This window comes from Halichoeres trimaculatus, unplaced genomic scaffold (genome assembly GCF_033239565.1).
Source record: "Halichoeres trimaculatus isolate MK-OKI-2021-1 unplaced genomic scaffold, fHalTri1.1 fHalTri1_scaffold_4, whole genome shotgun sequence".
NCBI lineage: Eukaryota > Metazoa > Chordata > Actinopteri > Labriformes > Labridae > Halichoeres > Halichoeres trimaculatus.
The window spans coordinates 19,452,325-19,740,682 of record NW_027437182.1 but is presented as its reverse complement, the minus strand read 5'-3'; the positions used below and the strand labels follow the sequence as shown (position 1 = coordinate 19,740,682).

General features: G+C 40.2%; 7 protein-coding genes across 7 annotated transcripts; 5 read left to right on the top strand and 2 right to left on the bottom strand.

Moving 5' to 3' along the window:
- The first annotated feature begins 34,772 nt into the window (after nt 1–34,772).
- On the top strand, nt 34,773–37,043 carry LOC141789023 (proproteinase E-like). Its single transcript, XM_074668286.1, has 8 exons — nt 34,773–34,815; nt 34,908–34,996; nt 35,070–35,167; nt 35,299–35,427; nt 35,658–35,794; nt 36,552–36,694; nt 36,787–36,939; nt 37,026–37,043. Exons 1-8 carry the CDS (start codon nt 34,773–34,775, stop codon nt 37,041–37,043), a joined length of 810 nt encoding a protein of 269 aa, XP_074524387.1.
- An 18,592-nt stretch (nt 37,044–55,635) lies between these two features.
- On the top strand, nt 55,636–65,574 carry slc34a2b (solute carrier family 34 member 2b). Its single transcript, XM_074669060.1, has 13 exons — nt 55,636–55,753; nt 57,447–57,494; nt 57,581–57,715; nt 57,803–57,931; nt 58,069–58,212; nt 60,684–60,795; nt 60,900–61,095; nt 61,484–61,579; nt 61,829–61,940; nt 62,401–62,568; nt 62,810–62,926; nt 63,008–63,132; nt 64,716–65,574. The coding sequence occupies exons 1-13, from the start codon at nt 55,651–55,653 to the stop codon at nt 65,256–65,258; spliced, it is 2,028 nt and encodes a 675-aa protein (XP_074525161.1). The 5' UTR covers nt 55,636–55,650; the 3' UTR covers nt 65,259–65,574.
- A 25,991-nt stretch (nt 65,575–91,565) lies between these two features.
- Nucleotides 91,566–126,910, bottom strand: LOC141788814 (protein sel-1 homolog 3). The gene is made up of 24 exons (XM_074667896.1): nt 126,872–126,910; nt 123,000–123,531; nt 122,775–122,901; nt 117,565–117,686; nt 117,265–117,380; nt 116,943–116,992; nt 116,660–116,783; nt 116,415–116,553; nt 110,526–110,663; nt 110,217–110,422; nt 109,637–109,816; nt 103,179–103,301; nt 102,943–103,083; nt 102,775–102,837; nt 102,514–102,690; nt 99,345–99,472; nt 98,912–98,995; nt 98,722–98,803; nt 95,674–95,749; nt 95,464–95,585; nt 95,160–95,281; nt 92,238–92,352; nt 91,935–91,998; nt 91,566–91,804 (listed from the first exon to the last, which is right to left on the bottom strand). The coding sequence occupies exons 1-24, from the start codon at nt 126,908–126,910 to the stop codon at nt 91,566–91,568; spliced, it is 3,309 nt and encodes a 1,102-aa protein (XP_074523997.1).
- A 1,235-nt stretch (nt 126,911–128,145) lies between these two features.
- Nucleotides 128,146–130,456, top strand: psmb11b (proteasome 20S subunit beta 11b). Its single transcript, XM_074667895.1, has 2 exons — nt 128,146–129,225; nt 130,433–130,456. Exons 1-2 carry the CDS (start codon nt 128,146–128,148, stop codon nt 130,454–130,456), a joined length of 1,104 nt encoding a protein of 367 aa, XP_074523996.1.
- Nucleotides 130,457–138,451: 7,995 nt separating this feature from the next.
- Nucleotides 138,452–228,509, top strand: cdh24a (cadherin 24, type 2a). The gene is made up of 14 exons (XM_074668926.1): nt 138,452–138,567; nt 156,490–157,314; nt 178,318–178,612; nt 195,931–196,050; nt 198,860–199,027; nt 205,194–205,375; nt 208,134–208,390; nt 208,499–208,635; nt 208,802–208,923; nt 214,547–214,664; nt 214,794–215,102; nt 215,234–215,423; nt 215,518–215,917; nt 220,630–228,509. Exons 2-14 carry the CDS (start codon nt 156,676–156,678, stop codon nt 221,500–221,502), a joined length of 3,810 nt encoding a protein of 1,269 aa, XP_074525027.1. The 5' UTR covers nt 138,452–138,567; nt 156,490–156,675; the 3' UTR covers nt 221,503–228,509.
- A 2,370-nt stretch (nt 228,510–230,879) lies between these two features.
- Nucleotides 230,880–237,985, bottom strand: cltrn (collectrin, amino acid transport regulator). The gene is made up of 7 exons (XM_074668594.1): nt 237,845–237,985; nt 237,624–237,690; nt 235,750–235,808; nt 235,373–235,458; nt 235,091–235,204; nt 233,025–233,219; nt 230,880–231,275 (listed from the first exon to the last, which is right to left on the bottom strand). Exons 1-7 carry the CDS (start codon nt 237,863–237,865, stop codon nt 231,164–231,166), a joined length of 654 nt encoding a protein of 217 aa, XP_074524695.1. The 5' UTR covers nt 237,866–237,985; the 3' UTR covers nt 230,880–231,163.
- A 2,394-nt stretch (nt 237,986–240,379) lies between these two features.
- Nucleotides 240,380–277,370, top strand: reps2 (RALBP1 associated Eps domain containing 2). Its single transcript, XM_074668927.1, has 19 exons — nt 240,380–240,766; nt 251,870–251,993; nt 252,471–252,646; nt 255,421–255,529; nt 255,959–256,065; nt 257,295–257,436; nt 257,525–257,588; nt 259,730–259,898; nt 260,009–260,062; nt 260,323–260,401; nt 261,841–261,915; nt 262,707–262,755; nt 262,856–262,992; nt 263,325–263,386; nt 263,510–263,599; nt 269,963–270,049; nt 270,134–270,267; nt 272,546–272,651; nt 276,244–277,370. The coding sequence occupies exons 1-19, from the start codon at nt 240,587–240,589 to the stop codon at nt 276,310–276,312; spliced, it is 2,013 nt and encodes a 670-aa protein (XP_074525028.1). The 5' UTR covers nt 240,380–240,586; the 3' UTR covers nt 276,313–277,370.
- Nucleotides 277,371–288,358: the final 10,988 nt, after the last annotated feature.

Sequence of the window (288,358 nt, the reverse complement as noted above, 5' to 3'; positions counted from 1 at the left end):
AATGAATGAATTTAATGAATGAATGAAGGAATCAGTACATGACAGCTTAAACAATAAAAATAACAATCAGTGGTAATCAGAAAAAAATGAAAACAAAAAATTACATTACTTATTAAACATTATAAAACAAAAACAAAACTGTCATAACTTTTTTTTTTTTTTAAAAAGACTGAATGTAAATCCATGACAAGTAAGCACGTGATCAATGGACGGAAAAAATCTTCTCCAAACTGTGAACACAGTGTGCCACTGGTTCAGTTAAGATGAACAAGAATGAGAGCAGAGTGAGAGGCTGAAGACAAACAACCAGGGTTAAAACAAAACAACAGGTAAAAAGGCAGACTAACAAGTGTTAACACAACTAAGATTAGCAGAAATTAGAGTCAAACACATCCACCCCAGTAGGTGGTCTAAATTGAAAATCTTCATGAATCTGTGAGGCAAGGGAGTTCAAAAATATCCAGATAAATACAAGGTCAGTGACAGTAATAAGACATAGGAATGGGTACCTTTAACATTTCACACAATACAGTACCAAGGCCCGGTATCTAGTAATCAGTATCAGTACTCAGTGGTGCCAATTTTTGTACTTTTGTCTGCATTTATGTAGTAACAAATATATATCTATATATCTATATCTATATCTATATATATCTATATCTATGTATCTATATCTATATCTATATCTATATCTATATCCATATCTATATCTATATATATCTATATATCTATATCTATCTATCTATCTATCTATCTATCTATCTATCTATCTATATATATATATATATATATATATATATATATATATATATATATATATATATATATATATATATATATATATATATATATATATATATATATATATAACAATTAAACCTCAAAGTATTTCAATTAAACATATTTATTTCTCAAATTATCAACTTGTAATGCTGTGCTTAAGTCCAGCATGGAAAATTGCCTTCTCTTTCACTCCCTCACTGTAACAAGGAACTGTTAGGTACGGAAACATTGTACCATTTGATTTTACATGAATCTGTACTTGGTACTACAGATGTAAATTGGTTGGTACCTATGACAGAACCTAATTTGACCACAACCAGAACCTTTTCAATAGCGATCAGTGGGATGAAACTTTGGAACAGTCTGTCTGTAGAGCTTCAACAATGCAATAATGTAAACAACTTTAAAAGAAAATGGAGGAATGTGATTTTCACAAAATATAAGTTGGAGGATGGGATTTAAAAACCACTGTGTGAGGGCAGGACAGCTTGAGGCCCTGAATGATAAAGCTGTCTGTTCCATGGAGTTGCTTATGTGTATGTGTGTATATATATATACAGGTGTTTAGATATGTTGGGGTGTACACGTTTGTGTGTGTGTGTGTGTGTGTGTGTGTGTGTGTGTGTGTATATATACATATGTTTGTATGTCTGTATAAGTGTATTTATGTGTAGATATATTTAAATAGATACATAGAAGCTTGGCTAACCATACAGTTATCAATTAAAACTGGAGAGGGGGTGGAAATAATAAGTTAAACTTTATTCCACTCATTTTTGGAAATGTAAAAGACTGTGAATTAGGGATTAGGTAATGTTATTCTTCTTCTACATTTTCAAAATAAACTTTCATTCATTCATTCATTCATTCATTCATTCATTCATTCATTCATAATTTGGTACCTATGAGGCATGAATGCATGCAGGGAGAGAAGAGAGAAGCTTGATGTGTCAGGTCTAAGCCCACAGTAGCACAACTTAGACCTGGTCCAAACTTGAGCCAGCTAAAAGTTTGAAGGCTAAGTTTCAAAAGAAGAAATGATGTCCGCCTTCCAGTCCCAGACTGTAAGATGACTCCACAGAGAAGGCTCTACCTCTAAATCTGTATTTTAAGGCTTTATGCCAGGGATTCTCAAAATGGAGTTCCAGGACCCTCAGGGGTCCGCAAACCATAGTTTGGGGGTCTGGTGAATTGTTCAAAAACGATTGTGAAAGTGTGATGTAACACTGAAAGAGCATGTCAACAAAAAGGGACCAATAGAATTAGCTATTATTTTTTCCATAACTCCTGCTCAGTTTAGTTTTGTGCCATGGGATAATTTCTGGTATGATCTTGTCATGCAATCACTTCATAGTGCACAACAGTTAAAAAAAAGTTTTATATATATATTTATATATATATATATATATATATATATATATATATATATATATATATATATATATATATATATATATATATATATATATATATATATATATATATATAAAAAACACCTACAACCTCAAAAGAAAAAAACAACAACCTTAGTACCAACATTTTCTAAAAGATTCCAAAATTAATCAATGTATTAAGTAGCCTAAATCTATCATTGCAAAGTACTACTAGCACTAGTTTATTATTACATAGTTTTAATATTGTACTAATCAAAGTAACGATAATGAGAGGGGTCCTTGAAAAAATGTCAAACCTGAAAGGGGTCTGTGGTGTAAAAAAAGTTTGACAGTCCTATTTTTATGCAAAGCAAGCAGGGTAGTAGCTTGTTCAGATGTATCGTCATCATTTACAGGTCTCCAGATAAGAGCAGGGATCTTAAATTTTACTAGTTGCCAGGGAAAAAGTGTAAAGAAGCTGAAACAGGATGAGTAACACATTGAAGTTGCACACAGAAAAAAACTGTTGTGTTTATGCAAACATCACCTGAAGATTGAAGGTTTCTTTATTAGTTCCTAATAAGGTAAATTTGTTACCTGCAGAGTGTTAAGAGGAAAGACAAGCAGGCAAGATTATAAATAGGTCTATGTCTACCCAGCCAATTAAACCTCCTCTGACTTTGACTCTTTATATAGCAGAACGCTTGGTTGACCATGGGGAGGCAGACCTGTTTAAGGTGCTGTTAAAAAGCTGCTGTTAATGTGTTTGTGTGTTGCTTTGTGGATGCTTTATGAATCTGGGCAGAGCCGGCTCTGTTAGTGTCAGTTTACGAGTAGCTTTACGAGCCGGTCTCAGCTCTGCTCACACAGGATGATGGAGAGGCCTTGAACAGCGCCATTGACTGGCCTAACTGCAGACGGCTAAAATCAACAGCAGTATTATACGCTTTAGTGAAAGACGGGCCAGTAAAACACTCGGAGAAACACCGCTGCAGGCAGCCCCTCTGTGACTTCCAACTTCCTCATTTCTGCATCCGCATTACTGTCAGCGGCTCCTCTGAAATAATGTGTCGAACTGAAAGAATTCACCAATTATAGGAGATGCTTCGGCCAACTCCCCTTTTTAATGACCAATACATCTAACAACCTTTTAACACACGCCAGTTTTGGATTTCAGAATAAAATACAGCCTCCTGAATGTGCCTTCAATTCTGACCCACCACAGCGAGGGTGTAAAAAAGGCCTCGGCGGAGACAGACAGGAAAATGTGGTAATATGAGGTGTTTTATGGCGCCGCCAGGGATCGCCTGATAATCGTGAAATATTGTAGCAGCGCTGGGGCCAGAAATTCAGCCTTCAAGATCCTGGGCAGCGTTTCTCTTAACAGGATCGTAAATTAGTCTGATGGGTGGGTTCTAAAGTGTGGGCCACACAGGACAAGGACCTGAGCTGAAGTTGTGGCTCAAACTTTTCACCAGAGTACAGGACTAACTTTCTGTGTTGGAAAACCTGAGATGAGACTGAAGACTCTTGTGTTGTGATGATTTTGTAACACATGAAAAAAGATAAACTCAATAAAGAGTCAGAAATATGTGTGCAATATGTACACGATGTCATCCGTACAACCAGGGAGAAAGCTAAAATTTCAGATGATTGCTAAAGTGATTGACCTTCCCAGTTCCCACTGAACAAGTCTGTGTGTGTGTGTGTGTGTGTGTGTGTGTGTGTGTGTGAGAGTGTGTGTGTTTGTGAGGAGGGTACAGCTTTAGCAAACCCTGGGCCCATAAAATGAACAGGATTTATATGGAGCGAACAGTGTGTCCAAGAACCTCCTGTGAGTTATGTGTCCAATAGAGACTTGTCTTCACACACAGAGCAGGGGAGTCCAGGGATCTGCTCTGAGTCACTTTTTTAGTTCACAGTTAGAGTCTCCTAAAGTGATCGACTGCATCCATTCACAAAAACACATGTTTGTATGACTTTGGCGATGTAACAGGCGGCAATGGATCCCATTTGGTGTTTGTGTAAGAAGTGGTTTAACACCAAAAACAAGGAGGTCTGCAGCAGCAGATATCCAGACTAACTTGACAAGTTGTAGGTACATTTACATGCTTCTTATTACGTGTATTGATCTCCTGATTGATGACGTGTTTATGAAGTCATGGTACATGAAACACGAGCCTGCATTCATATCTTGACACTGGAGCCTGTTTGCTTTACACCAGGCAGTTTATTAAGCAGAGATTAGGTCATAGTATCAAACACTAGTGCAGCTTTCAGGATCCAGATGAAATCCACCCTAATTCATCTTTGTAACGATGAAGATAATTCATTATCATGTGTATTTCAGGGTGTGCCCTGTGTTGCTCGAGGTCTTCTCTAGGGACTAAGATTCTCTGGTATATGCTAGGTGGTATAAAATGTTAGTGTACATTAAATCTAGCCCTTTACTTTCATTGATGATGGTTGAAACACAACCAATAGTACTGAAAGAAGTTTCAGAGACAGGTTTAGAACTGATTATTGGATAGCGTTTTAACTCTTTATAATTTTAGGTGTTGCTGGACCATCTGATGTGACCACCACAGCCAGTCTCAGGTCATACATTACTACATATGGCAGCAAATGGCACTGTACCATAGACTGTAAAAAATGAACGTCATCTTGCTTGGCCTGTGAGGTTGCCACAAAAACTGCTCCCCCTGTTGACTGGCTGCAGCATAGGTCAAAAAATCTTGCTCCCCAGTCATTCCAGATGGGCTGTTGTCAAACCTTAGAAAATTAATACACCTTGTAGAAATGTTTCTCAGGTCCTATGGTTGTGGTGACTTGAAGATATCATTATGCTTTCTTGAATTCAGGTCCTCTTTTTTTCAGAAAAGTTTTGTTTTCATTAGTTATAAGAGGTTAAAAAGGAGATTTTACGTCACGTTGAACAATGACTGACAGCTGTTGTTCTTGTGTTTTTTTCAAGAATTGTAAAATATGTCGGGAGGTAGAGTCAAGAAGTGATTAGACTCTTGAAAGAAAAAAAAAAAAAATTATTTTGTCACCTAGCTCCACTCAGATTCTCCCAGAATCCCTCATGGAAGTCACGCTGTCCAGTCTATATACAGTCTATTCACTGTACATTATACAGTATGCTGGGGCTGGGCTACAATAGAACATGATACAAGTTACACTATCCAGTGCCTCACAAATCAATATTGACCAATATGATATCATCAATACAACACTGTAGAGTAATCTAAGTGTGATATGATTTGATGCAGAGGACATGATACAGTCTGCCTAGTAAAACACAAGAGATGGTACGGTACATTACTATACAACACTATACAACACTACACAATACATGAAGACAGAACAGTATGATATAATATGATAGCATTATAGGATAAGTACTGATTGCAGAATACTGTCACACTAAACCATGGGAATTAACTCAAGCGTGACTCTCACATATCCAAAAGTTATTGCACAATTCCAAAAAATACAAACAAGATGATATGAATCGTGAATCGTTGAATGCGGGGCTGTGCACATTTATTTTCTGATACATTAGTTTTCATACATTAAACAACAATCAAAAAAACACATTTGAAAAATCAACTATTTTACCCAAACAAAAAAAGATCATCCAGAGTAAGAAGATTATGATGTTAAAACAAATACAATGTGGTTTTGCCTTTCACTTGACTTTTTTAACTCACTGTAACTAAGTTCATGTGTTCTTTTCTCACTTTTTGAGAAGAAATCCTGAACTCAGAGTAAACAAAAGTCACAAGTGTTGGAAAGCGGCTGAAGTCCTGCACTGGACAGAAGTGTGTGTGTATGTGTGTGTGTGCATGTGTATGTGTTTGCGTGTGTGTGTGGTGAGCAGAGTTCATGACAGTGAGGTGGAGCAGGTCACAGAGAGGTCAGTCGGACTCACATGGTGGTCTGCAGATGCAGAGAGTGACAGTTGAGAGCGGAGACCTCTCAGGCGTGGGGTTATCACAGTCACCATCACACACTTCCCAGGTCGCGGCGACATGTTATGGCTATCACTGACAGCAGCTTAAAGTGGAGCTACATCAAATAAAGAGCTGCAGCCATGCATGTAAAGGCCCTTTGCAGGAACATATGAGCCAAATTAAATCTCTGCTTGGTTTATTTTCTGCCTGAGTGGCTCGCAGTTGTTTTTGTTCACATTAGCAAAGGTTAGCAAAAATTATATGGTTTGCCAGAGCTATAAGGGATATCTGATCCAGGATGAAGTGATGTTTGGAATTGATTGGCTGAATAAAGGGTACGGTTTAAAGGTTGCTCTCTCTTTTGAAACCAATGTGCACACATGCAAATGCACACATACACATCAGCTGAAGCAGATCCAAGAGGTTTGTCCCCACTTTTTGAAATCCCTGGGACTTTTTCAGGTTGTTCCCCCCCCAGTAAGAATGAGTCACCGGCCTTACAATGGGCCACAGTGACGGGCCGTCCTCTGTGAAGCTCTGATAGCAGGAGAATGCCACTCTGGGAGGGTTTTTAGCCGCTTTATATTCTCTCCACGCCGAGGTCCTAACCCCCTGTGTCGGCCCCCTCACCCCTCACCTCCTGTCTCCTCTAATGTGGCTTTATTGACTGTGACACACTGAGCATGGAGACGATGACCAAACAATTAAAAGTGCCCCCAAAGGAAGGGCCATTAGAGTCACAAACCATTCCACAGGCTTTGTGTGCCAGAGCGTGTGTGTGTGTGTGTGTGTGTGTGTGTGTGTGTGTGTGTGTGTGTGTGTGTGTGTGTGTGTGTGTGTGTGTGTGTTTGTGTGTGTGTGTTTGTGTGTGTGTGTGTGTGTGTGTGTGTGTGTGTGTGTGTGTGTAGTCCAAAGTGTGACAATACACCAGCAGCAGTGGACAAGTGAGGTGGGTGAGACCATCCCCCATCAGCCCATGAATATGAAACAGACTCTGCTCTCTGCTGTTGGAGTAATCGTTAAAATTTGTTTCTGAACAGGAAAATCAAGGGAAAGACTTGTTCAGTGGGACATCAGATCATATAGGAATGCCAAAACAAGATTTACCATCATGGCTAAAAATTAGGTGAGTACCATGAGTGATGTTATAAGAACATACTTGGATAAAAGGAAACAGGATATATTCTTAAGTTTGTTCAAAGTAGTGTTTAATCATCACAAAAAACGTCACTGACTTCAGCAGCTTACTACACTGTAAAAAATAAATTTGAAATGATATCAAACCAACTAACGCAAAAACAGAGAGAAAACATTGATGTCTACAGCAAACTTACTGCTCAGAGCATCAAAACTCAAGTTATTAAATTTATAAATTAAGTATTTCAAATATACTTTGAGATGGTTTTCCATAGCAAACTTAGTTCAACAGTACACTTACATAAGTTATAGTAAGGTGGGATATTTCATAATTGTCATGCTTTTATGGTTGCACCATTTGACTATTTAATGGGACTGATTATTTCATTGGTTAAAATGGTAGAAATGTCATAATATAATACTATCACACCAGTAGACATGAAAACAACACATTTAAACAAACATCTAACATGTTGTTTATAACAGGTTTCAAGATGATTTTTGATACCAACCCTTATTTGTCACCGTGTCCCCTTCATATGTGGAGGTTCTCTTCCGCTGTCTTGCATTGCCATGTTTTTACAGCAGCACAGAAGAGACAAGTGGATAAAGGAGAAAGAGAGGGGTCGCTGTTTTTGCATGTAAAGAAATATGTTGTTAGAGGTTTTTAATGCTCACAACCTAGGGGGTGGGGGAGTAGTTATGGGTTGTTTCAGTCTTTAATCAGACAGCTAGGATTGTTTAAAGGAAGGGTCTGCAGGAATTTTAAACACAAATTCAAACTGGGCCCCTCCTCCTTGGTTCAATGCCAGCAGCAGCGCACCCATAGCCTCCAACCGAGAATTTGTGACCACACTTCCTAACCCAGCAACCACCTGTAGCATCATGTTTCTATGTGGGAGAGACTCAAGAGCTGTGCACCTGACTTGGCATGCTAGCACAAGCTAATCATGGCTTTTTAACGCATACCTGATAAACAGAAAGCTAACTTGCATCACTTTTCTTCCCGTCCTGCTCTCCAAGTGCCTGAAAGCAAGTGAGAGTTGAGCCAAGCTTTACCCTTGTTTACAAAAAAAGCTTTATCTGGTGTTTTGTATCACTTTGGTTGTGTTTTTCTTGCCCAGTGCTATTATTGTTGCTGCTCTGATTAGCTTCCACCAGCTATTATCAACATGCAAAGTCACTTTTACACTGGACACGGTGTGATCAGCTGAGGTAACTGTGTTTACTTTCTGCCTAGAAATGTCCCGAAACAACCAAAACATCAACATACAGGCAGAGGAGGGCGCTGAGGCAAACACTGACACTGACACTGACAAGCATGTATAGATGCCCAGAAGTGATAATTGAGCAGGACCATTTCAGTAAAATTTAATATTTTATTTTATGAGAAAATCCTGAAGACTCTATCTTTAATACTCTCATTTCTACACTCTGTTAATGAATTAAATGTATGTTAATTTGTGCTGGGGATCAGGATTCCTTCATTGCTTTGTTTGTGAATTTGTTTTTTTGTTTTTTAATTTAGTTTAATGCAGTAAAATGTTTGCATTATCAATTTCAAATATTCAGATATTATTGTATCAGACCTCAGTTTGACTAATCCTGTGCTTGGATTGTAATAATCCTAAATAATTGATCATGTCGAACAACAAACTTTGAAAAATAACAAGTCAAATCTCAGCAGGTGTGTGCGTAAAGGTTGTGAAGCTTGAAGGACAGCTTTGTGAACATCTGAGGCTTGCACTAATGCATAAGTTTCTTCATCTACACGGACACCAGCAGAAGAAAACCGCCACAGCCAATGTGTGCCTCCTTTTGGTAAAATGAACAGGAGAGATGAAGAGGCTCACATGATCACATGCTGCTATTGTTGGCTGATAACCGTAACTCAATCCTGAACTCTTTAAAAGCAACCCTCTCAAAGTGTTTTCTTTCCTATGATTACTTCACCGACACATTCAAAGCCTGCACAAACTGGGTTATCAGGCAAATCGAGCTCGCTAAAGCTCTGCAAACATCTCCCAGATCAACTGGATTATGATAAATCGTGTGTATTCAGCTGCCACGTGAAGCCCGCTCTCTGCAGAGCCAGATCAGTGATGAAGTGGGGGAAGAGATAGCAAGTGGATAATGCTCTTAAAGGAACACACACACACACACTAATGCATTCATATAAATACTTGTATGTCGCTTCAGAGTGTTACAGGCAGCTCTGAAGACTCATTTGGCCTTTTTTTCTGGTTCTGCTCTGTCTGCAGCAAACGTGACGATCAACTCTTATAATGACGCTGCAAATGGTCGGCGTGACCTCTGACCCCCTGTCTCTGTTGGGGTCTTCACGGGGCCACAGGCCAGCCACATAATCACTTCCATGAACTACTCATAGCCCTTTCAAATGCGACTTTTCACCCTGCCAGGGAGCTTAAACGTTAATTTTGTGAAAGGCAGCTGATGCGGCGCTGTCACTTGTCGTCAGGTTTGATTACGGTGGTGAGCTGTTGTTTGTCCTCCTTTATTAGCTTACGCTGCGATGAAATGATCTGCGTTTCATTATGACCTCCTGGAAACAATCCCATAGACGGTTTAGACACGGGTTAGGAACAAACGCACAAGCACACACACGCAGAGCAAACACAATTTAAATGGTTGGAAGTTAAAAGAGACAGGAGAATAATTTTGAATATTTTAGAGAACATGATACAAGACAATTTTAAAGGCAGCTTTTCCTGATTTAACCCAGGGCTGGGTTTCTCAAAACTTCATCAAAGAGCAGAAAAATCAGCTGGCAAGAGTTTGAATATTTTACCTTTTTAAAAAAGCTTTTCATCCGAGGCCATCTGTCTCATAAACTTCTAAACCGACATCTTTGTATCCAGATTCTGTTGGTCTAATTTCATCTGTGTTAAACTTTAACAGATCCCCCCCACTGGGACAATTTCATTACAGTTAGAAATGACATCAGGCCAAAACAACAGGCTCTTTCATCTCCAGTTAGGAACAGTATCAATTGGATTTACTGCCTTTAAAGTAAATTGGAAGAACATGAGCCTGAGCAGAGTGCAGCTTTGAGGAGCACGAGCACGCTAACAGGTATGAAGAATCCAGTTTTCCTGTGCTGGTGTTTCTATTCACAGAGGAAATTATCAACTCATGAAAACACTCGGCTCCGCAGCACTTCCTCTGAACATTCACAGGTGAGGTCAGTGGGAGAAAGAGGAGCATCAAAGGTTTTAAGCCAGTGGGATGATTTCTAGATATTCCATCATTTTCTCCAAGACTTTCACAGATTAATGAAGTGACTCTGGCTGAGGTGTGCACCAAAAGTGATCCAGCCCAGCTGTTTTGGTTGCCTTAAAGCAGTTTGTTCACTTCCATGTGTCTACACAATAGAATCATGTCTTGAACCATCTCCTACATAAACTTGAACACATTATTTCATCTCCACAGCGGATCTAATAAATGTGTGTGAGTAAAGTTACAGATATCTATCAGCAGGCTCTGCAGTTCCTTGTAGCTCCAGAGAGCCTCTTTACTCTTTCAGCTCATTGCTTTTGTTTTAAAGCTCCTAAGAGGAGTTTTTAGCTGGTTATGAAACAGACTGGAATTAATCCTGAAGCCTCAAGAGGAGCTACAAAAGCAAACCAGACCATCAGCGAAAAGTTATATTTGTCTTTAATAACTGTTGGCCTATATAATGCTGTGAGGTGTCAGACGAGGTAATTATCTGCACCACACTCAAACAGTCTTTGTTACATTCTTCATGGCCATTCCATGGTAGATTACGGTCAAATCCAATTAGAAGTTGCAATCAATACATAAGGTTCAGTCTTTTGGGGGCTTAAAAATGGTCTCCCTGGGTGATGGTTTCTATTACATTTCAATTCCCAATGTGCAGTTTCTGTGCAGCTGTGTAGCTCTATCATCAGTTTCAACCATGTGGAGTTTGCAATTCTGCTAGCATAGTAACTGAACTCACTTTGCTGAAGTGATGATATTTACAGGGGTGTGTTCAGAGAGGTGGTGTGTCAATAGAAAAAAAAGCTACCACTTTGTCCACAGGGGGCGCCAGAATCAAGACAAACTAAAAGTTCCACACAGTGACCCTTCAGTTCAGCAAAAAAAAAAAACTATTTTCACAGCAGAAATAAACACATTTACAGCCTGGCAGGGCTTGACATTAATACCCACCAACCCGCCAAATGCGGGTGGATTTCGGCTGTAGCATGTCACACTGCCACTCCAACTAGCCACTTTGGCAGGCTGAATTATTTATTTGTAGTGTTCTGAAATGGCATCTGAAATACTAAACCCTTTGCAATACGAGACTACGACACTACAACTCCCATGAGCACTACCTGCACACAGTGCTAGCTCACTGGTCCATTAGCTAAGGCCCTGTTTACACGGAGACTACTGCAACGATTCTTCCTTTGCGTTTCCAAAAGCCACCCGCGTTTACATGGGGACGGCGTGAAAACGATCCGCGTTCATACGACTCCAGGAGGACAAGTCACTTCTTCTGTTCTTTCTTTTTCTGCCGGTTTGTTGTGTGAGATGGTCGGCAATCCAACCATGGCGCGCATTACTGCCACCTACTGGACCGGAATGGCTCAACTGGAAATGTGGTGCGCACGCAGCCTTCACCTGAAACTGCGAGTGCGCATGCGGTGACGTCAGCGTTTCACCCTGAAACGCTCTGCTCTGTGTTTACACGAGGCTGGATGGAGGTGCGGATTCAGATCTTTCCACTCTAGGGAGCGTTTTCAAAAGATTGCGTTTTCATTGAAAACGCAAAGTGGTCTCATCCAAACGGAAGGCTAAAACGCAACGAAATGTTTGCGGAATTGACCGTTTTCGGCGTCATATAAACGGGGCCTCTGTCTTCCGCTGACGTAACTGCTGAGATTAGCTCAGACTTCATCTCCAGCCTCCAGCTTGGACAAGGAGACAGCTCCCAGTGTTTAGCACCTGATTACCTGATTTAAAAGTTTGCTTGCACCTTTTTGGATCTCCATTCTAAACAGATCCCGAGATATAAGTCACAAACTAGCAAACTCCCGTATTTTTTTAAAAGTGAGCACGTTTATCAGATGGAGCTTATTTAAGCTCACACTGCACCATTCTCACCGGCAACACTCACCGAGAGCAGAGGAAGGGGAGGAGGTTGAATGTACCTCAGTTTGCTGATGAATGATCAATCAGATAAGGATGACATGCAAACTTCACAGAGACACATGCTTGGAATGGAATCAGTAACCTTCTGGTTATCAAACAACAGCACTGTCCCTGTCACCATGGTGCCTTCCATATCTGGGGGGATTCAAAATGAAACCTCATTTAAACACAGTTTAGTCTAGAGAGTACTTCAAGTTATTTCACTGAGCTGAACACAACTTAAGTTAAAAAAGGAAGTGACAAAGTAAAGCATGTTGCAAAGAACAACACATGCCAGACACATCTCTAAGATGAAAACCCATGTGGCTCATGGGTTTGTATTGTATCCATAGTTATGTTTATAATCTACTGGGTCTCTCCTTTTAGGCTGTATTCTCCTTACAGTTATCACATATCATTCATGATCAGGCTTGGGGAGTAAATGTATACATGTAATGGTGTTACGTAACCAGGAAACAAACAAAACAAAACAAAACAAAAAAAAAACAAAGATAACTGTTATCCGCTACAGTACAGAAAAAAGTGTGATCCAATTACTGGTATATTTGATAAAACAGGGCTTATCTCAGTTTACAATGCTAAAGATGCCTGGCTAACTTATGCTAAAATTGATTGACAGAGTCTACCCATTTTGACCAGCAGCGTTCAGTCATTAGCCAGTATAGGCACAGACTAACCAGAGTTATTCACCTGACATCTCCCACTGTGGTAAACAAAGTAATTACCTGTTCAACAGAAATTTAGCTGTCTCAGCATCAGTCTTCAGTCCCAAATCCCTCTGCAGCTTTTTCTCCATGTTGTACATTTCTCCAATATTCAGTCTCTGTTGGCACCTGTATCGCTTATAGTTCTTCCTTACTTCAGCCTTTTCCTCGAAACTTTTTCGTTTTCTTCCCTTTGCTGTGGAGGGTAACAGTAACAGCTTCCTGGTTTCAGTCCTTTACGGCTCCATGACACTTCAGTAGCTGAGCAGCTAGCTGACGTGAGAGGGGTAGTGGGGAAGGACGAGGCAGGACCATGGGTGGGACGGTGCGGAGCAAGGGAGACAGTGGATGGGATCGACTCATGCACAAACCCGAATTGAGGGGAACAGTGGTTTGGATTGGTCAATCACTATGCCGTTTTGCAGCTGATGTACCAAATGGATTTTTTTTCATTCTTTTTGCTTTTTATATTGCATAGATCGGACCATCGGACCATAACAACCTCATAAACAATGTTGTTAAAAATTACCAAGCTTCTAAATCATAGACCATAGCTTTAAAGTGATGTGAAAAAAAAAGGAATTGCCTTCAACTGTGAACATAATTCTTTTAAATGGATACCTGCGGCTTGCGAGCCACATGCGTCTCTTAGATCCATTCATTATTGTTATTACAAGTAGTGGTGTACCAATCAATCTAAATTTTTGATATACTGATGTTGTGATCAGTACTGATCAATACTTGGGTGATGGGATTGATATTTAAGTTTCACTTTCTTTTCTCGACTTGCACAAGTGCTCATAGCTATCTAGATAGATAGATAGATAGATAGATAGATAGATAGATAGATAGATAGATAGATAGATAGATGGATGAAACTTTGTCTCCTCTGCAGTAAAAACAGAAACTTGTCTTAGTCAGGGCTCCAAGTACGAATTGAAGCACGCTTCCAAACGCAATAAATGTCGCTTTAAAATTTGCAAGTGTAATGATTTTCATCTTATGTCTTTTCGTTTATGTGCGAGAGGAAGTGTGTTTTTGATGTGGCTCTTTGTAGTACCACGGTCATTTTTATGGCTCTTGGTCTATGACTGGTTGGCCACCACTGCCCTAGAGAAATGATAGTGTAATAAACTCAATGTAAATGTAAAAAAATAATGAATACAGTCAGTCACCTAGGTTACAGTGTTTTAAACTCAATCAGTATAAGCTTATTAAACGTGTTATCTTTTTTTTTTTTTTAAGAGCAGTTTTAGTCAACTTTCTGTCAGGTTTCTCTTTGTTATCTTTTCAGTTTGTCTCTTCAGTTTGTATCTTTTCAGTCATGCCTCTTGTCTCGTGTTAAAACAGGCTCACTATTTTACTTTTAGATACAAGTTTCCAAACTGTCATTACTTGAAATAAAACAACTCTAGTCTGGTCTGAAACTCATTAAAAAAGGTAAACACTTTGTCTCAAGGCTTTGGAGCAGGGTGTTCCTGGACAGCAGGTTCACCCAATACTAAATCTGATGATTAATGAACAACTCAAACAGCCTGATCACCCTGATTAATGAATAAACCCACTCAAACATCCACCCTGTGCTACAAACTCATTTAGACTTACCCACTACTACCATCTACTGGGCCTGCTTGGGTATTTCAGCATCCCCACACACACACAGTCACAGCCTACTGCAGTGATGGAGATCCTATAAAAACAGGGTGACCTTCTTGAGTTTCAATCGTTGTAAACGAAAATCAGCTCCACACAGAAACAGAAAACTTCATAAACGCTGGAAAAAAAGCACAGAACTTTGCCTGAGGTGGACGAAAACTCCAACATGCGGCTCTGGAGGATTGTTACTCCAACGTCCAAATGTGATCTCAGAGTGTGAGAGTGAGAGCAGGACAGACGGACAATAAAACAGCAAATACAGGACACAAACACAGGGAGCTGCTGGCTGTGATGACGTCAGACCTTTTGGACCTTTTACCAAATATTAAAAAACCTGAAGAAACTCTGAAGGCTCACAAAAATTTAGGAATATATGATTCAGTGCTCAGATGTCCTCTTTATAGGTGTCACAAAGTAAGAAGCTGAAAGGTCAGTTTTGCTCTGCGGCAGAATAAAACAGATTGAGTTATAAAGCAATCTATCACGGTGACATTTTAAAAGCTTATTTTTAACACACACTTACGTACACACACACAAGGGGGAAAATGAAGGTAGCTTGAAAATATCAGAGGAACACAATCTGGTGCACCTGCAGTTAGTTTCAAATGTCAAAAAGCTACAGTCTGTTCCTCTAGTTTCTGTTGATGTCGTAGATCAGGGCTGTCCAATATGGGGCCTGGGGGCCAAAGTTGGCCCGCCAGCGATTTTTTGCCCATGTTTGAATTTTCACGATATATATATATATATATATATATATATATATATATATATATATATATATATATATATATATATATATATATATAATTTTTATTATCATTATTATTTTCACACTGCAAGCAGCCTGAACTTTTCATTCATTATTTATTAATTGTTACACTTCTTCCTGGCCACAAATAAACACGTGTGTTACATTGGGAGTAGAGTGGAGCTAGTCCTATCAGCTCAAATCCGGAAGTCCATGACCAGAGAGTGAGAAGATGCAGGGTCATGGCTGGGATGGAGTGTATGAGACAGCGGCACTCTGACAAAAGAAAGTTTAAAGATAGTTGGGAACATTAGGACTTTTTGAGAAAAATTAATTCCCCAGCAGTATGCACAATGTGTGGGCCGAAAGTCACTGTTTTAAAAGAGAACAATCTTTGTAAACTAATGTAAATACACTAGTCATATATATAGAAAAAAAATCTAAAGTAGGGGTTCAGTAATAAATATTCCTTATTTAAAAAGGATGGAAAATGCACTGTTTTGGTTTCAGAGGAGAATGCTGTGTCTCATGTTGTGCAGGTTATACTGCACTAAATGTCTTTAAAAACATAGGCCTATAATTTGTGACAAATGGCTGTTCATTAATTTGATGTTGTGAAATACAGCAAAGCAAAGTGTTTTCAATTTCAAAATTACTTGTATGAGCATTTATTTTGCACGATTATGCTTTAGGCATATGTTAAATCATGCACTTCAGCATTGCGACATGAATGTTTAGTTTTGGCCCGCAACCCTCCACCATCATTGGCTTTTGGCCCTTCTCTGAAAAGAATTTGAGCACCCGTGCTGTAGATTTTAATGGCCTTTGAGACAGTGCCCCCCTCTGGAAAGAAAACTTAGAAATTATCCAAAACTTGAAAGTAATTACAGGTCACACACACACACTCATTTTTCAGAGTCTTACATGGCCACATGTATGTGAAGTCATTCAGTCAAACATTAGTGCATGACAACAGGTGCACATGTGTCAATGATCTGAAAATGAACAGCTATCAGAGAATGAACGCCTGCTATCATAATAAATCCGGTGTTTCAGTGGAAGTTGCTGTTCACACCTCTTCCCTCTCTGGTTATGGAGCAGATTAATTCAGCTCGAAGCCTAATTTGTAACATCTGCTCAGCGTTAAAGAGGATGTGAATCCTGTCATAACATTCCTCCAACCCGACAGCGTGTCATTCACTAATCAGATGACTCCGTGCACATCCACCGGGATTTGGAGAAATTTCCAGTCTCCTTGCCTCACACCCAAAAAATATTACATAACCCTAGAAGAATCTGCCTGAAAAGGATCCGTACGGAGACGAATGGGCCATAACGGGTCTACTGTGAACAAGCCAGACGAACAGCAGAGACAGACAGCAACATGCTGGACTCCAGAGGTCCAAGAGGGAGTCTGCACCTGCTCTCCAGAGTAGTTCAGCAAAACAGACTCTTCTTCTTTCTGCATGACGCTACCAGTGTTATGTGAAAAAGAAAGCAGGGTTAACTGTAGCGCAGAAATGAAGACAAAAACTTTTATACTAGTAGTTTGTAATCAGAGAGCAAGAAAAAGAACAACCCTACACTGGCTTCCCATTCATTTCCCAATTCAGCACAAAATCTCCCTCCTCACCTCACCCACCAGTGCCTCTACGGCAACACCCCATCCCATCTCCCGTTTACACAACAACGTTTAATCTGAAAACGCTAAAATGCAGTGAAAAAATCTGTTTACACCGAAACTCTGAGGGACTAAAAATGCTGTAGTAAGCATGCCAGGCCTGTAGGTGGTGCTATAACTATCTTGTCTAGAAGCCGCTTTTCTTTACTGAAGCAGAGTTGAGCCAATCATTAGGTGTATTGGTGAATACTGTTTCCACCGAAAACGCCGGCTTACTGTTAACATGGCAACGGTGTCGGCAGCGTTTCAGAAAAATCCCACTCTGGAGGCCGTTTTCAAAAGTTTGCGTTTTAGGTTGGCTTTTAAACACAAGGCCAAAAGACAACAACACATTTGCATTTCACCCTAAAACCGCTGTCGTGTAAACGGCCCCTCATCCTTTTCAGATATAACGTTGTTGTGTTAACAGGGCCTCAAATTGCCTCTTCATAGTGAAAACCAAGCTCTGCACAATGGGGGACTGTGCTTTCTGCTCCAGTGTCTACCTGGCCTCAGGAACACACTCTCTGAACACATCAAAGCCCCACAGACAGCCAGTCATTCAAAAACAACTGAAAACCTTTCTCTTCAATAAAGCATTTCACAAATAGCAGAAACTGGGCGCTCTGTCTCAAGCTGCCTCCCTCCTACAGCTTGGATCTCGCAGACCTTTGATCACTTTTTAACCAGCTGTTTTTAACGTGTTTTATTTGTGATTTGCACTGTACTGTTTTTTTTTTAATTATTTCACTCTTGACTGATTTTACCCATCATGTTGTACTGATTTAATGCCCCTACGTGTAGCACTTTGAGATTTCTTTTAAATGTAAAGTGTGCTCTAAATAAAATTAATAAAGATGGATAAATATAAATTAATTAATAAAATTATCTTCACTGAGTATGGGCCCTCATGCAAACAGAACGTTTGAGATCTCATTCCTGTCACCCTCTGTCAAAATTTTAAATAATGCTAGGGTCTGTGTGACAGCTTCAAGGTGTTCTCGTCTTTGTTTGAAAGATGTGTTTTATTCGGAAAAGTGGAATGTGAGTAGTGTGCATTTCACTGTTAGATTGTGTGGGATCATATGGTATTGTGTTGCACTGCACCATGTTGTGTATCACTTTGTAACTTATATCATATTTTGTCACATCCTGTTGAATCTTGTTAATCTTTCCATAATGTATTGCATCACAACATATCACATTGTTCATATCTTATCAGCTGTAATGTATGTTAGAGGCTCCTAGGTGAAAGTAAACTGTATGAGATCTGTTACCTTTGACCCCTTACTGATACAAACTGATATATTTTTACTGACTTTAACAGATTGTGTGGAATAAAGGGTTTATGTTAGTGAATTTAAAGAGGGGATAATGCATGGTTTAGGCTGTGTTTTTTCTCTCTGGTACAGTCATAGCTTCACATGATTTACAGCTAAAATTCAGAAAATCCCTTATTTTCTTGCACTGGTGTTTTAGAAAACCCTCATTTCAGTCTTGGTTTGAAACACTTTGTTTTAGCTGCTGTCTCTTTAAGGCTCCCCATTCCATGAACCCCCTTCTCTCTGATTGGCCAGCCCTCTGGAGGCCTTTCAGGGACAGACCTTAGCGTTTAAGGCCTACGATGTATCATGAGCTAGTTAGGAGATCCTTACAAAATGGCCTCATAATTTCAGCAAATCTCATCAAGATCTCATGAAGATTTTGAGCTATTTTGTGAACAGACCCTTTTGATGAGTTTACAGACAGATTCAGAGATTCCTACTACATATGGACATGTAGCATTTTGATAAAAAGCAGACATATCCTATAAACATATATTTTGTCTTTGCATCCATATTTCAAACACATGAAAGCAATTCAACCCATCTTTAAAAAGCTGGACGAGAGAACTATGTCTGGAGCTAAAACAAAAGTTGACTTGAACTTTAATTTGTCTGGAAGAGTTTTCAGGTTTGTCCTCAGAGAAACCTTTTCAGAGTTTGGGGGGTGGGCATAAAAGTGTTTAGTGCAGTGTCACCTCCTCAAGGACAACAACCAATCAGCTACAAGCATACGGTGTGTTTTTTTCAACAGTTTGGGGTCCTTGTTGACAGCGACGGTGCTGAAACCGTGCTGCCCAGACCTCAGCCACTGTCAGCCAGCATACACAGAGGAGAGCGTCAAAATCACTAGCACATGGGCACACACACACACACACACACACACACACACACACACACACACACATACACACACACACACACACACACACACACACACACACACACACACACACACACACACACACACACACACACACAGCTTGTGTTATTCTCAGCGTAACACTGCTGACCCCTGATGCACACAGAATATTCTTCAGAAACACTAAAATAAATTCACCTGGGGAACATGAGATGAAACTCAAAATATTTAAACATGAGGAGAAACAAGAAGTTGCTTATTTACACTTTGAGGTGGATTTCTGCTGAAAAAATTGTTCACGTGGCAAAAAATGTTAATGGCAGCAAAAAGTCTGACACAATATGCGAGTATGTGTTAGCGTGTGTATGCGTGTGTGTGTGTGTGTGTGTGTGTGTGTGTGTGTGTGTGTGTGTGTGTGTGTGTGTGTGTGTGTGTGTGTGTGTGTGTGTGTGTGTGTGTGTGTGTGTGTGAGGTGCATAGTGCTCAGGTGTGAAAGCATGTGTGAATGCTCACATGAAGCACAGAGAGCTCTTTGTGTGTTGCTCTAAACTTTGCAGGCACCAGCAGCCAGCGTGCTCCAACTTTGTGTCAATGACTTTGTGACAATATTTATTCGATGTTTGCACAAAATTCTAAATATACAGGTGTATTTACCTGCAAGGACAGAGCAGAACAGGACTATCCTGAGTTGTCTTTGAGGACAAGCACTGTGGAGGTTGTTTTTTTTTTTATTATTTCTTTAACGCATCAGGGCTGTGATTTATTTGTTTAAGACTCAGGTTTCAAGCTGGGTTTCAAGCTGAGCTGAGTTCATGTCACTTTCATTAACACGTCGCTGCAGCCGGCCATGTGACTGCAAGGTCATCTCCAGTTACACACCTCCACTCTGTAGTTACCAACAGGCTTTAATTCTGCAGGCAGGAAAATTCAGAGCTGTGTGGAACAGCTTGAGGTTTCCTTAATTGCTCCATATATCAAGTCACTTTGGGACTTTTTGGTTTTTGGTGGCCATAAAAGATGGGTTATGGGAAAGTTTTTATCCTTTGCAGCATTTCTGTGTATAAGTCATGTGTTTAACTTGAAATGCAGGGTGTATAACATGTAAAGATCTTGTGTGTAACACAGATTAGCTTCGTGTCTGAAGAGGCCTTGTCTCTCCGCTGGCCTCGGAGGTTGCAGGAGATTTATGAACTCTTCACAGCTCACTTTATTAAAACACCACCGCCTGCCAATTTGCAGGGGTGTCGCAGGTGTCACTGGGGGTGTGAGGTGAGCTCAAGTTGGTCAATGGATCCATTATGAACCCAGCACATATAGAAACAAAAAATCCTCCCTGAAATCTGAAAATTACCCTCTTGGTGTGTTTGAATGACATATGCTCAAGTGTACAGATACACTTGATGAGCACTAATGACACTGATGTTACATTAATCTCTGAATACCCACTCTTAACATGATGGAAAATGCAACACAAAGGATGAAACAGTCTTGCAAAGCTGCAGATCCAATCATTACTAAGTTTCCAGCATCATAAAGTACATGATTTTTTTTTTTTCATTTATCAGCTTTCAAACAGGAGGCTGTAGTCATGCTGGGAAGAAGCAACACTGGTAGAAGAAACTAAATGCTAAAGTAAGCATGACAACATGACCATAGTTTACAATGTCTTTCTCCTGCTTCAACCCCACATTTAAAAGATTTGCACTCATACCACAGTGTCCTACAACAAATACTAACAGTGGTAGTTCCTGTTAGTGATAATATAGCAGTAATAACACTGGCCCGTGGGGTGGCATAAACCTTTACTAGGAGTTAAGATGGCAGTGGTGGCAGTGCAAAATGATTCTCGTCATTTGTTTGTTCATGGTTTCGTAAATATATATATATATATATATATATATATATATATATATATATATATATATATATATATAAGTATATATATATATATATATATATATATATAAGTATATATATAAATTTTTTTAACATTAATTGAATCCAAACCATGAACAAATATCTGGTCCATGTGTCTCTGTAATGTTTATAGATTTTTGTATAAACCATCTCAAAGTTTTATCAATCATTTTGTCATCATTAACTGAAAAACTATATAAAGTATACAAAGTGTTATAATGTGTGCATCAACAACATCAATTAAAGCTTTACAAAGCAAACATAAACTACACTGAAAAATATAACAAGTTGAACTTACTCAAAAATAAAATGAAAAAAATGCCAACTAGTTGCCTCAAAAAAGTTAAGTTACGCTGTCTTAAATATAACATGTAAATAGAACTAGATTTGCTTACGCAAAACCTTCCATACATATTTTTTTAAAGTTAACACAACTTAGGTCATGCTTCACGATAACACAATTTTCTTGTTTTGCACTCTAAAAAGTAGACACTCTGCTCACTTAAATCTGTGTAACGTTTTGCATTTAATAATGTTGTGATGTTTGAAATTAATTGAATTTGGAAAACACACTAAAATTTATTTCTTATTTTTTTTACTTTTTTTTTCTTAAAAAGTTATCCGAAAAACCTTGAACTTTTTTTTCAATAAGTTAGACCAACAGTTTTTTTCTTTCTTCTTGTTGTTGTTTTCAGTGTATGTAGACTTGCTAACAAATGTTCCAAAAATAATAATAAAAAAATAATAAGATAAAAAAAAAAACACCAAAAAGATCAGGGCTTATTTGTGCATGTGTGGACTGATCAGATAAAAATATCTTGCTGATAACTTTATTTTTCATTGTTGACCCAACTCAGAAAAACTTCCCAGACCAGTTATGGCCCACCACTTCCCTTCCCAAGTTTCCCAGCTTTCTCAACTTGTAGTTACCATTACTTGTTTAAAATGAGTGCTAATAACATTTTGATAAAAAGTGAGCTGGGTTTACTTAGTATATTTTATTTAAGTCAATACTGTGTTTTACAGTGTATGACTTTATTATTAGTTAATTCACCATTAGTCAACAGTTATTTACTTTTAACAATCTAGTTACCCGTATCAACCTGTTATAGATGTTGGTATTATAAAGTGTTGTCAAAAAAAATCCACAAAATTAAAAAGTTTTCTTTCTTTTCATGTGTAGATAGATAGATGGATGATGGCTCGATGACTAATGGTTGTATGTAACTTGATCTGTGCAGCATCTTTTATAGCAAGAGCTTATATTGTGCTATGGGAAGAAATGGGAAGAACTAAGGGCAATAAAAAGAAATCAAACAAATAAAATCAGTAAAAAGTTCTACATTTAAAATAAATAAATAAATAAATAAATAGAGCAAAATAAATCAAATAAAAGGTGAAGTCCACGAGGGCTCCTGCAACCAACACCCTAGCAAAAAAGGGAAACAGAAAGAAAGACCAGCAAACCTTTCAAAAACAAGAAGTATTAGATAAGAATGCCACACACTTAACTGAAATACTGAGTCATCAACAGGTCTCTCTCTGTGTTTGATGATGCATGGAAGAAGAAAAAAAAAATCCTCCTCAAAGCATCATGAAGACATCTAGCACTGTGTCAGATAATCAAACCTTGTGATCGTACAAGCAGCTGACAGAAGCATTTGAGTTCATCACCCAGGGAGCATGAATATCTGTGAAATATATCTGAACAAATGCCAAAGCCATTCTTTTATTAGCTGTAGCGATATTTCAGTCTGGATCAACGTGATGACAGACATCTGAGACGTTTCCTGCCAGCATGACGAAACCAACAGTTTTTCAAAGATCTTAATATGCATGCTGAGAATTAAGGAATCTGTCTGAAGTGGAGCTGCATGTGGTTTTCTCATCTCATTTGAAGTCCAATAACAGCATTTGAGAGAAAAACAGCTCCATGATGACAGAGCAGGGCTATGAAATATGGAGGGATTATTTGTCCTTGTTATTGTCCATCAGTCAAAGACGAGAAACTTCAGCCGCTGCAGGAGAGGAGACAGAAGAGACACATCGTCCCTCCCAGTCCGGTCTTTGTCTGCCTCTTAACTTCTGCTGGCATCTCTGGATTTCTCTTTGAACGTTAAATTCAGTAGCATATTTCATTTCAGCTCTGCTAGGTTAGTGTTAGGCATTGAGCTGTCTAATTTAACCCGACAGTCAATTTAGGGGTCATTAGTGATCAGAAAGTTAGCGATTTAGCCTTATTATGTCGATTTCCTTTTGAAGTCGTCAACCCTGATTGCGGATCTGTTAGGTTCAATTAAACCTCACAATATCCAGGTGGCATTTAGAGGAACCACTGAAAGGTTAGTGCCACAGAGTGTTACTCCTAAATCTCACACATGAAGGGAGCTCATTTTCATCTGTCACTTCGGTTTTAAAAGTCGCAGCATCAAATTATGTTTCGTCTCTGTATCAAAGTCAAACGCCTCACAGCGACCCAGATCTGCTCCTCATGTGCTGAGATGCTCTCTTATTGTGAAAAACTGTGCTGGTTTCCACAATAAAAGACCAGGCTTCTGGTTTACAGCATCTTTAATGAAATGCTTCTATCATACCCGAGCCTGCAGCTGAACCCGTGTTTGATTTGTGAGTTAAAGGAGCACAGATAATCACAGGGCCTTCGTCTTTCATGACTAAAGCACTTTGTGTTTATGGGCTCGTGATGTTAGCCAGTGCAGCAGGCTAAACTGTTTTTAATTTGACCGACAAGGTTTCAGTTAGGCGGCAGAGGGGGAGAGGGGAGGAAGAGGAGGTAAAAACAAGGCAGCAATGAATCAAGCTGAAAGTATCACCACAGGAGCCCGGAGGTGACCAAATGGAGCCCATTAGCAGTAAAAAGAAATATTCAGAGTTTCTGAACTGGGCAGTGGGGGTTCAAGGTGTTAATGTTGGATCATCAGATGGTGAGAGGAGTAAAAAATGAAAACGGTTAAAGAAACTGAGGGATAAGAGAAACAGGCATCCTCCTGCTGCAGCTGCAGCTGCTTGGCCCACAGCAGTTCCTCTTTATTTGGGTTTAAGTTTCCTTCATCTATCAATGCCATTCGTCAGATTTCTTTGTTATGAATGAATCTCCTCTGTTCTCTACTTCTTGTTTGGTTGGCTTTAGGCTCCATGACTAAATACAGAGAAACTCACTTTGTAGTTTTCACCCTTCTGAAAATGATTTCTGCGATTAAACCAAGACATAAAAAAGGAAAACAAGCTTGGCTTTGATTTCAGCCTTCACAAAACCATGTTTAAATATCACTTAGGTGAGCCCCCAGTGACCCCAACCTGAGACCTGCAGCCATGTGTGTTAAAACGTGAAGTGATGTCTCAATCTTTAATAGAGAGATAACAGCAGTAATGTTTAACAGCCCTCCACTGCTTCATGGAAGAAATGAATTAAAATTGGACGCTTGTCTGATGTTAAAGTCTCATCGTGTAAAGCACTTAACCTCGGATGAAGCAGCATCCCACAGAGTAAGACTGTGCAGCAAGGTGTGAAATAGGACATTAGAGTAAAAATGACTCACTCAATTTTCAGGGCTGAATGAATGTTTTAAAAAGTAGTCCAAACTAACATCTGCGGCAATGATAAGATTAAATCTGCCCCATGTAACCTGATGGAGACCAGGGCCAGCAGGCTCTACACTGAGAGGATCGCATGTTTAAAAAGATTGAAAGCTACGTTTTTGCATGGAGAGACTAGCAGACATAATCATGTCTGACTGGAGCCTTCAGGCAGACTTCACTTTGCCTCCCCATCACCAGCAACAACTCTGAAAACATGAAGGGAGCAAGACAATCGGACAAAGGTGGCACAGGGAGCGCTGCTGCTAAACCAAAAGTCATTACAGAGGAATCATTAACAGGGAGGGTTTCCCTTTATGATTTCTTACTAATCAATCAATACCCACACTAATCCCTTAGTGTGGGTATTGATGAATTTTTGATACCAATGCCCTAATCAATTCTGCTCATCGATCCAGTTCTTTATCAATTGTCTTATCAATTCCCCCTGTGAATTCTTTTCTGTACCAAAAGTAGCTTTACAGGTTTCAGTGTCAATAACATTTTGTTGAGTTTATAAGTGCAGAATTGTGAAATTGGTCTCTGAATCTGGATATCTCTGGACTTAATTCAATAAAAATAAGTAAAAACCGCACGTCATGTGATGTGAATGTACTGTGATTTTTTTTTTCTATGTTATTGACTGAAGTAGGTGATCTAGTGTCTTAAAGTGGTAAAGTCAAGTAGAAATTGTTTGAGTTGTTTGGAACCTTGCCATACTTATGAAGCCAGCCATGAGCCTGCATGTAACTTTTCTTTCTTTCTGTGACATTTGGAGTTCTTAGTATTGTTTACTAAGAATAACTGTGATATGTATGCTAACTGCTAGCATATCAGTGCAGTTTACTGTTTACGTTAGCATCAAGCTAGCGCAATTTTGTTTATTTCATTTTTTGGTAAATAAGGAGATGTAAACCATGTTCAATGTATGGAATAGGAGTCTCTTGTGAAAGAGTAATTTATATTTGTTTGTGTGTTCAGTTCTTCAGTAAAACTTCAAGCTGAAAATCCTGAATCAGAGTTTTCTTGGGAAACTGTTATCCAACTAGTCGACGCAAGATACTCTGCTCTGGTGTAGTAAAAAGTATCACTAAGGGAATTGTTTAGCATGAAGGCTAACAATTTGGATCGACTGAAACATTTCTTATTCATTCCTAACAGGAATAGTTTTTTCATATCCATCCAAACAAATAATAACAAATAATATTCAAAGCAAGAAATAATTTACTTCCAGACAACATAAGAAAACTGTTTACAGAAAGAGAAGGAGGTTATAGTTTAAGAGGCGAGCTGAACTTTAAAATACACCATGCTAGGACAGCATTAAAAAGTATGTGTTTGTCAATATCAGGGGTTAAATTATGGAACAGTTTAACAGATGAATTAAAGAAAAGTAAAATCATAGGCATGTTTAAAAGAATATTTAAAACACAACTTTTAAATAAATATCGGGATGAAGAACAGCAGTTTGACCCAGGGCGGTAATGACAGAGTCAATTAAAAATAAACAAACAAACAAACAAAACATATACAGAAATTGAGTATTATATAAGAGAAATGTTATGCTGTGACTGTGTATGAAAAGTATAAATATGTAAAAGTTAAAATATCAATGTAGGAGGTGTGGATAAAAGGGGTAAGATTATATCAGTTTAACTTCTTCCTACTCCTTTTCGAGCATGTAGATCTGTAACACATGCAGGTTGTTGGTACAGTCTTCGTTTTCTTTTAATTTTTTATGGCGACAACCTATTTTCCGTTTTCTTTGCATGTTCAAAATAAAAAATTCATTCATTCATTCATCCCTAATGCAGTCAGCAAGTCTGGTGTGAAAGTTGAGGTTCATTTCTGCCTCTACTCTAAGCTCATTTCTTCTGTATTTTTTCACATCTAAAAACTTGTGAAAATTGACCAAACATCAAAGTACTGCTGGAAATCTCAGAGACCGTGACCGATGATAAGTTTAAGCTGTTATACCTGTGACTATTAACTCTGCATTCAGCAACATCCACAATTCATTAACTTTAAATCCTGCTCTCAGACATTGTTTCTGTCTTTATAGTTGGGCAAATCAGCGGGATTAGAGCTAAGTTTTCATTTTTCTGAAAAATTTAGTTTCAAATTGTTATTTGATGTCAAAAAGATGACTGACAGTTCAATTGGCCAATGAGGCTCCTGCTGCGTTTTGTGTTTGGTCATCAGTGTGAAAGACAAACAGCAAGAGAAAACATCAAACTCTAACACAAGTGTCACTGAACTTTCATAACCTTGAGTGTTGGCTTCAAATCAAGACATGAATGTGTTCCTCTGTGGACAGGACCCACCTGAGGCTCCACACGGCTAAACACTGAATTTTACTGTACAATTTGTGTTATAATCAGTGGAAACACTCCTGGATTATTTGGTTTAGTTTTATAATCCATTTTGTTTTATTTTGGTGCCTATTTGGTAATTTCCTTCAAACAAGTCCACCTTCAAAGAGTTTTTAAAAAGAGGAGCTAGTAGTCAGCTAGCTTAGGTTGGCACAAAGCCATGAGGCCAACAGCCAGTCTGGCACCATCCAAAATAAATAAAACTCTGGCTCTTATGAACCCTCAAACTAAAACATGGAAACCTGTGAGTTAAATTCTTCCAGAGTGACATTTTTAAAGCTAAGCTGATCAGATTCTGTCTTTGGGTTTATATTTTCCACTCAGAACTTAGAGATTTAGAAGTGTTTTGTTTATTTATTCATTTATTTTTTTGTTAAATGTCAGATATTTTACACTCCTCATTCAGCTCTTTGGAAAAGTACCATCAGTCACTGGTAAATGTGCAGCATGCATTCAACCCAATAATATCATGTTCACACCTCAGATTGTCCCTCTCTGGTGGTGAAAGGTGATATCATGGACTAACTCATGAAGCCGCATGTGGTACACATTCCTCAACCTACTTTTTTTTGCTTCTATTAAAGTCTGATATTCTTGCTCTCAGCGAGTGGAAACTGAATATCGTTCACTTGATGTGACAGAGCCGTAAAGTGTGATTTATGTTTCAAAGGTCTAATTGGCAGCATTTCCTCTGTCTCTAGGCTGCACCAGTCGGATATTTGACATATCTAAAAACCTTGGGAGAAATATACTTGGCCTTAAACGGCGCTGGCTGGTCTCAGATAATTTATCTTTGTCTCAAGCTTCCACTGAATAAAGAGCAGGCCTGCTTCTGCGGCTAACTGTATTTCTCTTTGGAGATATCGATTTACGCAGTTCAGCAGAACAATGTCTTGATGGAACATTTTTTACAGAGAAAAAGAAAAACAATAAAAAGGTTATGGATGCAGGCAGTTTAGGAATAGCTTGTATAATTTTACTCCAAACTATATTTTTTCCAGCCGTTTTATCATAAAATCTTAATATATTATGCTATAAAATGTCATGCACTGTAATATGATGCAAGCAGCTATCATTTCTTCAGGACATTTTTTACAGCAGAAGTAGACACTAACTGGAGATCGTATCTCTCCTGTGGCTCTGTGGTTTACAATTCTTGTGGTTCTCAAATGTCTCAACAACTGTAATTTGCTTCAGACATTCCTCTTCGGTTCTCCACAAACACTTCAGGCAGCAACATTAAATTCCAGTCGCTTAAAGACTTTGGCTATTGACCAATGACTGTAAAACTTTTAACATGTCCAAAAACCTGCTGTACTTTGTGCTCACCAGGAAAATATATGTACTGTTGGCATTTTTAGATGTGTACAGTATTATCAGGCTGTTATTGTAATAACAGAGTTTTAACCCCAATGCATGAAATACTTGATTTTGAGCCCTGCAACAATGGTGCTCAATTAAAAATGGTAAAAGTTATACCAAATAAAACCTGAGCTTTTTTTTTTTCATCTTTTTCCATCTTATCCGCGCATATGCGCACTTCCATGTGTTTCAATGAGACAGTCAGTCTGCTGCTGTCTGAGCTGCCCTCTTGCAGGGAAAATAAAACATTAACAAGGTTTATTCATTGAATTTTTTCAAGTTCGGCGGGCCAGATTAAAACATTAAACGGACCGCATGTGGCCCCCGGGCCGTAGTTTGCCCATGCCTGTACTAGACCCCAAACATCACTTTAACCATGAGAGGTAGAGGTAACAGCTACAATATTCAAAGATGAGACATTTGGCTCATTCCTGTTTCAATGTGAGTCAATGCCAAAGCCCTGTGAAGAAAAAGAGCTGAACGAGGACAGAAACAATCCTGCAGGAGTCCTCTTCACCTGGGCCCGTATTGAACAAGCATCTAAGGCTTAAAGTAGTACTTACTGACATCGTTCTCAGAAAAATCTTGGAGTTCCTTCCTCGGTAAAAAAAGTTATTCATGAAAAATTTTAGGCCTTTAGAGAGCTACTTGAGGCTGTGTTATGCTTTCAGACGCGTGAGATCCGCGCAAGAGAACGCATGATGATTTAATGCTTTTAACCCCGTGTTGGGTCTGTTGGTGTCCATTCCCACACTGCAGGGGGCGGTGTATCACAAACACACGCCTACCAGTGTACTAAACGGGATTGGGAGAATTTTGCCTTTGTTTACAATGTAACATATCTGTCCCCGAAATTTTTCTAGGTTCTTTTAACCGATTTCTCTTCTTTGCCGAGAGTGGCCGCAATTTCACGTCATGAGCTATTTACCACTGGGTAATCACGGTGATCTTTGTGTAAAGAGTCATACAGATCCCTGTTTTTCTGCATGTCAACTAAGAGGAGATCCCATTCTTCCGCACTCTTGTCCTCGCATCTCTGTTAGGCAGGTTAGAATTTTTCGAGCATGCGCGACGTGGAATTTTTCTGCATAAAGGGACCGTGTGAGGGGGCATTGGTGTGAAAGTGACGTCATTCGTCCCCACAAAGCCGTGCAGACCTGGCAGACGCGTCAAGCGTATATCAGCCGGGATTGCAGCACATACCAGTGCTTCTCACACTTGTAGCTGGTGCACACAAGAAGAGGGAACAAAGCATTGATCTGTCGGGCAATGCGCTCCCGAGTCTGTCTCATCTCTTGTGCCGTGACCTCGGGACCTAGTTTTCCTCTTCATCCTCTTTGATTCTCCTGCTCCTACTGGCTGAGCCCACAAGAGGCACTGCTCAGTCCACAGGGCTTTCTATTTTTTTGTTTTTGTTTTAATCCATTTCATTCGTTGTTTTTGTCATTCGGCTAAATCAAACCATGTTTAATAAGGATGCTAGCAATCACAGGAAGTGCTGACAGCTCAGTCTGTGTCCACCATAAAAATCAATCACATTGCGTTGTAACATTACCACCATGGACAGTAAACAGAGCAACAAGCAAATCAATATAATCTGCATGTTTGGACATTTTGAGGCTGTGTCACAGTTAATTTAATTTTTTCATCATCATGAGATAAAATTAGTGTTACTATCACACATTTCTTAACACAGTCCAAGTTATATGATCCATTCATTACACGAAGCACAGGGCCCTTTTTTTTTTTTTTTTTTTTGTCATTTACCTTTTTGTACCAACCAATCAGCTTTCAGTAGACTGTGTCATACCTAGCAACGGGGTCAACCACACCTCCTCACTAAGACAAAAGTTTCTGTCGCCTCCTTGCCCAGAGTTGCTCTCAGAAACTCCCTGAATCAGCTCTCTGAGAAGATTCTGAGAAGCTTTGCCCTGGTTTAACATTGACCATGACAACAAGCCTGTGCGTGAATCCAGTACCATCATCAAGTTTACAGGAGATACAACGGTGACTGGCCTCAATCCCACCCTATTTTTACAGCATTGTATGGCAACAGCTCTGGTGTCACACCACTGAGATTAAGTTCATGTTTTATACAGTCTGTGGTTAAAGCTTAGATCCTCTGTTATCTCCTTGACTTTTATCTCTTTGTGATCAAAGTGTAACAAAGTTAAAGAGCTGTAAAATCCAATGTTAGCATTTTAGATCCCATTATTATGATTTACACTTTCCATTGATTTTTTTCTCACACTGTTCGGCTTTATAGTCTCTTTCAGTGGTTATAAATGACCATTCCCTCCCATGTGACCTCCTGTAAACAGCATCACGTTTAATTCATTGTAAGCTGTAACTTTTGCTGCCTAATCCAAATTATTCACAGTTCTGTCACTGCTGTGTTATGCAAACATGCAGCACATGTCAGACCCATAAATCTTAATGCAGCGTCTGGAGCAGGGAATTATCTGAACACAGCAAGAAAACAAGCAAAGCCTTTTAGCTGTTGTGGCAGTATTGATTTGATTTGCTTTCTATACGTGAAATTTATAGATGCAGACCGTCTTCTCCGGAGAGTGATATTAGTTTCCCTCAGGAGGAAAGGATCCTGTCCGAGCTGGGCGTGAAGAATTGGCTCCAGACTCAGCAGCAGCAGCAGCAGCATGGGCCTCTTTGTGAACGTATAACATGTTATTAAAGCAGAGAAAGTTGTTACAGGACTGTTTCTCTTGATGCTTACCCAAAGCTATCCAGTTCTGTGGTCACAGGAAGAACATTTATTTCTCACATTTCTCGGAGCAGTGAGGCAGCTGACGACACTAAACCCTCGTCTCAGTTTCTCCGCGCTCTCCTGCCTTACTGTCTATAAAATGCCACCTCAGCTGCTCTCCATTCAGAGCGCCAGCAGTTTGTTTCACTGGAGGAACAGTTTGTTCTGAAGGACCATGCTGAGAGGCGCAGCTTTCTATGCAAATTTTTTTTTTAAAGTTGTGAATTATTGATTAACCTGGGAAAACGATGTTTGTTTTGTTGTGATATTCAAGGAGCTGCTGCTGGTGTGTTTGCACAAATCTTCCCAGAGAGCACTGTTTGAAGTTAGCAGCATACTGAGGTCCCTCCATGTATACTTCATACCAGTGAAGATATGATGTACGTAATTCTGCAAATGGAAATGTAAAATGCAAGGAATAGCTTGATAGCATCTTAAACTGGGCATACACTGTGTGATTGTTGGCTCGTTTTGAGCCACTCGTGTGACTATTTTTGAGATCGGGATGAATTTCAGCTCAACTGTGTGTCGTGCTTCGTGTAGTATATGTGGGGTAACAAGGAGAGATTTATACCTCACGATGTGCTCCCGATCACAAATTCGCTGATCACAAGAAAATCAAACATGTTTGAAATCCTGGTCTCTCCTTGTGAAGGTATCACACAGTAGAAGCAGTGCCACGAGCCGACTTGCCTCCACCTCTTGCACAGACCGTGCGCGATCTCTGAAGTGACGCCTAAAGTTGATCTAAAGTTTAATTACCTGTCGCTGTTTACCTCTTGTTCTCACTGAAGAATTGAGAGACCATATTTCCTACATCTGCCCAGCCAATTGCCAGTCCATACAGGTCTTCTTTTTTTCTTCTTCTTCTTTCTTCTTATTTTTTTATCTCTTCACAAAGACTGGCACAAATTGCCAAGGCAGTGCACTTGTTTTTTATTGGGCATCTTTGGTGTGCATCTCCCACTTCTGTTTTTTTTCTTCTCCTCCTTTTGACGTTGCAGAGCTGGATACAAGAGTTCAGCTCCCTCCCTAGAAGAAGGAGGACATAGAACACGACATGTGGACGTATAGTGTGAGCAGTGAAGTCATGTCACAGCATCTGGTTGTATAGTATGTGGACATGATTTAAAGGCTGTGAACTTTTGAACTCAGGGATCAGTCATCAAGTTTGAGATGGAGCTGAGTCAAACAAATTAAAATATCACACAGCGCATGGATGCTCAGGGATGTTTGGCAACTAGTTTCTTAGTTACTCAAACCAAAATTTACATTTTGATAAGCCAACTACTTTGAAGATTAGAATTATGTAAGAAAGTTTAAATGCAGTCAACGATATGTGTTCACATTGGGCAACATTTGAATGTTAAAAGACAGGGGGATTTACATGTTAAGGACCAATTCAAAGAAAATTAAAGTTTCACTTTGTCCACAGGGGGCGCTGAAACAACACAACCAGAAAAGTCCTCACATTAGCTTTAAATGCATTATCACACCTGCAGTTTGGGGGCTTTTAAAGTATAGCTTGGATACATCCATAGTTCCCAAAGTTCATCTTTGTCTTCAATTCGTCTTTTTTTTAAAATCTAGTTCTGTTTCTTGGGAGGCAAGATGAGGTCAAAGTTTAGGTACAGGTAAACTTCAGGCAGGAGAAAGACCTTCTGAATCTATTTAGAGTTTAAAAAATGCACACTCAAAGAGCCCTCGTTGGAGCTGGAAATGTAATTTAAAAAAAATTGTAGTAAAACCAGGGACTATATTAGCTTACAGATATGTCAGAGCACCGGGCTGATGATAGCACTACATATAGCCGACTACCACTACAACATTTGCTTGTTGACACCATAGATTGTTTAAAACATGGACGAAGCATCCATGACGTCACCCATCTGTACCTGAAACTGTGAAATGAAGCCAATCCGCGGACGCAGCCACATTGGCTTTGACGCCGACTTTGAGTTTTTCTTCGAGCAGCTACAGGGCGCCCAGCGGTCACGTGACTTGAGCTGTGCCTCTGATTGGAAAATCAAACAATCCTAATAACTTCTAAACCGCAGAGATAGAAAAAAATGTACTCACCGTTCAGTGTGTACCGATAGTGAAATCAGCGTTTTAGACAAGAGGCAACCTCCGGTCTAAGAATATGAGACAATGCGGAAGTGCTAAAATCTGCTGTTTCTCAAGTGTTCGCTTGAGGCTGGCTGCGGAAGTACCAGAAGTCACATACACACCAAGCCTAAAAAAGCTGTTTTTAAAGCAGAAATTAACCTATTTACAGCCTGGTTCAAAAAACGTCTCCTGTCTGAGTCGCTAATTTTACTACCGGCACACACTGTACGGGGGGGGGAATTTTTTTCTAACTTGGCCGTTCAGAGGATATTAAGATCCCGAGTTCCCCTAGTAAGAGGCACACCTGAGACCGACAGGCGCCCGATGGCTGTACGCGAAGCCCTTGCCACTACCAATATGGCCGCTATAGCCGATGTGCTTCATTTTCCGTTTCAGAAACAGACGGGTGACTTCGGTGAGACTACATCCATGTTTTATACAGTCTATGGTTTTAGACCCAAGCCGTTTTTTGAACCAGGCTGTAAATATGATTTTTAATGCTGTAAAAGTCTGTTTTTTTGGCTGGGTGTGTACGTGCCTTCGGTCTTTCTGCAGCCAGCCCCAAGCAGATTATCAACGAACAGCGACTTCTAGCACTTCTCCATTGTCTTCATTTTTACTAACCAGATGTTGCCCCTTGAATAAAACCCATAATGTAATAACTGTTTGCCCAAAATGTATCATTTTGGGTTGTTACATTTCAGGTTGTTGTTAGGTTGTTGTTAAAGCTCTAGCAGCTTTAATGAAGAATGGACTGACAGATATGCATTTACGGTGCCAATGTTTAGAAATGCTGGGGGGGGGACTATCTACTGCTTATTAATGTTTCCTGCAGCTTTATTAAAAACTTTGGTATATGATACTCTTCTGTTTCTAGCTTACTTTTGTAAAAACTACTTGATTCAATCAAGTCTTGTGTTATTGCTGTCTGTTGTTATTTTTTATTCTCCATGCTTTGATGAATTTCTCTAAATAGCTCAATAAATAAACTTTCATTAGCTTTTTTTCAATTATTCATACAGACACACATCACACATGTAAGCAAACACTGACAGGTGGGAGGGTCAGTCTGACTGGCTGACATGTGACATAACCTGCATTTTTCCAGACATGCAAGAATCAGCTCAGAGTCCTGGCAGAGAAACTTTGCATCTGTTGAACAGGAAGTTCTTCCCAGCCTGATAACAAAGTTCAGCATGTCTAATCAGACTCACTGAGGAGGTATAAGAGAGTGGAGCTGAGCCATGAGAGGTGTCTGTGTTTACAGCCGACATCATGCTGCCCACTCTGGTCCTCCTGCTGCTGCAGCTAGCATATGGTGGGTGTTGTGTTATCATACTCTGATGTCAGTCACTTTAAAACGCAAAGAAAAATCATGTTCTTATAGAATGTATCATGGTATGTTTGTAGTTTTCGGGTGTGGTACTCCTGCCGTCCAACCTGACATCGGCAGGGTGGTGAATGGAGAGGATGCTCGCCCCCACAGCTGGCCCTGGCAGGTACTGAAACCTCACACACACTATACGAACTGTCCCTGATTTAAAGCATACTTATCACTCTTGTGCTGCTCAGATCTCCCTGCAGGTGAAGCACGGCAGTCGTTACCATCACATCTGTGGAGGTACCCTGATTGCACCTCGCTGGGTGCTGACTGCTGGACACTGCATCTTGTAACTAACAAAAAAACTTTGATTTATTGAAGCAAAAGGGAAAAAAAGTTTGGATGGATTAAAGGAGAGTTCATATTTGTTGACACAGTATAACTGAAGTGTTTGAAGGAGATAACGTGAGTGCATTGCAGGCCTGGAAATGTGCACCGTGTGGTCCTGGGAGAGCACAGCATGAGTCAGCAGGAGGGCACCGAGCAGATCAGAGATGTTCTGCGGATCGTCGTGCACCCACAGTGGGACATTAACTTCATAGCTCGCGGGTGAGTTTATTTCAAATTGTAAACTTTTTTTATGAACATTTATAAATAACCTTGTTTCTGAATCAGCACCAACAGCTTGAATTCTGTCTGCTATTCAGACTATTTAATTCCAGTAGACACAGGATAAAGAAAGTAAAAGTCAGGTGAATCAAGGGTGGTGACACCAGTTTTACAATCAAGAAAACAGCCGAATAACTGATCTTTGAAAGAGTGTGATCATTTCCTCTCAGGAACGACATGGCCCTGCTGAAGCTGGATAAGAGTCCCATCATGAGTGACAGCGTTAGCGTGGCCTGTCTGCCTGAGGCTGGAGAGATCCCCGCACACGGAGCTCAGTGCTACATCTCCGGCTGGGGAAACCTCTACAGTTGAGTCAACACTGTCCTTTCTGCTTTTTTCCTGTCTGCACTTACAACATGTCACTCTTTCACATGACATAAAGCATGCTGTGAAAGTCACATTTTAAACATGTATACGTTTTTTGTAAGTGGCTCATCGCAGTACACGATAACTAACAACGCCACAGACCACATTTTGATGACTGTTTTAGAACTTTAACTAATACTGTGTGAAAAGAGACAGACGTGCAGATATCTTTGCTGTTCTGGGATTGCTATGGTGAATTTTCAAAGATATCACTTGTTGGGTACTTGAATTTGTTTACCTTGAGTGCAAACACACTTGAGGGCTGGCAGAAAAAAGTCTGGATAAAGGCTCAGAGAAAATTTGGGTTGAGGAATTTGAAAAGTTGATAACTGGCCAATAGCAAAATCTGCAGATCTTGAAAAATATGGTCCTTTAAAATTCATAAAATGAAGAGTTGTAATTTGAAATTCAGTAGTTGCATAACAATTACCAATCCCTCTCTGTTAATGTGAAGTTAAGTTAACACTAACTTAGCATGTACAACACTGCACACAGAAGACAAATTTAACAGCACTTTCACAAGATACAAAACCATGTTTTGTCGGGGATCAATAAAGTATATTTTATCTTTATCTTTATCTTTATGTTGATAAGCAGGTTGGTGGATAATGTGTGGTTAGATATTTTAGCTGATTGGAACGTGGTTAGAGCAGGTTCTGATACACAATCCACCTGCTCTGCTCTGTCCTGTGTCTCAGGTCACGGTCCCATGCCTGATAAGCTGCAGCAGGCCCTGCTGCCCGTGGTGGGGTACAGCCAGTGCAGCCAAAGCGACTGGTGGGGCGGCAACGTGAAGGAAACCATGGTCTGTGCAGGAGGAGACATCAAAGCTGGATGCAACGTGAGTGAGAGAGCAGCTCCTATACCTATCAGACATTAACTACCTGCTGAGCCTGGTTCGTTAAAACCTGTGTGTTCCTGTGTGCCCCTCAGGGAGACTCTGGAGGTCCTCTGAACTGTCAGGGTCAGGACGGCAGGTGGTACGTCCAGGGTGTGACCAGCTTTGTCTCTGCACGTAACTGCAACGAAGTGAAGAAGCCCACTGTGTTCACCCGCACCTCCGCCTTCACAGACTGGCTGAGTGAGGTGAGTCCTCCATGTGATCAGCTCTCAAACATGTGTGATGTATAGAGCACTTTATTTATCTGAGGAATCATTGTTTTTATTTTCAGGTCATGCTGAAATACTGAGGAACTCCACCAATACTTCTCCTGATAAAAATACATTTGAAAAACTGTCATACAAAAGAATAAACATTTGTGTGTCTTAAGTTTGCCTCTGTTTGAAATTCTTTGACCTCCAGGTTTCTGAAGGAATCATGGAGCAGGTTTTTAAAGAGGGGGGTACTGTGTCCTTTTGTTTCCTCTCTTTTTTGCTTCTCTTTGGGAACACTGTCCCTCTGGTACACTGGGAATAGCTTTACCTTATTTGCAGCCCCCCCCCCTCCCAAAAAAACAAAAAAACAATTAATAAAACCCCACTCGTGTCTCAGAAAACTCTTATTTTAGCCTCTGTCTAAAATGCTTCATCTCAGCTGCTGTCTCTTTAAGGCCCTCCATTTCACAAACCCTCATCCCTCTAATTTGCCAGCACTTTGATGGCCTATTGGGGGCAGACCTTGGTGTTTTCAAAATGTCCTGAACCAGTTAGGAGATCCCTATGTGATGACCTAATCGTTTTTCTTCAAGTCTTGTGAAGATCTCGTGCTGTTTTTTAGACAAATCATTTGGCAGTTTACGAATGATTTAGTGATTTATACAACATGAATATGAGGAGATTTGAAAACACACCTTTCGGCACTGTTACTTTATATCCATGTTTAAAATATGGGAAAGCAGGAGACCCCCTCTTTAAGGTATGTATTTCACATCAGCATTATATATTTTTTAACATCTACACTTACATTTGCATAGAGGGTGCAGGTGCCTCTTCAAATCTAAACCCGGGTCTTTAAGGAGAGGACAGAAAAGGTGTTTCAGCTCCATCAAACAGCTTAGCACCTCTGCATATTTCTTCTCTCCCGCTGTGTGATAAGAGGAGTGAGAAATGTCTGCCCATCAGTGTGAGTGCAGGACTTATGAACCAGTGTCTCCTATCAATCATCACCAAGGTCGACAGAGCGTCTGCACGTCTGTCTGACGCAGACAGGTGGAGCTGACAGGTAGAGCTGAGCTGGAGGGCAGCAGCTCTCCTCATCAGATAAACTGCAGCTGTAGGTTACCTTGATGCACGACCTCAGCACACTCACACTTCTGACTGATACACGCCAGTTTGTGACTAAAGGCTGAACCATTTTTAGCAAAGTGATAACTCTCAGTTATGAGCACACAACTTTAACTCAGTTTGTCGTTTATTGTCCAGAAGGTGAGCAGACTGTTTAGCTCAGAATAACTGCTGCACGTGAGTTGGAATGAACATTATCACAAACATCTGTCACTCTCCTGTTTCTTTCTGACAGTCCTGCTCCAGTGTCCACTCCAAACCAAAATTAAGATTAAAGGATGAGGTTCCTTCATTCAAAGCTGAACAGATATGACACAGGAATGTTGTGCAGATGTTTAACCACTGAATTTTTTCCTTTTTGACACCATCAGAATTTAAGGGTGTGACAACATTACAGAAGGGTGTTTTTAGAAAGGGACCTCTAATTATGAGCAGTTTTCATTTCCATCTACTTATAGTTTAAACTAATTTTCGGTGTCCACCCACACAGTTATGAATGTATCACTTTTTTCAAAATACAACTTTTATACAAAAAAGAAAATCAAACTGTGTTTCTGTGTCCTGTATGACAGAGGAACACCTCTAAAGGTGTCACTCTCCACTTCACTACCCAAACATTAAGAGCTGTTTATGTGCGATATGTGTGAAACCAAACAGTGCTGAGCTGAGTTCAGTCTGCTCACTGACTTTTATCTGTCCCCATCTGCTGGTTCATGTGTGAACGTGCTCACAGCAGACAGCATCACAGCAGCTCCATCCAGTGGACGGAGACAAAGATGGAGCAAAGTGGTGCCAGGACTGCTGGGATCTCTAACACCTCTACTATATGAAAAACTACAGACAATGAAACATTAATCACTGTCAAGAAATTAACATGTCTGCCTGCACTACTCCAGCTTCTGCCAGTTTCCTCTGCTGTCTTTTTATACCTTTGTTTTTGAGTTTCAAGACTCTGGCTCACAGAGGAGGTGGGAGGCCTTTTTTTCAGTGTAGCTGCAGATAATGTTCCTGATGAGATGTTCCTAAAACAGAACATCAAATAAGGAAATAAAATACAGATGCTGCGTAGCTCGTAAATTTTATCAGTCTTTATTAAGGACAACAAATATTACTATAATTAGCATGTGAGGATTAACCCCATCATGCCTGGTGTTTGCTGCAATAAGACACTGTAAGGTTAAAGTCAATGCAGTAGGTAACCAAAAACCAAAAGTAAAACTTCATTTCTCTGTGGACATTTTAAATGTTCATGATATTGGAAATATTAAATTTCTCCTTGAAAACACTTTTTTGAACTGATCATTTTAATGAAACATATTTATAACGACAGTGACTCATGTTGTCAGTGTGACCGATGACACTTCTCTGTTTAGACTTATCAGCATGAATATTACAAGTTTTTTATACTACAGAAAAAAGACAGACCAGCAGAATTCAACTTGTGGAAAAGCGAAACCACTGAACAAGATTAAGGCCACTTAAAAAAAAAAAAAAAAAAAAAAACCTGCAATGTTTTATTTTATTATTATTTTTGTTGTTGTTGTTGTTTTTGTATTTTAATAATTTTTTGGGCTGTATTCAGAACTGGTGCAACTGCTTTTTTAATGTATTTATTATTATTATTATTATTATTATTATTATTATTATTATTATTATTATTATTATTATTATTATTATTAGCGAAAAATCACATCATTACCCTGATTCACATCTCATTCTTCATCTTTGTTTTTGTGACTATGATTTAAAATGACTTGCGCTGCCACTGTCTTTTCCTCGGGTCTGACAGTTTGACATTTTTTTTTAGAAATTTATCATCAGTATTCTGATTCATTTCTCTAAAGTTAATGAAAAAAAAGGAACAACTCTGTGGGATCCGTGCCCACTGAAGCTTGTGTTGTTGCACTGGCAGCGAAATGTAACAGCCCTTCTCCACAGCACTCTGATGCTTGGTAACAGAAGTTGCACTGACTGAAGTCTGTTTTTAACTTCTCTGAAAGCTTCAGCATTATTGCTAATAAAAATGAAAGGGATCCTGATTTTTTTTTTATTTTTTTTAATGAAGTGATCATATGTGTCTTCCGTACATTTAGGATTGTGGTAACACGTCATATAGACTGCACACTATACAGCATTATTTCAGCTATTGTCAGTTTGTATCAAGAGTTTTTTTTTTTTTTTTTTTTTTTTTTACAGATTAACTTTTTTTGTAATAAATACAACAAATATACATTCAGTTAGAGTTTGTTTCTTTTTCCTTATTGTGTTGAATAGTCATCTGAATTCTGTGTCTTGGGGTGCTGCTGGTCTTAATGCCATTAATAAAATGCTACTTTATCAAGATGTTTGAGGATTATGTTGACAGTGTGCATTTTTTTTACATTGGAGATTAAAAAAAAAAAAAAAAAAAACAATTGTGAAAAAAATTAAATACTTTAAATGTAGATTATGTGTTAAGATGGCTTCTCTTCGGGAGGACCTCTACTGCTGACATCCAAATGTTGATGCTGGATCAAAATGATCTATATTACACATACAAACACTTGAGATAGCATGAACGACAGTTCAAGGTAACTGATTATTGTTTTGATAACAAAAGAATAACTTTTGTATATAAAGAGTTCCAGATACATTGGAGTTAAAAAAGAAAGCATTAAAATGTCTCTGTGCACAGATGAAATATAAGTTTGATTGTAGCTCATCAGTCCTCTAAATGATGAAAGCTGTTGCACTCCTGCATAAGGTCGGAAAACTGCAGGCTGTGCAGCAGCTTTATCTCTAACACAGTGACATGATTTGCTGATCTGTTAATGATTACTCCTTCACTGTGTCAGTATCTCAAAGGTCATGAGACCCTCTGCTCCACCTCTGTGCTCCAAAGAACAATAACATGTATGTAACAGGCTGTACAGACGGACAGAAGCCAAGTCCTGAACACTGTACATAGACTGTCACTGAGTGTAATTTTGCTCTGTTACTATCTGCCTCTGATAAGCTGCGTAAAATAATGCACCACCTTCTCTGTGAGACTGTGTGTCCAGGTGGAGGCAGCAGGGTCACACTGAGCTCAGCAGAAACATCTCGAAACACAAAAGCATCTGAGCACAGAGAGGTCTTTCCCTTATTTCACCATGACCAAGAGGGGCTTTCTGTGCTGCCGAAGATCAAGGCCAAGACGAGATTCAGTCATCTCAGGAGGAGTGACCAACACTTACAAATCAAACCCCACAGGATAAAATCCTTCAGCTGTGAGCAGAAACAAAAAGATAAAGCTCAGGGACTGCTAAAGGGATGTGAAGGAGTTATGAAAGGAGGGACACAGCAGGGTCGAAATAAAAGCTCTGAACTCCGTCAGTCAGAGCCACGTTCAAAGCAGGGACAGATTATTTTTTCAAAGACTGAATTTAAACATAAGGCTGCAGATACAGAACACAAACACATTTTTCTTTGACTTTCAGCTCATGAAGGTAATTATTCATGCAACATTATCAGAGACAGTCCTCTTTATTTATCCTCCAGATGTAGACTGACCATGACGTCACAGGTCATTCAGCTGGGATTTAAAAGAGGCGGTTGGTGTGAGTTTGAGAACAAAATACTGAACACAACCATCATAAAATCAATATAACAAATGATCAATACCCAGTTTTTTATAACTGTTTGAGTCAGATTCATCATCCAGCAAACAACTCATATAAAATAGAAATATTCATGATTGGTTATATCTTATTTTTTCCTGTTGATTCTCTTTTTTCTCTATGGGGAGAATTTGTGTCTGACAGAAAGTCTGTAAAGTCTGAGGGAAATAAAAAGTAAGGCTGAAAGTTAATCTGCAGGTAACTTCACTGCTGCTTTCAAGAATTGATTAAGATGAGTTATACCTCACTCCATGCTTGACCTTCAACATTTGAGGGTCATACAACAACAGTTAGTAGCACGTTGCAATAGCACCTTATAAATGTGATGTGCTGTCTTTTTTGTGATGTCACACATTGAAGTTGCAGCTCTGCATTTCCTCTGTTATTGTGTTTCAGTGTATGCACATACACAGGTTTGTGTCTAAGTGGATCATGAAGCAAAGAGGGGGCGGAGGATTGTTTCTTCCCCCAAATGTGGGCCCTCCTGGAGAAGTTTGGAAGCCAGAGTGTCTTCTCTAGCTGAGGGGAACCATAGACTGTATAAATCGTGAACCTAGTCTCTGCAACGTCACCTGTCACCCAATAGTGAAATGAGCATTCCAGGGCCACTTTAGCAGAAAGGGCACTAACACACTGATATAGAAACTACTGAAGTGATGACCATGTTTTACTACATGGTAGCTTGTTACCATCTGTAGCCAGCATTGCCCAAAGATACAGATCATAAACATATCTTTCCTCCACAACTTTCAGCTCATAAAGGGGATTTTTTAAAGAACATTAACAGAGACAGTCCTCCATATATAGACTGACCATAACCACGACATCACCCATGTTTCTGATAATGGTACGGATATCTGAAGGCAATCAAAATTTCAGCTTTGACTCGGGGGCATCTCAAAGCGATTAACAGTAGTCTCCTCTGTCCTCCGTGGTACCGGAAGTACTTCCTAAGCCGCCATATTGAAGATTGTCTCAAAGCAATAATTGTGCTCAGAGGACTTAGAGGAAACTGATCAGAGTAGCGATGAGCGAGGAGGCATTGGAGCTGGCTTTACAGAGGTCTTTTCACTGTTCAATACGCCCCCACATGGGATGTCACTCACTGATTAGACGCTGTTGCAGCTCAGACTTATCTGATAACTTCACATCAACAGAGTTCAATGAGAGTGAAGGATTGTTCACTGAGGACTGCACTGAAACAGGTCATAAAACTGGGATTAAAAAAGTGTTGGATGTGAGTTTGAAAAACAAAATATTGAACACAACCATCATAAAATCAATGATTGAGGGTCAATGTCCATTATAACTGTTTGAGTCAGATTAATCATCCAACAAATAACTCATATAAAACAGATGGAATAAAATTTGTCATGATTGATTATAGCTCTCATTTATTTTTACTGTTGAGTTTCTTTTTCTCTAAGGAGAGGATTTGTGTGACAGAAAATTCTCTAAAGTCTGAATAAAAAAAAAAAACTCTTGTTACATTTCCTTTGGAGGAGACAAAAGACAAAATAATGTTGAACTGAGTCAAACTGATTCCATTAAACAACACAAGCTCCAAGAATGAGAAACTTGTAAGAGAACAGAAAGAGCTGTGGGGAAAGAGGCTCAGTGATCCAGCTTGTGAGAAGAAACTAAAGAAAGATGAATGATAGATGCTGAAATACAATGTTGTGTTTGGCCTGGTGCATTGAATGCAACAACTCTCTACCTCTGAAGGTGAGATAATGAGTCAGCACAGGGACCAGGAGCAGGAGAACATATATAAGCTTCCTCCACCTGCACCAAATCAGGAGCAACGAGGCACACACACCTGACTCTGCTCAGCCATGATTCCAAACTGAGAGCCCCTCACAGCTGGGTAACTCAGTTTTCTAAAACCGCTGTAGGAGCGTATCATAAATGACTTGTTTACCCGGTCCATGTTTTGGTAATTAAAGTCACTTTGTACATGTGGAAGGTTATGACAGTTACTGAAGCAGCACGGTGCCACTGGGGCTGCGTGTGGGTGTAATGTCAGGGAATAGGTGTTTACTGGACATGTTTGAAGCCTTTCATTAAAATTAAATGGGCCAAGAGTTCAACTTCTAAATATGAGTCAATAAAGTTATCCAGTGCTTCAGTGGCTTCAAATAGATTTGCCTCAAAGACCAAGTCAAACTTCTATGTAACTTAAAGGCTTGTGCGCATGATATGTCTGAAACAGTTTCAAGTAGTGATAAACCAAACATTAAAATCTGTATATCTGTATAGCTTGTTGTTTCCTCTTGTATCTGTTTTGATTGTTTGTTTTTCTCACAGAGCAAAGGTGTTAAAGATTGTGCACACATTTACAAACAACAGAAGGATGGAATACTGATAAAACAAATTTAAACAAATTCAACCTATGGCTAAGTCCTGCCTTCAAACACAGTGAGCCAATCACAATGGCAATCATTTATCAATCTTGTGTGGTGACTGCCGTAGATTTGGGTGTGAAAATGAGCCCTAAATTAACATCTTTTGTTGTAAAATAGTCACTTTTTCACACACACACACAGTTCATGTTCATGTAATAATATTTTGAGGAGTGTAATAATTGTTTTCACAGTAAATCCCGCAATCAATACAGCTTCCTTAAAAAAATCCAAGCTAAACATTTGATTCAGCTTCCTCTGAATATTCTCTGTAGAGACATTATCATGGACATGGGAGTGCATTAAACATTGATAACAGCATCTCTGCTTTTTTACAAAGTAAACCAAAAAAGAAAACACATTTTTAATACAGAGAAATCAGCTGACAGCTAGCACTGCTGCTTTTTCATCGCAATGTATTTTATAGATTGGCGGAAGAAGAGTGAAATGTTAGAAACATTTTATTGTGTGATATTGATCTAAAAACATCAGTGTTTCTGTCTGAGATTGATAAATGCCGATCTGTGTGTGGATATGAGCATACACCAGTTTTTTGGTCATACACGTTTGTTAAATGAGGGCCCATGTGTATAGACATTCCCATACACTCAGACGTTCTCTGCCCGGATGCCATTACAAAAAGTCAGTTTTTGTTCAGAATCAGAATCAGAATCAGAATACCTTTATTGATCCCTGAGGGGGAAATTTTATTTCAGTTACATCCCTTTCAAGACATTTAAGAAAACAAACATGGGAAATATACAGAAATGAGATGAACCTAGGAGCTGCCAGGTACCCAGCGCCCCTTTGCAATAGATAAGAAATGACAACATTGGGAGCAGAGAAGGGAAAAAAAAGGTCAATTCCAGACTATGTCCCAGAGGGGGCGTAGTTTGAGATCAAGAAAAAAACACTTCAGCATGAAGCACATGATAACAACAGGGGGGGGCATGCAGCCTTCTCAGGTGCTCTCCGCCCTCTACAGCTGAACTGTGATAGAGCCAAAGAAGACGCTGAGTCCAAGGTTGTGTGTGCCATGTGAGTTCATGTGTCTGTATGTGTAAGCCCATGGACTTCATCCCCTCCAGACTCAACACTGTCCGCCATCTGATGGTGTCCGTGGAGACAACCTCGAAGAGTTCTGAGCCAGAGACAAGTTCACAGGAGAAAGGTGGGGGATGGGAGGGGATGAGCATTTGTTTGCATTCCATCCAGGAGAGTAAAGCACTTATCAGCATACCAAGGCCAACACAGAGGGACCGAAAGAGAGATAAAAAAAAAAAATGTTTTGGAACAGGCAGACTATAATATTTTCCATCTGCATTAGAGTTTTCTGGTCATCTCCGTGGCGATCCAAATGACCTCATTTGGTGGCAGGTTAAGAGGTTTTTCTGAGATTTTAAGTTTAGAAACGGTCAAACAATGGCGTTCGTGGGGTACATGCAACTCATACACAGGCATCCTGAGAGGCTGGGTGACGGGAAGTATCTTTTACTTTTTCTTCAGCCACATCAACCGAGAAAAGAGTCTTCTTTGGATAAAGTTTTGCAGTAGACCACAACATCAGCTCAATGTGAATAAAATGAACTACAGCCCACCAATGAACAGATGTCTACCTCTGTTCCTCAGTGACATCATATTTGAGGCAACACATGAAGTGACTTTGCTGTAAAGAAATATACTAAGTTATTTAAACCCTAGAACCACCACTGCCGTCTGGCGGGCAGTTTGGGATTTTCTCTAACGTTAACTTAAGTTGGCAAAACACCCAACGTTAGCTCCTAGCTGCGTTGTTCATCATGTCACTTTGTTTGTTGGGAGCTCATTGGCCTGTTTTGTTGTAGTTTTAGTTCTTTGGTGATCCAACATCATTGTTAGCTGTTGTCTAAAGGGCTCTAGTTAAGCTAATGTTAGCTTTTGGAGCTTAGCTTCATTAGCTTATCTGTGATAACCAAGATAACAAAGGTTGGTAAATGTTACACTGAATGATTTAGCATAAATACTGTAGCACCAAACTACCGAGAGACTCTTGGTAAAGATGGTAAAAATATTTTTGTCATGACCAATGCTTATCCTCTGTCTTAGATGATGATGGCTATGAGATGTTGATGCGGTTTCATCACATTTATCACAGAAACTTTTTTATCAACCTTCTCAACAATAAAATGATTCATATATCCCTCCAATGTGGAGTTTAGAGCCTTTTGGTGACTTCTTTGATATGTGATCTTTCTGTCTTTAAAAATCATCAATAGCATCCTGTGATACGTTTCCTACTGTGACACCTGCCATAGTGACTGTCACTGAATGGTTATTGTTTGTCTTATTCATGCGCCATACACACAAAACACTGCATACATACACACCAATTCGGAAAAGCTGATTTTTACAGCTAAAATAAACGTGTTTACAGCCTATATTGTCTGGTTATCTCGTTTCTCTATCAGCAGACACAGGTGACGACCTGGGCTCTTCATCCACATATTATAAAATCTCTGAGGCTTACAAGATTCAAAAAGTCACAGTGGTCCAACAATTCATGACATAAGGGAAGACATTCACAAAGCAGGTGGTGATGAGAAGGTGAATCCAGACATAGTGAGCTACATCCTGACACGAAGGAGAAGGAAATGGAAATTTACGCGTTTGAGATTCTTCTGAATGTTAGAAAGATTTTTTTCCCTCCATCAAATTTCAGTGCATGCTTGGCTGGACTCTAAAGTTTCGTATCACGTTTCTATTTAAATTTTTCAAGCCATATTTCCAGAGTCCAGTAACGTTATCTCATATGATTATCAGTCTTCAGATAACATGGGCCGAACAATAAAAATGAACAGCCAGCTTCAAAGGTCAGCAGTCATCACCACCTTCACTAGAAGGTCATTACATAAAATTCATAAAATGCAGCCATTTTTCTTTGAGTTTCTCATATTTGATTTTTATTTATGTTTTTTTTTAACCATCAAAAAAAACAAATAAGTGAATTAATATTTAAATCTATAAATAAAAAGGGAAAGTAAATAAATAAATTAATTGATTAATAAAAACGGGTAATTTATTTATTTATTTATTTTTTCCTTTTTATATTTTATAGATTAAGCTGTTTTCAGGAGAGAACCAGGGCTTTGCAAGATACTATTTCCTCCATTGTTTACCTCATCTGATATTCTTCAGAATGACGGAAAAAAAATCAATTTAAAAGGGTTAATTTAATGATAGAATGAATAACTAAATGAACTTCATTCTTCTCCCTCAGATCACAGACACATCTCTTCTTCGTCTTCCCTCACACCAGTTCAGATTGAAGCCGCTCAGTCTGACCGTCCTCGGAGACTCGGACAGTTTGGACGAGCTGTAACAGCTGACTTTTATGGTTTTATGGATTACAGCTCAGCCTGCTCACAGCAGAGCACTACAGGGTGGCCCCTGGCTGTAACAAGAGGGCAAACTGTTTGACCCTCAGTGGACTGTGCCAGCATGGCAGAACGCCGGCATGAACCCAGATGCCCCGAGGCAATCATTGACTCAGATACTGTACCAGTCCTCCTAAGAAAAACAAAGCCTTTCAGCTACATATAAAAGGCAGAGGAACTGCTTTGAGTGGGAGAGTGGAAAACTCAAAGTCGGTCCTCCATGCAGGTTTATTGAGAAAAAAAAAAATGATTTAAGAAAATAATAAATAAACAAAGGCATTGCTGATGTTTGCTTGGCTACAGGTGTAACCAGTATTTTGATCATCGTTGCGTGGGTGGAAGGAGGATGAAAACTGTATTCCAAAGGTCAAAGGTAAGCCTCAGCGGATCTTTCCATCCTTGTGGGTGTCCTGAAGTCACATGGAGAAAAAACCATTGCATCAAACCTAATGAGTTAGTCAATAAATAACCAGGTGAATTGTAAAATATAGCTTGTTTTAGATGCTCTTTTATGCGTTGCTATGAGTGTCCAGTGTTATGACCACACCGTGTGTCTGTGTGGAGGCGAAAGGTTAATACAAGAATCCCTGGACACACCTTTATAACAGCACAAAGGCTAAGCTTCTGGGCGCCAGCATAAAATGTAATCACACAACACTTATTCACCATACAGTGCAGATTTGTTACACCACCACCCAGTGTCAGGGGTTTGCCCCCACTGCCCTAAATTAACACTAAATTGCTGATTATTAAAATATTCCTTATGTTTCTGTAATCCACCAGGATGTGCAGGCTCTTAAATCAATCTTTAATGCTAAATTATAATTATTGTTGTTGGCCATGAATTCTCAAATGGAGTTTTACAAGAAAAAGCGAGGGAGAGAGAGAGAGAGAGAGAAGAAAAGATGTAAAGCATACTGTTGTATTTTGATCACCAAATTCCAATCATTTATTTTTGTTCCTGAATGAAAAAAAGTGTTTTATGTGTTTTATGTTTTGTGTTGAATGTTATTCTATTTATTTCTGACCTTCAGAAAATTCCAGTTTTCTGGCTCAAAATTTGTGAATAAAAACCTGAATTAGGTTTGGAACTCCTGTTCAAAAAAGTGATTTTTATCTATTTCTTTATTTGATTTTTATTTAACAAGGTTGGTCCCAATGAGATTGTGTGAAAACCTCTTTTTTATAGAGGCACATGGCCAAGACAGGTAGAGGCAAAGGGAACTCACTGAGAAAGAAAGAAAGAAAGAAAGAAAGAAAGAAAGAAAGAAAGAAAGAAAGAAAGAAAGAAAGAAAGAAAGAAAGAAAGAAAGAGTTCAAATCCAAGCACTTGATGAGTCTGGGTGGTTTCCTGGTTTCTATAACAGTTAGTCTAATTTGTTAACCACTGTACATATTCACAAGGTGATTATCTGAATGCTGGGTATTTATATTAACCTTTCTATAATGCTCTGTTATAATATTCTAAGAATAAATAAAGATTCAAAAGTGAAACACTGAGAACAGGCCTGCATGCTAATCTTTGTTGTGCCTTTATTGTGTTAAAATTTAAAGTTAAAAATAATGTGAGGTTCATTTTCTATGGATCCTGGAAACCTGTCGTGTCTAGGAATGCACACTGGACTGGGATGGGATCATTGGTATGATGTCCAAAAGAGCTAAATTAATAAAAAATATATATCACTAGAGTTATTTTTAGTGTATCATGAAGAATGTGCAGACAGAGATAGTTTTCATGTTGTCTTTTAACGTGTTTATAATTTTGTACAGCTGCTGTGTGACTTTTAACCCCTGAGACTTCAGGCTGAAACGAATGCATAGAATAAACAAAACAAAATCAAAGAAAAAAAGAAACATTGATTGTTTTACATGTGAACTCATTGAAGCATTTTTTTTTTAAGTTTACAAAGTTGAATTTCCACCAAAAGACTTTATTGATACAGGATCGTAAAAAAAAAAATTGACATGCAAAGACAGAACATGGGTTGAGTGAACACAACACCTGATTCAGATGTAGAAACTAATGCAGACTGATAGCAATAGAATTTACGTTTCAAAAAAAAAAATCACATTTCAATTGTGATTAAATTTGTTAACAGTCACATCCTGAAAAGATTTTGCAATTTGAAACATTTTGAGCTCATATTAACAATATTAAGCTATCATAACCATTGTGCTGATTTAGTTATACAATGAATGCACTGAAATGTGCTTCATCGTTCTGACATTTAGATTTATAACTCAAATCAACGCTGCACAGCTGCACCAGTGTTGGTAGAGGGATCATCACAGAGCAGAGTCAGGTGTGTGCCTGATTGCTCTTGATTGGCTGCAGGTGGTGGAAGGTTTCGTAAACTCTTGGAGTCCAAGTCCTTCTGCTGATTCACTGTCTCACCTTCAGAGATAGTGAGGGGTTCATTCTGTGTCTTCTCTATTTTCTCAGTGTGTGTCTGCAAGAATCAGACTGGAAATGTTGCTGGTCTCATTAACACACAAGTCTGGTTTTGTTTGTTTTACCCACACTTTGATTTGGTAAAAGGAGACGATTACCACTCAATTCTATTAGTCTTTTTTCCCATCTGTTTCAATCCCTTGTGATTTCAGTGGCTCTCTTGCAAAATCCTCTCACAAAATTTGAAGCACATTTTAATGAAGTGCACAATAAACCACAACTCCTCATGGCTCCTTATCTTTAAGTGTTGTTGGAAAGTGACGAATGTGAGGTTAAAAAACAAGAAATCACTGTTTCATCAGTGTGCTGAGGCTTTCTCTATAAAACAAAATTAGGAAAAAATGAATACATAAGAGAAACGTAAAGAGAGATGTAACAAGGGAGGAAAATTTGCATTTGACAGCTGTAGCTGGACATTGTGCTGTAGTAGAATTCCTCCATGTAGTTTGATCTGTCGTGGTTTATACATCAGTAGATTCTGCTTTCCTGACTTTTGGGATGCAGTTGTACTGATAGAGCCCGATTCATAACAATGACCCAAAATATAACTTTTTAAAAAAAAAAAAAAAAAAAAGGACATAAAACCTAAAATGTAATAAGTGACTCAAAAATGTAATATGTTAATTTTTTTTGAAGTCATTACATTTTTGGCTCAGTATCATTAAATTTGGGGTTTATTACATCTCGTGTTACATTTCGGGCCCAGCACTTTCTTTACATCTTTGTTCAATTTTTGCTTTACGCTTTTTATTGATTTTTATTGTTTTTTTTGTTTGTTTTCGCTTTGTTTTGTTTTGTTTTGTTTTTTGCTGCTGACATCAGTCATTTCATCTGCACCTGCATGCTGCTAGGCGGTAGCTCAAACTCAAAATCCTTCAGTGATGTTTGATACAGGTTTAATTTTGATCTTTCATCCAAGCCACCTGGGAGTTCAACAACGTAAAATTAGTCAATCAAAAGCTGGTGGGTTTTCTTCTTTTTTTTTCCAACACAGCGACGCAGGAAGAAGCTAAGGTGGCTTGACCACAGTGTGCAGAAAAGGGACAAAACAGCACAAGTTTAAAAAAAATTACACAAGAATTGTGGACCATATGGCATGATTCAGTCTGTGTTTTGTGTATTTCAGGATTTTAGACTTTTTTTTGTCTCACTTGTGTTCTTGTGTATTTTGAGTTCCCTGGTTGCTGTTCTGTGATTCTTGTCTCATGGTTCCCTGTTTGTGGTTCAGTTCTCTTTGCGTTTTTCTCCTGTTGGCTGCCGCTCATGTGTTTCATTGTGTTTCTCTCCTGTTTAATTGCACCTCTGCCTTCATAGTCTCTGTTTCGTGAGTTCTTTGTCAGTTCATTGTTTGGTGTCGCCCATGTTGCTGTTTTTGTGTGTCTCGTCCTTGTGCTTCTTGGTTTTTCTACAGTTTGGGATTTTGTTTCTTTTGAAAGAGTTATAAGATTTTAAGTTAAGTTACATAAAACCTTTATATAAAATTTGCTATTGGGTCCACCACCTCTTGTTTCCTGCTCCTGATGATTCCTGACACCATAACTGCAATGCTATTGGCAGTAAATAATGGCAGCCCTTATAATATTTTGAAGATAAAAGCACTAAAAAGTGATGAAAATGAGTCGTCAGAATAAGCTGTATAAGCATATGAAGATATATTTACTCAAAGTAGATTAAACTGAGCACTTAAAAGTCTTCGACCCTTTTAAAATTCTTTCAAATCCAGACACGACTTTGTAAAATAATAAAGTGTTTATTAATGTGTTATCATTTCTGGAATGTGTTTGCAGATCAATGTGTATTTTTATAATCGTTGGGTGTAGTTGTTTTGATAAACACAGGGCACCTGATGGTCCCTGAGCTGCTGTGATATAATCATGGTGCTGTGGAGTAATTCAGGGTAATGATTGTTGGTCATAAGCTGTTGTTTTGGAGAAGGATGATACACACTTTCGATGACTAGAGGAGCTTACCAGCTCTTAAGGAAAATTAGAATAACAAGGACTTTATTCATCTCCATCTATGTAACTGCTGTTTGTTTTTATTTTTCTGGTGGGCTCAGCTCTGAAAGTGATAAAAGGTTTTGAGACAGAGTGTGGCAGGATGTTCAGACATGCAGCTAAGAGCCTAAAAAATCTTTGACAACATGGAGGGATCAAACTGTGAGGAGTGTTTCACACATTAAACTAACTCTGGTGACCAAAGCAGATTAAAAAACACCACTTGGGACTCCTCAAGCTGCCTCAGGAGGTTATTTTCAGAGAATGGAGTCACTGGAGGATTCTCTAAAAGAAAACATCTCCTAAGAACAGCAACGGGAGGATTTCTCTGAAACTGTCGTACAGAGCCCACTTTTTAAAATCATCCACTGATCTCAAGTCTAAAAGGAGAGTGTGTTTTTTATTTAACACATCTTCATTATCCAACGTGTACATCTCCTCTGATGTGAGTGTAACACAGCTGTGATCTGTTCAGCATGAACTCAGTGTCCTCTCTTTTATAAGTACAGTATTAAAACTGTTGTGATTCTTTTATTGCAGTTTGGGAGTAACCAGCATCATCTGAGCTTAATCATTGACTGCTGTTCACACCGTTTATTTTAGGCGTAATGGCTAACATTATTACAGTCATATCACAGCCGTATCTGCCTCTATAAACTAATAAGCTATAAATGCATGCAGAGTGTGTGCATCTGAAAGTGTTATCTAATGAGCTGTAAACGTACGGGTGTGTGCATGTGCATGTGCGTGTGTGTGCATGTGTGCATGTGTGCATGTGTGTGCACATGCATGGCTGGGCGTGTGTGACAGGAGCCCATGTGGATCAGAGTTTCTGTTAAAATGTAAACATTGTAAGAAAGCAGGTTGATAATGGAAGGGGGTGCTGGTGTCTCTAAACCTGAGCTGTAGCATCATCTTTGGAAGCTAAAGGCCAATCAAAGTTCATTATTAACATGATTTTAACTCAACCAACAGCAGAATATAAAAGCTAACAAGTTAGTACAAGCTCAGTTTGGTTTAAAATGTGTATTTGGAATAAAACAAGCTTTAGGTCCCAAACCTCAACATGCTTTTTCAGATCAGACGGTGGATTTTTGTAGCCTTGTTGAGGTTTCACTGCAAAAACTGAAATCTTGTGAAAAGTTTTTGTCTTGTTTTAAGTAAAAATAGTCTTGTTATACCTAATATGAGCCACATTCCACTAGTCAGTCCAGAAAAAAAGTCTTGTTTTAGGTTATTCAGAGGCTAAATATAAGTCTAAATTGCTTATGACAAGTAAAAAAAATCTGCCAATGGAACAAGAAAAAAAATGCTTGAAAATTTGCTTAAAACCAAAATAATTTCTTAAGACAAGTAACTTTTTTCTTTTTCCATTGGCAGATTTTTTTCTTGTTACATGCAATTCAGACCTTATTTTTGTCTATAAATAACTTGAAATAAGACATTTTTCTAGACTGGTCGGGTGAATGTGGCTCATATTAAGTCCAAAAAGACATTTTCTAATGAAATTAGACAAAAACACTTGATAAGATTTCAGGTTTTTCCAGTGTTGTGTTGAGTGGTTAACAGCATTCAAAATATTTGACAAGTTCTAAGCCAAAACCTCAATCATGAGCTAAAGATATATATCCAGGTACACTCAGGTGTAGAAGCAGAGCCATCAGCAGCTCCACTCAATAAACTGATCTGTATTTGACCGTGGAGACACCCAACTTACAGGAACCACCTCAACACTTCGACAAACCAGTCACAGAACTTTCCACCAATCTCACTGTCTTTGGTATTTGAGAAAATAAAGTTGATGCAGTGCAAGTAAAAGTGAAACATTTTTACTACAAAAAGTAAGTTAGTGAGAGTTTAACAATTTTTAGTGATATTTCCTAACAATGTGATGCATTAATTGTGATCTCCAAGGGACTGGAGTGGTGTATGAGCTTTCACCCAACTCTGCTACAGTGCACCAAAAGGTGAGACTAACCCTTGGACCAGAGCAATGAAGATCTGGCACATGGACGTTAACCTCCAACATGGGCTGAAGGCGAGTGGTGCTAGCTCTGCTAACTTTGCCCACATGGAACACGGGACTCTGTGATCCCGTGTTAAGCCACGTTAGATAAAGCTCACTGGATTGTCTTACCCTCAGAAAAGTCTGTCCGTCTGCATTTGGCCCTCTGTTTCAACTATAAAGAGATGTGTTTTTCAGGGCCAATAACAATAATTGGTAGTCCAAGAGGCGGTAACTGATATTTGGAGCCAAAATTAATTTGCATAAAAAGTGAAAAAATTGGCGTCAAAATTTGAAAAACAAACTCCAACACATGTTTTTTTTTTCATATGCCTTTACTTGTGTGCTTATTAAACAGCTCCCAGGCTCTGCAGCATGTCTTACAAAGTTAAATGAAAACTTAAACATAAAAAGCCCCCTAAAGTTTCCACAGTTAGTAAAGTTATGCAAAAAAAAAAAAAAAAAAAAAAAAAAACACAATATGGCTCTGTTTGTAGCCAAACAGATGTTACTGTGGGTGGGACAATAGTAGAGAGAGTAGTGATGCAGACAGAGAGGAGCAGCTGCATCAGAGCCAAGATAACAGTTTAAAATTGACTTCTTTTTAGCTGTCGGGTTAAAAAAAAAAAACAGATGTTGGTATGCCTCAAAATACTGAAAGTTGGTGCCAATTATTGATCTGTCCCTTGTTTAAACATAAAGCAAATCAGACTTTTAGTAAAGCCTGCTTTTATATAGGGGTCTGTTCAGAACTTGGTCTTTTCTTAAATGTTGACATGACTTAGCATGTTTTCCCCAAAGAATACTGTGAAGCTAATAAAGCATGTTCACCTCTTGCCTCTAAACAACACCACTACAGCAATTCTAAGACTTTGTGCTTTGTGTTAGTCATTAATATCCCAAAAATATAGGGATTTAAAAAGCAGAACCTGGTTTCAGACCCTGCTAATGCATACCTGCATCTTTTGAAGCACAATCCAAGATGAATACAGGATAACAGTGCTTTATTATGATCTTCTAGCTTTCCTATGTTTTTTACAGTTTGGGTTTGTATGTTTAATTAGAAAATTACTGTAATTTGAAGATTTTGAAGCTGCACCCAAAATGTGTGGTATGAAGAATCAATGCTTTGTGTTGTATTTAACCACTAGGAGGCAGCTTCCTTGACTGGAATTCTCCAACACACGCTGTTACATGACCTGTGGCTTAGACTAAAGCCTGTAAACAGGTGCTGGCTCACTCAGGGGACTTTTTCATACAGGTATATTCTATTTTAGTAATTACACAACCTGCTGACCAATGTGTCATTACTGTGAACAGGACGCAAAAAAATCTAGTGTGCAATTTTATAATTTTCTTCTTTACTTTTAACTTTCTAGTGATTTTTATAGTAATAGTCCACGGTGCGCGCGTGTGTGTGTGTGCCCCACATACAGATTCATTTTGCTGCCACCTGCGCTCCGCACGTGTGCACAACCTTTGAACTGAGAGCCGTGTGTGTGTGTGTGTGTGTGTGTGTGCGTGTGTGTGTGTGTGTGTGTGCGTGTGTGTGTGTGTGTGTGTGTGTGTGTGTGTGTGTGTGTGTGTGTGTGTGTGTGTGTGTGTGTGTGTGTGTGTCCAAAGATGTGGGTGTCTGTGTGTGTGTTTCTCCGTATGTGTGAGTGTCCATGCAGCTATATAATGGGCCCTCAGTCTGGACTGGAGTAACAGGTAACCTCCAGGTGAAGCCTCACCCACTCCCCGCTCAGAGCTCCGCGGCAGCAGCAACAGGTGAGTATTGCTCCACCGCCTCTTCTGTCCTCGTGCTGCAGAGAAGCCACATGGGCTGAGAGCAGCGCGAGACACTCACACGGTGTAATCGAGGAAATTTATAACATAGAGCTAAAATATGCAGATGGCGCGAGAGGTGAGAGTGAAAATGAAGATTTATCCAGTCAGATCTCTTTTTGCACTTTCAGTTAACTATTTAAATCCGATCGATCAAAAAGTCGGTCATTCAGAGGCCGTTATCTGCTTACAGGTTGTACTGTATCATGTATTTTGATGCGTATCTGCGTTATTTTCTCAAAAATGTGTTGTTGTTCAACCTTAACCTGCTGCTTATTCTAGAAAGCTGTTTTTTTTCCCTATTTCACTTTCATACAGGAATGAAAGTTTTATCTGATTATTAGCTATTAGATGACCTAAAGCAGTGCCAACTTTCTATATTTTGAAGTTTGATCCTTTTGGGACTTAAATCCATATTTGATTTTTCTAAAATTCTTGTTTATGCATATTCTTTCCATACCATAATATGAGCTGATGCACCAAACCAGCTCCTTCTGTTTGCAAATGTTACAGCTAAATGTTAATTATTTACCAATATATCTGACTTGACAGTGTGAACTCTGTGCGTGCTTTTAATTTTCTCAACGCTGAAGATTGAGTTAAACTCTGTATATTATATCTGTATATATCAATTGTTCTCACTGTTATAGCTACACTGCAAAGACAGTTTAAGATCACTGGGTTTTTATTCAGTCACTTTGCATTTATGAACAAAACTTTAGATCAGAGGTTTCTTTGAACAATAAAGAAGCTCCTTTTTACTTTCTAAATATTAAAATTTCATATGCTTTTTTAAGTTAAACTGTACATCAGATACAAGAAAAAAAACACGTTCTGTACTTTAACTTTTTTGTAGATTTAATTCACTTTGGCTGACTTTAAGGGTGTTGTGCTGGGAAACAAAATGTCTTCATCTTATTAAGGTGTTATATCATTTGAGTTAAATCACTTTGTAAAGAAAATCAACTAAGAAGTACAAGCCAGCAACTTATAACTTTGCAAAAACAAAAGTTTATTGTATGATTTAATTTAACATCAAAGCAGGAGGTAGTGGTGGAATTCCTTGTTGCTCTTTCTGTGCTTCACTTTTGTGATTCTGTTAGCTCATCTCTTCTTGTAGAGTCAAACTGTGGCAAAGAGACACAAGAAACCATCACATGGATAAGATGGAAGGATATTTTCATGATGTGCCACTTAAAGACCATCCTGTAAACTTAAAGCTTAAGCTCCACCTGGCTGCAAAGATGCTCCAGTTGAAGCTATTTTTAGCCTTGACTTTCTTAATTTAATAAAGAGTGATAAAATGATCATCTGGGACCAAAGATGTTGTGTTTTAGAGCCACACAGATACTTCCTGCCAACATCAGATGTAGCATTAATATAAAACCGTCATCATTTGATTTATTGTAGATCATAATTGCAAGTTTCATTTCAGTTAATCTGAATTGCATGTGGAAAAAAGATAAGTGTAATATAAATACTTTTTATTTACAAGAGCTAACGTGAACACAACTTCAAACGACCGCTTCAGGAGTGATCCATCTCTTTCTTCTTTGTCGTAGCTGCATGTTTGGATTTTTTCCATCTGTTTTTTTTTTTCTTATGCTGACATGTTTTATCTTTTCGTACCCTTCAGTCATGGCTCCAAGACCAGAGGTGGGGACGGATTCCTCCCCAAAGCTCGGTACGTTCTCTCCTAATAAACCTCTTCAGATATGTTGTGTTACCTCATATTTTCTAACTTCCCGCTGGTCTGTTTGCTCTTTTTAGATGACAACACTTCATCTAAGGATGTCGTCATTCCGCCGGCATACTCCACAATGGACCTTGTGAGTGAGGAGGACAAAGAAGAAGATGATCCCTGGGATCTCCCTGAGCTCAAAGACACGGGGGTGAAGTGGTCAGGTGAGACAGCTCTTTGATCTTACAGCACACTGTGTGTGTTCTTTGACACTTCCAGTCTCTGAATCAGGGGTTTGTTTTGCTCTGCAGAGCTGGACACAAAAGGGAAGATTATGAGAGTGCTGACTGGGATTGTGAAGTTCATCCTGCTGCTCGGCCTTCTCTACCTTTTTATCTGCTCGCTGGATGTGCTCAGCTCGGCTTTCCAGCTCGTTGGAGGTAAAATAAAAACATATATCGCCCTGGATCTTTATCATGACCCAAAGCTGCACATGTTTTATTGACAGAGTCCTGCACAGGGCAGCTTATGTAACATGCACAGAGTGTTTTTGACCTGATGGATGTGTTGTGAACAGGCAAAGCTGCTGGTGACATCTTCCAGGACAATTATGTGTTGTCTAACCCTGTGGCTGGCCTGGTGATCGGAGTGTTAGTCACCGTGTTGGTGCAGAGCTCCAGCACCTCCTCCTCCATCGTGGTCAGCATGGTGTCCTCTGGATGTGAGTAGATACACAAAGGCACAGTGAAGATTCAAACCTACAGCAAAGGCCGTGAATGAAAGGTGGACGTTGACCTGTGGCCTTAGCAAAGTCAACGCATAGGGCACTCAATTTGTAATCTCTCCAGCAGCCAGCAGGGGGGGGCTTTGCTGGTGCATCACCATACCTCTTATTACTTGTTGGACTGAACCTGATCTCTAGCTGCAAGTTTTGAAACAAACAGAAGGCACTTGTGCTTTTCTAAGAAGGAAAAGTACAGGATAGATGAGGTTGAATTACAATAACCCCCCCCCCATACAGCATTGCTACGATCAACAGACCATGGCTCCACACATGCAAGCTCCAATTAGTGAAAACACAGAGACACATTTGGTCCCCACAAGCAAAACACATGAAAGCAGATGGGCAGAGTGAGCCAGCGTAACTATGAGGTTATCAAGAGGGAACCTACTTTAACAGTGTTTGACTAAGTTAGGCTCAGGACACCTTAGGGAGACTTAGCAGTTAGCTCTGGCATCCCAGACCCACCCCCCTTCAGCTCCCACCGCCCCGCATATCCACAAACAGTACTTCTTTGTGTTACTCAGCCAGTACAACATGGCAACGCTGAACAGACCCAGCCTCTTCAGAACAACATGTTGTTCACTTTAACTTTAATCTGATCGTGGTTAAGGCTACGTCCACAAAAAATACATGTTCATAAAAGCTCTTCGTATAAAATAATCCATACCAGTGAGGTGGTCTGTCCCTGTCCATACAACAACATAGAAATGGTTGAAAATGCCTAAAGAGCAAGCAAGTTTGGTGTTTGACTTAACAGACTGACAAGGCTTTTGCATACAGAGATGAACGTTGTGTCTGTGTGTATTTAGTGTCTTCTTGAGCAAACAGTCATCTTTAAACCGTCTACAGAGTGGCTTATCATAAACTATCAGAGTGATGCAGTTATTCGTTACCAGCAGATGTAAACAAACCGGTTGGAGTATTTGCAATACATACAGAAAAAAACAGCTGCCAGCTGCAAATACCTCAGCCTTTCCCATAAGTGTTTTTTTCTGTTCACATGAAAACAAAACTGAGTTCTAAAGTCTCCCCTTTGGATTTTTTTATCTCCATTTTCAGTGATTTATAACAAGGGTAATAGAGAAAAGTCAAATTCCATGGTTTGCAGAAAAGAAAAAAAAAAAAAGCTACCTTGCAATCCCAAACCTTTCAGCAAGTTGTTTGTGTACAAGAAGAGAATAGTATTCTTGAATTGCCCCTTGGGACAAATACTATTTTTAACTAAATTTAAAAAAAAAAGTCTGGCTGCATATCAGGTAAATTTAAAAAGAGGCTAAAGAATGGTACTTGTAAAGCCATTTTTTGTTTTTTTTATTTTATTATTTTTTTAAATAAAGAGCTGTACACAAAAGAAGGTCCAGGCATAAATAAATCAATCAAAACAAATCCAGAGAACAATGGAGCAGGCAGTACAAATTGTTGTATTGTTCTTAAAAACAGTCAAAACAATTACTCAATAAACCCATAAAACACTTAAACAGAAGCAGGCTCTCAAGCTGGGTTTAAAGCTAAGAAATAAGAATGAGTTTAAAGCGTGTTTTAAAAACGGACAATGATGGGGCTCGTCTTATGTGGAGGGGGATTTAATGCACAGGCATCTAGTGGAGGGAGGTCAGGATGGGAGAAATGTGCTTCCTCTAACGTGATCCAGTTCAAAGCCAAGCGGCTGCATTCTGCATCAACTGGAAGCATGAGAGGGAAGACTCACTGACTCCCAAGTGAAGCTGGCATCAGTTGGTGTTTGCTGACTGCTTAGTGTTTGTCCTGTTTGTCTCACACATGGGTCTGAATTCATCGACTTATGGTAAAAAAAAATAAAACAGATGGTCAAAGCAAAGAAACAAAAAATTACCCTAGTGAAAACCTTAAACCAATGTGTAATGTCAGAGAACACATACAGCCTTTGGCAAACATTAGCATTCAGCAGACACAGGCAAGGAGCTACACCACTGTGGCCAAAAGTTTTTATAAAGCCTCAAATATAAATTTTTACAAAGTCTGCTGCTGCAGTTTTAATGGAGGCAGTTTGCATAAACTCCAGAATGTCATGAAGAGGGATCAGATAAATTGCAATAAATTGCAAAGTCTCTCTTTGCTATGAAAATGTGTTTAATCCCAGAAAAAAAATCACTTCCTCTGCATTTCAGCCCCACCACAAGAGAACCAGCTGACATCATGTCAGTGATTCTCTCATTAACACAGGTGAGTGTTGACAAGGACAAGGCTGGAGATCACTCACACTGATTGAGTTAGAGAACAGGCTGGAGGCTTTAAAAGGAGGCTGCTGCTTGGAGTCATGGTTTATCCTGCAGGAAACGTGTTATCACCATTGCTTTGCACAAAAACAAAACTTTTTGCCACAGCTGTAGTGTGAAGCATATCGTAACAATGCTCCTCATGTTCACCAGTGCTGGAAGTGCAGTCTGCCGTGCCGATCATCATGGGCGCCAACATTGGTACATCTGTCACCAACACCATCGTGGCCGTGATGCAGGCAGGAGACCGAAACGAGTTCCGCAGGTAAATAAAATCCTAAACATGGTGACAAACAGAGTAACTGGTTGAGACAGGACACAGGACGCTGTGTGTGGTTCACGTTCGATGCTGTGTGTTTCTACTTTCAGAGCGTTTGCTGGTGCAACTGTCCATGACTTCTTTAACTGGCTCTCTGTGCTGGTTCTTCTGCCTCTCGAAGCAGCTACGGGTGTTTTGTACAAACTCACCTTCGAGTTAATCCAGACCTTCAACATACAGACTGGAGAGGACGCCCCTGATCTACTCAACGTCATCACAGACCCTCTCACTGACTCCATCATCCAGGTACAGCCAGTAATACAGAAGTGACGAAATCTTTTATTTACACATTTATCTCTAGAAACACAAAATGTCACAAAATCTAACTGATGAAATGGAACAGATGAGAGTCAGAGACATGCAGAGAGGTATTAAAAGATAACTTTTTATGCGTTTTTCTTTATTGTTGGGATAACATGCACCAAGTCCAGTACAGTGTGGACCAAACCATTGCACATAGCTGTTTTTACAGTTTTCATTTCCCCAGTTTGAGTATGTTACTGGACTTGTGATCCCCTGAAAAGTCAGAAATAAAAAAGGTCCTTGTAATGATCCTTGTGGAACCCCGCATGATGCATTTACATCGCACAACATTCATGAAACGATTTTTTAAAATCTGTTTCCTGCTCTTCAGTTGGACAAATCTGTGATTAACGCCATCGCAACGGGTGACCCAGCAGCCAGAAACAGAAGTCTGATCAAAAGGTGGTGCAACCCAGAAACAAACACGGTAAGAGCTGCATCTTAAGTGTCACTTTAATCACGTGCCAAAAATGGAACAGTAGTGCTGAAAACATGTGATAATGCTGTGGTTAGCTTGCTTTTGTCTCTTAATGACTGATATCGGCCTCATTGTCATGTGACCACAGTGATTCTGTTGTTAGCTCATACTTTGAAGGTGTGTTATTTGAGCAAAGGTGTGTGATCATTTAAAGATTATCTGCATTGTGTTCCTAAAGTTGTTTTTTTTAACTTTCAGACTCAAAAGAACATTACAGTGGACAGTTGCGTCAACTTCACCATCTGCTGGGAAAGCGGAAATGAGAACTGGACCACGGTGAATTCATCCGAGATCAGTTACCAGGAGAGATGTAAGCGTGCTTCCATTAGTGAATACACTGTGGAGGAAAAAAAAAACATTTACAAAGCAATTAGGATTACCTGATCCGCTGAAGCTTGGTGAAATATGAGACACAACAACCCTCTTCATGCATTCCCCCTGATGACTGGACAATGAATACCTTTGAGTCCTTGTAGTGACTCAGCTAATATCTTTCCTGCTCAATGGGTCTATTCATGCTTTGTCTTTAAAAGCACCAGAAAATGTTTTCTGCCTTTTTTCCACAGGCTGTTTTTATTTTTGGTTTAAAACGACAGAAAATGTCAAATTTCTGATTTTGCTTAGCCTTCCTCAATTAAAAGTTATCCTCAGTTTTCTTTTAAATCACAAAGGATTTGACATTAAAAGTTTTATAAGCTCTGATGTAAAGTAACTCCTGCCTTGAAGCCGTTTTTTAAATCCAAAGCAAACGTAAAATCATTTGTTTCCAGGTCAACACATCTTCGCCTATGTTGACCTCCCTGACCTGGCCGTGGGCCTCATCCTCCTGGCTCTGTCTCTGCTCATCCTCTGCACTTGCCTCATCCTCATCGTCAAGCTGCTCAACTCCATGCTGAAGGGGCAGGTGGCTGTGGTCATCAAGAAGGTTCTCAACACAGGTACTGACACACCTCCCTCTTCATATCAGATCAGTTCATACATCCTGTTTGATAGTCGGCATCTCCGACCCAGTGGTGATGCTTGATGAGCAAAACAGGAAAAGCGACTCCTGAAGCTTCTATCTGGTCTCCGGGTCCACCTGTCCTGTTTGACAGACGAAGCTCAGGCACAAACGCAGCTCTGATAAGTTTGTTGGCCGTCAGGTTTTTGCTCCAGTATGATCTTTCTGTTTGATTTCAGACTTCCCCTTCCCCTTTGGCTGGGTCACTGGATACATCGCCATTTTGGTGGGAGCAGGGATGACTTTCATCGTGCAGAGCAGCTCCGTCTTCACTTCAGCAATCACTCCTCTTGTTGGTAGGTCTTCAAACAATGATTGGGTCTCTTTGAAATCTAGAGAAAACAATCATTCACAGTTCAATGATGGTCTTTCACCAGGTATTGGTGTGATCAGTCTGGAGAGGGCTTATCCTCTGACCCTGGGCTCAAACATCGGCACGACAACCACTGCTATTCTTGCTGCTATGGCAAGTCCTGGAGAAACACTGGCCGACTCCTTACAGGTGAGATGCTTTTAAGAGTCCTTCTAGAGTGCCTTTTTTTCAATGGTGGAGAAAATGCTGATTTTCTATTTTAGATGTAATGAACAGTCGATATAAATTCCTCCCAAAAATATTTTAATGAATTACGAGCCCAATTGGTCTCTTTTTGGGAAGTGTAAGGCAGTTAAAGGAACTGTTAAAGATGTCCATGTTAAAAAAGCTATTAGTCTGTGTAGAGTTCAGTGTTAGGCCTGATACTGAAAAAAGTTTGTTACTTTTTTAAAGTATTTTTACTTATTACTTCCTGCCAGAAGTTATGTATAACACAACTAGTTATATTACTTTTCTTTACACCCAACAAAGTTGGTAGTCATGTCCTTTGGACTTGTGATTCTGGGTTGACACTTGGCCTCTGTGTGAATGTCATCAGAAATTGCCAGCCGATTGCCATTTTGTCCTGCAGCCTTTGATTGCATCAAAGTTAGACTATATGAAATACACATCTGGTTCAACTAAGTACAAGAGACACAATTTTCACAATCCAGTCCAAGTCCATCTAAGTTGAAAGATCTCATACCAGGAAACTATTTACAACTGACAATGATGTTGCAATCGTCTTTCCTGTCATAGAAACTAAAGTCATGGGCATGTTTCCAGCTGCAAAACGTTAAGGTGATGAAATTAATCTGATTGTTCAATTTGAATCTTTAGCAGGTAACAGCAGCGGGGGAGTAATTAATATTTTTTTGTATGAGCAACTTTAAAACTACTGCAATTTCAAGAGTAATTTGTTACACTACTCATTACTAGTAGAAGTAACATTACAGTTATGCATTACTGCCCAACACTGGTGGGGTCACCGTGCAGGGTGAGGGATGGGTCAAACGCACAACATAACTGTAAACTTGTTGATAAAGCTAAAGTAACAAACACCGTTATGTCAAACACTAAAATAGAAGGCAGAAGATATTTAAGAGTTCCTTAAATTAAATGATAAACAGTTTCTCTTTTCGATGTTTAAGACCCCGAAAGATGGGGTTGCCAACCATCCTGTATGAGTCCAGGCATCCATTTTTTTCTATCTGAACTGGTGTCCTCTTATCAATGTCCCTTCCTCCAGTGACACAGCCTCTTGTGTCCAACAGATGTACCTGGAGCTGCTAAAGTACCCAATTTTGCTGTACTACCTTTTATTTATGGATGGTGTTTGACTCACTTATTTTGCACAAACTTTGATACAAATTTTGATAAACTGGGAAGAAACACCACTATGAGATCACACAGAGGCTACACAAGCAAAAGGATCCTGGTTCCGTTCTGAAATTACACGACGACTGAAAGTGAGAGATAGTGAAGTGCTGAGGAGTCTATCTGCAGCCCCATACTAAAAATACACTAATGCCAGCCCATATGTAGAATAAACATGCATGAAGAAAACAGAGCCTTGGAAAGTTAGCATTCCAGCACACTGAGCTAAAATGCTAATGTTAGCTGTTAGCGGTCAGCCTTCCAAAGCTGCTTGCATGGTCATATTGTCATTGATGGCTTTTTTTCTTTGACATCTTTTTAGCCTCCGCTAAAGGTCTCTTGTATTTTTTTCCCAGATTGCACTTTGTCATTTCTTCTTCAACATCTTTGGGATCCTGCTGTGGTACCCGATCCCCTTCACGAGGCTTCCCATCAGGTTGGCGAGAGGTCTGGGGAACCGTACTGCTAAGTACCGCTGGTTCGCCGCCCTCTACCTCATCCTCTGCTTCCTGGTCTTGCCTCTGTCCGTGTTCGGCCTGTCGCTGGCCGGCTGGCAGGTCTTGGTGGGCGTTGGCGTGCCCCTTGTCCTGCTGCTGATCTTCGTAATTGTCGTCAATATCATGCAGTCCAAATGTCCACGCTTCCTATCCAAGTCACTCCGCAGCTGGGACTTTTTGCCCACACCTTTGCACTCCATGAAGCCCTGGGACGCCATGGTGACCTCCTCCTTACACTTCTGCGGGAAACGCTGCTGCTGCTGCTGTCGATGCTCCAAGTGCTGCAGGAAACAGGACGAGGAAGAGATAATGGGCGTCAGCAAGAAGGCCCTTCAGATGTACGATAACCCGACTCTGACGGAAGACTCAGACCCAAAGGTTGTGAAGGCAACACACTTGTAAGATTAAAGAGTTGAAGATGAACAAAGTCAATGCAATAATGAGCGAGGGAAACACTTGTAATCGTCCGTCACTGCTCGGGTCGCGGTGTCTGTCAGATAAGCACTCTTTGTTAAATGTAAAGTCTTTAATGTTTGTATTATGACTGCTATTGCGCAGACTCACTTTATGGTAACTGTGGGTAGTTTCCACTCCATTTTTATATTTTTTATGACTTGTATACAAGGTGTTAAGTCTCTTATTTGAACTTCAAACTTTTAAATTTAAAAATGTAATGTAGCATTTAAAATATTTGTTGTCCTGCAGTATTTAAGAATTTGGAATATGTGTAAATAAAGAAATTATTTTTAAGATGCTGCGTTGTAGCTTTTTATTTCTCAGTTGCCTTTCTGTGGTGCTGATAACACAGCCCTGATACGTACAATCAGAAGCAGAGTTATATGAAGTTACTGTTAAGTTATATTGATAAAGTCATTTGATTATCAGCTCTGTTATCGCAGGTTGGGCTTGTGATCTGAAGATCCACCGGCTCCTTGTAGTGAACAAAAAACATTGTCTCCCATATCTGCCTTTGAACGTGGAACATCGGGCAAAGTCCATCAACTGTAAAACTGGAGCAATATTCTCCAGGTAGCTTTTGATCCCATTTCTGCTGTGATCCTTTTTTTTTTTTTAAGTGTTTTTGAGTCAAATATTTTAACATTTTTGGAGCAGAAAGCTGAGACTCAGGGTGAAAATATATCTGTCGTTAAATGAACCAGTAACAGCATGTGCTGTCCTCAGTGGACTTTGAGTCTCAGTCAGAAGTCTATGATCCTCCCACGCTGCTCCACTTGGACACTGACCTCCCTGAGTTTAATCACATTCAGGAGCATCGTTAGATATCAGATTTTTTTTTCTTATCAAAAATAACACCTTTATGATCTTATTCTAATGTCCAGGTGCGTGCATTTCTTCCAGAGATTTTAAAACTTAAAATGTAAAAGAGACGGGCAGAAAGTGAAACATTTATATTACACAGAAGGATCAAATATATAAGGGAAGATGTAAAGGCAGCAGGCGGTTCTACTAAAGAAGACATCTTCAAGGCTGCAGTCCAGCCCTCCCACCCCCTGAAGGGATTTTATTACATAACACCTGCTCTCTTCATATGTTTGTCCAGCTCCTGGCTAAAGAGTCCATGTCTTAATAAAAAATTTGAGCATAAAAAAATTCTGTCTGATTTTTTTTAATGCAGCAGAAACAAACACTCAGGTTGGCAGCAGGTTGAGTTAACTTAAGCTTCATAATTTGATTTATATATTTTAAGGAACAGTGCATATTAATGAACATTTCAATGCAGCATTCATGTGAATATGCTGGAGTTAGCCATTAAGTTTATTTTAGCAACATAAATGTATAAACATCAACTCTGAACTTCCCTTAAAGTCTGTATATCAGTGTTTTCCTGCATAACTTGTGCAGAAAATAACCGTTTACTGTTTATTCTCACTCATCTTTCCTGTTACTCTTCCAAAAGCCTTTCTGTGACATGGTTTTGGTTTTCTTTGGGTTCAGTTCGATTGATATCTCTTTCACTCAGCACTTTTTTGTTTAACATCTCTTGCTAATCTATGCTGTGCTGACTCGTCAGCTATTGACCAACCATCTAAAGTTCTGTGCTCTCCAACTAAAGCAAGATACAGATTTTCACAGTATAAAAGTTGAATCCTAAACTTCATAAATATGCTGAACTTTTTTCTGTGGGTTGATTTTTATCAAAGTGATCAGAATCAAGTCTGAAGGACAGCCGGGTGATGAGTGATAAGACAGATGATGTGAATTATTAACAGCCAGTTTTAATTTAGGGCAGTCTATAAAGGCCACTGTGTCATTAAACTTTATGATGTTTTTATCACCCATACACAACTTTACTGTAATATAAAGTGTAACAGGGAAAATTTAACATTCACAGCCTGGTACAAAAATTAGTTTGTTTTTTCTGGATTTTTAAAATAATTCTCACACACTTATCTTAAATCCTTAGGCTTCTGAAACCACAGACTGTTATCTCTAAGAACAAGACCATGTTTGACACCATGATTTCTACAAATTCAGTGTGGGATCAAACCAGCGTCCTTTCGGTTATGAGACAACCCACCCACTGCACCACCGAGCCAAAGCCAATAAATCAACTTCAGGCAATTAAATGAGGACTCAAAGAAATGACTGTACAGATAAAAAACAAAGGCTCCACATTTATTGCTGTCATAGATGTTAAATTGTTTTCAGGCATAGCCTGAAAGTAATAAAGTAATAAACAAAATACTTTACTCTCTGTTACACCGAAGAATAAAGAAAGGCACGCTTCAAGCACCATGTGACCACCATATTATCACCACATCGTGTATTCAGCACCATAGCTCCAGAACAGGACAGGATGGCACAGAAAAGTTTGCATCTACTGTCTGTATTTTGAAGGTCAAGGTCTACAGAGGTACATCACACTGTACTGTGAACGGTTCAGGTGTAAAGTGTCAGAATCACTCCTGCTGTGAAAGTATGAGTATTTCTAAGAACAGATCAGTCTGTGTCTGTATCTGTATCATACAGATGCTATCAACGGTTAAAAGCTTAACAACCTGATAAGAGGACAGTTTGAGGGTTGTATAAGGTATCAGAACCAACCTGTGCCATCAAAACAAAGCTGCATGTGTAAAATTTTATTGTTGGTGTAAACACGTTATCTACATTTCTTAAATGTTTGGGTTTTTTACTCCTCTTTGTTGCTTACTCTCATCTCTTCTCTGGACTCTGTTTGCCATCTTTTTTGATTTATTTCCCTCTGAAGATCCTTGCACTGCCAATCAATACAAGAAGTTTTAATGAAGTATCACCAAATCATGACAGAACTTACCTCAGGATATTTTACACAGAGAGCAGGTCTGAACTGCTTTATTTTGTACTTTTGTTCAGAGATACAATTAGCAAGCATGCAGTGACAGCAGGGAAAAAAACTTTTTGAACAGACAGTGCAGAAAAAATGACAGTAAGCAGCATTAATGTGATAGCAGCCCAAGGGGCAACATGTGGTTTAGAAAAATTAAGCCCATGTGGAAGTGCTAAAAGTTGCTGTTCATTAAGAATCTACTTCAGGCTGGCTGCAGAAAGACCAGAAACTACTTACACACCAAGCCAAAAAAAAAAAAAAAAAAAAAACTTTTAGTGCATTAAAAAGTATAAAAAGCCTGGTTAAAAAAGCTCAGATCTGAAACACTAACTTCGCTATCAGCTCACCCCACACTGTACAGGGGGTGTTTTTTTCCTTTTTTTTTTTGTGGCAGATGCCCTATAGTTACCATAGTCTGACTGTGAAGAAAATCTTCAGTTTAATGTTTACTCATGTTATAACCAGACAAGGAAGATTCTGTTTTCATGAAAGTGAAACCAACTGTGGAACAGATGGTACACTTATTTTAGCATTATGAAAAAATCAACTATAAATCATTGCAATAAACATTATTTTTTCAACCTGTTTGGACTTTTAGTTGGTAATAAGTGAGATGATGTACGGTGAATAGGCGGTTCAGGGAAACAGAATCCTGTCCGAGAGGAAGTGTTTCTTACTAAGTTTTTGGTTAGAGTCAAGTAATGCTGTTGTGGGGTTTTGCGGTTGGAGAAAAAAAAATCCACAAGTACAGTACTTAGGATAACTCAGGATATGACTTCTTGGAAGGCTATTAATTTATTTTTTAATTTATTTTTGAAATTTAGGACTTTTTAAAAACTTTTTCATCTTTGTACTGAATAAGTGGAAAGTTTAATGTCCACATAAAACGTATTTAAAGGTCGTATTCAAACATTTAGAGGCTACATGAGTGGCTTTTGATTTTGTCACATAGCAATACTTTAGCAAGTGCAAATCTAAACATTAAAAAACATATTTCTTTATTGTAAAAGAACTTTTCTTCCATTCCTGTCTGATTATTTTTATCAACATGAGTCAACAGTAGACCGGTGCTGTTAAACAAACTGTATTTGTGGACCTGCAGAAAGCCGACTAATGAACTGAAACAGCTTTAGTGTGTGTATGTGTGTGTGTGAAAACACAAGTTATCAGAGAGTTCATGCTAAGTGTAACCCAGTTTTATCTTCAGTTTTCCTGCCATACCCCCACGCCAACCACACACACGTTTCAGTGTTTTCACAGCTCAAAAGGTAAAGACGGAGAACAGAGGAGCACAGGAAGGACAGATTCTAATACAGCGATAAAACACAATACTGTACAAGACTGTAAATACGCCATGCAGACGAAAAGCCAGCCTCCAGTTTCAACACTCACTCTAATCCTTCATCCACAAAAGCTGTCAGCGTTTTCCACTGTGATATTTTTAAAGAGAAATCTGCAGAGTGAGAGCAGCTGAGCCTCCGCCGCCTGACCATAAATAAATAAATTGCTCTGAAGAAACTTGATACATAATCTGAGAAAACTTTCTTATATTTAAGCTTGGAGTGCAAACACTGATACTGGCAAAAAAAAAAAAAAAAAATTCTGTCTGCATGACTTTGATACTTCACTCTGATGTTGCTGCTCAGAAGTATACGTTTTTTTAACTGCACCATAAAGTCAATCAGCAGGCCAGAGCAAACATTTATCACCTGCATAACTTTAATGTTTTATGCAAGTGTGCATGTATGATCATGGTCATGGGTAAAAATACTCAGAAATGAAATCAGTTTTCAAAGCCAGCACTGAGTGTGATCTGAAAAGAAAAAAGAAGAAGCAGTGATTACTTTAAAACATCTCCCTCTGTGCCTGCGAGAAAAACTCTCCTCCACACAGCACGCTATAAACCAAATCACCAACACTCAAGGTCTCTTTAGTCATTAAGCTATCAGCTCATTAAAATCTTCACATGGTGTCACATGACATCAACCAAGGACAATTACTTACCAGCTCTAACGTCACTGTATCTGATCATTTTACTGTAAAAAGCCTCACAGCAGCTTAACTGTTGAGTAAGAATACTGTACTCTGTGTGTTACTCAGTTTTTTAAGCAGGGCTGTGTGAGGTGCTCTTCAGAAACTGTGTTACTCCCCAGGAGACGTTGGTTAGCCCGGCCTCTTAAGAAAATTCTACATCTGATACACATATGAATATGAAAGGATCTCTCTAATTGTGTGCTTCTTCATTTTTTCACTTACATCTGCATGTTCTCCAGAAGCTTACGAAGACCAAATGTCGCAGTACCACCTGGTGTCATTGGGGCAGTGCTGAGCCATGTAGCCAACAGTTTGAGCCAAAATACTGAAGAAATTTTTTTTTGAAAGTCGCAGAGACTTTCTCTGGACAGGCTGCGGGAGTTGGTTAGAAAATATAAACAAACTGTTAAAATAACATACTTCATCCAGGCTCAAGCGCAGACATCTACAGCAGAGCAGGAATCAGATCAGGATGGCGACGGAGATCAAGGATTTATACACACCTATCAAAATGTGTGTATGCAAAATTCTGTAAATTTTAAAAGTTGGAAACTCCACATGAATTTATGGTAGTTAACTGGGAATTTATAACGAGTAACTTAAATATAACTATGGTACATGTATTGTAGCATAAGTTTCGCTGAAACAACCAGATTTAAAGTCTCCCTTCTAGATATATGCCTGATCATAATCCATGATTTAAATGAGATTACCAGCGCATAAACATGTCATTCCTATAGTAGTGAGAAGAGAGATCTGTGTTTTTCTCTGATGAAAATGATTTCTGTGATTAATTTTGTAGTGATGGTGAACACAGGAGCCTAACTGCCAGACAGAAAAAGGACAGAAAAGTAGAAGAAAGTTAAACGGAAGAGTGATAGAGCTCAAGCTAAAGGCTAAAACACAAACTAAAGGCTAATACATGAGCTAAATGCTAAAACATGAGCTAAAGGCTAAAACACAAGCTTAACTGTTTGTGATAATGTTCATTTCAACCCTCAGTCAGCAGTTATTCTGCAGTGGTCTGTTCAAACTTGAGTCTATCAATAAAATGAAGAGTGAGGTTATGTTAGCTCTGCTTGGTAGATGACTGGCAGGACATAGCTAACCAGGATTCATCATCTTTAAACATTACAGACATGTCTCAGAGCACCGGGCTGCCAGTTGCACCAAATAAAGATGACTATTAGACAATGTTAAAAAACTGACAAAGTTGGCTTGATGTCATACTTCAAACAAGCTCAACTTCCTATGGAAAGTTTCTAGAAAGTTGCTGGACATTCTCCAAACTTTTTGCAACCCTTACCAGAATCAATTCCAAGTAGTTCAAGCCATCAGCGTCATTTGCCTTTATGGTAACCAGCTAACATCTAACAGCTAATACATACTTTCCACTTAGTGTCCCCCTTTGCCTTGCAAAACAATGATGATATGCGAGAGATACTCAGAGCAAATAACAACCAAGGAGTCGAGAATGTGTTGAGAAAGGAATCAAACCCTGAAACCACAGCAACAGGGACTAAAACCTCTGTCTGTGAAGCATGCATTTAGACTGCTAGGCCGACCTGCTCTCTGTTCACCGTCAAATGTCATTCATTGTGAGTAAAATTCAGTAAAGGTTTTTTCTTTAGTGTGCTGTCAACCAGCACCTGTCCATAAGTGGTTACAGGCATTTAATCAGGTAGAAATCATCCGTGTGGTTGCTGGGTGGTCTTTTTGCTTTTTTCATGCTTTGTCAAGCAAACACTTCCGTTTTTATGTTTTCAATACTTTCATATTTATTCCATCTGTTTATCTGTTTTTGCAACATCATGCCACAGCAAATTCTTCATGGTGTAAAAATTACCTGGTACTAAATCTGACTCTTTATTTGCTTTCAGTCTGTCTCTTAACTCTCATAAACACTTGTGCTTCTGGTTTTGCTGGAGGTGTCTGCCTGTCTGCTGAAGCCTTGTCTCACCACATTAGACGCCAGGTTTGTACTCTTTGTGGATTAATGTTTACCTTCTTTACGGTTTAACAAAGAGAGCAGTCTGGACCTGCTCCTCAGGGAGTATACTCATAAATTTTGTTTTGATTTGGTGTTATGTAAATCAAAATTGGTTTATTGGCCCTATGATTGGCCTGCCTGATAAGAGAGAATCATATTTCCATGATGTGATGTTGGGTCATGCTTATTCCACTGGTTGTAAAGCTAACTTAAAAGGTTGTAAAAACTTGGAGAAGTTAAAAAACTTTTCATGCTTGATAAATTTATTTGATTTTCGTAAAAGGTGGGTAATAGATGAAGTTTTGAATGCATTAAAAAATTTCAAAGGTGCAACATTTTTTTGAGCTGCTACAGCAGCTTTCTTTGATCAGTGCTTCAAAAGCAAAGTCATCCATCTGGGAGAATCTTCTTGACCAAAGAACGTTCATGAAAAGTGTTTGCTTCAGTCAAAGATGCTGACAAGGAGTCTGACAGTGTTACAGCGAGATCTCTGCAGAGGTGAAGCTTTCTGTCAGGGTGAGATGATCTACATCAGGTTAAAGCTTGTGGTCTGCACAAAGCCAAGAAAGGTCAATTCTACCTAACCTTCAATCCTGCCTTCAAAAGATATTCCTCAGCTTTTAGAGCCAGCATCAGGTGGATGCAGGAGAAGGATGCTGGGATAATGGAAGCTACAAGGTACAAACATGGACATTTCTAGGAACTCCAGCGGTCTAAATATGAAACTAATTTTCTGAGAGCTGTTTGTATTGATGTAGGAGCTTTGATGCACTCTAAAATAAGGTACAGAATTAGCCATCAGCGAACAGCTCAGCTCATGAAGTCTAATTGAATTTGAGAGTCTGTTTAAAACACAGTCGATTCCTACTTTATTGCATGGACTGGACTGACACAATGTGTCATGTTCTGATTTATGATCAAGTGAAACTCCTTTCTTGTAAATATACAAAACAAAAACCAGTCATTAGCTGAAACAGGCTACTTGTTTGCAGCCTTTTTATCTGGTACCAGTCACATGTGTGATTCATGATTTTGTCAGTAAGCTTTAGTGTGTATAAAGGGAGTCATGTAAGGGGTGTTTTGTACTTTAAATGACAATTTGACTCTAACCTTAAAAACCCGGTGAGGAGATTTTAGTTGAATAAAACTGAAATTAGTCCAATGATGATCATTTCTGTGATGGATTGATTGATTTCTCCAACTGCTGCTGGAGGGTCAGTTTCAAAAGAACTTAAAAAGGCTGTGATGAGTTTCTGAGGAATCTTAAGAAGTCTCCCTACTAGATATATTCCTGATCCTAATCCACACTTTTAAATGAGATTATCAGTGCTAGTATAGGTTATTTCCAAATGCTACTTCTTAACCTCCAGCTCGGGTCAAGCACGACCTGATCGTTTTACATGCATTAAATCAATCGGGTCCTGGTAGTCCTGTCTAAGACTTTATGACAACACCATGCTGGCTCATGAAGTTTGGAAGTTAGAAGAAAGATCTGTGTTTTCCTCCCATGAAAATGATTTCTGTGATTAATTTTGTAGTGAGGGTGAATACAGGAGCCTAACTATCAGACAGAAAAAGGACAGAAGAGCAGAAGAAAGCTAGACAGGAGAGTGAGTCACAGCATGTTTTAAATCTATGTAACTATATTTCATCACTCTTTACAGTTTTCTCAGTGAGCAAGACATTTGACAGATATCAGAAAGCAGAAGAAGACTTAATAAAAAAATGAAAAAAAAAAAAAAATACTGCTTACAAATGTGCACAAAAAAATTATAATGGGATTAGAGTCAACATAAACCAGAAGATCCTCACAGGAGCTTTAAAACATGTGAAGAGCTTGAGCTGTAATTCTCTTTAAACGCTGACTCCTGAGGGATACATCTGTGCTAAAAGCTTTGGAACTGTCTATTTACAGCCCTCCCTTAATATTCATGTGAGGAGGATCAATAAGTTGAAAAATGGCGGCTATAAGATCCAAACAAAGTGCTGCAAGAAGCTGAACATGAAAAACAGGCAAATGTAGGAGTTCATCACAAAGGGAGACCCTCTCTTCATGTTTGTTTTCTGTGCCAGTCTACGTAGAAAAAATCAACGTGAGCAGTTTTAAATTTATTGAGACCATGGTGCAACAAAGCCTTCTCTTCTGTTTACTGCAGCTCTGTGTCGCTCTGCACCTCAGCAATTACACTCCTTTTCCAACTGGCTGTTGTGTTTTATAACTGCCCATAATTAACACAGCTACCCAATGCATACTGATGCACCATAAACCAGATATATGAGCGCATATTAAAGGTCCTCTGCACCCTCTCAGGTGTCTCCACTCACTCTGTGAGATTATAAACCTCTGCGTTGGAGTTGGGTGGAGCTCTGCTGGAATCACACAAGGTCACCAAACTCCACGAACGGCCAACGACAGCGATAACCAGACGAGTCCTTGCGTTGGAGGAGGAGCAATAAAATGAAGAAGAGTCAGAGAGATGTCAATAAGGAGTTAAATCAGGTGAAAGCAGAACATGTGACTGGGTTACTATAACAGCTAAAGCAGCTGACACTTGTCTTGTACACAGATGCACAGAAACATTTAACATTTCCATCGTGACAGTTAGTTCATGTCATGCTAATCTTTAGTATGTCCAAGTGTTTTTTTTCTGAGTTGAGGTATAATCATTGATTTGATGCCGTGAAGAAAAGGATATAAACTACGATTGACTGATCTGTTGTCAAATGAGACCCCTGATTCTCTGATTTTATGGCAGACTAGGTGACACATCAATAACCCAGTCTGCCAAACTCTGGCATGTCACAGATGGAGACGGACACAAGTCGTCCATCTTTGCACACAGTCACTGCTCCCAGTGTTGAAGTCTTGCAGTAAAGGTTAATTTTCCAGCTCCAAATCTGGTAATGTCACAGAGTCAGGCTGGTCACAGTGAAACCTCAGCAGAAAACTAAAATATATTTCTAACATTTCTGCTCTGGTTTCGAGTGAACGCACGACTACAAGAGCATAAAAGGTGACTCAGTGTGTCCAGCGTTTACTCTGTTCGACCAGCAGAGTGTTGAAGGCTGAGTCAATCTGATTATTAACAGCAGCTCTGGAGCTTTCACCCCAGCGCTCAGGCTGTGGAGTAATAAGTGGCCTGTGAGGGTGAAGGTCCACAGAGAGACTGTGATGATACACAATCTGAAATGTCAAGGTTACTCAGCTGAAATGAGGAGTGAGGCTGGACTCGAACCAAACCTTTAACCAACTTCTGTCACAGTGCAATGTCTGAATGCAGTGCAGAGAGTTCTGCCCATGTTATCGCAATCCTTTGGTCTCTGGTGGATATAAACTCTTCTTTTTCTTTTGTGTGGATCACATTAAATGAAAAAAATGTTATATTCTAATGATTAAAATTATAACTGAAGCAGACAATGCTCATCTCAGCTCTTTCTTGTTCAAATCATGTTGATTTTCTTCACAACCCTTCCATCAATCTTCTTCTGCTCACACAGGTCTCAGGGGATGTTGTGATGTGTTATCGGGGTCTGGCTGCACTATTTCCAGTGTTGTTCCTGGTGTGGTGTTGATGTCTGTGCTGGCGTATTACATGTTGAGGAGGAGCTCCAAGTGGCCACAGGGGGGATTAGTTGCCATCAATGCCCTTGTGCGTGTTGAACAAGGATCTTTAGCTTAAAAGTAACACAAGCGCTGTGTTTATCAAGCAAAGTAAAACAATGCAGTACCAGAATTCAGACAACTGCAGTATTAAATGTTGTTTGTTAGCGTTAGCTTGCTAACTGAGTGTGCTGACTTCCTTGCAGACAAACAATAGGCTTTATTTACGTCTACGTTACTTGTTCTCAAAAATATGGCACCATCAGATAGTCGACTTTGTGCAGAGCACAAACGTAAAACTTTAGGGAAGCTTACCAAAAGACTCAGCTGTAGCCCCCAGAAGAGAGGTACAGGGTGGAGAGCTCCCTTCCTTTCCCTGCTGGCCGGTCTGCAGCTGTAAATGGAGTTCATCAGGTCACACCACTTCCATATTTTATCTTCCAAACAAAAGAAAAAGTTGTCTTTACAAAGCTGAGTGGAGATTTAAACATAACAGGGTTATGTTTTTTTTTTTTATTATTCCCGCTGTTGCACAGGAACTGACAATCCTTTCGAACAATCAATGGACAGCAGTGTTTCTAGCTCCACCCTTTAGGGTCAGATCTATATGTCTCGCACCCCAACAGAAAGAGACCAAAAAGTGGTAGAGTACAGGTCAGTGATTTGGGGATCTGTCCTGGTTTTGGTCAGAGCAAATGCCACAAAATGCGTCTCGTTCCAAAACAGACTGAACTGAACTGCTTGTTGGAAACAGGGCTCAAGACAAAGTAAGATGTCTTAAACATTCCAACAGCACTCTGCAGCTCCTCCTTTTGTGGATTCTGGATCTGCCCTGGGGTCTCCATCCATTTGGATGTCCCTCCAAAAAGAGTCAGCTGCATCTTTTTCAGGGGGTCAAACCCTTCATCCAACACCATCAAATACCACAGTCTCATTATTTCATCTATCCATCCATCATCATCATGATCTTTACTCTCACTTGTAAACAACCCCCAGAGATACTTCACTGATGGTGAAGACTTCTGCTAAGAGGTGCTGACCTGAACTCAGCTACAAACGGCCCCAGTGCCTGCTGGAGGTCTCCCCTTCTCCTGCATCTTGAGTTTCAGTCCACAAAGATCACAAACAGAATCAGAGAGGAGATAAGTGTTCAGTTTTATATTTACAAGCATTGTGTTACAGGTTATTTTCATCTCTTTCCACGATCACTCTGACATCCTCCTAAATTTGTCCAACACGTTGTGATTTAAAGTGTCTGAATGAGTTAGAGACTAAAGAATCTGCCACACACCCTGTAAACCAGCACAGTACAAAAAGAATTCAAGTTTGTTTTCAGAGCAAACCTGCAGGTGCAGGCTCTGCAGGCTGTCACGACTCAGTTCTTCAGAAAACTGAATCTTTAAACAACAACACCTGTTCACGCACCATCTCTGCAGTGCTGTTATCCACTTCCAGTTAATAGCCAGCTCCCACTCAACCCAGAAAACAAGAGCTCCTACCGTCCTCCTCCTCCTCTTCCTCCTGCTGTCTTGTTTTTTAATTCCAGGTAAACGTACTTCTGCACAATTTGCCAGGAATTCCTCTGGCAGCATTAAAACTCTCACTCCATGTAGATGAACTGACTCCTCAGTGTGTGTTTGTGAGTGCGTGGGTGTGGGTACGCACACACATTTGACCCTCTGTGCTTCCTGTACCCTCTCAGAAGCTGGGTTACTCTCAGCGTGATGTTAATGTGTGAGGACTGTTTGTGCAGAGAGCGTTTGGTACTTGTAAGAGCTGAGAACATTTCTGGGCTGAGTGTTTTCCTGACCTTGAGTCAGAGTGTGTCGATGCTGTGTGAAAAAAACAGCCTGTTCTGCAGGAAACCAGAAACCCTGACCCCTTCTTCACTAATTCAACATTTTGCTGCTTTTGTTCCTGCACATATACTCAAGCAGAAGTGCGTTAATGATGATAATGAAATTTATCTCTTAGCCAGCAGCCTCTGAATCAAGGGACTGAGGATGAGGACCCATGGGTTTCAGAAAGGCTGCCAGGGTACAATAATGCTTAGGTGTTCATTAAAGTTGGCTGGGTTTGAGGGTATCCAGTGCCAGGTGCTGTGATTCCAATTATTACAGACAGTATTTCATTTAAAGCAACATTACTCCACTTTCTGCTCAGAGTGAAAGGTTGAAGTCAGGACTTCTTTCCTGCATGCTGATTTACTGTCACCATGTTTTAGTCAGACCCTCCTCACACAGTCACTGATATCTCCTGTGTTCATCAGCAGCAGCAGCAGCAGCTCCACAACTGGTCACATCAGCCCAAGAGCACAGTAATGTGTATGTGTTTTTATTTTTATTTTTTTAAGATATGTCTCTCAGTGCTGCTGTTTGTTACACCTGACCCTCATGTGACCTCCCCATCAGCACCGTGTCTCACAGCTTCATCAGCTTCATTGTCCAAAAACTCACAACAACACTTTCTTTGACTTCTTTGCTTGTTTCCTTTGAATTGTATAATTTTTCCCATAATAAGGGAGAAAAGTTGAGAAATTGTTGCTCTTACAGCCAGAGTCATCCTGCCAGCTATCGCATCATGCTTTGAGCAACTTCTTTTGTCGGCCTTTAAAGTTTAACTGCGAAAGACAATAGGTGTGAGTTTGTTTTGAATCAAATGGATGGCGAGCAGATCTTTTTAACACTACTTTTCTTTGACTGAGACAACTCTTCCCAGGATGCAAAGTAACAAGGTTTTGTATTTGTTAACAGTTATGTAGAGCTTTTGTTTGGAATGTGACAACAAGCAAACTTTGTAAACTCAGTTTGTAGTTTAGTGTCCAGTATTTGTTTAGTGGTACTCTCAGCCCGGTGCTCTGAGACATGTCTGTAACATGTAATGTTAGTAAATCCTGGTCATGTCCTGCCAGTGCTCATCCACCAAGCAGAGCTGATGCAACCTCACTCTTCATTTCATAGACTCTCATGTTTGAACAGACCACTGCAGAATAACTGCTGCATGCGGGTTGGAATGAACATTATCACAAACAGATTCACTCGTGCTCTATCACTCTCCTGTTCAGCTTTTGTCTGCTCTTCTGAACTTTTTCTTTTTGACAGTCCAGCTTCAGAGTCTGACATTACTACAAAATAAATCTAAGAAATTGTTTTCAGCAGAGAAAAGGACAGATCTTACTTCTCACTGCCTAACTTTGCCGGCTGGCCTGGCATAGTGTCATCAGAATTAAAGGGACTTTTGGTCTATATGCTGTTATTTGATCTGTGTTCCCTCAGCGTAACCCAGACAAATATGTCAATAATAAAATATAATATCATATAAGTTTATAAGAGATGTTACAATTCAAACGATGTAAAGGGATGAATGAGTTAAAAGTTGTATAAATATGGTTAAAATTGTATTCCATGTGTGTGTTAAAAAGGTTTAAAAGCTGTTAAAAGTACCTGAGTATCAGTTAAGAACGAGTGATGAGTACAAGTTAAAAACGAATGAAATGCCAAACGTTTTTTATGTATTTTATTTAGGTTTTATTGTGAAAGAGCTTACGGGAAGTGCTATGTACACAACTCTTGCCAATCAGTTTTGTGTAAGCTTTACTAAATCAAACCGGAAGTGGGATGCGCTAGCTTCACCTCGAGAGACGAAAGTTGAATCCGCCTTGTCGCTGCTGTTTTTGAGTAATTAGAAGAGTTTTCTGGACTGTTAACTAAACGGTCGTCAATGAACACTCGTATATTACTTTTGAATTTGCCTTGGACAATTTCTGCTCGAACTTTGCCCTGCAGTAGGTTGTTTAAAGAACTTTGAAGCAGTTTAGCACCGTAGCATGTAGCATTCGCTGGTCTAGCGGATGTCGCGCCGCCAACAGACTAGTTTTGCTCACTCAGCTTTCTATGAAGACTTCTTTCTCATCATTCTGGACTGGATATGAAGATTGGTCGATGTCGAAGCGCTAATAGACAGCTGGAAAAGTGCCAAGTGTGGATTTTATCTTTTCTTTCCTGGACATTGCCTGCTAAAGTGAAGAGGGAGGATCGAGCTGCCATCTGAGGACACGGTTTGGGTCTCTCTTCAAGTGAACTTGGACTGGAGGCTGTGAGTACTGACTGAACAACAAGTTCAGGATTGTTTTATTTTGATTTGCTCATAAAGTGAAGCGGCCATTTAGTTTTGGGCCTCACCGCTTCCAAGCATCGCTCAGGCCTGCCACCATAGGGTTTTCTAATCTTTATAAGCCTGCTGGTGTGAGTGTGTGTATGGTAAGAGGGCCCCTTACATGGGTTATTGTTTTAAGTTAAGAAACTGAGAAAAGACAGATTTCAGAAGAAATGATGATTTATTGTTAGTTTACATGTTATAATGTTAATTTTAGAAACGTTCAGTAAACTGGAAGTTTGTATTGAACTTAAAAGTTTGGTCATTTCATCTGATTTTAGGAGTATGTGACAGTGATTTGGTTTCTCTACATGTTAGGTCGTAATAAGAGTGGGTTTCAAATATTAAAGGGACACTTGGGATTTTTTACACAGTAACATAGATAAAGCAGTATCTCTTCATTAGTTCTCAATATAATAGCTAAGAATCTAGGGGCCCTTACCTAATACATTGGGTCAAGGTGGGCTACATCAGGAAAACCTGACCCGTCCAAGGATACCAGAAATGGCATGTAGATGTAACTGAGCTTGTTGTGATAATCTGATTTTAAATAGTGGATTGTGAACAAGAAAATATATAAATATGAGAAAATTTCAAGGTTATTTATAAAGTTCACACAGGGCCTTTAAAAGGATGAAAAGCCAAAACAATATGGCACATAACAAGAAACAGTAAAACCATGCAAAACTTTAGTCCTTTATTTTTATTTTACTTTTTGCCTTGCCTTGATATTCTTTTGCAGCAAAATCTGACTTCAAATGTACAAACAAAATAATCAACCTTCAATAAGCATATTTAGAGACTCAATGGATGAATAAATAGAAATAAGTTCATGGATAATTTTGTTTGTAAAGTGTGTAGAACTGTTCTGATAAAGCAAAAAAGTTTGTACTGTGAAGTCAGTCCCACCTGAAGTTCTTATGATTCTGTGAGCGATCTGTATTTTTGGGTTTTGTAAACAGCTTATTGCATTGGTTCAATGTGATCACAGTCAAAATGTAAATCAAAATCTTATTGAAAATTAACCAAACATTTCAAGCCTTATCTTACATGGAAATGAGCTGTTTGGAGCAGTTTTGCCTTTTAATTTTACCACAGCAGGCCTTTGTTTGTTTATGAATGAGACTTGAATTTTATATTTTTTTGTATGGGATCATATTCCACCAATCTGCTGAGCCCTTTACAAGACAGAAAGCTTTACAAGATGAGTCTCTGAGCTCAGAATTAATTACATTCCCAGCATCAAAGTTGGTCTGTTTCATCTCTGATCATTAGTGTGACTTTGTCTAAGGCCCTGTGGCTTCTCTCTTTGTTTCTGAAAAGCTTTCATAGTTAAATGGAGCCTGCAGCAGGAAGTCTTTAATTCAGAGGAGCTGGTACCACAGCTCCAGCAGCTGATTGCTTTGTTCAGTCTTCTGTTTTTACGTCTCTGTCACTTTGATAAGAGGTTCTGTTGATCAGAGAGCTGGATTCAAGCCCAGTTTACACCTTGTATCGACATGCTTTCTCTGTGATCGGACCCCATGAGGGATGAATTTGAATTTGGCACTTCAAGGACTGCCCACAAAGTAACAGGCTTTCCATCAATGTATGACAGATTTTGCCACTTCAATTGAAACGGTATTTGATGGATTATAAATCATCGAAAGAGGGGGTATCCTCTTTTCTCATGTCTTAAACATGCAAATATATCAAAAAATGCTGGATGTCCATGCTAAATGTGTGCAGACTTTTAAATTGCTACATATTCATAGTTGAAAACACTAAATCTGTCTGTGAACTCATAAAAGGCAGAGGATCTTCATGAGACTTTCTGAAATGATGCAGTAATCAGGATAATCATCAAGGATCTCCTAACTCTTTCATTACACATTGAAGGGGTGGGCCTCAAACACCAAGGTCTGCCCTGTAGCTCTGCCCCTGACAGGCCTCCAGAGGACTGGCCAATCAGAGTGAGTGGGTTTGTAGAGCAGCAGGCCTTCTACAGGTTCTACAAGGAGTAAGAGGGACGGAATAAAACCTTTAAAAAGAGCAATACCCCTACTTTAAAGCCTATACTCGAACCAAAAAAAATGCAAGGCCAACATATCATTGAAGGGGCTGTGTTTTTCTAAGTGATCTTGCAAAAGTCTCCCTTCTATATGCCTAATCATAATCCACACTTTAAAATGAGATTATCAGCAGCAATATTACAGGTTAATTTAAATTGTTACTTATTAGCTTCCCGGTCAGGTTGGGCAGAACCAGAATGATTTACGGCATGTCTAGGTCTCCATGACAACACCACATCAGCTGACAAAGTTTAGCAGTGAGAAGAGAGATCTGTGTTTTCCTCTCCTGAAAGCAATTTCTTTTATTAATTTTGTAGTGATGGTGGACACAGGAGCCTAACTGTCAGACAGAAAAAGGACAGAAAAGCAGAAGAAAGCTAAACAAGAGAGTGATACAGCCCAAGGTCATGTGACCTGAGCTGTGCCTCTGATTGGAAAATCAAAAAATCCTAGTAACTTCTAAACCGCAGAGATAAAAAAAAAAAAAAAAAAGACTTCCGGTCTTTCTGCAGTCAGCCACAAGCGGGTTCTTGACGAACGGTGACTTTTAGCACTTCCGCATAGGCTTCATTTTTACTAACTGTTTCCTCTTGGTTGACACGTTTTTAACTGTAGCGCTACGTAACTGTACTGATAAATACCTTACCTCAAAGCATGTATACAGTATAGAGTAAAGTTGCATTGAACAAAATTTTTTTTTTTTTTTGATCCCATCTCCATTTAATTCCAAAACTAAAAATAATTTACGGCAGTGTGCATGGAACTCAGAAGGTGGCGGGGCAGTCCAATTGAAAAAGATCCTCCAGATAGAATGTTTAAAATTGTAATTGATTTATAATTATCTTTTCGAAAAATAAATGCACATTTAAAATTTGATCTCATTATCCTGAGCCAAAAAGTTTGGACTGAGACAACAAAACACAGAAAAGATTATGTGTTGTTACAGAAAAAAAAAAACACTCTGAGGGAGGCTTTGTGAGAGACTGTGAGAGAAAATACTTTAACAATTCAAGAATAGTGTTCCTAAGTGTACAATTTGAAAGACTTGGTGAATTTTATCATCCACTGTTTATACCATCATTAAATCATTCAGAGAATTTGGATAAATCTGTGTAATGCCACTGTATTAAAAATGAACGAAACTCTGGAGTGGAAATTACTGAACAGGCTCAAAGTAACTTCCTTAAACCCTTGTCTGTAAACACAGCCTGTTGCTACAAATGCAGAAAATTTAAAACAGTTCCATGCAAAAATGACAAACATTTAAACAAGATTTGGAAACAAAAATGACTTTTCTGAGCCACAGCACATTTCAAGAAAACTGTCTTAAATTTTGATGAGTCAAAATTTGACCTTTGTCAGAAATTAGCCCCCTTGGTTCTGCAGAGTTTACAGAGTGTTGTTAAAGAAGAGATAAGGCAACACAATGGTATACCGGCTCATCAGATTTTTTTCTGAAACACGTTGCTGCTGGTATAAAAATGTTGGATTAGTATACATTTTTGACCCTGTGTTTGTCCAGAGATCCTACATGTAGGTATGTCACATTGTTTACATATGTGATCAGCTGTTAGCAGCCTGTAGCATGTCATTGCTAACCGGTGCTAGGCCTGATGTTTCCCCTCAACCTGAGTATAAGGAAACGAGGATGGTGTGCTGGCGTTAGAGAGCTAAGACGAGGAGAAAACATCAACCTGATCTTCCATCCATTGCTGCTGTAATAATGTAAAAGTCCACATTGTGGGACAAATAAAAGTGTATCCTCACTTATTTGTCATAAAACAGAAAAAAATGGTTTTGATATCTGAAAAGTTGCTCATAAATTGTTTTCAAATAAATATTGGCTTTAAAAATAATTTGAAAAACACAACATTCATCTTTTGAAAGTATGCAGATAATCTGAATTTTTCTGTAATTAAGATATTAAAAGAATTTAGATATGGCCACTTTCTGCATATAAAAATAAATAAATAAATTGTTTTAAATTAAATTGAATTGAATTAGATTTAATTTAATTAAGTTGATTTAATTTAATTCAATTTAATTTAATTTATTTTATTTCAAAAAACGTGTTCTTTGTAATGGCCAGCAGGGGGATAGGTGAAAGAGACCAGGGAAGAAGAATAATCTTTAATCTGCGCTCTTGTTTCAATTTTGTTGTGCACATATTGTATTACACGTTTTTTTTTACTTGTTTTGGCTTTTTACAGCATGTGTATTCTGTTTTAGAAAACAGCTCTGTGAGGCTGTTGCTGCTGTGATTGAATCTCTGTTGGTTTAAAGGGCACAGATCAAATTTGTCCTTGAAACATCCCTCATTGATCCAATCAGAGAAAAAAAAAAAAGAAGCTGCTGCTGTTTTTAGACCCCGTGCGTTTCCTCTATTCTTGAGTTTGTCGTCTTCACAGCCGTGTCACTGCAGATCAGGGAAGCTTAACAAAGGAGTGTTTGTAGATGAAGAATAAAGCAAACTGGAAAACTTGAGGTTCAAGTGTCAGGCAGCCATGTGCACACACTGGCATGAAGAGGCACTCAGCACTTTGCTGGAGAGCTCGCTGTGGAGGAATTTCAAAGGAATGTCAGAGAGGGTTTGGATTTCCTGTGTGAGCAGCCATTAGAGCAGATATTAGATTCAATAAGAAGGTCACAGACAGAATCATCAAACTCTCTGATTAACATTTTCTCTCCACTGGCTGGATCGTCTCACTCTGCAGCTGTGATTAATTCAAAAAGCAGAGAATCATGTGTCTTTGTAACTTTCCTCCTCATGTCACAGCCGTGTGATACGAGTCGCTCTGAAGCCACGAGACTTTGAAACATCTACAAATCAAATATTTTTCTTTTCTTCAGAAGAATATCTTTCTTTGGTCGTGATCTCTCTCCATGGACCGTTTTATCTGTCCGTGTTAATCAAACACTCTCAGGGTTCAGGGAGAGTTTTATTTAACAAAGAGGGAAAAAAAACGTCAAAGCTGGAATTACCTGAGATTCTTTTAGTGAGGAAATGCTGGAGAAAGTCTTTAACAACGATCTGAAGTCAGGTCTGTTGATACCATTAAACAATCAAGTAAAAAAAAACCACTGACTGCGACTTCTCAGTCATTATCTTAATTCTAGGGGAGTAGTAGTTCTTAGCAGAGTCATCAGGCACAGTTTTCTTTTTACACCATCAAAAAAGATTTCTCTGATCCCTTCCCTATCGCACTGATTTAGACTCTGGTCCAGGCTTACTGTTTTTGTTTCCATCACTACACTATCAGAGCTTCTCCTGACTCAGATCCTAATTAAGTGTTTGTTTGGTCAGCCAGTAGAAGGTGTATTCTGTGGTTATAAAAGAAGAGAAGCTGTTATCAGCAAAAAGATAATAGTTGGGTAATAGAGGTCAGCTCTTCACTCAGACTAGGAGTTCACTTATCTTTGTACATAACATAAGAAAACGACAGAAAGGGCCACTGAGACAGAGGACTCAAAGAAGCCAGACGGTATCTGTGGTTGGTTTAACAGCAGGTCACATGTTCCATTTTTGATGCTGCTCAAAAAGCTGCACTGTTCAGATGACAAGAGGAGACCAGCATTGTGCTGCTGCCAAAATGCATGCTGGGACTTGATTAACACCTGCTGGGTCACCTGGGTGAGGAGGTCTGATGTGAGAGACTTAAAATTTCACAGGACCAAAGAAACATCACCTGCTTTTCATCCCAGTAGAGAGGGATCCGCAAAACCATCTGTCCAAGACACAAGTCCACCCTTCAACATGCAGAAAGTAGACCGTGATGTGTTCCCTGTTCTGATCCACTCAGTTCTTTTCTGTTCATTTCTAGTCCACTCCACCTTATTACCTCCATTCTATTCTTTTTTTCTATTTTATTCAATTTAATGTGAACTCATTCACCCCTGATCAATTCATTCGATTCCATTCCATTAACTTAATCTGTCCTTTCCACCCTTTTTTGTTCTATTCCTAACCCTTCTTTTTTCTATTCTATTCCTTTGCTTTCTGTTTCATTTCATTTATTTTTTCTTTTCGGTTCCGTTTTTGTGTTTTTTCATCCTGGCTCTTTACATTCTGAAGGTTTTATCAACAGACGGTTTTGAACATGGAAAAAGTCCAGATGACAACAATGCTTCTTTATTGTTTTGCCTTTGTTTGGCTTGCATGAAGTGCACTGAATACCATAGGCTGTATAAAACATGGACGTAGTCTCGCTGACGTCACCCGTCTGTTTCTAAAACAGATAATGAAGCACATCAGCTATAGCGGCCATATTGGTAGTGGCAAATACTTTGCGTACAGCCCGTACAGCCATAGGGCGCCTGTCGGTCACGTGACCCTCAGCTGTGCCTCTTATTGGGCAAGCTCACAATCTTCATATTCTTGGAACAGCTGAGTTAGAAAAAATTTCACCCCCCGTACAGTGGTTGCCTGTAGTAAAATTAGCGACTCAGACAGTTTTTTGAACCAGGCTGTAAATAGGTTAATTTCTGCTTTGAAAAAAGCTTTTTTTGGCTTGGTGTGTTTGTGACTTCCGGTACTTCCAGAGCCAGCCTCAAGCAAGACTATGATCACAAACTGTTAACATGTTTTCTTCTGCTTTCCATTAATTACAGCAATTAGCCATCAGTTGATCCTCTACGTAGCCAATATGGCTATTGCTGAGTGCGAGCAGTGTCCTCACTCAGCTTTTTGACTATTTTTAGTCCACCAACTGACAAATCAAAATCCTTTAAGTTTTTCCATACTGTCACTGTGAACACACTTATGCACTCAAGAGGGCAAGCGTAAGTGCAGAAGTATGGGACACAGCCACTCTATTGTTATTTCTAAAAACTGTTTTATTTTTTTCATTTTCAAAATGAATCCTGTCCACACCAGAGGTATTTCAGGATAAATCTCTGCCCATAGGACAACACAGAAGTTGTGACCATGACTCCAGTTTTAGGTCCTGTGTCATCTTAATAGATAAGTGTTTGTCAAGAGTAACAACAGAATTCAGAAAGAAGATTGCGTTGAAATGTTCATTCAGTGGAGGCATAAACAGACATTCTAATATTACTCTTCACCTCTTTTTGAACATCCAAACATTAGACCTAACACATGCAAGCACATGTGGAATTAAGAGAGTTTTAAGAGAGCGCATTAAGAGTTTTCAGACCCCTCAAGCTACCTCTTATACAAAATAGCAACTAGCAACAAATCTAGCTTCTTTTCTGGAGTTTGGAGACTAATGGGTCATTCTACAAAACGGTGCCATTTGGGTCCGCAACATTTGATGAGATGTACAAGGCACAAAAAATGTGTCAAAGTGTGTTCACAAACTTTGGGGATACCAAAGCAAGTGCTCTTATTGACATGCTGTATCAGAAAATTCTATTTCTTAAAGAGAAAAAAATTCCTTTTAAAAAATAACTGCTCTTTAACTAAAAAAAAATGTATTTTATCCGATTACTCGATTAATCGATGGGATTTTCAGTAGAATACTCGAATACTAAAATATTCAATAGCTGCAGCCCTAAAACATGTGTAATACTCATAAACAACAACTGTCATGCACAGGTACCTCAGTGCTTCCCAAACAGCAGAGAGCAAAATCTCCACTTACAGACAAGTAAAAGGGGCAAAACAATAGAAACCAGATTATTTAAGTTTCACCAAATCTAAAGATCAAACATGTAAAGGTGGTAAACAGCTACAATGTATTACCCAACCCTAATTATGATTATTAACTAATAGCAATGGGAAAAAAGTTGCTTAACTATTTTCTTTTTGAACTGAAATTACTTTTTTTTGTTTAAAACTCAGATAATCAAAGCCTGACTGATGATCTGGCAGTTTTGACAGATATCTTTGTGTACTGAGCGACAGGTGGCACTGGAGCATGTTATTGAATGTATTTAATTATGACAGGCAGAGAGTGTGTTGACTAAACTAAATGTTTAACAAAGTTTGAGCTGAAAGGAGGTCGGGGGGAAGCAGAAAAGGCGCAGAAACAGGCTGATGCTGCAAACTGTCTTAAGATGATGAGACACTTTGCAGCATCAGCCTGTTTGGGCTCAGTCTTTGTTTCCCTCTGACATTCTCCACTCCAACTTTCAGCATTTATTTTTCAACAGGGAGAGACACCAAGCTGAACCTGGAGCCCAGTCTGACCCTGACAGAAATTCAGGCTTTTGTTTCCTGTTTCACAACTTTTTCTCTGCATTGAAACACAAAAACACAAGCCTCTGAATATTAGGTTTGAAAAGTCTCTGAGTAAAGCAGCTAAAGGTGGAAATAATGCGCTCATGATGACTTGACTGTATGCATGTTTTTCTTTGTTGCCCCGTCACTTTTGAGCAAAGAGGAAGGAAAAGAGAGATCATTATTGGTCCACTAATAACACACAGACTCAAAGAGCAGCAGGTTCACATGCTGCTGTTTACACTGACAAACTCCTCATTTAAGTAATGACAGCTCCGTGAACACAGAGCAACAACACTGCAGCCGTAAAGAGCACATCATCACGGTCAGAGCTGTAAATAACTGTTAAAACTGAGTAACCCTGACTCTCCTCAGCTGAGGAAACTAAATCCCTCTGAGGAGATCAGTTCTGTTTTCTTTGAGCAACAACAGAAACACATTAGCCTCTCACTCAAGGCTCTGCAGATGTGTTTGTGTGCCTCATATCGCCGTAGTAACTGAGCCTTTCAAACAAAACTTTCCTCGCTGCCGTCTCCTGCAGCGATGAAGAAGACTGATACCGTCTTATCTCAGGTTTATCGACCAGAAGCACCTGCCTCCCGGATCAATACCTGCTGAAATTCCCCCGCTCTCTGACCTTGGACAAAATGTTGTTGTGTTCGTGCACGCTGCCTCCTGCAGGACACTTATCATCAGCGTGTCACTGATAGGACAGGTGCAGGCTTTAATGGCTGACGTATTAAAAGAGCTTCTCCTAATACATCTATCTCTGAGGCTGATTTGTTCTTTTTAAATCCACGGCCCTCAGAAGTTTCTTCAGTTTGTGCTCCGCTCTGACTCAGTCGTCCATTTTCAGAGGAATGAAAGAAAGATTGATCAGAAAATCCTCCATTACCCATAAAGATGTTTCTTGACTGTCCAGTACAAGTGGGCGTCTTATCCAACTCTCTGGAACTTCTGAGTAATCTTTGACAGTAATTTCAGATAAAATCTGTTTTATCATTTAATGGTTTTGTGACAGTGATACATGCTTTTATCTCAAGCTGTTTGGACTACTACCCACACTTCATGTTGGCATTGACCAGGCCTCCTCTGGACGCTTTCACACTTAACCCCAAACTGCCCTCAGTGGTTATGCACGTTGTGTGTAAATGGAATTAGCTCACACTGCTGAGCACCTTAGTACTATCTGCCCTCAGTGTGCAAATGTGGCGTGAGAGGGTGAATGCAACATGTCATATAAAAGCGTTTGAGTGGTCAGAAGTCAGGAGAAGCAGTTTTATAAACAGTCCATTTGCCATTTACCGCTCTATCTCCACTCCCGCTTTATTGGGCCCTCCTCCCCCATCTGAAATCTTTTTTTTATTTCGATTGCTGTTAAGAGATAGCAGGATGACTTTCAATATAAAAAAAAAAACACTGAGCACAGAGGTCAGGTAGCACACTCCATGAGGCTGGCCACGAGCAGTTGGCCTAAGGGTGAATACAACCAGCAACGCTTTCTCTGCTTAAAACAAGTGTATGGACATAGTGTTTGTGACATCACCCATTCATTTCTAATACAGAGTTTCAAAACCTATCGTAGATGGAGGCCATTTTGAGAAGATGAACCATAGACTTTATAAAACATGGACGTAGTCTCCCCGACGTCACCCATCTGTTTCTGAAACAGTGAATGAAGCACATCGGCTATCGCTGCCATATTGGTAGTGGCAAGGGCTTCACGTACAGCCATAGGGTGTCTTGTCGATCACATGACTTGAGCTATGCCTCTGATTGGGCGAACTTTATATCCTCTGAACAGCCAAGTTAGAAAAAATTTCACCCCCTGTACAGTGTGTGCTGACAGTAAAATCAGCAACTAAGACAGGAGATGTTTTTTGAACCTGTTGTTTTTTGGCTTGGTGCCAGCCTCAAGCAGACACTGGAGAAACAGCAGATTTTAAACCGTCCCCATCGTCTCATATTCTTAGATCGGAGGTTGCTGCTTGAGATGAACTAAACCTAGCATTGCTGCAAGAACCAAAATTATGTTAAAAAACGAAAGTCTGAATACTGCATTAATTTTAATGATTTAAGTTGTGTTTTTATGTTTGTAGAGGTTTAATAAACACAAGGAGGGTCAAATAATTTGTTTTTATTATAGTTCTCTTTTTGATCTACTGTCCGTTTTTGATTCTTTTGGGGTTTTTCCCTCTGGTCCTTTTTATGGCTTTGGACAGAGCAGAAAACAGTTTGAGAGTGGGGAGAGACATGCTTGAACTGTGCCAAAAAAATTGTAACAAAGCCTGAAATTTAAAAGCTGGTTGATAATTTAAAAAAGTGCTGAGCCTGAAATGTAATTGAAAAAAGAAAACAAAACAACATAAGAAAAAAACGCAACAAAACCCAAAATGTAATAATTGACCCAAATGTTACATTTTATTGTTATTTTTTTTATTGTTATTGATCACATTTTGGTTCGATGTTACATTTCGGGCTCTAACAAGTCTCCTCGTCCTGGCAGACTACCTGTGTTTGTTTATATCTGGCATGCCGCGCGCGGACTGATACACTAAGCGGCGAGCGTCTCGTAGCCAGCTGTGGCTCTGCAGTGGAGGTAGTGCCGTTTTACGACACGATGAGAACTAGAGCCTTATTTAGCTGTGTTTTTGTGTGAAAGTAACACGCTGAAAATTCTCTAAATAAAGCATGAATGCAGACCGATATCAGATTTTTTCGGTGGGAGTCCGTTTATTTGTGTTTGTGGTCAAGTAAAATTTGGCCCCATCTGAGTGCAGAGGAAACCGGCAGAGGACCAGGGAGGGGGTGTTTGGTTCGTGCGCCCTGGGCTTCTGCTGCACAAAAACACTGCTGTAGGGGTAATTTCTGCCCTAAACCTTGTGGTAGGACCCGACTTGTTCCTGGAGTATCACATTAAGGGGCATGACCAACCTAGACCAACAGTATGTACCAACACCACTCTCATTGATTTTAAGGACAATCGAAAAGGAGTATTCATTCTTCTGCTTCCACAGGAAAAAAACACAGGGATGGGGTGATGGTGCTCATGGGAAACACAGTCTGTGTCCAAGAAAAGCACAAAAATTTCTCCCAAAAGAGATGCCAGAATTGCTAATGAAACACGAGTCATCAATGAAACATCTTCACAACACCTTCAATCACTCTGTCTTTTAAAACCCAGTTTATTATTGTTGGTTGTAATAGTTAGTCTCTTTTCTGTCTCATAAGTTAAAATGAGTCACAAACCCCTGAAACACGAACGCATCTCATGCACAGAGCTCTAACTCATCCCGCTCAGAGTGAGCTCATACAGTCTGCTGTGTCTGAGGCTTCTCCTGCGGCTCTTCGCTCATTGTCTGCTGCTTTGTGTCACAGCAGATGATAAAGGAGAGTGGTCCAGAACACACACAGGCACATGCCCGACACGGTCACCACCACATCTCCCATCTGACGGAGACACTGCTCAGCTTTCAGGGCGATACAGCAGAGAGTCCTCTCTGCTCTGAGGGCTTCTCCCATGTTGGCGTTCTGCTCTCTGCTCCCATTGGCTCCATCTTGGCTGGTGGAGGAAGTCCTCACCCTCACGCCTTGACTGTGGACTCTTTGGCCTGTGTTCATTTTCAGGTTAGAGGACAGAGAAAACAAACATGATAACATGAACTGCGGTGGTGATAAGATATGTGGGGAAATAGCACCATCTAGTGGCAAACAGAAGCAGAATGGAGATGAATTACTTACCCAGGCAGCTCTGCAGTGACAGAATGACAATGATGACAAGAAGGGAGAGAAGAGAGGCGTACGCCTATAGAAAGAGAAATGATTTTAATAAATCATCACATTTCCTTCTTGAAGCAGCTCCATACAGAGCCTTCATATCTTATTCATGATAAAAAAAATAATTTGCAGTTTTGCATTTTCTCTCATTTCAATAATTAAGGCAGGTTAAATCATCAAAGGAGGATAATAAAGTAAAGGAGTGCAGCTTGCAGTGTGTTGATTCAGTTTCTTTATCTCCGTATGAGTTGATTGCCGCGTGCGTACCAAGACGAGCTGTGCTCTGCTCTGAGTCATTCTGCTCAAGGCTTTTCCCATCTGGACTCCAAGCAGAGCTAACGAACACGGCGTCACTGAGTCTTCATGTTCAGCCGCCACACATCTGAGGGGATGACATGAGGAAAACTGTGTCACGCATGATGATAGTGATAACAGAGGCCCAAGATCAGAAGACCCTCGCTGATGAGGGTTGAGAATTATAACCCTGTGTCTCTGCAGAAAGCTGAAGAGCAAACACTTCACAAATGGACTCTGCTTTAAAGATGTTTTAACCAAGAAATACTCCTTTTCTAGCCCAAAGGCTGAAAAAAGACGATTGGATTCCTATTTCATGCCTGTATTGGTAGGATTTTCAGATCTATGCAAAGAGAATAATCTCGTGACTTGGTTCTTCTCCAACAGCTGACTTACAATTCTATTTTCTATTATGGCTTTGTGCTGCTTTTTGGAGTAATTTCCCCAAACAAATCTCCCCTGTGATTTGGCAGATCTGACTGTAAATATGACTCTCTTTAAGCACTATTTTCCCTTACTCCTTATGTCATACAGACTGTTTTTATCTGGTGTTTGGCTCACATTTTCAAAACTGGGTTGTACCAATAACACATCCTTCAATGCTAGGCGCTGCCCCGTTGTGGCTGCCGGTTACAGCAGCTCACTCTTCTTTGTCTGATTCTTGTGATTTTTTCATCTCTTTTTTATCATTTTTGCAAGATCATTACTTCGTGTGGTTAATTTGCTGCCCTTGGACATCAAACTGGTTTTGTCTTCAGTGATACTTTGACTACTTTTTCTGCTGTGTTTGTCTGGAGATCCTACTTGTAATCATGGCCACACAGTTAACATGTGAAATCAGCTGTTAGCAGCCTTTAGCATGTCAGTGCTACCTGGTGCAAGGCCTGATGTCTTCCCACAAGGTGAGGAGAAGGAGGTGAGGACAACGTGCTGGTTCTCAGGTGTGAGCTAAGAAGTGACGACATGGACCTGTCCTTCCATCCATCATTATTGGGAACAGAAGATCTATCTCCAACAACATTGACAAGCTAGCCAGCTAACCAGAGGGCAGAGTAGCATCATGCTATTCATAGACAGAGCTAACACTGGACACTAACGCCATATTGGAAGAACTTCACCTGCCGTGAGCAGACAGGATCCAGGAGACAGAGACTGAACAGACTGCTGAAGAAGCTCAGTCCTGGACCCTGTGGAGGTGGAGGCTGGCTGAACTGGAGAATGATGGACAAGCTGTCATCATCTACTGTGTTATGAACTTTTTTATATTTTCTATACACTTTCTTAATTTTTTTTCTTGATTGCTGCTGTGACTCCCGAATTTTCCCTCTGGGACAAATAACGTATTTTCTATTCTATTCTATTCTAAACCAATGTATTCTGTCAAGTGCTTTTCTTTTTCTTGTTTCAACTGAAATTCATCAACCAATAAAAATGCCTAAATAAACAAAGAGATGAATAAATAGATTTGACAGACCTTCTTGCAAAGGAAGCTGCCACCTTGGTTGTTTAAGAGGTGTCTTCATCTCAGAAACCCACCCTGTTTTTACAAAACGCTGACCTCTCCCAAGTCCATTTCATATCAGATTTAGGGGATCTGTGATCTGGGGCGTGACCAGGTTTGGGGCTTTTTGTAACTGATTATTTGACCAAATTATATTCAAGTGTGTGGAGTCAATTCGACTATTTTACTCTGAGAATTTAATATTTAACATGTTTACATTTATGATTCCTGGTTGGACTGCCCCTGACAGAATAAAGTCAAAATAGCCAATGACAGGAGCAGAATGGAAAGTGTCATACACTGGATGTTACAGCTGAGAAGTACGGCAGAGCACGTAAACAAACTTTAATAAGAGCCAAGAGGAGTTCTAAAAAAGAAGAGCGGCTTGTGGCGTTGTTTGAATAGAGACTTTTCTCTTTTACGACGTTGATAGCCCTCCTTGTTTGTTAATTTCTTGACGCCATGTTTGATCATGCACGTTTCTGTAAGATTTCATGACAGTAGCCACAGTTACATGAGGGTTTTTTTGTCTTTCTAAATGGAATCTTTCTGAATGACTTTTCTGAAAACTATAGTATACATGGAAAGGAATATTCCAATCTCTGGTCTACATGCGCCACTGTAAGCAAACAGAATAGTCAATGGGGCATGCCCAGAAAAACGTAAACATCATGTGATTTATCAAAGTTGCGTCTTACGTCATATCTGAGCACGCGCTGAAAGAACGCATCCTGACAACTTTCCATTTGAGTGGATACACGATACCTCAATCGGTTTGGGAAAAGGTATATTCCACTCCTGTGACACCGATTAAATGTCCATTCAGATTGGCACTTTTCTTTTGGAATGAGGTGTATACAAAGGTTAAACTCTTTCCGTTAGAGCAAATAAACCAAATACAAGCAGAATATTTGGGTCCGTGTATACGTGGCTAGTGGTAGCAGCCTTTAGGAATTGTTCAGTATGAGATCCAACGATTGTCATGTTAAAAATTGGTCTGAACTGTCCTCATCTGTCCCAGTTTGTTTCGTTTTTTGGGGGGGGTATAAACAGAGTACAAAAAATGAAGTCATGGCTGGTTATCGTTTACTGCTAACTGCAGCCTAAACCACATTTACAGAAAAGTCATCATCTGTTTCCAGAGGCAGATGATGCAGAGTGACCATAGTTGCAGAGATAGCTATTGCACATGCAACATGTCATCTTCTATCTTGAATGTTATTTTGGCTTCACTTCTGTACAATGGGAGACCCGTCATCCACCTTTATATACAGTCATTCATCAAAACTATAGCTTTGAGTTTACGATGCATAAAAACTCTAAACATCTTTTTATGTCTCTCACAGTGACGGCCAGTTTTTATTGCAATAGCAGCTCATAGACTTTACAATCACCTCCTTAGGATCTTCTCCACCACAATGTGCTGCTCATCATAACGCGACAGGTTGAAGAATCTATAGACCTCCGTCGGAAGAGTGTGTCCTTCTTTGACCAAGACCACCAGGTTGAACATCCCCTGTGAGTCAGAGTCAAAATAAAATCATATCAGGGTTTGGTGCGTTACTCACAGAGTAAGTCTCCAAATAATAACACTGTATGGTGCTGTTTGTTGTTTTTATTGCGGTGGGCCGGAGCCCGTGGAAGTTTAATTAAGTTTATCATAGGGTGATGAGATTACAGCCTGAATAAATCTGTCACCTGAGGGCTGCCTGCTACAGCTGCTCTGCCGTACATCGATACCGCCCGACCAACCAAGGATAATGAGTCTGCTCGCGTGCTGGAGGGAGGGTAGTAGTAGTGGTCTCCCATTTTCAGCAGAGCTATAAAAAAGATAAATACTCAGTGTTTATCGAGCAGACTGACAGGCAGAGGGAGAGGTTAAAGCAAAATGAAATGAGAGGAACTCACCGGCCGGATGGGGATCATAGTTTAAAATAGAGTAGTTAAGATATCTCCACTTGCAATCAGGAGTGAAATTCAGCTCCTGTGTTTGGGAGAAAGAGTGCTGGGTGAGAGGAGAGGAGGGGGTTGATGAAGGTTATGTTATCATCTGCTAACAGTCTCCCCCAGGCTCATTTTTTTTCCTTTCCTTTACTATGTGACTGGAATCATCAACTCCCCTCAAAACTCCAATTATAGGACATTAAATCCAGAATTGGGCTGAAATCAGGTTTACACATTATATTACACACATCCGCCATTAGCTACTTTCTTATTAGCATGCAAATGAGTGGCACACTGGCTCTGTGTAAGTCATTTTAAAGCAGCTTTGTTCTGTGTGACTTCATTTGCAAACTGCCTGGCCTTTAACCAACAGTTCTCCATCACAACCTTCTATTTGCTGCTTTTTCCAGGTCAGTCAATCACTGTTTCTTGATACGATCTTCTCCTCATTTAGTCATCTGCAAGACTGACTGTAAGGGAGAAAGCTAATGCAGATGACTTACTGGTGTTGGGGAGCTTCTGGGAGGAGAAGTCTGGCTTAAAGTAAGGATTTCTGAATCTTAACAGATGTTGAAAATGTGACACAACTCAGACCTTTAAAGTGATACTCCGGGATGGAACAAGTTGGGTCCTATCACAAGGTTTAGGGCAGAAATTACCCCTACAGCAGTGTTTTTGTGCAGCATAAGCCCAGGGCGCTCGCACCAAACACCCCCTCCCTGCTCCTCTGCCAGTTTCCTCTGCACTCAGACGGGGCCATATTTTACTTGACCAAAAACACAAATAAACGGACTCCCACCGAAAAAATCTGATATCGGTCTGCATTCACGCTTTATTTAGAGAATTTTCAGCGCGTTACTTTCACAGAAAAACACCGCTAAATAAGGCTCTAGTTCTCATCGTGTTGTAAAACGGCGCTACCTCCGCTGCAGAGCCACAGCTGGCTACGAGGAGCTCGCCGCTTAGTGTATCAGTCCGCACACGGCGTGCCGGATATAAACAAACGCAGGTAGTCTGCCAGGACAAAGAGACACGATGAGAACTAGAGCCTTATTTAGCGGTGTTTTTGTGTGAAAGTAACGCGCTGAAAATTCTCTAAATAAAGCGTGAATGCAGACCGATATCAGATTTTTTCGGTGGGAGTCTGTTTATTTGTGTTTTTGGTCAAGTAAAATATGGCCCCGTCTGAGTGCAGAGAAAACTGGCAGAGGAGCAGGAAGGGGGTGTTTGGTGCGAGCGCCCTGGGCTTCTGCTGCACAAAAACACTGCTGTAGGGGTAATTTCTGCCCTAAACCTTGTGATAGTACCCAACTTGTTCCATCCCGGAGTATCTTTTTAAGGTGACAAAGAATAATAAGATCATAGTGATGGACTCAAACTCTCTTGTTTCTATTACTGAGGAGTAACTGAGAGTAACTGAGAGCGTGAGGGGATATGCTGCTGCAGAATATGATGGTTCAAATTCAGAGAGGAATAAGTGCCAATAATGTCTTACAAAGGGCCAGTATGGTTCTTCTATTGAGTTCATGGTAAATGTGTGTCTGTCCATTTTCTTGTGTTTATCTGTAGTTGGGTTAAAGAAGCAGCAGGCTAAGCTGGTTGTCCCAACCTTACCCCACCTTCCAACCCAGGTTGCACCAATTCAACTTCTCTGGTCCCGATACCAATACCAATACCTGGGCTTTGAGTATTGACCGATATCGACTTTGAGTAGCAACCGATACCTAAACTGATCTGATACCAGTGTTAATTGATAACCTGCATGCCCTACTGTGGCATAAGACTGGTCATGATTTGGGTAAAATGAGAATATGGAATTACTGAAGCTGAAGTTCATTTAAATTATAAAATACATAAATGTTTAGCTGCAGTTTGAAAAAAAAGAAAAAAAAAACTTCCGAACTAACAGCAATTACTCTTTAATTGTAAACTTTTACAACCTGTATTAGGGATGGAACGGTTCACAAAATCCATGGTTTAGTTTATATCGCGTTTTTTGTGGTCACGGTTATTGGTGTACATTGTTGTTGTTTTTGACACCCCAGATTACCATATACTCTAATAATCCATCATTAATAGATTATTTTTGATCAATTAAAATATCATGTATAGTCATAAAAAACCTGAAAGAATGAGGCAGTTTCCCATTCGAAACTCATTAAAGCTAAGTGAAACATTGCTAGTTTCAACACGCCAACTCCTCAGTAAGGAAATTCACTATTGGCTGTCCCAGAAGTCACTAAAAGTCACTAAATGATTTTGCTGTCTCATTTGCATAATAATAAAAATACATGCAGTTGTCATGAACTCTGTAAGAGAGAGAAATAACGTGGGAGAGACAGAAAGCAGGTAAAACACATCATGAATATGTTTAGAACTACAGATTCTTATTTGCCTCGCGTTGCGTGTGCGTATGGAAAAGACAAAGAAATAGGGAAAAACGCAAACTGAACAAAGCACACGCGCGCCAAACCGAGTGAGGAAAACCTAACGGCGTCAGATTTTTTTTGTTAACCGTTCCATCCCTACCCTGTACAGGGTCAGCCATAAGTTTCCGTACATAGGAAAAATACACATTTTTACGTCAGACAACTGTCTTTCTTCATTTAATGTGCTCTGTATGATTACCATTGTTTTGAAAACTATGGAGGAAACTCTCCTTTAACAGGCAGTAACCTTAAACAGAACAAGCTAGACATACATCTGCTGAGAGTGTGTTGATGTCACATTCCTAAATAAAAGGACCCTGAGACACCTGAACCTGTTTGATCAGAGGAAGCATCCATCCACTAAGCTATCATATGCAGCTAATGCAGCTCATTAATATGTTTCTGCAATGTTTGCTTTTTGTGACTCTTACACCACAATTAAGGATGGAAGCTTGGATGATTAGCATTTTCTGATTAGCACACATAGATCATTGTTGAAAATCACAGTTACGGCCTGTTTGGATTACTAAAAACCAAAAGACCAGGAGAGAAAGGGTTATGTTAAAGCTACAGGACACATTACCTCACACAGGTGTGCAGCATTGCTCTGAGCCAAACCCAGACCGGTTTCAGCTGCCAAAATGTACTTCACAAAAGCCTCCTGCCTGTTTGAGAGACAATACAACATGTGAAGAAGTGGGCACAGATCATGGCGAGCAGAGAAAATGATTAAATGAGCACAACTGCAAAGTAATTGAAATTAATGTTCCCACCTGGAGCCCTGCAGGTAGGCCTGGAGCGCCTCGCTGATCATAAATCCAAGGTGTCCGTTCTGTTCACACACCTTTTTTAGAATTCTGCACAGAGGGCAAAGGATGTGTGATGAATTATGGATCATCATTTTCTCCACATAAACGGAAAATATTTTAGCATGATCTAAAAATAGTTCCTGATTTGTTGAGGTGATTCTGATGCTCTGCAGCACGACCCTCTTTAAAAAGTTTAAGACACCAGAGGAAGAACAGTAAGCAGATTCTCTCTGTGTGCTGAACAATAATGCAGAGACTCTTATTTTTAGATATGCAAATACCAGGGTGTGACCTTGAATTAGCCACTGTCACTGAAATGAGATGCCACAAAGCTGCAGGCTACAGTGCAACAGCCCATAGCAAAGCTTTCTCTACAGAGCTAATGAAAGCCTCTTACATCACAGCCCTCTGCACATCCTGAGACACCCCTCCCAGGTTTCCTGTGGAGGAGTACCATGCCACCTCCACCAACGCTGCAATGTGCCCGTACTGAGATGCGTTCAGGAACTGCTGGAAGGCAGCCGTCTGTGAGTCATAAAGAACATATATCAGTTCACGCTCAGGGTGAATGCTCAATTCTGATTGGCTGCAGGATGTAAGATAAAGCCTACACTCCTGCCAGAACCATCTGTTTAACAATACATTATGACATGACATATGTCAAAAACTTGACTTTGGCTGACTGGTCAAAACTATATCTGTTAATTCTTGGATTTAGAAATAAGAGAAATTTTTCTACGCCTGCCATGAGCTGTCCCACCTAGGTATATAGGGGGTTAAATATGGTAGTTCCCTGGCCAAAACAGGAAATTTGACAGCTACGGCTTGTTCCAGCTGTCTGCACCATAGACGGCTCCGCTATTTATCATTGTACGGTTTTGAAGACAAAATACCACTGTCTCAGGCGCAGCCACTGTTAGCAATTGCAGCCAGAGTCCGCGCAGTAGAGACGATGAGGGATTCTGGGAGAATCTTAGTGGAGCTGGGTGACAAAAATAACTTTTTTTTTTTTCTTTCAAGAGTCTAATCACTTCCTGACTCTACCTCCCGACATATTTTACAATCCCCGGAAAAAATACACGAGAACGTCGGCTGTCAATCATCGTAAAACCTTGCGTATAGCCTCGTTTTTAACCTTGTATAACTAATGAAAACAAAACTTTTCAGGAAAGAGAGGACTTAAATTCAAGACAGCCAAATAAAATCTTCACATCACCACAACAATCAGACGTGAGAAACATTTCTACGAGGAGTATTCGTTTTTTAAAGTTTGACCACAGCCCATCATTTTCTGACCTATACTGCAGCCAGCCACCAGGGGGAGCAGTTTTTGTGGAGACCTCACTTCGAGCCAAGCAAGCTGAGGTCCATTTTTTTTACAGTCTGTGGTCTGCACTAACCTTGTGACAGCTGCCACCCAGGCTACTACAGGTGGCAGTTTTCACAAGGCTAGAGAAGAGTTCAGTTTGGAGAGGCAGAAGGAGATTTTCGGAGGAATACTCACATGGGAGGATGGCGTGAAAGAGGGGGGAAATATGGTTATTTCTTAGCCAAGTTGGGAGACTTTACAGCTATGGTCAAAACCCAGTAACAATGGTGCAAAGTCTGCCACTGAGTAACGACCTGAAACACACGCCTGCAGCGCGACTCTGTTGCGCTGCGTCTTGACTGCGTTTGTTAACTTACACCGGCTGTGTATTCTGTCTGAGAAACAGCATTACTGAAAGACAGTTGGAGTCACGGACCAAGGAGTCCTGCACTCCCCACGCCATTCATGAGTCTCTCTTCGTTCATTTTGGGCTGTAAACCTCAAACCTGTTGACTCCTGGTCTGGTTCTGCTCATTATGTCCCTTTGTCGTGGTAGTCAAGCTAAATAGGAACTGATTTTGATTTTGAACTGTTTTATTTTGAAAGTCACTGGGTGGTTTTAGGTAGTTTCCAGACATGATTTCCTGTCCCACTCGATCTTCCCTACACTGAGTTTATGTGTCACAGCTTTGCATCTGTCCGAAATAAGATGGCTGAATATTACATTCAACAGAACGGATCCTGTGTGAGTTGACACATTGACTTGAATGATCAATTTGATCTGTTTGCTGTAATGGAACAGAGACGCACAACAGACCCATCTGGTGTATTTTAGCTGTAAGAGACAGGGTACATGCTGAACAGGTCACCAGCCCATCACAGGGACAACCATTGACTGTGCTCAAGGTTATAATAGTTTTGGATTTGTCATTATAGTTGAGTTTTAGTTAGTTTGGACATTTTTTTTCCCATTACAGTTTAGTTTTAATTAGTTTTGGAGCAGGCGTTCTAGTTTTTATTTAGTCTTATTTTTGCAACAAGGCTTAGTTTTAGTTTCAGTTTAGTTTTTTCATACCTTATAAACCAGGTGCAGGATTCAAAAAGGTCAGAGTAAATATTTTGTCATACTGTTTATTTTCAAGTCCAACATATTGCTCACTGCTGAGTCAATGCTGATACTGACCTGTTGGCTTCTGCCTGAAAGACAAGAAAATAATATAAACTTACTAAAAAAATATAAACATAAATTATATAAAATAATGTTAACATGAATTAAATTAAAAAAAAATAAAAACACAAATTATATAAAACAATATAATATGAGCTTTAATAATTAGAAACTTGGACTTTGTAACAATCAAGTCAGACTCACATTAAATAAAACTATTACAGATGCTCTGATTCATTGCTCCACTACATTTCGTCGCAGCACAGAGCACAGCCAGTCAGTGCAGTAAACAAGCACGTCCCAGTACGTTGCTGTGATGGTGCTGTACGGCGCTGACAACTGCCGAAAACTGTTGTAAAATTGGTTGGGAAAATGTGTCGAATTAATTTAAATCCTAAAGGCTATTAATATTGTCAAAAACTATAACGAAGGAAGTTTTGTTTTTAATTTTGGTTAGTTTCAGTTAGTTTAGTGAACACAAGATATAGTTTTAGTTTAATTTTTGTTTTTGTTTTCTTTTCTAGTTTTTATTAGTTTGAGTTAACTGCAATGTTTAAATTTTAGTTTTCCTTTTTACTTTCATTTTAGTTAACTATTATAACCTTAACTGTGATACAAAAAATGGACATTGTCTTGCAGAGTTCGAAGTGAGGTTGCCACAGAAACTGCTCCTCAGGTGATATTGCAGATGGGCTGTGGTCAAACTTTAAAAAATTAATATACCTTGTAGAAATGTTCCTCACATCCATATCCTGTGGTGATACGAAGATATTATTGGGCTGCATTGTGTTCAAGTCCTCTTTTTTTTTCAGAAAAGTTTCTTTTTTATCAGTAATTAGACGTTAAATGAAGGTTTTACGTAGTTTTTTTAGGACTTGTAAAATATGTCAGGAGTGAGAGCCAAGAAGAAATCAGACTCTTGGAACAAAAAACAGTTATTGTGAGTGTGTATTATGTGAGGCCACAGAGCTCAACACTGAACCACCCCTAACTCTGCAGTGTCCATGACCTCTTAGTTGTAAAAACCTTCTGCGGTTCCTCACACCGATTGCTGATAAGACTCATTTGAACAAATTGTGAGACTCAAACCTCGTTCTTCCATGGTTTGTCCGGATGTTTCCCGTAGAGATAAAAAATGCCCAGGTTGTAAATGGCGTCTTCATTTCCTTTGTGTGCTGCCTGTTCAAAGTATTTCACCGCACTCTTGTGGTCTTCCAGAACATTCCAGTGGTACCAGCCCAGACCATTCAGGGCCCTGATTGATCCCTGGTGCAGGAAAGCAGACACAGCTTTAGCAAAGGGAACATAAAGTGAACTCACACATTTATCTCCAGGAAGAAATACAGGTACCATCTCTGCAGCTTTCTGCATCAGCTGGAAACCTCGGGTGTCGTTCTTTTTCGCCCCCTCGCCCTGAAGGAAATAACATCAATCAGTGAATCAATAGCCGTCAAAACACAGACACACGCACACACAACACATCCAGTGTTCATTTGATCATGAAACGCTCTCTACAACCTTCATCAGGATGATGGAGTAGTCATACATGGCTGCAGCATCCTTCATCTGCATGGCACTCCTCTCAAACCACCTCATCGCGCTCTCTATGTCTTTGGCGATCCCATTGTCTCCTCTGTAGAGCATCACCGCCAGGTTTCTCTGGAGATAACAGAGAGGTCATTAGCCTTTCCTGACCACTGACTCAGTCTTTTATCATTAAAGGAGAACAAAGAGAGGATTTAAAACTCACTTACCTGAGATTCTGCATCGCCGCTCTCTGCTTTAAATTTTGCATAATGATAACCATCATTTTTCTCATGGTTGAGTCGGTTCAAATCCTCTGGATTGTTCAGATAGACGTGATGAAGAACATTTTGCTTCAGGAGAGAGAAACAAACTGTTAGAGCTAATGTGGCTCAAACAAAAAATACCTTTGGTGGTGTTGATGCTGCTTTAAAAAAAGAGGTGTTGATGCTGAAGCTAAAGAGCAGACAAGACTGAAAAAGCACCAGTTATCCTCCTGCTGTTTTTGTTTGTTTTGTTTTTGTTTTTGTATCAAGGAAAATTTTCGCCTCAGTAAAATCAAAAAAGAAAATTAAAGACACATCCTGTCTCAGAGCGATGCAGAAAATCTAGTTCATGACTTCATTACCTCAAAGTTACCTTAAATGTAACAAAGACCCCTAACATAACTAACTAAAAATGTAATTAAACCCCAAAATGTAATGACTGTTCAGGGGTGGGTATTGATAAGATTTTATTGATACCAATTACCTTGTTGATTCTACTTATTGATCTGATTCTTAATCGATTCCCTTATCAATTTCTCCTGGGAAGTTTCTCTGTACACAAAGTAGACATTACAGGTTTTCTGTGTCAACAACATTTAATTGAGTTTATAAGTAAAAAATATGAAATTGGTCACTGGATCTGGATATCTCCGGACGTGAAAAAATAAAAAAGTAAAAATTGCACGTCACGTGATGCTGCTGTACTTTTTGTACTTTTTTTGTTATATATTGTTGACTGAAGTGGGCCATCTTGTTTTTAGAAGTAGTTACAGCAATGGTTTGAGTTGTTTGGAACCTTGCCGTAGTTAGGAAGCCAGCCATGAGCCTGCACCTAACTTTTCTTTCATTTACCTGTTAGTATTTTGACATTTGGAGTTTTCAGTATGGTTTATAAATACTAATCGTTTTATGTTTCTGTGATGAAGTTAGAATTCTGATGTTAAACCAAAGTTGTATTGATGTATGCTAGCCTCTGGTATATCAATCCAAGTTCCCTTACACATTAGCATCAAGTTAGCACTGTTTTGTATGTACCGTTTTTGGTAATAAATGAGATATTTACTATGTTGAATTATTGTACATTTCTTTGTGAGTTCAGTTCTTCAGTGAAACTCAAAGTGGAAAATCCTGAATCTGAGTTTTTTTTTTGGAAACTTTTATTTCATTGCTAAGCTAAAATAGCTGCGGCAGAGTGGTCGATGTAAGGTCTGGCAGCTCCGGCTTAAAAGTGATACTCTGGGATGGAACAAGTTGGGTCCTATCACAAGGTTTAGGGCAGAAATTACCCCTACAGCAGTGATTTTGTGCAGCAGAAGCCCAGGGCGCATGCACCAAACACCCCCTCCCTGCTCCTCTGCTGGTTTCCTCTGCACTCAGAAAGGGCCAATTTTTACTTGACCAAAAACACAAATAAACAGACTCCCACCAAAAGAATCTGATATCAGTCTGCATTCACGCTTTATTTAGAGAATTTTCAGCGCGTTACTTTCACACAAAAACACTGCTAAATAAGGCTGTAGTTCTCATCGTGTCTCTTTGTCCTGGCAGACTACCTGCGTTTGTTTATATCTATTACGCTGCGCGCGTGGACTGATACACTAAGCGGCAAGCGGCTCCTAGCCAGCTGTGGCACTGTAGCGGAGGTAGCGCCGTTTTACGGCACGATGAGAACTAGCACTTTAATGTAAAGAATCAATAAGGGAATCGTTAAGCATAAAGGATAACGACATCGATGGATTGAAACATTTCTTATCGATTCTTAACAGGAACTGTTTTTTTAATACTCATCCCTACAAGTGTTTGCCTAAAATGTGACAAAATGTTACATTTTGGAACGGTAACTTTATTTGAGTTTTATTACATTTTTTGATACATTTTTGGCTTAGCACTTTTGTTACATTATCAGAAAGTCGTTATATTTCTGGCTATATTGCCTTTTTCCATTTTAGGTTGTTGTTACATTTCAGGCCCTAACAAGCATTTTTTTTTTTTTACAGTGAATGCAGTTTGCTTTACACTTTAATGGGTTTAAAATAAGACCAGTATTTGCATAGAACAGAAGCGGCCTCTGAGTTAAAGGATGTGCCCCATGTTGTGTTGACATGAACTGACCATACCTAAAAAACCTTTAATTATATCTCATTATTCATGAGGGACTGTATGTTTGAGAGAATACCAGATATTTTGGTGAAGAACAGGATTTACATAGAGCAGTTTTTTGTTGTGCTTTCTCGGCTTAGCTAAAACTTGACTCTCCATGGTGTAGCAAAGCTCTACCACACTGAGCTGAAATGTTTCTTTCTTTTTCAACACGAAACACATCTTCTTCTTTTTTGTTCTCAGAGCCTTAAAGAAACTTTTGGAGGCTTTTTTGTCACAAGATTATTTTTTCTGCATTGGTGTGTGGTCTTTGTGTGTAAATAATGTTGTGTAAGCCTGTTTGGCTGAGCATATTGTCTGTGCATGACACTGCGATAAAAATTAAATCAATCTATCTTATCTTATGACTGCAGTGATGGCTGTGAGGGACAAACGTGTCTGTTTTCATCAGAATAAACAGCATGCTTGTCCCCAAAGTGAATTTTTATGCACAAATCATCACACAAAAAAGAGCAAGCGTTCAAAACCACTTCCCAAACGACTCCATTGAGTGCACAAGTTAATAACTCTTACACTGATTTGGTTTTCCTATGTTTTGTAATTGGACATCCCAAACCCATCTGTATTCATCTTGACTGTGAGGGTTTGTTTTATTGACTGATCCGTCCTCCTCTGAGTCATCAGATGGCGTCTTAAATATTCTTTAACTGATCTCCACCCGCCGTAAAACCGCTTTGATCAGCTTGGTGAAAACAGCTGGATTTAAATAAAAAAACCTTTTCTAATTTTGGCTGAACATTTTGTGGTCCCGTCCAACCTTATCAGGTATGATAGGAAGCTGAGAAATAGGTTTTCAAGGTTTTTAATTAAGATGGTATCCAGGCGGATTATTGTACAAACGTTTACTCAGAGTGTTTCCAGACTGGTCTAAATACAGCAGTTTCCCTCTTCACCTTTAAACCCCCTATCACTGTCCTCTCAGCTCTGGCTGTCTATTGAAGCTGCTGCAGACGTCTGAGTCTTTTTTCTCCCCGTGCAGATTATTTGAATGCTCTAAGAATAAACAGGAAATCAATCTGAAGTAGAGTTTTCTCCAAGCAAACTCCTTATCTCTTCTTCTCATTAAGCTCGCTGACCTGATCACATTTAAATGAAGATTTAAGACCCACCTGTTCCCCCTGGCTGGACCAGCAAACACATGATTCATCAGGTTTTAGAGACAGTTCCCCTTGTGTAACCGCTGCCTGAGCTTTGTGTAGTAATATGAAAGTCCACTGTGTTTGAATGACTTATGGGTTTGCTAATTCATTTAGAGAAGCTAATATTTATCCACTGCAGCTCATAATTTACAATTGCAAGCACCAAATTGTAAACGCCTTGAAGAGGGGGTATTGTACTGTTATAGGCCTTATTTTGTCCCTTTGGTACTCTGTTGTAGCTTAACATGATTTACAGCCCCAAAAATCTGTATTTCTCTCACATTCCTTTTTCAGAACTATTCCTGCCTCTGTCTGAACACTGACTTTTGGTCCCTGTCTCCTGCTCCAGCAGGTCGCAGCAAAATGTGCAAGCCTCCTAATTTTGTTGGATGCTGATGCTGTGACAAGTCAATTTACAAAAAACAGATCGTATTTTGCTTGATTTTAACAACAAACTGACATAATGAGCGCAGCCAGGCAACGAGTTGACAGGTTTGAGGTTTACAGCCCAACATGAATGAAGAAAGACTCAGTGGGGCGGAAATCAAGGGATTTCCTCAGGCTCCGACCCCAGCTGTTTGGTAGTCTTGCTACGTGCTGGACTGAACACGCTCACTTCACAAACCCCCTGCCTGATTGGTCTGTTGGAGGCAAACCTATGGACGGACCTTAGTGTTTGAGGCCCGCCCCACCAATGTGTCAAAAACCAGTTGGGAGATCCTGTGTGATGACCTTATCATTTCAGCAAGTCTTAGAAAGATCTGGTGCTATTTTTAGAACAGACTGTTTTGATCACATAACAGATTCAGGCATTTCCAAAACATAAGAACATGTAGAGACTTTAACATTTCTTGTTGATACTTCAGCAAAAGTGAAGATTTTTGATACCATTGGTTGACAACCTACAGGATAAGCCAAATGAATGAATGGATAAATGGTTGACAACATAAATGTTTTGTTTTTTTTTACTTTCACCGCAATTGGAGAGTAAAAATGTTATCTTTGTGGTTCATAGCAGACTGGTCAACAACAGAGAAGAGGAGAGGAGACTAAGAGCACAGAAATCAGCGTGAGATGTTGAAACAAAAAGAGCTGAGTCAGAGAGATGTCGACCAAACTGAAGAAAACAGACTTAATGCCTCCCCAAACCAGAACACTTCATGGACTTTGGCAGAGTTACAGTGAGGCTAACAGAAATTAAAAAAAACAGAAGCAGTATGTAACCCGCTGGCTATCAAGGCAGCCCCGCGACGGTAGGCGGCACTGTAATTTCCTGTTTGTTCCAGGGGGGGGATAAATTTGCCTGCATAGCTCTCTATGCTTCCAGGGTAGGAGCAGGTAAGAGCTGTGCTGCTGATCACCTCGTGGTAGTTAAATTTTGACTTATTAACTACAGAAAAAACGTTTTAATCCCAAGACCATGTTTGTGTGTGTGGCTGTGCGGTCGAGAAATGACCGGGCGGAGTGTCGTGCTGTGATTGCGGACAGCCAAGGTAAATCAGTGATTGATTGTAGCATCCAGCACACTGTGAATGCTAAACTGATGTTTTCGGCAGTGGCTAATATGTTATGTTTGTGTTTAAGTTTTCCACAGTTGCCTTGTCTTTTGCTTTTTTTGCCTCGTTTCTTCCTCTGTCCCTTTTCTTGTGTTTTGTTATTCTTGGTTAAGATCATTAGCTTTAAGTCACCTTGGTCTGTCAGACTTGCGTTAGTAGAGTTCTGCTTTGTCTAAGTTGCATTAGTGTTCCTTTTTGGCTTTCTGTTTTGGGTTAAGTTTCTTTCTTTTCTTTTCCCTCAGAATGCAGAAAGACGCCGCTCAGTAACAGACTGTAGAAAGACGCCGCTCAGTAACAGACTGTAGAAAGACGCCGCTCAATAACGGGCTGCAGAAAGACGCCGCTCAGTAACAGTTTGCAGCCAGACACAGTTCATAGCTGCTTATCAATATTTAGGGTTCATTTCGGGTTGGGGGGACAGTAGGAGTCTGGCATTTTTTATAGTCAGGCATTTTGTTTTGTTTTGTTTCTGTTGTGTGTGATTTAAGGCACATTCCTATTTGCCATTAGAGGTGTTGTGTTTCTGTTTTTTTAGCTTGACTTGACAAGTCCGTCGGGCACTGTCCAGTGTCTCTCTTCCTGGGGTGTACCCTGAGTGTTGCTACAGTTACCATTTATTGTTGTAATTTATTATAAATATACATTTTTTTAAAAGAACTATTTTTCTATTATGAAATAAAAATAAAGTTTATATTTATATTTTTCTAACAATCTACTCGCCTTTGTATACATTTGTGGACTTTACCTGTGTCCTAAAAGGGGAGACCCTCTGTTGGAGGGTCAGTTGAGAAAAAAAGGATATCCGTTGGCACTCTTTGGGTGAGAGTCCCAAGGTGGCATTGTTGGGCAAAAACCCCCCCAGCACCAGAATTCCCTCCCGGTCCTTATTCAGTTACAAGTAGGAGGACCTTGTAAAGGAGCAGCTATTTAGAATGCTAACACAAAAATGCTAACAATTTGACTTTTAGCTTCACGTCAGGGTTCCGTCACAACCACAATGTGAAATCTAGCTTGTTTGGTTTGCTTGGCATTTTTATTAGACTGTATGTTAGCGTGGCTCTGCTAACTTGCTTCAGAGTAAATTTAAAAGTAAAGAAAAAGACATTAGCAAACTCCTTACACAGGAAATTTAGCACGTCTTTAGTAGCAGTGCAACATACTCCTTATAGTGTGGCAAATTAGTGCAAACACAATAAAACTCATAGTGTTAACAAATTAAAGTTCACACATGCTAACGTGCCAATGTTGAACTGATATAAACTGCACTGAATTCTCCTTTGTAGCTTGTTAGCCTGAGAACAATTGCACATGTGTCAAATGATATGAGAAAAGAGGAAGGCTGTGGGTAGTTTTGCAAATTTTCAATCATAAACATGAACATTTGTGTTCAGGGAACAGCCACAGGATGGAAAACTCTCCTCTAAAAAATGCCTGTAAAACATTTCAGGCAGCCAGTGCAGTCATTTTCATGTCATATCATTGTGGAGCAGGGGAACACTTTTTCTTTTTCTTTTCTTTTCTTTTCTTTTCTGTTCAGTGCCCCTGGCTAAACTGCAGTGTTTCATACCTTTCTTTCAAATATCCTGTTAATGTCAGCGCTGCTCTGGGCTCCCATGTTGGAATAGTAACTGTAAGCCAAGTCCAAGTCCTTTGGGAATCCATCAATCCCCTGAGAGTGCTTATACCCAGCATGCATCAGGGCCAACCTATCATCACCTGCTGCGCCAATCAGACTGTAAACATGACCCTGAAACACGGAGAAATCAATATTATCTATCATCCTTAACAAAGTGGAGTAACACGTGTGAAGATAGCAATTAAGGCGGTTTGTGTCTGCATCGATCTAAAAAACGCTCACAGATGAGCTTTCACCAAGGAGGTTTCTGCTCATGTACCATCTGACACATGATCTAAGCCCATAACATCATCTTCAACTTTAAACTGACCAATTAATAACTGCCAGAACCATCTCATGACACCTTTTCAGTGATTAAAGCATCAATTTGTCTTCTGTAAATCAGTATGAGCCCTAAGTTCTCGTCTTTAAAGACTACTTCTTCTGTTGCCGCCACATATTTTACTGCACTTTATGCTATAAGAACCAGACACACTCAATCCATCATGATAAAAGAAAACACTAACTCAACCTTTTCTTGATCGACTGAGTTTCCCAGACCAGAGAGGTGAATGGTGGCCAGCAGGAGAGAAGCTCTGTGATTTCCGAGGCAGGAGGCCTCTCGTAGAAGAGATGTTGAATTAAAAGTGATTGTGTTGTTTGTCTGATTCCTGGTAAACATTGTTTTCTGTGAATGCTCAAACAAAACACTCCTGAGGTTTTTCATACTCAGAGACCCTGCGGAGAATAAAACAGAAAACCATCACAGAAAGTTTCACACAGAAGTGTTTAAAAATGTAATGACTGCTGTGAGCCCAGTGAGTTATTCGTATGTGGTCACCTCCTCCTCTTGTTTTCTTCTCTTCACTTTTTAGGAAATGAAAAAGATTGCTGTGTTTGAGTTGTTGTTCCACAGCCCATGTTTGGTTGCAGATTTTATTTGGAGGTTGACGCCACAGCTGGATGAAGGGCGTGTTACCTTGCATAGGAAAGAAAATCACATTACTTTTCTCTGACAAAATAAGCATTTCAAAGAGGTGGACAAAGTCAACTGGTTTCCAAAGTGAAGGAAATAACAAGACACTTGATTCTGCAATCCCTCTAACTGCCAATAGAGGGGGACTCTACTAGTTGCAATAAAAAAAAAAATGTAAACAGTGGTGCCCCAGTCTTGTATAAGCCTTCTGCACTTTCATATGATATTCTTTTTGTGAATTATAGTCAGAGTTAGAGCTAAACGGGAGATAGAGTATAGTTTCCTTTAGGGACATAAACTACTAAACATGGATGTAGTGTCCATGGTGATTCTGTCTCTGAAGCAGAATTTTGAAGCAGGTTGTCACCTGTGTCATATTTTAAATCCCAGCTAAACCTAACTTGTCGAGCTTTTAAGGGGTAAAGAGACAGAGTTGAGACTAACAGCTACACCGTGTCATTCAAGCACCAACTATACAAAATTCATAATCTTAGCATCTTCTAAACTACTGAGTTATATCAAAAACTGTTTTTTTGAACCAGGCTGTAAACATGTTTATGTTGGCTGTAACAAGCTGCTTTTTTACTGCTTTAGTGTGTTGTTCCCAGTACTTTTGAAGAGCCAGAGAGCTCTCATTTTTCAGGGGACTACATTGATAAGCTGCAATAAGGGATTTATTTTTGAAGCTTTCTGGTATGATACTTCCAAAGATTGACGACAATTGTAATGGGACCGGCAGTTAGGGAAGGGTACTGAATTGTGTACTTTTGAAGGTACCGACCAAATTCTATCAAAAGTACCGGGTAACGATTCACATAAAATCAAAAGGTAGCACATTTGTGTACCTAAATGCATCTTTGTGACTATGAAGGAGTGGAGGAGAAGGCGATTTTTCATGCTGGACATGAACCCAACATTGCAAATATATTGAAGAATAAATATTCATTTATTCATTCATTCATCTTCTGAACCACTTATCCTGTTCAGGGTCGTGGGTAGCTGGAGCCTATCCCAGCTGTCATTGGGTGAGAGGCCAAGTACACCCTGGACTGGTTGCCAGTCAATCACAGGACTGACACAGAAACAGACAACCATTCATGCACTCACTCACTCACACCTATGGGCAATTTAGAGTGCCTAATTAACCTGATGGGCATGTTTTTGGACTGTAGGAGGAAGCCAGAGTACTTGGAGAGAACCCACTCTCCCACATGCAAACTCCACATAGAAAGGTCTGCTGGCTAAGCTGGGAATCGAACCAGTGACCTTCTTGCTGTGAGGCTGCAGCGCTAACCACCGTGCAGCCTTGAACAATAAATCTGTTAAGTTGAAAAAATATAAATTTTATCATTACACAAATTGATATTTTTCACCACAATAACACAAAGAAGTACTGAAAATTGGTACTATTGAGTACTGGTACCGATTACCACGTAGCGGGCATCGGTACCGTGTTGTTTCAAATGTGAAAAGTACCCATCCCTACCGGCAGTACATTAAAGAGACTTTGGGGCGTTTTTAAGTGATCTTGAAAAATTCTTCCTTCTGGATATATGCCTGTTCGTAATACATACTTTGAAAAGAGATTATTAGATTATTTGGATTTTCCTGAATGATGTCAGAAAAAGGACAAGAGAGAAGAAGAAAGGTAAACATGAGCTAAAGGCTAAAGCATAGGCTAAAGGCTCAAACACAGGCTAAACTGTTCGTGATAATGTTCATTTCAACCCATGTGCAGCAGTTATTCTGCAGTGATCTGTTCAAACTTGAGAGTCTATCAATAACATGAAGAAGCTCTGCTTAGTAGATGACTGGCAAGACATAGCTAACCAGGATTCACTTAAGTTACACATTATGGACATGTCTCAGAGCAACGGCTGTCAGTAGCACTAGATATAGAGGGCTACTAAACTACAATACAAACTTATAGCATTCACTTGTTGTCACATTAGCCAATATGTATACATCAGAGCGTACCGTACTGCAAGTGTCACTGTCATATAGCTGGTAACTAAACTACTGTACAAACTTAAAATGTTTGCTTGTTGTCATGTTTTGAACAACAGCGCTATGTAACTGTTGATAAATACCTTACCTTGTCACGTTGAATTCAGTAAAAAGTCTTGAACAAAGACAGTTTGTTTCTATCCAATCTCCATCTAATTTCAAAAACGAACACATGCCTTGATAAAAGTCACGCCTTCACGACATTTTGCGTGAAACTCTGGGCCAAAAAGTGGTGTTGCAGTCCAGTTAAACAAATCCTCCTCACAGCATCTTCTAATCAGTAAAATGATCTTAGTTTGGTTGATCTGTTTGTATCTTAGGTAAGTTGTTGGATAATTTGTGGCAGTGTCTTGACATACATGACCGGGGATCTAAACCCCATAACTACCCGCCAACCATACATCGTCCTTTACATAATAAAACGCGTGTCTTTATGCCAAGCAGAATATTTGCTCTGCATTTTTTTTATTTCATTTTTTTTAGATTGACAGACACTAATACATGCGCCTCACACCTTTCTTGTTCCCACTGATGTCTCTCCTCTCTCTGTCTGCTGTTAGCACTCAGGAAGGAGGAGGTGATGTAGAGGAGCAGGAAGTGCAGAAACTGTCTCTGACACGTTCCTCGCAGCATGTGGTGAGGAGTATAGAGTGCCTTCTCCTTGCCTTACTTGTTAGACAAGTTGGTTCTTTTTTTAACATGTTCCAGGTGTTGTTCTTTTATTTGTTGTGTTAGTTAAGGCTGGAGGCTACCGGTTGTATCAGTTGTTATCAGTCCTCTTATAGTTTTTGGTTCTTGGTTTGGAGGGAGGTGCTGGGTTGCTTTGTTCATTTAAGCTATGGTCTGTATTTCCTTTTGTTTCTTAAGTTTGAACGTTTGGAAAGTTCATTTTGATAAAGTAAAACTGAGAGTTTAGATTTTTCAACTTGGGTGACATCCCTTTTCGCATATCAGCCTCCTCTTTGGAGCCGATTTCCTCTGTTTCAGGGAGGCTGTAACAGACATGGTGCCTCAGACAGACTCCATGGTGATCTAGTGTTTTCACCAAGCCCCTGATTGTCTCTTGAGTCACCCTCCAGCCTGCCTGTGTGCTCCTCAGATGCATCATCTTATGTCTCCAAAGCAGTCATGTTAGCTCAACTGATCCTGGAGAATCAGTGAAACGTCAGACCAGAACGTGCTTTCTGTCTGAAAAACTGCAAAGCCCCAAAGTGCCTGTGCAGAATCGACAGAGCAGTAAACAGCTGGGCATGTTTGCTTCCCTGAGAGGTCTAAATGAGAGCTTCCATCAGGACTCTGAGCAACCAGTGTCTCATTAAATCACAGAAAGGGAGGAAACTGCTTTCTTTATGCGAATGCACTTCTGTAGAAAAACATTTTTAAACAAAATTAACAGACAAAAATCATCCTTTTATAAATACAACAAAATAGACCAAAAATAAATCAAGTCCTCTTCATAAAGGAACTCAAATCTCAGGAGCTCTGCACCCAAAATTTTACAAAGCTGCTTTTTCACCCTCACAGCATGAGTCTTATCAAACAAGGGCAACGTGGGCTGGAGGAGATGAGTGTGGGGAGGTGAGACATGACATTAAAGCATGCTATAAAAACCATGGTGTGATGTTTACAACATGATGGAAGGTAAATGCAGTGCTGACACCCAATCTTTCTTGCCTGGTAATGTTTTTTCTTCATTATCTGATATTTTTATCATCCTTTTTACATGTTGCTCTTTAAAGAGAATATTGAGGAAGAATTGGTAGTATTGAGTGTAACTGTTAAAAACACTCTATTTTTTTTTTAACATCACATCATGTGATGTAGCAAAGGGGACTCAGAGCCCCTTACTCCACCTTTAGACAATGTGAATAACAGGTGGTAGTGAGTGAGATCAGGCATTTTGGTTTGTGTTTCTAGTGTTTCTTCCAGTGTACTATTTAATTTGGCCATTCATTATGACGGTTGAATACTGAGTTTAAGATGAATGCAGAAATACTAGCTTAACAGGACTCCGTCCAGTCCAAAAAGGTGGACTTGATGGAGCTAGAAAGTGCTTGGATTCCTTTTGTGCAGGTGATGAGGCGGGACTTTATTTCTGCATTGATCACAAAAAACACAGTTGTCCATGGTGCCCAGTTTCTGCAAGAAGATTCTGTGCCTGGTTATATGATCGGGTCTATTTTATACAGTCTCTGGGTGGAGTTCTTAATGGGGATACTGGAGCCAGGACCTAGTTAAGCTCGCATTGGCTCTCAGTAGTGATGTGTCGGTCGTGAAAGAGGCGGCTCTTCAAAATGAACGACAGGAGCCGGCTCATGATTTGGAGCCAATTCTGTTTTTTTTTTTTTCCAAAAGAATGAAAGAATAAGATAAACAATAAGCTAGAGTAATAAAATAAATAAAGACCTTAATTAAAAGTAAATCATTTTGCATCGTTTGCGGTAATAAAGGTAATAATGTAACTTGGGAGCTGAAAGAGCTGAATTCCCCTCACTACTCTGCGCTGAGCAGATGGGGAGGGGCAGCAGTTACACACAGACAGGTAAACAGGAGGGAGGGGGTCAGAGAGACAAGAGCGATGGAGACAACACAAATGCACTGTAAGGTACAGTCTGCAAGATTAAAATCTCTTATTCAACCTCTGATTCTGTGTTGTTTCACTTAGATTGTTTAGCAGAAAAAAGTTAAATTGTAAATAGTAACACATTTGTTTTTGCATTTTATAATTATTTATTTTAGCACTCTGCAGCATGAGTAAATAAAGGCAGCATATATAAATAAAAAATAAATAATAATTTTTACATCAATAATTAATTTTGCATACAATTTTACATTATTGTTTGTAATAAATTAATTTAAGCAATAAAAAAAAAAAATTGAAGAGCCGGCTCTTTTGAGTGAGCTGAGCCAAAGGAGCCGGCTCTCTAAAAAGAGCTGGAATTCCCATCACTAGTTTTTAGATATGAACAAGGTTCAGGTTCATTTGTGGGAGGTTCAGCCTGAGATTCAGCCCAAGCTGAGCACCGTAGCTAAGTCTTGGTTTTCTGACTCAAGATCAGTGGATAGACCTCTCTGTCTTTCTCTCTATGGGCTTTATCATGAAGGCTCAAAGCGTGTTGTTTGATGATCAGCACTTACACGTACTACTTATTTTTTAAGTCAATGTATCTGATTAAAAACTTTATATATGTTGATGTGAACGCAGCATTAAGCTACATATTACTAGCTAACAGCGCTAAATCACTGGGACACCTGCTCCGTTCTCTGGTTCTCATCACACCACAACTCCACTGCTCTCCTACGGCCGTAATTCCTCCTAATCCTGCCCTATTCCCAGTCTCCATCTTACCCAACGGGTCCATAATTATTACCCTAAGGGTCCATTGGATGTATAGGAATACTGATTTTCTTCCTCTTCATTGACAGGAGGGACAGTCTGATCTATATTGATTATTGTTAAACAGAGGGAGAAGCAGCAGGACTCTCCTCTGTCACATTCAAATCCCAGTTTAAAAGTAAGTACTGTAAAAACAAACGTACTAAACTGTCTCCAGGAGCCCCTGTGGTTTATTAATTTTAGAATTTCTTTGAAAATATTGTTTTCAAGCTATTTTCCAATCAATCCCTTAACTGTTGTCTTTAATCTGAAATATGTTGTTTTTTGCAAACACAAGGTTAGAAACTCGAGAAGGTCCGAGCGAGTTTTGTGCATGTGTAAATACACCCTCATGACTTTGAAGATCTCACCTTTCTTAATCGATGGTTTAGGTCGACTCTTAGTTATTTCGCGAAGGTAGGCTTTAGTGAATTCTTTCACTTCCTGACACTCCTGATGAGTCTTGTCCAGTTCCTTTAACAATGATATGGGTTGAAGTTGATTTTCCACCTGAGGTAAAGGTTTAAACGTGTGTGTTAAAACACTGCATGTAACCGTCACACAAAACAAAGCAGTAGAAAATGTCAGATCTGGTTAGAAAACAGACTCCTCTTACCACTTTAGTCCCAAAGCGATAGTATCTGACAGGCCCAATGTAGCCGTGGAGGCCTTGCATGTACCTCCCTCCTCCAATCACAAAGTATCCATCAGTGTCATTGAAAAGGACTCCCGCCTTAAACCTAAGAGAGATGTAAAAGCAGCTCTCATTATCACTGTGGATGTCCCTGTTTTAGTGCAGTGACCACACTAATGGGAGCTTTGTGAGGGCAGCACTTATGTTTGCTTTTAGATGAGGAAAAAAAAAGTCTGTTAAAAAAAAAAATCTTAATGCGTCTTACTCATAATGGACGTTGTGTCGGTTTAAATCCCATCTAGCGTTCAGCAGCACCTGAAAGTCAGACGAAATAAAGCATGAGATCATGACACAGTGGAAAATAAAAAACTCTCTCAGCTGTGAACTCTTCCAAATTGCAGAAAAACACAGCAATCACCCAGAGTTTCCCAGCTGGAAGCCATCTTAAAGCTGCTCAAACACTGCAAAGAAGGACACCAAGCTAGTCAGGGAGGAGATGAGGACTTGAGGGTGAAGCCCAGAGCACTTTCTTTTTTAATGCCTGTTCCTTATCCCACCTCCCAGATACACATGCTGAAGTTTTATACCTTTGAGTCCTCAATGTAACAGTCTAATCTAATCCACTTCCTCAGAGGCATCGCCATGACGGCTCGGAAAGCGTCATCTTCTCCGGTTGTCATGCGGGCCTGAATCATAACGTCCCCTACACGGGAGATACGACAGTCATATATTTCACTGCAGGAGATCCAGAGCTCTTTATTAATACATACGACAGTCTGTTCCACAGCCTCGCAAAAACACACATCATTACTCACAATCATCCCATGATACCTCAATCCAATCCCCTTAGCTCATATCAGGTGTATCCACAAGCTGCTGTGACCCACCTGTGTCTGTGAGCAGCATCAAAACGGAGGCGAATGAATCCCTCTCATCGACGTGATGGATGATCCCACAGAGCTTTGTGTGACACCATTTCAACAGGTAGATCCACACCGATAAGGTGACACTAAAAGCAAGCAGAGACATGATTCGACAAATCATTTCTCCTTCCGCCGAAGCGTGAGGTTATATTTTAAACGCAGCGCTATCTGCTAAAACGCCTGACCTCTGTCTTTCAGTGACCGTAAATAAAAGCTCATGTTCTCTGCTGAAGAGGCGTCATGATGCTCGTGGAGTCATTCATAATAAAAGTGAAGTAAAGTGCAGTTTGTTAGAGCAGCTGAGAGGAAACAATCACTGACCTGTGGCCCATCAATCTGCTGATATCAACACAAACCACCTGTGTTATATACTGTAGCAGCTTCCTCCAGCTGAGAAACAGCCAGATTTAGGAACAGAAAGGAGAGGAAGAGATTCATCATCTACTCTCAACTCGCTTAGTTTGATAAATCTCTTTAGAGGACCTTAATAAATCCTCAACACTGGAAAAATCCAGCCCAAAATCAAAAGGAAAAAAGCTGTAAAATGAGGAAAACTCTTCTTCAGACAAAAATATTTGGCTTACTGAATGAGAAAACATCGCTTTAAGCTATTTTTTACGACAAATTGAAATATTCAGTGTGAAATCGTCTGCCGATGTTGTGAAAGCAGAGTCGCCAGACAAGCCCATCTATCTGACACAAAAACAAAAATTCATAATTATTTTTTCAGTCTGAAGGAAAATGTGCTTAAAGAGGAGTTCTAATGCTTTCACAGAGATTTTCAAACTGCTGTGTTTATATGTTGGAGAAATCCTTGAGTCTCTTTGCAAACTGAGCAAAACCGCCTATTCTAAAAAAAGGAAAAAAGAAAAAAAAAAGGACTAGATCTTCAGGAGACTTGCTGAAATTATGATGTCATCACATTAAGGATCTCCTAACTTATTTGTGACTGGGGATGGGTATTGAAAATGGGTTCCTGTTAAAAATCAATATGAAACGTTACAATCCATCAGCATTGTTAACCTTTGTGGTTAACGATTCCCTTATTGATTCTTTACATAATGCCAGAGCAGCCGAATCTTACGTCAACTAGTTAGCCCAGATATCTTAGCTTAGCAGTTAGGTAACAGTTTCCCAAGATTTCTGCTTGAAGTTTTACTTAAGAACGGAACACAAAAACAAATGTACATTACTTTACATTAATGCATTTAACATGTTACATACTCCTAATGGTTTAAAAAACTTGTAGAAAATAGCGCTAGCTTGGTTTAAATGTATTAAGGAAATTGTATTGATATGCTAGTTGTTAGCATCAGGGATGGGTACCTTTCATATTTGAAACGATACAGTGCTGATGCCCGGTACTTGGCACTCGGTACCGGTAATCAACGGTACCAATTTTCAGTACTTTTTTTGTTTCAATTTGTTAACACTAAAATATATATATTTTAAACTCAACATATTTATTCTTCAGTATGTAACCTCTCAATGCTGTGTTCATGTCCAGAATGGACAATCGTCTACTCTTCCACTCCCTCACAGCCACAAGGATACATTTAGGTACCTAAACATAGTATTTTTTGATTTTATATGAATTGGCACTCGGTACTTTTGACAGAATTTGGTCGGTACCTATAAAAGTACCTATTTCGGTACCCATCCCTAGTTAGCATACATTGGTATAACTACGGTTTTACAACAGAATTTCAATTTTTCATCACAGAAACATATTGCAGTTACTCTTTGTAAACAATACTGAAAACTCTAAATGTCAAAATACTTTCAGGTATGATAGAAGAAAAGGTGCAGGCTCATGGCTGACTTCAGCGTAACTACGGCAAGCTCAATGTTCTACACTCAAAGCATTGCTATAACTACATCGAGACACTAGATGGCCTACTTCAGCCAATGACATATAACAAAACAGTACACCCTCAAGTGCCAAGAGATTTTTACTTATTTTTTTTATTCACATCCAGAAATATCCAGATCCACTGACATTTGATATTTATTCACTGATGAACTCAATAACTTGCTGTTGACACAGAAAACTTGACAAGCTACTTTTAGTACAGAGAAACTTCGAAGGGGGAATTGATAAGGGCATTAATAAATAATAAGATCGATAAGCAGAATCAATAAGGACATTGGTAGTCTCATCAATTGCCCTCACAGGCCCTCAGAGAGCTGGCCAATTAGATCCAAGGGGGTTTGTGGAGCACAGAGCCTTAAAGGGACCGAAGCTCAAACTAAGAGTTTTATAAAACACCACATAAAAATAGAAACTGTAAATCAGCTACAACAGGGGCAGGGATTATTAAGCCTGGGTCTTTATGGTCCTGTTTGAATTTCCTGAAACCTCTTCAGTATCAATTCTTTGCATTTTGCGGCATTGCTCTGTGAAAGATGCTACACCAAGTGTACGTTTCTCGAAAGGATGACGTCACTGATCTTACGTCCAAGTTCACATGGTTTACAATGGGGGGATTGACGCAGAAGCTGCCTGAAATTCTGACTTTGAGAAAGTAGTTCAGTTGTTATCAGAGGTGATCGGAGGGCTTTTTAAACCTGGTGATTTCAATTTTAGATGAAGAACTTCCAAGTAAGATGAAACGATATCTCATCTGATGAAAACAGGGATAAACTGACTAAATTAGAAAAAAAAAAACTGCATCTTAAACACCGCCTTTTTGATGTGACAGCGTTAACAAACAGTCCAAAAAGCTGCTGCAGGGCCCCTGACTCACATGTCTCTTTCCTCACTTTGAATTTCAGGACTACTTTTAAAATTCTGGTCTGATGGAATCATATCCCTCCTGTAATCCAACACCATGGCACAGGATCTAAGGTCCTTCACCATATCTACCTCAGTAACAGACTCTCAATCAACTGGCAACCTCCAGGGTTTAAAGCGGACGTTTCGAGTAGATAAACTGAAATGAATAAATAATAAGAGTCTTCCTTCCTAACATATCAGAGTTTGACACGTCTCTAAACCTGTACCAGCTTTTTTAGTCTGATTAGCAGCTTCGGCAAGCTGTGACAAGTAGAACCTCATTCTGTGTCAACAGTTTCAAAACCTCTGATCTCAGCAGGCAAAATGTCCAATTTCACCAAACCTACACCTGAAATAACAGTTTTGTTTCAAACAATGTAAAGCCTATATTTAGTAATATACCTGGAAAAAAATGTATTGTTCTATTAAAGAAATAAGATCTTTTTGAACTTGATGCCAACAGCATGTTTCAGTAAAGTTGGACAGAAAAAAAAATAAAACAAATAGAGTGGCATCCTTTGCCAAGTCACATGGCTGGGTATAAAACAGACAGAAATTTCCCCTACAGCAGTGATTTTGTGCAGCAGAAGCCCAGGGCGCACGCACCAAACACCCCCTCCCTGCTCCTCTGCCAGTTTCCTCTGCACTCAGACGGGGCCAATTTTTATTTGACCAAAAACACAAATAAATGGACTTCCACTGAAAAAATCTGATATTGGTCTGCATTCACGCTTTATTTAGAGAATTTTTCAGTGCGTTACTTTCACACAAAAACACCGCTAAATAAGGCTCTAGTTCTCATCGTGTCTCTTCATCCTGGCAGACTACCTGCGTTAATATCTGGTATGCCGCGCGCGCGGACTGATACACTAAGCAGCAAGCAGCTCGTAGCCAGCTGTGGCTCTGTAGCGGAGGTAGCGCCATTTTACCACACGATGAGAACTAGAGCCTTATTTAGCGGTGTTTTTGTGTGAAAGTAACGCTCTGAAAATTCTCTAAATAAAGCGTGAATGCAGACCGATATCAGATTTTTTCGGAGGGAGTCTGTTTATTTATGTTTTTGGTCAAATAAAAATTGGCCCCGTCTGAGTGCAGAGGAAACCGGCGGGGGGGGGGGGGGGGGGGGGGGGGGGGGGGGTTTGGTGGGTGCACTCTGGGCTTCTGCTGCAAAAAAACACTGCTGTAGGGGAAATTTCTGCCCTAAACCTTGTGATAGTACCCAATTTGTTCCATCCCTGAGTATCACTTTAAAGGTAGAGGCTGCAGGATTTTCCAAAAAATAAAATGTCAACGTTTACAGGAATAATCCTGCTTAATTATCACTTCTGGGCCTCTACACATGTGTGTTAGTGTCTGTGTCTGCTTCAAACCCTCTCCCCTGCCTTTTTGTTGATGTTTCAGTTGTGGGACATTTCTGGGTGGAGAGTGGGTATGGTTGTATCAGCCAATCACAGTGCGCCCAGTGTGCAAGTGGCACTGCATGTTGATTAGCGAGTGGAAGAAGCTGTCCTGAGAGGCTACAATAGAGGACGAAGCACAGAGGAAGATAAACACAACCAAAGTGAAATGAAACTCTAAACAGATAAAGCCTCATAAGAATTCAACCTGGGAGATAAATATGCTAACTTTGTTTCTGCAAGTGTTTTTCACCAGCTCACTGCTTACGACCAAAAATGAAAAAGGACGCAACGCAAAAGTGTTTAACATTTTGTTTGTCTTTAAATCAGCTGTCCACATACTGGATGACCTCTGTGGGTCTTCAAAGTTGGCTATCATGGACCTTTTGTCTCCATAAGACCTTTCTCCTGTTTCTGAACGCAAGTTTTGAAGCCTGATGATTTCAATTGCTTTGTTGGAGAGCCTTCCTGCATACAGCTATAACACAGCCACCTTTCCATCCACTCTCTGTGTCCTTGTGTATGCACGTTTTAGGCTAACTTTTAGTCTCTAGTGAGCATTCAAGCAACTGCATGTTTTTGCATTTCAGCATTTTATTCATTTTTCAACACTGGAGCTTACTGCTTCATCTTTAGCTGTCTTTCAGACAAATGCTCAAGTGGGGTCTGACATTTTCTGTTTCAAGCTTTGTGTCCCTTGTCTGTTCCCTTACATATTTAATTCACAGTTTTGTCTTTGTTGTATGCCTTTGATTCTGTTGGATTTTCTTTATACCACTTTATGACAGTGAAAGGTGAGAAATGAGTAAACTTTGCTTTCTTACTTCAGATGCGATTTGTTGTGGCTGACAGGATTTATTGCTGAGCTTTAATGTCCAGTAATTCAGCTGCTCTTAAATATTTGACACATTTGGACACCATCCTCCTGTGTAGTTTAACTTCATACTGAAGAAGAAGCAGCTAAAATAAGCTGAATGAGAAATGAGTGTGTGAAGTCCAACCTGGGCTTTGTCACAGCGTGACGCCGCTTTCTCTCCAGGGATCTGTCGATGAAAGGATGGAACCTGCGGATGACTCCAAAGTGCTCACCGGTGCTCGCCAGGGGGAACGTTAGCATATCGATGATGTCTGTGCAAACAAGACAACAGCCAGGGATAAAAAAAAAAAAATGTCTGTCAAATGAGATGAAACTTTGATAACAAGGAAAAAGTGATTAATGTTCAGACCTGACTCATGTTGACACTGATGGATTCTGTTTCTGCTTATCTGCCACATCTGGTGAGCCGACCATGAAGGACACCCAGTGGGAGGCTTGGCCGGTCGCTCTGAGAGCGGCGTTGTCTTCAGCATTTTGTAAACCCTCAACACAGCGCCCTGGTATGTTCCAGTTGTACTGTCATTAAGATGGTCCAACCAAGCGCGAACAGTCACATTCTGCGTGTCTAAAACTCGCCTGTTGAAAAAGTCCTGTTGATATAAAATGGACGGAGGCAGCGTGAGTAGCACCCGGTGGATCCTGTAGACTCGGGGTGCACTGCTGATCCATTTCTTCCTCAAAACGACTGAATCTGTCTTCCTTAATGTGGACACCACCACCTCCACTGTGAGCTGACATGGCCTGGAGCACTGATAGCGCACACGGACCACTGAGCCATCCACCACTCCGTCAGGAGCTGAGTGAAACTCTATGAAATTGTCGGGCTGGCTCTCAGCAGGCTGGGCTGAAGGGGTGGAAATGGTTTGTGACAAACAGTGTCCCTGGGTGAGGAGAGAGATAAGGAAAGAAATAAAGTGAAAGTGTAGAAAAACGCTGTAATGTGGTCGTTTTTTGGACAGGAGTGGACAGAAAACATGGACGTGCTGTGAGGGGATGTTTACAGGAGGTACTGCCTTACCTAAACATTCATTTACTGATTTATTTTTACGCCTGAAGCAAAAAATAAAAAGTTATAAACATAACATATCATTATCTTGCATCTTTCAGGAACCATCTCATCCACCTTGTGGTTTCCCATTGATAAGCTCAGAGAAAAAGCTGTTTGATGCTCCACAGACGAGATGAAAAAGCCAGCCAGAGGTACAACTGACAAACTAATGAGTCAGTAAACATGCTAGAAGTCTCTGGAAACAGAGACTAGAAAGTATGTCCTCTGGTCAATCAGCCTTCAGTGGTCTAACACAGACATACAGCATGTGTATCAGGAAACTGTATATGCTTTATGGTTTGTATGCATAGACAAGCAGAGCAGAGAGCCCTGTGACTGTTATTTACAGTACTCCCTGTCTGCGAAGCAGAGCAGAGCATCACAGTTGTGCAGACTTTGATGTCTATTTACAGACTCAGAATACAGAATCCAGTTTGGTCGCGTGTTGTCAACCAGCGTTTCAGCAGGAAGGAAACAATCCACATGGAGAGCGAGGAGGCGGAACCTAATCCACCATAATGTAATCTCAGAACCCATCAGCAGTGATCCCTGGACGATCCAGCTTTACTTACTGTCTATAAATAGGTATATGCATACAAGTGCACCTGATAATCCCCTCTGAGATGTTGTTTCTCAACACCATCTCTGTTATTGTTTCTGCAATTGCTGGACGGGCTGCAAACAAAGGAAACACATAGAAATGGAAGTGCACCGGAAACCCTTAAAGGGATAGTTCAGTTTATTTGAAGTGGGGTTGTATGAGCTCTATGTGACCACTAAGGACATTAGATACAGTAGAAAGTTGTCTCCTCTCCCTCAATAAGACACAAACTGTAATCGATGGTGACGAGGAAATAGACGCTAACAGGGGGAGACCGTACCAAATTCAAAGGCTATTTTCTCTGCCTACAAGAACTAAAATCAAAAAGTAATACCACAGTTTAAGAGTGCGCTACATAAAATATTTTTGAAGTGCATTAAGTCGTCAGAAATATAAACATTTATCCGGACCTAACTAACTGGTCATGTGTCCTTCCGCGCAACGCTAGTGTGCTCCGTCCCCCCTCCTCCTTTCAGCTGTGGGGAATGTAAACAAGCTATGCTTCGAGCCCAAGTTGTAGCCTCGTGTAAGTTTGATCAAGTATCGTAATTCTTTTGTTTGTACTCTAAGGATTGTGAGGCAGCGTAGGAAATTCAAAATGAGTGACTATGACAGCGACGATGAAGTTCCATTCACTTTGGAACCAAAAGGATACCTGTATGAACTGGCGGAAAGACACATGACCAGTTAGTTTGGTCCGGATAAATGTTTATATTTCCGAAGACTTAATGCACTTAAAAAATATTTTATGTAGCGTACTCTTAAACTGTGGTATTACTTTTTGATTTTAGTTCTTGTAGGCAGAGAAAATAGCCTTTGAATTTGGTATGGTCTTTCCCTGTTAGCGCCTATTTCCTCGTCACCAGCGATTACAGTCTGTGTCTTACTGAGGGAGAGGAGACAACTTTCTACTGCATCTAATGTCCTTAGTGGTCACAGAGCTCATACAACCCCACTTCAAAAAAACTGAACTTTCCCTTTTAAAAGTAGTCCGTGACCTCAAGAGTTGACAAAGTCTTCAGATGATAGCAGGTGGTTTTCTAAATTGAGCAGACATGTTTGCACAGGAAGAGTTCATTAAGATGTTAGATTATCTGACATTTGTTCAAGAAAAAAGATTTCCTTTTTTCTTTTTTAAAAGTTATTTTTGGGGCTTGTCATGCTTTTTATTAGATAGGGAAGGACAGTAGATTGAGCTGGAAACATGGCAAGTGTAATGACATGCAGGAAAGAGGCCAGTGGCTGGATTTGAATCTGGACCACCGGTAATGATTTGGTCTTTGGTTTATGATTGGTCTATTTTAAGGTTTAGATTTTCTTGTGTGTCTGTGTTGTTGTTGTGTGTTGTAGGTCTTTGCCTTAAGTGTTTTCTTGTGTAAGTGTTGTTTTCTTAAAGTATATTTAGATTTTCTGTCTGGTTTTTGGATTCTTAAATTAAAAAAAAAGTTTTTGAGTCCAATCTGCACCTGGGTCCTCCTCCACTCATGATTCCCACCACTGCTGATGACACCACCCGCTTGGCTGTTCACATTATATTTTTGAATGTGGTCTGTCTGCAGACTGTGATGTGAACAGCTCACGCTCCTTAAGTGACCCACTCGCTCAGTTGAACATTTATGACGTCCGACACAGAGCAATGTTTTCGGAGACAAACAGGCCCTTTCTTGTGTGGTTACAATTTTGAGGCTTAATTTGTTGCCAGTATGATACCCGCCTGTTTCTCTCCCAGCTTTCCAAAACAAGGAACGTGAATGTGTACTTTAGTTTCACTTTCTCTTCTCTCTGCCCTCCTCCCCTGCTCAGCTGTGAGTGTTGCTGCTCAGTCAAGGCACTCTGACCACTAATTCTGTCTCTATCCATCCCCTGGCTCCATCACCACTTTCTTCCATGTTTGTGTTCATTGAGTGTGACTCCTGCCTCTGTTTTTTTTTTTCTTTCTTTCTTTTTTTTTTTTTTTGGACACAGACCTGTCTCGTGCCTTCCCGGTATAACCTCAAAGTCGCATTAAATGCGACCTGTCTGTTCAGTATATTAAAAAAAAAAAAAAAAAATGATATGTATCCAGTTCAGTACCACATTTGAAAGCAACCTGGATATGATTCGACAATGTCAGATTAAATGTGACTTGAGGTGTTCAGACTGTCAGAAACAAAGCAGATATGAGTCAGATCACTTTTAACTGCAGTATGAATACAGCCTCGGTTACCTTGGTTACCTTGGGGATCTTGTGTCATCAAAGGAATGTAAAAAAAGATCGAACAATTTCAATTTGTATGGTTTTATATCAAATTTAACCCCTAGTTTTGTTTACATTTTACAATAATGGACAAAAATGCAGTAAAAATAGTTTTTGGTTTTAAGGCCTGTCATGACCTCCTCTTCATTAGTGTTTTGTGACCCCCAGCATTGGGAACCATTGCTCTAGATTTCACATTGGTATCTGTTAGGCTCTGGAGAAACCTCAAAGAAAGTGACCTTAGACAAATGCCCTCTGCTCTATAATCAAGATTTTAATGTTTCAATTGAGGAGGGTTTTTAAAAATGAAAAATAACAGTATTGTTTTGCAGATACCTGTCCTTGAGCTGGCTTTATGACCTTTCCACAGGACATGTAGGTGTCAAGAGTCCTTGATGGGCTAATTATAAGGTTGTGTTGGCAATCATCATGTAACACCAAGGGGTTAGCCAAATGTTTTTCTTTAAGGCTTTTAAAGTCATGTTATCACACAAGTTATCACCTTACAAGAATTAAAAAAGAAGCATTCATTTTTTGTGGCAGCATCATAAACCATAAAGTCATTTTCACCTTGAGAAATGTGTCGAAAAGTTTTCTCTTAGCTCTGCCTGCCAACTCATCATCACTGAAACCTGCAACAACTTAATTCTTCTGACGTTATGTGGTGTTAAGAAAGCCTCAGACTCATCAGTGACACTCAGTGAAGAGTTCAAGTCTGCTTACATATAACAAAACAATTACACGGTATATTTGTAATGATATCATCTCCTCTGAGGGGTAAAGTCTGTCTTTTGAGCAGCTTGATGCTCTGCAGTGTTCTCCTCTAATTATTCTGCTGAGCACACATTGTACAATGAGCTGTCAGAGTGAAACATGAAAGAGAGTTTCTTACCGACGTGATAGCTGCGGAGAGGAAACATCCCAGAAAGATGAAGTTTAACACTTTCATTTTGAGGTTGTTGCAGAGTTTAATGCACAAAGTCAAAGTGTCACATTACTTCTCATGATGAGTCCATTCTGGATGAAGTCAGCTGCGTTTCATGTGTTGACACGCGGCAGTTCACTTCCTAAACAAGGGCAGCAGTGTGCTCACACCCTATGCGATGCAGAACAACCTGATATTCTGGTGTTACAAGTTCAGCCATGAGCTGCCTCTAAAGGCCAACTTTCCCTAAAGACACAAGATTGATTCTGTGTCTGTGTAAACACAGCTTTTGACTAATTTTAGTCTTTTTTTTTTAACAGTCTTGCATCAAAGCTCAGTCTATCTTAATTTGATGTTCTCGTGCCAAGGCCTTAGCATCGACCAGCGTCCTCTTTGGCCTCCACCCACGCAGGACTTTGAAGAAATCTGATCTGAAAAACAACCTGATACTGAAGCCAACTCTAATTACCCATGAGCTTCTGACTGTGTTTGCTTCAAAGTCAAGGGAATCAGGCACCAGTTACTGCTGCTGACGGGTTGTTTCGGATGACCGCACATAGAGGGACGCCATATTGTGGTGTGAATATAAAGAGAAGCAACTGCTGAAATGGACAATTTACAAGTTAACGTCCAACTTTGGGTGCCACTCTTTTTCACAGGACTTGATCAGTGGTTGTCTTATTCAATGGCTTTACAGGATTTGTGCAGTTTTCAGGTCAGCTTTCTCGGCAGCATCACCACAAAATATTCTTCAGCCTCAGACTCGAACTTTGCGAGGGATTCGCCGGTTTGCAAAGAAACAAGTCTGTTTAAATTTTACATACCAGTTCCGGAGTATCTAGAAGAAAGTCCCATTCAGTTTGGGCAAATCAGAACCACCCAGAACTCCATCCTCTCTCATGAAGCCGTCTCATCTTCCCTCTCTTTACCGCCAAGCCTCCCGCTGGCCTCCTCTCAGCCAGTCCCTCTGCCCTTCCCGATGTCTCATGGCACCACAACCCTCGCTTTCAAGTTTCAAGGCGGCGTTCTGGCTGCAGCAGACACTCGTTCCAGTTGCTCCGGGCTTGTTGCGTGCCCAGCTGCCCAGAAGATCCTGCCCATTCACAGCCACTTGGTGGGGACCACTTCAGGTACTTCAGCAGACTGCGCTCTTTGGAAGCGGATTCTGGCTCGAGAATTGCGGCTCTACCAGCTTCGCCACGGTCGACGGCTTTCCACCAGAGGAGCTGCCAAATTGCTTTCTCACATGCTTCACCCATTCAAGGGGACTGAGCTATGTGTGGCGGCCACACTGTGTGGGTGGGACGGGGGAGAGGAAGATGGAGGCCATGACCATGAAGGTGATAAGTCTGGTTTTGAAGAGGAGTGTGACCTTGGGGAGTCTGGGGACACAAGTCCCAAAAAGGCAAATGCAAAAACCCAAAGCAGCTCTTCAACAGTGAGCCTCTCCGGCCCCAGTGTGGTGTATGTGTGCAGCGATGGTACTCGTCTGCATGGATCCCTCTTCTCTGTAGGCTCAGGATCACCCTACGCTTACTCCATTTTGGACCAAGGGGTTTGTTGGGGGCTGTCGTTGGACGAGGCCACATCGATCGCCAGAGAGGCTGTGTTCAGAGCAACGCACCGGGACGCATACTCAGGAAACTGCGTCGACATCTATCACGTCTCTTCAAAAGGATGGACTCGCAGGAACAGGGAGGATTTAAAAGAGGAGTATTACAGAGAGAAGGCGAGACAAGAGAAGAAGAAGAGGCTGAGACAGGAAGTGACTGTGTCAGGGTAGAGACTTGAAACAAATAAAAAATGGCATGAGAAAAGAAAAGCAAACATCGGGGAGTATTTTGGAGAGACATGATGGCATCTCTGCAGCAGGTACTAAATTAATGAACAGGCGTTTGCATCCTCTCAGCTATTCCTCCGATGATTTGAGCATGCATATCGTCCCCGCTAATAAACAGCTGATGTTTTGTTTGCGCTGAAGATAAAATGTATACTCTAACAGCACTCTGCTGGCTGCCTTTTTGATGAAGCGGTTAAAACATAATGAATCATCTCAAGTAGGCTGTGTGAGATAATTATAACCTACTCCTGCAGGGGCCAGAATCACATAAACACAGAGCAAAGCGCTAAAAAGCTTTAATGGTCCAAAAACCTAAATGTCTGGAGTGTAAGGGCTTTAATGTGCCACTGTGTATAAGGGAGCTCATTTAGGTGGAGCAATAAACAGTTAGGAGCTGAAAACTGATTTGTGTCTGCTGTCAGAAATCCTCTGAAGTTTCTTTGACGCTTCAATAAATTAATGAATTTGCTGAACCTGCCCGTTGGTTCTGTGCGAGCAGCCTGGTAGTAAATTAGGCACACGAGTAATTCTTTAAGTGACAAAGGCTGCAAATGATCTGAGAGCAGAAGGTACAGAGCTGTTTGTCCTCTTTCTGAGCTCAAATTTAATTTTCTACATTACAGTGGGGAAAGTTTCTGAGTACAAACAGCTGTTATATCACCTTCTTCACAGGCGACAGACTCTTAATTCAAAAACTGTCTTTTCACATCGGAGGTCAGAGGAGTTTCACATCTACCTCTAAATCAGACTGATAGTTTTAACGGCTCTAATTCCGACCCATGGAGACTGAGACAATGTTTCTAGCAGCTTCTATGGATGCTTTTGATATTTGTCTTTGTTTGCAATTCTCTGAATTACCTTGAATTTCTTCTCTGTGAAAATTAAAGTTTGCTGAGTCTGAGTCTTTTGTTGTAAGAATAATCACATCTTTCAGATTCTTTCAAGTTTTTATGTTTTGTTTATTTTCACAATGTTTTGTTCTGTATCAGAGCTGTCACAGTAACCCATACTTACAACAACTGTCTCAAAATATAACAAATATTGACATTATTTTAAAAAAGAGCATACATTTTTAACATGCAACTAACTGGTTCAAAGTAGTGGTAGTGGTTTGTTATCCTGTGAAACTAAGGACAGACAGAGAAGACACCTCTGAAGCTGTATTTGTCAGAAGAGCAGGAGGCCCTTCTTTGTGACATCAAATAACGTAATACTTCTACTTCTTCTCACACAAAGGAGCACAATAGCAAAATGCTCTAATGACAGAAAATCATGTCTGAGAAACATTTATTTAATGCATTTCAACCCAATCAACCCATGACCCACCTGTTCATATGGGGAGATGGGCTTCAACACCAATGATGTCACTCAATAACAGCAAGGTGTTGGTGTTGGCAGTTGACCACAGACCTTTTAGTCATTAATAACGATAGAGGTGTAACTTTGCCCCACAAAAGTAACAGGAAGTAGAAGAATAGAGTTTGCCCACTGAACTTAAATATCAGTGACTGTCAAATGCAATGAGTCACCTTGACGTGTTGGGGCCTGATTTTTTACAACTTTTACAACTTACAACTTGAAAATTGAAGGTTTTTCAAATATTAACGCAAAAATTACTTTCCCTAGTTACTAATTACAGATATAAGAAGTAATTCTTAGGAAAGTAACTAGAACTAATAGGGATGTCCCGATATTACATTTTCACTTCCGATACGATACCGATACTGCAGCATTGCGTATTGGCCGATACCGATATTAATCCAATATGATATCAGCATTAAACATACATACTTTCATTACTTATTTTGTAGTATGTCTGTCATGTTAGAAAAGGCTTGATCAAGTGATATTATTCAAACAGAGACTAGTAGTCAGCAACAGTAGGTATGACGGAAAACTGACCCATTTATCATTAACCAATGGGTAACAGAAATGTCAACGTTAAACATAAGAATATACTAGTAATTGAATAAAATAAAGAATAAATTAATAGACCCAGAAAATAACCTAAATAAATCAAATAAAAACAGCAGAAGTGGGGTCTGGAATGGACTGCTTATATCGGAGTGCTTATATCGGAGATTCTAGATACATTCCGATACGATACCGATATTTGTTTTTTTGCTGATATCGGACCGATATCCGATATCAATATCAGACTGGGACACCTCTAATAACTAATACTTTTTTAAAGTAATTTGCCTAACACTGTTCATCAGTGACTTTGATTCATAGCACGCTCTTACAAATATTTCTGCTGAGATTTTACATGAGACCTGAAAATCTCGTTTGTGAATATGGGTCAAATCCTATGAGTGAACAGGTGATTAGTCATACGTAGGCACAACAGCCACTGGATTACAATAACATGTTAGAATAGGAGCTAGTACAGTAATAATATCTGTTGCTAATCCAGATGTATGGCCATGGTCCACCAAGCTTCTCCTTTGCTAATCTACTGAGTGAGATGAACAGTTTGCATTGCCACTTACAATTAACACCAACTGGTTCCACTGTCTTACCCTATCATCCAGTCATTATGATTAGATTAGCTGAGTCCAGCAGATATGCCCCTTTTCCCGTCTAGGTGAGGCTAGCAGACATTGTAATGTCTCTTGAAAAGGGTCAATAGTGCAGGGAGCTCTGAAAGTCCTGGCTTTACTTTGTTGGAGCAGTTTGGCCTCTCTGTTTTTTTTAATGCAGTCTTTTTTTAAGGGCAGAACAGTAACTCTTCAACTCCTGTTTTTGTAAATGGACTCTGGTGGCTGTGGAGAAAGTGATGTAAGAGCAGTTTCTGGTCTCAAAATAAGCATTCTTGTCACTAAAAGGGGTTTCCTTTACGGATCCTTAGTGCCATGTTGTCTGATAATTAGAGCATCTATCTGAGCATCAGTGTTGGATGAAAGTGCACTTTGGAGTGGACACTCCCCCCCAAGGATTCATCCTTTCATGGCTACTGGAGCAGCTCCAGAACTTTTGTGTCACATATTAGTCATTTAGACCTCTAAAAGTGTGGCTCAGGTTCAAACACGTGAGCATAACTCTCCAGGGTTTGGGTTATTATTAAAAAGATGTATAAGCATAAGAGCATTTTATGGCTAATGCATATGAGGTCTGCCTGTGAGTATACATATATGTGCTATTAGTGTAGAATAAATTACAAGCAGCCTTGCGTGATGCCGTTGAACATATCTCCTGTGCAACACGAGAGAGCTGACTGTCTTTTTAAACCTACACGAGCGCCGCTCTTTGACTGACTGCCGCTGTGAGAGGAAGAGGGTGAAGCCTCCCTTTCTCCCCAAACTCATCCATAATTCCCAGCCTCGGAAGTTCATTAATGACAGAATTATTGAGCGGGTAAAAACAAAAAAAAACATCAGGAAACCAGTTTGGTGGTCCAGATTTGGAAGTAGAAAGCAGGCTTGTCAGTATGTGACGAAAGTTGCGAGAGCAAGCAAAGGGAAAAAAATGTGATTGTTATCAAAGTTTGGAGCCTAAAAGAAGAGCTGGGACTCAGTGGGTGTAGGGCTCCCTTTGCTCACCCTCTTCAAAGCCTTTTCTTGAGTTTTTGGCTGTTTCTTCTTCTCCCATTCAAATTTCACCAAAGAGCAAAGCACACTGCACTGGTTTTGACCAAGAACTGAAATGTCACATCAGTGCAACTGTGGTGTTTTTTCCTTTCTGTTGAAAAATGTTGAAACGTGACCCCAAAGCTAGAAATTTGCCAAATACTGTTTGACAGCCTCCTTCCACAGGCAGAGCACAGAACATGTTTTTGCCTGTAAATCTGTCCCCGGCTGCACTCACATCCTGATGTTCAGATTGATCACAGCTTGGCTCTGTTTTGTGCTTGCACAGTAGGTTTGGCATTAATAAACCTCCGTATCCAGCTGTGAACAAGCGAGCTGGGGAGTGACCTTGGGATTGCATGCTTGCTTTCTAGTCATATCAGTAAACATTTTCACCCAGGCACTTGTTAAAAACCGCTCTCTTGTTTATGAGTCAGACAGCAGAACTCTCAAATGATCAAGAACTGGGGATGTGCAAAGCAAGGCTGCTTTTCACTTTTTAAAGTCTGGAGATCCTCTGAAGAGCTGACACTCTGCTGGAACTACGTCTGCTTTCAAACATCAAATTCTTTTATTTTTCTTCAGACAAAGAAACATCAAATAAAGCAAAAAAAAAAAAAAAAAGTTCTGTCAGAGACAAACACATTATTCCAGGTGGGACGGGGTGTAATATGTTGAAATGTAAAAATATCACATTATGGCACTTCTGAAGGAAATCTCATGTGACCCTGAATCCAAACAGCATCTTTATGATGTTCAACTATACAAAAAGTATAAAACAATGTTTGTAACACATTCAGCCTTTAAAAAAACTTGGATTACAAGCAGTGAGAGATAAAGCCTTGTTCAAGGTTTCTCTTGACTGGAATAAAGTAAAAACGAGGAGTGAGAGCAAATTGCTCTCGCAGTTGTATGCACTTGTTGTGGATGTAAATGAATGGGTTCAAATCTCACTTTTTAAAACAATTTTTCTTTGTTAAAGTTCATTTTTTCTCCAGGATGTGGAGTGATGACCTATTGATTATTGTAGCTATGCCAAATTATAACTGTAATGTAACAATGACTAAACCCCAATTTACTACTAAAGATGTTTGGAGCACCAAAAGTCATTGTCACAAGAACAGCTAAGCAGTTTAAGTCTACAGGTGAAAAATGCAGAGTGCGGCTCATGTCAGAGCTATCACCAACAGCGATCAGTTGTCTCTGAAGATTAACGTCCACATGCCTGTGCTGATTACTCATTCCTATGGGCAAGTGTTTAATAAAATACAACCAACGTACATTATCTTCACTTGCTACATCAGCATGCTGACTAACAACGCAACATTGCATTATGCCATCTGATATGCGTGCTTGATTACATCTTGGTAGTAGAGCATTATAGTGGTATGGCAGCAGCCACTGCTGGAGCTAAAGCCCCAAATAGTGTGGGTGATAGGGTGCTGCTTTACATTTGACCAACGTCACGTGCTAATGCTGATAAAAACCTTCAGAACTTGTTTAAGAGGTGGGTGATTCTTGTGTTGATTTTAAGGGTGATAACATTAGTGTTAGCTAGCTTTCAAAATGGTGTGCAAATTTACAGTGTAATAGTATCTATTACATCCCCAATGTCATGATGTGTGCGCCAATGTCACACACTGCAAAAACTGAAATCTCATCAAGTGTTTTTGTCTTATTTTCAGTAGAAAATTCTTTTTTAGACTCAATATGAGCCAAATTCACATGACCAATCCAGAAAAATGTCTTGTTTAAAGTTATTTAAGGACAAAAATGAGGTCTGAATTGCTCGTAACCAGTAAAAAAATCTGCCAATGGAACAAGAGAAAAGTTACTTGTATTAAGACATTGTTCTAGTCTCAAGGAAATTTTCAAGCAATTTTTTCTTGTTCCATTGGCAGATTTTTTTTACTGGTTACAAGCGATTCAAACCTCATTTTTGTACTCTGATAACTTGAAACAAGACATTTTTCTGGTAAGTTGGTAAGTTGAATGTGGCTCATATCGAGTATAATAAGACAATTTTTACTTAAAAAAAGACAAAAACACTTGATAAGATTTCAGTTTTTTGCAGTGCAACAGTTGTTTGAATAATGTGAATATGCACACAGTTAAACGGTGGCCGGTAGGTGTCAGACAATTTGCAAAAGCCACAACACCACAGACGTAGACCCACAACAGGAGTTAAGAGGTCAGTTACCTCAACATGCACAGAAAAGTTGTCAAAGTAAGTAAAACTTTTCTTTCCTTTTAAAGGTAGTGTCTGCAGAACACACTCAAACATATGCGCACTCATATACACACAGCCTCCTGTGTGACTGTCAGTACATGAACACGCTCACTAGCCCAGCAACCACCTTTAGCCATGTTTGTCCGTGGGAGAAACTCGAGAACCATGCACCTGACTTGACATGTTAGTACAAGCTAATCACAGGTGTCTGACACATACCTGCTCAGCAGAAAGCCAACTCGCATCGCTCTTCATCCCGTGCTGCTCTCCAAGTGCCCGAAAGCAAAAGAGGTTCAAAAACATTTCAAACACATTTTCTTATCCTGGTCCTGAATCAGCTGTGCAAACGGAGCATGAAAATGAGCCTAATGAAAACGTGTAGATAGGTTTAAATTACTCTGTAGGTCATAGAGGAGTATCAATATAAAAAGTGAGACTGTTTAAAAATCTGTTAAAAACTCATCAAAGAGCATTAAAATGATTCATTTTATCATCAAAAGCCATCATGTTTAACCTTTGTATCTAAAGTTGTCTTACACACAAACCCGAACAAAGAAAAAGACACACTGCTCCATCCACAGGGCTGTGAAAATCAACATGAACTCACAGTTCCTCAAAGTGAAAGGGGTCTGACCTGAGTCAATTAGCTGTATGTTCCATTAATGATCATTTTCCAAGAAGAAAGAAAACAACATAATGTTCCATCACTTCAACCTGCTGGAGGAAAAGAAGTCATCAAATGGGTAAGAGGAGGGTAATTACAGCCCCGCACTGTGGACTTGTCTTTTAACTAATGGTGAAATCTCATCTTTTAATGCATCCTTAAGTAGCAGTAATTTTTCTGGCCTAGCTTCTGGATAGAACAACAGGGGAAAACAGTTAGGATGATTATGCAGACTGTCTAAATTTAAGCAGATTATAAAACACTGCGTTGCTTCAAGTAAAATATACAGCCAACAACCAGAACATATTGAAGGGATTACATTGTACATGATAAAAATAAATGTGATAATTGGAAACCAAAGCTAGGATTTTCAAGCCTTTTTTTTTCGACTTACTGAGGTACATTTAACTTCTTTAATTTATCAGCATGTACAGAAGCTGGGTGTGTGGTACTGATGGGCTCAGCGTATCCCCAAATAGCAGGCTTAGGGTGACTGTATCAGCACAGAGGAGTTCAAAGGCTGAGCACTAGACCAAAAAAAAAAAAAGAAAGAAAAAAAAAAGGTGGCTAGTTTTTTCTTCTTTTTTTCTTTCTTATTTTAATCACTATACAGGTGAAAATGAGTTTTTATTTTCAGGTCAATTTTATGTTCAGTGTTTGAGACTAGCAAATATTTTATTGTGTTAATATCATGGATTTAGAGATGCTGATGATGGGATACATGTTTTATGATATTACTCAAAAGCAATAGTTAATTTCACAACATTTATAGCAGAAGACAATGCTTATAGTGATTTCATAATGGTGTCATTACACAGTTTGTCCAGAAGAGTGCACCCTTACTTCTTATTCAGTAATCCTCTCAGCACTGTCTGCAGCTCATGTCTCAGGGCAGATTGTTGGTGCTGAAAATGAATTGGTATTTGTTGATATAATGACTTCACACATTACTACTTTTTTTCCCACAAAATCTATGCCACAAATAATAAATACCTTTATAACACTTCAAAGATTTCCCTTTTTTCTCTTTAACTTTCCTCTTGCTTTATACTGGATAGTGTAAAAGTAATAATTGACCCGAGATGTCAGTTAATACATTTTAGGATTTATTCCTTTCTCTTTTTTTTTCCAATTGCATTATGGGTTGTTGTTACATTTCAGGCTCCAACAGCCCTATTCTCTACCATTAAAGAAAAACAAATCCCTATAAGAAGTCTTACTTATGAGGGTAAAACTACAAAGCAATGAGGTTTTAAATCAAATTGTAAAATAAGGGTCACAATCATAAAAAAATGTAACAGTTGAGCTAATAAATCAGGTTTTTGACCTTTTTATTTATTTATTTTTAATGGTTTTATTTGAATTTTTGTCTGATCTAAGATTTTTTTGTTTGTGTGTGCTTTCACTTTATCTCATTATCATGACATAATACAATGATGAATTTTAATCTCATAACTTGGGTTTCTTATCCCCTTGTTTTGTTTAAATATATCATAATTTCAACTTTTAATGTTAGAAAATATTTTTTAGTCTCTAGTTGGAGTTTTATTGTTTTACATTTGAACAGTTTTATCATATTGATCACTACTTTTATTTATCACTTTTTGATTTTTTTTTTTTTTTTAAATCAAACTCACTATCTCTCTTATCATGAGTTTTGTCTTTTAATAGAAACTATGTCAACCCCGGGTTGATATTAGGTTTTATTTCATTCATGTTTTCTTCACTTATTAATATTGTTTACTGATGGAAACAGGCTCCCAATGCCGCCAGTCATTAAAGTCACAGTGTTGAGGATAAGATGCAAATGTTAAGAATTCAGTTCTAATTCTAGTCACGGGCTTAGCAGAAATAAGAATATTCATATTTTTGAGCTTTCTGTGAACAATTCAAAATGACTGAAATAAAACCAAACTTAGAGCTCAACAGATATCTGATGCTGGCAGATAATATTACAGCAATTAATCTTATTCCCTTACTGTCTCAGCACTGCGAGAAACACAGGTGAGGTGTGCAAACTGTGATCTGAACTAGAAATGAATGTTTGAATGCTGAATGTTCAATCATTAATGAAGCAGTCTTGGTTTAGAAAAAAAAATCTTTTAAATTTAGTATTATATATTCCTTTTCTTCTCCTGAATCTGCTCAGATATCAGTCCTGGAAATCACACATCCGACTGGAGGTGAAATGCCAAAGAATATAAAGGGAAATGTCATACAGAGAACAAAGTTGACTTTTAGTTTGAGTGCCAGGCATGAAAAAAGACTGAAGGAGGTTTTTGACATTTCAATTTTATTCCAACCAAAAAAATATTTCTTCACTGATTTATTTTCCGTCACCTGGCACTGAGTCCAACTTTCTTCCTGACATTCAACTTTATACTTGACATTTTGACCTTATTCTAAAAATATAAAACCTTCCTCCTCTGATTTATTTTTGTGGAATTCTAAAGTAAAAAAAAAAAACATCTTCCCCTCTATTTTCTTCCTCATGCCTGGCTGTGAGACTGAGACAAAATGAAATGGTCATTTGTCAGTGTGGGCAGACAGTGTTTGTGGTACTCTGGTCCCTGTGTATACTCAAAAATAGAAGGCTTTTATGGGGACTTTCGTCTTTCTGATACTGGTTAAAAACTAATGGAGGGAGGGGGTGTGAGGGGGAGGGAGAGACAGAGGGAGACTGGGCTGAGTGGACTGAGCATGTTGAGCTCAGATGAACCTCGGCATCCTTTCCCACGTTGGATCATTCTGGCTCCATCACATCAGAGAGGCAGCACCGGAGCAGCTCCGCAAACACAAACACGGTAAGCTCGTTCCTCCTCTGCCAACGGACTTCATTTTATCTTTTTCGTTTCATTTAAAGCATTTTTAAATTTTCACTCCACGGTTCACCCACTTTTATGTTTCTTGCGCTTTTAAACGGGGCTGTTTTCTTCAACTGTTTCAAACCTCTCGCCTTCTGCTCCTGCCACGAGCAGATGTTACCACGCGCGAGCTGTTAAGGTGGAATATTACCCGGGATGTGGGAGACAGGTTTGGGGAAGCGGACCCTCCTCTGAGTGTGTGAACTGAGCGCCAGGCTCTGACAGATGGTGTGGATGATATCGCCGCGTGCTGCCAGGCTCGTTTTCTGCGTTTGTGTATGCACGCGCGCGTTCTTTCGTTCTGTGCTCACCTGCCGCGTGCGCTCTCACCAGGGGGAGTCTCGCTCGTTAAAATGGTAATCGGGTCTCTGGACTTCAGCTTCTAGCTTGAAGCCTTGTTGCGGGACTGTTACCTGCATTATTATAGTTAGTCCAAGAGTATAAACCACATTAAGGTGCATCAAGTAGGTCATTTTCCCGGCTCCATCCAACAAGACAAGGTCAGGCTTCGGTATGTTTGGCGTATCTCTACTCGAGATGCTAATGAGAAGTCCAGATGTGAGTGTGCGTGTCTGTGGACGGCTGTGTGTGTCAGTGACCAAAAGGAGAGGAGCAGGAAGTAATCATGTGCTTTCAGATGTGTAATGTCCTTCTGTGTTGATGTGCAATTACCGTTTCTTTCCTCGTTTCTGTTCGTATCATGATCCGTAAACCAAGACAGAGCTACACCCTGTTATCAAAGGTGAAAAGGTTAATTTATTAACAACTGACTGCTAAAAAACCCTCATTAATGTGATTGCTACCAAGAAACCAAGCAGTGAATCTTCAGGGAGAGAGAGAGAGAGAAAAAATTAAATCAAGAAAGTGACAGAGCTGCAGTTCAGCTGCCACTTGAGGCTGCTTTCTGATGTGAATCAATCCGCATAGAGCCTGGGGTCAAAATCTCCAACCCAGCAGGCCAGGAGGCTGCAGATGCAGGACCAGATTTCTCCAAATGTGTTCTTTATTCTTTAAAACGGCCCCAGTTAGCACTGAATCACTAAGGACTGCATTTCTAGTGTCAAACTGGAACCTTGATTTTTATGTTGGCGCCTAATCAGCATTGCACCCAGACTGTTTGCCCACTTTGGAAGTAGAAGCCTTGGGCATAGCTTGACACGCATCTCATCCTAAGTGTGACTACCTGTGTCCAAAACACGCGTACTGGATGACCTGTGATTGGTCTGCTGAGTAGGATTGTGCACCATGCATTAACAACATTTCTGTACATCGACTGTACTTTTTATCTCGTCTAGTATTACCTCTCTATTCTTTCCTAAAACAGTTTCTTTAGGATATACATCAACATGTATCAACTTCATTATAACCATGGGAAACAGGGAAACTGTCAATTACACAGTCCACACTGCCCCCAAATGTTTGGGAGGAGTACTGCAGAGCAACACAGATTGCCTACGACTGTGTTAAAAAAAAATGATTAGAGCAAGTTTAAAGGGCCAAAAGGGTGTTAAATTTAATGAAGGTAGACCCCACCATTAAAAGGCGCTAACCGCAGCTTTTAAACAGCGCCTGTTCGGCTGTTTAAAAGCTGACATCGTGCAATGTGTTATAATTTAAGAAAAAATATGCAAAGAGAGTGGACATCCTTTGGAAAGGCGATGTGCAGCCATACAGCAAATTTAGATTAAGGAGACTCAACATCTTGTTCAATTCAGGATCACCAAACTTTCTCTTTCTCTTTGTTTACCTCATTGACTCACTGATAAATGCTGTCCGTCCATGTTTATTCTTGTATAAAATCTCCAGTTCTTCCGCTTAAAAAATGTTTTTCTTGATCTTCTCTCAGTCACAATGTTACCACTCGCCAGGTTTGTTGCTTTTTTCATGCGCAGTTCGACTTTGTTTTATGGGATTTTTCAGGAGGTTACCCTTAATTATGATGTAATTTACACCTGTGCCTCTTTCATGTTGTATTTGGTTAACTGTCTAATTATTAGCAGTTGTGTGTGCGGCTAACACTGCAGCAAAATGGGCTGTACCATAACAGAACATTAGGACTAATGGTCCCATTTGTTTAGTGACTGAACGTGCATACTGACCCAGGTCACTAGACACATAATATGGCTAAGATTAGCATGTGTCTGAAGGCCCAGAGGCAGCTGATTCAGGCAGGACTATCGGGGGGGCTATGCAAATTTGAAAGGCAAAGCCCTGCTCTGTGTCATGGATGCGCAATCGCACATGAATAACAGTCACTCAGACACAGCTTCTAGTCCTACTACATGCATAATCCCCTACATTTTTATGGAGTAGAATGATACAGCCTAATCATAAACATAGTCTCAGCAATGACTTTTTAATATGTTTTAAGGGGAGACAAAAATCAACTGTGCAACGAGTGTCTTTACAAGAGGCACAAGGCCCCCTAGTGGCACAAGGTGGTGCAGAGCTTGCACAGTCTGTGCAATGCCTCTGGATTCAGGACCACAATTCTTGATGTTTGTGACACCACCACCTTGTGTATTGGATTGCCAAGGACCAAGTTTTATGGCCAAGGCATGGCAAGTTTATTTCTATGGCACATTTTGGCAAGGCATCTCAGAGTGCTTTACAGAGATACAAATACACATTGAAAGGTCAGTACGGGTGATGGGCGATTAAGAGTAGGTTCAAAATGTCCTTACCCAAAGCCTAACTGTGGCAATGGCACAAGGGTCCTGGAGATTCAGTTCCAGAAATACAGTCCTGAAACTGCAGCCTTCAGCTCTGTAGATACATAAAACTGAACTCTGAAAGAAAAACTAAACACGTTCGTAGCCTGGTACACAACCAGCTTTTTCAAAGCTCATTTTTTAATTCATGAATCCCAAACAGTGTTTTTATATGATTCACATAATTACGTGTAATTAGTGGCTTGGTGTTTTGGATGACAGATGCTGCCGGCTACCTGCAGTGTGCCACCTAAGCATATTTAGTCCCTGAACTTCACCTCTGGGCCATGTTTGTGTTGATGATGCCTTTGAGATAATTTCCATACAAATATCGGACAAAACTCAGCTCATTCCAGCTCACCTCTGTGTGGTTTAAATAATCCACAAAGCATCCCACATTTCTCTGCTTTAATGTCTTTTTCTTGAATGCTGAATCTTTATTTGACATGAGCAGGTGATTTTGAACCACTTGTGACAGCCCATGCATAAGAGCATGGATTGTTGTTAAGACCGCTTGTTTCAAGTTTCTCAGTTTCATTTGGTTTCCTAAAAAATAATAAACTTTTACAGGGACAATCCTGCTCAACCATCTCCTATGGGCTTCTATAAATATGCATCAGTGTATGTGTCTGCCTTGAACCTCCTCCCCTGTATGTTGATATTGTGGATGTAGCAGGACGTTTCTCGGTGCTAGATGGCTGACAAATAATTGTGTCTTTGTTTATTCATTAATTTATCAAACTATTCATATTGATCAGGGAGCACAGAATGTAAATGAATCAGGAACAATCATTTGATTCTTTGCAAATGACTTCTTGTATCTAATAAATTAACCAAGCCCCATTAATTCCCAAGCTGTAATGGTTCTGTAATGGTTCTGGTTTTCATGAAACACTAATAGCTGAACATTTTGTATCTTTCTGCAATGGCTGTTCTGTTGTCTTTAGCCACTGCTGCGTGATGGATTACCTGAAATCTGTCCTTTTTGCCACTCTAAAGCAGTACTTGCCAGAGGCAGCCATAATACATGAGTGGTGGCAGAGCAGCACTACTTGCTTTGTAGAATGATGTTTGGAGAAGTGTGGAGGAATTGCTGCCTGTTGAGACAAACTGATTTATTTTAGGGCCAATACATTAAAGTGTTGGACTGAAGCGCTGGATAAAGAATTTTGGGTGAACCGATGTGTCATCTAAACACTACTGTGGCTGATGTTTGCTCTTTTTGAAAGAGATTGGCCCACAATTTCAGAAACTAAAAGGATAATCGTCAATCTGTAACAACTCTTCAACACAAATACCTAATCAGCCAATCACATGGCAGCAACTCAATGCATTTATTCATGTGCATATGATGATAACAAACTGCTGAAGTTCAAAGTGAGCATCAGAACAGGGTAAAAAGGGGACTCAAGAGACTTTGAACATGGCATAGCTGTTGGTCTCGTTACTTGACGAACTGCTGAGCCACCGGGATATTCACGCATAACCATCTCCAGGCTTTACAGAGAATGGTCCCAAAAAGAGAAAATATCCAGTGAGCGGCAGTTCTGTGGGCCAAAATGCATTGTTGATGCCAGAGGTCAGAGGAGAATGGACAGACTGGTTGGAGCTGATAGAAAGGCAACAGTAACTCAAATAACCACCCATTACAACCAAGGTCTGCAGAAGAGCATCTCTGAACGCACAACACGCCCAATCGTGTGGCAAATGGGCTACAGCAGCAGAAGACCACAGCAGATAACACTTCAGTCAGCTAAGATCAAGGAACTTAGGCTACAATTTACACGAGCTCAGCAAAACTAGACTGATAAACGTTGCCTGGTCTGATGGGTCTGGATTTCTTCTCCACATTCAAATAGTCGGCTCAGAATTTGGAGTGAACAACATTAATGCATGGATCCATCCTACCTTGGATCAATGGTTCCGCCTGCTGAGATGTTTTCTCGTCACGCTTTGGGCCCCTTAGTACCAGCTGAGCATGGTTTTAAGTCCCCCAGCCTACCTAAGTATTGTTGATAACCATGTCCATCCCTTTATGAGCACAGTGTACCCATCTTCTGATGGATACTTCCAGCAGGATAACGCGTCATGTCACAAAGCTCAAACCATCTCAAAAGTCCCGTTTTAACCAAGCGGTTCATCTCGGTTTGGTTCATCTCGCTACAGTACGCACTTTGTGGCATGTCCATTGACTAAAACCGGGAAAGGTTGCAAAATTACTGACCCGTGCCTTACCAATTTTGGTACCCTTCTGTTTGGCCACCAGATGTACTGATCTGACCCAGAAGGAGGAGCTAGAAACACTGCAGTCCGTTGATTGGTCAAAAGAATCGTCACTTCCCGTGCGGTAGTGGCCACTGGATTACTCTTACTGGCACACGGCCTTCTCTGAAAGAAAGCTCGATTGCGCTTTGTAACAAAGAGTGGCATGGAAATCACAAAGAAGACAAATAGCGGGATGTCTTTCATCGTTGTTCTTAGTTTACTGTGTCATGTTTTTTCTTCTTTGCTTGATGTATTAGTGGGGTGTACTGTGTCATGCTGCTATGGTGTCACACTATTACGTAACTGGTGTGGCTTTTGGCAGCTAGCTTACATATGCATTCCAAGAGGGGGCACTTTCAACAGGATCAGGCTTTACCTGTACCAAACTGTACTGGTCCATACCTGACCTTGGTGGAGACTAGTTTCTTGATCATGACGATAAGTTCACTCTACTCCAATGGCCTCCACAGTCACCCAATCCAATAGAGCTCTTTTGGGATGTGGTGGTACGGGAGATTCCCATCATGGGTTTTCAGATGACAGATCTGCAGTAACTGTGTGATGCTGTGTTAACATGGAGCAAAATCTCAGGAATGTTTACAGCCCCTTGTTGAATCTATGCCTGCAATAATTATGTAAAATCTGGAGGCAAAGAAAACATTACTTGTTGCAGCAAGGTGTATCTAATAAAATGGCTGGTGGGTGAATATTGCAATAAATGCAAAATTGTTGTCAGGATAATGTAGTGTGTTAAATTCATTAATGAAAGAAGAAATCCTGCTTTGAAGTTTGATCTTTAAGTCTGCCTTTGCCGGCCCCGCCCCTCTGACTGTGACTCTGACAGCTCCATGGAGAAGTAAAGACAACACTCACACAACACCTCTCTGTGTGTGCTGCAGGTGTGGAAACTGAATAAAAACACTCCACTGACGGAGGGAATAAGCAACTTACAATTCACCTAGCTTTATTGAGCGTCTGCCTCGAGCATCAACCTGGGATTTCTGAGACGCAGCAGCAGCTTAGCGTGCATGATTACATTTTACAGCCATATAGGTACAGTCCCTGCATTTCTATACCACTTCAAATCCCTTGGTGTTACACTTTTATTGACTGACACTCGTGCTTTCTTCTTCTTTTGTCTTTTAATGCGGTGAGCCATCTTCTTCTATTTGCTTACTGTTCAGATGCATTTCAACCACCATCAGGCCAGAACAACCCTGTCTCACAACGCGGCACATTAAAAAAGGACACTTTAAGTAAAAAATGAGATGATGAATGAACTCCTCTGTAATTTTTTTTTTTAATTAAAGATGCTCAAATTTAAAGTCAGGACTCATCCCTGCTGCTCATTTTTTCTAACACATAAAGCTGTGGAAGAAATGCACACAGCAAATGATAAATCAGATCAGAGTCTTTTTGGATGTTAAAAAGTTCAATTAACCACACAGGAAAACACATTGTGTGATTCTGCATTAAATTTTTGATGAGGCGTCTGAGAGGTTGTGATTAGTAGGGGTGGGAGAAAAAAAATGATTCACATTAGTATCAGGATTTTTTGAATCACAATTTTTTTGTTCAAAAAACTTTTTTTTTCTCCAAACTGAAATTCTTCAGTTTTGTCTTTATTTAAAAGCTGGGTTGGAAAAAAAGTTACTACTTTTCTCCCTCAGAAGGCAAAATGTTAATCTTCATCTTTCTAGTGACCTGGTGTCAGATCCCCTGAAAAAATCCTAAAAACTGACCTTCACATGATGTGCATATTTTGGAAAAAATATGGCTCCTGATATAGTTTGTAGATATCTTCATTGCTATTCAACTTTTTCACATGGTCTGGTGTTAAAAAAGAGAACTAAAAATTGCAAAAATCAGAAATATCAAAGACTAGCAATTTAAATTGAATTGGCACCAAAAATCATAAAAGAATCAGGGAAAAAAGCATAATGGGATGTTAATTTTGTTATTTAGGGATGTACCAATCTCTACTATTGGATAGGCACCCATTTTAGTGTTTTCTAATTGACCACTGAACAACAATTTCGCTGATCTTCTCATCTGATCTTTCATGGTAGTCATCATTGAGCACAACCAGTGAATCAGTGTGACTACAGTACTTTGAATTAAGCTTTATTACAGAGCAAATGCATGACCAGACACATTACAGCAATACATCTGCTTTACAGCACCCTACGGAAACTCTTCAGACATATCATTCAAAAAGGTGGAAAACAAACACAGGAAGATCTGTTAGCTTAGCATTAGCAACTCCATGATTTAAATGTTAGTAGTGTGGAAATATATCAAACTAAAAAGTGAACACTGTCCAACAGCCTCACGTAATTTTATATTCACAATCACATTTAGCGACCACAATCTTTTCTCTTGATGTTATGAACAACCAAAGCATCCTCAGAGAACATGCAACGTAGTTTACTAACAGAGGAAAGACTGCTCTGCTGTTTCCCGGCTTTAAAAGAATTGATGAATAACCACGGAGATAGAAGCGTCCAAAAAGCTCAGAGAGGAGGGTGGGACACAGGTTTAAGCCATCTCCATTATCCACAGTATGCTGTTCAGACACTTTGTTTCACATCCTGCCTCATTAGAGCTGCACAGCACTGTCTGTGATATGTGAAACATGAAATAATTAGTTTGACAACAGACGTCTGGTTTGTGTTACTGCTGAGCCTCGCAGCACGCTGGATCAGTTCCTTTCCTTTCCAGTTTCAGATGATCCAGGTCAGTTTAAGTTGTAATCTGATAAAAATAAAGATTTCAATAACAGGCAAAAACAGACAAAACATGAGATAGTCGTGTCAGGGGCCGTTTACGCAACGACCATTTTAGGGTGAAACGCAAAAGTTTTGTTGCGTTTCAGCCTCGGGTTTACACAAAAACGGCGTTAAGCCGACCTGAAATGCAAACTTTTGAAAACGGCCTCCAAAGTAGATTTTTTTCTGAAACGCTGCCGACACTGTTGCCGTGTAAACAGTTAGCCTGTGTTTTCAGTGGAAACGCTGACATCACACTCCACTTCCCACGAACGCATACAACAGTAGAACAGGACAACAGTACCGTTGTTACGATCGTCGCGAACTACCATGTTGTGCTTGTGATGCGGAATCTGCTGACTGTCTTTCAACCAAAAGTGCATCTGTTGCTCCACTTCTGGTCGCAGGGTGCGCCACGCTTGCGCCACGCTTGTGCCCCCTGCGCCGCACCATGAAATTAGAGCCCATTGTGCCAACTACAGGCCTGGCATGCTAACTACAGCCTTTTCAGTCCCTCTGCGTTTTTGTGTAAATGCAGATTTTTTTTTCACTGTGTTTTCACTGTGCTTTGGTGTTTTCGGATGAAACATGTAAACAGGGCCTAAGTGTCTAATATTGACTTGGAAGAGTTGTGTTCAAGGCAGCCTCAGATTTAAGCATGCTGTACTGCATGCACTCAAGTTTAGGGGCCCTCATACAGAAGAGCAAATGTATTAATTGACTTTAACATCAAAACTAGCTCCACTAAGTTAAATAAAATTAATACTCGCAAGACATATTTAAGATATTATTTTTTACTAATCTTTTTTTGTTAAAACACAAAACAAAAAAATGTGCAGCTTTACTTCTTTGAGCTTGATTTATGCTTGACGCATCCCAATGACATCATTTTAGCAGTCTCACCCCCAGCATCAAATTTCTGCTTCCCACATCTCCAAACCAGAGCTCCCTATTTTCTTAAGTACAAATAATCCTGGCATTGATATGATTACTAACACAGAGATCACCATGATAAACTGTGTGGAGAGAGACAGATATGTTAATCTTTTTCAGGGCTGATACTGACACCAATTATTAGGAGTCAAGGAGGTCGTTAATCGATATTTGGAACAGAATTCATTCGCTGTAAAAATGAAAAATTGGCGTCCAAATATAATAATACAAACTCAGATACTTCAAGTTGTTTGAAAACTGCTTTCAGGCTCAGCAGCATGTCTTATAAAGTTGAATGAAAACTCTAAAAAACTGGGACTAAGATGTTTATTACAACTTCAGGAGAGTCTGCTGCCTAAACTTGCCTTCAGAACATATATTTGCTCTCTGGAGCTCATAATACCTTTTCTCCTCTCCGCCGTGTGTGTGAGAGCTGCCCTAAATGCCGGAGCTAAAATAAGGCCTAGCAGCATCCATCTGTCACTCAGGGCATTTACCCTTTAAGCTCTGCAAAACTCTAAGCCTCAATATTATTCAAAGGGTAAGTTGAAAAATAAAGAACCTTCCCTGTACAGTTGACAAGTTTGGAAAACTGAGATAAGACCTAAGCTGTTTTAGCATCAAGCTAACATGTTTAATTCTGCTGTTAATTTGGGCGTCTTTTTTTTTTTTTTTTTTTTTCTTTTTGAAGCTGATGAGGATTATCTCACTTTTGGAGCCAGCCTCCAGTGGTCACTCCAGGAACTGCGTTTCTAAGCACTAACAAATTGGCTTCATTTTTAGCCCCAGAGCCGTCAGTTTGGCTCCATCACAGGCTCCTCTGCTCCTGGTACTGGCACCGTTAGTAAACGTCAAAGAGGAAATTACCATCAACAACCACTGACACATTAAAGAGCATCTTAAGCACTGAGGCTTTTTCAAATGACAAATAAGTACACGCCTGCTCAGCACATTTCCTCCTCTGTGGTATCACTTAAGGTTAAGCTGTCTGAATGTCAAGCCCTGACTACAATGAGGAGACTGATGTGCTGAGTGCACTGGGCCTCTCCCCACCAGTCTGATTTGGAAAGACTTAAGAGGTTTCCATGTGTGCACTAAGCAGCAGAGAGGGGGAGAGAAAGGCAGAGATGTTCAAATGGAGCAGAATCTGTCCACGTCTGAGCCTGCCAGCCTGTCCCCCCTCCATCCAAATGTACCTCTACCACCATCACACCCACCCCCCACCCATTACCTCTCTGCCTCCATCTCCCATTCCTCTCTATGTAAAAGGCCTGACATGCACAGGCTATTTTTAATAAAAATGAAATAGCCTTGTTGCAGTGAAGCGACTCGATGCAGAGTGAAGTGAGACTGAAACAGCGATTTGCAATTTAGAGCTATGTCACCACCCATCATTCCTTTCCTGAGCCGGCAACCAGCAAATCGTCCTCACGCTTTCATCCTCTATCCCTGCCTTACATTTCACACATATCTCATAAGCACTCGCACTCTAAAGACTTCAAACAACAGTGAATGACATGTTCTGCTGGCAACGAGGTTTTGGAGCGCAGCTGAAGCAGAGAGGGAGAGATGTAAGCCGTGAGAGCTCAGTCTATGCTAATACACAATAGCCGGGGAAGACAAAAGTGTTTTTGGATGAAGCACTTCTTGCATTTTCTGAGATTTAAGAAGATGCCAAACAGATGCAGATGCTGAACACGAGGCATTACAAAGAGTACGAGGGAATTGCTGTAATTGGTTTGCAGAAAGTCAAGGCTGGATGCCTTTTTAGGAAGAGATGTGCAAAGGAAACAGCTATTTATTAATATTAAATATGATCAAATGCACAAATAGACTCGATTCTAAAGCGTATTCTTCTTCTCGAAAGTAGGTCAGAATGTGAAGTGAAGAGAGCATTGGTTTTAATTTCATGTGTCCTTCCTTTCATTGGAAGCATATCAATGTGGTTATATCAGAAAACGCTTTGGTTCTTATTGTACAGTGCCATCAAAGGCTCCAGCGTCACTATAGGCTCCCTCTGTGCTTATTTGCATTTAAATTAATCAAAGCACTCGGTTCATTGTACATTTATTTAGTGAGACCACAGACGAGGCTTTGCCCTGAAATACGTATGCTGTGTCAAATACATATGTTCTTTATCCAGGATACTTTGTATGGTAGCAGGATGTACCGAGCAATCTTGCATCTCACCGTAAATCTCTGCATTCATGAAAACTTTATTAAACATTCTTTGAAGGCTGCATCCCTGTGCATCCATGACTCATGCAGCATAGCTCTGTCTGTGTGCGTGTGTGTGTGTGTGTGTGTGTGTGTGTGTGTGTGTGTGTGTGTGTGTGTGTGTGTGTGTGTGTGTGTGTGTGTGTGTGTGTGTGTGTGTGTGTGTGTGTGTGTGTGTGAGGGAGATAAGGCTTGACTCCTTACATGCACAAAGGTGGAAACCCGTGATGCTCAAACCTGCCTCTCTTTGCACCAGATGAAGAGTGATGGATGCAGGTGGACGGCTAAAAAAAAAAAACGTGACGACAAAGTTTAAGCTGCAGACACTTATCAGTTCATCAAATTCCAAAGATCAATGTCCGTGATCTGACTCAAATACTAACCAAAGTCAGATCATTAAACTTTTGGGAAACGAGGACAAGTCATTGATTAAATTATTTATGAGTCTAATTAATCTCTTTAGGGGAACTTCTCCCACCGTCGGGCAGTGAGGCATTGGGGGACCATCTTTAAAGGGATGACATCAATCACATAATGTCCGGGCACTTGTGTGTGACAGTGAACAGTAAAGTACCTGAGCTCCACCTCACCGCCGCGCCCGCAGGCTGCAGATTAATTGAAAAATTTTTAAGACCACACTAAAGTCTGCAAGCATGCCGGATTGATCGATATCACACAACCGCGATGGGAGAAATATATGAATGACAGCATTTGGTACAAAGGGAGCTCTGCTCTCTTATCACACAGTTATGTTCATAGTTTCTCTGCAGCTATTTTTACTGCAGCCTGCGAGCGCCTCAGATTAGCAAACAGGAGGAAAATCTAAAAAATGTCAAACTTACTCAGCGGAAGATAACAAGTAAGACGTCAACTCCTCTTTGTCTTTCACTCGCGCGTCCTGAAAACTGCAAAACAAGGGAAAAGACAGTAAGATGGGGAATGCATGACCTGAAATAAGCAATATTTGTTGGAACGGAAGAAGAAATGTCCTGATTTATTTTTACTGAGCAGACATAGTTTAGGGTCCAGTGTATATATTAAAGCATCAGGGCAGGAAAGAAGGGTTTTCATCAGAGATGAGGACTTCTCTAGCCCACTGAAGGTGTGCTGTTGTATCTGGCACCAGGACATTAGCAGCAGATCCTTTAAGTCCTGGAGTTTTGAGTTCCTCGTTGTCCAGCTCAGTCCACAGATGGTGGCTTGAATTGAAATCTAAGAGTTTGGAGATGGATGTGCTACTCCTGTCTTCTTTGATTGCTCTATGGTCCAGCTTTGATGCTTTGGTGCTTTTAGGAGTGGACAGGGGTCTGTATGGACACCCTAAATCTCCATCCCACTGCACAGAGACATTCAAAAGATGACCTTTCACAGTCATTTTTTGGATGTCTTATTTTGGTCTCCTGAAGGTGCAGACTGTGTCCAGACAACATCTTTTTCCAATGTCTGCTGAATGTCCACAGCACTTCTGTATAAGAGCTACCCACTGTGCAAAGACACAATAAAAATCTTTGTCCATAACGGGGGGTTGAAGCAGCATCCCTCCAGTTCCAAAGCCAAGTTTCTATGAAGTGAGCTACTATCACTGCCGATGCCATTTTAGGTATTTTTATAGTTTTTATGCCGTCTAGTTTCTATGCAGAACTGTAGTCCAGTTTCTGAAGGTGGCGTACTGTTCTGGTTTATTTCAGATGGTAACTGTTAATCCAAACTCAGGTGTTACTCATTTCCATTGCAAACCTGCTACAGGATAATGAATCAGGATTTTAGAATGGAAAACAGGCAATGTAAACAAACAAAATACTATTTTTATTCAAAACTACTGAAAGGTAGACGTCAAAAAATGATGTTGAAAGGACGTCCTTTGAATGTTGACATCTCTTTGCACAGTAAGGAGGTACTGTGGATGCCATAAATGGATGTTCAGTATACGTCAGTAAAAAGATGCCATCTGGAGAAACAGTGCACATCTTCCGGAGACCAAAATTAGAAGTCCAAAAAGGATGTTGACAGGACGTCCTTTGCTGGTCCTGCTTAAAGCTGGTACACATTACAGGATCTTTCAAACCTTCACACTTTGATGACAAACAAAAGACAGATCACACAAGATCTCTCTTTTCTGATCTTAAAGTGTGTAAACAAACATGATGGATGAAGTGGCAAAAGCAATGATGGTTGTTTTTAGCCTCTTAAATAAAAAAAAAAAAATGCAAAAAAGAAAAATGATTATGGAAAAAGTTGTGAAGACGGTGGGGATATGGGCTGTATGAATAACAGTGCGCACTGGTAGTGAGTAAAGTCGTCGCAAGTATTTCAGATAGATTTCTTCCTCTCAGCTTGCGTCTTAATTGGTTCTGCTTCGGTACACGTGACATTACCCACTGTGTGCGCTCGGCTCCTCTCGGAGCGCCCCACGCACTACAGGATTTGTAGTCGCAAATATTTAACATATTCATTGTCTACGATCTCTCAATCGGAGGCTTTTCAAGCAGTTCTGTCCAAAACTACTCTTGGCACACCCCACACCACAAGGAAATCCCTCACGATGTCATTTGCAAACATCAGACAGTCGGGTCTTTGCTGGCTTTGATAGTAAGGGGGAGAAAAAATAGCCTGTTTATCCTTTAGTGTGTACCCTCCTTCAGACGTCCACTTGACATCCAAAAAGCCAACGTTTTAATGTTCATCTGCATATTGACGTCCAAGTGGACTCATGGTTAGATGTCCAACTGGTGGACCTATGTTTTGTAGATGCGCAGAAATGGTCTTGGACTGACAGAGGTGATACAGACGTGATCTGCACGATCTGATCTGGGATGGCTCCAAACACAGCTGGTTGTGGTGCATCGGACAGGAACAGCCTTACTGGTTCTTCTCCTTCTGTTTGATGGGACCACACAGGCCAGCCTTTGCTCCCTACACACACCAGTGAGTCTGCCAATGATCCTGTCACTGGTTCAATGTGTTCTTCTCCTTTCCTTAGACCACTTTATGTAGGCGCTGACCCCTGCAGACAGGAACACCCCACGAGAACTGGAGTTTAGAAGATACTCATCTCACCACCACAATTTGTTCCTTTTCAAAGTCACTCACATACTCACACGTCTTTTTTCTGTTTCAAACACACCCCTTTGACGTTCTACAGTTTTTCTGCTGTAACATACCCCACCCACTGACAGGTACCATCGGAAAGAGATAATATACATATGATGCTCACATCACCTGTCAGTGGACATCATTTTATAACTGAATGTTATTTTCTTTGTTAGTTAGTTATAATTTGAGCATCCAACTCTTTTGTATTCATGTTGGATTAAGGCTTTAAAACCAGACCTTAAGAGAGGAAATCCTGCCCAGTAATACTCATAGAAATTAGACCTGTCTCCATGAAGACAAAATGATTTCTTGGAAACATTATCTGTCAAACATGTGAGTCATATAACTGGTTTTAATCTTTTACATCTCCCTGCTGCTTTTCCTTTTGTTCATTAGTTGTTCTCAGATATTAATGAATGGATGGAGGCTTATGAAGCATTGGGGTTTTTCTTTCGTCGGAGCCTGAAAAGAAGCAATGCTTCACACTCGGTAAACACAGTCACACCTAGAGGCTAGTAAAACTGAAGGCAGCCCTCTTAATGACCATGTAAAGCAGTAGTAGTTTCATTTGGTCCAAAGAACCATACATCTGAGAGTCAGAGCAACACAAGCACAGAGCTAAACAAGAGGCAACAACAAGAGTAAGTTAGAAAAAAGAGTGGTGTTCATACACACAAAACACAGATGAAGATAATCCCAAAACATCAGCCAAGACATTTGTTGAGACAGTCAGTGTTTAAAGAGGGGGTAGAGTGCTCTCTCTTACTTAAAATATAGATAAAAAGGAACCAAAGACAAGTCATCTTAGATGCGTGCAGGTTTTCAAACAGCTACGCATTTATTGAGGGTGCAATGAAATTTTGTGGCATGAAATTTCACAAAATAAAAAAACCTGAATAGATTTAAAGATGCATGAAATGAAATCAAGTCAAAAAAATTAAAGGGCCTGAATTTTAGTTAGTGATTTTGGGTACTCTGCACAAAATGTTCAGTTTCTGCAAGTCTGTAGCTGATAATGTGGGATATATAGTCATAGTTCTGTATAACTAGCAGCAAGTTTTTGCAGTTTGACTGAAGATGCATCAGTCTGGATCAGCGTGTCTCCTTACACACTCTCCTCTGCTGCATCAGATCATAACTTTGACACATAATAGAACCACCTTAATGTAACAAACTTTATTTGACGTAAGTTGAGCAAAACTACAGCACGGCAGCATCAAACCCCATGTTTCAGCGTGTTTTCCTGCTTCAACATGATGTCTCTGTAACTGAGATTGAGTCTGAGTTATCATCAGCTGACGTTCTCGTGAGCTAAAGCTAAAATACATGCGCTAAATGATTAGCCTTATCATGTTAAATGCTGGTGTTTTATAAAAAGTGGTGGTTGTTTGTTTGAAGGTGTTCAGTTTAATTCTGAGGGGATGAATAGAAGATATGACTTCACTGTTTGTTTTCAGACTGATCCACTGGAAAGGGTGCATTTAAAGGGGACATATCATGCTGATCCCTGATTTAATACTTATATATAATATAATGAATTTGAAAACAAGACCTTTCATCCCCTGAATTTTCAAAAAATGAGATATTGTATTTTTTTCTGATATCCTAGAACGAGATTTGATGCCTCTGAAAACAGGTCATTGCCAGTTGGCCGCGAGATGTCGACCTTTGTGACAACACGAGGATCCTTTCTTTTTATTGGAGTAATCTGATAAAACAGCTCCTCCTCTGTGATGTCAGTTAGTCACACAACCGCCACCGAGGGATACACCCTCCAAGAGCCGAGTATAAACGTATAAACTATACATGTTACAGTACCGGTTTGACTCACCACACTGAAGCGTCCTGAGATGATCTGTGTCCAGGTGGATTTTCTTCCTCCTGAGCTGCAGAACCGTCCGGGTCTGACTCGGGGTCCAATACAAAAGGACGTATCCTACACTCTGCCATTTTATTAGTGCTATCAATGCCTTACAGTGAAGTTTTGGCAAACAGCAAATTCGCTCTGTCTGCTCCATTCAATGTGGCGATTTTTTTGTAAATACTGCCATGCTGCAAAATCTGCCCCCTGGCTCTACCCCCTCCGCCCCTCTGATAGAACTGACCAATCAGAGCACAAAGGGCTGTGACGTTGCAAGGTTACTGGAGGTCATTCTGGAAACGGAGCGTTTCAATGAGATCTTCAGAATGGCCTAAAATGAGGATATTGAGAACGCTATTGTGGGGAAATGAAGGAACTAAATGACTTGTACTGAGGGCAGAAATGCTTTACAGGCATCCTAGTCTGGCATAGTGAAAAGGAGAAACAAGCATGATATGTCCCCTTTAATTCATTCACCCACCCTGCCATGCTTGTGGAGTAGCTAATGTGGATGGGTGTCATTTTTCATGAGGATAGGACGTTGATTTCAAAGGCAAACTCTGGGCTTTTTATTGTCCTGTGATACAATGATCTTATTATAAATCCTACTATTACTCCGAATTCCAATACTGAATGTGAGTCTTTTCTGTGATACTGTGAACAAAAGTCACATCATATCCTGAGTTGCCTATTTTGTTACACCCCCAGTATCTAGGATCCATAAATCTCTGAATCTGTCTGTAAACTGATCAAAATAGCCCACTCTGAGAACAGTGCAAGATTTCCATGAGATTTGCTGAAAAGATGAAGTCTTTGAATAAGAACCTTCCAACTAGTTCATGACACGTTGGAGGGTGCGGGCCTTAAACACCAAGGTCTGCCCATAGCTGGCAAATAAGAGAGAAGGGGGTTTGTTGAGCAAGCAGCCTTGACTGGTCAATGATAACAGTCATGGTTTTGTCCTGTTTTCTGCTCCATGTTGGCAACTTTGGTTTCATTAAACTTGTACCTGTTTCAATCTGTATCTGCACCAAACTAAAGAAGCTGTACCAGAAAGGTTTGGTTCCAACATGTTAACCTTTACACTCTCAGTAAAAAGTGTTTTCAAAAAGAAAAACCTCATTCTTTTTTTTTCAAACATCAAACATATCACACACTGTGAATATATTCTGGAGAAAAAAGTACAAAAATAAAAGTCTCTTTCCTCAGCATGATGTCAATCCTCTGATGTGACACCTGCCCCCTCACAGCAGTCACAGGCGTTCAAAATAACAACGTAGGGGGCTGTCATTCTCAGTGCTGAAGGTCTGCTTTGCTTTTTTAGGTCATTACGAGGCCTCAGTGTTGAACTCAGTCTGTTTCATAAGCAGCAAAAATCTCTGCACAGAAAAAAAGGAAGAAAAAGGACTGAAGATGCTGGCCATGATGGTAAAAAACAGAAAGGTGTGAAATGAGCCGTCACTTCCAGACCCTCCCCCTAAAATTACTCGGAACAAAACTTCACTTGAGAAAATAAAGACTGATCACTTGACTTCCTGGCGTCTCCAGCTCAAAGTGAAGTGACTCCAAGAGTCTTAAACATGTTGCCAAATAGAAATCTCGATCCTCGCCACATGCTTCTCAACATGTGTGTGCCAGAGAGCATCTTTGCACTACCAGCCTCCCTTCGCCGAGCTCTAATAGTGCTCAGGTGCACAGCAGACTGAGGGTGACCAGAGAGCGATCGGAGTGCAAGTAACAGTCATTACTTACACAAAATCAATATGGATTTTCAAATTACAAGGCTCGTATTTCACAACCAAAACAAGAGGGTTAATAATATCAGGACACATTATCGATTCAATGAGCACAACGAAGACAGAGGCGTTTGAAACCAGCAGGGAAATAAACCCGAATGGGTAAAAGAGGCGTCTTGATTAAAGATTCTCATCCAAATCTGAGAGCTGTCTATTTTTTTAAAGCTGTTGTCTTCTCTTTATTACTCTAATATTCAACCTTTTATGTTGTCTCTCAGGTGATCTGTGCAGAATGAGTCCGACCCGGAAGGCTGCAAGAAAAGATGGTGAGATGAAGACTCACTATTCAGAGACAAAGCTGACAAAAGAAGAAGACACAAAGCATAAGAAGACGAGATGGACCATCATCTGATCAGGCTCTCTCTGGTTCCTCTCTGAGACAAACTCATCAAGTGGTCTCAACCATGGCTGCACACGTTCTGCTTCTTCTTCTTTTGTTCTTTAAAGTGGATAAAAACGGCCTCTCGCTGGCTGGAGGTCTGCTGGAAGAAGGGCAGGATTTAGGAGTGTTGAATGAAAAACAAGTGTTACCTCATCCAGAGAACTTTTCGGGGAGTTTAGAAGAATTGGAAAGCCAGTTGGAAGATGCAAAGGAGGGTGTGAGACGCTTTCCAAATGTTGCTTTTAGACTTAATGACAGAAAACGAAATGATTCTGACATTAAGGACAACATGAGGAGGAAAACAGTCACGCTGAAACGCCCCGAATCTGCTGCCAAATCCATAAAACCTAAACATAGCCCTGAACTCGCTCTGAACCGTCTGAAAAGAGGCAATTTGACTAATGGAGAGCTTGATGGTTTAATTAATGCTCCCGATGAAGATGAGACGTACGCTCTTCAGACTGAGCCCCGCTCAGAGGCAGGTGTGGGTGACGTTATGCCTGAGAAGATGCTGCGAGGGTCTAAGTGGGTCATGGAGGCTGCAGATGGGGTGCCGGGGCCTGAAGCGGGGCCTCGCTCTCGCCCCAGGAGGAGCTGGCTCTGGAACCAGTTCTTTGTGATCGAGGAGTACAGAGGGCCTGAACCCGTGCTCATTGGACGGGTAAGCTCTTACTCAACCATTTATCACCAGCCTGTGTGTGATATTAGCGAGTTAACACTGGGGCATTAGGTGACTCAAAAACAGATTAATAACCTCTGAGCAGCTGTTCTGTATAGAGGAGAAAAAACTGACTTTGTTTTTGGCTTGAGGTGTTTGGTAAGATGTTTTGTGTGTCTTTGTTCAGCAGGATGTAAAGGCATAACATAGAAACACTTAAAGCCTATAGGAACGCCTGTCCACATGTTTTCAGAGAAACCAGCTGTAAGCATCACACAGGACACCGTGAGAATAAACTCATTATCTCAGTCCATAGCTATTGGCTATCAGAAGTAATGTAGTATGATTAACAACATGTTTACAGAAGTTACCTTCAAAACCTGTCTCCTCAGCAACTTTCACCCAAGCCTGCTCCTTTTTTTCCGGTCTCTGTTGAGTATACACGTCGAATCATATCGCTCTGGATGATGACACACCACACAGATTATTTTCTCCTCCATCTTATGGCGCGGTTGGAGCCGGGGCGGGTGGCGCCATCAAATCAATGACGTCTGGGGGGAATGTCATCGCTGATTGGCTGCAGCAGCACAGCCTCACGCAAATTTGCGTCGAAAGTTCAATATTTTTAACTCGCGTTAAAAAACGCATCTTTGCATCGACTTTGTATGTAATCTTGACGCCAATTCGCATCCGGTGTGGCTGTACCATGAGATTGAACACTGATACTGATGTCAGACTTTCCCAACACGCTAAACACAGTTTCTGCCACCTGAGACAGCTGTTTATCTGCTGATTCACCCCCTAAACAGTCTGGTTAATGAGCAGACTGTTTAGGGGGTGACTATTGGTTTTACTGTCCATTCAATATTAGGAGCATAGAGCATTTTTCCACCTCACCTTTTCCTCTATTTGTGCCAACCAATCAGCTTTCAGGAGACTGTGTCATACCTAGCAACGGGGTCAACCACACCTCCTCACTAAGATAAAACTTTCCATCTCTTCCTTGCTCAGAGTTGCTCTCAGAAGCTTCCAGAATCACTCTTAAGCTAGGACTCCTTGCTAGGAATTTTTAGGCCTAGTTAGGAGCTCTCTGAGAGGACTCTGAGAAGCTTTCTGAATACGGGCCCAGTACAGGTTCCCCAGAGCCGAGGACAGCTCCTTTTGAGGGAAATACATTTGTAGCTCACAGACTACCTTTCTGTGATGGCAGAGATGTGTCGATTTAATGAAGCAATATTTCACAGATGAGTTACTGATCAGGGAAAGCTGAATCTGTGAATACCATTTTAATTCAGAGTTCTTAACAAAGCCCCACTTTCTTAGCTACCTTGCACACCCTGAAAAGACAGCCCACAACTGCAGCAAAAAATGTCATAAGTGTAATTATTCTTATTAAAATTGTGCTGATTTGCCGAGAGATTAAATAATTCCTTATTTGTGAAACCCATGCTAAACTATAACTTCACAAGATCCTCATTTTGTGCAGGTCCTCTCTTGATATCCAATAGCTACAGAGTTAAATTTATGACTTTATTCTTGTAAAGTTAAGACTTTTTTTCTCTAAAAATTAAGACTTTATTCTCATAAATAAATTAGATAATCCTAGTAAATTTATGACTTTATTCTTGTAAATGTATGACTTTTTTAAAAAAACGACTTCAAAAATGTATGAAACTATTCTTGAAAATTTATGAGATTAGCTTGTAAATTAACTTTTTTAAAACTTTTTTTTTCATGGCCGTAATCCTCCATCGTAGTTAAGTATTTAGTCTTAGAATATTTAGCCTTATCAGATACTTCATTGCACCGGTCAAGTGGAAAATGTATTGCTGTATTAATATTTTGCTCCACCTCAGCTCCATCTACAGATTTTGTCAGATCCATTTGGAATTTGGTCAGCATATTAAAAACACCTTGAGGATTAAAGTCTTTTGAAAGCTCGAGGCTGTGTTAAAGGAGGGTACAGCAAACTTTGATGTTTAATGTTTGATATTTTCTCTTGACTTTACGCATAACCAGTGTTAATTAATGTAAGATGGATGATTAGTCTTTAATGTGCGCAAAGGTTAGTGCGGTAACAAGGTGAGAGTTGGCTTCGGTGGTTTCTACAGAAGGAAGAAAGAGAGATGAGAAGGAGAGAGAAAAGTTGAAGTGTCCTAAGAGAGATTTTAAGATGAGAGAGTGAAAGTGTAAAAATCACACAGCATGACTCTAACTTCGAACTGTTAAGTTGATGTTCAAAAGAGAGACGTCCAAAGTGTCTTCTCTTCAAACGCTGACTCATTACCATAAGCAAGGTTTGCTTTCCAAATCTTGCAGCATCTCTTTTTCTTCGCAGTGCTGAGGGTGAAATGCTCTCTGACTTTAGAAGTTCTGGATGGGTGATGCTGTATCAGCTGCTGCAGTTTTGCTATGTTTTGTGTACTTGTCACTACCCAGTCACTGTTTTGTATGCACAACTGTCAGCAGAGACAGAAAGGAGGCGAGATGACTCACACCTCAGCGACTCAGCTTCAGAGAACAATATCACGTCTGCTCACGGTAAAAAGACTGAAGAATGAAGACATAGCCAACTAATTATCAACAATAGAAAACGTCTGCTGCTAAGTTTGTCATTGATGTTTTGTTGAAGTGTTGCAGCCCTTTTAGGTAGTGCTTGATTCCTTTTTTTTTACATCAACGCTGTAGAGCTCCAAGTGAGCCAAGTTGGCTGTGACAGGTTGTGGTTACATTCTGCAGACGCCTGATTGGTTGTAGTAAACCATCACCATCCCAGCTACATTTACAGCAAGCAAGGCTTTCCGTCCATACAGCGAGTCCTATCTGCAGTGGAAAAGAAACACAATCAACTATAGTGGAGCCAAGGAAATGAGGCATAACATCTGCCATATATTCAGCACCAAAAATAATCTAATTGGCTACCTTTGTGATCGTAAGATTCACAGCCAAGACATCCTTTACATTAATGAAGTTGCTTTAGTGAAACAAGTGGCCCCAGGACAAGTGAAAATTTTTCACCTTGTTGAATCATTTTCAGGTTTAGCAGACGTGTCTTCACATAAATATGCACCACAATGTCTAATTGCATCAACCCTGTGTCTCCTGGCGTCTTATTGCACGCTTTTGAATGTAAGAATGAACATGCTGGCATCAATCCAGATGCTTTAAGTTTTATAAATACTTCAAAGCCTGAACCTTCAGAAAGCAGTGTTGCTTCACATTCACCATGTCATTAATACTTTATATGTCAGCGGTAATACCTGGTATTTTTCTTACTCAAATGGCCTGCTATTGGAGCCAACCTCGGCCATTCAACCTGTGAAAGCATGCATTAATCAACCATCCGAACCAGACCTGACCTACAAACCACCTACTTTATGCATTAAAGGAGCACTATTGTCAGCACCGAGCACCGCAGTGTTCCCTAAGGGCCCGACCCCGCTGCTGGGAGCAGATAGAGAGTGCTCTCTGTCTCTGCCACAAATCCCGCCGCTGCAGCAGGAGGATCCAGGCTAAACAAATAGACGACATTTAACTTGGCTGGCTGACAGTTGCCCTTATCACCCGATCACCGTCTGCACAATCAATTAAAAGTCCAGCAAAAGCAAATGCCTCGCAACATCACCTGGGAAGTTATAAGTTACAGTCATGCACGTAATGAGTTTTTTATGACCCCATTATTCCTTCAGAGAGATATTTACATTTACATCGATGAGTTAGCAACAAGCGGCAACCTCCAGAGTTGAAAAATGATGTGAAAATGCACGCTTTTATAGCAGAATGAAACGATTCGGTCCCTGCACCTCATTTTTTTATTCATATTAAACTGGGGGGTGGATTACCATTGAAGAAATATTGTTTAGGTACAAATACAAGGCAGCCCTTGTGAGACCAAACCCATTTTTCTACAAAGGAAACAGTTTAAAGTCAGTTAAGATAAAACAAACAAACAAAAAACTCTAAAAAGGAAGTTGTTGTTTATAAAACTATCTTTGATATCTTACATACTATTTTACTACACTACTTTTATACTCACTGGTTGATTTTAAAATGTTTTTTCTGTGATTGTCATCTTCAGACATGACTCTCTGTGGCCCCACATATCAGGTCATTAACAGTTATGTAATATCTCTGCTCCACTGATAACAATCACCTTAAAATCCGAACTCTTCTCATTGTTGTATAACTTTTAGTGGCATGGAGGAACAAACTAAAAGTGCTCCAGTACTGTAGTAGGTTTTGAGAGGATCCATACTTTACTTGAGTTTCTGTATTTATTGCAACTTCCACTTTTACTACTTTTACATTGCTAACTCTTTTACTCGCTACAGAAAATATACAATGCGAACATAATTATTTCGTCATTTATGGAATGGATTATTGGGACTGTGTGTTCTTGCGTGAAAAACTGGCACTCTCATGTCAAGCTTAGATTCATCTCATCACCACCGCACACAGCCTGGGAATGCAGCATAATAGAAGCAGCCTCATCCAGTGGTGATAGTAGAGATACCACCACACCACCACCACCTGCTAGTTCAGCTTCAGAAGAAGATGGACATCTGTCACCATATCCAGAATTTTTTTTTTTCACTTTTGTTTGAATTAAAGGGTCATCCCACAGGATGAAGCGCCTCCTGTGTTTGCCGAAAATAACAAATGTTACAACCTTAATAAAATATTAGTGTTCAAAAACTCAATGTCATACCTAGAAAAAGGGAGCAAGAGGAGAGGGAAGGAGGGATAGAAGAAGGAAGCAGGAGGTGAAGAGAGTTGAGGGAGGGATAATTCATCTGAAAGCTTGTAAGAGAAACAATTTCTGTTTTGTTTCTGTGTACTTTACTTTTGGTATTAAGTACTTTTGATTTGAGTGAGTTTAACCCCTTCCTTCCTGAATTCATTAGCAGTTATAAAAATGGATTGTTTTTATGTGTTTGGCATACTTACAGATGTGAAACTAAGTGGAGGTTGTACATTTTGGGATAGTATCAACAAAAGTTATAACTAAGTTATATTACATATGGACTTGAAAAGTTCCTCCCCTGACCAATGTATTGTGACCATAGACTGTAAAAAAAAAGGAGGTCTCCACAAAAACTGCTCTCTCTGGTGGCTGGCTGCAGTATAGGTCAAAAAATCCATCTCCCCAGCCATTCCAGATGGGCTGTGGTCAAACTTAAAACGATTAATACGGGGACCGTAAAATATCTCAGGAGGTAGAGTCAAGAAATAATCAGACTCACGAAAGAACTTTTTTTTTTTTTTTTGTTTGTTTTTTGTTACCCAACTCCACTCAAATTGTCACAGAATCCCTCACAGTCTGTATTGCACAGACTGGCTGCACAACTGCTACCAATGTGATGGGGGTATTTTGGCTTCACAACTGTACAATGATAAATAGCAGAGCCACACTGTCCACTCTATATTCAGTCTATGATTGTGACATAATGGATCTGATACAATCTTTGGTATGTGTAGATTATGAATCAATAGATGATAATGAGATATAAAGGTTATTTCAGTTGCATCAAGACCTGACAGGGTATGTTGCAAATTTGCTACAACAAGGAACAAGGGGTTAAGACTTTTACTCAAGTAATTTTTTAATGGGTGACTTTAACTTTTACGGGAGTAGATTTCAAGTAAGATATCTTGACTTCTACTCAAGAAGGGCTTATTAGTACTTTATACACCACTGTTGTCGTTTCTCTACGTCTCTTCCCCATCATGCTGTGGTTGTGAGTGGGGATTGGCTCCAGTCATGAGAAGCATGTTCACTTAACTGATAACTGGCACTGTCTACTTGGATGTTTGTTTCATTTTGGTTGGGAGTCAGCCTTTCTCATCTAGCCACCATCCTCTTTAGGCTGAGACCTGCGGGTGTCATCACTCAGACTCAGTTCTTGCTCTATACGGTCTATGGTTGAGCTGATGTTGCATTGCTTGCAAATAACTAAATCTGTGGATAGGCTTCTTGGAACTCGTGAACTGAACTTAATGCAAGTGGAAGAAAAGCTGATTAAACCTCCTGTGAGGAGTTTCTAACTGGCAACTCAAATTAGCTGATGAAAAATATCATCTGCAACTGCAAGCCAAACCAACAACAACGTGATTGAGGGTTTCTGTAGTTGTTGTTTTTTTAGATGCCTGAAACCACTTACATCTGGTAGATTTCAAATCCTTCTCAGCATGCTGCAGCAACAGCTTTTGTTTACATTTCCTACCAAAAAGACTGACAGGAAGTGATATGTCCGACTGTTTTAAGACAACAGGGTGAGATTTTCTTTCCTCTTGAAGTTATTTTGGGGCTTTTATGTTTGTCTTTATGGAAAGATAAGACAGTGGATAAAGAGGAGGGTGGGGATGACGTGTAGAGAATGGCTGTAGGTTGGAATCAAACCCATGCTGCCTGCTTTGAAGGCTAAAGCCTCTGTACATGGTGCACACAGTTTAACCACAAGGGCAAACCGACACCAAAGATGAGATTAACTGTCAGAGAACACAACGTACATGTGCAACGTGAGGAAAAGCAAAGAGAGCTGATGTATAGTTTTGTCCTGTGTGTCATTAAGCTCACAGTAAATCTTTGTTTTTTACAGCACTTTTCAAAACTTTGTAACAACAGACAATAAAAGCAAAAGTCTGAAAAAGATGAAATTTTAGATAAGTTAAAGGGGCTGTGCAGAGTTTCTGAGTGATCTTGAAAAAGTCTCCCTTCTAGATTTACACCTGATCATAATCCACACTTTGAAATTAGACTATCAGCACCAATATAGGTTATTCCTCAGTGCTACTTCTTAGCTTCCCGATGCGGTCAAGCAGGACCAGATTGATTTACAGTAAGTTGAAGTCTCTGTGACAGCACCATGCTGACTGATGAAGTTTAGTAGTGAGAAAATAGATCTGTGATTAATTTTGTAGTGATGGTGGACACAGGAGCCTGACTGTCAGACAGAAAAAGGACAGAAGAGGAGAATAAAGCCAGACAGGAGAGTGATACAGCCTGAGCTAAAGGCCAAAACAAGGGCTAAAGGCTAAAACAAGGGCTGTAGGTTAAAACATTAGCTAAAGGCTAAAACACGGCTTAAGCTGTTAGTGATAATGTTCATTCTAACCCATATTCAGTAGTTATTCTGCAGTGGTCTGTTCAAACTTGAGAGTCTATCAATAAAATGAAGAGCGAGGTTACATTAGCTCTGCTTGGTAGATGACTGGCAGGACATAGTTAACCAGGATTTACTAACATTACACATTACAGACATGTCTCAGAGCACCAGGTTGCCAGTAGGGCTAAATATAGACAGCTACTAAACTACGGTACAAACTGACAAAGTTTGCTTGTTGTCACGTTAGTCAACAGATACCTTGGAGCACTGGGCTGCTAGTAGCACTGAATATAGCCATCTACCAAACTATGGTACAAATTTTGCTTGTTAAGTTTCAAACAACAGTGCTACGTAGCTGTTGGTATTTTTTTAAAGAAAGAAAAGTGGAGTTCAAGAGAAGATCTGATCTCCATTCATTTCCTAAACAAACACGTCTTGATAAAAGTCAGTTCAGACTGTGTGTTTGTGACTCTGAGCCAAGAGGTGGTCCTCCTCACAGTCGCTGTAATGTTTAAAATGTAAATATATTTGGGCGTAGCTAACTTTCTATGAGTTAGCATGAACCAGCTCAACTCAGATAATGGCAATCTGCGTCTTGTGTGATGAAACAGCTCATGTGAGCAGGGAAGAAGCCACAGACAGCCCTACTCCAACCCCCAGTTATTACAACAATAGATATGTTCTATGAATATAAACAAACTCTGTGTACAGATGTATACGCTTCTAGAAACCTTGAGGTAGAAAAGTTTTGATGACTTCAAGGTTGAAGCATAACATCGCTCATAGTTACCACTGACTCTCAGCAGACTGTAAATTTTTAACTCTAGCTGCAGAGTGCTGAAAGCACCAGCGTCAGTGAATGAGGTGTTATTTACAATGAGGCTTGTTTGCAAATAAAGGGGCATATTTTCCTCCCACTGAATTTGTAACAGCACATTTAAATGTCAGCAAACAACAGTGGTGCACGGAGAAGCTTTTTGCTCTGCAGCGCAGTTTGTCGAGCAGTTATGTTGTTGACATCAGACCATGTCGTTTTGGCTCATTCATACAGGTTCAGTTGTTGTGAGAGCTGCTTGGTCCTCGTGTGGATAAGACCCTCAATATTTTATCAGACCATATGGGGTTTGATTTGTAGTGTTTTATGACTCACAGCCACCAGAGAGGGATTATAAACAACCAGTTGTGTTTTAACTTATCTCAATGGTTGAAGGGGAGTACTGGTAGAATTTTGCCTAAGGCACCAAAACCACGAGAACCAGCTCTGATTGTAAATGAGGGCTCTCTCATAAGTTTTTTTTAAGGGTTTTGAATAAATAATGATGAAGATGATAATTGCGGACACTCAAGAGCATCTTAAGCATTTTTTTTTCACTTCTTAGCTGGGGCCAGAAGATCGAATGGGACCTAAAATATGATCTGTGAGAATGGGTAATCTCTCAGAATGTCTCATCACATGCTCAGGAGTGAAGCTCATATATAACGCCACGAAACGGCCGTCTTGGTTCCACGCTTGTCATGCCGTATACTTGACTTTTTACTGTCACTACACCAGCTCCCTCACGCTGCTGTCAGTGTCGAAACATGAAAAGTGCCTGAGATGATTTAATCCACTGCACACCTGAACCACTCAGGTCCCGTGGGTTTTTTACTTGTAGCATTTCACAGTCAGGCGCTCGCCGCTAATGCAGCCGCTGGCAGCTACAGTACACTCAGAGCGGGATTATATCAGCTGTAACGCTAACAGGGAACGCTGCCAGCCACTTTGTAGCTAGCAGTATACTTTATAGTGACAGTCTAGATTGGATTCTTACCAGTGCAGTATACACCTCATAAATGTTTAATCTCCCTCTCTGGTTGTTATTGATACAGTCAGGGAGGGGTGTTAAAGCAATCAGTAGGCACACGAGACTGCTCGTTCTTCTGCATGCACAGTCTTGATGTTGATATTCATGTAATAAAGCTTTTCTGCATTCAGGGAGGGTGAAAGAGGCACCACTCCTCTCAGAGTCTGCACCAGGTTTCTGCCTCAAATAGAGACGATCATGTCAAACTATTTGCAGGAGTAAGGTTTGAGGTGTGTTATCAGCAGTTCAAATCACAGCTGCTTCAAAAGGAGGAATTTATCTGCCAAGGAAAGCAGATATAAACCCAGAGGTGGATGTACTGCATGAGTGAGACAGGAAGGGGAAAATTGGGATTACAGAGTTGCCAAAAAAGTAACAAAAGAATTGGAGAAGACAATTTCTTCTTTTCCAGCTTTGTTTGCACAGGGTGGATAAATATCTTCCCCACTGCGAGAGTGTTTTTCCACGCTGACTGAAGCACAGCAGGACTGAGCCGCAATTAGGCGGAGAGGAGAGGAGGATGTAGTGATGTGGGGGGGGGGCAAAGAGCAGGAGGGTGGGTCGAGATAGGCGCCGACAAAGACGTCTCTGGTGGTGAAGTGTGGGATCAAAACCGAGGCTAGCTTTAGAGAAGAAGGGGAGGAGAGGGATGTGGGTGTAGGGATGAATAAAAAACCCTGAGTCCCTTATCTAGCAATTTGTAGGGTATGCTATCATGACTTCCTATAATCCCCAACTTTATCCTTCAAGACATACACACACATGCTCACACCACACCAAAACACCCTAATCTTACATTTCCTCCTGGCCTGTGTGTGTGAATGTGTGTGCGCCTGTGTGCTGTGCGCCTGTGTGCTGTGCGCCTGTGTGAGATGAGAAACACATCCATGAGCATATGTTGTTAACATGCATTATGCAGGACTGTAAAGATACTTTATGTTAGCATCTGTCAGCGATCCTGTGGCAAGCTGAGTTCCATTAAGAATTCAGAACTAACATGATATCAAAGTTAAGTCTCATCAAGAATCTACTGGAGCGTGAGAGAAAGTAAACGTCCTCAACTGTAAGAAAACTACGCTCCAAACACAGCTCGTCTTTCCTTTAAGAGCATTTCTCCGGACAGGCATCATGTTCGGATTGACAGCTCCACATACAACAATCAGCGTGGTGCAGCAGAGACAGGGTGTATTTGTCCTCTGAGTCAGAACTGGAGGACAAAGCTGAAACCCTGCTATCTGTCTGTTATCTGTTTGAATCAACATTTAATTGAGATACTGAAAATATTTTGCTATTTGCTGTAATTGGTCTACTAATTTTTCAACACTTTCCTTTTCATCTTAAAAGTGACTCAGCGTTTTATTACTTTGCTCTTTTTTACCCAGAAAATATTCAATTCCAGGTAAAGCTTTGTGCCCTGTCAGAGCCAGGCAGTCTTTTGCCACGTAATGATTTCAAGGATTTTAAGATGTCTCTCATCAGGACATTCCCATTGACTGTTTAATACATGGATTTAGGCTACGTTCACACTGCAGTCAAAAGAGACCTGAATCTGATTTTTTGGCTCAAATGTGACCTGTATCTGATTTGTTTCTGACAGTGTGAACAGCACAAGTCGAATTGAATCTGACCTTTTCTGCTCTGCAAGGTTACCTCCTCATAGCATCTTTAAGAATTGATAAGAAATGTTTTTAGTCCATTGTCATTGTTAGCCTTTATGCTTAACGATTTCTTTATCAACTCTTTACATTATGTCGGAGAAGCTGGACCTTACGTCGACTAGTCTGCCGCAGCTATCTCAGCTTAGCAGATTGATAACAGTTTCCCAAGAAAACTCTGGTATGGGAAGTTTTACTTAAAAAATGAACACACAAAAAAATGTACATTACTCTCTCACATGAGATTCCTATACGATCCATTCAACATGGTTTACATCTCATTATTGACCAAAAACGTGATAAACAAAACAGCGCTAGCTTGATGCTGACATATTTGGGAAATTGCATTGATATGCGAGCAGTTAGCATACACTGGTAAAACTTTATGCAACAGAATTTCAACTCTCATTACAGAAACACATCATAGTTACTCTTTATTAAACGGAACTGAGAACTCCAAATCTAAAAATACTCACGGGTAAAGAAAGGAAAAGTTACGCGCATGCTCATGGCTGACTTCACAACTATGACAAGGTTCCAAACAACTCAAACAACTTTTATTATTGCTACAAGACACTAGATGGCCTACTTCAGTCAGTACATCAACGTAACGTGGTGTGAGATTTTTAGTTGTTTTTATTTATTTACGTGCAGAGATATCCAGATTCAGTGACCAATTTTATATTAATTTACTTAATAAACTCAATTAAATCCATTGTTTGGAACAAAACAGAAAACCTGTAAAGCTACTTTTTGAAAATTAAGAGGAAGAATTGATAAAGGGATCACTAAAGAATTGGATCAATAAGCAAAACTGATAAGGGCATTAGTATCAATAAAATTTCATCAATATTCATACCTATTCTTGTTCAAAGCAGACACTCACTGCTGTGGAAAGCATAGTGACTCTTGTGTCAGTGTTTGTTGAATTTTATCTGTTTCTCCTCAAGGCTGCTAACCTGGAAAGACAAGCTGCATTTATCATTGTCTTTCTAATTTTTGTCCTCAAATGACTTCATTTAACAAAGCTTTCCTCGAAAAGGAGCCCTTCTTCTTAAATCTGCTAATGAGCTAAGACAAAATATATTGATTTAGTTTCTTATACATTATTCTTATTCCAAGACCCTGAACAAGCTCATTTTTCTTACAAAATTGGCAGATTACTTTTGGCTTCTTGAAATTCAGGTGTCCTTTGTGTTTTTAAATATTTCGACAAAGACATTTTCTGGACTTATGAGGTGAATGTGGCTCATATTTGATCCAATAAAACATTTTAACAAAAAATTACACATCAACACTGTTAGATTTCACTTTTTGCAGTGTGAATGCAGGAATCAACCCATGCCATTTGTTTTGAATGTCTGGCAGATTAACCAGCTCACTAATTAGTTGGTCTATCTCTTGCTTCTAGAATCACCTCCCAGAATTCACAATTATTCAGAGTTAGGGAGATGTTGAGCATGGATCACCCTCTAAAATCTCTTAATCCACTAATCAAAGCAGTCTAACCCTGTTCACCTGCTGCATATGTGATACGGGGACAGCTTTAACCACACCAGAGCAGAGACGATCATGTGTTCCCAGCTCAAGTCTGTCATTTTTGCCTCTTGTTACATAACCAGAAGCTATTTTGATGTCCTGGCCTTTGTTTTGATGACCATGTAAAGAAGGTTCTCCAGTCATGTTTTTTTCAATTCAGGTTAATTTCAGAAGCTAAATCCTCCTTACGCTTTGAGGATTTAAAACCATAAGACCCTTTATTACATAATTAGAAGTCTAGTGTGGGTTTGGCTTTCCAGAGGCTTTAATTCAGGACGTTTCATCATGCAGGTAATTAAATTCCTCTGCTGCACAAACAAAAATTCATGCAACAAAATGAAAATGTGTCATAAAAATCATTTAAAATGTTCCTGTAAACGTAGCTGCTGAGTTTGTTTTTTTTTCTTCCTCTAAAGACGAGGCTTTAGTTCTCCCGAGTATCTTGGGTCCACAGCGGAGGTTGTGAGTAAGCCGTGTGGATTATGAACATGTGCAGATGCGCCTCCAGGGCCGAGAGATGTGAAGGTTCCTGGTCAGAAAGCTCAGTGTGATGACGGCTGAGTAATCTTTTTAGCTTTCTATTTCTGTCGACTTGTGTTTATGTGTGTGTGTGTGTGTGTGTGTGTGTGTGTGTGTGTGTGTGTGTGTGTGTGTGTGTGTGTGTGTGTGTGTGTGTGTGTGTGTGTGTGTGTGTGTGTGTGTGCGTCTGTGCATGTGTGTGTGTGTGTGTGTTTTATACCTATCCAGCTCACACTAATATCCGTTTTGCCATTACATACCAAACGAGTATCCTGCACCAGAGAGAAACACAGATAGTCGCCGGTCGAGGAGAGAAGGAGGAGGGGGAGGAGGAGGAGGAAGGGGGTTTTGGTGAGAAATGTGAGCAGATGGGCGCTCTGATACAGCGAGGTAACTTCATGAAAAGAGAGAAAGAGTGGAAAAAGAGATGGTTTGAGAGGTTCAAGGAAGTCAGGCAGATGGATTTACAAGACGGGCGAGGAAGAAACAGATGGAAAGAAGAGATGGAAAAGATTTACAGATGGATAGGATGGCCTGTGCTTGCATTGATGCATCTGTGAACATACATGTAGGACAGAGCAGGGCCACAGTCCACACTGATGTGCTTTTGCCCTGAACAAACCCCTGATGGCATGCCTGGTCCAGTGACTTAATTAGCTGAATGCATCAGTACTCATCCTGGTCCCATATGGATCCTCCACACCTGGTGCTGCTCATTTCAAATTCAGCGAGCACATCCAGTCTCAACATTAATCATCCTTTTCACACTGTCATGTTTGCGTTTCTCGCCAGACAAATAGATGAGCGTTAATGAGTGAACCTGCATCAGCACACTGTGTGTTTGCCTGAAGGCGTTACAGTCATTTACTCTGTGTGTGTTTTTCTTCACGACGGCAGACGGGCTGAGTGGGGTGAACTGAGGGGGTGAACTGAGATGCAAGCTGACATACTTTTGTGTCTAAGCTGGTTTGCACAACCCAAAACTCTCGTTAGATATCCACCTCGGTGATAACAGGTATCACAGAGGGGCTTTCAGCTTCTTTTGCTGTATTTACATCAACACAAAACTCCTGAAACTTAAAAAAAATAGGGGTAAGATGCATGGACAAATTTATCTTTAACTTATCTTTTTACGGTTTATGCCCCCTCATAAATTCCCATGTGAATTCTTGGTAAAGCTCGCTCTCAGGTAAAACAGGTAAAAAAATTTATTACAGGGTAGTCAAAGAGGTATATCACAGGGCCAGTGAATCACTAGCATGAATGTCATTCACATGAAAAAGACACGCATTACTATGTCCTGCTCACCAGTCGGTTCTCCTACACTTTATGTCTCTTATGCAGTAAATATATCTATTAACAGTGTTATTATAGTGTCAAACTCCACTTCATCCACCCTTTTGGAAAGCTTGTATCACTTGGGAACCACCACACTGAGCATCAAACTGTTGTTCCACTAACTTGTTCACTCACTGAGTTTGTTGGCCTGTTTGTTTTTCAACTCAGTTAATTAGTGTTTACAATAACAGGGCCTGTTTCTATAGCAGATCAAGCAAACATTCATAGTTACACCCAGGGATGTCCTGATCAGCATTTTTGGTCCCCAGACAGATCTGATTTTTTTAGTATTGAATATCAGCTGACACTGGGTCCTGATCTGATATTTGAGCTCGCATAGATGATAGTTGCTTAAGAAGTAAGATAGTGGGGCCTTTTCTGTTTTGTGCTTTAGCAATAATTAGAGCTTATTTTATTAAAGGGGCTATGAGGAGTTTGAAAGTGATCTTGAAAAAGTCTCCCTTCTAGATATATGCCTGATTGTAATCCACACTTTAAAATGAGATTATCAGCACCAATATTACTGGGTACAGGTTAATTTTAATTGCTACTTTTTAGCTTCCAGTTCATACCAGGACCAGATTTATCTCTAACAACACCACGCCGGCTGACAAAGTTTAGTAGAGGGAAGAGATGAAACACAGAGATCTGTGTTTTCCTGTGTTAAAAACGATTTCAGTGATTAATTTTGTAGTGATGGTGGAAACAGGAGCCTAACTGTCAGAAAGAAAAAGGACAGAAGAGCAGAAGAAAGTTAAACAGGAGAGTAATTGAGCACAAGCTAAAGGCTAATTAGCCTGTAGCTCAGGTTGTATCACTCTATAACACAGGGGTTAAGTTGTTTGTGATGTTTATTCCAACTCACATGCAGCAGTTATTCTGCAGTGGTCTGTTCAAACTTGAGAGTCTATCAATAAAATGAAGAGTGAGGTTACGTTAGCTTTGCCAGCTTGATGTTGTGTTTCAAAGGGTAGCACCGCGGACCTGTACTGATAAGTTCCTTACTTTGGCGCGTTGTATCCAGTAAAATGTTGGCTTGAACAAAGAAAATTTGTTTCAATCTAATCTCCATTTAATTCCAAAACAAACAGTGAAATAAAGCCGCAGCCCCATTGGATATGATGCAGGTTTTGTGATTCCTTTCTGACAGTCAGAAAGAACAATCAGACCATGCCAATAACTTCTAAACCTCAGAGTGAGAGAGAAATTCGCCCCCTGTAAAGTGTGTGCCATAAGTTGAATTAGTCACTTTTTGAACTAGGCTGTGGTTGTTGTTTTTTTTTTTTAATGCTGGAAAGGTCTGTTTTTTTTTTTTTACTTGTAGTGAACATGACTCCCAGTCTTTCTGCAGCCAGCCTCAAGCAGATTCTCGATGGACAGCAACTTTTAGCACTTTCGCAAAGGCTTCATTTTTCTGAGCTGAATGTTGCCCCTTGTTTTTAACATAATTCTACTGCTACTGCGGCGCGAACCAATCTAAGTGAACTTATACCCATGTGGCTGTTGGACTGTTTATACTTTTTAGTTTGAAATATTGCTAAATAAAGCCACAGAGTTGCTCAACATCACCAACTGGCCTGTGTTTGTATGTATTTGTACCTTACGCCCCTGAAGAATTATGGCAAGATGCTGTAAAGCATATCATTGCTGCAATCTGTGTCTGAGCTAAGTGCTGCAGCTGTTAAGTGGTGTTAAGTAAAAAAAAATTTTAAGACAAAATACTTCATTACCTTATGTGAGTACAGATTTTAAGTATCTATACTTTAGCAATATTATTTTTTTAGCTGACATTTTAATTTTACTCCTGAATTTGAAAAAAGCCTCATTACCCCCATTTCATTAATGTTGTTTTCATTATAATTTGTCGATTTTCAAGAAAACACACAAAAAAATTAAAACCTATCCAGAAAAATCATCACATCTGGATAGAAGAAAACCAAATACAACGATAAAAAAAAAATTATCCATATCAGCTTCCATCTGATAGATAGTTTTAATTATTCATGTATTAATTTATCAAAAGTTTTATTTATTCATTTATTTATTTAATTGGATTTTCCAGTCTTTCCTATTAAATGTGGGTTAAAACTTCCTTGTTGTTATTTAAAAGTTGTTTTGGAGTTCATACTAATGATACATATACTTTTCACCAGAGTCTGGATTTGGAAACAAACGATCTTGGTTACAGTGAGGGCTTTCAAAGGCAACACAAACTATTTCAGACAGACTCTCTTCCTCCACATTGTTAATCATCCTGCAAAGCTGCAGCCATTTAACAAGCCCTGTTAAAGCTCTGTCGCTTGTAGAGTTGCATGGCCCTCTGTATAGCTGGGGAAGAGGCCTCTCTGCATCAGCTGTGTGCCGGCTGGTGAGGGGGGATTTGAAAGTCGGTGTATTCTGGTGGTGACTTTATTCACATCAACAATTCAAATAATTTCGATCTCATTGGGAGGACCATCTGGCAGAGTTACAAAGCTGAAGCTGCCATTCAAAGAACCCGTTTGATTTTTCCACTTCTGCTGAAGGAGGTTTGTTTGTGCTCACCACCCACAGCTCTACTGATGCACTTTCTGATCTCCCAAACTTTGAGGCAGGCTAAGGCTCTTAATCATAGACATGTGTGCATTAATTGCACATCAAAAAAATTATGGTGTTTGAAGGAGTGCGTCAAGTTGTTATTTTCGTGTTAATTTTGACAGCCCTGATATTTTAAAAAGCATATGGAAGCCCTAAGGAGACACGCCTGTTGACAACTTAATTTCTGCTGTTTTGTTGCTCCTATGTCAGGTGATCATAACTCAGATCTCCAAACCCAGAAATAGCCAAATTAATAAAGAAGACCTGACTTAACCTTATTAAGGCTAAATCACACCAGATCTATTTCAGCCCCATCACAGCACCAGACCTGAGAGGTTTCAATTTAAGTCAGTGTGTCAACTCATACCAGCTTTCACAAACTCCAATAAACTCTCAATTCTTTCGATTCCCTTATCAATTCCTGCTGTGAATTTTCTCTGTATGAAGAGTAGATTTACAGGTTTTCTGTGTCACACAACATTTGAGTATATAAGTAGATACATATAAAACCAGTCACTGGATCTGAGTATCTCTAGACGTAAATCAATAAAAATACATTAAAATCACATCAGGTAATGTTGATGTACTGTTTTGTTGTGCTTTATTGACTGAAGTAGGCCATCTAGTGTCTTTGTGTGATTATAGCATTGCTTTGAGTTGTTTTGAACATTGAGCTAGCTGTAGTTACGCTAAAGTTAGCCATGAAGTCTTTGATTTTCCTATTTGGAAACATTTGCCTGTTAGTATTCTATCATTTGGAGTTTTCATTATTGTTTACAGAGAGTAATTGTGAAATGTTTCTTTAATGAAAGTTGAAATTTTGTTGTTAAACCAAAATTATACTGATTTATGCTAACTGCTAGCATATCAATGAAATTTCCCTCTTGGCGTTAAGCTAGTGCTATATGGCACAATAGACTGTAAAAAAAATGGACGTCATCTTGCTCAGCTCAAAGTGAGGTCACCACAAAAACTGCTCCCCCTGGTGACTGGCTGCAGTATAGGTCAAAAAGTCTGACTCTCCAGTCATTCCAGATGGGCTGTGGTCAAACTAATACACCTCATAGAAATGTTTCTCACATTGTTGTGGTGATTTGAAGATAGCATTTGGCTGCCTTGTATTCAAGTCTTCTTTTTTCTGAAAGTTTTGTTTTCATTAGTTATAGAGGTTAAAAACGAGGTTTTACACAACGTTTAATGATGATTTACAGCTGCTGTTCTTGTGTATACTTTTCAGGGATTGTAAAATATGTCGGGAGGTAAAGTCAAGTCAATTATTTCAATGTGAAAATGAGTTCTGATGAGAAACAAAAGCCTGTGTTGGAGCTTTTATTTTTTGGTAAAGCTGTTGTTTGGCGCTGCTGTAAACAATATTTGTGGTGTTCTATTACGCAGCAACACTTGTTATGAGGGCCCATCCTATCTTTACTTTTCATATTTCTCATAAACAGAACATTAAACACATCATTAAACTCTTCCTCCACACAGAGAGGAGCTGTAAGCCTCCTTCCTCCGTCAGACTCTCATAAACTAAAACGTAAACTTCCAGAAGCTGCATCCTGCATTTAATGGACACATGATGATCATAATTCATGAGACTTTCTCTTTCTTTGTTCACAAGACGTTTAATGACTCACTATCTTGAGCTGAGTTACAATCACCTGAAATTAGAGTGTTTGATTTTCCTGGTTTTAAAACATGAATCAGAATAATTTTGACCAGTATTCACATCTCAGTGCTGAACCATGCTCATTGATTGGGTGATGATGAGTTCTGCTTTTTGAACTCTTCATCATCTGAAAGTTTCTGCGCTTCTGTTTTGACCTTGAAGCTTCTGAAAATGATGTCTCTTATTAAGAATATTCCCAATAACACTTTAGTTAAACAAACTGAATAAAATAAAGATAATCTTGGCAGAATATGAGAGTTATTGTGAAAAAAAAACAAATCCTGTGCTGTAAATAAAGCAGAAGAGAAATGCAGCAGATAATGATTGTGTTTATTTGGAAATTAATGTTTATTTTATTACCCCGTGCTCGCTCAGTGCCCCCTTTTTATCTTTTATGTTGTAACTGCACATTGTAGAGCTCATAAACTTTAAATATTATACAAGTTATAGTCAAGAAGTGCAAAACACAACCTCATAACTTTCTGCCCAGTACCAAAGGAGATAAAGTTTTGATTCTCTTTATTCTGATCCGTTCAGTTAACTTAAATCATGATGTTTATTTATGTAATGCTGCCTCATATTAGATAAGCTAGTGTATTTAAGTTTATGTCAAAAGAGGGTATGATGCTTTTTTATTTATTATACATGGATGTGAAGTAAAAATGCTGTTAGGTGGCAAAATCCCCAAATGTATTGGTAAACTGACCAAAGCACTCCGCTCTTGGAAATACCACAAGATCTTCATCAGACTGACTGAAATGATGAGGTCATCACATGAGGATCTGCCCTCAGCTTTGCCTCTAACAGGTCTCCAGAGGGCTGGCCAATCAGATGGAAGGAGACTTTTGGAGTTGGGAAGCCTTTAGCCCTGTTTCCACTGAGCAGTTCAGTTTGGTTAGTCTTAGTAAGCAGCACATATCCTGGTATTTCGTTCCTACATTCCCACTGACTGATAGCAGAGAGACACAACACTGCAGACTGTTGAGTGGTCGAAAGAATCGTCACTTACCGTGCAACAGAGGCTGCTGTATTCCTCCTTGCAGCATACAGTCTTCTCTGAAACAAAGCTTGATTGTGCTTTGCAGCAAACCGCCAATCGCAAAGAAGACAAATTGCTGGATGTCTTCCATCATTGCTCTTTGTTTACTGTGTCACATTTTTCTTCTTCATTGGATTTATTAAAGGGGTACACTGTGTGTCGCTGCTATGGCCTCGCACTATTACGTAGTTAACACAGCTATCCACAACCGGATTACATGCCACCTACCAGGAGGGAGCACAGTTGGCTGTGGAAACGTAAACAGGATCAGGCCCTGGTCCAAGCTGTACCAAACTGTACTGATCCAAATGGGCCCGCTTGGTGGAAACAGGGCTTTAAAGAGACAGCAGTTAAATTGAAGAGTTTCAAACAGAGGCTGAAATAAGTTTTTTTTTAAACACCAGTGAGAAAAGAATACAGATTTTTGTTTTGCTGTTTACCGTGTGAAGTTCCTAAAGGGTACCAGAGGGAAAATACAAAGCTTAGACATGCACATCATCCTTTTCCCAATACTTGATTTTTATTTGTCTTTTTTATTCATGTCCAACTTTTTCTTTCCTCCGGGCCATACAGGTGCTGCTACTTTTTTTTTTTTTTTTTTTTTAACAACTGCGCATACGAGTCCCTTTACTTTGGGATTTAGTTTAACATTGCATCCACTCGAGGGCACCACTGCAAGCCAGTCTCACATGGACCTGTACTTCTTCCTGTGATTTGTTCTTTCCATAGACTGTATAGAACATGGACGTAGTCTCCCTGATGTCACCTGTCTGTTTCGGAAACGGAAAATGAAGCACATTGGCTATTGCGGCCATATTGGTATTGGTAAGGGCTTCACGTACAGCTATAGGGCGCCTGTCGGTCACGTGACCCTGAGCTGTGCCTCTGATTGGGCAAGCTTGTGATCTTAATATCCTCTGAACTGCTGGGTTAAAAAAAATTCAGCCCCCATACAGTGTGTGCCGATAGTAAAATTAGCGACAGGAGACGTTTTTTGAACCTGGCTGTAAATAGGTTCATTTCTACTTTGAAAGCGGCTTTTTTGGCTCGGTGTGTATGTGACCTCTGGTACTCTCGGAGCCAGCCTCGAGCGGACACTTGAGAAACAGCAGATTTTAGCACTCCAGCACTGTCTCATGTTCTTGGACCGGAGGTTGCCGCTTAGCTCTTTCATAGTTGTCCATCTTTCCTAAATAATTTGACTATTTCTTTGCTGGTTTGCATTGAGCTGCTGAATACACTGCTCAGCACTGCCCCCAAAGTTTCAGATGGAACTGCAACGTTTGCTCTGTATTTGCTAGAAAATATGCAGAACTATGAACAAAATAAACTGTCAGAAAGGTCTGCAGGTGTCTGCGTGTTTATTATATATGGTGATATGTTCAGTGTGTTTTGTATTTTTGTTTGTGTGTGTATAGACTGATCATTATGGCACGAATAGTATCTGCTTTGTTTGTTTTTTAATCTACTGTTTGTGGTTTGATGGAGTGTTGTCTTCTTCAACATGTCTTCTTACTGATATCTTGTTGTGATGTTGCATTAAAATGCTCAGTTTCATACCAGTGTTGTTTGTCTAATGTTGTAGAACTGTGATATTTATAGCGATGCGTCTGTTTTTTGTGTAAACATCTTCCTTTTTTATATTGCTCTCCCTCTGCTCTAGCTCTGTGCACTCTGCAATAAAAGTGTTTAAAAATAAATGTATGTTTTTATTTTTCAGCTGCACACAGACATGGACCGAGGAGACGGTCGCACTAAGTACACGTTGGAAGGAGAGGGGGTCGGCTCCGTGTTCGTCATCGACAGCAACACGGGAAACATTCACGTCACCAAGGCCCTGGACCGTGAGGAGAAGGACCAGTACCGACTCATTGCCACCGCTACAGACCGTCAGACGGGCCGTCCTCTGGAGCCCTCGTCTGAGTTCATCATCAGAGTTCAGGACATCAACGACAACCCACCCGTCTTCCCCAGTGAACCGTACACTGCCATGGTGCCGGAGATGGCCAACATAGGTACAACACAAACACAACACTAAAGTGATACTCAACCCTAAAACTTTTGAAACTTAAAGTGACAGTTCCCAGGGAGCAGTAACTGTGGTCACTTTGAACTCTTTGAGCTCGACACTCGCAACAATCACACAGCAGCCAGTTTTTCTCTCAAGTCAATATTGTTGTTCCCAGCTGTATTCCAGTTTGTAGCTGGCATTAGTTTAGGGAATCTCAAGTGTAATATCACAAATAGGAGTTCCAGCTTCTACTGTTTTATCTTGTAACAATGGCATACCTTAAAACAGCTTAATTTATTTCTTGGCTCATGGTTAAAAGTAGGTACCTCAACAGGCTTAGTCCATGACAGGTCTGACTCTGCTCCAGCAAGGGATCGTTTTCAGTTTTAGTTGCTTATACTGCCTTTGCTTCGCTTCCGCTGCAATCCAGTAGGATGGAGCCCTTATGTTAGATTTTTGCTGGATACTTGAGCCATGATGCATCAGTTTGAACAGAATAGTATGAGCTGGGCAAGAGATCTGGTCAAAATTAAAGCCCTGTTTCCACCAAGAGGATCAGTTTGGTTTGTCTCGGCTTGCACGGCACACATCTTGTGGTGGTTCCAGTGACTAATTCTAAGACAGGTCTCCAAATAACCGAGATGAACAGTCCCACATTTTGATTTCCCTTCCGTTGGGGTGCCCGACTAAACCAATCTAACCCCAGAAGGTGGAGCTACAACACTGCAGTCCATTGATTGGTCGAAGGAATCGTCATTTACCGTGCAACAGTGGTTGCTGTATTTGTCCTCGCAGTGCACAGCCTTCTCTAAAATGAAACTTGATTGCGCTTTGTATTAAAGAGCCACATGGAAATCACAAAGAAAGCGAATTGCTGATTGTCTTCCATATTTGCTCTTTGTTTACTGTGTCACATATCTTCGTTGGATTTATTAGTGGGTTGCACTGTTGCGCTGCGATGGCGCTGCTCTGTTACATAGTTGGTGTGGCTATCGACATCTGGATCACACGCTGCCTACCGAGAGGGGACGTAGTTGACTGTGGAAACACAAACAGGATCGGGCTCTACTGATCCAACCAGTACCAAACTGTACTAACCCAAACCAGACTATTTGGTGGAATCGGGGCTCATAAGATCCAGTTGATTGTCAGAATGAAACCAGATCATATTACACCTAACTACAGTTAAAAACTGTCATGTGGCCAGTCCTGGAGTTATCAGGAGGTTTTCAGAGACAGTCATCAACAACATAAATGAAGAGGGGCCCATCATTGGGATAGGGAGAGCGTGAAATCCTCCAACAGCTGATCTACGCAGGCCAGTGTACAGAGATGAATCAGGCATGGCTCCAGTGGAAGTCTGGTGTAAGTTGTCGGCCTCAGTTGTTACGGGCAGATCCATGGGGTGACCTGGGCTCTTCTTGAAATACGACTCCAGGTGCTGCGCCAGAATCTTAAATAACTTCTTTGGGCGGTGTTGGAACAAGCTGATGGTAGCTTCTTGTGTATTTAACTGTGGCATATTTCCAATATTTAGATTTTTTGAAGTAGATTCAAATATATTAAAACTGTGATTAACCCTGAATTATCACAGCTTCTACTTTGATCAATAACACTTAGATTTAATCCGTTGGAATCACTGGATCAATCTTGTTTCAACCTTGAAATATTCCTCCAGCTCATCACTTTACTTTGTCTCTTAGCTGCTCATCAGTCATGGACATGGTGACTTGGTAATGATGTGTTTGAAACCTTTGATTTATTAGTCATAGCACCTGAAAAAAGGGACTTGAGCTCCCAGAGCCAGGCGTCAGATCAGTATGGCTGCTTGAATATGAACAATAGATACAAAACTCAGCCTGTCTCTGAAATATTCATCTCGTTAAATAATTCATTTTTCCCTATAGTGCCATACACGTTTGTTTACAATAACTTCAGGGCAGAAAATCCCTGAGTCACCCTCATGCACTTTAAAGTCCCCATGAAATCAGGCAGCAGAGTGCTTTTTTATTCCATGTATTCCTGTAAAAACTGACCATCAGGGAAGGACTTGTTGGAGATATTGATTGGCATTTGCAGAAGCCAATAATGCAGGAGTTGGATGCGACCCCTTTCACAGCAAACCTACAGTCAAACCAGAGAGAAAACCCCCAGACACCCTGGACTAACGTTACTCTCATTTGTTGAACAACAGAGAAACGTGCCTGCTAAAGACTCACTCCAAATATTTCTGTTCGCCTGCCTGCATGTTTGTGTCTCTTGTTATCTCTCCAGTTGTTTCTGCAAAATATCTGGAATAAGTATGCAATTCAAAATAAAATCCATAATAAACAGGAGGACACTGCTGCTTCAAAATTCAGCCGAAGAACTCCGAAGAGTTTACAAAACAGACAAGACAGTAACAAGAAAAAGGCAACAGATAAGCAGCACTTGGGGTGCAAACACGCTCGCTGGCCCCTTTGGTTGTGTGTCCTTGAGCAAAGCACATGATTCATTCACTGTGAGTAAATTCTAACCTATTATTTTGCCCTGAAGCCACCATTATTTTTTTTGTACTCTTCATATTTTATGCATGCAAAAAACTGAAGTGTTTTTGTCTCATTTTCAGTTAAAAATGTCATTTTTAGATTCAATGTGAGCCACATTCACCTGACCAGTCCAGGAAAGTGTCTTATTTCAAGTTATTTAAAGACAAAAATGAGGTCTAACTTGCTTGTAACAGGTGAAAAATCTGCCAGTGAGCCAGAGAAAAGTTAGACATTATTTTAATATTGACAAGCAAATTTCTCTTACCCCACTGGCAGATTTTTTCTTACTCGTTACAAGCAACTCAGACCTCATTTTTTACCTCCACCAAGGTGTTTATGTTTTTGGGAGAGTTTGTTTGTCTGAACAACCTAACTCAAAAAGTAAGAAACAGATCTTGATGAAATTTTCAGGAAATGTTCAAAATGGAATAAGGAAGAAGTGATTAAATTTTGGAGGTGATCTGGATCCAAGATGTTTTTAAAGGATTCCTTATTATTGTGAGATAGGGCTGTGTGTTTATCACTCCCCGATAAATGGTCGGATTGCTTTGCAAAACAATACAAAACAAGGTCACCATAATTTCTGACACGATCCAGATCCTGGCAATATTCTGGATACTGAGATCTGGAATATGAAATATGTACTGGGTCATCATAATTTTCAACACTGTCAGGTCACAAGTTATCGTACAAACCTGCAACCTAACACGTACTATTAGTAGACAGTCTGCTGAAAGGGAGTATAACACAATATGCTTGGTGGAGGGCTCTCTGAGTGCTTTACTGGTTGCCTTGAAATAACTTGTTCGGGTGAATTTGGCTCATGTTGAGTAAAAAGTTTTTTTTTTTTTTTTTTTTTTCATAAAATAAGACAAAAGCCTGTGTTTCAGCCTCTGTCTGAACTGGTTTGTTTTAGCTGCTGCCTCTTTAAGGCTCCCTGCAACATAAACCCCCTTTCCTCTGATTGGCCAGCACTCTGGAAGCCGGGGGCAGAGCTATGAGCAGACCTTGGTGTTTGAGGCCTGTCCCGCCAACATGTCATGAACCAGTTTGGAGAACCTTATACAATGACCTCATCATTCCAGCACGTCTTCTGGAAGATCTTATGCTGTTTTTTTGTAACAGAGCGTTTTGATCAGTTTGCAAACAGATTTAGGTATTAAGAGGTTTAAAATATGCACATTTTGTATGAACATCCAGCTTTGTTACTTCAGATCCATAAGTAAATATGGTTAAAGGTAGGGTCTGCAGGAACCAGAATACGACCGAAACATGAACATACAGGCAGAGGAGGGCGTCTGAGGCAGACACTGACACATGTATAGAGGCCCAGAAGTGACGAATGAGCAGGATCATTTCTGTTAAAGTTGACAATTTGTTTTTCAGGAAAATCCTGCAGACTTAGTAAGCAGAATACCCCCTCTTTGATGAAGGTTTGTTTTCACCAGAAGAGTTTAAGGACTCAGTTATGAATTGCAGAGAGGTAACATAATAGTTCTGGCTCTTGAAACATCTTGAGAGTTTGCAGCGATCAAAACAGTACCTGAAAACCTTACAATAACAAGTCTGTCAAATACAACCGCAGGTGCAATTTGAGAGCAACCCTGAACTCCAGAACCATCCGCCTCTGAGATGAATACTTGAGTTTTCTGCTGCAGACAGCTCACCTGAGTTAATTCAATAAACTCCCAGTATTTTCACTCCAACTCGAGAGCATTCGGACGGCTTCAAAAAGCTATCATCAACGAGGCTCAAATAAAACAGTTCACCATAGCAACAGGCAAGTTAAAAAACAGGTCATCCTCCTTCACCCTGCTGGAGTCAGAAGTTTTAATATGTGCTTAAGGCCAGAATGAGCTTTTCAGAGGGAAATCAACACAGCTGCAGCAGAGAAATAGGATGGAAGAGGAGTGCTTTCCCAGTCAAAGAGGTGCTTTGAATTCTGTATTCTGATCAATGTGACATTTTACCACACGGTTTGAGATGGTTCAGCTCAAATGTACTGCACTTTAAAAGAAGTAAGTGTTGTTTGGATGTTGTGTATCCATGGTCACAAAGGGTGCATTAAGCAGCTGAAATGTACAAATATTCAGGATTTCAACCTGCTGAGACTCATTTTCCCCTGAGCAGTGGGCATGATCTGATATTTGGTCTAAAACTGAGCATGTGTTAGTTCAGGCAGGCAACAAAGTCAAGCTCCGCCCACGCTGAATGTGTTTTCATGGCTGCTTGCCCTGGTCTGTACCCTTGATGGTCTTTGCTGCTGCTCTGCCTGCCTTGGTGTTTTATGTATGCTTGTTAAGAAAAGGGGAAGGTGTGCTCTCACCATCTCAGCCTTTGGCTTTCCACACATGCCAGCAGAAGGGCAGTAAGTAGCCAGAAAGGAGACATAACACCAAATTTGACTTAGTGCATACTAATAATAAGTTATTTTGACAGGAATAATCCTGAATGAATCACATTTAATCTGTTGGTGAAGGGAAACATCATTCAGCACAGCACATTTATAGCTTTGAGTCTGTGCAGGGTTCCACATTTCTTTGATGAAGACCCCTGAGGTGACTAAGCAGGGATAACAATGGTATCAGTGCCTGCAGGTTGATTAACCCCGTAAAGCCTGACACATCAAAGAATACCCAGAAAAATATATGAACTGAGATGTTTTTCAACTCTTTTAACAAAATCCACAAAAAATAATATTTTTTGTTGGATTTATTTCATGGATTTATGAGATATTTTCTGTATCACATTTGATGAATTGGGAAGTTTTTGCAACTTTTATAGTTGATATTATAGTAAATATGTATTCTTTCAATGCAGAAAATACTAATTCAAAAAGGAAAATGAGTAACATTTTTTATATTATCCTTACCACCACTTCTTAAAAATTAGTCATTTTTTCCTGAAAAAGTATGTGGATAATTTCATGAGAGCGGCCATTTTTTAAAAGTGCTTAAATACAACTTCAGCTGCCTGGAGTGGAATGATAATCCTTTTTTTTACTTTTTACATTTTTAAGAAGTTTTCAAGGAAACTACATATCATGTTGATGAGACAGAGGACTTTTAGGCTCATGTATCAAGTATGATACAGCGTTAAAGGGGGTTAAGTAAACAGCAGTATGAGCAAATAGGTGGTCTAATTTTCTACCAGTCAACTAAATAAGTTCTTAGAACAATTTTAGTTTGATTTTCTCTGTTTTTGGGTGGAACTGTGACTCGGCAAGGGGTTGCCAGTCTCCACTATTTTTGAGGTTGTGGGCTGAAAAAATGTGATTTCTCTGGACTATTAGAGAAAAAACTAGAGAAAAGCAGCAATAATGTAACCAATAAAAACTCTGAAGGAGTTTCTGACATCAGTCTCTGATATTTACAAAATAAATAATAATTAAAAAAAAACTCATAAAAAGGGTTAACCCATAGACTGTAAAAAAGTAGAAAAAAAAAAAAAAAAAAAGAGGATGTCATCTGGCTCAGCTTGAAGTGGGGTCACCACAAAAACTGCTCCCCCTGGTAACTGGCTGCAGTATAGGTAAAAAAAAGCCATCTCCCTAGTCATTCAGTCATTCTAGATAAGCTGTGGTCAAAACTTTAAAAAATTAATACAGCTCTTAGAAATGTTTCTCTCATCTGATTGCTGTGATGATATGAAGATATCACAGATAGAAGATAAAATCAGGCTTTACACCACATTTGACGATTGACACATGATTGACAGCTGCTGTTATTGTGTAATTTTTCAGGAATTGATTGGACTCTCGAAAAAAAGAAAAAAAAAAAATTTTTGTCACCCAGCTCCACTCAGATTCTCCCAGAATCCCACATAGCCTCTTCTGCGCAGACTCTGGCTGCACAGCGGCAGTGCCTCTGGTGGACGTATTTTAGCTTCAAAACTATACAACCTGTGAAAGGTTCTAGAACAGTGTGTTAGTTCTGCCAAGGATCTCTCAAATCTCCAAGAGATCCCATTCCCCCATCCAAGCATCAAAATTCAACCACCTGTGTTGGTATACGAAGCAAACATGGGAGAACTTGAGACTGCAGTTCCCTGGGTGTCCTCTTGAGGCTGGTCTCAAAAGCCCCCAAAGCCACACACACACACACACAAACACACGTACTATAATATGTTGATCCTCACAGCAATAAGCACATAAACAAAACAAACAAAAAGTGATGGAGGTGTGAATAGTTTGTTTCTTTTTTGAAAAAAAAAAAAAAGTTCTCATAACCAGAGGCTCAGCCGTCTCTTGACCTCATGCTCAGCGTACCGTGTGTGATGTTATTTCAGTATTCTCAAGACAAGACACAATGCGTCTGCTTCCTGTTGGGGTCCTGCTCACCTTACTAGGGTTCTAGCCCACACTCTCTTGACATGACCCCTCACTAAACTTCCTCTGACCCACATCTTGCTGAGTGGATGAACTGTTCAGTTACGCTCAGCCCACTGAAAGCACGAAGAGGCCTGAGAAATAAATAACCAGCATCATCCAAATGAAGATCTGCAGCCACAGAAGAGCTGACCCTGTGCCATCATGCTCACTGACCTGTGCTGAAGGCTTCCCTACACAGAGCACGACACAGTTTCCCACATAAGATGAAACTGTTGTTGTTGCAGTTCTTTTATCTCTGCTTAGTTGAGCCTCCACAACACAAGTCCTGCTCCTGCAAATAGTCTGAGCCCCACAGAGTCACGGAGAGTTACGCAGAGAGGCTTACAGAGGTAAATGTCTTCAGATGAGTGAACGCTGCTGGTCCTTTTCTGCCACTCAGTTGAAATGATGAGAGTAAATAATAAATGAATGAAGTGAACAAGCAGCTTGAAATTTCTTCACCCTTTGAGTAGATCATGACTGGGCTTTACCGTAAGGAAGGTTCACCATCCCCCACCGCAAAGCTTAACTCAGAAAATGTCTGCTTAATTCAGCATGAAAAACTCTACGCTACTCATATATCCTCAGTCATCACTAAAGATGTTTCACAGAAGCCATTTCATCAAGAAAATGGCCAACGCTCAGATGGGATAGTGTAAGTGTTTGGGATTGCAGAGGTGTATAAATAATGTAAATGATAAGAACAATATACTGAAAGTGGCTTTTATATTTCTCGAGGATAAATGAGGTCAAATGTGATGTGAATGATACGTCTTAATGGAGCTGTCAGGAGTTGTACGAGCGTCCTCTGTGAGGAGATTGCAGCACGTTACGTCTCTTCCATTCTTGAATCTGCAGGGCGGACGGGGAGCTCTTCCTCAGGGTTGTTTATTTACAGCAGGGTGTTGCTCTCCTCTAATCTTGGCAATGTTATGAAGAACAACACACGCAACAATAATGTCAAATGCTGCGAGGTTACCCCGAGTCTACGTAGACGCTGGAAACAGGCTTTGAGCTGTCACAGTGTTGACAGAAGACAAAGCACTGAGGAGCAGACCCAAGACACAGAGCAGCAGAATCAAATCTTCACTTCAAAGCAGGATGTGGTAGACGGATCATCAGTCTGGAACAGGCGAAGGTATCAAACACACAAGGGAGGGCTCAATCAAAGAACACAGGGTACAAGGTCTTAAAGTCAGACCAGAATCACCCTTCTCTGCCAAACTACGAATCTCTAACTGAAAAGGTTTTGTGGACACTCAGAAGAAATGGCCCAGTTGTGATTGTGCAGCAAAGGCCTCCTGGAGCTCCACTTTTTCTGCAATAACAATGACAAAAAACGGAACAAGGTCTCAAGCTGGACTCAAACATGTGAGGATTTCCTGCCAGTTCACTGCTCTCTACAAAGTGGGGAAAAGACAGTTTGGACTTTTGGCGAAAACAGATTTTTGTCCCAGATAATCTGTGTTTTGAAGAGGTTTACTGATCCAATCTGAAGCCTCTTTAGTGACTCATAGACTCATCTGGGCCATGTTTGTCATAATATCTGCTTGTGATTACTGCACCATTGTTTTCATATCTGATGAAGCATGTTTGCCATGAGCAGATCTCTGCTCACATACTCAACAATGAAAACGATTCTGAGGATCTGAATGGATCCAGAGATGCTGTTTTTAAGACTTGCAAGAGTCTGGCTCATGTCCATGGCTATACAGTGCAAAAACTGAAATCTACGTCTTATTTTTAGTTGAACACTTTCCTATTCTTGTTCATTCAGAGCTGTTTGTGATCATGTTTTGGTGTCTGAATCTGGTGATGTAACGTATGATCTGTTTATATCTGAAGAGGACAGAGCCACTGGGAGAAACAGCTAACTTTTTAAGCCTTTTGGTGAAGCACATGGTCAGTCATAAAACTTCTGGTCAGACTTCCTCTGCTATTGACCTTTTGCATGTGACCGACAACCTCGCCTGTATGGCAAAGTGGAGGATGGCTTTGATGTTAGACTTAATATAGGTCGCCTTCACCTGACAAATCTAGGATTTTTTTTTTCCCAAAGATAATATGAGACAGGGGTCACCAACCTTTTTGAGACCAAGGGCCACCTCAAAAGAATTAAGTGGTATGGAGGGCTACTTGTCTGATAAAAACTGCCTGAACAAAATTGCACAGATCACTTTTTAATGATGTAATAGTTGTAATTTTAACACTATGTAACGAGACTTCTTACACATCAATAAAAAATATTATTTAAATGATTATTAATGATTTACACAACAATGGTGGTGGAGAAGAAGCTCCATTGTGACCAGCACTGTTTTTTGGAACATGCCCCGCTGGCACCTTGAGTGGTTTTTGCAGGCGCCCAGGAGCCCAAGGGCATCGTTTTGGTGACCCCTGCTATAAGATAAAAATGACACCTGGATTGTTTGTAAAGGATAAACAAAAAATCTGCCAGTGGAGTAAAAGAAATGATATGTTTAGTCCCTTTTTTTCAAGAAGGGGGACCGGAGGATGTGTTCCAACCACAGGGTATCACACTCCTCAGCCTCCCCTGTAAGGTCTATTGGGGGGTACTGGAGAGGAGTGTACGTAGGATAGTCGAACCTCGGATACAGGAAGAGCAATGTGGTTTTTGTCCTGGCCGTGGAACAGTGGACCAGCTGCTTTTTGCAGATGATGTGGTCCTTTTGACCTTCAACTCTCTCTGGATTGGTTCACAGCCAGGTGTGAAGCGGCTGGGATGAGAACCTGCCCCAAGTGGAGAAGTTTAAGTATCTCGGGGTCTTCTTCCCGAGTGAGGGAAGGATGGAGCAAGAGATCGACAGGCGGATCGCAGTCTGCAGTAATGCGGACTCTGCACAGGTCTGTCGTGGTGAAGAGGGAGCTGAGTCGGAAGGCAAAGCTCTCTGTTTACCGGTCGATATTCGTTCCCACCCTCACCTATGGTCATGAGCTTTGACCGAAAGAACAAGATCGCGGGTACAAGCGGCCAAAATGAGCTTCCTCCATAGGGTGGCCGGGCTCTCCCTTAGAGATAGGGTAAGAGGTTCGGCTATCCGGGAGAAGCTTGGAGTAGAGCCGCTTGGAGTAGAGCCGCTTGGAGTAGAGCCGCTTGGAGTAGAGCCGCTTGGAGTAGAGCCGCTTGGAGTAGAGCCGCTTCTCCTCTGCGTTGAGAGGAGCCAGATGAGGTGGCTCTGGCATCTGATGAGGATGCATCCCGGATGCCTCCATGGTGAGGTGTTCAGGGCACGTCCCACTGGGAGGAGACCCCGGGGCAGACCCAGGACACGCTGGGGAGACTACGCCTCTCGGCTGGCCTGCGAACGTCTTGGGATCCCCCGGGAAGAGCTGGATGAAGTAGCTAGGGAGAGGGAAGTCTGGGCTTCCCTGCTTAGGCCACTGCCCCCGCGACCCGACCCCGGATAAGCGGCAGAAGATGATAATGATGATGTTAAGTTTCTTGTATTAAGACATTATTGTTGTTACAACCCAGCTCAAGTTTGGAAAAAGGTTGCAACATGAAGCAATAATAAGCAATGAGGTAAATGAGAAGGGCCGGGGATTGCTGCTCAAAAGGGCCCTGTTTGTTTCATAAACAGCGTTCTGAGCATGACGTCATTAATTTCCAACTGAGCATTTACTTCACTTTAGGAGTATGAGCAGTTTACACCACAGTTCACAGACAGGCCACATTTAAAAATGTGATTTAAACAGCCAAACCAAAAGTAACACATTGGAGCAATTAATCTGAATTTAGCATTAAGGCCTATGGTGTGAACGTAGCCTTAATGTCTTTTAATGAGTTGTATAATCAAACAGTTGTACTACTGTAATCCATTTTTTTCCATTTCTTGTCACCTTTTATCAAAGGCCTCGCTAATCCAAATCCAAAATCCAAATCCATTTTATTTATATAGCACATTTTAAAAACAAACCAACGTCTCCAAAGTGCTGTACAAAAGCAAAAACCATAAAAAATAAAAACATGAATTAAAATAATAGATAAGATAAAATAAATTAAAAGACACAGAGGACCACACAACTCACACGGTGTTAAAAGCCAGAGAATAAAAGTGGGCCTTAAGACGAGACTTAAAACAGTTCACTGTGGGGGCCATTCGGACGTGGAGAAGGCCCTGTCCCCTCTGGTTTTAGGTCTTGTCTTAGGCACCACAAGCTGGGACTGGCCCTCAGACCTCAGAGCACGCGTTGGAATGTAAATTTGGAGGCAGTCTGTGATGTATTGAGGGGCCAGTCCATTCAAAGCTTTAAAAACAAACAAAAGGATCTTAAAATCAATTCTAAAATTAACAGGGAGCCAGTGCAAAGACGCTAAAATTGGGGTGATATGTTCGCGCTTTCTGGCCCCTGTTAAAAGTCGTGCCGCAGAGTTCTGGACTAACTACAGCCGCAAGAGTGCATTTTTGTCTATACCCGCGTAAAGCGCATTGCAGTAGTCCAGGCGAGAAGAGATTAAAGCATGCACGACTTGTTCAAGAAGATTAAAAGATAAAAAATATTTTACCTTTGATAAAAGGCGAAGGTGATAAAAACTCAATTTTAAAACTGCATTGACCTGCTTATCGAGTTTAAGATCGCTGTCTATGGTGACGCCAAGGCTGGTGACTTTGGGATGCAAATAATTTTGGAGTGGTCCCAAGTCAATGAGGGAGAATTACCAAATAAAATAAAATAATGTTTACAATGAATTTGTTAACACAGTCATTGATGTAGCACCTACATCTCCCGTTTGCCATCCCAGAGAGAGTGACCACATGGTAAATCTGAAGGTCAGTAGCGGAGGAAGTCCAACCAAAAGTTTGATTTTTAAACACTGGCTGCAACAAAAGCCCTGAAAAGTTGGATGTTTCTCCCAATGGCTCGATCTTCATGGAGAAGGACGTCACATCACTTGATTTTACACTGAGGACATGAACTCAGGCACCAAAACGCGATCACAAACAGCTCTGAATGAACAAGAAACAGACAAGGAGTGAGTGGGTGAGGTAATGAAATGTTTCAGGTCTAGTTGACACTCTCTGCTTCCTTTAGCTCCGTGATGCTCGTCAGTTGTCTGTTTAATTTTGCGTTGTGTAAACGCTCTTACACATGTTGAAGTGAAATTATAACAGAAACAGTCACCATTACTGAACAATCCTCCTCTTGTGCGCTACCCTGACATCCCTGTCTCAGCTGAGTATTTCAAGCGGTGAGAGCTTGTCAACACAAAGGCTCACAGCCGACGGCTTCGAGCTTAGAAAAATATCAGGACCTGTGAGTCAAACAGGTACAAAAGAAGACACAAGAGACCTTTAAAAACTCCCAACACTAACGTGACTTTTGATGCTTGAACCGAAGCTCTAATCCTGGCTTCACAGCTCCTGGTTTGAGTGAGGGGTCACCAGGCTCAAGAGGGGCGATGCAGCTCCACCTCTTCCTGGCTCCACCATACTGAAGCCAAAATATCTTCTCAACTGGTGCTGACGTCTTCCAGCTGGAGAGTCTGTGCAGAAGCCGGTGGAGCCGTGGTATTGACACCTTTTTCTTTCTGCCATAAAACAGATTTAACTCACAGATAAACAACAGTCCACAGCAGAGCAGATTTATGTAAGGATTTGAAGCAGACGCTCACAGTTATGGTTATTGTGTTAGTGTTTGTTTCCCTCTACTCTGCTAATCCTGTGCACAGAGCGCTGCAGGAGCCTCATTTCTCAGCAGAGATGTCAGTCATCTTCACTTTTTGACGAGAAAACATTTCAACCTGTATTTTGATTTCCTGGTTTGACCCATCGTGTCCCATCATGTGTTCTGCCTTCATCTTGTCATCCATTTTTAAAACAGTCAGTATCACCCAGGAGTTGGCTGGGAAACTGCGCCGTCAGATTCTGAGTGTTTGTTGACGAGAGGAAGGTTTTCGTCCAAATCTTCTCTGAGCATGTGCACATCCATACACTCACCATGCATTCATGAGTCATGTGCAGACACTCAGCTTCAATATTTATAGTGGAGTGTGTGTTTTAGATATGATGTTGACAGTAACCAGAATGAAAGATTTTCTTGCAGTATAATGTGATGTATGGACCTTGACAGTTCTTTAGATTTATGCACTTCCAGGACTTCAATCGCAGTTTCCTTCACCGACTCAAGAGGCAGTGATAGGAATTTGTGCAGGCGTTCTGGGCCCTCCAATGTAGCATTAGCAGAATTTGAAAATATCATTAGCTTCAACTGAATAATTCCTACATTAGTCACCTGCAATCCTGTGAAATTCCTCCCTGCTGGTCCTCGGAGGTTTGAGCTCAGGGAACATAACTTAAATGTGCAGTAAGTGTTTAAGTGCAGGGGAAACTTTCCTCACGGTTCAGCACACAGTTTTCATGTTCTGAAGTAACTCCAGCTGGCAGAGGAGCAACGCAAAGAACCCGCTCTGATGTGAGAGCGCTTTAACTGTGCGTAATATTAGAGATGCAAGCCTGTAATGGAGACATTCAATCCTTTTTTTTTTTTTTATTTAATTCAGTCGTAATAAGAAAAGACAGTTTTCTAAGTTTGTCCTGTAAATCCAGTGCTGGTAGACGCAACACAGATTAATTTACTATCAACATCTGAACGATCAGGGAAAGGACACTCTTTATCCAGCTGCTTCTTTTGAGGCTGAGAAGGAACGTGTGAAAAAAAAAATGTGTTATCACTGAAAACCCTCCAGCCAGCCTTAGGAGAGAAGGTTATGAAGGTCCCCCTCCCCAGGGTCTCAGAGTGTCCCTCATAGAAGGTTTAAAGATAACTCTCTTTCTTACAGCCAACCTGCTACTTAAGTCTGCCAGCCTGTCACCGGGTCTATGTCTCTGTTATGAGATAATTTCCTCCCATGTGATTTACTGTCAAACCGGCCCAATGGGATTCCTCCTGATGCTTCGCCAGCCTGTGCTGAGGAGGGAGAGACATGAATGTGTGCTCCAAACATCATGAGACTCTGTTCAGAGTTTACATGAAATCTTAATCCTAACATGTCATGTTGGGACTGCAGGGGGAAGCCAGGGGACCCCAGAAGCCATCAGGCTGCACTCTCTGGTTTCCTCGAATGTCTTTCAAAGCCTGACTGCAGAGTGTAGCTGTACTTTGACTTTTTTTTTTTGTCTGGAGCAAAGTTATCAAAGGACTTTATGGACCAGCATTACTCAGCCAACACATCCAAACAGTGCCAAAATGGGTTATCTCTGGGTGAAAGAAGCAATATTTAAAGCAATGTTTGATTCATTGGAGGCTGAAGCTCAGATGGGTTAGGGAAAGAGCCTTCATGGGCTGTATACACGGCTCATTTATTTATTTAGACAGGGACAATGTACATTCTCATTTAGCTGTACCAGAGTTAGCCATTAGCTACTTTTCATCTGTAGTCTGAGCAGGAGACAGAGACAATGCCTCTGTTAAAAATGAGCTCACTAAAGACTCATACATTACCTCTGCTCTGCTCTCCATTTCCTGCTCCTGTATTGTTCTTCTGTGGTGCCAATGTGGTGAATACCACCTCCCAACTGTAACGGATCCAAGCCTTGCTAAGCTAAGCCAGTTAAAGTCCTTTTGGGTAAGAAGAGCTGCTTACAGTGAAAAAAATACTGTAGCATCTTGTGAGGTGAGAGTTTTGGGACAGTCTCTTTTGGAACAATGGGACAAGTCTCAATTTTATAAATTTATCTGTTGATCCACAATTTCAAAGTCCCTTTGATGCAGCTGTAAGAAGTAATACCTGCCTGTTTCCTCTTTTAAAAAGTATTTCTTCAATTACCTCCCACAGGGAGGTTATGTTTTTGGGAGAGTCTGTCTGTTTGTCTGTGAACAACATAACTGAAAAAGTAATGAATGTATCTTCCTGAAATGATAAGGACATGTTTAAAATGGGATAAGGGAGCAGTGAATCAGATTTGGAGGTGATCCAGATCACCGTCTGGATCCAGGATTTTTGAAAAGATTTCTTTATCATTGTCAGATAGGGCCGGTTTCACCGTATATAACTCCCCGACAAATGGTTGGATTGCTTTGCAAAACAATATAAGACAAGGTCACTATAATTTCTGACAGATGTAAAAGTATGATCCAGATCCTGGCTAAATTCTGGATACTAAGATCTGGAATATGAAATATGTACTGGGTCATCATAATTTTCAACACTGTCAGGTAACAAATTATCATACAAACCGGCAACCAACACCAAATTGTAGCAGACGTTTTGCTGAATGGGAGTATAACATTAAAGTAGGACTAAAGTGTTGTGTGACAATCACAATATGCTTAGTGATGGTCTGTGCTCTCTGAGTGCTTTTCTTGTTCTTTCTGTAGTAATGGTGGACACATGAGCTGGACTGTCAAAAAGACCGACATGCAGCAGTTATTCTGCAGTGGTCTGTTCAAACTTGACAGTCTATTGATAAAATGAAGAGTGGGGTTACGTTAGCTCTGCTTGGTAGATGACTGACAGGACGTAACCAGGATTCACAGTCGTTAAATGTTACAGACATATCTGTGTACCCTACAGTGCACTGATAATGTTCATGCCAGTAATACTCATTAGTAGGGATGTCCCGATATTACATTTTCACTTCCGATACGATACAGATACTGCAGCATTGAGTATTGGCCAATACCGATATTAATCCGATACGATATTAGCATTAAAAATGCATACTTTTATTACTTATTTTGTAGTATGTCATGTTAGAAAAGACTTGATTAAGTGATATTATTCAAACAAAGAACAGTAGTCAGCAACAGTAGGTATGAGGAAAAACTGACCCATTTATTATTAACCAGTGGGTAACAGAAATTCTAACATTAAACATAAAAAAATACGAATAATTGAATAAAATAAAGAATAAGTTAGAAGACCCAGAAAATAACCTAAATAAATAAAATGAAAACAGCAGGAGCGGAGTCTGGAATGGACTGCTTATATCGGAGATTTTAGTTGCATTCCGATACGATACCAATATTTTTTTTTGGGCTGATATCGGACCGATATCCGATATTGATATCGGACTGGGACACCTCTACTCATTAGTGCAGTTTTTTTTCTCAATGAGCTTTCAAAAACATTCTTAAAGAATTCAGTTTTTTTTTTTTTACGTTTCTTTCTCTAATTAAAACATCCATTTGGTGTTTTGGCGTTTTTTTTTTGCAGAATGCCCCAAACATTTTATCGATAAAATAAGTGCAACACCCATAATTTAGTACTATGTAGGAACTTATTACATTATGTGGCAAAGTTTATTATATTTTTTGTTCAAAAATTTGATCACAAAATGTGGCCGATTATTACATAATGCGGCTCTACGAACTGAGTTTACAAGTTTTGTTTGTTGTTACTTTTCAAAAAATAGCACTATTGTTAGGAGCCTTTAAATTAATCCGTGAATATCTGTAATGTAGCTTTTGTAGATTTTTAACAATGTGTTTTCTGTTCTGTCTCAAAATCTGACTGCGTACAAACCTTCACCAGAAAGAGCTGTGAAGAGACTCCTTAACTGCCTCGTCTCCTTGTCAACTAAAATAAAAACAAAACATCAGTGCATGTGCTTCTAACTGAGCGTTGTGTTGGTGCATAATTGTGCAAATTTATTTTCCTGTCTTACTCCACTTTGATGAGATCATTAAAGATATGTTAGATATAACATCTTAACTGTCAAGTACAATGACTTACCGCATTGTCAGCGCGGTGCCTCATAAATGATGACAGAGTGTTTCCTCTACAGCACGCATTCTGCAGATTTAACATGTAACAAGACAGGACTTCAACAGGAGCTGACCAGACAGGAAGAGGCACAATCACAAAGTTAAACAGCTAAATATGAACTGTCAACTGTCAAGGCAGGTTTTTCTTATATTCAAGGATGCCTTCAAGGTTATTTATCTAAAAGATTTCAAAATAGTGTCAAAAGTTCATTTAAAACCACATCAAAATACGTGTTAAACACTCCATTAGGCCTAAAGAAAATCATGACTAATTCTAATAACCACCAAGTCTACGAATCATCTCAGTGTCTTCTTCCTGCAGGTGTAAACATCTTTCCTGCTGCCCAAACATAATCTCAGTATCTTGCAAAGAGTCCTATTTTTGCCGATCTGGGGGCGAAATACACTTCTCCTGGCACAGCTACTGAGATTGAAGGGCAAACACTCAACATGAGGAGTGGGTATTAAGTCACGTTTTATCTAACAGATAAATGTTGGGAGGATACTGTGCTTACAGATAGAAAGCAGAAGGGTACATTATCCTTTTAATCCTACACATGTAAGGACTTGGTATTCAAAAGACAGATGGGTTGAGTATCACTTTAAGCTTATTACACCACCAGCAGCTCTGACTGCTTCACTTTGAAAGGCTGGTTTCACCCCTCACCTCTGTCGCCTCTTCTCCTCCTCTCTCAGGCACGTCAATAATCCAGGTCACAGCCAGGGACGCAGATGATCCCACGTACGGAAACAGCGCCCGGCTGGTGTACGCCATCACTCAGGGCCAGGACTATTTCTCCGTGGATCCACAGACAGGTCTCAAAGCTGTTTACCATAAAGTGTCTCTTCTCTCCATGTGATGATTACACTTTACACAATAAATCCCAGCGGTGTAGTGAGAAATCACATGTTGTGACTTTGCTACCATATGTCCAGAGTGGATAAGTGCAGGATAATGCCCCGGGAAGTGTTCACTGTCAGGAATTTATAGGCCTCAGGACAGCCTGAACCATCTGCACCTGCAGTGGAGTCCATTATTTCCTGATAATTAACACTTTAAAGAGCAGGATTCCACTTGAATTAGTAGAGTTTATTTATTTTCAATCAAAATCTGAAGCTGGCTGGGGTTCAGACTAAAACCTGGAAGAATTGGGATTATACATGATTCTTATTCAGGGGAAACATTGTTTTGTGCTCCCAATAAAAAGAGCAACTCCTGATTACAACACAACAAGCAGAAATATTCCTAACCTTAAATTTTTCGAAGTGGACAGCTCAGTTATTTTGGTTTAGTAGCAGCTTGTGAAATTCCTGTATCACTTTATTACAGGTTACAAGTTTTATAAATGTAGTTGTCACTTTCATTTCTGAGCCTGTGAGGCTAAAAAAAAGACAGTTCAGTCAGAAATCTCAGAAAGTATTAACTCATATTGCAGCAGCAGAAGAAGATTATGTCTATTTAGTGTTGAGGCTCTGACCCCATCCTTCCTCACCGATTTATTTTACACGCAATATGGAAGTAATGACATCAAATTTTAACCCCTATCTGACTAATTTTTCAGCGCAGTACAAAAATTAATGAGTCGCAGAAGTTACCACAAGCTAGGGCAATAATAAAAAACACCGACATAGGGATTAATGTACCTTGATTTCGGTTACTTCCAGATTGTCCCACCCCCAGTTTATTCTGTAATTCTGAAACAAGTAACTGAATTGATGAACAATAATAGTTATTTAATAAAAAAATGGAATTGAAAAAACACACATCAGCTAGGATGGAAATGCAAGGCTCTGTCAGTCAAGGTGAGATAGTCTTTTCTTACATTTAGCCAGTCGTAAGACAGGGAAAGAGCCTCAAAGCCGAGTTCAGCTTTTTACACAGCTTAAAAATGGATTCAAACTGCCAGGTCGACACTGATCATGACGTCATTATGCTTAAGTTGCTGCTGTCACACAGGTGCAGTTAGGTAAAATTGGAAACATGTAAACACTTTGTGTGTTGTATGTTCAGGATAAATTGTTATATCAAAAAAAGATATATAAATTCAAACAAACAAACAAATAAATTAACAGATTTCATTTACTCCGTTCCCTCCAATTTTCTAAGGCCTCCCTTGTGCTCCCTAGTGGCCCCACTTTGAAAACCACTGATCTATCCTATAGCTCAGCATGGTTCATGAGTATGTTGGTCTAGCAAATATTAATAGTTGTATGTAGGCTGTGTCTGGTTAAACTTACATATAAACACCCAACCAGGCAACGAAAAAGCAACACAGGCATGTGGATGTTAACCTGTAAGACGGACTGAAGGCTGGTGCTAGCTCTGCTAACTGTAGCCACACGGCAAATCAAACTGAAGACTGTGTGAAGAACATGAGTATGGCTTTGACACTTTTTGTGTTCCTACCTTTTGCCACAGCCACACCAAATGAGAATTTGCAAATTTCAACGCGTGTCACACTGCGAGAACGCCCAAGTCTGGACGCTGGACTATTTTGACAAGCTGAGGAGTTGACGTGCGTCACTGTGCAGGCGGAGTAGAGAGCCCGTTCATTCAAAGACCGAAAGCCCAAAAGAGCATCTGAAAAACAATGAGCTGTGGTTTCAAAAGCATGAAAGGAAAGTGTGTAAAAGCTTTGGAGATCACAATCAAGGCCTGCAGCCTCTCCCTGGTAATCCACCTCCACTGGCCCTGCCTGGCTGACCCATGTTCCCCGAGGTCTCCCTGGGGATAAAGGGGTGGAGGAAAGAGAGGACCGCAGAGAACTTCCATCTTTTCCCTGGCTGCCCAGCTCCTCCCTCCTCTCTATCAGGAACAAAACTCCACTGAGGAAAACACAGTCGGACTCAGTGATGACCCGTGCAGGCAAATCCAGCTGGAAACAAATATTTACAGAACTTACCTTCAAAACCTGTCTCCTCAGCAACTTTCACCCAAGCCTGCTCCTTTTTTTCCGGTCTCTGTAGAGTACACACGTCGTATCATATAACTCTAGATAATGACACACCACACAGATTATTTTTTCCTCCATCTTCCGGCGGGGCTGGAGTCGGGGCAGTTGGCAGTTCCCCCCCAACATCATCAAATCAGTGACGTCGTGGGGGGATGTCATCGCTGATTGGCTGACGCGGCACAGCCTCACGGGAATTCGCATCTAAAGTTCAATATTTTCAACTCGAGCATTTAGGCGTCCGACGCCCCAAACGCACAAACACTCCAAACGCCCCAAACGCGTCCAATGCGCTGTCCAGGGCGATTCGGCGTCTAAAAGCATCGTTGCATTGACTTTGAATGTAATCACGATGCAAATTCGCTTTCGGTGTGGCCGTACCATTAGAATAGCTTTTATGAATTATTGATTTGGAAATAAGTTACTCCCAAAAATCCTGGCAATGAGCACAGACCTGAGTGTAAATATTATATAAATATGAACATTTTCTCTCACATTTTCAAAATACTCCATTCAGAAACAATAGTCGCACTGAGTCACATGTTTTTCAGCATCCTGATTCTCAGATGTATGCATCTGACTCACTTTGACGGTTATTTCCAGGGACAGCGTGTCACTCTGAAATCTGTTGCAGTTGTGATTTTTGCTCTGTGTCCCTTTGTCCTCCCCACCAGGTGTCCTGCGGACAGCAGTACCTGACATGGACCGGGAGGCTCGGGACGAGTATCTAGTCGTCCTCCAGGCCAAAGACATGGGGGGGCATCTGGGTGGATTATCAGGGACCACCACCGTCACTGTGAGGCTGACTGATGTCAACGACAACCCCCCTCACTTCAGACGGAGTAAGCACCGCTGTAATCAGATCAACACTTAGCTGTCGGATGCTTTCAATCTCTGTGGCAGCAGAATGTGTGTGACTGAAGATTAAAATGATTAAACATCTTGTAATGGCATTTGTGACAGCAGTCTGATATTTCCTGCCTCCTTTGGGTCGGAGCTGTCTTGGCAGGTTGAAGATAAGGTATAAGCTCCGAAGCAGCTGAACAGCTTGTCAGTCCGCTATTGCTCTTTTTATTTATGCACCCCAAGTAATCATTGTTTTTAATATCAGCGGGAAAACATCACCTCAGCTAAGACGGCTGCCATATACACTCCCACAAACACACCCTCCTGGTGTCTCTGATTCAGATGGACTGTGCCTTGATGTAGAAGAGTGAAAGATCATGTCTGTTTTTTTCTTATCCAAGCTTTTCTCTGTTCCCTGCTATTAATATTTCATCTTAAAGTTCAGTGCTTTCCGCTTCAATAGACAGTAAAATCACTGCAGAATGTGTCTAACACTAGGAGACATACACTGCATTTCTCTATATACCACCTCTCCTGTTGCCTTTTTTTTCACTCATATTTCTTCCTCCTGACACTCTCTGCTTTCTGCCATTCATCTTAATGTTTAAAGCGCCCTCTCCTCGCGTTGATGTATTATGCTGTGATACTGCACTTTATAGAAGCAATTTAATAATTCCAAATGCCAGCTGTGTGTTATTTATTTACTGTTATCTGACTATATCCCCCCCCATCTCCACCTCACTGCAGCTCATTATTTTCTCTTTGACAATGACGCTGCGATTTAAACAAATGGCTCATTTAGCATGCTCTTTGAATGTGAGGGGTGTGGTTTGGAAATGAGCTTCATAATACAGAGGACTCCAGTGATTAACTGTGAACGTGCTGCTGTGAAGACAAAGCATCTCCCTGCGTTTACAGCAAACTGCTGCGCAACAGCACAAGTGCTGAAGAGGTCATCATGTGATGCCGAGTGTAAAAACACATGATCGCTCACAGATCAGCGGCTGCTATTTCATGCTTGATAAATGGACAGAGTGTAATTGGAAATGAACAATAACATCTCAGGAAAGCTTAAGTTCCCAGTGACAAACAAATGGTGCAGCTTTGTCAATCTATTTGAAGCTTCATGCCCGCTAATGATGATACAATGACAGAATAAAGACTCTAAAGCTGCATCTTCAGGTTGCTGGGACTATTTTTTTTTATATTGCTATTTTTATTGCTTCACTAGTTTACCCTGCTAAAACAACCTTTTTCTTTACAGTAAATAGTAAGCCATTCGTGAATCTAAGGGGCAACCAAAAACCAAAGCATCATATTTTTACTAACCCTCTGGTGCATAGTGGGGACTGCAGTGAACAGCTATTTAAAGTCATTTCCCCCTGTATGGTCTCTGATGTGGAACTGTACATTATATTCTTGGATGCTCTCTGCTGCCCCATTTTTTCAAGCTTCATTCAGTGGTCAGTTGCTGTTACTGCAAGATAATTTTCTCTGACTCAAAGACGACAGTCACAGTTGAGGACCCCCATTTCCTGTGAATTCCTTTGTTCTAAAAGAACCCTGGAGATAAAAATATATATGATACAGAAACATGCAAGTGATAAGATTATTCAATTTATGAAATTTTTGTTTTAAAGAAGCAGTGAATTATGGTTAACCATGTGTCCACTGAAGTGGACATCATGCAACACCAAGTATACTTCCAACACCAAGTTAAGGTAGGGTCTGCAGGAATTTTCATTACTTGTTAGTAACACAACAACCGAACTGGGCTCCTCCTCCCTGGATCAGTGCCAGCGGCAGCGCACACCCACAGTCTCTGACTGACTACGTAAACACACTCACTAGCCCAGCAACCACCTGTAGCATCACGATTCTATGTGAGAGAGACTCGAGAGCCGTGCATGTAACTTGGCATGCTAGCACAAGCTAATCACAGGTGATGGGATTGACACATACCTGGTTAACAGAAAGCTAACTAGCGTTGCTCTTTGTGCTGTGCTCTCCAAGTTCCTCAGAGCACATGAAAGTCAAGCCAGGCTTCACTCTCATTTAGTAAAAAGCTTTGTCTGTTTGGCACCTCGTTTCACTTTGGTTATTTTTTTCTTCCTTCGTGCTACATTCCATGATTGTAGCTGCTCGGGTGAGCTTCTTCCATTCACTGTAATCAACACACAAAGTCACTTGCACACTTGGCGTGCTGTGATTGGCTGACATTACCATGCCTACCCTCTGCCCAGAAACATCCCGAAACAATTAAAACGTTAACAGACAAGCAGAGGAGGGGGTTGAGGCAGACACAGACACTGACACACTTGTATAGGGGCCTGTAGGAGACGATTGAGCAGGATTAATCCTGTAAAAGTTGACATTTCATTTTTGGGGGGAAAATCCTGCAGACTCTATCTGTAACATAATTGTTTTCTGAGTATTTTCTTATCATACACTGAGCTAGTTCGACTTTAAAGTTCTCCAACACTTTTGACAATTTTTGCTGTGAAAGAACTTAAATCCAGGCCTTTTCATCAGTGTGCTATCAGTTGTATGGTCTGACAGTTACCACTTTGCGGCCAAAACAGACATTAACAATTACAACACTGAAGTTCTAATTCTTCTTGAAAATGACCTCAGTTGCTTTCTTAGGTCAAGAAAAGCCCCACTTTTAATTTAAGCCTGTTCCATAGGCAGCGTCTTCACAGGAAATTTAAAGTGACTCTCAGATATGTTTTTTTATTTTTCATTGAAATAGAAGAACATTGTGTCTTAGAAGAACTTCATTTTACTAGTAATACCACAGCGTTGTATCAAGTGGAAGACATTTATTTGAAATACACTCAGGGTAGAAGTAGAAAGGGATTAGTGGGGGGCACATCAGGATGGGATGAGAGGGAATAAGGTAGAGGATGAGAAGGGATGAAGGTGAGAAGGATGAATTGAAGGAGAGATAGGGGTTAGGAGGTATGGCTGGGGGGTCAAGGAGGGGGTTGGATGACTTGAGGTTGTGGTGGAGAGATATGAGTCAGGGTCAAGGGAGCTTGAACTGTCAGAAAGTGGGGTTGAAGATTGAAGGTGGGGGAATGTGTCCGGACGCTTCTGGTCTAACATCCCCCATTGATTCCTGTACTTCGAGGAGAGGGGGAAAGAGCCAGTATGAGGGGTTAGGCGTGCTCATCTATGCACACACAGGTAGTGGCTCAGGAGAAGGGCATGATGGGATGCAGGTGATTAAATCTGCTTCAGATATGTGATCCTGTTCTTACTTACGCTATAATTTAAGACCCAGGCTACCAAAATGAACGTAAACTAGGATCAACCAAAATCCTCACAGTGGGTCAGACTTCCAAACAAAGGATTGCTGCCACCCATGACATTGTAAATTATGCATCCCTTGCGTCTCTCTGAGCCCCGTCTCACTGCCCGCTTCTCAAAATTATTATTGACATCACGGCACAAACACACTCATAAAGTTTGCAGCAATGTTGTTGCAATTTTCCTTGATATGTGCCTGATTGTAATTATCCATGTGGAAATTATAAATGTGGTTGCCAAGAACATAGTCATCAGGAAAATAGCGGAGTGAAATTAAACATTCTCCTTCGAGATATCAGTTCTTGAGCTTGTCTGGCATGACGCTGCCTTCACCCAGTTCATTGGAAAGCCTGGTTGTGAAACCCTTTTGTGCTTCAGTTATCTGGAAGTCTCTGAGGAGGCTAATATTTTCACTCTATTTGCATGTGGCCGTTAGTGCTGGTGTTTGTTAATTGGACTTTTCTGCAATGAGTCTCATTTGCATTGAATGGGGCCAATTTTGTGTCATATGCATGCATATCACCTCATTTAAATACATGCAAATAGCAGTGAAGCGCTCAGACTCTATTGGCTTGGCAGCTATAAAGGTTTGTTATCACCTTCTGTGATTGCTTCAAGAATTACACAGTTTCTTTCCGTCTTATTTGTGCTGGAGTTCTGTTTGTAGATTTGTATTCGTACTTCTGGGCTGCTGGAAGAGTTGCAACTCACGGAGGTGACTGAAAACATGGCACAAAAAAACAGAGAAATATAAATAAAAGGTAATTTCCAGGAGACCAATTATAAGTTCTTAAATGTTTTTAAACCTATCAGTGCTAAAAACATAGAAATTCAGTTTCAAATAATTCATCCTAACTTGTTAACTTGGCTAAAATAAAAAGGGAAAAGGTACAAAATTCATCATTGCCCATGTTATTTTGTCTTTAACATGTATCTACTTGCACATCTTCCCCACTCTCTCTGCTTCAAGTAGAGAGACCTCTCTCTTTCCTCTTCCTCCTACTTTTTAAGAGTAAGAGAGGAGGAAAAAATCTTAATACCTTTATAATCTGTTCAAAAATACTGTTAAAGTTTAGGTCAAGCTAATATGAGGAGTCAGTACTCTGAGGTCTAGATTTTATTGATTTTTTGTTGTATTATATATTTTACTATTAAGTGAACTGCACGTTGAATGTCATCGCCCAGAATAAGATTTTAATCAGGAGGGGAATTTATTCATATTTTACACAGATTAAGAAGTCCAAAACGCCTCTTCCCCTTCACTCTGCTCTAACCATATTTCATAAAAGAAAAATAAGGCTTGATGGCAGAGGGAGAAAAAAAATGACCGTCTTTTTTTATGAATGTGAATTCAGAATTCTAAATGTTCAAACGCCTAATTCATTTTTACTACCCAAACCTCAAAATAGATAAATAAATTCAGCGGACCTTTGAAACACAACATGTTTTCCGAGTTCATTTTCACAAGCTAACTTTGATGCAAGCTAGCTCTTTGTATTCGTAGCATTTGCTCTTTTTGTCGGCGGACAATAGCCTCCTTATGGTTTTTGGGACTGAAAACTTGATCTAACAACACTAACATTGTGTCATATGATTAAACTGCCATTACACTGCATTACATTATCTGAAGTTTATGTCAGGAGCCAGGACTTGTTAGCTAGCTTGTCACAGTAGCATTTCATTTATGCTAGAAGAAAACAGCACTCTATTGCTTTTGTTATTGCCAACCTGATCCCACAAAAATAACATAAAGGTAGCATTGTTGCTTGCTTAAAATGACGCTAGCAGGCGTAGCCTATGCTTGTGTCAGCTAGCTAACATTAGCATTCCCTTTTATAGCAGGAGAAGAAAGCCGTCATATAGATATTTAGAACAAAAACATACTTCACTCTAGAAGAGCACTCCATAAAGAAACCTATCCTTATACTACCTGTACTAATAAGTCACCTACTGCCTCAAGTCCTAAAACCAAAGCCTGAGCACAGATGGGCAGCAAGAGCCAGAATATCACTCGTATTACCAAAAGGCACCTCCTGCCACTAGCATTTTGTTAACGTAGGCCCACAACACCTCTGAGAGGCTTCACAGTTAGCTCTGAGATCCCAGAGCAACCCCATTTCCATACCAGCTCTTAGCTCTTACCAGCCATTGTATACATATTATATCATTATACCCATCCTAAGAGCACCCTAATTAACAACCCAGACCGGTAGGTATGGCCATGTTCAACAGACCCGGGCTCCATACCTGCAAGCTCCAGGTAGTGACAACGCTGACACTACCTACACTTCCCTTAGCCACCCCTAACCTCTAAACACAGTGAAGAGAGGAAGAGTTTAATAAGAAATTAGAAGATGAGGAGGGAGGAAAAGGTCAATTTTATGTGAGTAGTACTAGCGCTTGTGATATAGCCTACTTTACAAAGAGATTAAAAAATTTTCAACCCCTCAATACCATCAGATGTCTCCCCTGACTTTTAACCACTCGTGACAGTTTAATATTTAAAGTAACTTATTTATTTTCAAGAGATGTATTCATACATATATTTTCCCAGGCACATATGACCTGCATTTGAGCGTGATATTGGAGGGAAATGACTGCCGGTTGAAATCTGAAAATGGGTTTTTGAATTTTGAAACCAAGAAATGATGGTGGTTTCCTGTGGGTGCATACAAGCATGTGAATACAGGATGAGAACCAATCCTTCAAAGTAGGTCATGCAATGTGTAAATAAAAGCCACAAAATGACACAAAACTGTGCCAGAAACCATCCTGCTGCTGCCGCTGCACCTCATCCACATTCAGAGCCCGTGCTCACAGCCATTATATTCACTGTTATCTTCTCTGCAGGTGCGTGGTCATTCTCTGTGTCGGAGCTGGCAGCACCAGGTGTGGAGGTGGGCCGCCTCACCGCCACTGATCCCGATCTGGGAGAAAATGCGCAGCTGGAGTTTACCATCCTAGACACAGAGGAGGCAGAGACATTCAATATTACCAGCAGAGACCAAGAAGCTGTGATTGTGCTCAACAAGGTGAGTGATGAGGAGAAAAATTAACAAATGTTTTCAGACAGCTACATGGAGCTGGATTTACTTTAATGGCCACATAATGAAGCAAATTTGCTTTGGTCTCAGTTCGCAAATTAATTTGATTTGGTCATTTAAACACTTTGTCGCTCCGCTGAAACACATTCTGCTGCTGACAGGTTCACACTCCCAAGGCTCTGCACGAGCAATTAATGAGCAACAATGAGCTAATGAGAGGCTGGTGAAAAATTGTAGCCCATTTGATGTGAGAAGGCCATGTTCGAGGCAGCCAGCATGAGTTTGTCTTTTCAACTTGAAGGGTTTAACAGCATTGTGTCATTCAAAGATAATTATTGCTCAGTGAAATAATAAATTAAACCGTCGCAGAGGGTGAGAAAAGACAAGGCTGAAGGTTCACCGCCAAAATATTTGGAAATTGAAATAATTCCAAAGTAGAATATTGTATGTGAGTTATTATGTGAAGAGAGAGCTACAGAGCATATTTTAGGGCCAGATAATTAAATAGCATCAACAATCATAAACTTTTAGACATTTTTTTCTCTGATTTGAAAGATGCCTGAGAGTATAACACAGCAGAAAGAAACAGAAACAACCTGTTAGTCTGCAGCTCTTGTGCTTGGACTTCAAGGACATGTAGGAGTACACACCTACCTGTAACTGCGGAGCACAGTTTTAGCAGCTGGTGACGGGAGTGGAGGTTTTCTGTAAGACAGAGAAGAGCTGAACCAAAAATAAAAGTGAGGATGAAGTTGACTCCTACAAAGATAAAGAAGTTTAAGAAATTAAATGTGACATGAATATGGATATTACTTGCAGCTCAGCTTGCAGCCCCCTCACCAGACATCCTTAGTCTGCTAAACACAGACACTGAGTAGGTTTTTACTTTTTTCAAAGGGACTGTGACGACTTTCTAAAGCCTTCGTTTCCACCAAGTGGTTCAGGTTGGTTAGTCTCAGTACGGCGTGCATTCTGTGGCGGTTCCATTGACTAATCCCAGGTCCCCAAGTTACCGACCCATGCCGTCCCACTTTTTGGCACCCTTGTGTTTGGGTGCCATACATACTGATCCAACCCCAGAAGGTGGATCTAGAACACTGCAGTCCATTGATTGGTCAAAAGAATTGTCACTTACCATATGACACCATCTGGATGTCTTCCATCATTGCTCTTCGTTAACTGTGTCGCGTTTCTCTTCTTTGTTGGATTTATTTGTGGGGTACACTGTGACAAGCTGCTGTAGCATCTTGCGATTACATAACTGATGCAACTATCAGAATCTGGCTTATACGCCAGCTACCAAGAGGGGGCACAGCTGGTTCATGGAAACGCAAACAGGATCAGGCTTTATTGATCCAAACTGTACTGATCCAAACTGTACTGATCCAAACCGGACTGCTTGGTGGAAACAGTGCTCTTAAAACAGTGTCACTTCTATATGCCTGATCATAATCTGCAACTTAAATTGAGATTATCAGCGCCTAATGATGCTATTTTCGAATGCTATTTCTCAGCTTCCTGATCAGGTCAGACAGGATTGATTCCCTATGACAACACCACGCCATTGGCAAAGTTTAGCAGCCAACAGCAAGAGCTGTTCATTTCTCTGCTGAAAGGATATCTTGAGTTTATTTTGTAGTAATGGTGGTGGATGTTGGTGCTGAAGTGGCAAAAAGAACGTCATAGCAGAACAAAGCTCAACAGGAGAGTGATAGAGCACGAGCTACAACCCACATGCAGCAGTAATTCTGCAGTGGTCTGTTCAAACTTGAGGGTCTAAAAAAAAAAAAAAAGAATATCTGATCTCCATTTGTTTGCTTCAAAACAAATGCGAGTCTTAGTAAGAGTCACATCTTCACAACAGTGGCCTCAAGTGTTCATGGTGAATGGAGCCTTTATCCAAGAAAAACACTAGCTGTTCCAGATATTCCTCACAGCCCCTTTAAAACCTCGGCAGATAATTCACTGTTAGCATTAAGAAAATGTAGTTGTAGTGGTAGGTAAGATTGATTCAGTCTTTATACATAGTGTATTGTTTTACACAAGAAAGACATTTAAAAACAAACCATTTTTTGGGGGAAACTTGCAAATGCCTCTTAAATCATATTGGGCCTCTCAAATTGAAAAGAACTTTTGCACAGCACCCGGAAGTAAATTTAGTTTTGCAGTTAACATTATGAGTATTATTTTGTAATAAAACAAGTCAGCTCTTTTTTGTAAAACAACAATTAAATATATATAAACTTAACAATTCCAACACTAAGAGTTAGAAGCTGTGACATTAGTGGCAGCTCAGCTCCCAGCCTCATGACCTGCTGTGTTTGGAGAATTCTGTTCATTTTCAGTGTAAAGCTGTTCTGGTTTTTCTCTAAAGAGATACATCAACAGTGAAGAAGGTTTTAATTTGAAACATTAAATCAAATCCAATGTTGCTCACAGCTCCTCCTGAAGTCCTCACCAGCAAAAGTGAAGCTCTGGTTAGGATTTACAAATTAAAATTTATTCATTCTTTGTTTCTAATTCAAAAAAACAATAGTAACACTAATAAAAAGAATGAATGACTCAGTTTCTCCAGGCCTGCAATGAGAGTTCTTGAACTGGCAGCACATTGAGTTTATAGATATTACTGTGATTACACTGATAACTGTGACCACATGTTTACAGCCTTAGCCGTAGAGAACAGTATGTGTGACCTGAAATGAAGTCTATGCTGCTGGTTGACATTGCTTTGTTCTTCACTCAACAGCTGCTGGATTATGAGACCCGTAATTCTTACACTTTTGCTGTGGAAGTTAACAACCCTTTAGTTGACCCCCGGTACCTGAGGAACGGCCCCTTTAAGGACCAGGCGACAGTCCGGGTCATGGTACTTAATGCTGATGAGCCGCCTCGATTCTCCCAGGCTCGGTACCATCTGGACGTGTCGGAGAACTGCCCTCCTGTTTGCTCTGTTGGCCGGGTCTCTGCTGTGGACCCTGACACAGGACAAAGCAGCAACATCAGGTGGTTCATCCCGCAGTCATTCACTCATTTAGCCGCCCTCTCAGGGCGCTCTTCACTATCTCCTTCCTCTCCTTTTCTTTCTTTGTCGTTTCTGCTCGTGTATCTCAGGTACTCCATCGATCCTCAGTCAGACCCCGAGGCTCTGTTCCGCATTGCCTCTGACACGGGCTTTATCAGCACGGTGATGGAGCTGGACCGTGAACAGGAGCAGTGGCATAATATCACAGTCATCGCCACACAGAGGGGTATGTCAGCCCCCTCTGGCCCCTGGGCGCAATGAGCTGCCGAGCTTACAAGAGTCATTTGTCACCAAAAGCACCGCCTGGAGTTCAGAATTAAAAGTTACGAGGAAGAAATGATGGAAATTCAGCGACGGTTTCAACATTTCATGTCTGATTCCTTTCCTCTCAGACAATCCAAACCTTGTGTCGAGGGTTGTGGTTGCAATAGAGACGATGGACCAAAACGACAACGCTCCAGAGCTGGACAGGGAATACACAACGTCTGTATGTGACTCCAGCGCCCCCGGTCAGGTCTGTTTCTGCTTTGTTTTGGAACATTTAAGCCTTTTCACCTTATGTTGCACATTATATGTTCCATCAAACACTTACTGGTGATAGAGCAACGCTAACCATTAAAGACTGACTGAACAGATTGGTCCGCTTCACTTTTGTGAAGGCCAAGGCAAGTTTATTTATACAGCATATTTCAGCAGCAGGCAATTCAAGGTGTTTTACGGTGATATAAATATACGTTGTAAGGTCAACGAAAGATATTAAAAGAAAACAATTAAAAATAAACTAAGAATGAAAAAAAATTAATTAATTAAATTAAATAGCAAAATAGGAAGTTAGAACAGATTTCAAGATACAAGTATGAAAGTCACAAGGTAGAGTTGTGCAGTAAGAAAGATATTAAAATGATTTGTTACATTATTCTTATAAAAGGCAGCTGTAGAAGGGTGAGTCTTCAACCTGGTGAGGTTTTAGCCGGCTTGGTTTTCTCAAGAACAGTGCCCTCCTGGTGGGCCATGGAGGTATTCAAAGTGGGCCTCCAAATCATTTCCAAAACAGTATGATTGTTGTGAAGGTTGTTTTACAGAAATAGAATTATAAAATGAACAATGTTTTGAATGTTGAATCTCAGATTTTTCCTTCAAGTTTTAGACTTGTGACAAGCAAATGAGAGGTAGGAACTTTTATTGTTATTGGTTGGATCACTTTGCAACAGGCCCACATTTCAGTATCCAGTTCAGACCTTTATGTTAAGTCTGCAATAAAAAAAAAGTTCTCTGAGAACGCATTGCATGGCCTCCATATTACAGGGGCCGGAGGTGGGCCACGTAAATTTTTGAGACCTAAAATTAGGTCCTGAGTTAGAAAAAGTTGGGAACCACTGCTCTAGGAGTTGGTTTCAGATATTTAGAGCATAAAAACCAGGACTGGGATGATGTGCTTTTCTCCTGATTCGATTCTTTTACGTTTTTTGGGGTGCCGACTGAGTTTAAATTGTGATTCTTCGATAGTTGTGATTTTTGCGATTTCTAGTTTGCTTTTTAACACTAAACCATTAAAAAGCTGAATGATGATGATGATGTCTAGAGACCATATCTGGAGCACTGTTTTCTCCGAAAATGCACATCACATGTGAGTCAGAGAGAAGCAAAAGCAAAAGTGGTCTCTTTTTTTCCCAACCCCAATAATAATAATAATAATGATAATAATAATAATAATAATAATAATAATAATAATAATAATAATAATTATTATTATTATTATTATTATTATTATTATTATTATTATTATTATTATTATTATTATTATTATTATTATTATTATTATATCAAGAAGAAGAAGAAGAAGAAAAATTAACAAAGAATGTTGATACAAATATTATAAAACAAAAAAAGTCAGATACGCTTGTAAATTGATTTTTTTCTCCAACCCTTAATATAAACTGAATGTTACTTCTCAATGTTTGCATCTGCCTCTTGGGACTGAAAGCAGACCTGTTCCAGATGACCTGAGTGGTCTTAATGGTACTGAATTAGAAGATCACTTATACGTTTTTGGCCCTAATCCATTCATTGCTTTGTAAACCAGCAGAGCTGTTTTAAAATCTATCCCCTTACTGACAGGGAGCCAGCGTACAGACCTGGACTGATATGATTCACTTTCTTGGTATTAGTGAGGACTTTTTAAAGACACTGTTACAGTTTTCAAGTCTCCTAAGGAGAAGCATGTGGACCAGTTTTTCCAGGTCCTGCTGGCACATTAGTCCTTTAATCCTACTATCCCATTCTTTAAGTGATTGTAGACAAATATTGTAATTGTCTTAGAAAGTCAGCTGGAAAATAGCTTTTCCAAAAATTTTGGAAAGAAAAGTAGAGAGAGATCTGATGGTTTAGAAGTGAGGTCTTGTTGAGTAAAGAAGTGAAATTTAATTAAGAACATTGTTTTTAAATTAGTATACTTATAATGTTAATGCTCATTAATTAACAACAGCACAGATAAAACAATAAATTAAATAATCAAGAGTCTTGGGACTGTCTCAGTGGTGTGAAGTGTGTCCTCTTCAGTTTTTCTGGAAGTGAATTTCACGTATTTAGGTCACAGAAACAGAAGTGGACTTTCTCTGTGTGAAGTCTTGGAACCTGCAGGGTGTTCTGCGATGGTGTACCATGGTTACCTACATTTCATGAAAGCAGGGCTGAGAGATGGGGGGAGACGAGCTTTTGTGTAAGAGCTTTATAAATAAATAAATATAAGTGCTGATCCCTCCGAGCTGATAAACCAGGACGGCCAGCTTTTTGGTGCAGTAGAACAGCCATGTGTCCCATAACCATCACGAGAGACGAGTCTCAGTGTTGAGTGGTCGTTACGTCCAAACAGCTGAGATTGTCCATCTGTTTTAATAATCCAACAGAGGGAGAAGAAGCCGTTCAACAAATTCTTTTCTTGCTTAGAAGATCAACTAAAACACATGAGCCCTAGAGCCTGCTAGAGCCTGTTTCTCATCCACAAAATCCACAATTATTCCTAACACTGAATTCTTTCTACAATGTTAGTTTACCATCAGATTTAACCCTTTCATGCTTTAATTCTTAAATAACGAAGCCGTGTATTTAAATGTTACTTCTAAGAATATGCAATGGGATGTTTTTCAAGTAAATAATTTCAAATAACTATGTTTTTTTAACAAACACCATCACATGTTGTATTAGAGAGGAAAGAATCAGTTTTTAATTGTATATTTAGGTTTTTGAAGAAACACAATGACTGTTTTCCAAACCGCCTACTACATACTACATGTGACTGTAGTATGTAGTAGGCACTACATACTACCTACTGCTTTTGCTTGTATGTAGTATGACTGTTCTGTTGGGCCTGTTTTGTAGTATACTACTCTAGTCTCTAGTTTCAGAAGTGGAGTTACAGATGGTATTCTTTTTTTTTTTTGCCTTTATTATAAATGTTCAAAACAATCTATGGGCAGATCTCGACCCTTTAGTTATTTTGTTAATCATATCATACAGAATCATCATACTTGATTTCTAATCTTGCACCAAAAGTTAGGTTGTTTACTGGAAATAAATCTGAAAGGGATTTTTATTTTTCACAGCTGATGGAAAAAAAACACTTCTATATAATCCACGTATGGTTTAAAAAGTGAAATAGTGGTTTATATGGGCTTTTATGAATTTGTAAAAGTAAACACCTCTTTTACGACTGAAAGTGACAAGATTTAAGGGTGTTTCTTTCACTTCACTTCTATCTCACGGACAGTCTAACGTTAGTGTTGTTGTGTTGTAGTTATATTGATGACTCATTCCAGTAGATGGCAGTAATTCACCAAAACCTGCCACTCGCATAGACAAAACAGCGTTAGCGCAGTGCATTGTTCGAAGCATTATGCCAAGTAGACTGGTCTGTTGCATACTGAGAAATTTTCCTGGATCAGTAGGACATCCGAGGATTTTTAGTATACTGCAGATTTTGCAAGTTTTCGCATACTAACTACTACATACTGAATTTCAGCCATAATAGTAGGCACTGCTAGTGTAGTAGGCGGTTTGGAAAACAGCCACAGTCTGAAACTGACAGGAAGATTTGATTGAAAAAAAGTACAGAGAACCAAGAATATCCAGTATTGAAAACTTGTACATCAAAGTCTGATTATTAGCATTAGTTGAACTGGAGGCAGCTATTTATGACATTCAGTTTCATGGACAGTTCATCTTTCATATTTTTCTTCAAACCTGAAATTAATACTTGGGAGTTTGAACAACTTTATTGTTCAGTAATAACCTGATGTTTATTGTATACCTGCCCACACATCAGACAACTTTTAGATCCTAAAGGATGTTCAGTCAGATTTTTTAGCATGGCAAAAGCTCAACCAAATGCTTGAATGTTTGGGGCAACAATTCCACAGACACGAGATCTCACAGAACCTCCCATGATCAAACATGACCCCAGATGATTAACAAACACTAGAGGGCAAGTGACGCCTTTCCTCTTGGCTCTGGGCACAGTTTTGTTTACATTCAGTGTCATGCTCATGAGCTCTACCATCCGGTTGATGACTCTTCCTAGTCTGCTCCTCTCATTTATTATTGGATGTATTCAGTCAGAGGCAGTCCGGCCTGGAAACCTAAATATTTAACATGTTTGATAATAGAGATTCCGGGTTCCAGGGGACAATAAAAAAAAGTCCTATTGACTACATACACATTTACAACAACAGGCCAGTGGGTGGCAGTGTGTGGAATCATACTGAAGGTACCTGAAGCAGCGATTCCATCAAAATCCCTTCAGTTAGCAACAACACCATCTTAATAGCTGTGAATAAAAAAACTGTGGATATTTTAAGAGGTTTAAAAATTAAATTTACCTTTAGATCACTGTACCATTAAACTGAAGTTGTGTTTTAAGGTGAGCTTAATCATAGCTGTAGAGATTAAGAGAAGCAGCTATAATGTAATCTACCCAACTAAACATTAGACGTCTGATCATGTTACATGTGCATTAAACTTTGTTCTAGAATTAAGTAGTTTTTCTTCTATTAAGTGGCAAACACTTACCGTATTGATGTCCTACATGGACAGGCAGAAACACATGGACACAACCCAACGCATCCATCTGACCAAACTTTCCTCCATTCAGCTCCCTCTTCTTCTTTTTTGGCTTCAAAAAAATCAGCTGGGTTGCAATAGCGCCAACTACTGTAGTTGGTATGTGCATGAGGATCAAGCAGTTGGTCTTAAATCCTACCAACGTCCTGTGAGCGTCTTTTTGCTCAGTGGGTATGAGAAGAATAGAGGACAGTGTCATCTGCATAAAAGAGTGATGTTACTATAGTGCACTAAGATAGTAATAAATGTGTGGGGATGGTGAATAAAACTGGGTCAGGCACTGAGGAAGTCTCCACACTGTCTAGATATTTTTATTTAAAAATCAATGAAAACCTGACATGTCATGGTCTTTTATCTAATTTTAGGTCTAATGTATATGAAGGTATGAAATCTAAAAATAGTAGAGGTTGGATTTAATTCAAATTAAAACTAAAAATTAATTTGATGTAAATGATCATGATGTTAAGTATGAATTCAGGGAGGTTGTGCTGAGACATTGATAAATGAAGACACTCAGTCTCTTCCAATCAGAGCTGGTATTGCCCATAAAGGATTATTGTCACGGTGGAGGATGTTATTGTCAAGCGTGGATGTTAATGAAGTTCTGTCTATATTTCTAATGCTGGCAGTCGATGATTTATTTTCCTCTGGCTCTAACAGAGCCAGCTTTAAGCATTACTAACAGAGCTTTGAGAACAAGCGGGGGCTGTCAATTAAAAACAAGAGAAGTGTCAATCAAAAAAAGGGAAGACGTTCCCCAAATGAAACAGATGTCAATCAAAACCTGATCTGCAACAGCTCTGGGGTCTAAAGCAGCTCTTTAAAGAGCAAAATCAGCTTTTCAAATAGTTCTGAACATGTATTTTTGTGGATCCGTAATGAGGCTAATGACTGATATTACACATGTATTTTGTCTATTAGAAGCACTGTTTACAGAGACTGTAGGAACACAGACATAAAAGTTGTCAAAAGTATGAGACCTGGCTATAAAATGTTATTCTGCTCTGGTTTGTGTGGTGTAGGTCGTCCAGGTCCTGCGAGCTGTCGATAAGGACCAAGGAGGTCAGGATGGCCCGGTTCACTTCAGCATCCCTCCAGAGTCCAGCTCTGCCCTAAACCTCTCCATCAGGGAATCTGGAGGTTGCGCGGCTTGGCTCTGCTTTCCTCTTTCACACACAATCCAGAAACACGACAGAAGCCAAAAAAAGTGGTGCAGGCTGTTTGTGCAGTGACCGTGTTTGATGTGTGTTTCTGTTCTGTTGTTATCAGGTGTGACAGCCAGCCTGGTTCTGCAGTCAGCCTTGGAGCCCCTCCCTGGCTTCTCCTCATCCTTACTCACCCTCTATGTGCCAGTTGTGCTTCGCGACGGGGCCTCAGGTCTGACCAACACTGGCACGGTCACTGTGACCATTTGTCCGTGTCTGAGGGGGGGCATGCAGACAGAGGACCGGGGGAAGCAGAGGGACAGGCGATGGGAGAGACACATGGTTTGTCTCCCAATGCCGTCGTCCTCTGCGTCTCTCATTTTTAGTCTGGTCACCTTACTCGCCATGCTGGCATGTGTCACCACTCTACTCGGTAGGTTTTGCCGGTCCTCCAAAGCTATGTGCTGAAAATCTGATGTTTGAGATTTTTTAAAAGATGCTGACTTGTTGTGTCAGGTTTCCTTCTTCGCTGAAGTGTGTGTGTGTCTGCTCTATGCCCTTTAGTGGTGTGTGCACTCTCACTGTCATTGCGCCATCAGAAGCGAGACTCCCACTCCCCCTTCGAGGATGATGATGTCAGGGAGAACATCATCTCCTATGATGATGAGGGGGGAGGGGAAGCGGACACCGCTGCTTTCGACATCACGGCGCTGCAGAGCATGCAGCGGATGCAGCACATGCACAACAGAAACATGTGAGCAGTTCCCAAAAATAAAAACAAACCGTATCCCTGTGACTGTGGCTACACTGTGTGTGTGTGTTTCTCTGACGTTTATCTCTTGGCACAGATGGTACACCCCCCAGAATCCTCCCCGAGCTCGGACGTACAGCTGGAGTCGTAACCCGCGTCCCGGCCTGAGCCCTCAGCAGCGTCCAGGCTCTGCTCCCCTCTACGGGCGCCTTTGTTACGGCCTCCACACGCTGCCTGTTCTCAGAGATTATCCAGTCGGGCCTCTGGAGGCGGGAGTGCAGCTAACACAGCTGACCCACAGGCTCACTGGAGGTCATGTGGGCAGCTCCCTTGTGATCCAGAACCAGAACACCTTTGATCCTTTGCTGGGCTCTCCGGAGATCAGCACTGGTTGTTATGAAGCTGAGCACATGCTGGGGAAGAACAAAATCACAGACAGACATGAAGGCAGTGAAGCGAGTACAGCCGACACTAAAGAGACGCAGGACCAGGCCAAGGTCAGGTTATGGTGTTTAAAACTTTTATACTGAGGCAAAGAGAGACCATAAAGTAAAGATTATATGAGCAGTGAATAAAATAATTTCCTCGGAAAATAGCCCTCATTAAATATTCATTAGAGAGACTTGGTGTTCATGTGAAGAAAACTTTTTACTGTCCAACGAAAAATGTTGTACATTTAAAAATTTAGATTTTAAAGTTAACTTAGTTGAAGATCTGAGACAAAGGTTTGAATCAGATCAAAAATAAATTAAATTAATCACCAAAAGTACTTTATTGATCTACTGGAGGGAAATTTAGGTGTTACGGATGCTCCAACATACAGAGATAGAAGAAATGAATATTGTTACGTCCAACAGCTCTTAGAGGGGCAAAAAGGAGGGAACACAAACCAAGTGCTAAGCTAAATAGATGACTAATGAAATAATAATGGGATACATTTTTACAAAGACTCCTCAAATATGAGTAAGTGAACAACACAAAAACAAAACTGATAACAAAACAAAGATGGCTCTTCAAATAAAAGCCCCAAAGTCGACTTATGCACTCCTAAATTGAACGCAGAGCTCAGACAAAGTTGGGGCGACAGTTCACGCTAAATCCAATCACCACCAACTGAAGCTCCAGCCACTCTTTTGAAGCTTGGGCCGGCCAACTGTCAGCTTCCTATTGGTCACACACACACAAACTCACGCATACTCACACAAGCATCCACACAACAATCTACACAGCTGGGGCCATAACAAATATGAAGATTGCGATATGAGGAAGTATGTACAATGCAAATCAATACCATTAACAGACAGATGGGATTTAAAAAACAGCTGTTCGTACCATACAGATATCATAAGTATGGGCATAAATCCAGCAGTGGTATGACTATTTTTGTCAACAGTTTGTGAACCCATCCATGCATAGTTATACATGTGTATGTTAAAAAAATACATTTTTGATTCATGTAATTTTAGATTTTTTATTTAAGCTTTCTGTTTTTACAAATTCATTTGCAGAGTGAGACATCTCAAAGATCTACTATTCTGTAAACCATGCACAAGTTTCACTTTCTTGATCCTAAAATTTTTAGTTATTTTTTCCCAAACATGAGGTGGTTGAATTGTATGATGGTGGATTAGAGCCACATTAAGGAGTAAATCATTTGAAGCTTCAATAAAAAAGACGAAGCATCACCAATAACAAAAGGTGTAAGAGCAAAAATCTAACCTTTATGAGAAAAAAAACTCCTAAATTTATGAGAAATTATTTGCCATATTTATATGTTGTGATTGAGACAGAAGCCATAGTATCAAGCGATGTCTAATCTTTCAGGTAGTCGTCAACTCTCAGATGAGGATCGGGATCATGTTGTGCACTTGAACTCAACAGCAGCGTGCTCAAGCTGCCTCCCTGCCTTTCTTCATAACAGTCTTAGTTTTTTCACATTATCTATTCAGAAACCTGACACCTACAGTATGACTGCTGATATGCTCTGCAACATTCAGTTACTTGTGAAATCCAAAGTATAACTTGTTTTAAAGCAATGTGCTCCTCTGGTCTCCCCCTTTATAATGACATTCAGGCTGACCATAAGGCTCTTACACGGCTACTGTCACTTCAAGGAAGGATATGTTTACAGAGGAAAGAAGGTGGTGAAGTGTAGCACAGCAGAACAGCTCTGTGTGTGTATGTGGAGCTTCATCTGTGTGTGAACAAGCAGGGCCTCCCAGTGCCTCTGCTGTTGGAGAATATTAGTGTGTTTGAAGATTTCAACCAAAATTGAGGCTTTCTAATAGATTTAAAGCTTCAAGTTTTAAAATCTCATTTTTCCTAATGTAACCCAAATACTCAGTCTAGCTACACAAACAGAAACAGTGACTCATACTGTGACCAGGTCACAGCGAGGTACATTTAGTGATCATTAAAATAGAGGCATGTGGACTGGCTTAAATAAAGTGATAAATGTGGATTTGTGTCCCATCGTTTACCTGAAGGAGCTTTTAAATCTTAGCTCACTTCAGTCTGATTGTCTTGTTGTTTTTGTGTCAGATAGAGAGGTGCCGTGGGGTTTTCAGACCCAATATTATTATCAGCATTTGTTTTGCTTATCAGCTGGTGGCTCCTTCAAAGCTTTATCTCACACTTAGTCTCCTGCTGTCTAAAGATGTTTGCTCCCCCATAAAACACAAACTCAGAGGAAAAGTTTAACAGCCCTGTGCCAAATAAAGGAGCTCAGTGCTTAGTTTGAGTTTCATTTTCCCTGCAGGGAAATTTGTCCTGCAGTGAAGTAAAACTATGAAAAGTATGGAAAACATAAGTGAAATGGAAAATGCTTCATCAGCTGGGTCATCATTAGGATTTAGTAGTTTAACAACTTAAAGAGGGGTTATTCTGCTCATATTTAGATTTTATTAAGTCCCTCTGAAACCTCACCAACACCCAATTCTTATGTCAGGCAAATGTTTAGAAACCCTCATTTCTCATTTCCTCCTTTTAAGGCCACACAGGCATTCTAGAAGCCTCCATCACTGCTGCCATGAGCTAAAAAAATTTTTTCCTTTGTTTGCCCTATTAAAGAGTTACACCAACTTGTGATGTTATAAATTGTGCAAAGCTCATGTTGGTCCCACTGAATTCTTTCATGACTTTTTGAGCTAGGGGCCTGAAATCTCACACCTTCACCTTGCAATTTAAAACTTGGTTTCACTTTATATTAAGATCCTGTAATAAGCATTAATAAGACCTTTGTATGTACTCATACGATGCTTATTCACATTATTATTTGTTTATAAGACTATATAACTCATTTTAAGGGTTAGGCGTGAGGCCCCACAGGTTAGGTTTAGGGGAAGGGCTGGGGTAGGGCTCATGAGCAACAAAAGCAGAAGACAAAAAACAAAGAGGGTTAGGGTTAGGGTTAGGTTCCATAAGCCTTATAGATTAAGTTGTCTTGTATTAACTATTACAATGACCTTATTAAACACTTATTAAGCAGTTATATAGTCTTATAAACAAATAATAATGTTAATAAGCATCTTATAAGTGCTTACAAAGGTCTTATTAATGCTTTTTACAGGACCTTAATAGAAAGCGTTACCTAAAACTTTTACCATGTTTTGATGTCGAACATTTAAACTTAAAGGTAGGGTCTGCAGGAATTTTCATTACTTGTTAATATACACAAATTCAAACTGGGCCCTTCCTCCTTCACTTGGTGCCAGCAGCAGTAACAATTTGTGACATTTTGGGTCAGTTATTACATGTCAGGCTTTATTTATTGGGTTGTTGTTACATTTCAGGCTTTAACAGAATATTAGCACAAGCTAATCATGGGTATTTGACACATACCTGGTTAGCAAAAAGCCAACTCACGTCATTCTTTATCTAATGTTGCTCTCCAAGTGCCCGAAAGTCGAGCCAAGCTTCACCCTCTTTTAGGAAAAAGCGTTATCTGTTTGGCATTTTGCTCCACTTTGGTTGTGTTTTTGAGATAGCTTATTCCATTGATTACTGATGACCATATCTTATTGTCTCTAATCAACATGCATAGTCGCTTGTGCACTGGGCACGCTGTGATTGGCTGATGTAACCATGCATAGTCTCCAGAAACATCTGAATACAACAAAGACATCAACACACAGGCAAAAGAGGGGGTGAGGCAGACACAGACACTGACACACATGTATAGAGGCCCAATAGGAGATGATTGAGCAGGACTATTCCTGTAAAAGTTGACATTTTAGTTTTTAAAGAAAATCCTGCAGACTCTACCCTTTAACTTCTTTTTTACCTCCGCCAAAGAGGTTATGTTTTTGGGGGGGTTTTGTCTGTCTGTCTGTCTGTCTGTCTGTCTGTGAACAACATAACTCAAAAAGTACCAAACGGATCTTGATGAAATTTTCAGGAAATGTTTGAAATGGGATAAGGAAGAAATGATTTCATTTTGGAGGTGATCCGTGTCACTGTCTGGATCCAGGATTTTTTTTTAAAGGATTCTTTATCATTGAGAGATAGGGCCGGTTTCACCATATGTGTATATAACTCCACGATGAATGGTCGGATTGCTTTGCAAAACAATACCAGGCAAGGTCAGGATAATTTCTGACAGATGCAAAAGTATGATCCTGATCCTGTAAATATTCTGGATACTAACATCTGGAATATGAAATATGAACTGGGTCATGATAATTTTTAACACTGTCAGGTAACAAATTATCATACAAACCTGCAGCTAACGCCAAATTGTAGCAGACAGTCTGCTGAAAGGGAGTATAACATTAAAGCAGGACTAAAGTGTTTTTTTTTTTTTTTCAAATCCTGTTAAACTTTAAGTCTTTTGCACAATATGCCTAGAAAACGTTGCTAGCTAACTGTTGAACTTCACAGCACATCCTCCCTCCGACTAGTACATGTCCAATGTAGCCATGCTATGAGTTAGCCTTTCAAGATTATGTACAACAAAGGTTCATGAGCTGATGTTGGCGTTACCTCCCTTGTTTTAACCCCCCCAGAAAAGTTTTTACCATCTGAAAACTTAATCTTATCCCAGAAATCTCACCCAAAAATCCAGAGAGGTAGTCAGTCCATTGGTTTTTGAGGCAGTTTCTCAGGTGATTAAAGTTGTAAATGGTTTTGGCCTCTCTTTGCGTACATGAGCTTGTCCCTGTTTTTCTCTCTGAGTCATCTGAAACCTCTGCTCTTGTTTTCTCTTTCACAGAAAAACCCGACAGAAACAGAGGCGACACCGGCCAGTGCCTCTGCAGATCTGTCCCACTGTGACCCAAATGAGTCTTCATGCCAAAGTCACACCAGCTCCTCGTCAAACCAGCACGAAGGCCGGCCAGGGTCATCGCAGACCCAGATCAGCACTGGAGCCACCAGCTGCACATTAGATGACATTGACACTGACTCTTCTATTCCCTCCGTTTCAGAGCGAAATTATTCGAACGGGGGTCAAACGGGCTCTGTAAACCCCTCTGTTTACCTGCCAGGAGACACGTACAGCATTGTGGGCTCGCTGAATCCAAACAGCAGAGGGACGTGTTTGAACGGGACGAGCGGCGGCGGGTTGTTCCCTGCGGGGGTGCAGCTACTGAACATGTGCAAACTCCAGGGGAAGGATTTGACCTCGCAGCCTTTGTCCTTATCCAGGGGGCTGTTTGGGAACAGCAGAGGCTGGGCGTGCGGGGCGGAGCCTGCGAGAGGAGAGGCGGCCAACCCGCAGCCTCTGCGGATGGAAGACCTCCTGAACATCCGTCTAGATCAGGTCACCTTTGACCTGTCGCAGCCGCCATATGACTCACTGCAGACTTACGAGTTCGAGGGCCGTGATTCACGAGCTGAGTCACTGAGCTCGCTGGAGAGCGATGGAGAGAAAGATGAGGGGAGAGTGGTGGGAGGGATGGAGGAGCTAAACCAGAAGTTTCAGCGGCTGGTGGAGATCATCCGAGAGAGGGAGAAGGAGAAGAAGAAGCAGGAGGGGGGAGAGGGGGGAGGGACACAGGCAGGAGAGACAGCAGAGGCTGCTCTGGATGAGACTCATAAACAAAAGGAGGACAACGAAAAAAAACAACAGAGATGGGATTTCTAGTCTGCAATAGAGGAAAAGTTGGAGAGAGGAGCAGGCTGTTGACAGTGATGGATTTTAAACACAGCAGGGTGGATAAACACACAGCCTCTGACAGAAATCTTCATGTTCCCCCCACCTGCAGGGAGGATCCAGGAGTTCGACTGTAGAGCGAAGATTTGTGTTTGAATCAGTGCACAGCGTATAGTTTTCACCTCCACTGTCTTTATAGAAATGCATATGGAATCTGTCACTTCTCACACTGCTCATGTAGCTGACATTAATAATGCACTGGGGCTTTCAAAGCTAAAGTTATGAAAAATTAACTTTTTTAAATATTGATTCTGAGCCCTGAAAGCTGCATTGTTAGAAAATAGGCCTCATGAAATATTGACCAGAGTTGTGATATTTAATATTGATAGTTTAATATAAGCATGCTCACTGGAAATCCCTGGAAATTAAATGAAAATTTGAAATTGGATAGTTTTCAACATACAGTACAGTACTGTAGGTCTACACTGCCATGTGTTCACAGAGCCGGTCTGAGTGTGTTCTTTATATTCTGTAGTCTTCATCATCCGCTCATCGTCAGGGGTGTCACCATTCTGACTCTTTACCATAAACTGGTTTAAAGAAGCTGTCTTTATGTGACTGTTCACTTCCAAAAGGGAGACAAAGAAAAGTTAAAGGATGACAAAGCTTAGCTTAGCTTAGCTTTAGCCTGCGGGTGCCCCTTAGCAGACACTTACAGAGTCAAAGCTGTGTAGAAACATGCAGAGCTGTAAAATCCTCCTGTTTCCCTCTGAGCACCGTTGCAGCACTGAGACCTGATTGTCTAGTTTTCTGCTCAGACTAAAAGCAAGACATTCTTTTTACCCACAATCCATCCTTCCAGACATATTGGCAAACTGGTCGCCGCGTGTACAATAACCCACAGGCTCACACAGTTTGGGTTCTCCCCTGACTTCCACAGGAACTGTTTCTTGATTAACTTCGCCGCTGCTGCTCCATCAACTCCAGACTCAGCGGTGCAGAGTTTGATGACCTGTCAGACTCAGCTCAGCTCTTAACCAGCTTTTTCCTGTCTGTACCGAGATCAGGCTCACGACAGCTGAATGAACCAGGATCACATACATGAGTCAAAATGATGCTGGAGTTATACTGTGGTTTGTACAAAGCAAAAGTTGATGCTTTGTCAGGTCTGCACAGTGACACACAAGTCTAATCTGTAACAGTCTGAGTGATCTCCACAACAAATGACATTGATGCTGCACTCTCAGAAGTGATGCAACCTCATTAAGTTGCACAAGTCCAAAATGATTGCAGCAACTGAAAATCACTCTAAAAAAGCTGCAAGAAGTGAAAATACTGCATACACAGTAAATATAAGCAAGCAAAAACACAGGAAACACATGCAAAAGGAAAACAATAAGGTCTCCAGGCCTGTAGGGGGCGTCCAATGACACCCTTTATTACTGACATGAACTGTTTTTTTTTTCCTTTCATATAAACTCAACAAAAAATTGAATCAATGGTGCTTTACATTTGTACTCGGAAGTTGGAATTTATGAGTTTTGAGTGGAACACCCCTGAGGTTGGAAACTCCTACTGGGAAGTCAGTGGATCCACACCACCCTCAAGTTTACAAACAAAGAAGGCTGCCCACAGGTGTAAACAGTAATTAAGCTCCTGTTATATTCCATTTACTTTACCATTTCCAAATAGTGTTTGTTTCACTTAATCAGCCGTATACATATCATTATTTGAAGTTTATATACAGAAATGTTGCTGTTGTGGCAAGTTTTGCTAACTTTGCAACTGGAACATTTTTAACTCGGAAATGACATCATTCCCACTCCCCACTTTCCAGTTCGGATGTAAATGAAGCGCACCATTATTCCTCAGATGAGAGAGTGGCTGTGTCTCAAACTGGATACTTCTGTAAGTACACTGACATGAAGTACACTGTGTACACTCTGTACTTACTAGGACAGTGCATGAAATCTCACAGGGTTGTGTTGTCTCAAATCAAATACTGCTACTTCTGCTGCGTAGCCAAGATAGCCATCACTGATGGTGAGAGGGTCCAGCATTCCCCCCACTCAACTTTATGACTGTTTTGAGTGCATCAGCTGAGAAATCAAAGTGCTCTGTGTTTTTCCATACTGTCAGTGTAAATCATTGGCTGTAAAATAGTTGGACCTAGTCTCTGTGATGTCATCCCTCTGTTTCTGAAACAGATTTTTAAAGCAAATCATCGACAGGGGCCATATTGGAAATGGCCTGGGCTTTGAGCCCCCACACTAACAGCTATAGGAAGCCCGCCTGTCAATCAGCTGAGCTTTGCCTCTGATTGAGTGACCTCATGGTCTTAATACCTTCTAAACTGTTGCATTAGTGAAGTGTGTACTATTAGAAAAATCAGCCCTTCAGACAGAAGTCTTTTTTTTTGTTGTGAAGTTATTTGGGGGCTTTTCATGCCTTTAATGAGATAGGAGAGGACAGTGGATAGACTAGGAGAGGGGGCAAGAGTGGGGAGTGACATGCACTAACAGGCCACAGGCTGGACTCAAACCTGGGCCACCCGCTCGAAGGTGAACCTCATGAGGTGCGACCTAGACTGCCCGGCCATTTAAGCCCCAGCAGTCATTTTTGTACCAGGCTGTAAATAGGTTAATTTCTGCTGTGAAAATGCCTTTTTTTGGCTTGGTGTGTGTGTGTGGTTCCCAGAGTACATCCAGAGCCAGCCTCAAGTGGACACTTGACAAACTCCAGATTTTCGCACTTCTGCATTGCCTCATATTTTTAGACTGGAGGTTGTAGCTCGGTGTGAAAACACATACACACTCAAAATAGTAAATCTGAGTACAAAAGTACGCAATTTGAGATACAGCCCTTGTCCACCCTTCTCTGTCCTGTAAATCATAAAATTGTTTCAGTGAGCAGGCCAGGACCAGTCTTCTTAATTCTCATTTTGCAGCATATTTCTGCATGTGTTTGTTGTGTTTGTGTCTTTACATTTGCAATGCCTGTCAGGGATGTTCCATGCTATGCAGGTCTTGTGCAGGTTAACGTCCACATGTCTGTGCTGGTTTCTCAGAGCTCTGTTCAAGCAGTAATGTGTCAGTTTAACCAGACACAGCCTACATACAACCTTATCTACACTTATCAGTCATACCATGCTATGATGACATCTGTCATCTGTGCTTATTCACATCCAGATAGTAAAGAATTAAAACATTATTACAGCAAACATAAACCAGAGCTGCAGCCTTAGTAAGTGTCAGGAGGCTGTTTTACTGCTTAGACATGATGTATGGCAATCCACTTGTGTTGCCGTTCTTCATTAGAAAACATTTCTGTTGTTGCATTTGTTCTGGACTTTTGTTGTTGTTGTTAATGTTTAATGTTAAATTTACAGCACATTTCTGAGTTTGTGGCACAAGTCTGGGTTGTTGTAGCTTTGTTGGCCACATGAAGTCTGTCTGCTGGACAACGAGCATCGACTACAACTAAAACTTCTTGGTCGAGATCAACCTTTTCTGACACTCTGAAAGAATCAGAATAACATTAAAGGTAGGGTCTGCAGGATTGTCCACAAACAATAAAATGCCAACTTTTACTTTTACTTTTACTGTAACTTTTAATCCTGAATAAGTGTCTTCTTCTGGGCCAAGACATGCGTGTCAGTGTCTGTGGCTGCCTCAACCCCCTCTCCTCTGCCTGTATTTTGATGTTTTGGTTGTTTTGGGACATTTCTGGGCGGAGAGTAAGTGTGGTTACATCAGCCAATCACAGCGAGCCCAGTAAACGAGTGACTTAGTGTGTTGATAAGTGAGTGATAGAAGCTATCCTGAGCCGCCACCATAGTAGACATAGCACAGAGAAAGAAAAAACACAACCAAAGTGACATGAACACCAAACAGATAAAGCTTTTTACTAAACAAGGATGAAGCTTGGCTCAACTTTCACTCACTTTGGAGAACTTGGAGAGCAGCACGGGATGGAGATTGATGCAAGTTGGCTTTCTACAGAGCAGGTATGTGTCGGATTCCTGCAGTTAGCGTGTGCTAACATGCCAAGTCAGGTGCACAGCTCCCGAGTCTCTCCCACATATAAACCATAGACTGTATATAGCGTGGACAGTGTGGCTCCGCCATTTATCATTGTACAGTTTTGAAGCCAAAATACCCCCATTACAGGCACTACCATTGTAGCAGTTTGCAGCCAAAGTCTGCGCAGTGGAGGCGATGAGGGATTCTGGGAAAATCTGAGTGGAGCTGGGTGACAAAAATAATATTTTTTTTTCTTTCGAGAGTCTAACCACTTCTTGACTCTACCTCCCAACATATTTTACAATCCCCGAAAAAAAAACACAAGAATGGCAGCTGTCAATTATAGATAAATGTGACGTAAAGCTTCGTTTTTAACCTCGTATAACTAATGAAAATGAAACTTTTCAGAAAAAAGAGGACTTGAATACAAGATAGCCAAGTGATATCTTCAAATCACCACAACAATCAGACGTGAGAAACACTTCTACGAGGTGTATTAATTTTTTACAGTTTGACCACAGCCCATCTTGAATGGCTGGAAAGCCGGATTTTTTAACCTATACTGCAGCCAGCCACCAGGGGGAGCAGTTTTTGTGTAGACTTCACTTTGAGCCGAGCAAGCAGACGTCGATTTTTTTCATTACAGTCAATGATATAAACGCGATGCCGCAGGTGGTTGCTAGGCTAGTGAGTGTGTTCATGTAGTCTCAGCAGTGGGTGTGCGCTGTAGCTGGCACTGATCCGAGGAGGCCAATTTGAATGTCGTGTTTACGAACAAGTAACGGAAATTCCTGGGGACCCCCCCTTTAACAGCCTTTTTAAAGCACAATTTCACAAGGATCACTTTTGCTTGCAAAGGATTTTTTTTTTTCTCTCTCTGCGCAACCTAAGCATTTTTCAAATCAAAATAACAAAGGCAGCAAAAACAAGTCAATACACAACACACCTAGGACCTGGCATTAATCTGAGTCTTTGCATTCACTTTGTTGAGTAAAAAATTTCTTTCTTATGGTCGAGTTTACATGCATCTGAAGTCTGTTTTTACTCTACATAGGCAAAAAAAAACATGCCTACTAAGCTGTATGGAAATATTCCACAGTTTAAACATGCAGCAGTACACACTGTTATATCATCCTCATGCAAACAAGGAGGAGGATGTGGCACTGAAAATTACAAATCTCAAAATAAGGCTCCTTTAACCCTGAATAATGAAGTCATAACCCACATGCCTTAATCAGGGAATGCAGTATTTAAGAAGGAATGAGGATATCCGTTAGGAATGTGCTGTTTCCATGGCCCGCAGCATCACATCTTGAATACTGTAATCATGAGAATAATGGTATAAAATTGGTGTGTGAACACATTAAACGCCCTCAGTGCTGTAACATGTGCTTATATTCAATGTAAATTGAGAAGAGAAGGATCGTGACACCCCTACATCTCACTATGCAACGTGCACACAGTCAGAGGTGATTAGATTGTCACTGTCAAAGACGTGTGTGTGCTGTTGTGAAAGTAAATACTGTTCATGTGTAGATAAACATCAACTCCTGCTGTAGTGGTCTCTGCTCCAGAGTGGACTCTCCTCTGGGAGGGGTTTATTTACTGGAATCCACACAGGAAATGAAGCATCTGATTTTCAGTGATTAAACTGTTGCTGACTTCCATTGTTGCCCCTGATTTCACAACACAAGACGATTATTTTTAATTCCCTGCTCGTCTCCGAATGATCTCCAAAGGCTTATTTATGTCCCCACGTTTAAAGCGACAGAATGAGGCAGAGCCATTATGTGATGAAGAACGTGCAGACATTGTTCCTGTGATGAGCGCAGCCTGGCTCAGTGGAGGCTGCACAATAATCACTTTCTTTAGGATTGTGTTTGTTTTATTCAAGACGGCTGTCACTGCACAGAGGCTCATTTCTGTGGCTATTTCAAACTCATTAATTTTTGAGAAGATATCAAGATGAGTTATTAAAATAACGCCAGTGAATAATGTGATCACATGGGTTTGGCTTTCTGCACTTCCTGTCACCCCTCACACTGAGAATTGATGCCTTAATGAAACGCTCGCCTAACAAGATCGTGATGCTTTCAAACTAAATGTGACAGGATATGTTTGAGGAGGGGAACAGGCTGAACCGAGAAAAAGAAGAATATAACAGTAATTTCCACACTTTGTGTTATTCTGTTCACTGTGTGTTTCTTGATGCATCAAAGTGAGAGCTGCAGAAACATCAGCACGCTTAGAATGATGAGAAGACGCCCTCAGCCACAAATCAGAAGCTGATTTCATTAATAATGAACTAAAAATAGACACCATCTGAAAGAAGAACAAAGTGAGACCAAAATAGAAACAACATTAAATTAAAATATGTTTGAAATTCACTTTTTTTAAGTTTGTGGTTCACACACTTTGATGGAATTGAAGAGGAGTCCTGTGAAGTGGAGAAAAAGCAGCAGCGCTTGAACAGGAAACAGACAATATGATGGTACAATGCTGCCACCCAAAGGTAAACATGTGTAATGCAGGTGTAACACTGTCACCCACTTCATCTCTGCAGGGTGCTTTGGTGCAAAAGAGACAGAAAAAAGAGGCTTTATTCCTGGTAATCCCAGGAAAATACTGGATTAATTCATCTGAGTTTTGGGACAGTTTTTTGGTGCCATAAGAAAGATAAATATTTTTCAGCGAAAATAATGTGGGTGTGTAAAGAAAAATACATTAAGATAAACAGAGACATTTAAAAGTTGTGTGAATAGAGAACAGAGGTTTGTGGGTGCTGTTGTACTCATCATAACAATGAACAAAAAAATTCTGAAAAGGACCAAATAAGAAAAAAACTGCAACAAAATCTCGTGATGGTTCTGATGTTATACAACCTGCAATATTATGTGGTTCACTTTTTCAAGATTAAAAAAAAAGAAAGGAAAACATTTTTATTTGAAAACAATTATAACAGAGGCACACTGAATAAAGTTAGTAACGCTGTCATAAACAATTTTTTGAGAAAATTATGTTTTCACTATGTTTGACCGTAAAGCTCAACTCCCTTTTGTCAGGGCAGGGGGTGAATTTTTCTACAACTGAGGAGTTTAGAAGATATAAAGATTACAACAATCTACCCGCCATGTTCCTCATCATGTTCCTGGCCCATGCGTCTAATTTATTGTATGATTTTTGCTGGTTAGTTTTCATCATTAACCTGCAGCTCCCCACTGGTCTGGCAGTGTAGTGCAAGTACCTTTATTTTTATCTCCAAATGTGTCTGGCCAAGGTGGTGCCTTCTCTGATTTAAATAATCTACCCAGGTCTTCATCCTGTGGTTAAAGCACAAACAAATTAGCAGCAGTAACTGTTTAGTTCCAGGGAATGTTTCACCAGGAACCCGAAGTTCCTGGGCCTTCTGGTGGAAAAGCACCTCATGTTGCAAACTCTCCTTTTATTAACTGACTGAATAATCCAGACTTTAATATTAAAGGTCCCATATTATGCAAAAATCACTTTATTGAGTCTTTTAGTGAAATTTGTGGGTCCTTGGCTTTCCCCCCCGCCCACAAAATGTAACATTTAATGACAAAACCTGTACTTAGTAGTGCTTGTGAATGTAAAATTCTGACCTAAAAAGAGCTGTTTGGATTATGGGAATTTGCCGACGTCAGTGATTCCCTTTTTTGATTTCTCTCCAGCAGTGGGGAGGAGAATGCCAAAATTGAAAAGCCATCACTGCTCTGTTTTTGGCTGTATACAGCCACATAGTTCCATGCACAAGCTTCCCATCTCTGAAGAAGACAAGACTAAGTGTCTAGAGTTAATTTATCAAGGTGAAGTGCCAGCTACACTCAGTAAAACTGTGAATGTGTGTGCTAGTCACTTCACGGCCGACTGCTTTTCCAGCTTTGGACAGTACAGCAGAGGGCTAGCGAATAGACTGATCCTGAATCCAGGCGCATTACCAACCATCCACCAACAAACCTCAGACCCTGGAAATGTGAGTATTTTAAATGCTGTGTGCTGTGGAGCAGATGTAAGAGCTTTTCCTCAATGTCCCCCTGTCTCTGTGTTAGCTTCAGGATGCTAACTTTAGCTGCTGTTAGCCTGTTGTTTTAGTCTGTAATGTTGCAGTAAACGAGCTTCACGGTTTTTTAAACATTGTGCACTCAGAGCTTGTGGCACCGCTCTCAGTGACGCGGAAGAGAGGGGCGGTATCAGTGGTGGCTCATTTACATATGAAGGCCACGCCCACTAAATCAGACCGTTCTGAACAGAGGGGCTATGAGAGCCTGGAAACAATGCTGCTGTGCTTGATTTATTGGCTTTTTGGACCAAAACATGTCACTACCATTTCATGAAGACATCAATGATCCACATTAAACTGCTTTGCAGGAGCATAATATGGGACCTTTAATGTGTGACACTTGTGGCCTTATGAGTCTGAAGTGGTCAAAGACTGGATCATAAATTATAAAAAATAATAACTTTATTTGATTACACTTTTAGAAATCCAGGGTTACAACGTGCTTCCAGAGCAGACTGACCCCATTATCTTACATTTTGGCTGAATATTTGTACTCACCATGTCTCTTTCCCTAAATGAATGGAGGACAAAGCTTGAAAAGTTTGGACACACTCTTGAAAAGTTGTACCGAGACTGGATTAAGCGTCATGTGGAGACTTTACGCACAATGCTGTGAAATCCCACCATACGTCAGACCTTCATTACCTAGCCTACACAAACCTCACACTGTCAGTAAAGTGTGATGGTTGTAACCCTTCCCGTAAATGTGTCCGGTGAATGATGAAAGATGAACTGAACTACTTGTCAGTAAAGATGGTGAACATATTCTTCGTGGTTTATGATTTGATTTAGGGGGGAAAGCTGCAAAACTGCAGTTTGAGCTGACTTCAGGGGGTTTCCCACCCACTCCCTCCCACTCCAGTCTGAAAGAAGAAAGAGGAATCCAAAACATGTCAGCAGCAGAGATCTAACACCGAGCTGGAGACATCACATCTGGGACCGTGGTTCTCATCTGAACTTCAAAATCAATCAGATTGGAGAAAAAAATGCAGGTTAAATATAGTCAGCAACCAGTCAGACCCAACATCCGGATAAAGAACGAGAGAAGACAAAATAATTTATTCAACCCTCCAGGGCAAATTCTATTTTTCACTCTGTTGTTATTTTACACGCACGGGCTTCAAACACACTCACACACACACACAGATGCACAAACAGAATCTGGAGTGATGCGTCAGTGTATGGAGAAATGTCAGATTTCTTTTTAAAGAAGAGACACAAGACTTCATTAAATATCCTCACACAGAGGATCTTTAATTCATCATCCTTTGAAGCAGAAAATTGGTACACCTATGCGTGAAAACGTTTCTCAATGGCAGGCTGCTCGTGCTTGTTTCTGTCTGAGGCAGCAGGTAAGAGGAGTGAAGAATCTCTCCCAAGGATCAAAATCATGAATGTATAAAATTGTTTTTACACCACGCACGCTGTGAATCAACAACAACCATCAACGATTTGTTTTTTCAGTGCAACAGAGTCCACCAGGAGCAGCTTCCACCGTCATCTTCTCTTTTGTCCTCTTTACTTTTCATGGAAGTGTTTAAAAAGATGATTTTTAAATCCGTGTGAATTGCTCGTTGTCTGAGAATGACATGTTGTAAACGCCCTCATTTGCGACGCCGCTTTCTTCATTGAACTCGTTGTCAGCTTCTTTTTCCTTCTTTTTGCTGGAACGAGGAACAAGAAACAAGAATGTGACAAGTCCATCATCTACGGTAGCCTTTAAAGCCCAAACACAACACAACAAAACACAGAACTTCAGAGAATGAAAAAAAAAACATTAAAAACTGATGAGAAAACCCCACATTCAAAAAATATACACATTTTACATCTCTCTGCTGAATCACCTGGCTGCTTCAAATTCTTGATTCTGATTGGTCAAAACCCTAGAATAATAAATCAAAGTGAAGATCTCACCACACACTGTTGACAATGTGGCAAAAAAAAAAAGTCATAATAGGTAAACAACATTCTTTGTCACTCTCAATATGTATGGAAAAAAATGAGCTTTAGATTTATGGTTAGTGTCTGTCATGAGGAGAAAAAAAAGAAGTGAGAAACATGTCAGAAAGGTTAAAACACACAAGAAGATGAGGGAAATAGGCAGCAACCAACAAACAATTAACTGAATAAATGTATAAAATAAAAAATAAATATATTAATAAATAAAGTTGCTTCTAGTTGCATAAATGAATTGTTTTAAAATCAATAAAACTATCTCAGATTTAATATTGAGTGTTGCTTGTTGGTGTCTTAAGCTGGTAGCAGGGCTATGAGCAGAATCATATCTCGTAAATGTGTTGTATAGATTCCTGAAAGAGTGGGACAAGACTAAATCCCTGTCAGGATTTTAATTTGCATAACCACCCATTCACTACAGCCGCACAAAGAAGAATGCAACACAATTTTAAACAGCAGAAGAAAAATCTAAAGGGCTCAACAAGATTTCACACAATATTCAAAACAAAAGAGATCATGGGAACATTACCCCAAATTTTTAGCTGAAGAATTTGGCAGAGTGATATTTTACACAAAAAGCTCCAGTTAATAAAATTATCTACAATATTTAAAACTACTGCATTTCAGGCAACAAAACCAAGTTAATTGAAACACAGCAATTATTTAAATTAATAAGAGAAATGTTTTTTGTTTTTTTTATTGAAGCTGTGATACTTCAGAAAACGCTGCCCAAAAAGACAGAAAAAATAGGACATTTGCAGAAAAAAAAAAAAAGGAAAACTTTTTTTCCTGCAATACAACAAAAGTTACACAAAACAAAACACTGACAAAGGGACAGATGTTATGGGATTGAGCAGCCACTTGCCCCTGCCAATCCAATCACTTGTTGGTGCTGTTTAACCTTCTCACAGCTATGAAGTGTTTTTTGTTTTGTTTTGTTTTGTTCTTTTTGTTGTTGTTGTTGTTGTTTTTTTAGATTTTTAAAGCTACTGGTAAAAACATTGGTCTTTTTCTGATTTGGTGTCCCCTATGAATGAAGTTATTTATTTCTTATCTCCTTGCTGATGTTGCCAGTACATACATGTAAAATTATGAATATTGACAATAATGACATATTGATTTTTTTTACACCCAAATGTATCACCCATTAAAAAAACATTGTGGTGGTAAATGAGAAGATGGGCTGTCTCTGCCTTGTGCTTTAACTCACTTTGTTCTCATCTACTCTCCAGCTGAGGTCACAGGCACCAAAGTAAATATGTTGATATAATCAGTCATTAAGCTGATGGTCCTGTTGTTTCTTTTCCTCTCTTATAAAAAGGTGTTAAAATTCAGTTTTATATGTTTTACATCAGGAGCTTTAAGTTTCCTAATTTGCTTTGTTTTGACCTTTAAGGCTACCATAATTTTCCATTCACTAAAAGAGAAATGTGATGCGTCTCTAAACTTCTGCTTACCGTTTCTTTTCAAGCATGGAGGACCCAATGAGGAAGATGATGCCAGCAACCACAACACCCATGACCACCCCAAACACAATGAGCCATGGAGGGGTGTCGGGTGTGTCAGGTGGTGTCAGGATTGGAGGGATATCCAAAAACTCCAGAGTCTCATCAGTCAGCAGGAAGGCACTGTTGATGCGGTCCCTGGACTTTCTGATGAAAAAGTAGAACATGCTGATTTTAATCAGACTGATTTTACACTCAATGAAAGTGATCACGGGACAGCAGAAACTTTTTTCTGCTCCTCCTGGGAAACTCTTAGAAACAGACACATTTCAAAAACATGTTTCTGTAAGAAAATAATAAAAGTAGGTTCTCAATTCTTCAAATGGAGGCTGGCTTTGAATTTTCAAGTCAGGACGGTTAAATAATTCATTCAGTCCTAACCTAAAAGCACAAATATGGATTTTACAGAATGTCCATTTCAAGTTTTTTCCTTACATTATTAATTAAGAGAGACCCAGAGAAACCCTGCTGTGTTTCAGATGAACAGTGACTTACTTTTATTTCACTCTTTTTCATTAGGATTAACTGAGGTCCATGCCAGTGGTGTTTTCTAATAAAGTCTCATATTGAAGTACGTCTTCAGGCAGTGTAATGCTTTAGGTCAATGAGATACCACTCTTTGAATGAGGACTGTATAAATGAAATAACACTCACTTCTGTACACTCAGATTCAAAACAAATACAACTCACAGCATTTAGCATGACGGACATGTTTAGCTTGGTGGCTAATTTTAGCTTCAAACAGAAACAACATCCACCAATAAACTGGCAAAATAACAGGGAAGTGCGACCAACACAATTCACCCTGGAGTATTACTGCAACAGCAGTAAATAAAGTTCTAACATCAGCAGTGAAAATAACAATCACGTCAGCATAGGCTGAGCTTTTCTGCCAACCCAGGCAGATAGATTTATGACCAGTAACACATGGTTTTCAGCACAGTCACTGGTATGACTGGTCACACTGGTATGTTGGCATATCCACATACAGTCATGGCTCATGGTAGTACATCACATGTAACATTGGTGAATAACACAGAAGCAATGATATCCATTAGGGGTGGGAGAATTTCAAATTCAGGTAATGAGACAAACATACAACGATGTCTAATGGCGCTTATGCTGGCATTAGACATTATCTTTCAGCTAATTTAGGTAGTTCATCATCATAACCCTCACCCAATTAAAAACATCTCACAGCGATGGAGGTGGACAACAATAATATAATCATAGGAAGCAGAATGAAACTGCATCTGGATCAAATATGCTAGAATGATATCAAACAGAACGCTGACTGAATGAAAAATGTTTTAACCTCATGTAGGAGTATTTGAAGAGGGGATATTCTGCTTTCCCATATTTTAAGCATTGGTTTAAAGTAACAAAGCTGGATGTTTAGACTAAACCTTTTCAGATTTTTTAAACCATTCCACAAAAAAAACTGAATCTAACTATAAACTGATCAAAATGGTTTATTTAAAAAAATTGCTAGAGATCTTTCCAAAATCTGCATAAGACTGGCTGAAATGAGGAGGTCATCACATAAGGATCTCCTAACTGGTCCATGACACTTTGGAGTGGCAGGCCATTAAACACCAAGGTCTGCTCATAGCTCTGCCCTTGTCAGGCCTCCAGAGGGAAGGGGGTTTGTGAAGCAGGGAGCCTTAAAGAGACAGCACCTAAAATAAAGTGCTTCAGACAGAGGCTGAAATAAAGGTTTATGGAAACACCAGTGTGAGAGAGATATGACTTTTCTTAAGATTAATCTCTATCTATGATTCCATTTTACATTACTGTTACTCATTTAATCCAGCTAATGTCATTGATAAAGGGATAGAAAAGGAATCACTGGAGGCTCTATTGGAGAAAATTTAGGTGCCATGAAATAAAATGACCTGATTCATGTTGGCCTGTGAGAGCTGAACTTCGAGCTTGCTCATTCTAATTTTGAAACTTGCACAACACAGTGATACTTCCTTAAAGATTCAATGCTTTGTGTCAACGTGTCATGTGAGTACCTGACCGCCTGCTCCACGTGGGCTTTACTGACCAGGCTTCCAGTGCTTGGATCCGTCACCACAAACCAGAAGGACACTCTGTCAGTCCTGTTACAAACGTGGATGTGTGACACTCTGGGGAAGTTCCACAGGACAATAAAGAGCACATTAGTGTCGAAACATCTTCATAAAGCATGAGTCAGAGCTTTTATAGCGGTAAAAGACATTATATAACAGTTTTATAGTTATGGTTCCCATCTTAAAAACACACAGCAGCAACTTCTTTATTGCTTCTTTTCTTACTCGAATTGCTGTCCCAGGCTCTGTCTCCTCATGGCGTACGCCATGGAGGCTCGGAAAAAGAACATTTCATTATCATCCCACAAGTACTGCAACGACAACAACAAGAACACATCACATGCTGCTTTGAGGAGGCCCTTCAGGGTTAGCTGATCACCACATGGACCTTGTCCTTGTGGTCAGAAGTCACACACTAAGAAAGACAAATCAGCACATTACAGTTTTTCAACCAGCTTCAGCTTCATAAATGATCAGTTGGCTGTTAATGTGATGTTACAGTAGTAGAAAGCACAGGAGATAGTTAAGCTTCAAACAGTACTTCATGATGCAACGCTTTGATAGCTTTGTGCAGGCCGATGAATATTTAAAGATATACGCACAGCTTGATCTCCGAGAGCAGTTTTGATGCTGAGTCGCACTTTGTTGCTGATTGAAGCATCTGCAGAGATAAAAAACAGATTCAGATCCACAGTTCATTTACAGTTTCATCAGTTTCTTGGGCTCAGTTCTTAGATAACAGCAGATCATTATTCAGAATAATGTTTGGAATTCATCACAATATGTTGCAAAAGTGAGAACATTTGTGAATCTTTGTCACAATTTTATCACATTTAGATAAATCCTGAAGGACAGTTTGAACAGCTTCTTTTCGAGGGCTGTCTTTTGAAATAAAAAAGAAAGAATTTCATATCATCACAAACAGAAACCTCATGAATACAAAAACAATCTTCAAATCTTTTCGGGAGATAGAAATCCTGTTTGTGAGCTCTTCCGTAAATCTTGTGTCACTTTTATGTGGGACTACTGCTGCAACCGTAGTTTCATTTTTCTTTGTATAAATGATTCATTCTGTTGTTTATAGTGCCTTTGAAAAGAAACAAAAACATGAATCATTAGATGTTTTACAAGTTGTGAAACATTGCATGTGATGGGATTCTGTCGCACGTATATTTTTTGTGATATTTTTTATCTGTTGAAATTTTAAAAAGTTGTGATGTCACCCATTGGCTGCTGAAGACTTAAGAAACATCTAATCATGTATATGGTGTCATACATGTACTTAAAGAGTTATGACATGTTTACAGGCCAATGCAGACAAAGGAGCTGATACACACCTCTCTCTGCCATCATCAACCTCCTCTGATTGTAAAGTTGGCCTCATGCTGAGGCTTTGCTCAAACCTAAACTGTTTTGATTTAACATGACAGGTTGAAAGTGAAAAAAAAAAACCTCACTGATGTTTGCATATCAAGTGTCTTTGAATCAAATCATCCCCTCAGAGTATAACTTCCACCTCACTCACTGAACATATTTTCTGAATACTGCTTGAAACATGATTACTGGTATTCAAAACTTTTCAGCATCAGAAAGTGTGAGTAGCTGTGATTGTAAGAGTAGTGAGTTAATGCGATCAAAGGTAGATGATAAATGTAATGAAGGTTTGTAAGTGTTTCCCAAGACCTCAGCACAGTGACCTCAATTTGATAAAACCAGAAAGCAGTACAGAGTGTGGAGTGATTTATGATCTCCTCCAGTTACTCTGGTGTTGTTGTTGTTTTTGTTGTTTTTGCTGCTTTTTGTTTTGTTTATTTATTTTGTTTAAACAAATAGTTGTTTATTTTTTATTAAATATTTGTCATCACTGCCATTAATATGCAACATAAACAGTACAGGGCCCCAACATTGATCCCTGGGGGACACCACAGGAAGTGTTTCCCCCCATATTACAAACTGTTTCCATCACTTAAGCAGCTTTAAACACAACTTGTTTATGATTAATGTGTTGTGAGCGGTTCTATCAAATGTTTTTAGGTGAATAAATTCTCCAGCTGCGTACTTTGTTTTGTTTTGACTAATTTATTTTAGTGATTCTATTTGTACTTGTAATGTTAATCCATACTAACTGTAAGGATGTAATTTTATTTATCTTATCCCCGTGAGTTTTTAGGACTTATGGAGAACAGTGTTAGGCCTGTAGTTGGTTCCCAGTTTTGTACAGAAGCCTGCCTTTTGCTATTTTTATTTTCACCTCCCTGTGAAAGAGAGAGGATGTGTAAAAGTGTTGATGTCTGAGGAAGGTCTAGTTATGAAACAATCATTTAGATTATCAGTCTAATCCGACATTATCTGAGATTTATCTGCTTTCCTCATATGAGAGTAAACATAACACAGCCAGAATAAAGGCCTCACACTAACAACTTATACAAAATATTCTAGCAGATTCAGATCACAGGGTTTACAGTTGGTCACTCACCTGGTTTACAGTGCGGCTCCACCAAAGCAGACGACACACAGACGAGAAAAAAGATCTTCCCCAACATCTCCTCAAGGAACCAGACACAGAATAATAATAAAGACAGCTGCAGAAGCTGAAGTGAAATCTCAGCGTTCAGCAGAGGAGCGTCATTGGATGAAGTTTAATGTTTAAGCCTGGACACACCTGATCTAACCTCTTTAAAAAAAAATGGCACGCACCTCGACCTCACTGTAAAACATGGAGCCTGTAAAGTGGTCGAGCTGCACGGCAGGTGTTTGTTTAAGCTTCCAAGATAGAGCTGCTAATGTGAGGGAGGCAGAGCTGAGCTTTGTTTACTCTACTCAGGACAGACTGTGTGTCTGGCACCTGTAGCCACATGCAGTGTTGGAAAGATAGAAACACACAGATTGTATCAAAAGAAACAGACTGGAAAAGGTCAGATCTGACCGTATCTGAGTGTTACTGCTGGGGTTGTTGCATTCTTGGTGAGCACAGGTTACAGAAAGCTGATGATATCCAGAACATAGTGACCCAGCGGTGGTACATGTTGGACTAAGCAGTTATTTCCCTGCTTTAATCTCAGTATTCATGACAGAATGTGCTGTACCTACTCCCTGCCTCTCCTATTTTTACTCTGAGGTAAACAATAAAACTGAATCTGCCACAGCAAAGAGAAAATAAAAGTGGAAAAACCTTGAAAAGAAAACACAAAATCAGCGTCTGTCCTGGCTGAGGTTTGTATTTACTGTTAATCATACATCCCGCCTCATCGTCAGACTAACAGCTTGGTTAAATATTCAACCATTAATAAGAAACTAAACTGACCCACAGGCTACACAAGGTGAAAATCTGTTCTTATGTCGATTTTTCAAGTCTTCCTTTCATGATAACAGAACACACAAAGTAATAATTAAAGCATGTTTTTGTTCACATTTTAAACTGAGTCCATTCAGGCCTATAATAAAAGATTTCTTGCTCTCATTAAAGCCATAAATGTTTGCCATAAAAAGTGACAACAGCCCTAAACATTTCACGGAAATTCACACCCACTTACTCCCAGTTTCACCTCAAGTTTCTGAATTGAACACAGCGAACTTAATAAAATACTTAATCTGTTGCCCATATGTCAATCTAAAATAATATATATTCACAGCTATGTTCAGCAGTCTTCATTTGAGATGACTTCCAGTCATTGAGTATTTTGCTGCATTGATACAGACTGAAGTTGTGTTTCTGACCAGAAGAGGGCAGCAGAGGCCTTACAGCTGCATCAGAGCACCCTCATTATTTTTTGCAACGTCCTTCTAAATAATAGTAAAGCTACTCTAACAACCCCCCTTTTTTGCCAAGGCTACATCTGCACATTCCTATAAGTTGCTTTAACAAATCGTAGTGTCTCTTTTGCTCTCTTTAGCGTGTCCTTAATGATCTGCTGCTCTAACTGGAATAAATGATCCGAATAGTTTTTGAGGCAGTGTTGACAGTAGAGGAGAGACACTTGAAAAGCTGCACATCTGAGTGAAACAACTCCACAACTAAGCACACCACAGCAAACTCCTCTTCAAACTCATGTGATGAATTTTAAGTTTGTACTGATTTGGCGCCCCGTGTGGACAAAACAGCTTACTCTAATTTTGTCCTGAATATGTAAATTGTGATTCTTATATATATATATATATATATATATATATATATATATATATATATATATATATATATATATATATATATATATATATATATATATATATATATATATATATGTGTGTGTGTGTGTGTGTGTGTGTGTGTGTGTGTGTGTGTGTGTGTGTGTGTGTGTGTGTGTGTGTGTGTGTCTTTTTTTTCTTACCAGTTAAAAACTCCTGAAAAACTCCTGACTAAAGCTCCTCTGAGTTATAAGTTAAGATGCTCAGAAGTTATAAAAGCAACCATCCAATTCCATTTTACCACTTGTTACTATGAGGACAGCAATGCTCATTTTCAGTTTGGGATTCAATATCTTTATTTTTCACATTCTGTTAGTGACTGAGCTGTAAGGACATGCAATAAATGTCAAAAGTATGAATATAGAAATATACACAAATAAAAGAGATAAAATTTTAAATAATAGAGGTGTCATGATGTGTGATATGTTTATATTGTTGCATGTTTCAATTAAGCACACAAAATGCTCTGATTAAATCATTTTCTGAACTTATTTATGGCATTTTAAACTTAATCACACATGCAGGGGAAATATGAGAAAAATAATTCTGGAAGTAAACACTCAAACAGAGTAAAGGCCTGAAAAAAAAATCAGACATACAAAACTCCTTTGACGAAGTCATTTGAACTCAACCTTTGTTCTGTCAGGTCACTGGACAGGCATCTTTTTTTTTTTTTTTAAGATTATCTGGAATATTGATCTACACAGGTATCCATACGTTTTTTTCTCTCTCTCTTTTAAAAAAAAAATATATATATATTTATTTATTCATATATAAATTTATTAATTCATTTACTTGATTTTGTTTTTACTTGTTTTCATGAAATGAGTTAGGGTTTTGGGGAGGTTAGGCCTAAAATTTAAAAAAGGACCGAATCAGCTTAAAACGCCAAATATAGGACCAGCCATAAATAATCTGTCCCCCTTGAATGAAAATCTTTTGATAAATGACTTCATTCTGGTTTGAGGAGACAAAGCAACTCCTTATTTCTACAGACAAAGCCTCTCTTCTTCCTGTGCTCTACCGCCCCCTGCAGGCTGCGGCCGGCTCTGCTACAACCAGACATAATAGGCAGTAGGAGTGGATGATCCTGAGCCGAGCAGTCCTCACAGGAGCCCTCGTGCCGGAGGTGATACCGCCCTCCCGCTGCCAAACCTCCGCGTCCGACCTGAAACAGGAGCCGGTTTTCGGAGCGGCATGCATCGATCTGTGTGCCCGTAAAGCCGAGTCCTCCTCCATGCGTCAGCCCCGGGAATGGATCAGGAATCCGGTGTGGCGTCTGCGGGGAGTTTCATCTCCCTGAACGAGCACGAGCAGAGGTATTACTCAGGTCTCCACAGCCTGTGCCAAGCTGACACCTCAGGAAAACTGTCGTCCAGCAAAGTGGCGGAGCTCTTCAAGGCGTCTCAGCTGCCTCCTGAAGCCCTGCATAAAGTGAGTGTGTGACTGCACCGCACATCTGCGCCTGCTTGGTCATCACATGTTACCAGGAGTGTGTGTGTGTGTTTGGATGTTTGTGTGTGAGGTAGAGCGAGGGGCTGAGAGCTGCGGCTGCTGATCACCAGACCTCAGTGATCTGCAGGAGCAGGGTCCACATGACCAGGTGGTGGTCCACTCTGTCGGCTAGTGAGCCTTGATGATGGATCTGCTGTGTGTTAGGGTGTGTAGGGACACACACCTCTGTTCTTAAACCCCTCTGTCCCTGTACTCACTCTGCTAGCTGTGTGTGTCCAAATGTCCCTTTACTCCTGATTTAGCCCAGAAAATGTCAGAACAGGATGTTGTTGGTAACATTCACCTGCCTGCCAGTTAAAGTTACATTTTCAAGAAACTGCCCCTGTTCAGAGGGATCTGCATAGATTGTGTGTTTTGGTTGTATGCTGAATAAAACTTATTCTCAGTGAAATAACCCGATGGTTTCTTGAAGAGGGGTTTTGAAGCAAAATAATGGCAGTTATCATACTGGAAATCTAACTTGATATCAACGTAACACAAAGAGGAGAAGCTTAGACAAGCTTTGATGCAAATCTGTGCATAAATCTTAGTCTTAAAGAGGGGGTATTTTGCTTTTTGTTAGTCTTTATACAGTCTCTCATGGTAGCTTTACATGATTCACTGCCAACAAAAATCTCTACTTTTCCCACACTGGTGTTTTAGGAAACCCTCATTTCAGCCTGTCTGAAACCCTTAAGCTGCTGTCTCTTTAAGGCTCCCCACTCCACAGACCCCCTTTGCTCTGATAGGGTGGAGCTATGGGCAGACCTTGGTGTTAAGCCAGGCATATACTGTGCAATATTTTAAATCGTTTGACTCAGCTTCATCTCAAACTTCACGACTCGATCACTGAGTTCAAAAGTTCGCAGCCCAAGAATCATGTTCTCACAGTATGACCCGATGCTCTGATGTGACTTCACTGCTCACACTAAACGTTAGATTTTCTTGCGATTAACAGATTTGTGATCGGGAGCACATCATGAGGTATCAATCTCTCCCTGTTTCTCCACACATACTAAACGAGGCATGACACACGATTGAGCTGAAATTTGAAAAATAGACGCACGAGTGGCAAATTGTCTCAAAACGAGCCAACAATCACTCAGTGTATGCCCAGCTTAAGAGGCCCACCTCTTCAGCGTGTCATGGACCAGTTATGACCTCATCATTTCAGCAAGTCTTGTAAAGATCTTGTGCTGTTTTTTTAAACATATTATATTGATTAGGGGTGAGTATTGGCAAGAAGCTCACAAAACAAAACTTGGGTCACAATACGATAGTATCACCATGTATCACAATATTGTGATATTTTGCTTTATTCTACAGTGTTGAAAAAAAAAGAGGATGTGTATGTAAATCACACAGTACTACTCAAAATTGAATGTCTAAGGCATACTGACTTGCTCATTTCTACAAATAATCATATTATCAAGTTTGGAAATGAAATATTTTGATTTAAATATACTTTGAGATTATAGTTACAAGACAGTCTTTTGGCAACATACAGTGGAGCTCTTCAGTGCCATCTACCTCAGTGGAGGAGGGGAGTTGTATTTTACTTACAACTTTGCTAAAAACTGGATTTTTGTTTTACAAAAAAAATTCAATATTAAGGTTTGATATATTGATATTGTATCAGAGGTCAAAGTATTGGGATAATTTGCTGTATCAAATTTTCTTCACACCTCTAATTTTGATCATCTTACAGATAGATTCAAAGATTCTCACAACATTTGAACATGTAGCAGTTTGCAAATATGCGCACTTTCAGTGTGAACATCCAGCGCTGTTCCTCTACATTGATGTTTAAAATACGGGGAAGCAAAAAAAGAAATGTACTGAATATGAAGAAATGTATTTTATTTAATGTGTGAGGAAATAAATTAGCGATTCAGAGCCAAACTTTTTTTTTTAATGGGCTGTGAACTGGTTCACTTCTGCTGTAATAGTCACACTTTACCATGGGGTCTAATGGGGTTTCCTTTTGCTCAACCACTGGCCTCACAGCTCATTAGCTGGGAACAGAAAATAAACAGCATCTTTTTTTGAATTGTTGTTGGTTCTGCTGGTATTATATAACTTTTTTGTAGCAGTCAAATATACCAGAGCTTATAGAGCTGCTGTGAGGGTGGTGATTAGCCACAATTCTTGTGCTCTATCAAAAATGCTATCTATGTGAAGAGTGGCTCTTTGAATATCTGCACATGCATACAGCCTCAATCCTGTAGGCTTGGCACCACAACTGTAGCTAAAAAATGCCCATAAATTTCCTAGCTCCCCCCTAAATGTTTCACTAAGATATGGAATTGAAAAATGCTTCCCATTTCCTTCAATTCCTTATTTGTGACTGCAGAGTAGTGGTGTCATAAAGAGACTCTCTATGGGGATATTCATCTTTTGAGAGACGCTTTAAACCTTTAATACACATTTGTAATGGAGTATAAAAACATGCCCCCTGTTCTCTGTCAGTGTAATTGTAGCGAGTGGTGGTGTGATATAATGTGATGATGTTTTGGGAGCATAATTTCATGGGGGTTGTTGTTGATAGCCTCTGCTCTCAGTTTGAGCTACAGTAGCAATTTTCAACAGAGCAGCACAGCCCGACAGAACACCTCCAGACACTGTTTTTCATTTATTCCTGTAGAGAAAGGAGAGGAATAACTTCAGCTGTCTCATAAAAATAATAAACCAGGCCAAATGTGGCTTTTGAGGAGAGAAATTAAGCATAGAATGCAGAAGCAATAAAATGTACTATAGCAAAGTTCAGTCCACACCTGTATGACGCATAGTTTGCTCACAAACTTTATTAAAATGTGACTTGAAGAAACACTTTAGTGACAGAGCATTTTGACATTTAACCTTTCAGTCTACAAAACTTGTCACCTTCAATATCTTCCTCTTACAGCACTCAGAGAGTAATTATAGGAGCAGCTGTGAATCAAAAGAACATGAGGTGTGTTTATGTGTACTGGTATCCTGGATAAGTGTGTGCATGGTGACATCATATCCTGTTTTCTTAAGTCCTGATCAGTACTTATCCTGTCTCTTTAAACCTGCGTATGATTGTCCTCTGACTAACCTAACACTTCAAGTTTTACAGTAGAAACCAGAAACCTACAGCATGCAGACATTAATCCAAATGTCTGATTATCTTTGTCAGTCCAGATAAAAGGGACTGAACTGGTGGGAAATAGAGACACAGTTGCACATAACCAATGTTCTGGGTTGCTCATGTTCCATGTAAACATTCTGTCCTTGAAAAGATAAAAACCAGACCAAGGTAAAAATTGTGAAACTATGTAAACAGTCTGAGTCACTTTTAGTCATCTGTCTATTTTTCGGTCAAACTTACATGTTTGGTGTGAGTTAACACTGTAAGAGCTTTTCACACTGTTCAAACGGCATTATCTTAAAACATTCATTCTGCAATAATGAATACAATACAAATTTAATCCTACTGCTGTGGATTACACAACTATTGCAATTTCTAAAATCTGTACCAAATACCTTACTTGGCTGTCTGGAGCAGTAAGAGAAATTCTCCATCCTGTATTTTACAAACTTGCTTTATTACTTAACAAAACAACAAAATGAAAGCTATCTGGGACTGGTGTTAATTGAATTTATTGCATTAAGAAGGAATACTGCAACTTCACAAAATTTCATTTCAAAACATAAAACTGATGCATTGGGCACAGTTTATAGCTTTGCTAATTTTTAACCTCCCACCCTAACTGGGTCTTTACATTTGCAGTGTCATTAAAGGTATGGACTACAGGAAATTTCATTTATTATTAGTAAACACAACTTTCAAACTGGGCTCCTCCTCCTTGGAGCAGTGCCAGCGGTAGCACCCACTAGGGCTGGACAATTAATTGGATTTTAATTGTAATTTCAATTTTGCCATCTGACAATCATAAAAACAATATAATCGAAGAAAAACAATTAATATGCCACACAGTGCAGATGTATGCAAGTTCCTGTGCTTCATAGCTCTTCTGTGTTCCATGTGCAGCCACAGCGAGTGTGTGTGACTTATGTGTATCAATAGTACTGTATGTGCCACTTGCTGGTTCTTTAAAGTTGTGTTTAAATCAGTACTGAAGTTTTTGAATAAATGAATAATTGTGTATATTAATTGTGATTTCAATATCACTTAATATAATCGGGATTCTTATTTTTACCATAATCGCCCAGCCCTAGCGCCCACCCACAGCCTCCGTGACTGTGACAACATGAACACACTTTCCAGCCCAGCAACCACCTGTATCATCGCTGTATCATGCACCTGACTTGGCATGTTAGCATCAGCCAGTCATGGGCATTTAGAACATACCTGGTTAGTGGAAAGCTAACTTGTGTCGCTCTTTGTCCATGCTGCTCCCTAAGTGCCCCAAAATGAGTGAAGGTCGAGCCAAGATTCACCCTCGTTTAGTAAAAAGCTTTATCTGTTTGGTGTTTCGTTTCACTTTGGTTGTATTTTGTTCCTCCGTGCTATACTTCCACCATCGTAGCCTCTCAGGATAGCTTATTCCACGCGTTATCAACACGCAAGGTCACTTGCGCACTTGGCGTGCTGTAACTGGCTGAGGTAGCCAAAACAACCAAAACATACAGGCATCGGAGGGGGTTTGAGTCAGACACAGATACTGACACACAGGCACAGAGGCCCATAGAAGACAATTGAGTAGAATTATTCCTATAGAAGTTGACATTTTATTTTTTAAAGGAAAATCCCGCAGACTCTACCTTCAAAAATACAGCATTCGGTAATGTTTGTGTATGTTATCATGATGTATAAGTAAGAGAGATGGCAGGTTGAGTGGATACAAATTAAAATCCTGACAGGATGAGCAGGTCCTTAATGTAAAGTTGTGCTCACCCTTACCATTCTTTATCCTGCTTAAAACCCAGCCACCAACAAAAGACATTCACACAAAATATTGTTTTTTTAATGGTTCATTAATACTGCTAATGAAAAATAGTCCATCTGGTAAACAGAACTATTTCTTAAAACATTTCTGTCCTCATTCAGCTCTCCTTTTTCTCAGAGCTTTGATGTTAATTCTCCTTCAAACATAAATGTGTCAAATGTCTGAGCTTAGGACATTGTTGCTGTTCTCTCTAGCTCCTGTACATCCTACAGATGAAGTGACTTTGTGTGTCTGGATTGCAGGACAGGATGTTGCTCCTGTTTTCCCTATCAGAGGTAGATGGGGTCTAGTAGCCCCGCAGGCTGCTCTCAGTATTTGCCCACTCTCAAAGCCAGCCTGAGACACCCTTTTAACCAACAGGCTGAGGGAAGATGTGACAGACTACTTACTGATTTGATATTACTGGGTGTGATCAGTCTTAGTCCCAAACTGTTTTCAGTGCCTCTGGATTGAGTCTGACTCTGAATTTGCTGAAGTGATACAAACATCGTTTTCCAGCTCAGATGAGCACAGCAGGTTGCCGGCGCTCACAGTCTCGCGGGGTCACCTCCCGGCGACCACAGCCTATTGTGTGACTGTGTGTGTCTGTGTGTCTGTGTGGGTGTCAGGAAGTTTGGCATTGAGCTCCTCTTCCTTCCTGTCCGGCCTGGATCGCCGCCACCTCGTGCGGTGATTGACACACAGCCTTCTGAGCGTGTTTGGCTCTGCTGCAGGATGTCTGCGGGATCACTCTTGGTCTCAGCGCTGACTTGTGGGTCATTGTGTCAAACTGTGTCACTGAATCATAAATGATGTGTTTCCCCTAGAAAGATATCATGATACAGAAGTTTTGTTATGACCTGACTTTTCCTGTAAATACTGTTTGCTTTCTGTAAAAACAAGGGGAATTTTCCACTAGGTGCTGTAGTTTCAGGTGTGTTTTGTTGAGTCATGATCCACGTTGATAGCCCAGATTCACAGAGGAAGGATCTTTATGTCTAACGTGTTTTCAGCTGATAAGTACCAAAGGCATTACACCTCTTCCTGCTGTTTGCGAGTCCTCTGGAGAACTTCCCACACTCTCCTTTCAAGTCTGTTGTGTTTCTGGTTAAATGGACTCAGAGGACAGAAAATGTCCCTGCTAACTTTTGTCATGTGAATAAGATACCAGCGGTAGAAGTCTAGAGCTTGTTTATTGGAGCCTTAAATTGGATGAGTGGCTCTGTGATGTCTCTGCTTCAGTTGTAAGGTGGATGGTATGAGTTCAGTTTGGTCACATGTGCAGGTTTGTTGACAGACACTGCTTGCTGTAGAACCTGTCTGGTTGAATCAGGTGTGGCTTTGTTACAGGTAAGACTTTCTGGAACTCAGCTTGCCCGGTGTTGTCACATACCGACTCTGACCTTTGAGTGTCAACTGCTTTGTTTTCAGTCATGGCAAAGTTGGTCTTGTGGTGCATCTCATGGTCAATTTACACTAAAAACTTAAGTCAATATTCATCCCTCAGCCTGAAGTGTCTCTGTTTAGAGCTCTACTGGAGACGTTTGTCAGTAAGAAGTAAATTATCCAGGAGCTGGAGCTGGTTTTATCTTGAGATTACTTTTTTTTTTTCCTGGTGGCAAACTTGAGGGCAGGGTTAGTAAAACTAACTTTGGCTTAAGTTTTGTTTCAATCAGGGAAACTCTAAAAACAGGGCTTTTCTAACTAACAGAGCTAAATGTGTATGAGCATTTTCTCGTTGATGCTGGTGTGTGAATGCTTTACTGCTCCATAAAAACTCAAGAGTTGAGCTCTGCCCATTTTTCCATCATTAAGACATTTATAAATAAGCCAGAGTATCTAAAGTTTTGTCATTATTTTGCAGTAACACCATATTAATAATCACCATAAAAACATTCTTGATCACAGGTACTTTACAGTTTTTGCAGTAATTGATCCAAACGATGGCTCATGAAGAAACAAGTAACCACTTCATACCCAAATACAAAGTTAGCACAGTTAGACAGGCCCGTGGTGCCACTTGTTAAAGCTTTTCTTCCTCAATAGATCATACTCGTGCTTTTCAATAAAACTGTGAAATAAAATTTGGAAAGTTAATTTGGTGGAGCACTGATTTGATTTAAATAAATCCTCAATTAAAGAATTCAAGTGACCATCGGAGGGAGATGGTGCAAGTTCTGGCAGTTTTGGTTGTAGGCATTCAGTCTACTCGTACCTCAATGCTACCGCTGGCTGAGCTCATCTAAAGCACAGGTTGCTGGCAAGGGACATAGTAACAGAGATAACTCAAAGGTCCTATATTATGCTCCATTTCTGCAGTTTAATATGGATCATTGATGTCTTCATGAAATGGTAGAAACATGTTTTGGTCCAAAATGCCAATAAATCAAGCACAGCAGCATTGTTTCCAGGCTCTCATAGCCCCTCTGTTCAGAAAGATCTAATTTAGTGGGCGTGACCTTCATATGTAAATGAGCCACAGCTGATACTGCCCGCTCTTCAATGTCACTGAGAGCAGCCCCATGAGCTCAGAGTGCACAATATTTAGAAAACAGCGAAGCTCGTTCACTGTAACGCTAAAGGCTAAAACAACAGGCTAACTGCAGCTAAAGTTAACATACTGAAGCTAACACAGAGACAGGGGGGACACTGAGGAAAAGCTCTTACATCTGCTCCACAGCACACAGCATTTAAAATACTCACATTTTCAGGGTCCGAGGTTTGTTGGTGGATGGTTGGTAATGCGCCTGGATTCAGGACCAGTCTATTCGCTAGCCCTCTGTTGTACTGTCCAAAGTTGGAAAAGCAGTCAGCCGTGAAGTGACTAGCACACACATGCACAGTTACACAGGTACTGAGTGTAGCTGGCACATTTCCTTGATAAATGAACTCTAGCTTCTTAGTCTTGTCTTCCTCTGAGATGGTAATTTGTGCATGGAACTATGTGGCCGTTTACAGTCAAAAACAGAGCAGTGATGGCTCTTCAACTTCAGCATTCTTCTCCCCACTGCTGGAGAGATTTTTCTCCAGCAGCAGGGAGGGTAGGGGGTGCGGGGATATCTGCTCCAGTGGACCAGTCAGGCCAGACTTGCTCCTGATTGGCCAAAAAAGGGAATCGCTGACGTTGGCAAGTCCCCAAAATCCAAACAGCTCGTTTTAGGTCAGGATTTTACATTCACAAACACTACTAAGTAAAGGTTTTGTCATTAAATATCACATTTTGTGGGCTGGGAGGAAAGCCAAAGACCAACAAATTTTACTAAAAGATATGATTAAGTGATTTTTGCATAATATGGGACCTTTAAAAACTACACAGCTGCGTGAAAACTGCACATTTCAGGGAGCCTCTGAAAGACAGACTGTACACTGTACACCAGAGTGACTGACATTTTTAGATTGTAGTTTGTTTTTTATTTCAAATGAAGTTTTAAGAACCCTTGTAAAAATTGTATGTACTCTGAAATATCTATTTCCTAATCTTTGGTTTTGTATTACTTTCGAATTTAGTCTCAGATGACGCTGCAAGCTCCTCTTTTTTTTTCTTTTGTCCCTTCCTGAACATAGATTTCCATCCAGCCTTGTTTTAATTGAGCCCATCATAAAATTTACTTAAGTTTGAATGAGTTCAATACGATGACTGACAGAGGAGAACTCTTGAGGCATTTTTGAGAAAAATACGGTTGACTCAGTTAACATGTAACTTCTAAAATCCTTACATGACAGCTGTGTTCGTATGAAATTTAAATAGAAACCATTTCTTACGCTTTGGGTATTTTCTCATCATGACAGAAAACGTTTCTGACTCAGTAACGTTTGACGGGCTTAACAGGAAAACCTGCTGCAAATTAAAGATGACTTATTTTTTGCATGTTGGTGTCAGATAATCAACATGTCGTGCTGACTAATGTTCAAACTTGGTTTGCTCATTGTCAACAGGGCGTGTGATATATTAATATCCAGGAAGACACACCAGTGATGACATTATGCACGCTGAAATGTTTTTGGCAGTTTTCCATCCTCTTTAAATAACTTCCCCGCCTAAGGCCACAGATCTGCCTAGCCGGTCTGGTTCCTCCAGGCCCTTGTGGCCCAAATTAATCTTATCATTAATCTGTCTTTACTGACCTCAGGCGCTCCCGCTGCAGACCTGACCTCCGCTGTAAGCTCAGACTCTCACTGGCCTGTGGTTGTTTTGGATGTCATCTCCCTGTGAAAGCTGCTGATTGAATGTAATGCAGGTCAAGCAGAAATAATGTCTCACAAGGCAATATGACAATCCACCCGCCCCACGACCTCATTAGACAATGGGTATTAACAGAACTCATGGCAGTCATTTTTCATACTAGAAAATGTCCTCTTACTCCCCAGGGACGGATGAACAACCGAGTTTCAAATTTCCTGTTTATGGAAAAAAACATTTGAGCTTTAAGCGCCGTTAATGCCACAAGAGGAGGCTAAGCTATTCTCTCTTGAATAGTTTGTAATCTGACAGTTCCTCCTTTTGTTTCACAGTTATGATATTAACTGCATCCCTCAGTATTAAAAAAAAGAGAGAGACCAGTTATTATTTTGTGGATCGTATTGAACATTGTTCTATCAGTTTCAGGATAATTATTAAACACACAACATAAAAACAAAGTAAGATGAGAGAAATAAGAAAAAAAATCAAGGTTTTAGGTACAGTTTGAAAGGTTTTTGAAGCTCAAAGGAGGCAAGTGAACTGTCTTTGAGGTGATAAGGAGTATTCAAAAAACTTTCTCACAGAGAATTGAATGTAAGGATTAATCCCTCCCTGTGTGTCAAAAGTTTATATTTGAAGCTTCTGTCATTAGATGAATGTGTTGCCTTCAGCTGTTTACAGGCTTGTGCTGAGTCAAGCTAGCTAGCAAGCAGCAGGAATTTTACTTTGCTCTTTGAAATATTGGATGGAATTGGGTAAGTTCAACATTTTCTTGAATATTGGATTAATACATACAAAAAACTAGGTGCAGAAAAATGATTTCACATGTCTACTTGACATTAACTCTCAGACCAGGGGAGCTCCATGCAAAGGTAGTGCAAGCTAACTGCTAGGAAGTAGCCAAACAGATGTGCCACTAACATTGTATCTTGTTTCTTTGATATGTACGAACCAAAAGTTTACTACAGTGGACTTCAAGTTTTATTAAGAGACCAGGGTGTTAAGGAGACATGGGTTTTGGAGCAGCTGGGTAGATTTTTTTTTTTTTTACCTTCAGGTAGATTTTTTCTCTTTTGGTTAGCCAAGCTAAGCTAATCAGCTACCATAATGGCGTGCTTTATCAATACTCTTTGTCAACTTTATCCTGAAAAGCAATGATACATTTATCTTTTAATGTTATTTAACTTTTATTTTTTTAGTTTCAGGGTAATTATAATTATAATAACTTTTTGTCTTCTATTTTGGTTTTATTATGGTGATCTATTTAAATAACAGCAATGTTAAAATGAACAAGTCCCAAGACATTTTTTCTTTTATATCAAAGGGGATTTTTGCTTTTACAGCTGGAGATTTACAGGAAACACGAGGAGCACAAAGTGAGGGCAAATGGTTGGGAGACCGACCAGCAACCGCTGCAATGAGGACCACAGCCCCTGAACATTTGGTGCTCACTTAAACTGCTAGGCCCACCAGTGCCGTACAACTGTAAAGCTGTAAATCACAGCTGACCTCATGTTGACAGTAATGTCAAATCGGTAAATAAAAGTCTTACTCTCCAGGAACAGTTTTTGTGACCAAGAAAAATGCATTTCAGTGGTATTTGTGGAGTTTTTTAACCTGATTTTCTACCATAATCCTGCTCCCCTAAAGCTCTCATTGTACCTCTAATCAGAAGAGTACTGGATAAACAGATCCCACTGTGCCCCTTATCTCTTACATACTGTTTCCTCAAGCTTTGTTTTTTCAGAAGAGCCAGTAATTCTGTACCACATGTCATCGTGATCACAGTGTAAATTAATCACAGCCTGAGCCCCCTCAGCTGCTGACTTGATTAGGTTTCTCTAAAGTAGAAAACTCTGCAGGAATTACCATCAATTAGATTTCTGGGACATGTCGTTGCCTAAGTTTGTTGCTCTTTGAAAGTGATGTTAGGCTTCCTGTGTTTTTCAGGTGACCGAGGTGTGTGGAGCAAAGCGGCTGGGCTACTTTGGTACACCTCAGTTCTACGTGGCCCTGAAGCTGCTGGCGGCGGCTCAGTCAGGTCTGCCCGTCCACCTGGAGAGCGTAACGGCCAGTAAGTCTGCTGCTCAGAGAGGAGGCATCTTATGGGAGCAAAAGGGGATCAGGGGATTATCTTGGCATGGCAGGATTTGGTCTAATCTGGATGAAAGGGGAGTCGCGTGGAAAGGGCTAAGTGGGTTTGCCCTTATTACAAATGCACAGAATCAGTCCCAACCTAAACAAAGGAAAGTGACGTGTTTTCTTCATAGCACATGATGGATTATAAGAAAGAGTGTGCTCAGACTTTTGCATTTTCTGCAGCATGATTTAGACACACTTCACCTCAGCTGACTGAGAAATGTACCGACACTGATCCTGATTAAGTCTAACTCTGGATGTAACAAAGGTCAAAACACATGAAGCTGCAGAACAGATGACTTGAAGAGTCTTCCTCACTAACTGAATTCTCCTGTTTTTAGTGGACTTGCTTTAAAGGAAATTAAAACCTCTGTAAACAAGATTCAACAACACACTTTATGTCTTTCTTTAGATCTACCTCTGCCCAGATTTGCTGGGTTGAAGAATGAACCAGAGATGAGGTATTCAGTCGCACCTCAGAGCATAGACAGTCAGGGGCCTCCATGTGGGGCAGCACCTGGTTCAGTCTCCTGGACTCCGGCAGATCGAAGCGCCTTCAGACACCAGGATGGCAACGTAGAGAAGAAGGTTAGTTTGTGCTGTACTCACTCAAGCTCTCCTCCTCGCTCAAATCATGTTGCTTACATTGGCCAGTTTGTTAAAAAAAGAAGGGCTCACTTTTAAGATGTCTCAGCATAAAGCAGGAACAATAGTCTAGAAGCCCTGATGCCACACATTTGTCTTTTAATACCTGCTGTTTAGGTTAAAATGTGTGTTTTGTTTGTTTTCTTTAAAGCTGATGTGACTCCCAAGGCAACACAGCATGCTTTATGAATACATTTATTTCTCATACGATACAGAGGTTTAGTTTTAATTTCAGCAACAACAAAAAAAAACTGGTGTAAAAAAAAACAACTGCAGTTCCTCAAGTGTCCACTTGTGGCTGACTCCAAAAGTCTCTTAATCACAACAAACACAACATTAAAATGCCCTTTTTTTAGAGCAAAATGAAACACACAGTCAGATCCCGGTACAAAAACACAACAGTGGTTGTAGCCCACGTCTTTGTACACAAAACTGTGGGGAAAATCAGACTGTTTTTAGCTCACTCATATTCAAGATAATAAGACCAAGTGTTTAGAATTAATTCACTAAATAAGGGGTGGCTGGGTTGACTGAGAGGCAAGCATGTTGTATCATTTTAAAGGAGGCTAATGGCCGATTTCAGCCCCGACCTCTTTGGCTGTTTCTGTTTTGAGCATTAGCTATGTTGAGTTAGCATTTCTTTGATCAGTGACATCCTTAGATTGGCAGCAAAGCCCTTCTTTGAATATCATTGTGTTACATCGCTGAGACCTCGGCTGTTTTCCAAACTGCCCTCTTCACTCGCAGTGCCTACTGTTTCGGGGATAAATCCAGTATTTGAGAAAATGGCAAAATCTGCAATCTTCCATTTATCTGGGTTAAAAGACAATTTTTGCTGTTAATGCTGACCTAAAACTTTAAATAACAGATCACTTTGTCTTGATTTAGAGCAATTTAGACGTTGTTCATTGTGTTGGACAGAACACATTTCCAGCCCCAGTTCATCACTTTGTGGCTGCTTTTGATGGAATATAGTCAAAACCTTTACATTACACCCAAGACTGGACCTGGGCAACATCTCAATTAGCTCATAAGTCAGCAGCAGAATTCCTTAGACAATAGCGAAGATCAAAGTATTCAAAAGCTTGGCTTCACTGTACCAAAAAGGACACCAACAATGCAAAGTGCAGTTTGTGCAACGCTGAAATAGCATGCAATGATGGCAGTACCACGAACATGTAAAAACATTTGTTGATGCATGGTGTTAAATAGCATGAGTGTTGTGTTAAACTTATTTACTTAGAAACTTGATAAAATGTTGCTGACACAGAAAACCTGTGAAGCTTAGTAGGAATTGATGAGGGAACGGTTACCGATTAAATAGATGAGCAGAATTGGTAATGGCAGAGGCATCAATAAAATCCAACCAATACCCATCCCCAGTACAAAGTCAGAGGATTGGTTTTGTCAAGTATGGAGGAGGATTAGGGCCATGAGGAAAAAAAAGGTCCATCATTTTGCTCTTCTAAAGAGAAAGTCAGAATTCTATTTCTTATCTTAGAGGGATGATAATGGTAAAGAAATTGACCTTAATCATTTTTTCCTGTGGCCCTAGTCCTCTTCTGTCATAAAGGTTTATTTACATTTAGACATTTTTTTCAACTGTTGCAAACTTCAGCATGTTTCCTGTTGATTTGTGACTGTGTTGTCTTCTCATAAGTCTATGTAAGGAACTCTACTTAAAAAATGTTTCGAGCTACGCTAAGACATTCCAGTGAGCTGTAATTATCAGAGCAGAAAATCCTTGTTGGTGAGAGATTAGAAAAGAATGACAAACCTCCTTCAAGGTACCAGACTTTAGGAGAATCACAAACCATGAGAGAGAGGATGATGTGGATTCCACAGCTCAGGTTTGACAAGAGTTTAGCTCTTTTAAAGTCTGTACCCAGAAGTGTGTAAGAGAGTTGTTTCTGACTGACTAACTATAAAAAACTTCTGAGTCACAGCCTAACTTTGAATGTGTCTGCAATGAAACACTGTCCTGTCTCTGTTTTTTTATGCTCAAGGGAAAAACTGTCACCTTTTTCTAGAAAGGGGGGTGCCTCAGTTTTTTTGTTGTATACTTGCAATTGAGGGATCTTAAGTTAACCAAAATTACAGCAGCATGATAAAGATTGTAAAAAGGTCAAAATAGAAGCTTACAGATAAGAACAAAAGGAAAAGGATGGAAAGGAAGAAGAAGCCTCTGTGTAACTTGCTATTTACAGTGAAACTGAGACTCACCAGAAACTAATGAATCAGAAATCAATGAGGAAATTCTTCTTTAATCTAAACACATGATCACCTCTGGGTGACCATGCTGGGTTGTAAATTATACAGCACATTAAAGGTAAAGGAAACATTGGCTGGATGTTGTTTCCCCCTGTCTACCCTGTAAAATGGAAATACATAGAAGTCAGCCATCGTTCCCAGAGGATCCTCATCAGAGCTTAGCTAATGGGATGGAGTCTGCCAGGTTGATGATGATACATAACGGTGACTTTAGCTCAGCTATTACTCTCCTTTCCCCCTCATCAGACTTCATCTCAACAGTGTAGATGTTTGCATGGAACAGGCTGTTCATGACAGGAAACTACTCTAAAATAACCCTGTCACACTGTCATGTCAGTTGAAGATTTTCCAGCAGCCTGTCAAATCTGCTCTCAGGATATATCTGTACAGAGGAGAAGCTTCTTGTACTTTGCGTGTGAAATAACAGATTTTTTTGTCCCCTGAAGGAAACCTGGTCCCCTCCTCGATCACCGAGCAGTTCACCACCTCGGTCTCCTCTCGCCTACCACAGCCACCCGTACACTAAGCAGAGAAATGGGGCTGACGCACACATCGGTAAGACAGTTTTAACTTCTTGACAAAGTAGAAATTGCATCAAACTGTTTACCCTCGATGGTTCTTCTAGCGTTTTGAAAATACTGTTCATTTTCAGTACATTTCACTTGACGTTGGTCTCTTTGATGAAGTTTTGACCATGTTAATTCCTTCTGCAGAGAGCATGTCGAGCCCTAGTTATGAATTGTTAATAAATAACCATGAAACAGAAAACATTTACCTGCATCTCTGACACCTGTTCCCTCCTTTAAAATATGAAGTTTGATTTCCCTTCTTTATCTCTCCCTTCTCCCGGCCCTTTGATCCATGGATCTCTCATTCTCTCAGATCACATTCTTGAAGTTGTAATCTGTTAGAAATCATTACGTTACTCTCAGGTTTCATCTCTCTACCTGAGCTGTGCTTTTTTTTTTGTCTTCCATCCTTCAGCATATGAAAGCAAACATTCCTCACGGACGGTTGTTCAGCTCGAGCAGCACTCGTCACCCAGTAACTATGGAGCCAAACCCACTGTGGAGCACTCTGCTATGGTTCGGGTGAGATTCACGATGAATTCTTTACTTTCATTTCCTCCCTGGCTTTTTCCCCTTTGGTTCAGTCTACCATCCAAGGTCTTATACAACTTTGTTTTCATGCTCCCTCACCAAATGTGGGAATTTTCCACGGTATGTTTGGGAAACCTTCAGACATTTAGATGAAAACTAACAGGAATTTTCAGCCAATTGTTAGCAGTTTCTGGAAAAGTTACAATATTCAGAGATTGCAGAAGTCTTTCAAAATTAAGAGTAAAATTCAAAAATGATTGAAAGATTTTAACGGAAATTTACAGATATTTGGGTGTGAGGAATTCAAGTGAAAATTCTTAGTAACTTCCTGATGGTACTTCAATTTTTATGAAACTATCTGGAGAATTATCAGTGTCTATTTTGAGGAATTGTCTGTTGAAATTGTGAAAATTTAACATTTAAATTTTCAGTAGACATTTTTAGGAACTAAATGATCTTACCGTGCAAAGTGTGAGAAAAACTTTTTTGATCAAAATATCTGGAAACTTGACACTAAGGAATTCCTGATTATTATCTGAAACTTTCAGGAATTTCCAGCTGACTATTTAAGAAACTTTTAGAGATTTTTGGTCATTGATAATAGAAAAATTAAAACGAGGAAAATTTCTGGAATTCTGTGAATCTTAAAAGATTTTTTTTCAGAAACCCATGATTTCAGTGATATCACTTTTTGATGATTGACAAACTATACTTTTTTCATAATACTAATATAAGGTTTGAGTTTGATTTAAAGGAATTATTAATGATGATCTTTTTAAAACTCTGAAGAGTTGAAATAGAAACTTGGATTTCTTTGAGAACTTCCAGAAAACAGACATTTTCAGACCCCACAGGATACTCTATTTCAAGTATTTCTTTACTTGGATCAGAACGTGTGAGTAAGGGAGGCCCTTACTGTTCTTTATTTGATGCTGCATGGATTCACTTTAGGAGGGACACGGTGTAATTTGGTTTTGGAGCCTAATGCACAATTTCTCACTGGTGTAGTCAGGGATTGGCACAAAGGAATGTTGAAATTTATCAGTGTAAGGAATGATACCCCATTATATCTGAGATTAGAGGAAGTACATTTGTAGTATGAAACGGAAACCTTGATGACTGTGCATTTTTTGCGAAGATTGATCTTTTTTTTAATTTTTGTAATGAACGTAGATTTTGATCATTGATTAGATTTCTATTATTTGGATGTATTTTCTCAGTCTGCCTCCACAGAAAGGCTGGAGCAGCAGGGTGTTGTGGACTACTCCGATGATGACCCCTGGAGGATCACAGAGGAACAGCTGGAGTATTACACAAACCAGTTCAAGAGCCTGCAGCCTGACCTGGGGTCTCTAATCCTGGGTATGAAACCTCCCCCCACTGCTGCAATTAAAGAAATTAAAAACTAGAATTCCCCATCATTTTTACTAATCTCTGACTCTTTTTCTAGGAACCATTGCAAAGAACTTCTTCACAAAGTCAAAGCTCCCGATACCAGAGCTCTCCCACATTTGGTGAGTGCTGACTCATGGTGAGGTCTGTCCTTTTTCTGATCCGAGGTCAGTTTGTTTTTTATCAGCCAAACGCCTCAGCATGACCGCTGAGTCACACAGAGGCTTTCATTCAAAAGGGCAGACCTTAACCTTCATCTCATCCTCAAACGAAAAAGCTCCAGAAAGATTTTGACCTGGCTTGTTGTTCATCACAACATAGAGTAGCCAAGTTAAAGATCATAAACTGAAAGTATCAGGGAGATATGTGATGAGATATCAAAAACTTTCACTTGGATTATCCTTTTGTCATTATTTAAGAGAAAGATTTGAAAAATTGGAGAACACTTGCTTTCTTGCCCTAAAACCTCAGATATGATCTTTTCCTCTCTAATGCTTTCAAGGTAAAGTTGAGGTCAAAGTGATCAGCCCCCCCAGTGAATTTTTATGTTTTCTTTCAAAGATTTCCTAAGTGCTGTTAAACAGATCAATGAATTTTTAACACAGCATTTTCAGATATCCCAGTTTTATTAAAAAAAAATACAATTTATTTCACAAAAGTAAGAACCACCAGGGTCAAAACCATTAGCCCGCCTGATGCTAACTGTCAGCTATGTCTCCTTTTTACTTCGTAAAAGCATGCAGCTGTTAATTATATTTTGTAAGAAGTCACACATCTCCTGAGGAATCCCAGCCCATTCTTCTTTGGCAAATCTTTCCAGCTCCTCAGAATTTGATGGTCTTTTGGCATGGACCCTGCTCTCCAGTTAACCCACCCACTTTAAACTTAAAATCTTATAGAGGGGCTAATCATTTTGACCTCAACTGTGAAAGCTTTTTAAGCTAAAGTCGGAAGAATATTAGCCTATAGGACAGACTTGAAACTGAGGTTTTGTTTCTTGCTTTGGTGCTAAGCTAACCCAGCTGCTGTTACTAACCTGACCAAAATAATTGTTGAATCTCTAAAAATAATCAATCAACAGGTTTTTCCTGTGTATTTATAATGTAAGGTATTAAATTGAGCTTTTTGGGTGCTAAAATATTTATTTTTGTTTTGAAAATGACATGCCAGCTGTTTTTCCGTTTGTTACGCTAATGTGCTAATGTTTACCTTAACTAACCTTACCAACCATGCTTATCTTGCTAAAAAATAGTTTTTTTACAAGTTCTTACTCATATTTACATTTTATTTAAAAGCCAACATATAAAAATTAGCTATCTATATGCCTATTTACACCCGTTTGTTCCTCTGAAATGACAAGCTAGTTGTTTCTTGTCTCTTAGCTCACTAGCTTATGTTTAGCTTCACTGACCAAACTTTGAGTTCTCTAAAAGTCAATATGGTACTTATAGTTTACATTTTTCTTTGAAAAAGAGCTGATATACTGGTTTGTTTTCTTTGGACAGACACACTAAGTGTTAACCCTTGTGTCCTTGGAAATAGCTCAACTAACACAAATAACAACTGGTCCTTTTCATATGTGAAAAAGAAATAGAATTGGGTTGATTTTCCCACTATTGGTGTGATGGCAAGCTGTTTCTCCTGTTTGTAGTCTTTTTGAGAGGTTACACAACACAAAGGATGACAAACACCAGATATTTATAGGAAAATAATAAAAAAAAAATCAATGAGCCAACTGTTCTTGTGATGTAATCAGCAGACATTACTATAAAAATGATTTCTGTGATGTTTTTGTGTCATCAGATAAATACATTGTCTCAAAAGCTAAATAAATGTGAATGGAAACACAATATTTTTGTGTTTGGTAAGGCCAAAATTCTCATTACTTACGAGGTTTAGGAAAAACTCTCATTTGAAGATTAAAATCAACCATAGGGAAAATGTAGTGTTTGATTTTTCTTTCCAGTTTCCAAAAAGGCCTAAACTGAGAGTGCGGAGGGGGTGAACTCAACATAAAAACATTTTTTAAGTGTGAAGAGCTTGGTAAATTCTTTTTTTTACAACACATATCAACCTTTTTTGTACCAGTTGATAAATTGGATATTGTAAGAAAATAAAAGTAGAATTATGAATCACAAGAAATGGATTGTCACTAACTTCATAAAAGTTATCACTTCAATTAATTACCAGGTAAATCTTTTTGAGTGGATTTCTTCCCTCCATAAGTTGCAGATCTCTGACAAACTCTGTCCCTGTTTTTAAGGGAGTTGAGTGACGTGGACAGAGATGGAGCTCTCACCTTCTCTGAGTTCTGCACAGCTTTTCATTTGATTGTTGCACGCAAGAACGGTTACCCCCTACCAGAGAGCCTCCCTCCAACTCTACGACCAGGGTTTACTCAACAGGATGAGGAAATACCTGAAACTCCTGAGGTAAGAGGAGATTTCACATTTTATTGCCTGGAACAGACGTGTCAGCTGTGATCAGTTTAGCTGTTTAAAGAATACAATCTGCTGTGAACACAATCTGCTTCTCTCCGCAGAGTGCTGAGCCCCTCATCGTCTTCGAGGATGCTGAGCTGAGGCTGGATCAGATGGTAAAACAAAACCCCTCTGAGAGACTTCTGACTGTATGTTCTGCTTTTGACCTGCAGGGGGCAGTGATAATCTGAACATGAAGCAGCTCTGAGTTAGTTTCAGTGTGTCCCACCAACATGTTGAGCTCACAGCATGAGCTCTGACTTTCTCAAATCCACCTAACACTTCCCATTACTCCAGTCGCTGCAGGCGGTGAGGTTGTGTTGTTCTCCATGATTAAGCAGATTATTGTTTTTACTGTTTGTTTGTTTGTGTTTAGGATCGGGGTACTAGAGAGAGACTACAGGCAGGCCTGGTCACGACAAAACAAGAAATAAATGAAGACTCATGTCCACAAGGTAAAATAATCTCTTATTAAAGTAATTACAACATAAACACAAAGGGATACGACTCCTGGGAAACAGGTGGAAATCACACACACTTAATTTTAATCTGGAAGAGTGGGTCAGAGAATAAAAAGACAATTTTAAAACATTTTCTCATTTCTTTTTAAAACCTTAAAAACCTAAACCTAAACTCTCCTGTATTTATTTTACTTTGTTAGTGTAGTAAAGCTCTCAGCTCCAAGTGCCATTCATTATTTGATTTGAGATAACCTTTTACTATGACTCATTTAAAGCCCCAGGTTTTGTTCTTGATTTTGAAAATACTAAATTAAGAAAATGAAAGTCTGGTAATGTAGGTGTTTTTTTTTATTTTATACCATAAACTCAGGTGAAACATGCAGCAATGAATCCCTTCATCTTTTGTTCAGAATCAGCTACCTATCACAGGTAACTGGCTCCACCTCCTTCTCATTCATCCCCGCAGCGTCTCAGCACTTTAACACAGACGCAGAGCATCTTCTGACTTCAGCGGGGAAGTGTAGAGTGGGTTGTTCCACTATGGAAACTGGACGGCCATTGGATAAATGCTGGGCTTTGTCCCGCCCATTGGACGCTCAGTGTCTCTGGGGTCTATGAGACAGTGGGCTGGCTTGGACGCTGGGCTTCTGCATGATGATTGAATGATCTGTCTGAGGCCGAATCCCTTTTTGATTGACAGTGAAATGAGCCAGTCAGCGATCTTGAAGTATAACCCTCCACCGGAGCATCTCCTTTAGAAGTGGCTCAAGTGTTACACCCGCAACTCAATGGGCTAAGGCCGTTTAAGCAGTCTAGCTCTGCTGGCCATTGAGAGAACACTGGTTAAATCCCTGGAAACAAACACCTGGTTGGTACTACAGGGTCACAGATCATTTTCTTGAAAAGGAATGGAGGGTGAAATTTACCTTTAAATAAAGAAACAAATTTATGATGTAGGCCGGAAAAAAATGAGCTTCCCCTCCTTGACTGACCAGCAGCTGCCACTGGCACCACCACACCAAAATAAAAGCTGCTGTGCCTTCAGAAGTATGATCTTTTCAGATGTTTCAATGTAAAATACTATGCTCTTGTATATGCGACCAAAATTCCCTGTGACTAAAACTCATACGATAGGATCATATTGTGATCAGAACAAGAGACAGAGCTAGGGCGCATCTTGGCCCCCTGTGCACAAAAGACACGCATTTACTGGAGAAATCGATTCCCCCACAGTTTAAAATAATCCTGGAGGAAACCTTGCAAAGCTCTTATTAATCTTTAAAAATGTGTCTCAACATTTTCACATTTCATAATTTGGTGTCGACTTGCCCAGACTGCACCAAAAAAAGCCAAAGGGTTAGTGATGGAAGATCTTTTGGGAAGTTCGAGAATTCTGCTGCATCAGTTTATGTTTTTTGTTCCTGTGTCTTCAGACGTCGGTGTGAAGAGGTTGACCACGTCTCAGCAGAGACAGACTCTACAACTTGGTGCTTTCCCTCAGAGGCCAGGTGAAAAATAACACTTCCTCAGTGTGATACTCCCTTACACTGTAAACCTGGAGAAGTTGAGTTTACTTGAAAAATGCTTGTAAACCAGATACCTTAAAAAAACAAGTAATGAAGTAAATTAATGTAACTCAACACCTTAAGTAGTTGTGATTATAATGGAAAATCATTCTACTGAATGTCTTTAATCAAATAAACCTGGTGCTTATTTGTTACAAATTATAATATTAAGTAATGTGAAAAAATCATCAAAAAAATTATCACAGTAAAACATAATAAGTTAACCTTACTCAAAACTGAAAGATGTGATATCAGTATCTTCCAGTGGAGCAATTTGAACTTTTGGGTTTACAGTGTTGTAGTACAACATCGACTTCTGTAAGCCCACTGTGAGTTATTTTATTGATCGATTTATGGTCCAAAAAAGTGTTGTGACTTTATATATTTGTAGTGTTGATTCACTTTTTATCATTAATCCGTCTAAAAAAAACTTTTTCATTCACATTTTGTTTTTTTTGCCTATGACTGTATTTGTAAAGCTTGCGAATGTCAATATAAAGGCTTTAAACTTAAACTTAAATTAATGTGTGTATTCACTAAAAAAAACACTTAACACTCTGGTGGTTTTAACTCTCAAACCTGTGAAAACAACTTTTCATTGATTCAAAGTGTTAACTGACAGACTTTACACATTGAAAAAATTGCAGCATGTGGTTTAACAGGGAAGAAGCTGCTTCCTATTTCAAATAATCCAAATAAGACCTGGAGCTAAATTAACGTATCCTTCCTCACAGAGCCGCCTCACGACCTGGACACACAGACGAGGATGAAAACTAGACCCAGGTGAAATTCACACACTTACACACAGGAACTGGTCACAATTGTTCCTTATCATCAACCTCATCCTGTTTTTTATTCCTCACCTGGTTGTTTTCACCTGCAGGTCTTACTCCAGCACGTCTATTGAAGACGCCATGAAGAAAGCAGAAGAGCCCCCCACCCCTCCCCCTCGGCCCCAGAAAACTCACTCCAGAGCCTCATCACTGGACCTCAACAAGCTCTTTCAGCAGGGAGCTCCAGGTATCCACAGACGGCCCCTATCCCCACTAAAGCCCACTCTTGATAGGTTTTATGTCACTGAGGCTCGGAGTGTGAACTTCCTGCAGCTGTGGTTTTTGAGTTTTTGTGTTTGATGTGTGATGGTTCTCCTTTCATGTGAGAAAAAAAGGGGAAACAGAGATATGAGGGTTTCATTGTTCAGTCTGAGGGATGAGAGGCTCCTGAGTTAGTCTGAAATTATTAAATAAGGGTGTTTTTATTGTAGTTTCTGGTGTGAAATTTGAACCTTGCAAAGAAAACAGAGGTATGTTGCTTTATTTTCTACTTCACTGAACATCTTTGGTGGATTTTAGGGGTTAAAAGTGGATGGCTGCCCCCTCCTCCAGCTCTTCCTCCCAGACCATTAGCGACACAGGTAAGCCTGGTTCAGCAATCCATCCTTTAACAAACCTGTTGTTCTCTGGTTCACACTGAAAATTGATGAATCCTCCCTTTAAATGATGTAAAAAGTAATCAGGGTGTTATTCTTTTTTTCCAGGTTCCTCATTTTATCATCGTCCCAGAGTCAGCTCCTCAGAGTAAAGTGCAGCAGCCAAACTTTGCAGACTTCAGCCACTTCAGAGAGGAGGTGAGAACAGATCTGTTTTTCCTTAACATGCTTGGGCTCTGAAAATCTAAGAAGCTGAAACTCCCATCACTCTGCTGAAGGACAAACTCAGAGCTCCATCCCAGACTGCCTTCATTATCCACTCCCCAGTTTCCCCCATCCCTCTCAGATGTCCTTTCATAAATTTGTCACTGGGTTCATGTTTGTCAAGTTTACAGGTCTCTATTTCAAGACATGAATGGACTCAAAGGTTGTGACAGCGGCGCACAAGCAAGTGAATATGTGGAGGATTTATTTATGGCTGAAGTGACACGTCCCTCAACCTTTTCCATCTCAGTCTGTTTGTCCTTCATCTGTCTTTACTGACACGTTTTATTATCTCATTTGGATATGAGCTGTACGGACTTCCTGTTGAGTGATTCACAATCTAGATCATGATTAATATTCTTGAAAAGCAGCAGAAGGATGAACTACCTGAAAGTTTCACCTGAGTGAGAGCACAGCTGTCTCACAAGCAGTGGGGTGGCGTGGGGTTATTTTTGAGGAAGCCAAGTGGGACAAAGCCTCATATCTGTATGATTTTTAGGGAGTGGTGTACATAAAAGACTTTGTTGCAGTTTGTATATAGCTATTTCATGTAACGGAATGACCTGTTAGAGCTCATTTTACTTACTTGGACACTGACACACGCCCTTTCACTCTCCCACCCTCACTCACTCATTCACAGACATACATTGGCCTCTTGACTAATCTTAAACATCTTATTAATTAATTCAACCGCCCACTTAAACACACAACCAGCCGCTTCATGCACTCTGCTAACGTGCTAATCTCCCTGAGATCATTCAGTGGCTTGATGATGACGATACTGTGATTTGATTGGTTTGAGGCCAAAGACGGGGTGGCTTCCCTTGACACAGTCTTGGCCAATCACAAGTGAGCAGTGTCATGACCGCAGCCTCATCTGATTGGTTAATCATTCTTGCTTTTTTTTCACCAAGGGACGCCAACTCAGCTTGGCTTCCTTGCGGACAACAGCGTGCAATATCGTATTTTCACCACGCATTCGCCACAGAACCTTTATGAGTGCACTGTTTTACACATCGTAAAATGCTCAATAAATAGAGGAGAGAAATAAGGAAGATATGACAGTGACGAAACACAGAAGAATTGTTGAAACTGTTAAAAAGGAATATTTTCATTAATTCACAGCTACAGTCAGAAAAAAAGAGAGGAAGCATGGCTTCCCTTGGCCTCTGGGAGAAAACGCCACTGCTCACAAGACTCTAGTGAGTCTAGTTATGTAATACTCTAGTGACTAGAGTATTATTTTAGCTGAGATTAATCAGTTTCTACTGGAGGAGGCTTATTTAATCAGCACAAGTTTATGTTGCTGAAGTATGTGTTTTTTCTGTTTTTGTAAATGTTTGAAGTAAAGGTATTAGGAAGGTGACAGTTGCTGTGCCTGCCTCCATCATGCATCCTGTACCATGTACAGCGCGCAGTCGGTGTATGAACGAGCTGTGGGGACGCGTTAAAGTCCAGGGCTGTTTTTCAGTCCCGGTCCGCCACTGGTCTAAAGTCATACATAAGTTTAACACTTGCACAACTAGAATGATCATAAAATTAAAAACTAAAGCTGTTTGCAAAAGTAATTGAGTTGAACCAAAAGAGAAGAAGAATTACTCTGTAAAAGTTTCAGTTCCTGAGACGAGTTTATCAGACGGACAACTCGTGCAGATGCTCAGTTTTTCTTCTTTTAGTAAACTGGACTGACGTTCTTCAGTAATCGAGTTTAGAAAGAAAAGCTCTTCTCATTCAAGTGAGTCTTCCAGACGACCTAAAGACTCTCTGTCTCTGTGATCTCCGCCTCTCCGACTCCTGTTTGACAAATTAGATAAATTTGAAAAGTCAAATGTTTACACAGTTCCTTATTTTATCCAAACAGTCTAACTCTGAGGTCACATGATCCCTTCCTCCGCTACACTTTAACCTTGTTAAGTTATTAATCACTCAGGGTTTTTACTTTTCTACCTTCTCCTCTCGGCCCATGTCTGTGCTGTATCACTGCTCTCTGTCTGCAGGATGTTTGACTTCTTTTAATTAAAACCTAGAGGATCCCAAAGGTGTGTGCAGCCAGTGTGTGTTTTTCACTTAGTAAGACAAACTGAAACTCACACCGGTCCAGCTCCCTCAGAGACACCAGTGAGCTATAGTGGTTGTTAAAAATAGCTTCCTTGACATAAAGCATGTCACTGTGAGGTTGGGGCAGAATATTTGATCCCAGATTCTCCAGGAAACCCTGGGGAGCAGATCAGGGTGCAGTTTGTGTGAATGGAAAATCTGATCCTTGGCTCAGTTTGCTCTGAGGAAAGGAAAGAGATGGAGATGAAGGTGACTCATGAAGTTAAAATAGACATCTCTTTATTCTTTTTCTCTTACTAAATTTAAAACCCAGGTACCTGAGTAAAATAAAACTTGTGGGGCAAAACAACAGTCATCATATGTGTGAGGAACCTTATAGCTCACAGGAGCTTCAGTCACCTGTCTGTCAGCATGGGGGTGTTATACTGTCCTCTCACACTGAGCAGCCAGCATTCATCAACAGTTTAATCCCAGATAATGAGGATAAGGAAACATAAGCTGTATTTCACACTCAACAAACTGCAGAGGCATCTGTTTGGCTCCAACACGGTCGAAATGAGTTTCCTCCTGTGGAGGTGTCACAGACTTACAGAGAGAAACCAGAGTGGAGCTGCTACTTCTCTACATAGAAAGGAGGTGGTCGCTGAGCTGGCTCAGGCATCCTTGTCAGATGCCTGAACCACTTCAGCCAAGGATGCAGACCAATGGAGATTTTTAGAGCATGTTCATTTGGGTAGAGACCCAGGTAGAGACCCTCCACCTCCACAGGGTCCAGGACTGAGCTTCTTCAGTCATGCTCCATCTCTGTCTCCTAGATCCTGTCTGCTCACAGCAGGTGAAGCTCTTCCAATGTGGCGCTGGTGTCTGATGTTAGCTCCGTTAGCCATGTCTGTGAATAGCATGATGCTACTCTGCCCTCTGGTATTCCCTCTGTTGCTGAAGTAGCACAGCTAGCTCGTCCATCTTATTGGAGATAGATCTTACGTTCCCAATTATGATGGATGGAAGGTCAGGTCCATGTCGTCACTTCTTAGCTCACACCTGAGAACTAGCACATCGTCCTCACCTCCTTCAACTCACCTTGTGGGGAAACATCAGGCCTTACACCAGTTAGCATTGACATGCTATGGGCTGCTAACAGCTGAGTTCACATGTAAACAATGCAGCCATAGTTACATGTAGGCTCTCCAGAAAAACACAGGAGAAAATGTTGTAAAAATATCGCTGAAGCCACAAAAAGTTTGGTGTCCATGACCAACAAATGAGCCATACAAAGCAATGATCCACTCCAAATACACAGATTACGAAAAAGAGACAAAAAACATTACAAGAAACGGACAAAGAAGAGCTGCTGCAAAAAGCAGCCATAGCCAACAGGGTAGCGCTGAAAGCATCGCAGGGAGAAAGCTGTCAGGGTCAACTAGCTTAGCCTGCTGATGATAACATCAGTTACTTTTCTTCATCACCTATCTAACCTCATTCCTCTCAACTTCACTTTTATTTTCTCTGCTTAGGGATGTGTATGGAGGGATTATCTGTTTATCAACAACTTGGGTGCAGAAGCACCGCATTGTATAATGGTTTGTCACCTGACATGGAGGAGTTAACCACCAAAAAATGGATTTTTTTGACGAAATATCATCTGCTCCCAGGTTAAATAGCAGTGAGTGGACAGAAGAGATCAGCAAGTGAACAGATATTAGGTAGACAAAAACCCAGCGAGTACCCAGAGAGCAATTCGAACACACAACTGTCACTCAATGCTCATGACTGCATTATTCGTGGACACTTATCAGACTGTGACAGACCAGGACGTAAAACGTGTGTCAATAAATCAGAAACCCTCCCAGACCCAAAAAAGCACACAGACTGCTGAGTCTGAGACCCGGTTCATAATAACAGAACCAGAAAACTACGTCCAGAGTTAATTATTTACCTGCAGACGCCGCTGGTGTTTTAGTGTAAAGTGTGCCACTGTTAACTGGTGACTCTCGACTGTTAATCACATGGTTATCACGGATACTGTTGGCTTAGAGACACCAGTTAGCATGGTCGCTATTAGCTCCAAAACACCGGTTGCTCTGTGATGGTCAAAACTTGATAGACGTTACCTCTGGTGTATAGTTTTCGTTTCAAAAAACTGACCACAGAACAACCGTACATTTTCATGCTGATAACAGGCTAAATTTAGTGTTTAAAAAGCGCTAACTCATCTGAGTGAATAGAGCTAGATGCTGCTTCTGCGTTCAAGAGGCGTGTGCATCTTAATGTTAATGCATATTGATAAACCGATATGATAATATCCTGATATCACAATATAGTGGAAAATATTGCGATAGTTAATCCAGTTAACTATTTGACTGAAAACATCTTTTCTATTTTATTGTGTTTGAAATAATTCAATTCAGATGCAGTGTTTCATACTTAGCTTGAAAACATCAAGTGTGTCAAATTTATCACTTAAACTACTGAGACATTAAACTAATATTGCAAAAAAAAAAAAAATTAGGTGAAGGACGTGGTCAGTGGGTGAAACTAATGTTGCTCATAAAAAATTTAATATTGCACAAAACATGACTGTGGTTATTATTTCATTCAGTCTACTACCCTGTAAAAATTAAACTAAAATGATTTTTAACTAACTGACCCAAGAATAGAGAGAAAACATTGATGTTTACAGCATAAAAACCCCCATTATCAAGTTTGGGTATAAAATATGTTGAATCTACTTTGAGATTATATTTATTATACAGTTTATGGGCAACATACAGTGGAGTAGCTCTTCGGCGCCATCTACCGCAGTGGAGGTGGAGAAGAAGTATTGTTCTTCCGACCCATCTAAAATATGAATTTTTGTTTAGTATTGATATTAGGAGCTGAAATATCAATGTTTTATTGCAAGTTAAATTATCACGATATATTGCTGTATCAATATTTTTTTCCCCACCTCTACTGCTTATTGTGTGGAGCCTCATATTTTGCTTCACTCACTTTCACTTTTCACACTTCCTTTAACTCCACTTCACTCAATTGAATGAAACTCCTTCAGTCTCCACTTAAGTTAACTTCACTTCAATTCTCCAGACCACAAACTTTTCCGTTGACCGCAGCAGGGTCAGTTCGTGAGACACCGTGGAGGCAGCCAGGAGTGATGAAACATCTCTCTACTTTATTTTTATAAACGCTGCATGAATCTGTCCGTCCCACTGCCATCCACATCCTCCTCAAAGTAGATAAACTTGTATAACTACCTTTAACAGTAAATATTTTAAGACATAGTCATATTTGGTCAGAGTCCTCTCCTCCTGAGTCGCCGTGCTGTTTGCAGCTTTTAGCTTTAGCCACCCTGTTGAGGATGATTTGGCTGCATTTCTATTTTTTGCATCACTTTAATGACTCCAGATCTACGGATTCATTTAGGTCTATATAATGGCAACAGTAACTCTCCATCCCTCACATTTCTGCAGTCAAACAGCCGTGACCTGGTGCTGGCTGCTGCGGCCACACATGCTGCTGCTGCTAATGGAGCTGGTGTGGTTTATTACCACCATACCGTCTACTGCCTCGCTTCTGAATGTTTCCATGCTGCGGTTGTGTTACCCGTCCAGCGGTGCTGTGAATCTCACGGCCTTTTATTTGCGTTTGCTTCCATGTCAGTTGCATTTCTCAGCGAAAAAAAAAAAGAGTGAATTTAGGGGTTCATGGGTACACTTTCCAACAGCAGCATTCGCCTGTTAAACCCATCAGGAAAAACCCAGGCATTCAAACTGCCACCGCAATGGAGGTTTGAGTAAAATGAGTGGATAATGTTCACTAAACGCAGCATTAACAGACGGTGAATCCATTAAAAATGTAGAAGAAGCTGCCTAGTTAGAAATGTGTCCTCTCTCTGAGCTCATATTAAGAAATTGACCTTTAGTGTTGGCCCTGTCTTCACTCTGTTGCTCTATTAACCTCTGTAGTGAATGAAAGCAGGTGCTGATACTTAATACTTTGTGTATTAAAGAGAGTTATGGCTGAAATGCAGCAAGGATATGCAATAAGGACGTATAAATCAATCACGGCTGCCCTGAGCAGATAAAAAGCAGCGACAGGAGAGTCTGCAGGGAAGGATCTGATTTATCGACATTCAGGACGTATTTCATGCTGCATTTTCTTTCATATTAATTCACCTCTCTTTGACACCAGCACTCCTATAAAAAAAACCTCATGACGCTTATGTTTTTGTGTGTGTCTCAGGAGGAGAGCAGCGTGAAGCGAGAGGATCTAGGTCCACGCTCCAGATTTGGTCAAAGCACTGAAGACCTGACAAGTGCCTCAAAACAGGTCAGCTATGAGATTTTTTTTTCACCACACTTTATTTCTGGGGCTTTCAGAAAACTGATTTACATTTCTGGAACTTTCTACCAGGACATGATTGGAGTGTCTCACAGTCAGGCGCCACAGAAGCCGGTCCGCAGGAAATACCACCCAGAGAGCCAGAACCTGGAGACTGGACCTCCTTCTGCCATGCCGTTCCCGTCCCAAACTAAACACACTCAGAAGTTAGTAAAATATTCGGCTTTCAACCCTAGATGGAGACTTTTAAACTTTAAACAGCCAGGCACCAGAAAGACAAACAGAAAGTTCGCACAAATACTGGAATTTTAACATTTATAAAATGTTTGTTGTTTCAAGATTTGTGTGAACAAAAGCCCAAAAAACTTGTATTAACAGAGGATAAGGCCATGTCATTGGTAAAAAAAAAAGAAAGATAATTTACAGGATTACCTCATAAGTTTACAGATACAAAGTTATAAATTCATGAGAATATACTCTTTATCTTATCCTATAGATAGAAGATCTAAGAAATGTAGTACGAAAAACGTGAGACATGTAAAATGATTATGATGGCTCTACACCTCTCCTGAGTGAAGTTATTTAATATTTCTGTATCATATTTTATCGGTGCGGCGATTTGTAGACGTTTCATTTGAACAAGAGCCGGCTTTGCACAGAGGCCAATGCAGGTTCCCCAGCACACAGACAGGCTCGTTCAGAGGAAAATATGTTAGTAGCTCGCAGACTACTACTGTCTGTGATTGCAGAGAGGTGTCGATTTGTAAAAGCGATGTTTCACAGATGAGTTATTGATCGGAAAGATGAATCTGTGAATACCTTTCTAACTTTACTGGAGCTCTTGACAAAGCCCAAGTTTCTTAGCTGACTTTTGAGGGTCTTTAAGGACCAATGCCAAAAGATGAAATAATTTCCTTATTTTTGGAAACTATTTCTAAGTATCCATGGGCGGGTCATATATTCCCAGGAGAACATGAATCCATCCATACATAGACCCAAAGTTTCTTTGATGACACTTTGCCAGTCAGCAAAGTTAAGCAGAAAAGTATTTCTTGGATTTATTTTGTGGTAATTTCAGACATGGGAGCCTAACTGTCAGACAGAAAAAAAGGACAGAAGAGCAGATCAAAGCTAAACAGGAGAGTGATAGAGCATGAGCTAAAGGCAAGAACACGGGTTAATCTGTTTGTGATAATGTGCATTTCAACCCACATGCAGCAGTTAAGGTCTTTGCACACTGAGTCCATTTTTTTTGGGATGCGTTTTTTGGATCCGTGATCCAAAAAAGAGACGTCATGCACAGACACCTTGCACACTGTCTCTGATGCGTTTATTTTGTATTATTATATTATTTATACGAGAAAAATGGAATCATCAAGCAGTGATCAAACAGTTGACCCTGAGCAGCGGCTGTCAGTATGTTTGAGGAATGCACGCAGGGGCTCACACACACACACACACACACAGGCACACAGACACGCCATCACACACATGTACACAAGTCTTCGTCATTTAAACATCGACATAAATGGAGTCAACAAGCAACTGATCCTGAGTAGCGGCTGTCAGTATGCGCTACGTGCACACACACAGGGACACAGACACACCATCACGCACACACTTACACACGTACACAAGTCTTTGTTTGTCATCTCAACATCCCCCAAAATGTGTAGATAAAATATGTCAGAAAATGTGATGTTGCGAGCAGCCTACAGCGTCTCTGAATAGTCAAACTACCCAGTAAATGAGCGGTGCAGATGTGAAAGATTGAAAAAAACAAACCTGTTCTGAAAAAAATAATGATGTTTCAGATCAAGTGTGCAAACGTGATTGACGTGACATGGGATCATATTTATTATTTAACATATGAAGTGTGCAAAGTCCTTTATTCTGCAGTGGTCTGTTCAAACTTGAGAGTCTGTCAATAAAATGAAGAGTGAGGTTACATTAGCTCTGCCTGGTGAGGTTGGAGTTGATAGATGAGCACTGGTAAACTTGCTTGTTGTAACTTTTCAAACAAAAGTGCTATGTAGCTATGAACAAATGAATTACCTCGTAAATTGCCTAAAACCTCATGTTCTGCATCAGTTTGATTGTACAACTTTTTAGTTCTCCATGATTGTTTTTTCACAGAAAGATTAATCTCTTTCGTCACTGCCAAGGCAGCCCCTCCTCTGGATTGAACATAGAGGGGGGGAAGGTCAAAGTTCAAGTCTTGTTCTACTCATTGTGTCCAGCTGAAGGGTTTGACACTCTTTATTCACAAGAGGCGTTAAAAAAAGAAGATTGGTTGATGTAGATCTTCTGCGAGGCGTTAAACTGAAGACGTTTAATCCCATCAAAGAATGCTGAAATCAGAGTTGACAGCTTGTTTTACATGTATCCATATGCTCTCAGACTTAAGTTAGTCATTTTTACTTTTTTTACAGATGTAGAAAGTTGATGTAAAAGTGAATTAAAGGTGACAAATTTCTGTCTCAGGCTGCTGTCCAAACAGAAGAGGGAGATCCAGATGGCAATCCGTAAAAACAAAGAGACCAACGCCGTGTTGACACGCCTCAACAGTGAGCTACAACAGCAACTCAAGGTCAGATCTTCTCCTGTTTCTTAAAGCACAACACACTCTGAGATATAGATTCAGGTTTTGTTTATTTAAACCTCAGAGTTTTAAAACTTCACTTTGGTCAGAAATCATGGATGTGTTGTATTAATCGTGTGTCAGGAGTTGAATTCTTCCCATTCCCTTCTCTTCATCTGACAACAAATGTTCCTTCTGCTCCAACTTGGTGAAAAGCTCCAAGCTCATCTGTCTGCCCCTCCACCCCCTCTCCATCCATCCATCCCCCCACCCGTCACTCAGAGCTGAACTAATGGCTCAGACTGAGCTGTTTGCGTTGGGGATCTGCCCGCGGCACACGCTCTCACATTTGGAACACATGCTGCATGCCGGTCATTCTCCACGCAAACCGTCCAGGAGAGAAACCTCCACGCTCACATGCTGCACTGTGAGAGCTTCTGTTCAACAGAAACTTAAGAATGAGAAATAAAGAGAAACACGTCTAATGTCAATGTTCTTAAAAACCACTCAGAAGCCAGAAAACTGGTTTGATTTTAGGTGTCAGTCTCTTAAGGTGCATTCTTCTCCTCTGTTAAATCTGCTTATCCTGCTCATTCCCCAAAGCATGTGTGGAATCCTGCAGAGAAAGGCATACGTGTCTTTATATAGACTCTGGCCTTGTCAAAATACCAAACAGCCTCTGGCATCCACAACTGTCCTCTTTAAAATAGTCTCAGCTGGTCAGGCGTCCAACTACAACAGGGTGTGTGTGTGTGAGACAGAGGGAAAGAGAGGAGGCTTCACAGGTCCTTGACTTTTTCCTGAAGCTGAAGAAAGATTTAAATTAAGATCTTAAGTTCAAGAGGAACCAAGTAACATTTACACCCCCATTACATTTCACTGTGCAGCTTCGTCATGTAAGGTTGGACTGAACCCTTCTCCCTAACCTTTTTTTTACTGACAAAAAATGTAGTCGACATGTTTGTCTTATTACGGTACACTTTGTAAGCTGTTGAAGGGAAGAACTAAACCGAAACTCTACAAATATCTCTGTGTCTGCCTGGTACAATGTTCAACAAGGCTTAAAATTTTGTCAAAGTGAGGAGCAAAAGCATCAAAGTTCACAATGGATGAGTAACTTGGACGTCACGCATGCAATCAGCCAATGACCGTGCTGCAAAGGGAAGAACACATCCGAGTCGCAATTGGGGGAACTAAAAAAATAAATAAGTAGGCTTTTTAAAGATAACTTGTTTCAGGCTCTTATACTTTTGTTTGCAAAGTATAAGGGCAGAAGAGCTGATGCTTCAGATGGTGTTTAAGGGAACCATAATCAATCAATCAATCAAGAATAAAGAAGACCAAAGCAAGGAAGGATGAGATGACAGAAGGCAGGAAAGAAGGAAGGACAGAAGGGGAGAAAGAAAAAAAAGAAGGAAGGAAGGACAGGAAAGATGGGAGAAGGAAAAATAAATAAAGAACAGAAATGAAGGAAGGAAGAAAGGGGGTAAGGGTGGAAAATAAAAGAAGGAAGGAAGGAAGGGAACAACAACCAAAAAAGAAGAAGGGATGGAAGGAGGGACAGAGAAAAATAAATGGAGTAAGAAATAACGAAGAAAGGACAGAAAAGATGGGATAAAGATACAGTAATGAAGGACTGATATGAAGGAAGGAAGGGGGCAAGGATGAAAAAATAAAGGAAGGAAGGAAAGAAGGAAGGGGGTAAGGATGGAAAAATAAAGGAAGGAAGGGAGCAACAACCAAAAAAGAAAGAAGGGAAGTAAGAAAGGAAGATAGGATGGAAGGACAGAAGGATGGAAGGAAAGAAAAGATGGGAGAAAGAAATAGTAATGAAGGACAGAAATGAAGAAAGGAAGGGGGTAAGGATGGGAAAAAAGGAAGGAAGGAAGGGAGCAACTACTAAAAAAGAAAGAAGGAAGGAAAGGAAGGACAGACAGACAAAAGGAAGGCAGTGGCGTTTTCTCCCGGAGGCCAAGGGAAGCCGTGCTTCCTCACTTTTTTCAGACTGTAGCTGTGTTTAAATGAAAATACTCATTTTTAACAGTTTCAATAATTCTTCTGTGTTTCGTCACTGTCATCTCCTCCTTATTTCTCTCCTCTACTTGTTGAGCATTTTACGATGTGTAAAACAGCGCCCTCCTAAATGTTATGCTGTGAATGAGTGGTGAAAATACGATACTGCACGCTATTGTCCGCAAGGAAGCCAAGCAGAGTTGGCGTCCCTTGGTGAAAAAAAAAAGAATGATTAACCAATCAGATGAGGCTGCGGTTATGACACTGCTCACCTGTGATTGGCCAAGACTGTGTCAAGGGAAGCCACCCCGTCTTTGGCCTCAAACCAATCAAATGACAGAATCATCATCATCAAGCCACTGAATGAAATCAGGGAGGTTAGCACATTAGCAGTGTGCATGAAGCGGCTGGTCGTGCGTTTGAGTGGGCAATTGAGTAAATTAATAAGATATTTAAGCTATGTCAAGAGGACAATGTACTTGTGTGAATGAGTGAGTGAGGGTGGTAGAGTGAAAGAGCGTGTGTCGGTGTTCAAAGTAAGTAAAATGTGAGCTCTCTGGGCGCTCTAACAGGTCATTCCATTACATGAAAAAGCGATATACAAGCTGCAACAAAGTCTTTTATGTACCCCACTCCCTAATAAACATACAGATTAGAGGGTTTGTCTCCCTTGGCTTCCTCAAAAAAAATCCCCACGCCACGCCACTGAAGGAAGGAGAAAGTGGGGTACGACATGTTGGTCAGGGGCCACTGTGTGGAATCAACCCTGGATCACCAGCTGGAGGGATAAAGCCTCTGTGCATGGGGTGCATGAACTTTACCACGATGCTAAAGTGCCCCATGAGTTAGCTGCTGACACTGACGAAAAGAGCTGTGAACTCTGTTAACGGAGTGTACGTTCGCCTCCTCTTTTAAGTTGGTGTTTGGGTTGGAGACTCTTTAGTTTTGCCGAATTGCTTGGTGAAGCTGACCTGTTGATATTTGTAGCTTCTGTTTCAGTTCTCGGTAGCTACCTCACCGGAGGAGTCGAGCTGGAGGAGACCCACTTCATGTTGAAAACAAACTCCTACAGCCCCAGTTAATAATAAAAAACTATCTCTCTAAACCATCAGCCCTGTGATCACTGTTTTGCTGCCATGTTTTCTCACCAACCACCAACCCCTCCTCCACCCTACCATCCACCTGTAGCTGTTGACTTCTCTGGTGTAGTTGGGTGTAAGACCCCTCCCTACTCCCTCCTCGCTCTGCAGTGCTCTGTTCTTCACGAGGAGGGGAGGTCAGAGAGGAGACGACAAATGTTCATATTCTGCATTCTCTCAGTAATCCACTCCATGTGAGTTTTCTGATTGGATTGACCCCGCCACCTCTCCTCTGATGCGCAACCTTTACCTCCCTCTACAGTCAAATTCAAAAGGTTAAACTGTGTCTGCAGTGACGATGCTCTGATAACAGTTTCAGACTCAGGATGTGATGAGCAGGAGGATTCCTCTTGGTACAGATCACCATTACCGTGGAAAGTAAACAAGGCCTGAGGTGAGTCTGGTGCTCGCAGTGATTAAAGGTCATGTTGTCTTTGTTTTGGCTGCAGGTGGTTCATCAGGAGAGGGTCACCTTAGAGTCCCAGCTGGAGCTGCTGCGTCCTCTGGCCTCCACGTGACTGGTCCTGAGGTCAGCTTAGAATCAGATTACAAGAGGAAATACATCAGTGTCTGTAACCATCGTGAATGTTTGAGCCAAGTTACAGAAACTTCTTCGTCTTTTGTAAAGAAAACTGGGATAATAAATGTAAAGAGACAATGGAGGCAAAACTACTCAACTCCCCAGTCCAACCAGGTGTTATTCTTAGTTCATTTTACTTATTCTTTGCTGGATTAACTCGTATTTTTTAATCCTGTATGAAATGCACGTGTAAAATGTTCATCCTAACTTATTCCCCTCTTTGATTCCCTGAGTTTCTCTCATCATTTCTACTTTGATGACAGTAAATCCTAACAGTTTGTGCTCATATTCCCATAACTCTCACACGTGTTTATGTTCTGACTCAGTGATGGAGACCTAAGAACTCAGTTTTTGTCAGTTTATGTAAACAGAGCATTTCATGAGCATCCATGTGTGGTCTAAAGCAAGCGATGGTGCTACACTCTCTGAATCCGTTTACTCTTTGCACTTAAAGTCTTAAAACTGCACGTTTACGAGGATACATTTTATTTTCAGAGAAAGATGTGAGCTGGGTTTGATTCAGATACAAACAGCACAGATTTGGTCGTCTGCTGTGAGAATCTAAAGAATGTTGACACAGGATTTGTTTGAAACCTGAATATTGTACTTGAAAATTGACCTCATCTCTACATTAAGCTCTGATTGATGATTTACTCCCATCATTTTTCTGCTTTGCTTCCACTCTCATACAGTCCTGCTAAAGATCAGGCTGATTAAAAAAAAGCAAAAAAAAAAAAAAAAAAAGCACAACATTCATCTTTTTTTGCAGGATATATTTCAAAACAGCTAATGTAGTTTTGGTTTTATCTATGCAAAACAAAAGGTGGTGCTGAAGCTTGCTTTAGACCTTTTTCTCCCACACATCCCGATTGTGAATGATGGTAAATTAAGAGGATGAAATAATGATGGCATGCTTGATTCTGCATGCTTGTGAGCATTGGACTGAAAAATGAACCTTAAAAAATGCACAACTGATCTCTGGGCTGACGACAATAATCAGACTAATCAATAAAGTTGTCTATTTTTAATGCTTCTTGTTGTTGTTGTTTTTAACGTGTGAATTATTTTAAGTAATGTTTTATTTTGTTCATAAAGATGATTTTATTTCAATGACAAAGGTCAAGAACAACTAACTGGAAAAAATGTTTGAGCTTTGTTGTTTTTAGGGATCGTGATATATTGGTGTTTTTATGCATACACAGTAAAAGAGAAAAACTTTCAAATTCAGTCTCACAGCAAGACGGTTCCTGGTTGGAATCCCTGGCTGGACAGGTAACTTTCTGTGTGGCATCCATTTCTCCCAGTGCATGCATAGGTTTTCTCCATTCTGTGTGAGTGTGTGTGCATAGTCGTCCATCTCTGTGTCATACACTGCCTGGCCAAAAACAAAAAAAGTACCAAAAAAAGTCAAACACTCTAATATTTCATTGAACCGCCTTTGATTAGCTTTGATTATGGCAAACATTCACTGTGGCACTGTTTTGATACGCTTCTGCAATGTCACAAGATTTATTTCCATCCAGTGTTGCATTAATTTTTCACCAAAATTTTGCATCAATGATGGTAAAGTTCAACGGCTGTCAGTCGGCAATCAGTGAGGCTAACCAGAAAAAAAAAGGCTTCAGTTTGCTAGGGAGCGCAAAGATTGGACTCTGGGGCAATGGAATAAGGTCATGTGGTCTGATGAGTCCATATTGCCCTTGTTCCAGAGTGATGGGCCATCAGGGTAAGAAGAGAGACAGATGAAGTGATCACCCATCATGCCTATTGCCTACTGTGCAAGCCTGTGGGGGCAGTGCTATGAGCTGAGGTTTCTGCAGATGGTCAAGTCTAGGTTCAGCTACAGTCTGTGCTCAAACATAAGGCGCACGCATGGCCTGCCTACATCATCGTGAAATATCCATGTACAAAAAGCAAAGCCTAATCCGAGTTTGTAGAACGGAGAGCACAGATGACATGGCTGAGGTTTGAGTTACTGTTGGCTTATGTTAAGTTGTTTTGGTCTGACACAGCACTCTATTACCTCTGTCATTGTTTAAAATGATTATGTGTCATTATGTTATACGTCATGTCCTTGTTGTGTACTTGTGCTTGTGCATAAGGTGTGCCATGCTGAAGCACACCTCTCTGAAGTATGCCAAAGTGAACTGTGTCTGTGCACGGCACGTTTGCGGTCACCCAGACCAAACAAACTGGACTTGAGGATTGAAGCATGCTTGGGCACAGTTCAGGTGGCCATTGCACTCTTACTGGCTCCCTTCCAATCATAGCTTTTCTTTGAGCATTGATGATCACACACTCACACCACACCCTTGAAGGTGTTCTGTGTCATCAATCACAGCTACCAGCAGCTCCTTAAAGTCCTGGAAGTTGTGTGATGTGTCCTCCATGGGTCAGACTTGGCTTTCTAAAAATCTCACAGATACTTTTTACTGAACTGAGATCTGGGAATTTGGATGCCAAGTCAACTCTGTCATGTTTCTTGTGGCTACCTTCTTCCTACACTCAATGGTCCAGTTCTGGCACTAGTGTACCATTGTAGGCACTCCCAGCAGGGTTTGGCACTGTCCCCCTGACCCTGATCCTGATCTGCTGCTACAGTATGTGGCTCTATGAACAACAAACTGTGATCAACGTGACCCTGACATCATCATTTTTCACACCAGTAAGCCTTGGCCTACATCACTGTCTCCAGTTTGCAGGTTTTCCAATCCTTGAACCATTTTATGAAGGTCTACACCCAACCGACTGGGAACACCCAACAAGAGCGTTTAGGAGGTGCTCTGATCCAGTCATCTCACCATCATAGTTCAATCCTTGTCAGAGCTGTTGGCTTCCTACATCCCTCTGTTTTCACATGTCTCACACCCTAACAGGTGCCATAGCAAAGAGGTGATCTGTGTTCCTCACACCACCTGTCAGTGATCGTAACACTGAGGCTGATCAGTGTAAATCTCTTTAGTGTGGTTCCCAAGCAGCACCACGTGAAAATGTCTCATTTTAAGACTGAAAAGGTGAGAAGATGCATTAGAAGCTTTCATATCTCCAACACAAGCAAAAAGAGATCAAACAGTCTGCAGACGTAACCTCCTGACTCCCACAGAGCAGCTGTGCTTTCTCCGACACAGACATAACAACCAGGGGTCAAACAGATCCCGGCTGATGGCTGTGTTCCCAGACCTCCGCCGCTGTCCTCCAAATATATCCACTGACACACTTGGCTCTCTTTTAGACACCTCAGTGCTACTTCTCTCTCATTCATGTTGACTTCAAGGAACCTATCAGCGGTTTCTGGTATGAAGCTCCTTTGTCAAGTCTTGCACTGTGTGGAAGGAAACTTTCTATCAGTAACACCACTGTTTGGATTTTATCAATGCTAAGAGTTGTAGAGCTGATGACGGGGTCATGGCTATGTCCACATTTCCTATAGTTGAGTGAAATTACACATTGGGACAGTTAGGAGTCGAAGTACAAGTAAAAATGAGTAATCACAGAAGAGCCACTTTTAGACTAATTCGCAAGTCCACATCATCATTGGTGTTATTTAACCCCAACTACATTTTGGCATAGGAACCGCAGTTAAGCTTCATTCGTTCAGACAAGTTATTGTTCATTGAACCAAAAATTAGAGCTGAATGCAGCATAAATTTTTTGCTTGTTCTGTGGTCTGTTGTCAGAAATGACTCTATACCATGGTCTGGTCATTGTCTGTTTGTCTGGCCGTAAGCAACATAACTCAAAAACTACCCAACGGGTCTTCAAGAAATTATAAGGAAATGTTCAAAATGGGATAAGGAAGAAGCGATTTAATTTAGGAGGTGATCTGGATCACCGTCTGGATCAAGGACTTTTTTAAAGGATTCTTTATCATTGTGTGATAGTCCACCATAAATGGTCAGATTGCTTTGCAAAACAATACAAGACAAGGTCATGATCATTTCTGACAGATGTTAAAGTGCGATCCAGGTCCTGGCAATATTCTGGATACTAAGATCTGGAATATGAAATATGTACTGGGTCATCATCATTTTCAACACTGTCAGGTAACAAATTACTTACAAACCTGCAACTAACACCAAATTGTAGCACACATTCTGCTCAAAGGGAGTATAACATTAAAGTAGGACTTAAGTGTTGGGTCACACTCACAATATGCTTGGCGGGGGCCTGTGCTCTCTGAGGGCTTTTCCAGTTAAATATGTCTTCTTTAACTAACCTCAGGTAACAAGGTTTGACCACAAAGAAATTATCTGCAGATATTCTAAATCCAGTTTTTACTGTGTGTATTTAAAGAAATGGTTGGTTTTGAGCCGCGATTATGACCTAACATGGACTCATTCTGAAGGGTAAATATAAGTGAACCCATACGTTGATAATACAGATTATGTTCAAAGTGAAACCATGGGTATACTCTTTTTATTTTGGGAGGCTTACTGGTTTATTGACACAAGTTCATGTCTTTATATTTCGCAGTCTAGTAAGTGTCAGTGGATAATGCAGTTTTATGACCGACTCCAAGAAAAACATCTGTCCACTTGATGATGTTTTGTCAACTTACTGATTTCTCAAAACCTGCGTGTCATTCACCATCCATCATCCTCAGGTGTTATTTAGATTTTTTTTAAAAATTAAAAGAAAAGATCAAAAATAACGAAAAAAAATCCATTCAGTATATCCGCTGCAAAGCTGCTTACTAGTTGACCAATCCGAACCGTCCATGGCATGCGCGGTTCGGATTGGTCCATGAGTCCATCCAATCCCCCATCTCCCGTCTCCCTCGCGTCGCACCGTCATGCCCATGGTCCCACCTCGTCCTTCCCCACTACCCCTCTCATGTCAGCTAGCTGCTCAGCTACCGAGCGGCATGGACGAAAACCTGCAGCCAGAGAAGACCAAAACCAGGAAGCTGTTACTGTTACCCTCCACAGGAAAGGGAAGAAAATGAAAAAATTTCAAGGAAAAGGCTGAAGCAAGGAAGAATTATGAGCTATACAGGTATACAGCTATACAGCTATACAGACCATAGCTTTAACAAGCTGTTGTAATCCACAGCACACCCATTGCCAACATGCATGCGCAGCTGTTTAAAAACAGTAAAATGGTATAAATGAAGTGCAGTAGACGTCACATAATTGGACTTTACCTTTGGAGGCCTCACTTACTGGTACCTTAGAGGAATGCAGGATAAAGGCAGGGATTCCCAAAGTTTTCAGCCCACAACCCCTGGACACTGGTGACCTCCTGCCATAGGAATACACTTCAAGACCAATCCGAAACCTTTTTTTTTCTGTAATAGACCAAAAATGTAGCTGTATATAGTTTTTGATTTTTGAAAGGTATTTTGAGACCCCCACTTTGGAAAACACTGCTCTATGGGAACCACAAAACTAATAGTAATTTTGAGATCCAGTCTTTATGTTCCAGTCCAACAGTGTAATAGGCTCTCAAATGGACTCCCCACTCTTATTAAAGTTTGTAATGGTTGAATTGTATTTCGCATCTCAGTGTTACAGGAAATAGCAGCATGCAACTCATTTTAATGATGTGAACAATTCTGCAAAGTAAAGTGATCCTCAGAGAGGAGACTGGATGAGTCCTGATGAGCAGCGCTGCAGGACGGTTTTTAAGATGAAGCAAAATGAAACAGATTCTTAAATCCAAAGAAAACAGTTTGTGCGTCTTTGTTACAGCACTCAGAAATGTTTCATCGCTCCCACATCTGAGAAAACGAATGAGCTGCTGAGTTCACTCTGGGATGCCAGACGACAACAAGGCACTCCAAGTTTCTCTTTGCCATAACCGATATTTGGCACGGCTCCGCATGTCAGCACCTGCCAGTACCTCCTCCTCCCATCCTGCAGGTTTTATTTCATCTCATACATGGAGGAGGAGTATGTGTGTGAGTGTGTGTGTATTTTCATTCAATCAGACAGCTTAGTCTCGGACCATAAATACTACTTAAAAGTGTTTGGTTAGCATTTCAGGATGACAGCTGCACGTGATGAAGAACTATATGTGTCAGCCATGTGCTGCCTCTAAGTATACGCCTGTTTGATATAATTAGCATGTAGCTATCTTTCACAGTCAGCCACTGGCTTATTATAATCCACATGTTATTACTATTATTGGTTCATCTAACTGGAGACAGAAATACTGAGGACTCACAGAGACTAAAACCCACAGGGACAGAATCTGGCCTCTGAAGACCCTAACCCATTAATAAAGGGCATTAATGATGCCCACTTAAAGGGGCTGTGAGGAGTTTCCAAGTGATCTTAAAAAGGTCTCCCTTCTAGATATATGCCTGATCCTAATCCACACTTTAGAATGAGATTATCAGTGCTAATATAGGTTATTTCAAAATGCTACAGCATACAATGTCTCTATGACAACACCACACTGGCTGACCAAGTTTAGTAGTAAGAAGAGAGCACTGTGTTGTTCTCTGCTGAAAACGATTTCTGTGATTAATTTTGTAGTGATGGTGGGCACAGGAGCCTAACTGTCAGACAGAAAGGACAGAAGAAGCAGAAGAAAGCTAAACGGTAAAACTAGACAGCCGAGCTAAAGGCTAAACATGGGTTAATCTGTTTGTGATAATGTTCATTCCAACCCACAGTCAGCAGTTATTCTGCAGTGGTCTGTTCAAACTTGAGAGTCTATCAATAAAATGAAGAGTGAGGTTACTTTAGCTCTGCTTGATAGATGACTGGCAGGACATAACCAGTGCTGCATCCTAAATCCCATACTCTCATCAGTGCACTTACATGAACTGCACTGTGTACACTCTGCCATGACTAGAACAGTGCACAAAATCTTACAGGGTATTGTTGCCCCAAATCAAACACTGTGGCTTCCCACCAGAAACTACAACTGCATTTCACAACTGTTCACATGTTCTTCTGCTTTTCATAGATTGCATCCATCAGCCATCATTTGATCCGATTCCACCCCTTCCTCTGCGAACCCAATATGACGATCATTGGGTGTGAGAATTGTCCTGCGATCCACACTCAACTTTTTGATCATTTTCAGTGTGCCAGCTTAGAAATCTTAGTGCGCTGCATTTTTCCATACTGTCAGTGTCAACACACTCAAAATAGAGAGTGTAAGTGCAAAAGTGTGTGATTTGGGACATAACCAGGATTCACTAACATTACACATTTAAGAGAGCACTGGTACTCAATGGGGGTACGCAAGATTCAACTACGTATATTCAAAACTAGCAACCAAGTAAAATCCCTTTAAAACTATTCATTCAATCAGTGTTTGAATCCAATATAAGTAAGTTCAGAAAAACTGAATATCATATCCAATAGACCAGGGATCACCAACGTTGTGCCCGCAGGAACCACTAAGGTGCCGAAGCATGTTCCCAAAAAAAAAGCTCTGGTTACAATCGAGGTCCGTACTGCCATCATTCTTCTGTAAACCATTAAAAATAATCTGAAATAATTAACATCCGCATGAGAGCAGTCTCTTCACAAAGTATCACCGCTTCTACTATGATTATTGTTATTAAAAAGTGATCTGTGCAGTTTTGTTCAGAGAGTTTTTTTCAGACAAGTGGCCCTTCGTGCCACTCATTTCCTGGGAGGTAGCCCTCACTCTCAAAAAGGTTGGTGACCCCTGCAATAGACATTATAGTACAGCGCTGTGTTTTATGTCTTTTTTAAGCAAAAGCTTGTCAAAGGGTACTTGGCAGAAAAAAAAAAAAACATTTCATAGGGGGTACATCACCGAAAAAAGTTTGAGAACCACAGTAGAGAACTGGGCTGCCAGTAGTGCTACAGATAAACGGCTACTGAACCATGGAACAAAGTTTGCTTGTTGTCAAACAGTGCTATGTAACTGTTGATAAATACCTTACCTCGTTGCATTTTTTCTTGTTAAAAAAAAGTTGTTTTGAACAGAGAACAGTAAAGCTAAAAAGAAGTTAAAAGTCACGTCTACACCACAGTGTGTGTGACTTCAGGCCAAAAGGTGGCGCTGCAGTCCAGTTAAAACAGATCTTCCTCACAGTCTCTGAATGAGTCAAATGTCTCAGGTTTGATTTTTTTGATGCTGTTATCTTTATCTTGTAGCAATCAGCAGCTCTGATATGCTGTCTCCAGATCTGCTGTCTGCGTCTGGATTGCAGGACAGGATGTTGCTCTTCTTTCCTCTGTCAGAGATGGTTGAAGTCCAGCAGCTTCTCTGGCTGCTCTCACATCTGAGCTGCTAACAGTCATCATTTACCTGCTCTGTGGCCAGTCTGATGTGACACTAACCTTTTTAGCATTGCCAATCACAATTTAGTATTAAACAGCCTTCAAATAGAATTTAACTGATAATAGAAAAACTGGAGCTAAGACTCCTCAGTGGACCAGTTTGTACAAGGCAGCACACTATAAAATTTGATGGATATTTGCATTGAAAAAAAAATCATTTCACTTTAGTCATCATATGATTTAAATGAGTTAATGTCAGATAAACACTATCATACGTGTCTGTAAACACATTAAAATCTGTGGTGAAGATGAACATATCTCATAAAGACAGGTGGCAACAGACTTTCTTCTGGGGCCAGCCTCAAGTGGTCAGTTGTGAAACTGCATTTTTATTTTTTTTCATACTTGCAGTGGCTTTATTTTCAGCCCCAGAAGTTTCAGCTTGGTGTAAATTCAACATACAGACCATACAGTTACTCGCATCCCGCTAAGTGGCTTAATGGTAAAGCTGACTCTCCTCACAACAAAGATTAGCAGCCTTTGTCCGTTCAAGTTCGCCCTTTTGTTGCGGCTCCATTACTCAAAGATGACGCCATACGCCGTTCCTCTCGTGCCTCCTTTGTTCAGGGTCAGGGTTTGCAAAGGTTGCACTTCTGCTGTGGACTTTAGTTAGGCCACAGGAAGAGCTGTTAGGCTGTCACCTCTGCTGATTCTGGCCCCGTCAGCTGCTGGGATTTAGCTAAACACTCATTCAGCAAATGTGAATGAAGCTCTGCCCATGCCGGCTGTCAGAGCTGCACGCAGATGTAAGAGCAAAGAGCAACATAGATGGGGAAATGATAAAGGTAGATTATAACTGAGAGCCCTCTGAGCTGCAAAAACAAAAACTTCAAGAAGCTTCGCTACGACTTTAATGCATAATGAGCTGCAGAAAGCTTTACTCATGTCTGTTTGCTTGGGTCTGACCTTTCCTTGCATACAACAAAATGTTTTCATGACATTAATGACATGAGGAGCTGTCCAGGCCTTTTGTTTTCACTCGTTCTGCATTAACACCACCGCTGAACCAGTCCAGCTTAAAAAGAGAAGTGGTCTGTTAAAGCCCTGCATACTGAGCATCCACAGGGTCATTTTTCTGTTGTCACTTTAACAAGATGATAAACTGAAGCTCTGCTGCAGAAAACAAAGAGGATAAAGTAATACATTTAAATGTCTCATTTTTGTGATCCAAAGTCTGTGATGCAAATATGTTAATTTGACCATCAGAGGAGACCAGAAAAACCTGAAAGTATCTGTTTTTGGACTCAGACTGGAGACTGGAGCTGGAACAGTTGATGACCAGTAATAACTCACAGCGATCAATCAGAAGTTTCTGTTTTTTGTTGGCTACAAGAATCATCCCAGCCTCCAGTTTTCAAGGGAAACACAAATCAAGAAGAACTCCTCTGAGCTTTATAAGCGTAATATGAAACAAAACAAGCATTTTCATCATTCAAAAAAAATACAACTTGTTTTGAAAATGGATTGGTTAAACGATTTGGTCTTTACATTTGAAATAATTAGAGGTATGCTCATCAGATATTCTCGAGAGCCCAAATTGATGCCTTAAAGCGCCTGCGTGGAGTTATTCGCTGGTTATGCAACAAGCTGTAATAAACACTGATGATTTTTTGACATTGTCAAATAAGAAACTCCACCAGCATGACAATGGTCATATATCTATGTTGCAATCTTCAATATTTATAACATTTTTTGCTGGGCAGATGTGAGACAAAGTGAGTTACAGCTGCTGCTATAAGTGCATTTTAAATATTCAGCAGTGCGATTTCAAACAAGTGTTTAGAGACTGTTTCTTCTGTGATACCACAACATCACTGGATTTCTGTTGTCACTGTTTTACTTCCTCATTGTACCCTGAAACAGTGTAAAATGGGTGACTCATAGTGTGATGTTGCTTTGCCTTATGATGCTGTGGCAGCACACTCTGAGTCAGATGAACAGAGGAGGTGGAATGTGGCCCATGTGCAGAGATACTGGATATGTTGTGAATGCAGTGCAGTGGACCACTCATGGAGTTTGAACATTTGTGTTGTTTTGACTCGTAGTTACATTTTTGGGTGAATGTCAGGTGACATGTGTGGGCTTCTGGAGCATCAGAGCTATGTGGACCAGTGGTGATTGCTCTAAGACTGCAAGGGAAGCTCAGCTTTCCCTAAAATGTCCCTATAAAAAGTGGTGATATGTTCTGCTGTGTGTACATTTCATTGACAAAATATGCGCTAGAATTCCTTCATCTTTTGATCAGAATCAGCTACCTATCACAGGTAACTGGCTCCACCTCCTTCTCATTCGTCCGCGCAGTTTCTCAGCTCTTTAGCACAGTCAGACGCTGAGCATCTTCTGACTTCAGCAGGGAAGCGTAGAGTTGGTTGTTGTGGAAACAGGACAGTCATTGGATAAACGCTGGGCTTTGTCCCGCCCATCGGACGCTCAGCGTCTCTGGGGGTCTATGAGGCAGTGGGCTGGCCTGGACGCTGGGCTTCTGCATGATGATTGGATGATCTGTCTGAGGCCAAATCCCTTTTTGATTGACAGTGAAATGTGCCAGTCAGCGATCTTGAAGTATAACCCTCCACCGGAGCATCTTCTGAGTTTTACAGTCAGTTGTCCTGGACTGATCCGGAGGCTTTATCGATCCCCAGCGAGTTTACTTTTCTTAAAAACGACAAGCGTTGTGTTTAAAGATTCTCTCTCTTTTCATCAATAAGCAGCTACAGCTACAGCTGCGGAGCTTCTCTCCTGTCACTCACACTTACAGCCTGTCGTAGTCTCACGTAGCAGCTCCAGCTGCTAACAAGCTGACACTGAGGGTAGAATTTACGTTTAAATAAATAAACAAATTTATGATGTAGGCCTGAAAAAAAGAGCTTCCCCTTCTTGACTGACCAGCAGCCACCACTGGATGAAACTAATTTACAAGACGCAAAACGATTTTGTGTTTGGTCTGTATTCAAGGAGCACTGATTGTCTTTGCACTTTGGTGGTGGCAGAGATTGATCTGTCCCTTTAAGGCGCTTTGTGGGACCCTATCCTGTAGATTTCTTCATGATGTTTCCCACAGTGTCCCTGAGTGTAGAGGTGGTCACAGTATGAGAAAGATGGTTATGACTTTAACCTTAGTCCTCTGAGTCAAAGGTCTATCTCTCTTCATGTCAAGGCTGCTTAGAAACCTGTTCCAGTCTGAGTGAACCTGTGGGTCCATGCACACCTGGGTCTGAAATTACTACCTGCATTAGCCATGTAGAAGTGTGTCTGGAAGACATAGCTACATGTAATGCCCTGTGGGGGTTAGGCCCTGTACATATCAACTATGTAACCCAGATAAAAAGTTGCTTAACTCAGAAAACCATGGATACAATCATTACCAGACGCTATGTTTGACTTTTGGAACAAAACAGGATGTTATTTTTAATCAGAAAAAAAAATTATACATGAAAATGACAAGATTTATTAGGAGAATAATCAGGTAGTATACAATTTTATCAAAAGTAACCTAAACATACTCAAAACTGGCAATCCCTCATGGGAGCTGTGAAGTGTTTTATCCAACAGGATCCAAAACTGAAACACTCCTCCTATGCTCAATTAATACCAAAAACAAAACTTTTAGAACCTTACAATGAAACAACAAGATTGATGTTGCCTTAGAAATGATAAGTATGGTCAGCTTGTTATCAAAGTAGATGGTCATTTTTTTAACTGACTTTTCGATAA

Excerpts from the sequence above, each read along its gene's own strand:
- cdh24a (XM_074668926.1), top strand. The coding sequence starts at position 156,676 with ATGGCTGCACACGTTCTGCTTCTTCTTCTTTTGTTCTTTAAAGTGGAT. Across the intron at positions 196,051-198,859 it reads CTCCGTGGATCCACAGACAG|GTGTCCTGCGGACAGCAGTA; the intron begins GTCTCAAAGCTG and ends CCTCCCCACCAG. Across the intron at positions 208,636-208,801 it reads AGTCATCGCCACACAGAGGG|ACAATCCAAACCTTGTGTCG; the intron begins GTATGTCAGCCC and ends CTTTCCTCTCAG.
- reps2 (XM_074668927.1), top strand. The coding sequence starts at position 240,587 with ATGGATCAGGAATCCGGTGTGGCGTCTGCGGGGAGTTTCATCTCCCTG. Across the intron at positions 251,994-252,470 it reads CCTGGAGAGCGTAACGGCCA|ATCTACCTCTGCCCAGATTT; the intron begins GTAAGTCTGCTG and ends GTCTTTCTTTAG. Across the intron at positions 270,050-270,133 it reads TGACAAGTGCCTCAAAACAG|GACATGATTGGAGTGTCTCA; the intron begins GTCAGCTATGAG and ends ACTTTCTACCAG.
- psmb11b (XM_074667895.1), top strand. The coding sequence starts at position 128,146 with ATGGCTTTACAGGATTTGTGCAGTTTTCAGGTCAGCTTTCTCGGCAGC. Across the intron at positions 129,226-130,432 it reads AGAAGAGGCTGAGACAGGAA|GACAGACAGAGAAGACACCT; the intron begins GTGACTGTGTCA and ends TGTGAAACTAAG.
- slc34a2b (XM_074669060.1), top strand. The coding sequence starts at position 55,651 with ATGCAGCTATATAATGGGCCCTCAGTCTGGACTGGAGTAACAGGTAAC. Across the intron at positions 58,213-60,683 it reads CAGCATGGTGTCCTCTGGAT|TGCTGGAAGTGCAGTCTGCC; the intron begins GTGAGTAGATAC and ends CATGTTCACCAG. Across the intron at positions 61,941-62,400 it reads GATCAGTTACCAGGAGAGAT|GTCAACACATCTTCGCCTAT; the intron begins GTAAGCGTGCTT and ends ATTTGTTTCCAG.
- cltrn (XM_074668594.1), bottom strand. The coding sequence starts at position 237,865 with ATGTTTTACAGTGAGGTCGAG. Across the intron at positions 235,459-235,749 it reads CTGCTCTCGGAGATCAAGCT|TACTTGTGGGATGATAATGA; the intron begins GTGCGTATATCT and ends TTGTCGTTGCAG. Across the intron at positions 233,220-235,090 it reads CACGTGGAGCAGGCGGTCAG|AAAGTCCAGGGACCGCATCA; the intron begins GTACTCACATGA and ends CTTTTTCATCAG.
- LOC141788814 (XM_074667896.1), bottom strand. The coding sequence starts at position 126,910 with ATGTCCTGTGGAAAGGTCATAAAGCCAGCTCAAGGACAG. Across the intron at positions 110,423-110,525 it reads GAAGAAAACAAGAGGAGGAG|GGTCTCTGAGTATGAAAAAC; the intron begins GTGACCACATAC and ends TATTCTCCGCAG. Across the intron at positions 103,084-103,178 it reads GCGGCGATGCAGAATCTCAG|AGAAACCTGGCGGTGATGCT; the intron begins GTAAGTGAGTTT and ends TGTTATCTCCAG.
- LOC141789023 (XM_074668286.1), top strand. The coding sequence starts at position 34,773 with ATGCTGCCCACTCTGGTCCTCCTGCTGCTGCAGCTAGCATATG. Across the intron at positions 34,997-35,069 it reads CCCACAGCTGGCCCTGGCAG|ATCTCCCTGCAGGTGAAGCA; the intron begins GTACTGAAACCT and ends TGTGCTGCTCAG. Across the intron at positions 35,168-35,298 it reads ACTGCTGGACACTGCATCTT|GCCTGGAAATGTGCACCGTG; the intron begins GTAACTAACAAA and ends AGTGCATTGCAG.